The sequence below is a fragment of the Cotesia glomerata genome, linkage group LG2, assembly GCF_020080835.1.
Source record: "Cotesia glomerata isolate CgM1 linkage group LG2, MPM_Cglom_v2.3, whole genome shotgun sequence".
In the NCBI taxonomy this organism is placed as follows: Eukaryota; Metazoa; Arthropoda; class Insecta; order Hymenoptera; family Braconidae; genus Cotesia; species Cotesia glomerata.
Window position 1 is genome coordinate 573,039 of NC_058159.1, and position 288,358 is coordinate 861,396.

Consider the following 288,358-nt stretch of genomic DNA (forward strand, 5'->3'; position numbering starts at 1 on the left):
TTTTTTTTATAATTTAAATACTTTGAATAGTATGAAAATATTAAATAATTATTCTCCTAGGTTTTTAATTAATTAATTAAATAAATTGAATAATTTTGGATATTAAAAATTTCACAAAGTAATTTTAATTACTTTATTTTATTTATACTATTATTCAAAATTAATAATTTTATGAATATAGATATATTTAAAAGCCAAATAAAAATCTCAAAATTATATTGAATTTAGGTAGATGCAAACTATTTGTATTTATTCAATAATTTATTTTAGGTAGAAAATAACAAATTTAATTGACGAATTACAATTTAAAATTATTTAAATAAAATTAAATAAGTTTATTATAATTAATCAAAGCTATTAATTATAAATACTTTTTACATTTTTTTAATCTTCGATCAGTAATTAACAAATTGATAACACACTAATTAGTGTTGTTTTGATAATTAAATTTAAAGCAAAACTTTTGTACGAACTTGATAATTAAAAAAAATTTTTTTCAATAATTATTTTTTTTTTCTTCCATCCTTTGTCCTTAAATTTATTTATTTATGAAGCTAAAATTATTTCAATGGTAATAATAAATTATATTGATTGTAATAAGCAGAGTTATGAAATCAAACTAAAATTTTTTTAATTAATTAAAGTAATTTCAACATATTTATTATGTTACGTAGTTAATAACGATTATAACCAGTCAAATAGAGCACTGAGATTATTATTATTATTAGTTAGAATACATATCTTTATACTTAACAATTCCCATGAGATTACGATCTATTTCCAGACTGTACAATGCATTAATTTATTCATTATTGTTATGAATTTTTTTTACTTATCTTCCGAAGCTTTACTCAACACTGAGAATAAAGTTTGCAAACAATTCATCTATTAATTTAAATTCTGAAGAGATAACAAATATAGATACAGTATTACCTAAATTAATTCACTATCTGTAGTTACTTTCAAAACAATAAAATTATGTATCTCTAGATACATAATTAAGAAATTACTATTTATCTTATGAACTATTGACATTTTTAAAGATATAAGCTCATCCTGATATTATACTCATCAAGACCTTTCATTTGAGTACCCACATCAATTTTTCATATATTTATATATATTACATATATGTATATATGAAAAATATATCCAAAATTGATGTGGGTACTCAAATGGAAGCTCTTGATGAGTGTAACATCAGGATGTGCTTATATCTTAAAAAATATCAATAATTAAGAAATGACCTTGTATCTTGTGAACTATTGACATTTTTAAAGATATAAGCTCATCCTGACGTAACACTCATCAAGACCTTTCATTTGCGTACCCACATCAATTTTTCGTATATTTACATATATTTCATATATTTATATATGAAAAATATATAAAAAATGCATGTAGGTACTCAAATGAAAGCTCTCGATGAGTGTAACATCAGGATGTGCTTATATCTTAAAAAATATCAATAATTAAGAAATGACCTTGTATCTTGTCAACTACTGACATTTTTAAAGATATAAGTTCATTTTGATGTTACACTCATCGAGACCTTTCATTTGAGTACCCACATCAATTTTTCATATATTTTATATATTTATATATATCATATATATTTATATATGAAAAATATATTAAAAATGCATGTGGGTACTTAAATGAAAGCTCTTGATGAGTGTAACATCAGGGTGAACTTACATTTTTAAAAATATCAATAATTAAGAAATGACCTTGTATCTCATTAACTATTGAGATTTTTAAAGATATAAGCTCATCCTGATGTTAAACTCATCGAGAGCATTCATTTGAGTACCCACATCAATTTTTCATATATTTATATATTGTATGTATATTACAGATACATATACGTATATATATATATATATATATGAAAAATGCATGTGGGTGCTCAAATTAAAGCTCTTGATGAGAGTAACAACAGGATGAGCTTATATCTTTAAAAATATCAATATTTAAGGAAGTACAGTGCAATTTAACAAGAGTCATTATTTAATAAAGCAAAATTTTATTCATTTATAAAAAAAATATCTAAACAAATATGGGATTAATACCACAGTTAATTTCAAAAATCAAAAATTTTACCAAAAAAAAAAACTTTAAAAAAACTAAAATCGCCTAAAGATTAAAGTTCTTTCTGTTTATTTATTATTTTAATTTCAGTTATCACATCTATTTTTTCCATGTACTTCTAAATCTATTACAATTACATTTATTATAATTACGCAGAATTTACAAATAACTTACGTGAATAATTAGCAAGCGAACACGTTTTTATTTTTAAAAATAATAGAAGTATATATAAGTATTTAGTAACTTATAATTAACGAAATTACCTTAAAACATAAAGGTAATAAAATTTTACTTCCTTCAAAAAGAAGCTGCGATGAAAATTATAAAAATTATTGTCTTAAATACTTTTTACAATTAATTTTTTTTTTTTTATAAACAAATAATTATTTTTTAAATAAATCAAACAAAAAATTTTTTTTGAACAAAGAAAACTTGTGAATTGTCAATTGTAATTATTAACCAATCACATAGATTAATTAATCAATTTTTAATTCAAAATTTTTTACTAACTATTTAAAACACTTTTAAAAAAATTAGTAAGTTTTCTTCTTTCAATAAATTTGACAATCAGTTCATTACAAATTAAGTATAAAAAAAATAATTAATTTCATTAGAATTAATTTAAAAAATTTCAACTTTAACTATAAAGCCTCAAATTTCAAACAATGATAAATAATATCTCTTTGAAGAAGTATTTAATAATTAATTTTAAATTCCAGTTTCAACAGTAAGATTAATTGTGGCAGTTTTAGCCTGGACGTATTTTCATATAATTGAGAAGAGACAAATAGACGAAGAGTTAATAATTGTGTATATTATTTATGAAAAAAAATACGAAGAGAGCTTTAATAAATATTACTATTATTTAAGTAACTATAATAATCATTATTAATCATCAAAAAAATAAAAATAACGATAAAAATTTTTTCGCTCGAGATCGTAAGCGTTAATTCATTTTTAAAAACAATTACGATTAACAATTCATTTGTTTATGTATTAATATCATAAATATCGCGTTTCCCACAAAAAAAAAGCAAGATGACACTGGTTATCATCCCAGATTATACTCAGTGATATCTGGATTATACTCATTGTAATCTGGATAATACCAGCTACTATCGGAAATTTTTTTTCACTCAGTATAATTTGGGATGATATCCAGTGTCATCTTGTTCTTTCCGTGCAGATGCCATAAGAGCGTATGATAAAAATTCTAGTTTTTTTTTGTCCAAAAAAATTTTTAGTATGAAAAAAAATTTTTTTTTGCATTTCTGCACGTTTTATTAAAAATAACGTCAGTTTAAAAAAAAAATTTTTTTTTATAAAAAATTAAATTTTTTTTTCACTTATTAACTTATTTTTGAATAAAACGTGCAGAAATGCAAAAAAATTTTTTTTTCCATACTAAAAAAAATTAGAATTTTTATTATATGCCTTTATGGCATTTTTAAGGCGATATGTTAGTAAATTTTTAATAATAATAATAAAAAAAAGGATAGATTTATTATCAGTACGTCCACAAATTATTGGCTTGCTAAATGACAAATTATTGTATTAGATTTTTAATTTACTTATAATTAAATTTATTACGGCTAAATTATGATTAATATTTTTATTATTACTAAATATTAATTAATGAACAAAAATGAAATAAACGGCCAATAAAAATATTTTATCTCGAAATTCACATGTTGCACCACTTAGAATTTTATTTGGCCGTTTTTTTTTTTTTTTTTTTTTTTAATATTTATCAAACACCATTCACTAAAACTCAATTTTTTAAGTTCATTATTTATTAATTAATTACTTCATATACTTAATATACGTTTAAGTATCTCGCACCGCCACTGTGTAAGAGGTATACTTTAAAAAACTCGATCCGAGACAAAATATAACACAAACACAATTAATACGTAACATTAATAATATGAATGCGCATATATATATTTATTTTTATTAATTTAACTCAAATTTTGGGCCGTCAAAATGTTAATATATTTTTTTAATAGCATTGCGAGAAGAAATATTTACTTGAGTTGTTAATAGTAAATATTAAATATTTAGAGAATCTCTTTGGCGACCTTATTTACTTCTTTTAGTTTTATTTAATTCTTTTTTTTTTCGGGTTATCACAGATCAGGCGGTCACGGAAAGGGAAAGGTTTAACATATTGACACTTATTTTTTAAATAATAGATTTCAATATTCCATTTTACTCCATATAATCCCACCATTCTTTTTCATAGCCTTCGTGAACGTGTTCTAACAATACTTTCCTTCGGCTGTCACAGTACCTTTCATTTAAAAAAAAATTTTTAGCTTGTTTTTAGAAAAAATAATTAAATAAATAAAAAAATATAGTTACCGATATTTGTCTTGAACTTTTTGTTTAATATCGGCAAGATTCTCACTCGTTATATTTCTTTCCAAATATTCTGACAATAATTCGGTAGCTCCCTCTAAATCTTTTTGATTTTCTTCAAAAATCACAGATTGATTGTTTTTACGTAAGTAGTATGCAAATACGTAAGTGTATGTTAGTGTTTGTCTGCACAAGCACAAAATATCAACAGCTTTTTTCAGAAATTGAACCTGTGATATAAAACAGTTGATTAATAATTCGAAATGTTGCATTCGAAAATAGACACATAATTAAGAAATGATCTTATATCTTGGGAACTATTGACATTTTTTAAGGTATAAGCTCACCCTGATGTTATACTCATCGAGACCTTTAATTTGAGTACCCACATCAATTTTTCATATATTTTATATATTTATGTATATTACATATATGGATATATGAAAAATATATCAAAAATGCATGTGGGTACTCAAATGAAAGCTATTAATGAGTGTAACATCGTGATGAGCTTAAATTTTTAAAAATATCAATAATTAAGAAATGACCTTGTATCTTGTCAACTACTGACATTTTTAGAGATATAAGCTCACTTCGACATTACACTCCTCGAGTCCTTTCATTTGAGTACCCACATCAATTTTTCATATATTTTATATATTTATATATATTACATATATGTATATATAAAAAATATATCAAAAATTCATGTGGGTACTCAAATGAAAGCTCTTGATGAGTATAACATCATGATGAGCTTATATCTTTAAAAATATCAATAATCAAGAAATGACCTTGTATCTTGTAAACTACTGACATTTTTAAAGATATAAGCTCATCCTAATTTTACACTCTTCAAGACCTTTCATTTGAATACCCACATCAATTTTTCATATATTTCATATATTTATAAATATTATATATATGTATATATGAAAAATATATCAAAAATGCATGTGGGTACTCAAATGAAAGGTCTTGATAAGTGTAACATCGGGATGAGCTTATATCTTTAAAAACGTCAATATTTAAGTAATTACAGTGCAATTTAATAAAAGTCATTTTATAAAAATAAAAAAAATAGTAAATAAATGAATAAAGTCGTACTTCAATCCAAGACATGTTATGTTGCTGCATTTCCTCCATTTTTTCTTTAACACTTGCATAGAGTTTGCTTTCAAACTTAAGCGACTGAAGATGATTCATGTAACGATTGCAGTAAAACAAATATCTCTGTAATGCAGAGCGTGACTTTTGTTGTGTATCACGCGCAGCTTTAGCCTCCTCTTCATCATAACGGTTACAATTGTACCAACTAGAACCGTGTGGTTCCCACGGGCCTAAGCATACCCAGCAGAATTCTGTTTTGCAATTTTGATTTTTGCAAATCATGTGATTACAGCCTCCGTCTTTTTCGATGGTTACATTACACTTAGGGCATTCCTTAGTGTTAGCGGCAATCCAATTAGATGTTTCTGAGTCGTCGTCACACTTTTTAATCCACTTGCGCAATAAATGACATTTAACTGGATCGTGCCAATTTTCACCGCAGTAAAAACAAAATGTGTGTAAGCATTTACATGTTACTGGTTTAGATTCGACGTATTGCACTTTTATAGCGCTATTACAATCCGGTGATGGGCACCACCTTAGTAATCTGTTACACTGAAATTTTTTTTTTTTTTCTAATTAATTAAAATTAATCATTGTAAATTATTATTTTTATTGAATTAATTAATTTAATTAACATCAAAATTACTAATAGATTTTTTTTACGATATTAAAATGAGTAATATAATTTTTTTTAACAAAAAAAAAAAAAAAATAATAATTTGAATAATTTATTTTTTTATATAAAATATTTTTACGAATTATATTTATAGAATTTAAAATAATTTTTATAAAAATTAATTATCAAATATATTATAGTGACCAATTAAGGTTATTATTCATAAAAAAAAAATACAGCTCATAATTTTTTATGCATAATTATTTTAATCGATATTATAAAAGGTCACTATGAAGGATGTTTATTAAAAAATAATTTATTTTAAAATAAACTCAGTAATAAATTAAAAAAAAAATCTGTCTAAAATTTTGAATAATTTTTCGAGGCTTTTAAATAAATAAATATATATAAAAAAAATATCTCACCTCAACAAAGCTATTTGTGATAAGATGTTGATACTTAAGTTTAACTTTTGAATCTCTTATTAAACGCATAACACTGGCATCGTCTACAAGAATATCGCAGGCGTGGGCTGCGCAAGCAATCGTTTGACCGACACCCTCTTCCATTATTTTAGTTGTTAAATATTCACCCCAACACGCTGTGCAGAAACGATGTCCGCATTCTAATCCGGTCATCATCTAAAAAAAGCATGAATAAAAGATAATCAATAGAAACTCGTTTTTTAAAGAAATAATTATTGAATATTTATAAACAATAGTTTACCGAGCATGGAAGAGTAACGAAACAAATGCCACATTCTTCAGTGCCATTTGTAGATGTTCTTCTTGACTGGAATTAAAATTGCTATTAGTATTGATATTACAATTAATTTTGAATCTCTAGATACATAATTAATAAATGATCTTGTATCTTGTAAACTAATGACATTTTCAAAGATATAATCTCACTCCTACATTACATTCATCGAGAGCTTTCATTTGAGTACCCACATCAATATTTCATATATTTTATATATTTTGGTATATTACATATATGTATATATGAAAAATATATCAAAAATGCATGTGGGTACTCAAATGAAAGTTCTTGATGAGTGTAACATCGGGAAGAGCTTACATCTTAAAAAATATCGATAATTAAAAAATGACCTTGTATCTTGTAAACTAATGACATTTTTAAAGATATAAGCTCATCCTGATGTTACACTCATCGAGAGCATTCATTCGAGTACCCACATCAATTTTTCATATATTTTATATATTTATATATATCATATATATTTATATATGAAAAATGCATGTGGGTACTCAAATGAAAGCTCTTGATGAGAGTAACATCAGGATGAGCTTATATCTTTAAAAATATCAATATTTAAGGAAGTACAGTGCAATTTAACAAGAGTCATTATTTAATAAAGCAAAATTTTATTCATTTATAAAAAAAATATCTTTCATTTGAGTACCCACATCAATATTTCATATATTTATATATGTCACATATATGTATATATGAAAAATATATCAAAAGCTTGTGGGTACTCAAATGAAAGCTATTAATGAGTGTAACAGATTATTTCATTGCTTGTCTGTTTTATAAGGAAATTCGACTAAATTATCGGCAGCTATTCGGCTCAAAACTAGACTTTTTGCTTGTAGCACTGCATAGAGGTGATATCCAACAAGACTATCTTCGTATACCGCAGGCTAATTGTATCATGTATGATAATTCATTCTTAATTCATGGCATATGTATCTGGAATGCACTGCCAGCTGAGACTGTGGCTGTAGATAATTTGGTTGAATTTAAAAATGCTTGCTTCAATTACTCTTTTGAACATGACAATTAACAATTGCAATGTTTATTTTGGATCTTATTTAAATATTTTTTTTTGTAGAATTATTATGACTTTAAATTAAGTTATTTGTTTGTATTAAATAATCTATTTGAATTTTATAACATTTGAAATTAAATCTAATTGTAAACCTTTAATTAGTTAAGTAATCTCGTAACCTATGTAAACCAATGTAATTTAAATATTGATGGCTTTGAGGGAGCTTAGGTTCCAGAGCCAAATAAATTTTTTATATATCTATCTATCTATCTAACATCGGGATGAGCTTACATCTTAAAAAATATCGACAATTAAGAAATGACCTTGTATCTTGTGAACTAATGACACTTTTAAAGATATAAGCTCATCCTGATGTTACACTCATCGAGACCTTTCATTTGAGTACCCACATCAATATTTCATATATTTTATATATTTATATATATCACATATATGTATATATGAAAAATATATCAAAAATGCATGTGGGTACTCAAATGAAAGCTATTAATGAGTGTAACATCGGGATGAGCTTACATCTTAAAAAATGTCGACAATTAAGAAATGACCTTGTATCTTGTGAACTAATGACATTTTTAAAGATATAAGCTCATCCTGATGTTACACTCATCGAGACCTTTCATTTGAGTACCCACATCAATATTTTATATATTTATATATTTATATATATCACATATGTATATATGAAAAATATATCAAAAATGCATGTGGGTACTCAAATGAAAGCTAATAATGAAGTGTAACATCGAGGATGAGCTTTATCTTAAAAATGTCGACAATTAAGAAATGACCTTGTATCTTGTGAACTAATGACATTTTTAAAGATATAAGCTCATCCTGATGTTACACTCATCGAGACCTTTCATTTGAGTACCCACATCAATATTTTATATATTTATATATATCACATATATGTATATATGAAAAATATACCAAAAATGCATGTGGGTACTCAAATGAAAGCTCTTGATGAGTGTAACATCGGGATGAGCTTATATTTTTAAAAACGTCAATATTTAATAAAGTACAGTGCAATTTAACAAAATTCATTATTTAATAAAGCAAAATTTCTTTCATTTATAGTTCACAAGTCACATAGTGACTGCAAGGTTGTTAGTAAACATTACAGAAATTAAATTACCGAATTTTGTGATCGTGAACGACTAATTATTGAGCCTTTACGAAACGGATTAACGACCCGCGCTTCTGAAAATAATTTTTCTTGATCTCCATCGTAAAATCGCTCCATTAATTTTTCTTTGTCCCATTTGAAATGATTTAAGAGAATCCTTGTAGTAGTTGCTGGAATCTTTATTAAAAATAAAAATAATTTTTTTAGTGAGTACTTAATTTCAACTTTTGGGTTACACATTTAAGACATACGCGCGCAATGTTATAGTAACATCTGGTTTACACCTTGTAACAAGATGGGTTTTTGTTTTTTTTTTTTTTTAAAGCAATAAAAGCAGGATGTACTCAAAGGATCTAAAGTAATGAAAGTTGGTACATTGGATAGTTTTTAGAATTTTTTTTATTGAAAAAATCATTACGAAAAAATAAAAAAAAATTTTTATTGGTAAAAAACTTGAAGAACTATAAGTGCAATTTTTAAAAAATATTTTTTAGTATTATTGAAAATTAAGTTAGCAAATATCTGACCATCTATGATTTTTCTTATAGAAAAAATTAATTTTAAAAAATCCTTAGAAAAATTTCACTTGTAGAAAATTTAAAAAACTTTAAGTGCAATTTTTGAAAAATATTTTTTTAGTTTTAATTTAATTGAAGAAAAAAATTCGAAAAATTGTCTGCTGATTTCAGTATCATGATTAATGATAAATTGTAAATGATAATTAATCGAATGACTTATACTTAATTTATAAAAACATTAATCATTGTATTTTCAACCAATAAAAAAATAGAATATCGAATAATTGATTAAAAAAAAAAAAAAAATAAACAATCAAGCCTGTTATTTTTAAAAATTCTTGAAAAAAAAAAAACTGGATCAAAATAAATGTAAACATGAAGAATATTTATAAATGTACCTCAACAACAGTATTAACTTCTTTAATAGAATCAACCATGTGCTGAACGATTTCTTCAGTAGTCAAAACTTCAAATGGATACTCATCAGCATCATTACTACGCTCACGAGGATTATTAGCCTCGATTTCCATGGCAAAGTCAACATCATCACCACTGGATTCATTTCCCGAATCAACTTCATCATACAAAGTCTCTTCCTCGGAATCCATTGTTATTTAACAACTTTCTACTTTTTTATCTCGAGTATCACTGGACTGCTTTCTTTTACTCCAAGCCTACAACATAATAATTTAAAGCGTTATAATTTTTATTTTTACTGGATAAAATTTATTTTCAAGCTTTCTTTATAATTATCCACGAACAATCTTAAAAATGAACCTTATTTCACAAGTAAAGGTACCAACAAATATTTATTATGATTAATGTAAAGACAACAAAGAATGAACATGACCCTTGTATATATAGTTTTACTTTATGACGTCACACAGTAGAGATTAACAATAAACCATTAGTCATTAACCTCGTTTTCCATTATCATCATTGATATTTATAGATTAATTATTGACTTATTTTAAAGTTAATTATTAGAGCATGTTTGATAATGTAAAACAGATTATTTATATGAATTTTTGTTAAAATAATCAGATTTTAATAACTTCACTTACTGAAAACTAAAACGACATTATACTGTACTCTAAATACACTATATAGCAATTGAAGCCAATTTTTTTCTCCTGCTTAGCACCAGCTCAACTTTACTGTACATATAAACACACACGCTTTTAAATTTATATGTCGCAGTATGTACACATATGCATACATAGCATTAAATGAATTTATATCGACACAATATACTCAAATGAAATTTACAAGGCAAAATTTAGTTCAAGTGAGAACAACTATAGTTTGATAAATTTAATACCAACTTTTAAATCTTAAAATAAAGTAAATATTTTATTTCACTTGACTTTTATTTATTTTTTATTTTTTTTTTATACTTTTTTATCAAACTATTTAGTAATTTAATTCATAATTACAAGTCTTCACAAATCACTTATTAATCTTTAAATCACTCAATAATTTAAAAAAAAAAATTAAGTTGGTACTTTTAAATTTTCATACCTCAAATTGTATTTTAACAAAAATCCTCTGTTTTGAATATTTTTTTTTTTTTAACTATTGTAAGATTTAATTATTTGTTTTTTAAGTGTGATAAACAATTAATATTTTGCTTGCAGAAAAAAAAATGGCTGCTGTCACGGTAAAAATTAATTATGTCAGCCAATAAAATTTTCATACAAATAACCAATAAAATTATTTTGCAGAAAAACTTGTATTTTTTTTTTTTCAACTCTAAACACTGAAGTTAGCCGTCGAAAAATGTTTATAACAAATTAATTACAATAAAAAAATGCTTCTAAAAATTTTCACTTATAATTTTTATTAATTATCACATTTGGAATTTTTTAATTAATAATTTAATTGCTCTAAAATTCTGAAAAAAAATTATCACAATTTAAAGAATTAATTGTAATTTGAAAAAAAAAAGGTTCATTTTACCCCTCTTAGATAAAATAATTTTTTCAGAGTAATTTTGTATATAATAAGGAGATTTATAATATAAAAACTGGAAAATTTTTAGCACTGGAGGATGTTATGGTATTTAAAAATTGGAAACTTGAGTAATGACAGAAATCAGCTGTTGACACAAAGAACAATCACATTCCGTGACAAGAGACTATTTATTATCTAACACGGTAAGTTTTATAAATATTTTAATGTTACACTAATTATTTTTAAACATATTATTGAGTAATTAATTTTTCATACCTCAACTTGACATTTTTTAATTGCTGCAACTAATTAATTATAAATTATTTCGAAATGTAACTTCCCTCACTAAAAAACTAAAAGAATTTTTAATAATTGATATTTAAATAATAATTTTAACCAAACTCAATGATATTCATGTAATTTTTTTATCCATATTTATAGAAAAAACAAATTTATCGATTGTAAATTAAAACCTGAATGTATCGTGTGTAAATCCGATAAAATGACTAAGTTGACGTCGATGACATGAAGTAACTTGAGAATAGCATAGCTGTTATTTGATTCGATATTATTTTACAATTCGCTAATCATTAATTATTTAAATAAATATTCACTACAGCAATTTAGAAAAATTATAAATAAATAAATAAACAAATACCTACACAGAAATATAAGTGACTAAAAATAAATAGTTCAAGGAGATTTAATTAACTTTGGTTATAAATAAACTCAGATAAATTGTATTAACAATTATTTTTTAGTTTTTAAATTTATTTAAATTAATAATCAATAAATATTTTAAAAATCGTGTGATAAAAACATTGGCTAATTTTTTATTTACAAAAAAAGTTTTTGTAATGTGAATTTAAATGACGCGACCGATTTAATTAACAGGTAAATATTTAACTTTTTACATTACTGCAGTTTTAATTATTGAAAATTAATTTAATAGAATTAATTATTTTTTATGTTTACACGAATGTTTAAGAATGATTTCTGTTTACTGACAGATACTGTTATCCATCAACAAGCGCCACTGTGTTTTATTTTTAAAATTACAAACCGTCTGACATTTTTTACCTCGTGGCGCTAGTGTCGAAATTTTTTTGGCGGGAATTTTTAAATTGAGAATGAAGAAAAGTTTGAACTTATTATTTAAATAGTCACAAAAAATTTGAAAAAAAAATTTTTTAAAACAAAATGGCGCTACCTAAATTAGATGATTACACGATTATTGAAAAAATCGGAACTGGAAGTTACGCAACTGTTTATAAGGCGGTAAAAAAGGTAAATAATGAGCGAAATTAAATATTAACCAGTTTTATTTGATAGATATTTATGAAAATAAAGTTAGCTGACATTTAAAAATTTATAAAATTTTTTTATTAAAAAATTATTACAAAAACATTTTTTTATTTGTTAAAAACTATAAGTGCAATTTTTTAAAAATATTTTTAAGTTATAATTTAATAAATTAAGAAAAATAAAAAAATCAAAAATGTCGGCTAATTTTATTATTATTACATATTTATATTTTTAAAATAAAAAATGTGTACATAAAAAATTAAAAAAAAAACAGGATAACCGCTGCGTGGTTGCACTTAAATGTGTAGACAGCTCAACACTTTCGAAATCGGCGATCGATAATCTAATTACAGAGATAAACTTGTTAAAAGTGTTAAAACATGAACACATTGTTGAGATGAAAGACTTTTTTTGGGGCGAAGGGTTCGTATTAATTAACAATTAATATTGTCAAAGTTATTTTTTCCTGTTGATTTTATTTAATGGAAGCTTTTAATAATAGACGTATATACATCGTTATGGAATACTGTGATGCTGGAGATCTATCGACGTTCATAAAGAGAAAAAATAATTTACCAGAAAAAGTGTGCCGTAAATTTTTGCAGCAGCTTGCACTTGCACTCAAGTATTTGCGCTCTAACAATGTATGCCACATGGATTTAAAACCACAAAATCTTTTACTTATTAGAAAACCCACATTAAGACTAAAAGTCGGAGGTTTGTTGCTAAAAATACAATTTTATACACGGAAAAAATTTATTTAAGTATTTTTATGTAATAAAATCTTATTGTTTAAAATAACTACAAGGGGAAAAATTGTACATTGATAGCTTCGTTTACAATTATTGATTTAAAAGATTATAAAATGATAAAATTTGATTTCTTTTCAATCAATATTTTAACCAGATTTCTAAAACTTTCTTCTAGATACTTAAAGATTGCTTCGCATTATGAGTCGTGCAATTTCAAATTTTAGATCGTAAAAATTCTTATATTGACTAATTTTATAAGAATTTTTATGATCTAACATCGAAAATTTGATTAAAAATGTAAAATATGAAAGTAAAGATGTTGAAAATCTTGTTCTGAGTTACGATGCTTCAATTAAAATTTTTTTTCCCATGTAATTAATAAAAATTTTAGTTAATTAACGAAATCTAACTTAGTTAATAGGTTTTATAATTAAAAATAATATATATCTTAATGCTAACAATATATAATAACTAATTACATAAACTCCCAATTAACAGATTTTGGTTTCGCTCAATATTTATCCACCGACGAACATAAGTTCGCAATCCGTGGATCACCACTTTATATGGCACCTGAAATATTGCTTCGTCGAGAATACGATGTGCGTGTCGATTTATGGAGCGTTGGAGTTATTATGTATGAATGTTTGTTTGGTAAAGCGCCGTATTCTAGCAATACTTTTGAAGAATTAGCTGAGAAAATTAAAAGTTGCCGTTCTATTGAGGTAATTGAGCATTTATTATCTTCATATCTTCAATGATTCAGATAAGAAGCTACTAGATTAATACAGAAGGCGAAAATAATGAGGATTTTAGAAATGTTTACAAATTACATACTAAAACATTTTTTAATATTTTTAATACTTCGCGCAAGCTCCAATTAATTTGCATCAACTTATATAACGCGATCTTTTCTTATTTTAAATAATATTTTACTTGAATTAGAGTAATTAATTTCTGACATGTACATGCGGTTCAAGCTTTAATTTCTTTCATCTATGAAGCACTTACTCTACTTTCTTTAATTAATCAAGATTTTTTAAATATAAGGTTTTTATATACAGCGGTAATTTTTTATGAGTTAATTTTATGAAATGTAAGGTCACATGGTCGATAAATCGCAGTTAAGTAAGGACATCTAGCGTGAGTTACAATTTTTTCCATGTCCATCAATTTAAAAATTGCTTGCAATATTTGGACAGTAATAATTAATAATGTAATGTAAAATGTAAATATTGTATTTAAATCTGTGAGAATTAATATTCAAAATTTGAATTTTGAATTTGAAGCTACACTTATTAATATTTTAGGTTAGCTGGTCAAAATATTTGGCTTCAAATTTCATAACCTACTATTAAAACTAAGTTTAATTAATTTAAAAATTGTTTTTATCATTTGATTAGAAAGTGTTAATTTACATTTTTTATTAATTTGAACTAAAGATATAAATTTTACGAAAAAATCCACTGTAAATTGTACATTTCAATGTAATGATAATTATAGATACCAAAAGGATCGTACGTTTCAAATGAATGTAACGATTTACTACAATCACTGCTAAAACACGATCCCGAAGAACGGATAAGTTTCGACAACTTTTTCGGTCATGAGTTTTTGGATCTCGAACATGCGCCGACGCAAGAAAACTACGAAAAAGCTGTTGCTTTGATACAATGCGGCGTGAAAGAAGATATGGAAAAAAATTACCAACAAGCATTTCAACTTTACTGCAATGCGCTTCGCTACTTTATACCAATACTGATGGGTACGGACTTGATATTTATTTATTTTTGATTAATAAATGTTGCTTATTTTTATTGTTAATTGCAACGGCTTTTTGATCACAAAAAATGATAAAGAGATATGTGGTATCCTTATTCAGAAAGATGATTTGAAATGATTACCTTCATGTTAATTGTATATCTATGAAATATTCCCTGACGGATCCAAAGTGCGGTAGAGTACGGTAATGTACGGCAAATTTACGGTAGGGTACGGTAGAGTACGGTACGTACAGTGATTTACCGTAATACAGTATGACACCGTAAATTACGGAGATTGTACGGCAAAGTACCGTGATTGTACAGTAATTTAACGTTATTGTACGGTAAGATACCATGATTGTACGGTAAAATACCGTAATTGTTAGTAAAATACTATAATTATCCGGTAAAAAAAGTACTGTTTTTGTACGCTAAAGTACCATAATTGTACGGTAACTTATCGCTAAAATAAGGTATATTTGACGGTAGGGTACCATTGGAATACGGTAGTGCGGAAAGTTCAGAAGTATATATTCTACCGTAATTTTACCATTTTATACCGTATTTTTACCATTCTTTACTGTACGTTACGATGTTTTACGGTTTCTACCGTGCAAGTAGAATGCTACTGTAATCTACGGTGGCCATACGGTATATCGACCGTATTTTTACCGTATAATACCGTAATTCTACGATATTTCAGATCCGCCAGGGTTCTTATCAGATGCTTTTAAATCATTTTAAATTAGATTTCTTAATCAGAATAATGTTAAAAAATACTTAATTTATTTTGCATCGATAGAATTTAAGCCCAAGGCATTTATACTACTTCTGATTGTTCACTACATTTTTATTTTTTTATTACATTTTGTTACTCGAGTTGATAAAGAATACTATATTTAATGATATATGAATTGAAAGTTTATTTATAAGTTCAAAAAGTCATTGATCACAAAGGAATGTATCAAATTTTGAAGCAATTAACTAAACCCAAAAACTAATTATGATAAAAATTTATAATTAAATTATTCCGATTAATCATGACTCATTACTGATTACGAAATTCCCACAATAAAAAAACCCAAGATAATAATCTAATTTGGGAAATCCCTAAAACGGTAGTATAATGTAAAATATCCTAATTACTTTTTCCACATTTGATTATGTATTATGTACTTAATAACAAACTTTACATTAATTTATGATTTGTTAGTGTTCTTTGTTTAAGATTTTAGATGATTTTAGTTCTTTTAAAAATCGACATTACATAAGTAAAAACAAATGTTTTTAGCGATTTCTCGCTTACGAGAGAATCGCAGATAATGAACCCAATCATCGATTAAATTTAAATCAAATTACTCCCCACTTATTGTCCACATGAGAATGTTTTGAGGAAAAAAGGTACTGATTAGCATTCAAAACCTAACCATATTCTGAAAAATACGTCGAATAACTCTAGCAAAATTCTACTTTTTCTAACCTCAATTTCATGATTCAAACATTATTCAAATGAAACGATTATTTTGTCAAGAGCAGACGAATCAGATCCGCAGAAGAAAAGACATCTGAGATTACGTATCAACGAATATATAAATCGTGCAGATAAGCTTAAGCAATTATGTGTGGATAAAAGTACAGCCAATGAAGATAATCATCAACAGTTGAAGGAGCATAGGCAATTATTGATAAGACAACAATCAACAAATTCATTTCCTTATGCAGAATTACGTTAGTATTCTCTCAATTAATTAGCTAAATAGTTTAATCTTGTAAAATTGAAGCAATTTTTCGGATATTCGTTCAATATAATTAATATATACTTCATGAAGCAATACTTCTTGTTATGCAATTACTTCTGAAGCTTAATCATGCTTGATGAGTAACAAGATAAAGAAATTTAAAATTGCAAAAACAATAATAACGAAATATAGATTCTTAAACTTGAACACTAGCACGTGTTATATTTTAAATATTAATTACTTATATACGTGATATTAATAGTCTATGATTCATGAGTTCTTAATAAGTTAAAAAAAATTCCATTGTTTTTTTTTAAATAAATTCTTTATCGAGTCATAAAAGTAGATAACGATAGCAAAAATTGTTTTTAGTGTCATAGTTATAAATAGATTGTTTATAAACACTCATAACTCGTTATGTAAAAAAAAAATATATGTAAGCTTCTAACTAGGAAGATTTGTTTGCAGGAAGTTTGAGCAAAAGCACATTTGACATGGCGTCGGGTCTTGAAATGGGCGAAATTGGGGAGCAGTACTACGCAGAAGGAAACTATAGTCTGGCCCTAGAGAAGTACAAAGCTTGTTTAGGGATTCTTGTGCAAGTTCTCAGCAAAGAACCGCCTGGAAGAAGGAGAGAACTTCTTTATAAACAGGTATTTTTCTTCACAAAAAATTACATTAGTTGTTTCTTTTATTTTATCAACTATGTATTTTTTGTTGCAAAATTCCTGATGCAGATTCAAATATGGATGAAACAGGCTGAGTGTACAAAGGGACTTCTTGCGACCAAAGACATGCAAGAAACGATCAAATCTGCTGAAACTACCGATCAATGTCGACTGTCTTAGCAAATTTAATTTTTTTATAAATAAATTCAATCAATTTACATTTTAGTTCTTAAAATTATCTATTACATCCTTTTAGAATAAGGTTTATTTTTAAGTGTGAATTTTGTAAAAAATTAACATTTTTTCCCAAACAACGTTAATTATTTCATTAAAATAAACCTTTTACAGTACAAATATTAAAAAAAAAATCGACTAATAAGGTAGAAGTACCGTTTGTGGCCATTTATTGTTCGAATAAACGATAGAAATGAATTTATATTAATAAACCATTGCAAACTCAATTTGTTTTAGGATAAATTTTTTAAAACTTAACAAAAATATTGTTATAATTTTTTATAAATTAATTCAAATGTTCTGGTCAAAAATGGTGCTAAGGTGGCCAAAAACGGTACTTCTTCCCTACAACTTTTAAGGTTAAGTTAAAGAAAACCAAGAAGAAATAATCTGTTTAAATTAAATTTATTAATTAAAAATTGTATACAAAGCAAGCATCTGAAGAAAATATTAACCTATCGGGTAACCTAAAAAAAATCCGATTAGTAAAACTTACCTCCATCTTGTTGTCAAGCGCGTTTTTTTGCTACGTAATCACTAGAATTAGAAGCGTGGCGCTAGTATCGCCGCCACGTAAGCACTTCCTGTAGCAGAGAGATGAAACGTAAACATAACGGTCAGTCAGTTGCTCACAAATGCCGTAATGGAAAATTCCCAGTCTCGAATGTGTCCCCCTCCAGTGTAAACCTTTTACCTCCCCCTTCAAACTGTCCCTTCTCCACTCACTTATGTACCGAGTGTCTTTTGTTTGAACAGCTCTCTCTCTCTCCCACCCTCTCTCCAACCGCATGTTTCTTCAAAAGCTCCGACGAAACTACTCCCCTCCCCCCACTAAGCGGCAAAATTCTCAACCCCCACCACGTAGAAACTTTCCGCCACACTGACGCCTTATGTACAATCATTATTGTCGTACATATAGTCTGTGCCAATGTAAGTCTATATACATATATATTATATTGTACATATATAAAAGTCGTATATAGTGATTATATATTATATACCGGATGTACGGCAACGTCGCAACCGTTAAGTACATAAGGGCGAGAGCGGGCTTTTGCGTTAAAAACTTTAAGGGTGGGAGGCGAAAGAAGTGGCAACGTTTCAATTCAAATCTGCCAGATTCCAACTACTCACCACAGCGACTCTCTTCGGCTGAGCTGCATGTGCACTGGCTTTACGCTCGTGGGCAATACAGTTACAGTTAGTTGTCACCTTTCTGTGTATATTTGAATAAGTGTATAATACGTATACATATATACGTACGTGCCTATAAATAAAATAAATAAAATAATTAATTAATAATTAATTTCTAATAACTCAAGATAATAAATAAAATAAATATCGATATTAAAAAATAAAAAAAAATATAATTACAATATATTAAAGCAATACTTACGGTGTACTTTTTGGTTAGTGGTGTAGATAAAAATCAAGTAAAAAATATATACAAAATTTTTTTCGCGCATGCGGAGTGTCGGGACGCGCACACCATTTATTTTTTTTTTTTTTTATTTTATTTTATTTTATTTTTTTTTTTTTTTTTTTTATTCACTAACACGATCCACAAGATTTATATTGGCACTAACACGGTGCACTAAGTGAAGCTACAACTTACAGTGACCTGAACTATACAACTAGAAAGATTCCAATTTCTGTGGCTCTGATTGGCTGCTGGTAGGCCAACGGTTATTCAAGAAAAATTTGTTGGTTAAACAGAAGAAAGTTTAAGATTGAAAAGAAAAAAAATAAGGATTTTGTGTGGGTTAATTTACTTACCAGTGAAGCGGCAGTTAATAATTTTTCCAAGGTTCTTAGTTTATTGTTAAAAATTTATTTTTTTTATTAATATTGTTGTTATTTATTACTGTTCGGGTTAAGATAGTGCTAGTGTATGTGCATAGTGCGGTGGGCCAGGTGCAAATGTGTACTGGCGAGTAGGTGTACCATACACGTAAATTATGTGTATGGATGTACAGTCTAGCGAAATGGGTGACAGGAGTTTTGATGAGGACGTACAGATAGTGAGGTGTCACATCGAAAAAAGTAAGTTTCTTTTGTTTTTTATATTTTATTAATAAATAAATAAATAAATAAATTTTACTTTTAGGTTAGGAAGTGGTTTTGTAAAAATTGTGATCGATAATTATTGCAGGATAATTATTAATTAACCTAAAAAGTATTTCAGAGAAGGAAATTTTTATTTATAATTTCAAATTTTGTTTTGTTTCTATTGTTGCGTGGAATATGTTGAGACATGATTTTACTGGTGATGTGTAAATGTATGTGTGTAGTGAAACATGCTATGCCGGCAAAACGTGAGATGAGGCATTCGTTGGCGCGCGTGGCGCTACAGTAAATTTATTCATATTCTGTCTTATTCGCGCTCATTCGCGCCTGAGATAAATAAAAAGCGCGCGCAATGAGGATTAAGTACGTATATATGTTTGTGTAAATATAGGTGATTAGTCTACCGCGTGGTCTGATTGACTTTGTTTTTGTTTTTCTTACTAGTTGTTTTAATTGAAGATCATTTTTTATTTAAACTGCGGATTTGATGTTAGGGATGGTTAATTCGGAAATCATTAGAAATATTTCTAGTAATTTTAGATTAGTTATTAGTGAAATTTTTTATTATTTTTAGTGGTTAAAATCAAGTGCATTTATTCAAACTTTTTATTTATTAACAATTTGTAGGATATATGTCAGTAAATGACACAAAACTAGTAAAATTTATAGTTTTTGATGAGTGTGATATTTTTCTGAAGTCTTCTATGAAAGTAAATCTAAATGACCTCAAAAAACTTGAAGAAAATCAAATCTCAATTTTTTACACTTAAAACCTCAAAATTAGACTAAGAATTTATTACAATCTTTTCTTCATTAGTGTTGTAATCCTTTTGTAAGAGTTGATTGCAGATGTTCAGTCGTTTTACGTTACAAGAAAAAAAATTCTTGATCATTTTAAAAAGCTAAAACGTCGTGATTTATGTCGGCAAATTTTAGAACTGAAATTTGTCTTGTTTCTAAACAATGAAGTTCTTCATAATGATTTTCTTGTTTCAAGAATTTTTTTTCTTCAATCAAATTAATTTTTTTTCAGTGTAGAAGATACTCAAATGGCAACTCAGGTATATTCTGATTAAAATGCGTTTAGTTATTTCCTAGACTTGAAATCACTAGTCATTAGGACCAAACTACAGTATAGTCTCCATTTTTTTTGTTCTCCAACTTCAACTCCCATCACTTTCCAGTAGAAAGAGTCGAAGAGCTTCCCTGTTTCAAATTTCCAATAGGATCCCATCAAAAGCGACAAAAGCCACTTAGAAACCCATAAATTTTATTGGTTTCTAAGTGGCTTTTGTCGCTTTTGATGGGATCTTATTGGAGATTTTCAACAGGGTTGTCTACTGCCGTGTATTATTTAACTTTAATTCCTGAAATTTGGAGCATCTTAGTTAAAGTTTGGAAGACTTCACTGTACTACACCCACATGATCATTCAAATTTTAACTCGGTCTTAAAAGTAGATTTATTCATCGGTAAAGAAAATAGTCAACTCTTCTGAAACTGTTTTACCGGTAAATTAAAAATCTAATCCGTTCCATTTTCTGATTACTCTTAATTGTCGCAAGTTTTACGGAAAATTAAGGATTTCTTTCGATAAATATCTGAAACAGAAGTGTATTTATTATCTGATATACAATTAAAATTCATGATCTTTAAATCAGAATTGCATCCTTTAAATTTCTCAAAGCTATTGCCTTCATTTTGAAGTCGGTAATGATCATTCTCTTTTCAAAAGATCAAAGATATGTTCAAAAAATGATCAAAACATTCTTTAAAATGTTTTCTTTAGTTCAAGAATTTTTTTCTTGAATAGACTTAATATTTTTAAGTGTATGTTTAGTTTAGATGCCGATTATAGGTATCGAGAAGTTAAAAAGTATTAGCTTATTTTTCCTCAATTCGAGATTGAGTTTTCTGATAAGAAAGTTGTTATTCAATTACAGTATATCCGTTGATTTTAACGTATGCAAAAAATAACAATTTAAAATAGACTACATAATCACTCAGAAAGTAATTAAGAGTGCACGTAATGTTGATAAGACTAGTTTGTCGAATATTGTAGAAAATAATGAACAAAATTGTCTATATATATATATGTATAACCATGACGTTTACTGATAATGACAATGCATCAACATTACATTTGAATATTTAACGGCATTTATCAATTTTTAATGATTTGATAATAACTCTCAATACTGAATAAAACGCATCTAGATAATTGATATTGATTAGAGAACCTTAATTGACATAAAATATTTAAAAACTACAGAATTCTACTTTTAACCCCCTTTTAAATCGCTTAAATAACAATTAATGGTGATTAAAAACAAAAAAATTAAACTTGCATTTCCATTTTATAATTAATTTTCATTTTATTTCTCCGCATACGCGTTCGACAATTACGTCCATACACAATTGATTGCCATGTCATTAAAATTCAATTAACTTTGATATAAAATAATTGCTAAAAAAAAAGTAACGTCCAGATAATTTTTTATTTTCCGCTAAACTTTATACCGTTTTCATCCATAAAACACTTGAAACAATAATTGATATCTTTCCCTCACTAACTTTCCTCAATGGACAGTAGTTTTAACTATACAAGTTAACAAAGTGTTGTCAGAAATTATTCTAACGTAGGGTTGCAACCCCGTTTTAAAAATTCGTTTTTAACTTTTGATAAGTTAAATCGTGTGACATACATACATACATACATACAAACAAACTTCAATTACTTCAATAATAATTTAATTATTTTAAATGTCAAAATTTATTACTGAAGTCTTTAAATTTACAATATTGATTTTCATTTAAAAAGAATGAATTTTATTGAAGGTTTTTTTATCTAATTCGAGCGATTTCAAATTTTTAAATTAAAACTATACTATTTATTATATTTTTACCAGATGTACTACAGTCTGTTCTACAAACTTACATTTTTGTTTATATAGAAAATGTTAAATAATTATCAAGAACTCTCAATAAGGAATAATAATTTGTTTATAATCTAACATTTTTCTTAGGTAAAAATATACTATATTTGGTATAAAAGTTTTGAAAAACCTTAATGAAGACACAACAATAGCATTAAAAAGTAAAAATTGATGCAAGATTGAATTTTATTGAAGTTTTTTATTTAATTCGAGTTATTTTTAATGTTTTAAATTAAAAATATACTATATGTAGTATAAAAGTTTTGAAAAACCTTAATGAAGACAAAACCATAGCATTAAAAATTAAAAATTGATGCAAGATTGAATTTTATTGAATTTTTTTTATCTTATTCGAGTTATTTGGAATTTTTTAATTAAAAATATACTATATCGACGTTCTAATTAACAAATTGTCTAACTCCATTTTAGATAATCTTCTATTTGTACAAAAAAAAAAAAAAAAAAAAAACAATTAGTTCAAAATTTATTATCACTTTAAGAAACCATTTAATATTATTATCTAATAGAGATCCAATATTTAGGTTTGAATCATTCAAATAATTTATAATTCGATTATAGCTACATCAAAATGATAAAAAATCACCCTCTAAAAAATAAAAAGTTAGACAAATTCCTAATTAGATCGTCGATATTTGGTATAAAAGTTTCAAAAAACCTTAATGAAGACAAAACAATAGTATTAAAAAGTAAAAATCGATGCCAGGATTTTCCAGAAGTGAAAATAAGTTGATTAAAGTCAACAAGGATACTTAATAAATGTCTAGCATGGTAAGGCACAAAATTGTTGATAAATATATATATTTTTTAAATATGTGTGTGTGTGTGTGCGATAACTATACAGCATGGGTGCGCTCACGTGTAGTGTGTATGCGCAGTAGATATGCCGGTTACTCCAACTATGTTCTGTACCCACACAAGTAAACCTTTATATACCAAGCTAGACATATATAGGTGGTCATTGCCGGGGGAGGTTATATTATATACTACATACAAATGTATTTTTTATTGTAGTATTTAGTATATAGTATATATAATATGTTGAGGCTTGTGTGCACATACTGTAGAAAATTAAAAAAGTATATACACCACTACCAAGAGGACAGTGATGTAACGAAAAGCGTAAATAACCGAAGACTTACGGAGTTACCCGATCGTATTTCATTTCTCATTTAGAACGCGTGTATCGCGCCGGCGTTACGTTACTCGTAAATGTTTCAAATAGCTAAGACGCCATTTGCAATTTTATGGAAAGCGTTATTAATTAATAATTACTGCTGTAATTTAACGATTAATTCAAGATATCACTATAGATCATCAATTCGTTATCAATATATTTGATAAAATTAAACGTCTTAAGCTTAATAATTCGCGATAATATTTGGCCTCGAAAAATATAATGACCTTCAGCCCCCGACCTTATTTGCCGCGTGGGAGAAAGCGCGTATTATTGTTATGATTTTCCTACTAAGACGCTCTTAAATATATATATATATATATATATATATATATATATATATATATATATATATATATATATATATTGTAGCTTTTATGCAATATAGATAAGTATATTTGCAGAATAGTATTTATAATTGCTAATATTTTCCTAGATAGTGAAGTACGGGCAGATCGTTACTAGCTCACCAGTAGAGCGCGCTGCAAGCGCTTAATTGAAGTCGAGAACATCCGGCTAGCGGCCATCTTGTTATTAAGTTTTCCCCTCTTTTTTCGTGTTGCCCCACTCTTGCTTTCGGGCGGAGTAAATATGTACTGAAATTGTACATAGAGTTAGAGTGGTATATATAAATATATATAAATGTATATATTTCTGCCGGTACCCCGCATCGCGCCCGCGCAGCGTGCCCTCAAACGAAAACTACGCCGTAACTTGGCATAGCAACAGCGTTAATAATGAAGCTTTCTATAAATAGATGGCTCAGAGCGCGACGTTGCCAGAATTACTGGCCCCAAGTCTCCCCGGGAAACTCTAAAGTCCAAGGACTCGAGAACGCTATCAAATCTGGCAACATCGCATTTAATGCGTCTTAACATATGCCATATACTTTTATTATTTTTTTTAACCACCGGGACTAACTTTAACAATTGGATTTTTAATTTATAACTTTATTTTTTTATAACAATTTTATTATCAAAGTTTCATTATGATTAAACTATTTATAAAATTAATTATAAAATTAATGATTAATTTCCCTTGATTTTGAGGTTAAGTTTAAACTATTAATTGCTATACATATTATTATTATTATTATATGTCTTTTATATATTACTATTAATGTTTTTTTTTCTTTTTTTTTTTTTTTTTTTAGCGTAGGTGTTTAACGTATTTATAATTGTGTGCGTTAGTAAGCAACGTTGCGAAGCGAGAGTAGGCGTGCCCCGACTTGTACGCGATCTGGCAACGTTGCCACCGTAAATCATGATTAAAATAATAAGTGTAATATATGTGTATAGTTATATATAGATATAGATGGGATGTTGTGAGAGTAGTACATACCGTAGCGGTGAGATTCAGTATATAAGATTGTATATAGGCCCGTGGTATGATGGGGGCTGCGCAGAGCCCTCGTTTAACTACCCAGTGACTGGGCTCTGCGCATCTTTAATTCCCCCACCAAGCCCGGTACATAATATGTACATAGCCCCCTCTTCTGTGTTTAATCCAGCGGCTTTCCAGGCATTGAGTCGCGGAGTAAAGGGGGGAATCACCTGAAACTATCCTATATACCTTCCATGCGTTTGCCAATCTTGGCACTTTGCCTGAAAGAGCATATCGACCGTACAACGTTGTCATATCACTCCGGATCTTGTGCCTGGTCCTAAACACTTTTTCAATCGTATGGACTCATTCCTGAGTCCGTGTCATATGATGTTACATTTTTACCCTCCCTTGTTATTATTTTTATTATATTCTTACATACATCTCCATAAATATGTGTTTCAATGGAGAGAATTTTTTTTTTTATATTTTCATAAAGAAAGTTTGCAAATTACTCAACTTTACTTTACTTTTTTATGCTACAATAGTTTTTTTACCGTCATTATCAACATTATTATTATTATTATTATTGTCATTACTTTTCTAGAAAAATCTGATGAATTTATTTATTACGTCGAGAATGTTTATTGGATTTTCTCTATGAAGATTAGGTAATAAAATTTTGTTTTATTTTATTGACTTTAATTTAATTAAATCATATTTTTTATTAGATATTAAATAATTGTATCTTTTTACAAAATTAATTTTCATTCTGTAAAAAAAAGATTTAAAAATCAGAATTGTAAAATTTTTAGGAAAAAAATTGATAATATTTATAACACTGAAGTTAGCCATGAATTTTAAAAATTTTTTTAACAAATTAATTACAATAAAAAATCTTCAGTTGTAATTTTTATTAATTTTCACATGTGAAACTTTTTAAATATATTTTTTTTATAATTATTTAATAGCTATAAAATTAAAAAAAAATTTTTAATATCTCTCAATTTCAGTGAAAATACTAAAGTTAATGAAAATTAAGTTAGCCGACATTTAAAAATTTTTAGAATTTTTTTTTTTTATTAAAAAAATGATTAAAAAAAATTTTTCATTTGTAAAACACTTTAAAAACTGTAAGTGCAATTTTTTAAAAATATTTTTTTGTTCTAATTTAATTATTAAAGAAAAAATTAAAGTTAGGCCGACATTTTTAATTTTTTGATTATTTTTCATTTATTAAATTAGAACTAAAGAATATTTTTAAAATATTGCACTTATAGTTTTTCAAGATTTTTATAAATAAAAATTTTTTTGTAGTACAATTAACAATCTTTTTTTAATAAAAAATTAAAATTTTTAGATGTCGGCTAACTTAATTTTCAAACTTTAGTGTCATTAATATTTTTATTTAAAGAATTTTTTAAAAACACAAATTGTGAATTAAAATTTCACAATATGATTATAGTATTCCTATTTTAAGGGGTAAAATCATCCAACCAATAGCCTACATTTTGGTAGTTCTCAGTAACGACGTCGTCGGCATTTTCTGCGCGCGTCAAATCCTGAAATTATATCAAGTATTAATAATATAACAGTTGGTATGTGATTATTAAATTAAGTATAATATAAACAATCGTGAAATCAACAATAATAATCATACAATTTACAATAATAATAGTAATTGTCTCACCGAGTTTCTAAAATTGTCAATTCTAGATTATTCGTGCTCCATAGACATTAAGGTTAGGTTACAAGGCGTTTGTTTCTTCCATATTTAAATAACGCTTTTAAAAACAATCATTAATTAATAAAATAATTAATAAATAACATATAATTGGTTGTCATTAATTTCACTGTGAATAATATGAACAGTTTGTTGTTTTACATTTAATGTAATTAGAGTTTGTTATTTTGGTTTACTGTTCGGTATGTTTATTTATCGGTCAATATTTATGTTTACTTTTATTTAATTAATTATTTTAATATTTGTGATTTAACGGATAAATCTAAATGTGAATTTTAGCAAAGATATTTACAAATAATGCCACGAAAAAAAAGTCATTTAAGTTCATCAAAAGCTCGTGCGCGGAGAAAAAAAATTTACATGCTTCGTAAAAAACAAGAAGAATTAAAAGAAGAATTTAAAAATCTCGCTGGCAATGATGATAATTTAAACGAATTAAATGATAATAAATTAACGGATCTAGATAATTTGATTGACAGAAATGTTAATGATGAAGATGATGATGATGAAGACGATAATGACAGTAATATTGATGGAACGTGTGCTATCAACAATAACAATAACAAACAATTAGATACTGAAGATATTGAAATAGTTAGTATCGTAGAATCAATTCAAGAATCATCTCCGAGTAAACCAGCAAGAGGTAATCGATAATTTCTCTACCGTTAAGAATAAAAGTTCTTTTTTGTTATCATCTTGAATATCAATTTATTTTTATTTTCTTTATTGTTTTGCTCTGATTACCAATTGGTTTTGTTTTTTTCTTCTTTTGGAAGCTGATAGTGTTTCAAATTTTTGAATATTAATTATAATCAACTGTAAATCATTGCTGACAAGAGAGGTTTCGTTTTTGTTCGATAGACTTCTTGGTTTTTTTTATAGATTTAAATGATTCGAAAGTCATTAAGGTCATTGACTCAATTATTGAGAACTAGAGCGTTTGTATAAACGAATTATATTTTTCATTTACTTTAAAGACTTGTTTTTTTAAATAATTTCAGTACGGAAAATCTTTCTTAAATGACTTATTTATTTTTAATAAGGGTTATTCTATTTTATTGTAAATGATTGAATATTGTGGAGTCAAAATTATGAATTAATTATGCGATTAGTAAGTTAAGTATTACATATTTCTAGCTGTATTGATTTTTGTAACTTCCTGAAATTATGTGTCGGACTTTCAAGTTCAAAGTTGCACTGAAGTAATGCTGAATTCTTGATGAGAAAATTTGTAGATGCATCTGTGTTTAAGCTTCTGTAGATTTTAAATTTTTGAATACTTATAGCAATTTTAATAACAATTCTTCTAAATTTATCACCATAATTTTTCTCATATCTCATCTTTTCAAGTATTATTAAATGGTTAAAGTTAAAATGAACTTTACCTGTCGAGTAAAGATTTAAAAAGATGATAATAATTCGATAGACAAAGTAAGGTCCTTAATTTGGCTTTGAAAAACCAGGATGCTTTCATTAAATTTAAATACTGTTGAAATATTTTTCTCGAATAAATATTAATCTATGAGTTGAAGATTACGTTCTGTTGCTTTTACTTGGAACTCTTTAATCTGTAAAAAATAATCTACGAAGGACCAACACCCTATTTTAAAAAGTCTTTCAATGAATTGAAATTTTTAGTACTCCATTAAATAAATTTCACCGGAGATTAATTTAAAAAATTCATTGAAAAATGTCTGCTTACAAGTTTTATGAATTTTCATTTTCCGAAATGCAATATTAAGCAATTTCATTGGTGACTGAGATTTTATCAGCCAATACCTAAATTATGTTATGAATTCGGTTCTGTAGTTGTATCATATCGGAGTGACTAATTATGCAATTAAATATTGTACAATTTGCAAATTACATTATACAGCTTTTGTTTCCATATAAGTACATTAAATATTACTTTGTTGCTTTACATGATCAATCACATGTTACATTTATATAACAACTATATATTCCTCATCAATACTTACTCTTAATTAATTTTAATATCTTGCCACATTCGCCTCTCAATTTAATTACAGTTCGTCATAATTTTACAATCTTTTTCTCTAAAATTTATATAAATTTAATTTACTACAAATTGCATTTCTTCCAAACTCGACGTTTCTATTTTTGAACCCATTAAAAACTCCTTAATAATTGATTATTTTTAAGTGACACTTTTCCGAATCCTTAAAAGTCATCATTATCAATTATGTACATTTTTTATACAAATATCACTGTTATTTCAATACATCCCGATTTCTTCATTAAATATTAATCTCAATAATTCGAGAATTAACTTTTTTCTCTAAAACTTTTATTCTATAATGAATTAAATTTAGCAAAAAAATATTTTTTTTTTTAATAAGTTCCTTCAAGATTTACGTCAAGATTCTCGGACGAGTACGAAAGCGTGACTGGCATACTAGTAATTATAATCGTATATTTCTTTAAGCGCCAAATAATTAACAACACCGATAATAATAATAATAAAACCATTTAAAAAAAATAAAATTAAAACCTTAATAAAAAAATTTTTCTTGACGTAATTTGAAAATAAAAATTAAATTAGCCGACATTTTAAAATTTTTATAATTTATTTTATTGAAAAATAATTTTTAAAAAAATTTTCACATGTCGAAAATTAAAAAAATTATATTTGAAATTTTTTAAAAATACTTTTTTAGTTATAATTTTTAATTAATAAAAAAAATAAAAAATTGTTATGACACTGAAGTTAGCAGACGTCTAAAAATTTTTTATTTTTTTTATTAATTAAATTACAACTAAAAAAATATTTCCAAAAAATTGCACTTATAGTTTTTCAAGTTTTTTACATGTGGAATTTTTTTTTTAATTGTTTAATTGAGATTTTTTCAATAAAAAATTTTGAAATGTCGGCTAACTTAATTTTCATAAAATTGTTAATGATACTATAGTTAGCCGACGTTTTTAATTTTTTGATTTTTTTTTTTTTAATAATTAAATTAGAACAGAAAATTTTTTTTTAAAATTGCACTTAAGGTAGTTCTTTCCCAACCTATAGTTTATGCTACTGCTGTCTTCGTCACGCGCTAGTGTTTCCTCTCTTACGGGCTATTGCTCACTTACTTCCACGCATGACTTTATTTGTTTACTTTACCAGTTTATCAATGATTTCTCAAAAACTAAGTGGTAGGGAATTCCAGAATTTTGTAGGGTAATTATATATGTATTAATCTAAGTAATGTTAGTTTTTCGTGAAATTCTTAAAATTTCTTCAATAGAAAAATAATAAAACTCGCGGTTTTCTCTCTCTTTTCCCATACCGCCTGTGTAAAAATGTCATTTTCAATTGCAATTATCTTCGGTTAGACGTGGTAAATCTCCTCTAAATTTTAATAGCGTGTGTATTATGTATTTAACTACTTCTATACGGATTTTGGGAGATTTCTTGAATTTTTGCTTTTTGGACCTAACTACCATAAAGTTTTTCAAGTTTTTTACACGTGCAATTTTTTTTTTTTTTTTTTTTTTAATCATTTTTTCAATAAAAAATTTCTAAAAATTTTTAAATATCGGCTAAATTAATTTTCATAAAATTGTTAAGTGTCGGCTAACTTCAATTTTATAATTTTAAAACTTGACAACTTAAAAAATCATGAATATTAATTTAGCAGATATTTAATAATTTTTAGAATTTTTTTAACAAATAAATTATTGCAAAAAACATTATAAAAAAAAATTGACATGAAGAAATTAAAAAAAAATAAAGAATGCAATTTTTTTTTAATAATCTTTTGGAAGAAATTTGTTTGTTAAAAAAAATGAAAAAATGGTCAAGTGACTGCTAGCTTTAATGTCATTAAAAAATCAATTAAAAATAAAAATTAAAAGCAACAATTTTTCAACTAACGTCAATTTAGTTGCAGATGGTGGCGCGGTGGTTTCTCGCGGGTTTGTCGTCGGTGATCCCCAAGTACCGCCAGTAGCGTCAGCAAGCGGCCAGACATTCAGTCACGGTCGGTACCGCGAGAAAATCCGATTGATACGTTCAAACCGCGAGTATGTGTAATATAATGTGCACAATAATTAGTTTAGTGCAGTACGTATACACACATATGATAGTAATCCAACGAGTGTAGCTTAAAACTGAAGTAAAGTAACTGAACTTAAATAATGGATCGGAGCAGCAGCAGCAGCAGCAGCAGCAGCAGCTGAGGTGGAGCTGGCGACGAGTCGTCGACTCCACTCGCTCAGCGCCTCTACTGTTAAACTATCTTCCATTTTTTAATTTATCCGTAGTATCTAAACTTACTCTCCTATGTGGATAAATCTTTAATTCGAAAATGTGAACCCAACCGGGCTCGAATCCTCGGGGATTCTGCACAGGCCGATCCGAGTAAGGAATCGTGCGCTGTCAATCCTTAATAATTAAATAATAATAATTGTAAATTATAAATTGAAAAAATTTGTGCTCCAATCCAATAAGTTAACAAAAAAGTGTCAGCTTTTTCGAAGCAAGGATTAATTAATTAATTAATTAATATTGTGCCGAAAATTGAAATATTTATTTTAAAAAAATAATATTATTTTTACACTAAAAATAAGACTGATTTTTGGAGTCTTGCTGGAGGTGTGTTTACCACGAGACTGTCGGTGCTGTACGATGTCTATGCACGAGTGGACGGGTGCGTAAACGTCAGTGCATTATCATGTGATAATGTGTACGTAATAATATGATGATTTAAGTGTTAAGATTATCCTCACACGTTTTTAGTTTGCAAATAATGAAAATGAAGTTAGCCAAAATTTATGGAATTTTTTTATGGAAAATATTTCAATTAACCCTTCGTTGGTCGCGCTTTTTTTAGTTTCTCCCTCGCACTATAGCGAGTCTTCTATAAGTTGAGTAGTTGTTAGGCGGCGATTCGCTCATAGCGCGACCAGCAAAGGGTTAAACAATTGAAAACAAAAATTACACATGTAAAAAACTTTAAAAAGTATAAGTGCAATTTTTTAAAAACATTCTTTTAGTTGTAATTTAATTAATAAAAAAAATCAAAAATTTTTAGACCTCTGGTAACTTCAGTGTCAATGAAAATACATCAATATCATGTGTAATTTTCAATTTATTATAATTATAATGATAATTTTATTAATTAATTATCATTATTGAGTAAATCTTATCTAAAGAGGATTTTACTACGAGATTTTCTCTAGAATTTGTAGAATTTAACTGGAACATTCTACTGAATGAGAAAAAATAGTTGATAAATCATAACTTAAATCTACGGCCGCCATTTTTTTTACCAATATTGCTTGGCTTGTCGATAGATTATTGATTCGTCTGGACGTTTAATACTAGGTGCTCCAATTGAAACGTATTTTATTATAAAAACACACCCTAACATTACCAACATGTGCGAAATATTTAATTACGTTGAACACATGTCCACTAGTCATGTCAAATTGAAGGTCAAAGGTTCACGATAATTTGTGTTTTTTGTTTATTCGATTGTTCTGCTTATTAACTTATATTATTGTTTTTTTTTAGATAAAATATTTCATTAAATATTAAATATTTAATAAAGAGTAGTCGGAGGTCAGTTGAGCGGTTGGATTGTGATTTATTTATTTACATGAAACGTGATCCAGTATACGTTAGTACTGTGTAAATTTTTCATAAGTTAACTTGCTCTAAGAATGATCAGTAGCCTTCGATTAGGGTCCTTGGCCTCTTAGGCAACAATCTGACGTCACGGTCATCAAGTGTAAAGGATTTTTTTAAAAATTTTCTAGTACCTGCTTTGTTAACTGTTGATCTTTCAATAGGATTAATTTTTTGTAATGATAATAAAAAATATTGTGTTAAATACGGTCTACACAAAATTAGTGTTAAAATTCACTCTGTATTATTTTAACACAAAGTTAATGTTATTTTAAATGAAAATGAAGTTAGCCGACATTACTAAATTTTTAGAAATTTTTTATTGAAAAAATTTTAATTAAAAAATTAAAAAAAAAATTTTCACATGTAAAAAACTTTAAAAACTATAAGTGCAATTTTTTAGAAATATCTTTTTAGTTGTAATTTAATTAATAAAAAAAATAAAAAATTTTTAGACGTCTGCTAACTATAATACTAAAGTTAGCCGACGTTTTAAATTTTTTTTCATTTATTAAATTACAACTAAAAAATATTTTTAAAAAATTGCATATGTAGTTTTTAAAATTTTTTTTTTTAATTTTTTTGTAATGATTTTTTCAATAAAAAAAAATTCTAAAAATTTTTAAATGTCGGCTAACTTAATTCTCATCTGCTAACTTCAGTGTCATTATTTTAACACAAAGTGTGCTCAAATTAACACTAATTTTGTGTGGACCGTATTTAACACAGAAATTGTGTTGATTTTACACAATATTTTTATTTAATAATTTAAAAATAGAGGTTTTTTCGTGTTTTTACCCTGTTGGAATTGAATTTTTCGTTAGATTTATGAAATAACTAAATGTGGAATTAATTAGTAATTTAGAAAGGTAATCAAGGAGAGAATTTTTGTTGGGAGTAAAAAATAATGGCTTTAGTTTTTGTTTGGTATAGTTTGTTATTTACTGGCGGTTATAGAGGTCAGCTAGACACTGAGTATGGAATGTCTGTACTGGTGTTTCATGTTCTTTACTTTACTTTGTTAGTGTTCTTTGATGCTGGTATTTTTATATAAATTTATGGCTATTTTTTTGATCTCAAGAAGGTGATTGATTAAATTAGACGTTATTTTTATTATTTTTCACTGCTTACAAAATATTTATCAAGAGAATTTAATTATTATTATTTAAAAGGTGTGCATACGTTTATAAAGTATCTATTAAAAATATTTGTAATCGAGTTTATGGTTGGTTATGCGGCAAAACCTCTGGTGTTAGAGTTCGGTACTAGTTTTCTTGCTGATAGGCGGCTTCATTTTATTTTGCATACGCAATTTGTTTATATCGTCGTTTATTCGAATAATGAGACCAAGTTGAACTTTGAGATGAAGAATAAAACGTTAATTTTAGTTATAAATAAGAGGCAAGGCTTTATTAGTTTCATGTTTTTCCGGCTTTGAATTAAGGTGCTCTCACAATTTGTGTAGTAAGACACTGGGATTGAAATTTTTTAAATAAAAACTAGCATTACTGTTTTTTAAGTTATCTTAATTGTAATAGTACATAGTGGTAACTCAGGATTGAATTATTGATGCAAAGTAGGTTGGCTAAAAAATTTCGGCAAGTTAAAAAAACTTCAATTTACTGTAAAGATAACTGTCAACTTTTAAAAGTGTTGAGTAATTTTGCACGCCCTAAATTTAAACCGTTATTCAATGTACTCTACTCGATCCAGTGAATTTGCACTAATGAGTAGATTCATAATCATAATTTAAGAAGCTGCTCTGTATGAAATTTTAAAAACTTTAATTGAAAGCAGTCTTGAGTAGCATTGACTATTTGAGTCGGATTTTAGTTACTAAAAGTTAGAAAGAATTTTTTAGATGAGAAGCTGAGATTTATAAATTATAAAAGCGACGTACTAATTACAAAAAAGCGTTGGCGTAAAAATTTTTAGTACTACACACAGAAAACAAATTTCTTGTGCCAAGAAAATTTAAAAAAAAACAAAAGTTATTTTGGAGCAAGAAGAAATTTTCTTGGCTTAAGAAACTTTGACTTCATTCAAGAAATTTTCAATCTTGCTCAATAATTTCTTGAGCCAAGAAAATTTACATTCCAGTCAAGAATTTTTTTTTCAGTACTAGAATTGCTAAAAAGTTAATTAATTTAAAATTGATGTACTCGGACAATCTTTATATTATGATGAATAATAAACTTGACTATGGTTTTCATCTTATTATAAAAACGGGTCCCATCTCTTTCTTTTGCTGCATCGAGAGAAATCGCACTATCTTTGTTGCACTTACAACAGCAATTGCCGATTCATTTTCTTTGAAACAAATGAAAATTTTGCAACAAAAAAACGATCTCTTAGAAAATAGATAATTAAATAAGCTATCGAGTATTAGAGCGTTTTTTCTAAAATTTTTCTTTGTTTTAAAAGAAATTCAGGAACCTAAAATAGCTGGAACCACCTCTAATGCTCTAAAATTTGACAAAATACTAATTTTTCTTTGAAAATTCTAAAATTTTTTTTTAGAAACTTCATCAAGTTCTGAAGCTTATTTCCCCCCTTAGGACGCTTACTTTATTGTGAGTAAGTTCAGAGAAAAGATTGGTAGAAAGGTGAAAACTCTGGATGGCAGATGTTGGAAGTATAAGGGGTGGTCAGGACTCAGGACAAAAATACCGGATTACGATGAAAGACAGGAATACTTTCTGATATGAATTTCGGGATATATCAGATATCTTTTATATTATTAATTACTTTTAAGCAACAAGTAATTAGTAATTACTTGTTTTTATTTACAAGTAATTAGTTAATTTAGTAATTACTTTTAAGTAACAAGTTATTGTTATGTACTTATTTTTGTTAAGACATATGTTTCAGCTTATTGAAAAAATACTTCGAAATTATTCTTAATTACTTTAGAGAGGTTAGTCACTAATATAGCAAATAGTGATGAGTCATTGCTAATAGTTAGCTTGCTTAATTTCACTTCTTTTGTCTCAGAAGTATCTGCCAATTCCTGTAGATGTCTCTAGCTTGTTGTGCTGTAGTACTTTAATCTATAGTCAAATATTCTGAAGAAATTAACCTAATTATTTAAATTGGCTTCTGCCATTTTGATAATAGTCAGCCATTTTGTCGGAAGATTAGTGAATTCACAAATTACAAGCCCACCTGATTCTTTTCTCACAATAATATTAACCTTTATGACATAAATATCGAAGCAAAGATTTAATCATTACCATCAAGATTCTCTTAAACGCTTTAACCAGCCAACAAAAAAAAATTGGTGTGCAGAAAATATTTTAGCAGATAAAAAATCTCTTTGCAAACAAGTTTGCAATTGATAATACTGAAAAATATTTTCAAAAAAACTATGTAGGCAGAAAAAAATTTATCAAAGAACCATATTTTTGTGAATGATTGCACAAACTTTTTATGCAAACACAATCTGCATGCAACATAGTTTAATTCAAAAAACCTGAAAACCGGTTGACCCTGCAGGCAATCAGAAATTTTTGAAAAGCCATGACTTTTAAATACGTCGTTTGATTAAAAATCAAACGTTCAATTTTCTTAGCGGGAAGTTAAAAAAAGAACTATGAATAAAATACAATAAAGTTTTAATGATAGTTAAAAGTTTGATATGAATCATTTGGAAATTATTTATGACCACTATGGTCATCGAATTTCTCCAGCCCTTGTTACATAGTTTCTGTTTCCGGTATTTTTATTATTAATGAAACTAATCGTGTTACTAATTTATTATATTTTCCATACCCGATCAAAGTATTGATTTTATTAAACAAACTTTGAGTTGAATTGAATCACATTTAAGTATGTATTGAAATTGTTATAATTTATGGTTGATTGGCACTTTATTAAATTATAAATATTCCTCAAAGATACATTAGTAAGTCATTTAAATAAATCCTCCGTTACAGAAGAATTAAATTAAATTTTGATGTATTTATAATTAAAACTCTGACCTGGATACATTTAACCAATATTTAAATGTTTAAAAATAACTTGAATATTTACCAAATTTTGGGTATTAAATGTTTCTTTTTTTTGTTGCCTATTGCAGGGACTTTTGACGAGGTACCTGTTAAACAAGAGCGTCCAGATGAAGCGGAAATCCGGGAATTGGCTGCCAAAATGGTGGAAGCAAACAAGGCGAAAATGCAGTCAATGCCTGCACCGCCGGTAAGACCTGCTAATAATAATTTACCGGGAGGTCAAACCGGGATACTTGGTTATTTAACCCGTAAACCAGTTGAGGGAACTGGAGCTGGAGCAGCAGCACAACCAGCAGCCGCTAAATCTCCATCAAAGGATCAAGATGGTAAAGTGCCACTTGATGATGAAAGCCAGCGGGGTAGATTTGGCTGGGTGTCGTTTGAAAAAGTTCACATACCTTATATATTTCGCGGTAGTGAAAAATATTGTGCTGTTAGGATACTTGAGGCCAAGCTACTAAATAAGTACCTGAATTATCTTCACTCAGATATTTACAGTTGTACATGTATTAAAAGTTACTTTATAACTGAAGCGGAGAGTAAATTATTAAATGAAATAAATAACAAACATTGTGAAAATCAATTTGGTAAAGAACAATTTACAACTAGAGATTTAGTAGTGCGTTTATCTGATGCTAGAGAATTTTACACATTTTTAGATGTATGTTATACTAAATTAACAAGTAACAGTGTTATCGGAAATAATAGTGGTAATAATAATGGACATAATAAAAATGATAAATGCGGATTTATACGTATTAACAAAGAATCTGTTGTTCCATACACAATAAAAGATAATTTAAAATACGTACCGTTATTTTATTTTGAAGGTGAAACGGACAATTTAAAATTAAAAGCCGAAAAATTAGAAGGCTGGGACTTGTCTTATTTAAAATTTTGTTGTAAAGTACAGGGTATACGTAATGAATTATTTGCTAGTGAAACATGTTCTGTTATAAGTTTAACTGATATTAAAAGTTATTTTCCACCTGGTACTGGCTTTGAAGACTATTGGCCTAGTAAAGTTATGGACTCACAGCTATTTGTTAATGGAAAAAGTGGCGCTAGTGCTGGTGGATGGACCAAACAACCACCCGCACCACCGGCTAATATTATTAACAAACAATTACAAAATAATTCAACCGGTAAATCCTCCGCGCAATTGACATCAAGATCGTCCGCTGGTTTGCAAAATATCCCACGCAATAGTCCTGCTAATGCAACCACCTTACAGCCAGTTAATCAGTCATCAAGATCTGCTGTTACAACCCATCCAGCTCATGTATCTTCTAACTCTTTGTCTGCAAATGCAAGATCTACTGTTGCTAATAATAATGCTCAAAATATGCTCGGTTCATTAACGACTGTTAATGGATGGACTGGATTAGTTGGTGGACAACCAGCCTTCCAAACTGCTATTGTACCTCAATCAAACGCCGTTATTAGGATGACTAATTCAGCGCTTATACATAATGTGAGTTTTATTCATTTCTTTATTTATCATCAATGTTCTTTATCATTTTAGCTTGAAAATTTAATGGTAATGATTATCATCTAGAGCTTTTAAACTATTGATAGGATTTACTTCTATTTAATAAGATTTAGTAACAGATATTAAATGATTTAGTAATAAACCTTTCATTACCAAATATTTAGTAATAGGTACTAAATTATTTATTAAAACCCATTTAGTTCTACCAGATAAATATAAATAGTATTTAACAAATCGTTTATTGGTATCAAAGAAATTAATTTTTTAACTAATTTTAGCGTATTACCTAACTTTTTAACTTCAAATAAATGAAAATAATTAAAATAAATAGTTTTAAGTAAAAATATAACGTATTATAAAGAAAAGAGTCTTATTAAATTAGATTTTTTTGTTTGAGACATTTATAAAATTTAAAACTAAAGTTTTTAACTTATCAATAATAGACTAATTGAAAAATGTAAACACTAATAGAAGGATTTAGTTCTATTTAATAAGATTTAGTAACGGATACTAAATGATTTAGTAACAAACCTTTCATTATCAAATATTTAGTAATAGGTACTGAATCATTTATTAAAACCCATTTAGTTCTTTCAGATAAATATTTAGTAGTATTTAACAAATGATTTATTGGTAATCAATAAATCGTTTATTCGTATCAAAGAAATTAATTTTTTAACTAATTTTAGCGTGTAACCTAACTTTTTAACTTGAAATAAATCAAAATAATTAAAATAAATAATTTTCCGTAAAAATATATAAGGTATTATAAAGAAAAGAATCTCATTAAATTATATTTTTTTGTTTTAGACATTTATAAAATTTAAAATTAAACAAGTTTTTAACATACTAGAATTCAAATTTGCGCGCGCCTTTACTATAGAGTTTGCATATATTTTCATGCATATGATATATTCGACCAATCACATCACGAATAGATTGGTTTCACATACATTTCATCTCAATTTTATTATGGGACTAGAATTCAAATTTGCGCGCGCAAGCGCGCGCCTCATATTTATGGTCATGATATATTTATGTGTAGTTTATGTATATTATATTCACTTTCAACCAATCAGAATGAGAATAAATATTTTCAACCAATCACATCACGAATAAATTGGTTTCACATACATTTCATCTCAATTTTATTATGGGATCAATTATTATGGGATCAATAATAGACTAATTGAAAAATGTATATTAAACTCCACTGAGAAAAGACATAAATAGAAACCATTTATTGGGAGTATGTGTGTTTTCAAAGGGAAGATAAATCTCCCAAAATCGAGCTGAATAAAATAATCTAAGTCAGTTAATAGGTTATGTATCGCATAAACATTGGAATTAAAGCGTAGCCATCTACTGACAATACTTACCAAATAAATATTTAGTACCTGTTACTAAATATTATTTGGTGGAAATAAATATTTATTTGCATGTAATAAGGCTTTGTTCATATAAAGAAATCATTTATTAAACTGTAACAAATAATATTGATGGGTTCAAAATATTTGTTTCTTCCAAATCAATGAATAAAAATTTTGTTACTAAATCAGTTTAGTACTCCGTACTAAATCCTTCTATCAGTGTAATTATTAAAAATATAATTTTTATCACCAAGAATTCATTGATTCAATTCAAAAGTTTCAATTATAAATTGTATAGATTAATGGTAGAAATTCAGTATATTGTTTATACCACACACCTTTAGTTCGAAGAGCGTTGGTTTGTTCCGTACTAACCTCAAAATTGGGTTATCGATTCCGTCAAATTAAATCAGATATAAAATTTACAGTTTACACTCAAATGACATAATAAGGACACTTGCAAATATTAGTATTTAATTATAAAATGTGATATAATTTTCAATTGATTAATTACGATGTTCATACAAAAATAGTTGTCCTATATACTTCTACGTTATTCGGTTAAATAAAGATTAATTTTCATGCATTTGAATATTCAAAAAGTTCAGATTATTCTTGAGAACATCGTTCGATCACCGAAAGGTGACGCGTTAGAATGAGAATTAGTATGTTTATATCAAATGTTACATAACTTTTCGTGAATAAGAAAAATATTCTTAAAGTTATGATCAAGCGGTTAGAGAAAGTATGTTTTTTTGTAAAAACTTGAGGAAAAGAGTCTTAATGGAGTAAAGTTTTAAAAAACCGTAATTTTTAAAACGCTGACTACGGTTGTGTAACAATAGATGATAACTATTATCAACGTCGTAATAATTATTATAATCACTCTCTTTCTTCGAAATAATTATAATTGTTCCATATAGAGAATTTCTTAAGAAAAATTGTCGAGTAAATTTAAATAATTCAAAGTAATATCAAATTTTTGTAAAAGTTACTTTACATTAAAATCTAAAATAATTTTTTTCACAAAGAATTCAATTCAGTAGAATCGATTTTTAATTTGCAGGTGGAAAATTTCTAAAAGGAAAATAAGTTACGTAATTAGGTCACACTGTCAATATTTGATCGTATTCATCTAATTTTTATTCAACGATCTTTATTTTTTGCTTCCAATGTACCATTGTCTTGAATCCACCAATTTACAGTAAAATTGAACGGTTGAAATTTTATTCAAAGCTTTAAAGTGATGCAATTAACCTCAATATTCGGAAAATTTTAGCTTCTGTTAAATATTTCATCAAACGGAGAAAAACTAACTCTCATTATATGGCAAGTTATTTAAATTCAACTACAGATCAAATAAAAATTTAATTATACGGTGTTTACTTTGACCAGTAGAGCTAATTCTCATTACTGACTGAAAAAAGCTAACTTTGGAAATTAAAGTCAGGTTTATTTAAACTTGGAATAATTTATCAAGTAGATCAATTAAATATTTTTATACCAAAGTTCTCTTCCTGTAGGTAATATTTATCATATCAATAACTGTAATTTTACATTCAAAATTCATGTTCCCCATGATATGTGGGTATTTATTTATGCTCTATAAATGTCATATCTTCAAATTAGAAAGATATAACCATCCATAACAAAGTACATACACATATTATAACAACTTATGTATAACTTCTTATGGTTATACATCAAAATTAGTAATATGGATATGTATGTCTGACTATAACCATTTATTTCTTGTTACTCTATAGTTATAAATTATAATAATACAAATTTGATCTACATATGTATGGTATACACTGAGAAAAAAAATTTCTTTTGAAAAAAATTAGCAATGTTTTAAAAATATTAATTTGTTTAAAATTTTCAATATTTTTAGTTTTTTAGTGGAAGAAATAGAAATTTTTTTCTAGTAATCTTTGTTGTTGTTTGTTGAAAAAAAGTTTTTTTATTTGGAAAAAAATAATTTTAAATAGACAACTTGCAAATTTTGTATCTAAAATTGTTGAAATTTACTGCAAGAAAAATTATTTCTTCAGCTAATAAATAAAATTGTTGAAAGATTTGAACAAATTAATTTCTTATTACAAAGTATATTTTTTTTTTTTAAATTAGATAGCTCTAAGATGATAATCTATGCTATTAATTTTTGATCCAAGTATCTATTTAAGGGTATCATAAATTTACGTTTCAAAAATATCATAAATAAGGAGCAAAATGTAATTGAAATTGTTAATGCAGTAGTTTTAATAAAAGTTAAAGTTTATTTTCACAACAGTATATCTTTTGATCTAGGCTTATCAACAACCATCAAGAAGTAGAGCTGGAGGCAACGGTACTGCAGTACCTGGACAATATCCATCTTATCCAGTTACAACAATCCAAACAATTCCGCAAGCACAACCGACTTTGCGAGCAACTGCGCACTCAAACCAACCTAATCTTGGGTAAATTTTTGATTAATATATTCTATCTATTCTTCTTTCATACTCATTAGTTTGTTTACGAAAAAAAGAGAAAAAAATGTTTTTATTGTAGCAATGCGCAGCTACCTAGCTATATTTGTTCTGTAATAAATCACTTTTTGTTTGATTTACTTTTTAAGAAAAACGTTAGAGCACTTTTAGCGGTATAGTAGTTCGAGCTATTAAAAACAGATGGCGTAAGGATAAGTTTTGTTCTCGTTAGTAAAGTTTTTATTACTTGTACTAAAGTTACGGATGACTTTTTTTTTTTAATTACAATTTATAGTTTGGTTAATGGTTAAGCCAATTTATAATAATAATAATAATAATAATAATAATAATAATAATAATAATGATAGATAGTCATTATTATTAATCTAAGCCGAATACTCCTGATTAAAATTCTTGAAGAATGACTAATTTTTGATTATTACTTCTTCACCATAATATTTTATCGGTATGAGGTCTCATACCATCAGGGAAAAATTTAGGTGAAATTCACAATTAAAATTCGTTTATCGACAATTATTGTTAGAGAAAGATGTAATTTTTACTCAGTGTAACTTTTTCAGTAACTGAAAAAATAATTCAGACAGCCCAGACCAGGACTCGAACCTGGATCTTTTGGTTACGCGCCAAATGCTCTACCAGTTAAGCTATCTGAAACACTGTCCGTAAATATTAAAAGCCTTGGCCAAAAGAGATTTACTCAGTGGAACTTAATAGGTAACTGGAAGGTAGTTACGGACAGTGTTTCAGATAGCTTAACCGAGTCCTGGTCTGAGCTGTCTGAATTATTTTTTCAGTTACTGAAAAAGTTACACTGAGTAAAAATTACATCTTTCTCTAACAATAATTGTCGATAAACGAATTTTAATTGTGAATTTCACCTAAATTTTCTCTGATGGTATGAGACCTCGTACCGATAAAATATTATGGTGAAGAAGTAATAATCAAAAATTAGTTATTCTTCAAGAATTTGGATCGGGAGTATTCGGCTTAGAATAATAATAATAACTATCTATCTTTATCAATAAACACCGATCTTCGAGTCAAATAAATAAATATATATATATATAGATATATTAAATACCTTAAATAATAATAATTATAATAAAATTATAAACGATTTTAAATAATTAATAACATTTAATAACTACTCCACAAGTTATGTAAGTTCTAATTTCCAAAATAATATTTGGATTAAAAATAATTTTTACGGTCGTTAAAAGGTTAAGGACCAAAAGGTTAAATGTCAAAAGGCAAGAAAAAATAGTAAAGTTATTAATTAAAATTACACGCGGTGATAATATTGATGAAGTTATGTACTTTATAAATTGCTTTGAAAATAGAAAGAGTTATGTCAACTTTATGACATAATATAAATTAATAATGCAGGATAATCTTTAAATTAGATCTAAAAGAGTCAATAAGTTCTTACCAATGCTGATTATTAATCAATTGATTAATTTATTAACCGGCTTTCTGAAATCAATAATTAATATATCATAAATAATTCTCAAAATTTTTCGTTTATATTGAACAAACGTATTAATTTTTTTCGATAAGTTATCATTAACATAATAATTTATTTAATATATTTATCGCACGATCGGTATTGAATCAAAAAGCATTGAAAAGCTTTACGTATAAAATTAATTTTATTCAAACATTGTGTAATTAGCATGTTATAATTACTTTAATTAATATAATAACAAAAGAGTATTTTTGGAAGTTTTCAATCGATTAATTCGGTGTGCTTTATTAATAAAAAAATAGATACTACATTTAATGTTTGACCAAGTAATTAAAATTAAATAAATTGAGGTTTATTTGCTCAAAAAAAAAAAATTATTATTTATTTATAATTAAAATTTATTAATTATAAAAATCGAATCTTAACGTATCAAGTCTATAATAAAATTTTGTATGCAAATAGAGGAAAATATAAATATTTTATTGTAAAATATTTCATATCAAAATATAAAAAATAAATTTGCTTGGACAATATTTACCCACGATATTAAAATCTAAGATATTTTATTATTCAAAAGTTCCTGTTGATTATAAATGTCACGTTAGATTATTGCAAAAAAAAAAAAAATTATTTATCTGTCATATTTTTAAAAATTAATATGTATAATACACGAACAGTATGAGTTTAATTTTAAAATTCTTTCTCATAAAATATTTCACCGGTAATATGCTGCGGAAGTTTTGAATTAAGATCGTGTTGAAAACTATGCAAGATATAAAATTATTCGAAGCGTTTAAATTATTTTATTAAAAAACAAGCTTGTATTACTTTTTAATATTTAATACATAATTTATAATGAATATGCTAAAGTTTTTTCATTATAAAATAAAAGCTTGTTTTTTTTTTTTTTAATATCGCCAACGAGATTGAACTGTAGATTTTTCCGATTCAATACGAGTTGTGATAACAAAATTTAATTAAATGATAAAAGTATTGCTACAGTAGTAAATATTTTTTTTATTTTTCAACGTTCGTATTTACTATTTGTTTGTGTACATATAGAGTCCTTGCTTTTTAAAATTAATAAAATTTCGATGCTGTTTAATTTTTAATTAAATTTAAAGAACAAAAATTTTTTGATTTTTTTTTAGTAGAATTTAGAGTATTTATGCTGCTGGTTCTTTATTACTGTTATTATTAATTTTAATATAAATGCGATATAATGCAAATATAATATACGCCGCCTGGTGTTTTATGGATATAATTAATTAATAAAATATGTAACTAGTAATTTGTAAAATTAAATTAATTATGATAATTTTAATTTGAATATTGTATGAAGTTCATGCGCAAAAATTTTTATTAAAATTATTATTTTCGCCAATAAAAATTAATTAATTCACTTATATTTTTAGTTATTCGCTCATAAAAAATCAGCAGTGTATTTACTGAATTATATTTAAATATAAATGTCATTTCATGATGTTGATAAACAATTTTTAAATTTTATGACTTTTTTCAAGTATTGAAATGAAATTAAATGTAATTTAAACAAAAAAATCAATTGTTAATGTGTTCAATTTAATATCAATTTAACAAATTATTAATTCGAAAGGACCGAATAAAAATTTACTAGTCATATTCCTAATAATAAACCAAACTCTGCTTTAATTAACTTACAATGTGAGGAAACAATTAAATTTTATGTTGTTAAGAGAAAAAAAAATATAAAATTTCAAAAGTTTAAGCGAAGATTCAAAACAAAAGTTATGCATTTTAAGCGATTTATATTGTAATTTTTTCATCTAAATGTTAATTTTCCGGTCATACATTTTCAATTATTATTACATAAAATTTTAAATCTAATAACTAGTAAGGTTAAATATAATTTAAATATGAATATTTTATCTGAAATATTTTTAATCAAGTCATTGCTTTTTGAAATAATTATAACTAGTAACCTTGCAGTCACTATGTGACTGCCGTGACTTGTGAACAATAAATAAATAAAATTTTACTTTATTAAAAAATGACTTTCGTTAAATTGCACTGTACTTTCTTAAATATTGATGTTTCTAAAGATATAAGCTCATCTTGATGTTACACTTATCAAGAGCTTTCATTTGAGTACCCACATGTTTTTTGATATATTTTTCATATACAATATATATAAATATATAAAATATATGAAAAATTGATGTGGGTACTCAAATGAACGGTCTTGATGAGTATAATGTGAGGATGAGCTTATATTTTAAAAAATTTCAATAGTTTACAAGATACAAGGTCATTTCTTAATTATTGACATTTATAAAGATATAAGCTCATTCCGATGTTACATTCATCAAGAGCTTTCATTAGAGTACCCACATGTATTTTTGATATATTTTTCATATATACATATAGATAATATATATAAATATATGAAAAATTGATGTGGGTACTCAAATGAAAGGTCTTGATGAGTATAATGTCAGGATGAGCTTATATTTTAAAAAATTTCAATAGTTCACAAGATACAAGGTCATTTCTTAATTATTGACATTTATAAAGATATAAGCTCATTCCGATGTTACATTCATCAAGAGCTTTCATTAGAGTACCCACATGCATTTTTGATATATTTTTCATATATACATATAGATAATATATATAAATATATGAAAAATTGATGTGGGTACTCAAATGAACGGTCTTGATGAGTATAATGTGAGGATGAGCTTATATTTTAAAAAATTTCAATAGTTTACAAGATACAAGGTCATTTCTTAATTATTGACATTTATAAAGATATAAGCTCATTCCGATGTTACATTCATCAAGAGCTTTCATTAGAGTACCCACATGCATTTTTGATATATTTTTCATATATACATATAGATAATATATATAAATATATGAAAAATTGATGTGGGTACTCAAATGAAAGGTCTTGATGAGTATAATGTCAGGATGAGCTTATATTTTACAAAATTTCAATAGTTTACAAGATACAAGGTCATTTCTTAATTATTGACATTTATAAAGATATAAGCTCATTCCGATGTTACACTCATCAAGAGCTTTCATTAGAGTACCCACATGCATTTTTGATATATTTTTCATGTATACATATATATAATATATATAAATATATAAAATATATGAAAAATTGACGTGGGTACTCAAATGAAAGGTCTTGATGAGTGTAACATCGAAATGAGCTTATATCTTAAAAAATATCAATAGTTCACACGATACAAGGTCATTTCTTAATCATTAAAGTAATAAAAAAACCGATTTTATCATATGACTATCCTGGACACAAAATTTTTGTTATTCTCTTAATAATATAGCTTATGAAAAATTCTTCTAAAGAATCTTAAAATAATACATATAAATCATGAAATGACATTCATATAAATTATACAATTAACTAAATAGAAAAATATGTGAATAGGGGATGTGTTTAACTATAAAATGTGTGTCATAAATTTACAAAGCATGATCATCTGATAAGAATGTAGATATTTGCAATGTTTGTTTGCTCTAATCTGGGTAAGCCACATTTGCACAAATGTCCTTTTGTCCCTTTCCCTTAATATCACCCTTACCTCCGGCAACCCACTTACTCTCCACGCAATCCTCGATTTACTTAATTCATATTCCGATGCAATAGCTTTATCATGTAGTTTTTATTGTTATTATCATTATTAAAATCCTGGAACAAAAATGGAAAAAGAAAACATTTTTTTGCTTTTTTTTCGTATAGTTATCCAACCTATGGGAAGGATGACTGGTGAGTTCCTGCATAATGTATTATAGACTTTTATAAAATGCAATTTAATAATAGTTGCATGAAGCACTAAAAAATTTATTATTTTTTTTTGTCAATAATTGTTTCTACGTACTTTTATAATTTATCTCTCACATAAGTTTAGTTTTTTCACTGTAATTTTTTTCAATTTTTTATAATAATGCATGATATTATTAATGGTAAAATCAATTATGAGTACTAAATAAATTTTTTCATTTTTGACAATTTAGTAATTGTTTTAAATTTAATTAAAAATTTTTTTTAAAAATGACTTTTTTTTTTGAAAAATTTGAAAATTAAATTTTTAATGAAAATAAAGTTAGCCGACATCTAAAAATTTTTATGATTTTTTTTATTAAAGAATTATTACAAAAAAATAAAAAAAAATTTTTTTCAATGTTAAAAACTTCAAGTGCAATTTTTTAAAAATATTTTTTATAAATAAATTAATAAATTAAGCATAATAAAAAAATCAAAAATGTCGGCTCACTTTATTATTATAAATTTTTAATGTAAAAATAAATCATAAAAAATTTTAATTAAAATTTTGACATGTAAAAAAGTCTTTAAAAAATTTTTTAATTAAAACTCTGTTTTATTTTTACATAACCGAATTTCTAAAATTACATGACCATAATTATTACTGATTACAATTTATAAAAATGAAAAAATTATTTAATGAATTTTTGACTAGATATAAAATTAAAAAATTACAATTATCTTCACAGAAATTTTGGAAAATAACTGCTTGTTTTTTCAACAGTGTATTAACAAAATTATTAAATAATATATCCCTGCTCTTAAAATTAATAGTAAATATTTTTATGCACTTAGTTTTTCAATAGTATAGATTTTTATGAAAAAAAAATTTTAATTATTATTAAATAATAAATAAACAGCCGTCTAAAGTTTTGAAAATAAAAAAACTAAATTTATACTCAAATTTTTTCAGGGTTGGTTCAACTTACACGACATCGGGTCTAACGAACCCAAATATTGTGACAGCAAGTACCTATCCTCAAATGCTAAATTTGAGTCCAGACCAGGTGCAAGCTCTCTTACACCCACAATCACCGGCGGCATCGGCGTTATTGTCTCACTCTCAGAGGCATACGCCACCTGCGCACAATGCGCATAATAATGCACATCCGAAAACTGCGGCGTATCCACCACCGCTTATACCAGTTAACGGCAACTCAAATAATGCCAGGTGATTATTTTTTATTGATTATTTTATTAAAAAATAATCTTAATGTTAATATTTTTTTAAAACACTTTAATGTGATACAAATAAAACCCTAGTTTAATTATTCTAGAATTTTTTTAAGCACTCTAGATATCTTCAAAAAAATTTATTTTTAAGCTTTTTACTTTAGTAACTAATTAATTAGTAACTAATTAATTAGTAATTAATTAATTAGTTACTAATTAATTAATTAGTGATTAATTAATTGGTAATTAATTAATTATTAATGATAATTTTATTTTTAGAGATTCACATGGAAGAAAACAGTTGATACTTATTCAGGATGCACCAGTTTCAAATACCTCTCATGTACAACCCTACGGAATACAAAAAGCACTGGTTGAAGAAAAATTAGTGCCGTGTATTAATTACAAACCGTACATTTATTCCGAACTATTAATGACATTACCGGATTTTGTATCGCAGTATTTTCCTGCCTGTGATATTAATAATTGTCGGCAAGTTATTACGGAGGTCCTTGATTGTGAACTATATCAAGGAAATAGGTAATTATACCATTTTCGTTATTATTATTATTATTATTATTATTATTATTATTATTATTATTATTATTATTATTATTATAAAATGTCATTACTGAAAATAATTAATGGTTTTAGAATATTATTGACTAAAATATTTTATAAATATTCACCATAATAAAATTCTAATCAATAATATTTTAAGACTAGTAATTGTTATAAAAGAAAGATAATTATTATAACTTATAATTATTTTATTTTCTCCGTCTATTTGTTTGTATCTTATAAAAATCTTGTTCCTTATCTACGCATGTTAAAATTAAGCTCTCAAATTACTAATTAATTTAATCTAATGAATATATATGAATCAATGGTTGGAAATTTAAAGCCCAAAATAAAATGTATGATTTTAGTTTGACATTTGGGCTGTAATAATTATTTAACTACTTCAATTTATTTCGGGTAATTTTTCGTATTTCTAGAAATACATCCGTATAAATATTTTATTTTATTAGTATTTATATAACTAGGTCAATTTTAAAGACAAAATTAACTTACATATAAAATTGATTTTTATATAATTAAATTATGGTTTTTCTATTAAGAACGATGCTCAAGGCGCACTTCTAAATCTTTAAAGCCGATTGTTTAATTAATAATATTTTTTGGTAAATTAGTAACTTTGTTAATTAAGTGAAATTTCGGTAAATTATTTTATTATATAAATGATAAAAGATATAGTAAAATTTTGCTTTATTAAATAATGATTTTCGTTAAATTGCACTGTACTTTCTTAAATATTGACTTTTCTAAAAATATAAGCTCATTCTAATGTTACACTTATCAAGAGCTTTCATTTGAGTACCCACATGTATTTTAGATATATTTTTCATATATACATATATATAATATATATAAATATATAAAATATATGAAAAATTGATGTGGGTACTCAAATGAAAGGTCTCGATGAATGTAACATCGGGATGAGCTTATATCTTTAAAAATGTCAATAGTTTACAAGATACATTGCCATTTCTTCATTATTAATATTTTCAAAGATATAAACTCATCCCGATGTGACACTCATCAAGAGCTTTCATTTGAGTACCCACATCAATTTTTGATATATTTTTCATATATAAATATATATAGTATATATTATATATATAAATATATGAAAAATTGATGTGGGTATTCAAATGAAAGGTCTCGATGAGTGTAATATCGGGATGAGCTTATATCTTTAAAAATGTCAATAGTTCACAAGATACAAGGTCATTTCGTAATTATTGATATTTTTAAAAATATAAGCTCATCCCGATGTTACACTCATCAAGAACTTTCATTTGAGTACCCACATACATTTTTGATATATTTTTCATATATACATATATATAATATATATAAATATATAAAGTATATGAAAAATTGATGTGGGTACTCAAATGAAAGGTCTCGATGAATGTAACATCGGGATGAGCTTATATCTTTAAAAATGTCAATAGTTTACAAGATACATTGCCATTTCTTCATTATTAATATTTTCAAAGATATAAACTCATCCCGATGTGACACTCATCAAGAGCTTTCATTTGAGTACCCACATCAATTTTTGATATATTTTTCATATATAAATATATATAGTATATATAATATATATAAATATATGAAAAATTGATGTGGGTATTCAAATGAAAGGTCTCGATGAGTGTAATATCGGGATGAGCTTATATCTTTAAAAATGTCAATAGTTCACAAGATACAAGGTCATTTCGTAATTATTGATATTTTTAAAAATATAAGCTCATCCCGATGTTACACTCATCAAGAGCTTTCATTTGAGTACCCACATACATTTTTGATATATTTTTCATATATACATATATAATATATATAAATATATAAAAGTATATGAAAATTGATGTGGGTACTCAAATGAAAGGTCTCGATGAATGTAACATCGGGATGAGCTTATATCTTAAAAATGTCAATAGTTTACATAAGATACATTGCCATTTCTTCATTATTAATATTTTCAAAGATATAAACTCATCCCGATGTGACACTCATCAAGAGCTTTCATTTGAGTACCCACATCAATTTTTTGATATATTTTCATATATAAATATATATAGTATATATAATATATATAAATATATGAAAAATTGATGTGGGTATTCAAATGAAAGGTCTCGATGAGTGTAATATCGGGATGAGCTTATATCTTTAAAAATGTCAATAGTTCACAAGATACAAGGTCATTTCGTAATTATTGATATTTTTAAAAATATAAGCTCATCCCGATGTTACACTCATCAAGAGCTTTCATTTGAGTACCCACATACATTTTTGATATATTTTTCATATATACATATATATAATATATATAAATATATAAAGTATATGAAAAATTGATGTGGGTATTCAAATGAAAGGTCTTGATGAGTGTAACATCGGGATGAGCTTATATCTTTAGAAATGTCAATAGTTCACGAGATACAAGGTCATTTCTAAATTATGTATCTAGAAATAGAGCAAAATCGATTTGATAATAAGAATTAACAATAAACAAACTTGAACTAAAAATGAATCAATCATAATAAAACTTATTTTTTATTTTATTTCCAGGCAACAAATGAAAAAATTGATGGAAGCTGGTAAATGTTCATCACTGACAGATGAATTGCCATTGATCCATGTGCGAAGTATAATGAAATTTATGCCTCAAATGAAATATATGTTTAGAAATATGGCAATGCCACCAACAACAGCTCATTCAAATGACGAGCATCCATCAAAAAAACGACAGCGTACGAGCTAGGATTGGCTCCAGCCTTACTGGCCCACTTATGATTACTACCATTCGGCATTTTAATAAATAAATAAATAATAATAATAATAATATTAGTAGAAATAAAAATAATATAACTACAATTATAATAACAATTATTAATAATTAATAACTAATAATAATATAATTAAAAGTGTCATTTATAAAGTGTCGCGTGTGGTAAAGTGGCACCTACTGTGTTTATATTTATTAAAACGAACTTTTTTTTTTTTTTTTTTTTCATGTTAATGCACTTTATCATTTATTATTTATCGATAAAATATTAACGATTTAAATAACTAATACATTTAAATAAAAATAAAATATGAATTTAAATCAAGTAACTAGTGCGATGATTACTATTTTATTATTATTTATAAATAATAAAATAATAAAGAGTTCGTGTCTGCGCGTAAGGCTTTAAAATCTGCGCATCGTATCGCAAGATGGAAAATAATGCCCTTTTCTTCACATTAATGACTGAAAAAAATTATTAAGTAAATATAATTAAGCGAATTGAAAAAATTAAATATTCAAACTTAATAATTAATAATCACTATGATTATTATTGGGTAACACGACATTTCAGATCCTGGCAAAATATCTCCAACAAAATATCCCCGATAAAATATCCTCGACAAAATATCTCGTAAAAAATATCCCCGAAAAAATATCCCGTAAAAAATATCTCCGATAAAATATCCCCGACATAAACATCCTTGACAAAATATCCCGTAAAAAATATCTCCGATAAAATATCCCCGACATAATATCCTTGACAAAATATCCCGTAAAAAATATCCCCGACAAAAGATTCTTGACGAAATATACCCGACAAAATATCGCGTAAAAAATATCCCCGACAAAACATCCTTGACAAAATATCCCGTAAAAAATATCTCCGATAAAATATCCCCGACAAAAGATCCTTGACAAAATATACCCGACAAAATATCGCGTAAAAAATATCCCCGACAAAACATTCTCGACCAAATATCCCGTAAAAAATATCCCCGATAAAATATCCCGTAAAAAATATCCCCGACATAACATCCTTGACAAATTATCCCGTAAAAAATATCTCCGATAAAATATCCCCGACAAAAGATCCTTGACAAAATATCGCGTAAAAAATATCTCCGACAAAACATCCTCGACAAAATATCCCGTAAAAAATATCCCTGACAAAATATCCTCAGTCTATTTTCTAATAAACACACACAAAACTCATGATAATAGGGCACAACACGTTCCCAAGATTATGTGTTGTGATATTTTGTCTGAAGGAGAGCTTATGTATTGTGATATTTTGTCGGAGGATATTTTGACGTGGAATCGATTATAATACAGCGATATTTCAACCCCCGACAAAATATCCTTGGTGTTAATCTAATTTTCAATAAACACACACAAAATCTATGATAAAAGGTCATAAGCTTATGTGTTGTGATATTTTGTCTAAAGGATATTTTGTCGCAGAATCATTATCGGGTACCGCGACATTTCTTCCCCCGACAAAATATCCCTGATAGAATATTCTTGGTGTTAATCTACTTTCCAATAAACACACTTAAAATCAATGATAAAGGTCACAACACGGTCACAAGCTTATGTGTTGTGATATTTTGTCTGAAGGAAATTTTGTCAGGGATATTTTGTTAGGAATATTTTGTTGAGGATATTTTGTCGCAGAATAATTTATCATTAATTTAAAATCTTATTATTATTGTTTTTTTGAATTTACACGTGTAAGAAAATTTAATTATTTCAATATATATATATATTCATAAATTAATTATTTAAAAAAGGACTTCAGAGCGTACTAGCTATGATAAGTTCCAATATTTTTATTCACTGTTTTTTATTTAATTAATTTTACCGTCTAAATTATTTTATTTTCATCAATGAAATTACTTAATTTTAAGTTGAGTAAGCCACTAATAAATATTGGTGTTAGTAATAATGAATTTAAACGTTTAAAATTGATAAAAGTAAAAAATATTTTTTTTTCTTCTGGTTGCTAATTGTTTATCTATTTATTTCATAAAACATACCTCTAATTTCTTATTAAACAACAATTTGGTTGCTTTTCTATATATAAAAATAAAAAAAAAACAATAATTATAAAAGTTAAATATTAATAATAATAAAAGTGTATTTTTTTTAAAAAGTGATTCGTTAATATAAGATAAAGAACGATCAGTTGTAAATATCACTTAAGTTAACGCTGTAAATATTATAATAAATTAAAATAATATTAATAAACATTTAACAGTAATGGTAAACAATTAATAAATAATTAAGTTAAGTTAAAAGTTAAAATCCAAAGAATCACATCGATTTCATTAAATAGAATTTTTTTTATTTCACTTTTGCATCAACTTATAATTACGATCGTTATTTAAAATATTATAATTATTCATGCCGGTATTATTTAGCCTTGGTAATTTTTTTTATTTCAATAATTAACTTGTGACATTATTATTATTATTATTATTATTATTATTATTATTAAACTTTGGGACGGTAGAAAATTTAAAACATTTCTTAAATTAAAACTTTTGAAACATTGAAATATTTTTTTCCGACCGTCATAATGTTCCCCCATAATAAAATATTCAAATTTAATCCTTGAAAAAAATTTTTATCTAACTTCATAATTTAAATAATTAATTTGTAAATTACATTTATTTACCTACATGTCTCTCGTTTCTGTTCATTTTTTTTTTTTTTTTTTTTTTCCTCATTTAAATGTATCATTTTTTTTTTTGAAGAATATTAAAAAAAATGACATCAAATAATTTTTAAAAAATAATGTATTTGTTTAAGTAATTTAATATTTAAATAATTTTTTATTGATTATATTATTTATCAATATATAAATAAAATTTGTGTTTAAAATGAAATTTTAAAATAAAAAACCGTGCCACATTTTTACCGCTTGAATGCATGAAAAAATTTTTCACAATAATTATAATAAATAAATTTCATCATTAAAAAAAAATCACTATCATAAAACGTTAGTAGATAGTTAAAAATTATTATTATTAGTTGAATTTATTCATATTGGTCATTTTAAATCTGGCCATATTTTTAATTTAAAAAAATAATGAGTTATTTAAATGTAATAAATATAAAATAACGGTATTGTTAACGTCATTTACATAACAGCTATCACGAAGAAATAAAATAGATTTTTGTTTAAAAAAAAAAAAAAAATTATTAAGGTAGTTGTGGCAGTTAATTAATAATACTAGTTATTTTTTTTTTGTACTAAATAATAATTTATAATTAAAATAATTTAATTTTAAGATGTTATTGTCAGACTATGTGTTTAAAATTTTTCTAAGATGAGTTGAATTTTTTATTGATAGAAAAATAAAAAAAAATAAACTGTACAGGACTACCTTAAATATAAATTTAATTATAATTTAATAAATATAAATTTTAAGGAATTAATAGTAAAAGTCATTAGTCTCCGCGACATTGTATAATAATTAGAAACAACAAGGGGAATAAAATAATTTAAGTGTTTAAAATTGTTTTCATTATTGGAAACTTGTAAATAAAGAGAGTATAGAACTAAATATCGTAAATTTCTATGTAATAAATATTGAATAAAAAGTTGCTTAGATTTGTGAGTAAATAATTATAAGTGATTATTATAATTTATAATTAATAGGTATTAGGTATTTTTTTTTTTTGAGTTATCATTATTTAATTATTTAATAAATTGCCATTTAATATTCAATTGTAATATTAATAATTTTTATAAATTATCAATAATTTTTTGTATTACTAATTATAATTTATATTAACAATAAAACTCAATAAATAAATGATAAATTTTATAAGTTTGCGTTTTATTATTTTAATTTTTTTACTATCAAATATAAATAGTAATATTTTTTGCTGCGATTATTTAATGATGAACTTAAAAAAAAACTAACTAATTACAAAAGTTAACGAGTTTTTTATTCACCGAGGGTTTAGAAGTTTTAATTTGGACTTGATGAAGTTTATTTGTGTAAAAATTCGGCTTGCAAAGGTAAGTTTTATTCACTGTCCCTTATAAGTACTTTTCTTAATACGAATTTATTATCTTCACTTTTATTTGACGGAATTTTAGAAATTTATGAGTTTTTTAATTTTTAAAAAATTGAATTAAAAAAAATGGAATTTTTTAAATAAATTTTTCATGCTATAATTAATTTAAAAAAAAAATTCTAAAATTCATCAGCTGTTTCTTAATTTCAGAAGAAACTAAAATCAGCTGATAGCTGTCAATTTAAAAAAAATTTTTTTTTACTAAAAAAATTGTAAAAAAAAATTACATTAATATTTTTTTCCTAATATTAAATGATACTGAAGTTAGCCGTCAGTCAATTTTAAAAATTTTTTTAACAAATCAATTACAATTGTTATGTCGGACTCAACGTTCGACATTTTTATTTTATAACAAATAGAATTTAATTATTCATTCATAATTTTATGTTTTTACAACTGATTACATACATTTACTTTTATTATTAAATTTTTTTTTTTCTGTAGAATTCTAGATACTATTTTTTTTTAAAAGACATTATTTTAAAAATATTTATCGGTTTATCTGGGTCGAACAGTAAATAATAATTTTATGACCCGAGCAAATAAAAAAATAGTTTTCTTATCTAACTACGACTCGGAAAATTCCCACATTTAGTTGGGCCCGACTACGTTAAGGGATTTGAGTTTGAGCAAATACCCTAATGGATTTTTGAGTATTTTTTATCTGAACCCGAAATAGAAATATATTTTATTGTGATAATAAAATAAAATGTATAGAAAAAAAATTAAATAATAATTGAAGTAACAATAAAATTAAGTAATAATTATTTTAGATGAAAATAAAATTAAGCAACAAAAATTTAAATAATGAAACAAATAAACAAATAGAACTTGATAATTGAACAATTTAAAATAAACAAATATTAAACCATAGAACTCTAAAATAATACAATAAAATAATTAATTTATAAAACAACAAAAACATAAATTTCTTTAAAATTAAATATTTAAAAGTTAACTTCAAATACATAAGATGTAAAAAATTGAAATACATATTAATTCGTACGTTTTAAAATAAATAATTTAATGTTAAACAGTACGCATGTATGTCTTTGTCTATGCGTAAACGCGCTTACGTATACACAAACACATAGATGAATATAAGAATATACCATAGTAAGAGGTAACACACAAGGCAGTCGATGCACAACTAGTTTTCCGGAATATTTTGAGAGAGGGTGGAAGTCCCAAAACTAGAGAACTAATTGGGCGCATCTTTCCCCTACTGTTTCAACTATCGGACCCACCCAAACTCTCAGACCCGGAAGACTGTCGTATCGCTCTCGTTGTCCTGACGTCCTAGTGTTAACATCGAAAAAGTTTTTGTAAGTTTCAATGAAACCACGCGTCAAATTCAAAAAGAAATTGTTAGTGAAGTAAATTTAAATTATGTAAAGAAACGGTAACAATGATATTTAAGTAAGTCCTTAATTAAGATTTTTATGTTTGTTTTAATAATTCAAATCTTTGTATTAAAATTTTATAATATATTTATTAAATTGAATTCATTTTTCTTATACTATAACTTCAACCTCTTTCCATAAGCTTCAGATCCTTATCTATTAGCCTAACGGCTAGGATAAAAATAATTAAATTTTAGTTGCGTTTTCGACGTAACACAATAAAAAAATACTTCTTGAAATTTTTAAAAAATTGTATTTTTTAATTATTTTTTATAATAATTTCCTCGTATAAAAAAATTCTTAAATTTATCTAATGTCTGCTAAATTAATCTTCATAAATTATAAGTGAAAATTTTAAAAAGCATTTTTTCTTGTAATTTATTTATTAAAAAAATTTTTAAAATTGACAGCTGACGGCTAACTTCCGTATCATGTAATTTTTATTATTATTCACAAGTGGAATTTTTAAATTACATTTTTATTATTATTATTATAAAAAAAATAAATTTTTATTAATTATAAAAAAAAATTCTAAAATTGACAGCTGTCATTAATGTCACTATCATGAATTTAAGTATTACCAAAGAAGAAAAAAACATCTGAAACTAAAAATTTATAAATTAACCGTTTGAAAAGATAATACTGAAGTTAGCCGTCAGCTGTCAATTTTAAAAATTTTTACAACGAATCAATTGCACCAAAAAAATGCTAAAAATTTTCACTTGTAATTTTTATTAGTTTTAATGAAAATAAAGTTAGCCGACATTTAGAAATTTTCATGATTTTTTAACTTCCCGCTAAGAAAATCGAAGATTTTCAAAAATCGGGAAGTTATTGTTTTCATCCCGTTTTGCAAAAATCGAGTTTTCATCAGATCTCGACGTTTGAAGAACACAGGAAGCTTTCCTGACTACCCCGGCGATGTTGTCACTATGTCTGTATGTGTGTGTGTGCGGGTGTGACTATGTGACTCGCTTATAACTTTTGAACGACTGAACCGATCGGAACGTACTAAACGGCATTCTAAAGAGTTCCCTCAAACTTAGATTTCCTGTGAATTTGAACCGATAGATTTTGAGAAATTTTGAAAAATCTCAAAAAAAATAAGAAAAGAATCATTTTTGAAAGTGGTTTTTTTTGGAATATCTTTTAAACGGCTCTATCGATCAACTTCAAAAACTAATCCGCCCTTAAGCTTGAAAAACCACGCCGATCGTCGCTAATCTGGTCAAAATTGGTTGATTCGTTCGAGAGATATCGTGAACGAAAGAAAACCGAAAAAAGTGTTTTTTTGACATAACTTCGTCATTTATTCTCGGATCGTTTTTGATGATATAGAATAATTTCAGAGCTTAAAAAACCGCGTCGATCGCCGCAAAAAACGTGGAAATCGGTTGATTAGTTCGAGAGATATCCTCGATAAAATATTTGGAAACAAGTATTTTTTTAACATAACTCCGACATTTTTTGGAATAACTTTTAAACGGATGCACTGATCAATTTCAAAAACTAATCAGCTATTAGCATGAAAAAATTACGTCGATCGCCGTCAAGCCGGTCAAAATTGGTCAATTCGTTCAAGAAATATCATGAACGAAAAAAAACCAAAAAAAGTGTTTTTTTGGAATTACTCCAAATTTCCTAGTTTTATCAATTCAAACTTGAAGATTCTTCATGAAACTAAAAAAATTGCGTCAAATACTGCCAACCACGTGAAAATTGGTTGATTCATTTAAAAGTTAGTGCGGTTTGAAAATTAAAAAAATATTGTTCTATGATACTTCTATCAGACTTTTGAGCTCGAAGAGCTCAAAATAACACATAAATTGTTTTTTTGAGCTCGAAGAACTCAAAAACGTCACTAGTGCAGTTTTATGGACCTAGGTATGGAATTAGCGGGAAGTTGCACAAATGGCCTTCAGGGTCTACCGTTTTTCTAATTTTTTTATTAAAGAATTATTAAAAAAAAATTTTTTTCATTTGTTAAAAACTTAAAAAACTATAAGTGCAATTTTTTAGTTATATTTTAATAAATTAAGCAAAATAAAAAAAAATAAAAAATGTCGGCTAACTTTATTATTATTAATTTTAACAATAAGTGAAATTTTTTTATAATAATTTAAGGAAGTACGAGCGCTAGGCGGGGTGGGGATCGGTATCGACTCTAGCGCGGTAAGGGGAGAGCAGTAACCATATGATTATTCTCAATATATAGATATACATTTAACATTGGCTAATGGCGGCATTTATTTTTCTTTTAATTAATACACTTTAATTAGTCGGGCAAGTGTAAATTTTTTTGAATTAAATTTATCACTAATATATTGACTTTCATCCACAAGTTTTTTAAAAATACTCACCGACAGTTTTACGAGAAAAATACAGAAATGTATCAATGTTTGGAGGTTACCCCATAAGACCAATGTTAAACTGCTCAACTTAAAAGTTAATTATTTATTTGAATAATTGGGCAATCTCCTTAAAATTTTCGGAATTTGTTTAGACATATTTAAATTTGATATTAAAAAAAAATCAAGCTAAGCTTCTTATCAAAAGTTGCCTTGGTGCTGGTATACTTTGTTAATTGCCATAAAATTGTAAGAGTATTTTTTAAGTCTGTCAATTTGAGTGTGATTTGAAAAGAAGGCCGTGAGATGGCAGTTAGATAGCAGGGCATAAATACGATCCGAGGATAAACGAAAAACAACGGAAAATATCGAAGTAATTCAGTAGCTGTCGCCATTTTGTCAGAGAGTCATCGGAGTGCACCCTGTGACAATCGGCTGGTGTTTATTTATTATCTTAACTGGGTGTTATAACCGTCGAATAATTAGCTATAAATTCGTACGGTAAGACCCCAAATGGCTTGCTTGAATACTCTCAAGCAGGAGATAAAAACTCTCGAGTCTGTCTTCCCAAAAAGTCATGAAAGGTTTCAGATAATGTCCGCGAGTGTGGACGAGCTCAGCTGCAGATTTGTCGGTAAAAATGGAAAGAAATATGAAATTCACGCCAACATTACCGTAAGTATTTTTTATTTTTGACTTTTTTCAAGTCTGACTAATCCGCCAACCTACTTGCCTATCGTCTATTAATATATAAACATAAAACACATATTCCTCCACATATATTTAATCTATTTACACACCATTAATTATTTATCCAGCTACTGCATAGTAGACAAAGAAACAATAACATTCACCTTATTAATTTTTATTTACAACTTACTGTTGATATTTATCCACTTTACTAATTTAAATAATTGGCTCCCTTTAATCATTTTTACAATCAAGTATTTCCATGGGAATTTCTTTTTAACTTTTTTGTGTCGTCATGTAAATGAACTAAGCATGTCATTGTGTTTGTCTGTATGTTGAGGGTAAAGCCCCCATATCCTTCAATCACCAATTCACTATCGAAAAAGAACAAACTGTAGACAAAGGTCTACGGTCTTGTTATTATTAATATTAATATTTATTTTTTTTATTTTCATTATTTATTACAACACCGATTTAAGTTTATTCAATCAATAATTTATTCTTTATTAACCGTTATAAATATCTATTATATTCAATCAATTAACCTACTTTTTATTATCACTGCTAGTATCACTATCATTGCTTTAATGACATCCAATTTTACTCCCAAAAATTCATTGTTTTTTTCTATTTATTATTTATATTATTTCATCATACATTGAATTTTTTTTGGTTATGTTTTAGTACACGATAAATATTTTTATTACGTCATTTTAATGCGTGTTAATTAAAAAAAAATTTTTTTTTTTAAATTGTTTTATTATTGTAAAAATATGCCGCAAAATTAATTAGACAATTTGTTGTTTTTTTTTATTTTAGGCTAAAAAAAAATGTTGTATTTATGTTTGTTTAAAAATTTTTTTATAAAATTTTATGTTTAAAAAAATTGCATATTTTTATGTAAAATTTAATATTATTTAATGATTTTTTAATAAGCAATAAGCAGCAAAATTAATTAGACAATTAATTGTTTTTTTTTAATTTTAGGCTAAAAAAAATTATTTTGTATTTTTGTTTGTTTAAAAATTTTTTTATAAAATTTTATGTTTAAAAAAATTGCATATTTTTATTTTAAATTTAATATTATTTAATAATTCTTGAATAAGCAATAAATTTTTTTTAAATAATTTTATTACTGTAAAAATATGCAGCAAAATGAACTAGCCAATTTATTGTTTTTCTTAATTATAATTTTAAGCTAAAAAAAAAAAAATTTTGTATTTTTGTTTATTTAAAAATTTTTAAAAAATAATTTTTTTATAAAATTTTATGTTTAAAAAAATTGCATTTTATTTTTATGTAAAATTTAATATTATTTAAGAATTCTTGAATTAGCAATAAATTTTCTTTTCAAATAATTTTATTACTGTAAAAATATGTAGCAAAATTACTTAGACAATTTATTGTTTTTTTTTTGTAATTTTAATTTTATGGTAATTATGTATTATTATTTGTATTTATGTTTGTTTAAAAAATTTTTTGCTAATTTGTTTATAAAATTTTATGTTTAAAAAAATTGCATTTTATTTTTATTTAAAATTTAATATTATTTAATGATTTTTTAATGAGTAATAAAAAAATTTTTTTAATAATTTTATTAATGTAAAAATATGCCGCAAAATTAATTAGACAATTTACTGTTTTTTTCCTTTTAATTTTAGGCTAAAAAAAAACAATTTTGTATTTTTGTTTGTTTAAAAAAATTGCATTTTATTTTTATTTAAAATTTAATGATTTTTTATTAAGCAACAAAAAATTATTTCAAATAATTTTATTACTGTAAAAATATGCAGCAAAATTAATTAGACAATTAATTATTTTTTTTTTTTAATTTTAGGCTAAAAAAAATAATTTTTCATTTTTTTTTGTTTAAAAATAATTTTTTATAAAATTTTATGTTAGAAAAAATTGCGTTTTATTTTTATTATTATTTAATGAGCTTTTTTAACAATTTAAAATTGAATTTTACAGGAAACCTATCCTTCGACTCCGCCAGTCTGGTTCGCAGAGTCTGAAGAAACAAGTGTCACTAACGCCGTGCAAATATTAAGTAACACAACGGGTCGTGATAATCACGTTATTAATCAAGTAGGAATACTATTGAAAGAACTATGCCGCCTTCATTCGATACCCGAGCCACCGGATGTCGAGAGATTAAGAACGGCGTTAGATCCCTTGAGATTGGGAGCCTCCGCGACTGCGGTTGTTGCACAACGAATGGAGGCCGAAGAAACCGATGAGCTTGAGGAAGAGGAAGAGAGCGAGTCCGAGGAAGATCTCCATCTGGAAATGGATGACGTCGATGCCAACAAGAAGAATAAGGTACCAATTAATTGATAATTTGAAATAAAACTATTTTACACGGAATTAATTTTTAATTATTCTGTTGTTAAGGCTGATGATATGGATTTAGAACACTTAGCAACGTTAGAAAGGCTGCGGCAAAATCAGCGACAAGATTATTTGAAGGGTTCGGTATCGGGTAGTGTACAAGCTACTGATAGACTTATGAAAGAATTGCGTGATATTTACAGGAGTGACAGTTTTAAAAAAGGTTTTTATTTTTATACTTATTACTTATTTCGGTTAATGAAAAATTCCCACTGAGTGGTCCTTTCACTCTTTATCCTTCTCTCAAATTTTACAAATTTGTCGTTAAATAATATATATTCTATTAAAATGATTATTTTAAACTTTTTAATTGCTAAATAAAACTTCTCTGAAGTTTATTTTATGGATACTAGCAATCTTGCAGTCACTATGTGACTGCCATGACTTGTGAACTATAAATAAATGAAATTTTGCTTTATTAAAAATGACTTTTGTTAAATTGCACTGTACTTTCTTAAATATTGACGTTTTTAACGATATAAGCTCATCCCGATGTTACTTTCATCAAGAGCTTTCATTTGAGTACCCACATGCATTTTTGATATATTTTTCATATATACATATATATAATATATATAAATATATGAAAAATTGATGTGGGTACTCAAATGAAAGCTCTCGATTAGTGTAACATCAGGATGAGCTTATATCTTTCAAAATATTAATAGTTCACAAGATACAAGGTCGTTTCTTAATTATGTTAAATTGCACTGTATTTTCTTGACTATTGAAGTTTTTTAAAATATAAGCTCATCCCGATGTTACTCTCATCAAGAGCTTTCATTTGAGTATCCACATGCATCTTTCATATATTTTTCATATATACATATATGTAATATATATAAATATATAAAATATATGAAAAATTGATGTGGGTATTCAAATGAAAGGTCTCGTTGAGTGTAATATCAGGATGAGCTTATATTTTAAAAAATATCAATAGTTCACAAGATACAAGGTCATTTCTCAATTATTGACATTTTTAAAGATATAAGCCCATCCCGATGTTACACTCATCACTAGCTTTAATTTGAGTACCCACATGCATTTTGATATATTTTTCATGTATACATATATATAAATATATAAAATATATGAAAAATTGATGTGGGTACTCAAATGAAAAGATCTCGTTGATTGTAACATCAGGATGAGCTTATATTTCAAAAAATGTCATTAGTTCACAAGATACAAAAGTCATTTCTTAATTATTGACATTTTTAAAGATATAAGCCCATCCCGATGTTACACTCATCACTAGCTTTAATTTGAGTACCCACATGCATTTTGATATATTTTTCATGTATACATATATATAAATATATAAAATATATGAAAAATTGATGTGGGTACTCAAATGAAAGGTCTCGATGAGTGTAACATCGAGGTGAGCTTATATCTTTAAAAATGTCAGTAGTTCGAAAAATACAAGGTCATTTCTTAATTATTGATATTTTTGACGATGTAAGATTTAATATAAATAAATGAATAAATATGATAATATAATGGTAATTTTTTTTTTAATAGGAATGTATAGCATAGAATTGGTTAACGACAGTTTATATGAATGGAATATCAGGTTAATGTGTGTTGATCCTGATTCACCGTTGCATAAAGATTTGGCACTTCTTAAAGAAAAAGAAGGCAAAGACAGTATTCTCCTCAATATGATGTTTAAGGTAAAATGTTCAAACATATTATCTAATATTAGTCTATGTTTCTTTAATTTTAGCTTAATTATCTAGAAGTAATTTTCTCTTGTTAATCATTTTTTTGCTGTGAGCTTAGTTTATATAAATTTTAGTAGTCATTATTAAAATATTAAAAGTACTGTTTTTTGATTTTTAATGTAAAAAAAAATCTTTTGAAAAATAATCGACACAAAAAAACACTTTTTTAAGATGTTTACAAAGTTATAAATTCAAAGTAAACACATTATTTATTGTATAGGGTATATTGATGGTTTCTGATCTGATGAGTATAATAGATGGAATTTTTAATAAGGTCAGGTATAAAGTAAAGTCCAAAACTCTGGCTGACGTGGCATCGCTTTAAATTAGCCCTCTTGGAATTAAAAATTGAAAAATAAATTTTATGTTGCTTCAATGGCTTTTACTTTTTCAATTTTTTAAAAATTCTTTCAAAAACATTGGTAGAAAATTTATAATTTATTTTTTTTTTGGGTGAAAAAATAAAAAAAATCACCAATTAATAAATGATAAAAAAATATGTTTGATTATTAATAAAAAAAATTTGTAATAATTTATTTAGAAAAAATAAAAAAATTTTTAATTTTGCTTTTTTTCCAAATCAAAAAAATTTTTTTCAACAAAAAATTAATTATTTATTTTAACATTGCTCAATTTCTTTAGAAAAATTTTTTTCTCTGTGTACATAAATAAATATAACTTATTAAAATAAGCAGTAGGGTGGCGCAAAAAAACCGACTATTTTTTTTTTTGAGTCCCGAGTGAAAAAATGTTAGTTTTTGATGTTTTAAGAGCCCTCACCAAAGGACAGCTCAAAAAAAAATTTTTAAGAGGTCACTCCAAATTTTTTAAAATTTGAAAAATCGTCAAAAATCGAATTTTTTTTTTTTTTTAATTTTTTTTCTCGTTACGGTATAATTTTATAGACCGAAAAAAAATAAGTTTCTGAAAGCTTCAGTTCAAAATTTAAATTTTGAAAGGTCGCTCATTATTTTTTTTTTTTTTTCTTTAATTAGTCATATCGCCGACTTTAAGTGTTGGGAGTGGTACGTTGGGGTCTTTTTGGTTTGAAAAAATCTTAACCTACGCGGCAAGGTCAAATCTCAACCAAGCTGGTTTCTAAGACCAGCTTGGGATTCGAACCCACGCCCGGCAGTTGATTAAATAAAATTATTAAATTAAAAAAAAATTATATTTTCTATGTTGTGCTTGATTTTTAGTTCATCTCGTGATGTATTTTTATCGATTATTGTACTAAATAAGAAAAAAAAAATGCATGGAATTTTAATTTGAATAGTAAAAGGTCGCTCGAAAAAATCTAAATTAATGCACTAATAAATTGAAACAAATTATGAGCGACCTTTCAAAATTCAAATTTTGAACTGAAATTTTCAGAAACTTATTTTTTTTTTAGTCTATAAAATTATACCATAACAAGAAAAAAAATGAAAAAAAAAAATTCAATTTTTGACGATTTTCGAAATTTAAAAAAATTTGGAGCGACATCTTAAAATTTTTTTTTTATGCTGTCCTTTGGAGAGAGCTCTTAAAACATCAAAAACTAACATTTTTTCACTCGAGACACAAAAAAAAAAAAAAATAGTCGGTTTTTTTGCGCCACCCTAATAAGCAGGGATAAAAAATCAATAAATCTAATGAATATTTTTAAAAATAATTAGGAAGCGTATCCTTTTGAACCACCTTTTGTACGAGTAGTTCATCCTATAATATCCGGTGGTTACGTGCTAGTGGGAGGAGCTATTTGTATGGAATTGCTCACAAAACAAGGCTGGAGTTCTGCGTACACCGTTGAGGCAGTGATAATGCAGATATCAGCGACATTAGTGAAGGGCAAAGCGCGTATACAATTTCAGGGTGCTAGTGGAGCTGGTAAAAATTGTGGTGGACAAGGCCAATACAGTCTTGCCCGTGCTCAGCAATCATTTAAATCTCTAGTGCAGATACACGAAAAAAATGGTAAACTACCTCTATTTTTATTTATCCATTATAATTATTACTAAATTAATATATTAACAAATTTAATTATTTACAGGCTGGTTTACGCCTCCGAAAGAAGACGGCTAATAAATTACTCATAAAAAATGAAATAGTGCCGAAAAAAAAGTAAAGAAAATAATTTCAAATGTGAAGATTGATAATTAAGTGGTTTACATCCAAAAACTTTAAGAAAAAAATAACAAAACAAAATAATGATGTGTGCCCCTTAAACAATTAATTTTTAACGTAAACATAAACGATTTGATATAACATAAATTACAACATTAATTTAAGTAATTATAATTATTATATAAGAAATAATTATTAATTATAAATAATTAATCTTATCTATAATACGTTTGAATATGAATTGCTAATAAGGCTGCCGCGCTAACAGTTTCAAGTAATTCAATAATAAATTTTCTGTAATTAAATTTTCACTTAGATTCGATTAGATCGCAAATTTTATACCGCTATTGTGACTATTGTTTTAGTTGTGATTTAAGGGGGGAAATACGTGTAGAAAGACGTTTTTATACTGATTTTTTATTAATTTTTTTAAGGTATCAAAATTAATATTATTTATTGACACTGTCAGATATATTTTATACATATATTTATATTTTTTCATATTTTATGACAATATAACTAAAAAAAGCCACAATTTTTATCTGAAATCAATGGCACAGAAAAATTACTTTTCTTTATACAACTACGCTGAATATGAAGCTCCATCATAAGCGATATTTTTATTTAAACTATTTTTTTTTTTTTTAATAAACATCCTTTATTAAAAAGTTGATGTAACGTTTTCATTGTTGTCGCTTTTCGTTGCTATGGTGACCACTTTGGTAATGGTTACTATAACGACAGTTACCATAGAAACGGCTACTACGACAATGGTTACTATAGCAACGGTTACTATGGTAATCATTGTCATAGCAACAGTTACTATGGTAACCATTGTTATAGTAACCGTTGCTATGGTAACGATTACCGTAGCATCGGTTACTATGGCAACGATTACCATAGCAACGGTTACTATGGCAACGATTTCCATAGCAACGGTTACTATGGTTATCATTATCATAGTGACCGTTGCTATGGCAACGGTTACCATAGTAACTGTCACCATGGCAACGGTTACTATGGCAACCATTGTCATAGTAACCGTTGCTATGGCAACGGTTACCATAGTGACTGTCACCATGGCAACGGTCACTATGATAATGATAACCATAGCAACGATTACCGTAGCAACGGTTACTATGGCAACGATTTCCATAGCAACGGTTACTATGGTAACCATTGTCATAGTAACCGTCGCTATGGCAACGGTTACCATAGAAACTATCACCATGGCAACGGTCACTATGATAATGATAACCATAGCAACGATTACTATAGCAACGGTTATTATGGCAACAATTACCATAGCAATGATTACTATAACAACGATTACCATAGCAACTGTCACTATGGTAACGGTACTATGACAAAATTTACCAAAGCAAATTATTTATTATTTGTTAAATTATATTGTTGTTTAATACGATAAAATACTCATCAATATATCTATAAAATAATCTAATAGTTTCAATAAATAATATTAATTTTTTACGCCTTAAAAAAAATTAATGAAAACGTCTTTCTCCCCTTAATTATAATTCAATTTATTTTAAGTCTTATGTTAACCACGTAATTAGCTAATATTTTATAGGAATCTATTAATTACTAATTTTTGTTATAAAACTTTTTCGGTTAACAATCGTGCTTCCTTTTTGTTTGAATTTTTTTATTTTGAACAATGAAATTTGCGATTTAATTTATACGATTTTCAAAATTTATCTAGTTAATTTTTATTATAATTTTTTTTTATTAATTGTATGGTTATACTTCTCATTAATTTAAATTTTTTTTAAATTAGTTTGTAATGAAATTTTTTATAATTGTTTTAAAAAGGGATTTTGCATCGTGACAGTTTTGTTTAGAATTAACGATGACTGAATTATTCCTTTAGTACATTATTATTTTTTACTATTAATATTATTATCATTATCATTATTAGAATTGTAAGTCAGCCTTGGAAACAAACATACAAATTTAATCACGTGTCGATTGTTATATTAGTACAGATTGTAGTGTACTACATCAGTATACTTAATTAAATTTGTAACGATTACTTAAAAAAAAAAAAATCTTCAAGTGCAAATTAATTATTTTAATTTTTTACTCGATTTAATTTTTTTAAACATTTTTTTTCGAATGTTTTTTTTTTTTTTTTTATTTTGAAATGAAAAATAATTTTTTGTAAGAAGTAATTTCTTAAAAAAAAATTTTAATCAATAAATAATAAAATTAAAATTTTTAATTTGCCAAAAAAAAGATGATAAAAAACTCAGCTTTGTCGTAAACGCTTACGTCAAAATGAAAAACGAAAATAAAAAACAAATATACATTTATAAATATAATTAAAATTAAAAACAAAAAAAAATATTTCTTGTTTATTTTTTAAAAATACAATAAGCCATATTTTTTTTACACCGATAGAAAATTAATAATCAATTCGAAGTAATTTGATCGATATCATAAAAAATTAATTATAAATAAAAAAAAATAAATAAATTAACGTTTGAAACATCTAATTGTATAGTTGTATACTGTATGCGAATTTAGTGCAATTAATGTTTGTGGTTTTTTTATACTAGTGACCGTAAATAGTACGAACTATGAAAGATACGTTTTGATTCATTTAATTCTCGTTTAATTATTTATAAAAAGAAAAAGAAAATGCAAAGAGAAATATCAACAATAAAAATAATAAAGGAAAAAAACTACTAAGCCTTGCCAAAGTTCATTATTCGCGTCATAACTCGAATTATTTGTAACTTTAACAGTGTATCGAGTGCATTCCTTTTTTGTTTATTTTTATTTAAATTAATTTAGTTTTTTTGTTTTAATATTAAGGATAAGGAATCATTAAATATAGATAAGTAATTAATTATAAATTAGTAATTAATATTAAACTGTTAGAGATGTACATAAATATATAATAACTCTTTGTAGCGTCTTTATTCATTTGGATTTATCACCACGTTTATTTATATTATTATTATTAACACTTTAATTATATTATAAATTATAACGATTTATAATTGTGGAGGCGGTTAAATATATTTGCATTTATACGTTTTTATTTATTCATTCTCAACAAATTTATTATTTTTATATTGCTTGTTTTTCAAAAGAAATTTTTTTTTAGATAATTAATTTATTATAAGTATTTAGGCTGCATTTGAAAATACTCAATTAAGAAATGACTTTGTGTCTTGTGAACTATCGACATTTTTAAAGATATAAGCTCATCTTGATGTTATACTCATCGAGACCTTTCATTTGAGTACCCACATCAATATTTCATATATTTTATATATTTATATATATCACATATATGTATATATGAAAAATATATCAAAAATGCATGTGGGTACTCAAATGAAAGCTCTTGATGAGTGTAACATCGCAATTAGCTTATATCTTTAAAAATGTCAATAATTAAGAAATGACCTTGTATCTTGAGAACTAATGACATTTTTAAAGATATAAGCTCATCCTGATGTTATACTCATCAAGACCTTTCATTTGAGTACCCACATCAATATTTCATATATTTATATATATCACATATATGTATATATGAAAAATATATCAAAAATGCATGTGGGTACTCAAATGAAAGCTCTTGATGAGTGTAACATCGGGAAGAGCTTATATCTTTAAAAATGTCAATAATTAAGAAATGACCTTGTATCTTGAGAACTAATGACATTTTTAAAGATATAAGCTCATCCTGATGTTATACTCATCAAGACCTTTCATTTGAGTACCGACATCAATATTTCATATATTTATATATATCACATATATGAATATATGAAAAATATATCAAAAATGCATGTGGGTACTCAAATGACAGCTCTTGATGAGTGTAACATCGCAATTAGCTTATATCTTTAAAAATGTCAATAATTAAGAAATGACCTTGTATCTTGAGAACTAATGACATTTTTAAAGATATAAGCTCATCCTGATGTTACACTCATCAAGACCTTTCATTTGAGTACCCACATCAATATTTCATATATTTCATATATTTATATATATCACATATATGTATATATGAAAAATATATCAAAAATGCATGTGGGTACTCAAATGAAAGCTCTTGATGAGTGTAACATCGGGAAGAGCTTATATCTTTAAAAATGTCAATAATTAAGAAATGACCTTGTATCTTGAGAACTAATGACATTTTTAAAGATATAAGCTCATCCTGATGTTACACTCATCAAGACCTTTCATTTGAGTACCCACATCAATTTTTTATATATTTTATATATTTATATGTATTATATATATGTATATACGAAAAATATATCAAAAATCCATGTGAGTACTCAAATGAAAGCTCTTGATGAGGGTAACGTCGGGATGAGCTTACATCTTTAAAAATATCAATAATTAAGAAATGACCTTGTATCTTGTGAACTATTGACATTTTTAAAGATATAAGCTCATCTTGATGTTATACTCATTGAGACCTTTCATTTGAGTACCCACATCAATTTTTTATATATTTATATATATTACATATATGTATATATGAAAAATATATCAAAAATGCATGTGGGTACTCAAATGAAAGCTCTTGATGAGTGTAACATCGGGATGACCTTATATCTTTAAAAATGTCAATATTTAAGAAAGTACAGTGCAATTTAATTAAAAACGTTATTTAATAAAGCAAAATTTTATTTATTTATAGTCACATAATGACTATAAAGCTGCTAGTTTGAATTAAAGTATTGTAAATGTAAGCTCTTAATAAGTTTGGTTCAATAAAAAAAATCTAGGTCTTGATTTCCATTATTGAAGATGGTATTACCAATTACAAATCGAATTCGGTCACAATTATTGATTTTTTTTCAATAAATAACTTTAATCTCCTTGAACTCTTTCATTTGAAATAAATCTATAGGATCCATCAGATATTCATACTATTCAAAGAAAAAGAAAAACATATACTTAAAATTAATACAAATTTAATTACTCAATTTTTGAAAAACAAAGATTGTTATCAACCTACAGAAATAATAGTAAGTATTTTAATAATAATTATTCCCAAGCATCTCTGACGCGTAGATGAGCTAGTTGGTCAACCCAACTGAAGTGTTTGTTAAACAATTCGTTCCTCTTTCTGTTACCCACGATGGATAGAGGCACTGGTACTTTTAGATCTTTCATATAATTTCGGGACTGTTCGGATGTCAAATACGGGTGCCGTAAAATTAGCATGTTTTCTTCGTCACGTTCCAGACGATGTCGGAGCATAAATAAGTGTTCCATTTTTGGTTTTGGTACAACTCGATTTTTTCTGTAAAAAATCAATATTATTAATAATAAATATTAAAAGTAATTAATATTATAAAAAATAAATATTGATACATTATAAATAATATTTAATTTTTTTAAAAAGCTAATAATTAATTAAATTAAATAATAATAATTAATTAAAAAAGCTAATAATAAAAATAAAATAAATAAATTATTTTAAAAATTTAATATTTAGAAGCTTAAAAAAATTGTAAAATTAATGACATTAATTAATAATAATTACTTTATTTAAAAAAGAAAACAAATGTTTGACGTCTTCTTTTTTATTATTTATGTTTATTGTTTATTAATACTCTATTCTATTTTTATAAATAAAAATAAAAATCTAAATTTTATTGAGAGGTTAAGTTAAGAATTGTACAATAATTACCCTCGGTATTTTATTCCATGAGGTGCCTTGCGTTTGGAAAGCATTAAAAATGCCGTTAAATGCATCTTGATGTGTAATAAATTGAAAAGTTGTCAATTTCAAAACAAAAAATCAATTTTATTGATTTAAAATGCCGACAATAAGTTACATGTAATATAAATACATAAATAGTGAGGACATCAAATTTTTTTTATTTCCTTTTATAAATAACGCGTGCGCAAGCGCACTGTTCCGTGACGTACATGCGCAATTAAATTTGCGCGAATTTATTTGAAAAATCTTTAAGAGATCTTACGCTTCAACTGCAATTTTCATTTCGATTTAACAATGGAATATTTATTTTTTTTTCTTCTTTAAAATTAGAATATAATCATGATAATTTATTACTTATATAAAATATTATTTTAAGAGATAAATTTTCAAATTGATTAAATTTATCTAAATTGAAAAGAAAGCTTGTAGAATTGTGAACTTATTAAAAAAAGAAATAGTTTTTTTCAGCTGAATTTAATCCATTATAGAATAAAAGTTTTAGAGAAAAAAGTTAATTCTCGAATTATTGAGATTAATATTTAATGAAGAAATCGGGATGTATTGAGATAACAGTGATATTTGTATAAAAAATGTACATACCCGTGTAAAAAAAATTCGTCTTAAAATTGTCGTTCGTTTAAGATCTTAAACGTGACACAAACCAAGACTATTTTAAGACTCTTTTAAGACGCCAAAAAAAAAAAATCCGAGAGCAGATTTTTGAAAATTTGCTTTTCGAATTTTTTGTGAAAATTAATTTTTAGACGATTTTGCGACTTTCTAACCGCAATATTTTTGAGTAAGATGTTTTTAAATTGAATTTAAAATTGTTAAAAAATTATTATCTGACAATTTTAAGACTTTTTTAAGACGTTCTGTTTTAATGTTCCAGGGCTCTGTCGCTGTTAGCTCATCTTAAAATAGTCTCTAAATCTTTTTTTAAGATTTTTTTAAGACTAATTTAAAAATTATTTTAAGACTTAAATCTTAAAATAGTCTTAAAATCGTCTTGAAAAAATCTTAAAATAGTCTTAAAAAAATTATTAAAAAATTTTTAGGCTATTATAAGATGATATCACAATGACAGCTCCAGAAAATTATTATGGAACGTCTTTAAATTGTCTTAAAATTATCTTAAATTAGTCTTAAAAAAATCTTAAAAAAAAATTTAGACTATTTTAAGATGGGCTAACAGCGACAGAGCCCCGGAACATTAAAACGGAACGTCTTAAAAAAGTCTTAAAATTGTCAGATAATAATTTTAAATTCAATTTAAAAACATCTTACTCAAAAATATTGCGGTTAGAAAGTCGTAAAATCGTCTAAAAATTAATTTTCACAACAAATTCGAAAACCAAATTTTCAAAAATCTGCTCTCGGATTTTTTTTTTTTTGGCGTCTTAAAATAGTCTTGGTTTGTGTCACGTTTAAGATCTTAAACGAACGACAATTTTAAGACAATTTTAAGACGATTTTTTTTTACACGGGTAATTGATAATGATGACTTTTAAGGATTCGGAAAAGTGTCACTTAAAAATAATCAATTATTAAGGAGTTTTTAATGGGTTCAAAAATAGAAACGTCGAGTTTGGAAGAAATGCAATTTGTAGTAAATTAAATTTATATAAATTTTAGAGAAAAAGATTGTAAAATTATGACGAACTGTAATTAAATTGAGAGGCGAATGTGGCAAGATATTAAAATGAATTAAGAGTAAGAATTGATGAGGAATAGATAGTTGTTATATAAATGTAACATGTGATTGATCATGTAAAGCAACAAAGTAATATTTAATGTACTTATATGGAAACAAAAGCTGTATAATGTACTTTGCAAATTGTACAATATTTAATTGCATAATTAGTCACTCCGATATGATACAACTACAGAACCGAATTCATAACATAATTTAGGTACTTGGCTGATAAAATCTTGTCACCAATGAAATTGCTTAATAATCCCAGTCAGCATCCAAGTCAGAAAGATTTCAGTATGAAGTCTTTTAAAAAACTTCTTATAGAAGTCCTAATGTGACGTCTTAAGGAGCTCTTTTTTACGAGGTCAGAACTAAGAGCTCTTAATGAACTCATAAGTTTGGAGTCAATTTTCTGACATCTAACTGAGTCCCTTTTTTGGACTTCTTTTTGAGTTGCGTATAATGAGCTTATAGACATTATAAACAAAAACACAAATTTCTTTTTAATATAAAGCTGTCAAAATCTTATTCATTTTTCATTTATTACTTTCCTGATTGAGAAATTGAATTGAAAATGATTAAAAATAATTCGAATTAAATGATTTAAAACAATTTGAATAGATTAATATATAGATATACACTTGGCATAGGTTAACTCATTTCTCTTAATCCAGGTTAATTAAATTTTTCAAAAATTTTAAATTATATTATGAAGTAATAGGCAATAATGTTAAAATCTGGTTCGTAATCAAACTAATTTAGATAAAATAATAAAATTTGATTCTAATCTGAAAAAATTATGTGAACTTTCTACATTTAAGGAGTACTTAGTAGACTTTTGAATATTTTTTAGTATATAAATATACGTAAAGTTACTTTTCTCTATCGATACACAGTATCAAATAGAATAAATAATATAGACAATGATCGCAACATTTCATCACTATATAAACTTAGCTTATAAGAATAATGAGATGTGTAACGACATATCGTTTGAACAGCGTAGGGGGCTAGGTATCGATCTAGCACGCGCGCGACTCGGGTTCGAATCTTAGTTACGGCAATTGCGATTTTCACTGTCTCTCTTTAAACCGACAATATTAGGTCAAACTAAAATAACGAACATTCGAAATCAGCATCGGTGCTTCATGAAACTCTGAATTATTTTTCATAATTTACTTTTATTATTATTATTATTAATATTATTTTTGTTGTGTTCTTATTATTGTTATCATTATAATAGCGTATAGAGATAAAAAATCATTCATCTGTGCGAGTTCAGAAAAAAGAGCTCTTTAAGAGCTCGTTTTGATGAGTTCTTAAAGTCTACAATAAGCGGCGCATTCGACCTCTTCAGAAGGTCTTAAAGACGTCTTTTAGACGTAGACTCTGACGTCCAAATCAGAAATCTGAGCTCATTCGGAATAACTTAATACGTCATTTTGCTATCTGGGATGCATTTCGGAAAATGAAAATTCATAAAACTTGTAAGCAGACATTTTTCAATGAATTTTTTAAATTAATCTCCGGTGAAATTTATTTAATGGAGTACTAAAAATTTCAATTCATTGAAAGACTTTTTAAAATAGGGTGTTGGTCCTTCGTAGATTATTTTTTACAGATTAAAGAGTTCCAAGTAAAAGCAACAGAACGTAATCTTCAACTCATAGATTAATATTTATTCGAGAAAAATATTTCAACAGTATTTAAATTTAATGAAAGCATCCTGGTTTTTCAAAGCCAAATTAAGGACTTTTCTTTGTCTATCGAATTATTATCATCTTTTTAAATCTTTACTCGACAGGTAAACTTCATTTTAACTTTAACCATTTAATAATACTTGAAAAGATGAGATATGAGAAAAATTATGGTGATAAATTTAGAAGAATTGTTATTAAAATTGCTATAAGTATTCAAAAATTTAAAATCTACAGAAGCTTAAACACAGATGCATCTACAAATTTTCTCATCAAGAATTCAGCATTACTTCAGTGCAACTTTGAACTTGAAAGTCCGACACATAATTTCAGGAAGTTACAAAAATCAATACAGCTAGAAATATGTAATACTTAACTTACTAATCGCATAATTAATTCATAATTTTGACTCCACAATATTCAATCATTTACAATAAAATAGAATAACCCTTATTAAAAATAAATAAGTCATTTAAGAAACATTTTCCGTATTGAAATTATTTAAAAAAACAAGTCTTTAAAGTAAATGAAAAATGTAATTCGTTTATACAAACGCTCTAGTTCTCAATAATTGAGTCAATGACCTTAATGACTTTCGAATTATTTAAATCTATTAAAAAACCAAGAAGTCTATCGAACAAAAACGAAACCTCTCTTGTCAACAATGATTTACAGTTGATTATAATTAATATTCAAAAATTTGAAACACTATCAGCTTCCAAAAGAAGAAAAAAACAAAACCAATTGGTAATCAGAGCAAAACAATAAAGGAAATAAAAATAAATTGATGTTCAAGATGATAACAAAAGAACAAAACTGAAGATTAATTCAGTGCAACTTTGAACTTGAAAGTCCGACACATAATTTCAGGAAGTTACAAAAATCAATACAGCTAAAAATGTGTATAATTATAGATAGTATTCAAAATTCCAAAATCTCACACGGAAAAAAATAAACTGTGAAATTCACTCGGATTTCAGTTAATTTTTAGGTAGATTTTGTTAGAAATTAACTATTGCATTAGTCCTCATAATGGAATTTTCACCTGATTTTGCTATCATATGTCATAATTAGTCAAATAAGTTCCAAAAACACCATTGGTTAAAAAATTTATATATGTATGTATATATATATGTAATATAACCAGCCTTGTCATCAGGATATCTCGAAAAGTTTTCAACCGATCTTAATGAAACTTGGTACACATATTATTTGGGTAATTACCGAGGTCAAGTTCGAAGATGAGCAAAATCGGTTAATTAGTTTAGAAATGGCGGCCATTTAAAATTTTCAAAATTTTGTAACTTTAACCGTGAATAACTTTTGACTGACAGAAAAGAGCTCATTTCTGGAAACTTTATGGTGAAGCTGATTATATTACCTTCAATTTAACCTATAACACTTATACTTTATGAAGATTTTTATTAATTTTATAGGCCATTCAAAAATTTAAAAATAATGAAAACTTTTTTTCAAATGTAGTTTTTTTAGAATGACTTTTAAACAGCTTTACCGACCGATTTCAAAAACTAATCAGCTTTTAGCATAAAAAAAAACTACGTCGATCGCCGCCAGACCGGTCAAAATCGCTTGATTCGTTTGTGAAGTATCGTTGACGAAAAAAATCGAAAAAAGCGTTTTTTTTCAAACGAATTCCGAAATTTTTTATCTGATCAATTCACGGTTTAAAATTCATCATAGAATTAAAAAAAACTGCATCGACTGTTGTCAACTACGTGATAATCGGTTGACTCGTTTAAAAGTTATAGCGGATTGAAAATTTAAAAGTTACATAAACATTTGTTATTCAACAAATTAAATAACATAAATAAAGAAAATCTCATATCACATGAAATCTACCTTTTATTTCGGGTAAGGCCGAATGGAATTTTTTTTATAGTTTCAAACAGTACAGTGGACATCGGGGTGGCACAAATTTAAATATTACAAAACTTAATGTAGAAAGTGTAAAAGCCACAATTTATAATTTAATATCGAAAATGTGATTAGTAGCTGTCACTATAGTAAATAATGACTCTCTCATCTTAAAAAATTACAGTTTCAAACAGTAAAAATTGCCGTTTTAATGTATAGTTCATACTATGAGGAGAAGGGAAAGGTCTCACACTCGGAGAATGTAACATTTGAAACAGTAAAAATTCTACTCTTAAAATATATATTTTACCAGTCCAAGCAAATCAATAATTATAGTTTGATTTTTAGCGTTGCGTTTAAAATTTACCATTTTACTTTGTAAATATTGACGTTGCTTGTATAGAAAATTTAGTAACTGTAGTTTATATTTTTTACATATCATAAGATCATTTTTTAGGTACGAAATGATAAATATCAAAGTCAAAATTCTTAATTATTATACTTTAACATAGCAAATATTACTGTTCTAAATAGTATTTTCTTCCATGTAAATAATAAATTGTAGCATTTAAATGATAAATATTATAAAGTGATTGTTAAAATCACGAGTTTACTGTTTAAAATGGCAATTTTTTCCAGTCGATCATTACTTATTATTTATTATGGTTTATTTCTTTCCGTACATTTTCAGTAAATTATTAAAAAGTTTCCCGTAGTGGAGCAGAGCAGCAGGTTACCCGGTTAAATATCCAAAAATAACACTCTAATATGATTCGATTCGCTTAAAAAGCAATTTTGTGGCAATGAAAAATCTATAGATATCCCAAGGTCCGAATTGCCCTGCCAGGGCCAAAGTTACCCTTGTTGACTCTCTTACTGTCCGTACTACCGCTCTCACTATGAATATTATTATTATAAATTATAATTAATATTTAGTATCTCGAGTTAAGTCTCAAGAGGTTCTGAAAGCTGTTGCTTCTCCTAAAGATAAAATTTTTTAATAATAAACTATATTTATATCTACATTAACATAAATAATATATAAAGAGACATGCGCGGCCGACTCTATGGCGCGTCTGCGTTTTGAGCTCCGTACCATCGCAGGGAAGCTGTGCCAGAGCTGAAAATTTGTACATAGTTATTGGCTAGTGTTCATCCCTGGCCAATAGTGCTTAGCACTTAGTACTACCTTTTAATTAGTTGTATACATATCTGGTAGTTTTTATTATCAATTATCATAAATATTATTATTATCATTATCATTAATAATATTAAAGTTTTCTGTGTTTATATCTACAATGTACATTCTTCTATTATTAAACAATTGCTCTATTTAATTTCTCTCTTCTTCATTTACCCTTGAATTATTTATTCTTCCTTCTTTCAAACTTTCACTTTTAATTATTAATTTTTAATAAAATTAATAATTAATCAATTTTTTTTTTCAACTTAAATTTTTTTTATTAAACATTTAATTACCCTGAATGTAATTAAATTTTTAATAATTGCTTTTGATTCTTGTTTTTTTTTTTTTTATTTTTTTTTTTTTTTTCCAAGTCATTAGCTTATAGGACGAGGTTACAAAAATAAGTAAATGTAGAGCAGGATAATTCGCAGTGCGTTGGAATTTTTAAAAAAATAAATTTACTTTTTAAAATCATTTTTTTCAGAACTATTTTATTTTTACAGTAAAATATTTATTGCACTAATGAGTTTAAATAATTATTTTTCTAATGTTCTTGTCGCTAAATAAAAATATTAAATATTATGTAAATAATAACTTGTAAAAAAAAATCAAGATGTTGAGTCCGAAGATGCAAAAATCAGGTAATTATTTATTATTATTGTTTTGAGTGAAAAAATTTATAAATCATACTTGATTTTCTTAATTTAGTAAGAATAAATGATTCGCAAGTATTAACGCTGTCAGAGAGAGCTCATTATGATCATTCATTGGCTGGTTATTTACACAAACGAACCGCTGATTTAACGAAATGGCAACTTCGTTGGTTTGTGCTCTACCAGGTAATAAAAATAAATAAAAAATTACTAGCAACCTTGCAGTCACTATGTGTCTTCCGGGACTTATGAGCTATTTATAAATAAAATTTTAATTTATTAAAATATGACTTTTGTTAAAGTTCAATATACTTTTTTAAATATTGACATTTTTTAAGATATAAGCTCATTCCGATGTTACACTCATCAAGAGCTTTCATTTGAGTACCCACATCAATTTTTCATATATTTTTCATATATACATATATGTAATACATATAAATATATAAAATATATGAAAAACTGATGTGGGTACTCAAATGAAAGGTCTCGATGAGTGTAATATCAAGATGAGCTTATATCTTTAAAAATGCCATTAGATGACAAGATAACAAAGTCAGTTCTTAATTATTGACATTTTTAAAGATATAAGCTCTTCCCGATGTTACACTCATCAAGAGCTTTCATTTGAGTACCCACATGCATTTTTGATATATTTTTCATATATACATATATGTAATATATATAAATATATAAAATATATGAAAAATTGATGTGAGTACTCAAATGAAAGGTCTCGATGAGTGTAATATCAAAATGAGCTTATATCTTCAAAAATATCATTAGTTGACAAGATAACAAAGTTCTTAATTATTGACATTTTTAAAGATATAAGCTCATTTCAATGTTACACTCATTAAAAGCTTTCATTTGAGTACCCATATGCATTTTTGATATATTTTTCATATATACATATATGTAATATATATAAATATATAAAATATATGAAAAATTGATGTGGGTATTCAAATGAAAGCTCTTGATGAATGTAACGTCAGGATGAGCTTATATCTTTAGAAAATTCATTAGTTGACAAGATAACAAAGTCAGTTCTTAATTCTTAAAATTTTAAAAGAAATAAGCTCATCCCGATGTTACACTTATTAAGAGCTGTAATTTGAGTACCCACAGGGCATTTTGTATATATTTTATATATATGGTATTTGTGAATTATATAAATATATAAAATATATGAAAAATTGATGTGGGTATTCAAATGAAAGCTCTTGATGAATGTAACGTCAGGATGAGCTTATATCTTTAAAAGTGTAAATAGTTCACAAGATAAAAGGTCATTTCTTAATAATATAGATTTAAATTTCGATATTTTGTAAAGAATATTCACTTCATGCTTTTGTTTTAGAATTTATTATTCTATTATGATAATGAGGCTTTCTCACGTCCAAGTGGTGTCATTATGCTCGAAGGTTGTTATTGTGATCGGCTTATAGCTGCGACGACGACTAACACCAGCAAAGAATCGGAAAGAAAAGTATTGTTTTCGATAAGCTCGTCTTTTCTTAATTCTTAAAATATGTATGACTTTTTATATATTTTTCTTTCATTAGTTTTGTTTCGCTATATCATATCGGCGAGAGAACCAACGGCAGTATGAGTTGAAAGCTTCCACGGAATCAGATTGCAAAATGTGGATCGACGCTATCAGAGATGCCAGGTTTGCTTTTATTATTTATCTGTTGTGTAGATACATGTGCAGGTGGACAGAAACATGCTATTTCACTGAATAATTAATAATGATAAAAATAGTTTTCACAATTTAGTAATAAATAAATAAAAAAATTTTAATTACAAAATTAAAATTGTTTAATTTATGAACATTGTCAACCGATACAATACTGATTTATTTAATGCATTTATTGCGGTAATTTCCATATTATCATTTTTATATTGCATTTGATTTATATGAGTATACATAAATATTTATATTTAACTTATTAATGATACTATGAGTGAATTAATTCTCGTGGACTATTAATAACATTTACTTCTACTACTATACACTGATTATTACTGAATTTCTCACCCTCTAAAACTAAATGTAGAAATTTATTAAATTGGTGCATAAAAAAAATTTTTTCATAGATTTTTTATGTAGAAAGAAAAAATAAATTTTTGAGTATAGAAAAAAATTTGTAATAATTATGTACGAAATTTAAGAATTTATTTTTATCAATGATTTGCCTGAAGAATAAAATCATAAATAGAAAAAAATATTAGTCAATTTTTTCATTTTTTATGGCTGCAAATAGGTGAAACCTCATTTTTATATAATTACTAATTTTTTTTTACTCAGAAAAAATTTTTACTTTACCGAAGATGACTTTTGTCATTTTCAAAAATTTTATGAGCTCAAATAAACTTTTTTGTGGGTTTGAAAAGGAAAAATTAGCATGTTTTTATCGAAATATAAATATTTTCATAAAAACATCTAAAAAATTCAGTTACGGCTAATGAGTATGCTTTTAAACGACAAATTTTAATAAAGTTTGAAACAGTATAATCAAATTTCACGGTATTATTTCTTCAGTATTGGTTTTAGTATTCTACAGAGTAAAATTAGTTAATTAATTAATTCAATTTCGATGTTCAAAGATGGAATTTTATTCAAAGAGCTTTTCCGATATTGTCAATTTTCCAATATTCGTAAACTTTCTACTGAAGGTAAAAAAATGTCTCAAAAATTTTTATATTAATTATTTAACACTTTTATTTGTGAAGTTAACATTTATTTTCTTAAATTCACACGAAAAAGTGTTAAATCTTTATTACAAATGTTTTTGACGCAAAATTTTTGACTATTTGGAAACATAAATCTAAAAAAATTCGGTACTTACATATGTAGTAAGTAAAAAATGTTTAATTTTAAAATGATCTTTAAAAGTCTTCTCCGGTTCTGGGTTCTGTTTCTAATTCTACAAATATAAATAATGCTGTGAAGCGGGAAAGAATAGGAGTTACGGTAATTATTACGTGAAGCGTTCCACATTCACGTAACAGGATATTGGTAGGAAAGGATTGAGAAAGGAATGTGGAGAGGATCATCTTAATGCGAGTTTATAGAATATGCGAGAAAAAATTATTAGATAGCTCGGACTGGGATTCGAACCCAGAACCTTCCGAAGACATGTCGGCTACTCTACCATTTGAGCTATCCTCAAATATCTCAAATAGAAGCGTCGATACAATTAAAATGTTTAAATTTAAAATTTTGATCTTCAAGTTTCAAAATTAAAAGCCCATGTTGATGAATTTTTCCTCACTGATAGAAGAATTTATTGATAGTTAAAAATATTTGTTAATATTTAACAAACCATTTATTAGAGACCACTTTTTAGTCCTTAATAAATATTTCTTAGCATTTAAAAAGATTTATTAATATTTAATAAATGAGTATCAGATTTATTAAATACAAACAAATCATTTTAAATACTAAGAAATATTTGTTTAATACTAAAAAGTGGTCTCTAATAAATGATTTGTTAGCTATTAACAAATATTTTTTGGTACAAATAAATCCTTCTATCAGTGCTAGATATTAAATGTCCTGAATATTAATATCGTCTAACGAATATTCTTTGTGGTTCTATTTTACATGTAAAAATTTCATAACACCAATGGATGTCCGAACGTATAAAGTTTCAATAAGCTCCTATTACAAAAGGAAGAGCTTGAACAGAAGCATCTGCATCTACTACAAATCGTCGAGAGTGAAAAAACGGCTAAATGGCAATATACGCAACAATGCGAAGAACTGACGTTTGAAATTAAAAAATTACGATCCGAGGTAGGAATTTATTTATTGTATGATCGCTGATAGCAAATTTATTCTTAGCAATATAAAATATTTTACACTGAAAAAAAAATTCTTGACTGGTGTAAATTTTCTTGGCTCAAGAAAATATCAAGGAAGATTGAAAATTTCTTGAATGAAGTCAAAATTTCTCGAGCCAAAAAAATTTCTTCTTGCTCCAAAATAACTTTTTAATTTTTTTTAAATTTATTATTTTTATAAAATTTGTTTTTTGTGTAGTTGAAGAATAATAAAAAATTTTTTCCATTAACTCACAGTTGTGTATTCTAAAACGCGAGCTGCAGTCGAATTCGAAGATTACGATCATACAAAACGACAATAATAACAATGATGACGATGATGATGAAGATGACGACGAATACTATAACGACGAAGACGAAGAAGATGACAATGATGATGGTAGCAGTGGCAAGACCAGTACTTTGAATGTCGGTGAAAAAAATACGAGTAATGCCAAAAAAGTCTCTTCTCCATCTACAAAATTGCCTCCTTCTCCCACAACTGCCAGTGTAAGTATAATTAATAACCTTGCAGTCCTAATACAGTCGCATAAAATTTTGCTTTGTTAAATAATGAATTGTTGTTAAATTGCACTGTACTTTCTTAACTATTGACATTTATAAAAATATAAGCTCATCCCAATGTTACACTCATCAAGAGCTTTTATTTGAGTACCCACATCATTTTTTCATATATTTATATATATTACATATATACAATATATATAAATATATGAAAAACTGATGTGGGTACTCAAATGAAAGGTCTCGATCAGTATAACACCGGGATGAGCTTATATCTTTAAAAATGTCAATAATTCACAAGATGCACGGTAATTTCTTAATTATATCTCGACACTCGTGTTTTAATACACCCGATTCGCTCGTTGCGTCAAAATCAATAGGTGTCTGTGTTTTTTTTTCTCCATGGAAATTTTTATTTAATTTTTTTTCAGTAGAGGGAAACTTTAATTTTTAACTTTTGTAAAAAATTAACAAAGATCTAGCGTGTTAGAAAAAAAAAAAACACTTCTGAGAAAGAAGATATATGATAATTTAATTAATAATACACCTTTTACGTTTATTACAACTTTGAAATTTAATTAATATAATTAATAGGGTGTCAAAACGAAAAACCGGCGGCATCATCGTAGGCGACATTTAATCACTGTTAATGGAATAAAAGGCGGCAATACTGGCGCTGGAACATCGCCAAACATTGCCAGTGTTGTAGATATGGAGAAAATTAAAAAAGTTCAAAGTTTTTTTCGCGGATGGCTTTGTCGGCGTAGATGGAAGCAGATTGTTGAAGAGTATATCAAAAGTCCCCATGCTGAAAGCATGCGTAAAAGAAATAGGTATTTTGTATCTTTTTAATTCATTTATTCATTTATTTGTTATAATTTACGGCGTTTTTTTCATGTAAAAACCTAGAAACCCAGTTTTATATAATTTTCCGCATAAAATATTAAACGTTTGGTTTTTTTATAAGTTTTCATGAAGGAAATTGAATTACCCATAATTTTCTTCATGGTTGAACGTTTAAATTGAGAAGCAATGAACATTTTCAAATAGCAAAATATAGTTAACCTTTGGAATCATAAGCTGAGTTATGATATGTTAATTTAAACACTCTCTAAAATAACTAGCTTATGCTAAAATAAGAATGTCCTGAGGGTTGAAAGTTTTAAGTACTTTAATATTCCAGTAAGATCGATATTATTTATTAATATGCTCAATTTAAAATTAATAATAATAATAATAATAATAATAGTATTTACTGGAAAATAAATTCTCTCAATTTCGAGAAATATTGTTTCTAAAAATGTTTTTCAGATTATAACTTTTATTTTTTTTTCTTCCTGTAATATTTTGATCAAAATTAATAATTTTATGGTTCTTTTGGGAAAATAATAAGTTCACACACAGAAAAAAAATTAACTTGAATCAAGAGAAAAATTCTTAAACCAAGAAAATAATTTTGAAGAGTTTCAGTGTCTTGGATCAAGGCGAAAAATTCTTGAATCTAGTGAAATTTACTTAAACCAAAAAGAATTTCTTACTTTAAGAATTTTTTTACTCAAATCAAAAAGATGAAATTCTTCAAAATTATTTACTTGATTCAAGTAAATTATTTTTTCTGAGCAGGCTTATAATTAGCGGTGAATCTACTAATTAAGGGTAAATGTTAATTTATTAACATTTAAACAAGTTAAAGTATTGCGTAAACCGTGAAACTAAATAATTAAAAATTTTTTTAATTCTTCAAATAGTAAGGATGAATTTTTTTTATCCACTTTGAAAATTAGGATAACTTAAACCAAATTAAAATACTCTTAGTAATAAAATTTTATTATATTTCATTTACTAATTATGAACTATTAATTTTATAGTTTGGTATTCCAAATGGTAGAAGCTGAAGAAGAATATACGGATCAGATGGAAGTGCTCGTTAGTTGTTTTCTAAGGCCCTTTAAAATGGCCGCGAGTTCAAAGAAACCACCGTGCAGTCACGAGGATGTAAATAGTATTTTTTTAAACAGCGAGACAATATTATTCCTTCACCAGATATTTCTCAAAGGACTTACGTCACGTATGGAAAACTGGCCGACCCTTGTACTTGGTAGATATTGCTACATATGTATATTATACCTTTACTTGTATCTTAATCATGTATATTGAATAAGGTTGTTACTTAATTCTAATTTTACATCACCATTTATGTAATTTTTTTCCGAGTAAATTATTGATAAAAATATTAAAAATATCAACAGGTGATTTATTTGACATGCTACTTCCAATGCTTTCAATTTATCAAGAGTACGTCCGCAATCATCATTACAGCTTGCAAGTTTTAACAGAATGCAAACAATCGTCATTGTCATTTGCTGCGCTATTGACCCGGTTGGAAAATAAGTCAATCTGTCGTGGTAGATCTCTAGAAACTTTTCTTACCTATCCAATGCACCAGGTAATTACATTCAAGTATTTTTAGAGTATATGTTTATTTTTTTGCTTCGTCTGTAATTAAAATACTTGAAATAATTCCTTTTTCAGATTCCACGATACATTATTACTTTACACGAAGTGCTGGCTCATACACCTCACGATCATGTAGAAAGAAAGAGTCTTGAAAACGCTCGACAGCAGTTGGAAGATTTATCGAGACAAATGCATGATGAAGTATGAATATTCATTATAATATGATAATAACTCGTTACTAGCAACCTTGCAGTCACATAGTGACTGCTGTGACTTGAGAACTATAAAAAATTAAAACTTTGTTTCCTTAAATAATGAAATAATCACTGTACTTTCTTAAATATTGACTTTTTTAAAGATATAAGCTCATCCTGATGTTATACTCATCAAGAGCTTTCATTTGAGTACCCACATCATTTTTTCATATATTTATATATATTACATATATATAATATATATATAAATATATAAAATATATGAAAAATTGATGTGGGTACTTAAATGAAAGCTCTTGAGGAGTGTAACATCGGGATGAGCTTATATTTTAAAAAATGTTAATAGTTCACAAGATACAAGGTCATTTCTTAAATATTGACTTTTTTAAAGATATAAGCTCATCCCGATATTACACTTATCAAGAGCTTTCATTTGAGTACCCACATCATTTTTTCATATATTTATATATATTACATATATACAATATATATAAATATATGAAAAACTGATGTGGGTACTCAAATGAAAGGTCTCGATGAGTGTAATATCAAGATGAGCTTATATTTTAAAAAATTTTAATAGTTCACAAGATAAAAGGTCATTTCTTAATTATTGACATTTTTAAAGATTTAAGCTCATCCCGATATCACACTCATCAAGAGCTTTCATTTGAGTACCCACATCATTTTTTCATATATTTATATATATTACATCTATATAATATATATAAATATATAAAATATATGAAAAATTGATCTTGGTACTTAAATGAAAGCTCTTGAGGAGTGTAACATCGGGATGAGCTTATATCTTTAATAATGTCAATATTTCACAAGATCTTTGCAATGACACTAAATTTCATTAAAAAAACCGATTTTATCATAGGACTAATTTGGAAAAAAAATTTTTCTTATTCTGTTAATAATATAGATTATGATAAAAAATTAAATGATACTTTTGTTTTCAGGTCAGTGAAACAGAAAACTTGAGAAAAAATTTAGCGATTGAACGAATGATTGCTGAAGGATGTGATATTCTTTTAGATGTAAATCAAGTCTTCGTGCGGCAAGGTAAATTAATAATTATCATTTTAAGAAAACGAAAGATTTTTACGCACGCGCATCTGTTTAATTCCGCCGGACGCTAACACATGTTGATGCTACACACAAATAAATCGATAAATTTTATAATAAAAGCTCTTAATTTATTTGATCGTGCGCGCGCAATTTGTTTAATAGACGTGTATATTCTTCACACTATTTTTTGTATTGAGTGTTGTATTTTCATCGGCTCTTTTTTTATAAATTCTTCACAAAGTAAATGTCAACTTAAATTAATAGTTGTTCTATAAACTTAATAGTTTCATAAAATTCATTAAATACTTGTATTTAATTTCATAATTCAATTTTTAATTAGCGCGAAATAGTGATTATATGTCACCACGTGTTGAGATTTTTCAGAGTTTGAATGCTTGTGATATTTGACAGGAACATTAGTTCAAATTTTGGACAAGTCTCGTGGAAACAGTGGAAGCACAGGAGGATTGTTGTGGAGCAAAACAAGCGCCATAACATTTGGACGAAAGAAAAGTAGTAATCATAACGGAGCGTTGAGACAGTGTTTTTTATTTTCGAATCATTTAATTCTTACGATAAGACAACAGTCTGATGGAGACGATTTGGGTCGATTAACTATTGTACCTGGTATTGGTAAAATTCCACTGAGCGATGCGATACTCATAGAGGATCCTAGTGAGCAAGCTGCTTCCTCAGCAGCTGCGGCTATTGATGACGATGGTAATTTATCACTAATTGTATTTTCAAATTAGAGGTCCACGTGTTTTCATTTTTTTTATTATTATTCGAGCTATGTTTTGTTTTATTTTATGGTACTGAATTTAACGATTTTAAAGGTTTTTATAGTAATTAAATTCAAGTGCGAATTAAAAAAAAAAAATTTTTTTTTTATAATAATCGATTTATTATAAAAATTTCCAGAATTTTTAGAAGTCTGCTAATTTCAGTATCATTTATTTTAGAAACAATTTAATTTTTTTAATTTAATAAAATATTATACAGAGATTCTTTAAACATTAAATTAAATATGAATAAAGACAAAAAAAATTTCAAATTGTAAAAATTTATGATAAAATAATCTTAAAATGTTTTTTTTATAATTATACAAATTAATTTTTGAATTATAACTATCCAATTATTTTTGTGAAGTAAAAACTATCAAGAACTAAAATAAAAATTTTTTTTATGAATTTTAAGAGGGCTTAGACGGTAATAATTATAAAAATTAAAAGATAAAGGAGCTAATCGAGTATAAAAACATATCGCTGACCAAAAAAGTTATTTATTTTTGTTTATTTAACCTCTGTCATTAACAACAGGGGATTTGATTTACTTTTACGGCCAACTTTAAATACCATGGGTTCACTTTATCGTTCGTTTATTGATTATTACCTCTTAATATCCTAAAATTAATGAATATTATTTTTTTTACTGCTCTAAAACTACTCGAGGCTTTATTAGGTTTTTTTTTTTTGTTATTTACTAAATAGATGTAAAAAAATAAGAAACTTTGGTCTTGAGAAAAGCTATAAAGTCAATAACTTAATTTTTATTTCATAGAAATATCAGTTTGTTCATTATCAAGTGGCTCAACAGCATCAGCAGTATTGAGTGAAAGTAGTAGTATTTTTTATGGAGGTAGTAGTAGTAGCACCAGTGGAAGCAGTTCTTCCTTTGGGAATCGTGATTTTAAAATAATGTTAGATACTAAATCAGGGGGTCCATTAATAGCAATTCATCTTCTAGCTTCAACAATGCAGGTATTTATCCAACTCATTTTAAATAATAAGCAGACGTTAAATTTTTTTTTTTTTTTTATTAATTAAATTACAACTAAAAACATTTTCTGCATGCAAAATTTTTTCTTATTAATTTTTTTTTTTCAAAAGAAAAATCATAAAAATTGTCAGATATCTGCTAATTTTATTCTAATAAAATTAAAAATTTCCAATTTAATTGATAAATTTTTCTGTTAATTAGTATTCAAGGACATTTTCTGTAAAGCAAAAACATTTATACTGATAAAAGGATTCCTTAATATTTAATAGGCCTTATTAATTGTTAATAAATAATTATTTTTAATTATATAATTTAACAAACATTTATTCCCGTGTAGAAAAAAATTTTGCTAATTATTAATTTTATATAAAATTAAAAATTTAAATTTCATTAAATATTCCGCCTCATTAATTAAAAATCTAAGAAACTTCCATAAAATCTACAATTTACATTTGAAGTATAAAAAATGAAATTTCATGAAATGTTTAATTTTTTTTTTTTTTTAATAGTAAAAATTACAATTTTATATTATATTCTAATGAAAGTGTCTTTAAATAATTATTAACTTAAAAATTGATGGATAATTTTTTTTTCACTCCAAAAAACTCTCTTATTATCCTGGTTTACTTTATTTAGTATTAATAAGAGTCTAAATAATAATATTTATTGTAAAACAGGAAAAAGCTGCATGGATAAGTGATATAAGTCAATGTATGGATAACATACACTTTAATAATTTACTCGGTCATTCAATAAACGGCGGCTTGGGATCTTTGTCTTCGTCCTCATCAGATACGAGTTCCGCAGTGATAATGCCGCACTCAATTAAGAATGACCCAAAATTGTTCAATGACGACGTAGATATTAGATTTAGCCAAACGTTGAATTCATGTAAACTTCCTCAAATACGTTATGCGACGCCCGAAAGACTATTGCAACGACTGACTGATTTAAGATTTCTCAGTATTGATTTTTTAAATACATTTTTATTAACATATCGTGTTTTTACTGACAGCGTTACTGTGCTGGAAGCACTAAAGAGAGTTTTTTATAACTCCGAGCATCCGCGGTATTCTCTCAGCACTCCAGACCAAGTGTCTTCTTGTCACTACCATAAAAAAATAGAAGAAGAAACAGCTGATAATAGTACTTCCATATCGCTTGACAAAATATCCTCCGAAAGTACCGATAAAAATCAAATAGCTTCAGTTCACCAACCCGGCGGCTTATTAACCGAAGATTACAAACAAAGCAACAATGCTCTGAGAAGAATCAGCGGAGCCAGTTCTGTTTCCGGGTACGAATCGTCTGAAGTAAGCGATTCACGTGATCAAGTGTTAGTACGCTGTAATAACTGTTCCTGTCGTCATGAACCCACTCTATTGCTTCCTAAGTCTGCGTCTACATCAACAGCAACGTTGACAGTCAATCATAAAGTATCAAGTACCAACGATTGCTGTTGTGAGGGTAATTTTCATTGCAAGGAAGCTTCGAATCAGATAAACAACCAAACAGATAAAAATGATGGTTCATCGATTAAATTTAAAAGCACTGGCGGAAAATTTGGACAATCTTTAGAAGATAATCAACAGCAATCATCAACTGCCAATAATTTAAATGTTAAGGTAGACAATGATAGTGATCATGTCTTGTCGAGTTATCTTACTATACCAAAAGCTAACATGACGGGCTCGTCATCCAGTTCGGAAACTTTGACAGGTAATTGGAATGATAAGTATTTAGGCTGCATTTTAAAATGCTCTATTTTTAGATACGTAATTAAGAAATGACCTTGTATCTTGTGAACTGTTGATGTTTTTAGAGATATAAGCTCATCACGATGTTACAGTCATTGAGACCTCTCATTTGAGTACCCACATCAATTTTTCATATATTTATATATATTATATATATGTATATATGAGAAATTTATATAAATACATGTGGGTACTCAAATGAAAGCTCTTGATGAGTGTTACATCAGGATGAGCTTACATCTTTAAAAATATCAATAATTCAGAATTGACCTTGTATCTTGGGAACTATTGACATTTTTAAAGATATAAGCTCTTCCTGATGTTACACTCATCGAGACCTTTCATTTGAGTACCCACATTAATTTTTCATATATATTATGTATATGTCATATATACAAATATATGAAAAAATGATGTGGGTACTCAAATAAAAGCTCTTGATGAGGGTAACATCGGGATGAGCTTACATCTTTAAAAATATCAATAATTAAGAAATGACTTTGTATTTTGTGAATTATTGACATTTTTAAAGATATAAGCTCATCCCGACATTACACTCATCGAGACCTTTCATTTGAGTACCTACATCAATTTTTCATATATTTATATATATTATATATATGTCATAAATATAAATATATGAAAAAATGATGTGGGTACTCAAATGAAAGCTCTTGATGAGTATAACATCGGGATGAGCTTATATCTTTAAAAACGTCAATATTTATGAAAGTACAGTGCAGATTAACAAAAGTCGTTATTTAATAAAGCTAAATTTTATTTATTTATAGTTCAATTAAATTTAGTTATATATTAATTGTTATTTTTATTTAATAACAATGAAGATATGATGGTGAATAATACTCCACCTTCAGCTCCGTCGTCACCGAGTAACAAGAGTTCTATTACTTTAATCGACTCAACTGGTTGCGGGAATGCTGGAGATAGTAATGAACTGTCAAAGGATTCTTTCCCAGCGATAGACAGCGAAGAAACTAAGCAGAATTCTTATCCGATGAGAGAACAAAAGGAAAGAGTTGAAACGGAGAAGAAATTTTCTAGTAATGGTTAGTTAGTTTTACTTTTATTCTTTCAAAATTTTATATTATATTCAAGTAAAATAGTTACTTGACAGTAAACTTAGATACTAATCACATATGTGAAGCTTAATTTTTTATTTATTACAGACTCGCATTCAAATTCTCCAAAGACAAGTAACCAAAGATCAAAATTTGTCAGCACTGTTAATACAGACGCACTCACGGGCTCTCATAAAAAATCCGACTCTGACAGGAATGAGTCATGGACTGTCAATTCTACGTCAGATGATGACAGTTCATTATCATCCCCGTTAAATCAGGCTCACAATCGACGTCACCTTGAGCAGCAACAGCAACAGCAACATCGAGCATCTGTTGTTTCAGCACCTCCGATTGCTACCTATGATAGCAGACGCAGTTGTGGTTCTATATCAAATATTGTAGGGGTAAGATTCTTTATCAAGTGATATTATCGATATTCATTCAAGAAGGAATTTCTTTGCTCAGGAAATTAGTTTTATTTTTATTTCTTCTTCACTGAGAAAATTTATTTCTTAATTGAATTTTTTTTACTAGTATAAATTATTATGTTGCAATAAAATAATTTCAGAACTATTGGACCGGTAGAAGATCATTCCAAGAAGGTACTGGAAGTAATAGGGACAAAAATTCGCGACAATCATATGCATCATATCAATCATCTACGCATTTTTATCATGAAATACCTACTCAAGGGTCAAGAAAAGCTGGCGTTGTCATCACTAGTTCTCGGCAGAGTCATAGAAGGTATTTTTACAATTATTTTGCGCTTACACTGTTTAAAAAAAATACCCTCAATTTTTTTCATAACGGAATTGTTTGTTTTAATTTTATTTGAATCAACAAGTTTTTAATTTAGTTTCTCTTCAGAGCTAAAATATTTTTAGTTTTTTAATAATTCAATAAATTTCAAATGGATGAATCACTTTTTTTAACAATTAAATTTTAATAGTTTTTTTATGGTATGTTGAAAATCAATTTGCCTCGGGCGTGGATGAAATTAAAATTATTCAGGATAATAAGACTTTTGTATGAATTTAATTAAAAATAATTTCGATTTAAAGTATAAACTTTTACAAATCTATATTATTAGAAGAATAAGGAAAATTTTGTATTCAGGATAGTCATATGATAAAATCGATTTTTTTAGTAGAATTTAGTATCATTGCAAAAATCTTGAATTGAATTTGTGATGCAAGAAAGATTCGATTGGTATAAAATGATCATCAGAAATAAACTCATCAAACGTTTTAAAGCCTAATTTTACTTATCCTTATTTACACTAGGCACGCGGGCATGTAAAAATGAAAATTCTGAATTTCTCAAAAAGTAATGAACTAATCAACTGTTTGGCCTAGGATCCTTGTAGAGGATGTGACAACGATTCGATAAGTATTTAATGATCATACCATTTTTCGACAAACAATTTTTTTATTTTTTGTAAAAAATAAATTTTTTTTTTAAATAAAAAGTATCCGATATTCCTTCTAATACCTCCACAAATATGAGTACAACACTTCACGATGATCGGTTGAGTAGTTTCCGCGTGAATGCTTAACAAACAAACTTACATTCACATTTATATATATATACGGATTTCTTGTGTACAGGCGTAATAACGCCCTTTTACACCCTAAGCCTTATCATTCTGCCTAGTTAACTCTGCCTTATAATTGCGGCTGTGGACCGACTTGTGCCTTCTGTACCGCATATGCTGCCCTGATCCTCACCACTCGGCTATTGGAACAGTAACATGGGAAAACCACAGAGAAAACCCATGTTAGTACAGTCGGAGCTGGGTTAAAGTCTACAGGGATTGATAAGAAACTCTTCTTTATCGACCACTGGAGCATTAGGCCCCTCTCCTAGTGAGCAGAGATCCCTCGCGCTAGCCAACGCTGACTAGAGTGGTCACCCATTCAAGTTGTTGCTTAAAATGTGTGATCGCCCAAGTCAGACGTGTCCCGCCTGGCTATCTCTGCCACTTCCAGAGGACTGGCAACGTAACGTAACACACATATTTTTAATTAAAATCACTGAAAAATATTGGTGCGTGCTGGGATCGAACCCGGGTCCCACTCTTTCGAAAAGCGAGCACCAAGCCGACCAGGCCATTGCCAACCTCTACATTCACATTTATAATATTATTAGTACGGATCGGGATAGGGATTAGTAGAGATGAATAGATTAAAAATTTATAAAAGTACATGTAGGTACTGAAATGAAAGCTCTTGATGAGTGTAACATCGGGATGAGATTATATCTTTAAAAATGTCGATAGTTAAAAAAGTACAGTGCAATTTAACTAATGTCATTATTTAATAAAGCAAATTTTTTTTTTAATTATAATTTAAACAAAATTAAAATTACAACCTAGAATTATAATTAAAAAGTAATCTCCCAATTTAGGAGTAGTACATCAACAGCAGCAGCAGCATTCGCAATAGCGACATCAGCATCGAGTAACCCGCCAGACATAATTAATACCAAATCTTCGGAATATTCAAATGATACTGGAAACAGTAAATTGCACCGCGATACCGCGTCTATTATTAGCGATCGAAACAGACGCAAAGAGCCAATATCTACAGCAGCAACCATGCGAGTTCTAAACGTATTAAGACACTGGGTATCTAAACACGCTCAGGACTTTGAGCTGAACACTGAATTGAAGCATTTAACCATTGAATTCCTCGAAGACATTGTCGAGAATCCGAATTTGTTGCCGGCGGAGCACAAAGCTGCTAATCAATTGATGCGGCTGTTGAACAAAGGGGAACCTGAGGGTAGTAAAATTGACTTGGTGCGTTTGCTATCCCCACCTTCACCATCACGCACCATTCAAACTAAGGAAAATATTGAGACTTTGTCTGCTCTTGAAATTGCTGAACAAATGACTTATTTGGATCATAAAATATTTATCAGTATTTTGAGCGAGTAAGTGTTAAAAAAAAAAAATAAAATCATATTAATGATTAGAGTACATTAAAAGAAATTTTTTTTCTTAGGTTGGGGTAGAATTTGTAACTTATAAAAAAACAAGATAAAAAAAATATATTATTAATTTTTTGATTTTTACAGAAAATTTTTTAGTTTTAGAAATTCTAAGGTTTTATTTAAAGTCACTTAAGAGTTTAAATTTGATTATTATTGAAATTTTAAAAAAAGAAATGCTTTTTTTGTATTAAAGTAAAAGTTAAGTTGAAAACTATTATATTTCTCAATTCTTAGATGTTTTTAAAAATTACCTGTCAAAAAAATTTTTTTTCCGTCAAATCCAAAAAATTGTATTGATTATTTATTTTAAAAATCAACGGGCCACCTTAAAATGTTGAGTAAAATTTTTTTTTTTTTTTTTACAGGCTACAAATTCTACCCCCAAGCTAAGAAGAAATTTTTTTTTTTACTCCATCCTATTAATAATAATAATTAAAGAGTTCTATATTTCAAAGCCAACTTCCCCGATCCAAATTGATGTTAGACTAATTTAATTTTCATTAAATTTTTATTTATTAAATTCATTTTCACCACATTATTGTCGGTATGAGCACTCATTACCATCCTCGGGTGAATATATCCAATAATTAAAAATTTTTTATTTTTAATTAAGATTCAGCAAAGAAGTTATTTTTTTACTTAGTGAAACTTTTTTTCGGTTACTGAAAAAATAATTCGGAAATGCTCAGACTAGGAATCGAACCTGGATCTTTTGGTGTCGCGCCAACTGCTCTGTTATCTGTTAAGATAACTTTAAATTTAATGAAAATTAAATTAGTCTAACATCAATTTGGATCGGGGAAGTTGGCTTTGAAATATAGAACTCTTTAATTAGTAAAATCACCGATCTTCGGAAAAAATGGAAATAATAATAATAATTGAATTTTTCAGAGAATTCCTTGGACAAGCGTGGATGAAAGCAGATAAAACTGTTCGCGCACCTCATATAATATTGATGACCAAAAGGTTTAATGAAGTATCACAATTAGTTGTGTCGGAAATAATTCGAAGAACTAATTTGTCTGCTAGAGTTGCGGCCATTGAAAAATGGGCTGCGGTAGCTGATATTTGCCGGGTTTTACATAATTATAACGGTGTGTTGCAAATTTGCGCTGCTTTTACAAACAGCAGTGTTTATAGATTGAAGAAGACTTGGGAAAAAGTTTCTAAAACGGTTAGTTGAAATTTTTTAAAAGAAATTTTACCTGAGATTAATAATTAGAGACACAATAATTCTACAAAAATTAATATTGTTGTTATTTTCGTAGAATTATCGTTTCTAGATTATTTTTTTATATTGTCGGAAGATGTTAGTGTGTAAAATAATTTAAAGTAATTGTTTTTTCTAGACAAAGCAGACGATCGAAAGATTACAAAGTATTGTTTCATCTGATGGGCGCTTCAGAAATCTGAGAGATACATTACACCGTTGTGATCCCCCGTGTATTCCTTATTTAGGATTATATTTAACAGACTTGTCATTTATTGAAGAAGGCACTCCAAATTTCACGGATGATGGGCTTCTTAATTTTGCAAAAATGAGAATGGTAAGTATTTTTATAAAAATATTATTAAATTATTGAAATAATTTATGATACAAAAATTTATAACTTAAAAAATAAAAATTGAATTTTTAATTTTATAAAATAAAAATTTTTGGTAATAATTAAATTTTTTTCTTTTAATAAATAAATTGTTAACTGTTTGAATTTTTTAGTGACAGTCATCTAAATAAATCTTTCATAAGAGAAAAGTTACTTTTAAAAAGTTATAAATTTTGAAGCGGTGATAATAACTGAGTAATGCAGTTTGGTTATTGTTTAGTAATAAAACTTAATTCTGAGTTTGTATTGAATCACAAAACTGTATATACATATATATTTAATTGACTAATGTGGTGAACTCGGAAACTATGTCAAATTAGTGAGGAATGGAACTTTAATTGACAATTTGAAATTGCATAACTTTGAAATTGGAGTTTCATTTTCTCAACATTCGTTAATCTATTTTATTTCTTATCAAATTCCAATTCGCATAGTCAATAAATTTCGGTATAAAGGAGACGTATTTTATTATTTATAATTTAAATTACTTTTAATTGAATATTGGTCATCAATTATAAATAATTGTGTTTCATACATTTTTGCTGAACGTTAAAAAGTTATTAAAAATAAATTTTAGTAGTATATTTAAAATTTATTTTTTTATCCTCAATTTCGGTCGCGTCACAGGAAATTACTGCAATGTTAATTTTTTTGGAGTATTGCCAAGTATATTATGCGTACCTGGAAAATTTTATTAGTCAATCAAAAACTACATTTTATTATGCAAATAAAACCTTGTGAGCTTATAAAGAATGAGCTCTCAGTTGATTACTGTCATATTTTTTATTTCCACTCAAATATTAAAAAATTTTAAACCAGTAAATTTCGAACTTCAAGAGAAGAAATGTCTTTAATAAAAAAAAAAAAAAAAAAAAAAATTTATTTTGTTTAAGAAATTTTTTATGAAAATTATTTTTATTCTGAGTAATTTTTTTTTTCTGAAATTATAATTATAAATATTATTATTATTATTATTATTATTGTAATAATATCCGTTTATTGGTTTTTTTTTTAAAGGAACGTATCTGCAAAAATATCTTCTAAAAAACTTGACATCAATATCAAACACAGATTCCCAATAATAAAAATTTTTCATTATTTAAATTTCTGATTACATAGAAAATCTTCAACTTCAAAATCTTTTTAAAACGATATTTGAAAAACAAAAATTGACAACGCACTATGATTAAGCTAAAAGTGACAAAACCGTCAAAATTTAAGAGCTCAGAACTTAAAAATTCAGAGCTGAGTTTATTTTTGACACTATTCGCCCTAATATATATTTTTTTATGTCTTTGAAATTTTTACAAAAAAAAAAATTAATTCATAAGAATAATATCCACTTGTTTATTGATAATTACATTCGGTGCATTATTATTAATAATTGTGATTATAAATAATCGGGTTTATAAATTTTTTATAACTTAGTAGTGACAAAGAATGCAGGGAACTCTTTTTTATAATCATTGTTTCAATAAAATAAACAAAAATTCATTATTTTGACGTAGATTTCTGTAGGCTGTATAAAGCTGCGATTTTTCTTATGAATTAATTTTTTTTTGTAAAAATTTCATATATAAATTAGTTCCCTGTTTTTATTATTATATTTTTTATATGTGGTTTAAATTTGATTAAAAACTGTCTAAAATTTAGCTCAAAACAATGCACCAAAAATCATCTCATAAAAATGTTATCAAATCTTCTTTCATGGCCCCTTAAAGATCAGTACATTGATCTGAAAAATAATGACGTAATTTAATAATACAATAATTATTGTATGATCGGTAAATTTATAGATCGCCCATGTGATCCGTGAAATTCGACATTTTCAACAGACGCCCTACAAAATAGAGCTGATAACAAAAGTAACAAATTATTTACTCGACACGACATTACTTCTTGAAGAAGATGATCTGTATCGCATGTCCTTGGAAATAGAGCCGAGAACATCCCGACTCAGCAATGCAACTTTTATTAGTACCCCTTCTACTACCAGCGTTATTCACAACAATCAAACTTCAACAAAATAAATCAGATCATATATTATACTTTATTTTTTACAATCTCTATAAATATAAATATAAAAAAAAATAATAATATACAATCTTGAAAGTACAATAATTTATAAGAATTCGCCTACTATACAAGCTTTTAAACACGCGTTTCCATATCTTCTGTTATATTATTATGTATAGATATTTATCCTATATGTAACATGTAATTGTCAATTGTCAATTGTCATTATTTACTTCTTTGTTACACGCAATCATAATCGTACAGACTAACAGACATTATCTGTGATTTTTAACATATTTTAGCTTTAAAGTTTTATGTATAATTGTTGACGATAAATCTTTAATAACAAAAGTTATCATTATACTATTAAATATACTAATACTATTATTAATCATTGATTATTATATAGCAAAAGTTAAACTGCAGCATGAAATTTTTTAAAAATACAGAGATTCTTAATCTTTAAAATTTATTCATCATTTCGATCAAGTTTTTAAATACTCACATTATTAGACTGTGTTGTTTGTGACTGATTACGCTGTTGAAAAATTTTATAAAATTTTAAGCGCATTGTTACATTTGATCCCTTGTTATTAGATCAGTTATGTAAATTAAAAAATTGTATCTTTAAACGTTCTAAAAATTTTCAGAGGCAGAGAAAAAAATTAACTTGAATCAAAAAAATAGTTTTTTTTTTTAATTAATAAATAAATAAAATGTTGCTTTATTAAATAATCTCTTGTTAAATTGCACTGTACTTTCTTAAATATTGATGTTTTTAAAGATATAAGCTCATTTCGATGTTACACTCGTCAAGAGCTTTCATTTGAGTACCCACATGCATTTTCATATATTTTTCATATATTCATATATATAATATATATAAATATATGAAAAATTGATGTGGGTACTTAAATGAAAGGTCTTAATGAGTGTAATGTCAGGATGAGCTTATATCTTCAAAACTGTCAATATTTCACGAGATACAAGGTCATTTCTTAATTATTGATATTTTTAAAAATGTAAGCTCATTCCGATGTTACACTCATCGAGAGCTTTTATTTGAGTACCCACATGCATTTTCATATATTTTTCATCTATTCATATATATATTAATATATAAATATATAAAATATATGAAATATTGATGTGGGTACTCAAATGAAAGGTCTCGACGAGTGTAATGTCGGGATGAGCTTATATCTTTAAAAATGTGAGTAATTGACAAGATACAAGGTCATTTCTTAATTATTGATATTTTTAAAAATATAACCTCATTCCAATGTTACACTCATCAAGAGCTTTCATTCGAGTACCTACATCATTTTTTTTATATATTTACATATATTACATATATTACATATATATAAATATATAAAATATATGAAAAATTGATGTGGGTACTCAAATGAAAGGTCTTGATGAATGTAACATCGGGATGAGCTTATATCTTTAAAAATGTCAATAGTTCATACCCACATGCATTTTTCATATATTTTTCATCTATTCATATATTAATATATAAATATATAAAATATATGAAATATTGATGTGGTACTCAAATGAAAGGTCTCGACGAGTATATCTTTAAAAATGTGAGTAATTGACAAGATACAAGGTCATTTCTTAATTATTGATATTTTTAAAAAATATAACCTCATTCCGATGTTACACTCATCAAGAGCTTTCATTTGAGTACCTACATCATTTTTTTACATATATTACATATATTACATATATATAAATATATAAAATATATGAAAAATTGATGTGGGTACTCAAATGAAAGGTCTTGATGAATGTAACATCGGGATGAGCTTATATCTTTAAAAATGTCAATAGTTCACGAGATATAAGGTCTTTTCTTAATTATGTATCTAGAGATAGAGCATTTTCACTTGAAACTTTGAAAAAGCATAAATTCTTTTCTAAATTTTTCTATAAAAATTCATTTTATCATATAAATAGGCCACAAAAATTTGTTCATTCTCTTAATAATATAGATTATTGACTGTCGTTCAAAAAATTAAAAAAAAATACTTAAAAAGTTCTCTATTTTTTGCTACTTTACGAGGTTCTCTTTAAGTAATTTTTTATTTATATCACGATAGAATTACCCGGGTCTAAAGTTTTCACATTACGTAGAAAAGTATAAGTAACTTGATAGAAGATCGCATCGTACAAAAAATGGCCTCTGGGGAAAATCAATAGAATTCAAAATTTAAAAAGTTTCAGAGACTAAAACAATAATTTTGAAGTTAGAAAAACAATTTTTAAAATAGTGGGTTTGCATTTTTGTTAAAATTTTAAAATTTAAAGAATCTTTTATACTGTAAACTCGTTACAAAAACAATTGCTGCAACACAGTCTAATTTTATTATAAATAACCGTGTGATATAAAAGTTTAAAAATTTACTTCCAGAAAGTCAATTCAGAAATTTTTTTTCTAATTAATTTAATTTTATTACTTTTTAAGGATATTTTTAAATTGCAAATTAAGATAAGAAATTTAAAAAATTGTTTGATTTTTTAAAATTAATTTAAAGATGTTCAAAATAAAATTTTGAATTAAATTTTTTTATCAAAAATTTTCGAGCTTTTTCTCACACGGATAAAATTTTTTTAAACAAATTATACATTGCTCAAACGATTCTATGTATATATTTTTATCGATTGACAATCAAAGTTAACTTTGAAACAAATATAAATAGCTATAGCTGAAAGAATTTTAAATAAAAAAAAATATATAAAAGTAAAAAAATAATTATTCCTTTTAAAAAAACTGTTGATGCATTATATAAATTTATATTATCTGTTGATCTTGATAAAAATAAAAATCTATTAAATACATATTATTCGCCTGTATATACATAAAAAAAAGTTCTATTTAAATATCAAATGAAGTCATTAATCATTAAAAAATCTATTAAACGATGTTTATAAAATAATAATCAAATTGTTTGAATGTTTAGATTGCAAGTACTGTATTAAAGTTACCGGGAGTAATTATAACTATTCTTATTATGATTATTTCAATGATGAGAAAAAATTAAAAAAATCAAGATTGTAAGCTGCCATATATGTGTATAAATATTCAAGAGTTATTTCTTTATCCAAATAATGTATCACTAATTTATACAATATAAAAAAACAATAATTTATTTTTGCTATTGCATAACTTTTCTATTATCTTATTTTTTATAATCAATACGTTTTAAAAATGTGTGGAATACTTTAACGTACGTATGATCGAGTTTGGGAATGTGGAAAAAATTATTAATGTTTTTATTAAAATTATTAACGATAATTATAACAATGCTGAAAAGTGTGCGTGTATTGTAATTATTTGCATGGTCGATTATTGTTATCGTTATTATTATAAATTAATTTCATTGTTAATATTTTTACTGCGTATTTGCATAATTATTGATTAAGAGGATCGTTCCATTGTTGAGTTACAAATATGCTCGGTGAATATTTTTTCCTTCAACACAAAAAGTAAATATTTTAATTAAATACCGAAAAATAAAGAGTTGTGATTATTATCGTATTGTGATTAAATTGAAATATACTCATAGGATAGTTCAATTATTATTTAACTACATCAAGCTGTGTTTACTCGATTTTATTAGTAATTAAATTGTATTATTAAAATTTTTCAGTTGTTTAATGTCCACTTGTTCAGTACATCGGAAAAAGTTTGAAAATTTTGCGGTATTTACTTTCAGGTTGTAGTGTAATTTTAAATATCCGCATTGAAGAAATTATTTTTAAAATTAATGATTGTAGTCATTTTTAAGGCCGACAATATTGTCAGGAATTATTAGCTGAGATATTTTTTTTTTTTCATTTAAGAGACGCATTTTATTGATACTTGAGTGACATTTGCTGTGACGGTTGCAGAGATAGATAGAACAGAAGTTGACAGTTGTCAGCGAAACCTCGACCGAGTTATTTCAAAAGATAAAATAAATTTAATAACCATAATTTACGAGCGTAGTCACCGGCACGGATGAACAAAAAATAGCGTCAGTTTAATAACGAGTTTCAAAATAAAGTCATTCAAATCAGTTGAGCTTTTCGTAGATTTTTCGTACCACCAACGGGACAACTGACAAAATAGTAACGTGTGTAATGCACAAGTCAGTCTAAGAACAAGTTAAATGTTTTTAAAATTTCGTAGGTCGGTTAATAATTAAATTAATCTAAATGGCGACAATGCCAAGAGAGCCGTCAGATGTCTAATTAAATCTATAGCTTGAGTAATTTCTGACCGCGCACTAGCTTAATTATTCTTTTAATACTGCTGGAGAAAACTATATTAATAAAAAAACTCATAGACGTAATCAGGTTAAATAAAAAAATTGTAACCGTGGCTTTTTTACCGATGCCTTCGCTGCCGGCTGACCAACTTCTACTTTTTCCACTTTATTCATCAAATCTATAAATTTCCACTCTTCTACAATTAAATCTAGATACAATTATTTTCTTCGACCAATATAAAGATCCTCTTTAAAATTTAATTTAAATGACATTAATATCAACTGAATTATTAAATCAGAGCAAATTTATTTCGGAGCTGTCTCTTGACATATCACTTAAATTATTTATTAAAATAAAATAATTTCTCATAACTAAATTTACCACAAATATGATATTAATTATCAAGTCACTTACAGGTTAAATTTTTATTTATAATTACCTCTAAATGTGTATTATTACGAGCTGTGGGTGTGTATGCATGTCGATAAAGTGAATGAATATTTATTACATAAAACACGCACGAAACGATGTTAAGCAGATCCGTTCAATCGTCGGGGATGACATACTTAAATAATTATTCGTTGCACATTTTACGATTTAAAAATATGTTATCAAATATATAAATAAAATAGGTGGAATTAAAAATAAATTATACCTCTGAAATATCTCAATTTAAATAGTTCGCCATTTAAAATCTATATGCGTGGCTGAACACAAAACATTAAACGTCAATTCAAATAAAATCACATGTGCATTGTAATTATAAATTATTAATATTGTTAATCAATAAACACAGAAAGTTTAAGTAATATTTTGAAATATACTCAATTATTCTACATTTATTTCAATGAGCGGTAGAACAATCGTTCTTTTTTTTTTTATTTCAAATAAATGAAAACTTTTAATAAATAATATTTATTTTTTTCATTTATTTATATCAATTTATTATTATTAATTTTTTATACTATACTTTATGATCTTTTAAGTTAATTTTAGAAAATTGTAGATCTTATTGATAATAACATTGTTAAAACATTGTAATTAAAATAAAAAATCTATAAAAAAATTATTGTTCTTTATTACTCACCTTTTTTTATAATAAAAATTAAAAAACATACCAAGGTTTATTTAAAAAATATTTTTAATTAATTAATTAGAATAAAAATTAAAATTTTTAACTCTAAAAAAATTTTAATTTTTTTTTACAAAAAAAATTGGAAACAAATTAAAATTATCTAAGGTAAGACTTGAATTTAATTTTTCCGATTTGAAATTTTTATTTATTGATAAGAAAATTATTTACTAAAAATATTTTGAAATATAAATGAAAATTTTGATTACTTTTAAGAATAAAAATAAAAATTAAGTGTGATCATGATTAGAAATTAATTACTTAATTGATAATTCAAAAGCAAATTTAATTAAATCGTGAAAACATTCAAACCAAAGTAGTATTGTTGAAAGTTAATTGAAAATGTACCGTATAGCATCTCGTATATATGCAGTACTCTCGATAAATAGAGGTGCATTATATCGACTAAAAAGTTATTCAAATATAAGCGATTTATTAAATATTTATATATCAATTCTCGAGTTATTTGATTACTCGAGTTCTGTTGAATTATTTGAATATTTTTTATCAGTAATCAATTATCGATAGTTATTTTTATATTGAAAGGTTAAATTGAAAACATTTCCGCTTTTTACTGAGTGTGAACTGTTAGAATAGCAATCATTTAAATAATAGTAATATAAAAAAATAAACTTATCTTTAAAATGCAGAAATGAAATGAGAAAAATATTCTCATTAAAAATCTAAAGAAAATATCTCTCAAATAATATTAAATATTTAATATTCATAATAATTTTAAGCGCATAGAAGTGTGAGGTGTAAATTGGATTCAAATATACTCATAATGCTGGCGTGAATATTAATATTCAACAATAAAGCTCTATTAATTATAATTATACGGTACAGTTATTATCATCGGCTGCTTATACTTAGACTCTTACTACTGCGCTTATTATAGCATACCTTCTTATTTTATCTTTGTGTCATACCAAATGCGTCATAGATGCTTTGTAAATAAAATCGATGTTACAAATAACTGCTTTTAATTATTGCCTATCAGAGATAAACTTTAGAGTAACTGGTTAATTGAATAATCTAGTCACCTCAGCTTTATAATTAACGTCACAGTTTTATAATTAACATCATACATTAAAGCTTATTTTTATTGTAAAGGGATGTTCAAAAAATTTTTTATTGAAATTTAATGATTATCGAGCAGAAAGAGAATTTGAAATTTAGGTCGATTAATTACTAAGTAACTAATTAGTTATTTTTTCATTTATTTTTATAAATAAATTTAAATATAATTTTTTCGACTTATTTAAAGCACAAAATCTATAACAAAAAACATTTTGATTGCAAAATAGCTGGGAAAAAATTTTCCTGATACTTTTTTTTTATATCATAATATATGAAAATGAAAAAAAATAAAAATCAATAATAAATAACTCCAAAAAAATTAGAATGATGATTTTTGATTTATAAGTTAGCATCTCAAAATTAACTGTCTTATAAAGAGAAAATTTAGCGATCATGCGCCACCTGTTGGGGAATTTTAACATTATTTTTGTTTGAAAAATTATATATGGCCTTATATTACTTAAATAATCTTCAAATCCCGTCAGAAAGTGCTGGAAAAAAATTAAAAAATAATCATAAATAAACTCTAAAAGAATTAGAATAATGTTTTTTGATTTATTATTTAAGACTACAAAATTAACTCTCTTGTAAGGAGACGATTCTGCGATCATGCGCCACCTGTTGAGAAATCTTAACATTATTTTTGTTTGAAAAATTATAAATACCCTTATATTGCTTAAATAATCTTCAAATTTTATCAGAAAATGCTGAAAAAAAATTAAAAACTAATGATAAATAAACTCTAAAAGAATTAGAATAATATTTTTTTATTATTTGAGTCCACAAAATTAACTCTCCTATAAGGAGACAATTTCGTGATCATGCGCCATCTGTTGAGGAATTTTAACATTATTTTTGTTTGAAAAGTTATAAATAGCCTTATATTGCTTAAATAATCTTCAAATTTTATCAGAAAATGCTGAAAAAAAATTAAAAACTAATGATAAATAAACTCTAAAAGAATTAGAATAATATTTTTTTATTATTTGAGTCCACAAAATTAACTCTCCTATAAGGAGACAATTTCGTGATCATGCGCCATCTGTTGAGGAATTTTAACATTATTTTTGTTTGAAAAGTTATAAATAGCCTTATATTACTAAATAATCATCAAATTCCGTCAGAAAATGCTAAAATACAAACACTATCAGAGTTTAAGATCTTCGTATTGATTTTTAGAGATTGAAAATTAAAATAATCAATTTTTTAATTATAAAAACATTATTTTTGAACTTTATAAACTTAATAAAAAATTGAACGTCTTACAAGAAATATCTCCCATGATTTTTCGATAAATTTATATTTTCAAAAGTTATTTAAGGTTTAACTCAGACATATTTTAACTCGTCAGTTTTTTTTAGGCACAATTATACTTGAGATGTAATTCTTGCTATAATAATAAAAAATTAAGAGTGAATTCTTTTTTGATCAATAGTTACTAGTCTTTACTAGCCACAAACGCATCCAAATAATAAGAACATCAAAGTTAGCCATTGATTCGAACAAAGAAACCTTGATTACCTAAACTAAATTGCTAATATCCATAAAACAAGTCGAACAAAGAGGAAAAACAGTACAAAACAACGTTGATACAATTAGAGTCCCAATTTTCAATAAATATTCCAGTCAGCTTGTCTTGCCTCTCTTTCTCCCACATATATATCCATCTCTATCGCTACAATACTGAAATAAATCAAATAAAAGAAGCCAGGAGAGATGATGAACGATTTTTCGCAATAATCACGGAATTAAAAAGTTTTTCACAAACTTGCGTGAAAAGAATGAAATAAATGATATATATCTATATCTATATCCTATAGATTGAGCGTTTCACAGTCTATAACGAAGACACGTGCAATTGACTTGACTTGTGCAAGAAAGATTGCTGATCACAGAAAAAAAGTTTTACTTTTAACTTAACTTTTCCCTTTATTTAATCTTCTTTTTTTTAACTTTTTTTTTTTTTTCTCCATACATGCCTTTCGTATATATCTATATAATTCAGGAGATGTTATAAGCCGCGCGATGTATTGAAGTCAATGAAGCGACGAAGCAAGAATTAACGAGCAAAGTTCCTTCAACTACTGGCCCTGATGCTCACTAGAGTCTGTACCCTCTTCTTTATACTTTACTGACAATTCTCATCCTTTTTTATATTTATTTTCATTTAAATGCGAGAAGAAATGAAACTTTTGAAATCACGAGCGAATAGTCATTCTTCTTCATCATCAATTTCATCAGCAATATTATTATTATTATTATTAATCCCGGCATCACATAAAGATATTTCTCGTCGACGTTGTCATCTATGGAATTCCGTTGGGATATTTTTTATCGTCGTTTCGCGACCTACTAATCCATCACACCGTAAGATACGAGGTCATATGCCGATGAAAAAAGCACCTGCAAGTAGGTGAAAACATATACAATGTATATAGTACATACTCTATGTATATTTATAAACGTCAACGGTATTATATACTGCGAATGTATGTATTCTATGGATGCATGAGATTTTAAATTAAAACTCGAGCTTCTATGGTAAATAAATTTTATCTATATATGAAATATATACTATATTAAATAACATGTACCCTATATTTATATTTAACGGGGTTTCTTTTTACCCTTGGAAAATTTTATTTCATTATTGTGTGGCATACATACTGGAAAGTTATTTTTATATTTAATTATGTAGGTTCACAATTTTAACAATGCATAGATTATTAATTGAGATTATAATAATGATTATTTTGAGTGGGAAAAATTATTTTTAATTGATACATTTCAATTAAAGAATAATTATTTGAAATATTGTTTCTAAAGATTTTTTTTTTTTTTTAATAAGTAATTTTTCAATAAAAATAATATATTCAAAGGTAATTACACGCTTTATATTAGCTTCACTTGTATGTCAGTTTGTCAGTATGTCAGTAACTCTCCGTGGGTAATCTGCGCGCCTGCGGCCTTCCTTGGTTCTGGTAGCCGTTTCTCAGGCTCGCTCTCCGAAATCGAACTCTGATTCCCCGTATTTATAATATTTATAAATAATTATTTTTTATTAGCTTCACTTGTATGTCAGTATGTCAGTATGTCAGTATGTAACTCTCCGTGGGTAATTTGCGCGCCTGAATATTTTTGATAATCAACAAATAATAGTTTAAAAACTAAAAATCACGCTTTTATAAATAAACCAAACTAAAAAGTAAAAAATAAATAATAGTTTAAAAACTAAAAACACGCTTTTATAGAAAACCAAACTAAAAATAGAAAATAAATTTAAATTAAGAATAGTGTTAAAAATTTCAATAAATATAAATTAATAATAGTGTAAATAAAAAAATGTATTTTATTTTAAAAAGCGTGGGTTGCTTTTTAAGATATTATCAAAATGATAATCACTCTACTCATATCTGTCAATAAAATATTTATAACTATTGACACCATGCACCTCACGCTTTTTTAAAAATAAAATACATTTTTTTTATTTACACTATTATTAATTTATATTTATTGAAATTTTTAACACTATTCTTAATTTAAATTTATTTTCTATTTTTTAGTTTGGTTTTCTATAAAAAGCGTGTTTTTAGTTTTTTTAAACTATTATTTTATAAATAAAATTTGACCTGTAAGTTACTTGAGGATTAATATCATATTTAAGGTGAATTTAGTTATGAGAAATTATTTTATTTTAATAAATAAATAAATTAAGTGATATGAGTGAAGAGGCAGCTCTGAAATAAATTTACTCTGATTTAATAATTCAGTTGATCTTGTAGAAGAGCGGAAATTTATAGATTTGATTAATAAAGTGAAAAAAGTAGAAGTTGGTCAGCCGGCAGCGAAGGCATCGGTAAAAAAGCCGCGACTACAATATTTCTATTTAACCTGATTACGTCCATGAGTTTTTTTATTAATATAGTTTTCGCCAGCAGTATTGAAAGAATAATTAAGCTAGTGCGCGGTCAGAAATTACTCAAGCTATAGATTTAATTAGACATCTGACGGATCTCTTGGCATTGTCGCCATTTAGATTAATTTAATTATTAACCGATCTACGAAATTTTAAAAACATTTAACTTGTTCTTAGACTGACTTGTGCATTACACACGTTACTATTTTGTCAGTTGTCCCGTTGGTGGTACGAAAAATCTACGAAAAGGTCAATTGATTTGAATGACTTTATTTTGAAACTCGTTATTAAACTGACACTATTTTTTGTTTATCCGCGCCGGTGACTACGCTCGTAAATTATGATTATTAATTTTATTTTATCTTTTGAAATAACTCGGTCGAGGTTTTGCTGACAACTGTCAACTTCTGTTCTATCTATCTCTGCAACCGTCACAGCAAATGTCATTCAAGTATCAATAAAATGCGTCTCTTAAATGAAAATAGAAATATCTCAGCTAATAATTCCCGACAATATTGTTGGCCTTAAAAATGACTACAATCATTAATTTTAAAAATAATTTCTTCAATGTAGATATTTAAAATTACACTGCAACCTAAAAGTAATTTATTTTCTATATGTAGCAACATTACTGACTACAATTAAAATAATTATGTCGTATAGAATAAAATATACAATATTTTTAATTAGATTTGATGGTATTCATCTCAATAAGATCAAAGGAAGTAAATTAATTAATAAAGAATGTAATGGAAAAGGAAATAATAAAATACAAGTATATCTTTCACAAATAATCCATTTCTTTACTATATTTACCGAGTTTGCAATAATACAACTAGGTTCAACAAAATAAATATAACCAATAAATTAATATCTTCATTATATACACCGTGATTTCAATTATATAATATAATATAATATAATATAACATTATTAAATAATATTTATATTTTATAATATAATATAACTACCAGCTTATAGCTTCTTATATTTGACTAACGCGCACTTACTTATCATTAGTGTATTCATAATCATAATAATACTTATATCCTACCAGTCGCATTCTCATTATCTTAATTATTATATTTAAATAATGTATTTATATATATATGTATATTTCTGTCGATGATTTTTTTACATATAAATGAATCGATTTATGATTTAGTAATGTACATCGTTTTTTTTTTTTTTTCAAAGCATCGCAACCGCTCAACTGCCGTCGCATCAATAATCAACGGCATCAATAATTACTTTTCTTTTGTATTATAAAAATGTAAGCACTCACACTCCTAAGGAAAAAATAGTTGTGTAAATTTGACAGAAAATTTTTCGAGATTAACGCAGTGCTAATCGTAATTTCAGTTATGGAATTTTTCCAAATTGGGTTCATTGCAATTGCAGTCAATTGTTGGAGACTTATTCGAACTTATGTTAATTAAACATGGTAACTTACTATTCAGTCAATTTATCGACCGTTTTTCATTAACTTTACCAAAATTTAAAGATTTCGTCTGGAACAATTTTTATTTATTAATAAAAATCCGACGGTTAATCTTAAAAGCTTTGGCTGAGCTGCTTGGATTTAAAAATTTAATTGATCAAGAAATTTATTTATCACAAATCCCGAGAACAGGACGTGGGATTTAAATTAATCGTAAAAATAAATGCATATCATTACTTTTTTAGCGCAGTAGAAATGTTAAATTTAAAAATAAATAAAATTTTCCGACAAAATTTATTCAAATGACAAAAATAAATTAACAACCAACGCCAGCACTTTAAATTAACGGAAGTATATTAAATTATTTATAAACTCAAATGGAAACTTCAAATCAATGGATAATGAAAACGCTAATGTAGTGTTATTAATAATTTATCATGTTTAACTTTAAGTACATAGCCAATAATAATACTTTGTTTTTATACAGACCATGTCATTCTGTTCTACTTAAATAAAAGTTATTACGTAAGTTATATCTTACAATGTGTGTGTTGCCAAGGAATGAATTACAAATACACAATCCTGGATATTAAAATAGGTTAATATTTGTAATATTATTAATACAAAGAAGTTTTATTGAGAAACATCTTTGACATAATTGAAAATTTATTCACTATCATATTGATTTTAAAATAATTATTTTAATCCGAATGGCGCGTGATGTCAATTCAGTATTAAGCTTTGCAAGCATGGTAACTTTAAAAATCAATTGGTTGACCTGATTCCTTTTTATTGACATGGTATTGATGAGAAAAACCGTATGGAAGATCGTTATGGAAATTCGTTTAACAAAAATTAACTGTCAATTTAAAAAAACCCTTATCCAATCGATTAATTAATTTATCCGATATTCATTTAAAATTACATGTGTAGTCTGTATAAATATTTAATAACGTAGATTCATTTTTATGTGTTTTTATTAATTGAATATGTATTTTGAAAAATTTTTGGCTAAAAAATTTAATAGATTTTTTTAAAAAATATTTTTTTCAATTGCTGGGTCTCGAACCCGAGACCGTTTAGTCCTCAATGATAAGCGCCGCGTCTTACGCTACAGATCGTTCGGTCACATGACTAATCTAAGGAAGTAAAAAAGAGTTTCCTGGTTCTTAATTCAAAATTTTTAATAAAATTACCCAGGTTTAGTAAAAAAAGGATTTTTCAAAAATTGAAACACTTTCGTGTCAAAATAATTTTCTTTTTTACAAATTTAGTAAGCATTTGATATTCAAACTAAATTACAAATAATAAAAATTACACAACCATTATTCCGTCCCACATTTTCTCCTCAATTATAAATATAAAAATCCTTAATTAACTTTTTAATAAAATAACAAATTTATTAGATAACTTCACGGAAAAAAGAAAACTCAAAAAATTACATTATAAATAGTAATAAGTATCCCGTCGTATTCAAAACTAGAAAAATTACACAGAGTAAAAAGTTTTGCGTCAAAAAATTTTGTGTTAAAAATTTTGATGTTAAATATTTAACACTATTTTGTGTTAATTTAACAGAATAATTGTTAAATTAACACATAAAAGTGTTAAATATTTAACACAAAAATTTTTAACACTAAGTTTTTTGACGCAAAGACGCAAAATTTTTTACTGTGCACACGGAAAGAACAAGATGACACTGGATATCATTCCAGATTATACTCAATGATATCTGTAGTGAAAAAAAATTTCAGATAGTAGCTAGAAAAATCTAGATTATACTGGACGATATCTGGATTATACTGATTGTAATCCAGGATTATACTAGCTACTATCTGAATTTTTTTTCACTCAGTATAATCTGGGATGATGTCCAGTGTCATTTTGTTCTTTCCGTGCAGTTTGAAATAACATTTTTCTAAATTCAAACTTTTAATGTTAATTTTCAGAGCTTTCAATGTAAATATTAAATTTAACATTGTAATTTTTATAAAATTAAAAAAAAACGCAATTTGAATTTCAATAAAAAGGAAACACATATTTATATAAATATTAAAAAAATAACAATGTAACAATTAAACGGAGCGTATAATTAAGTCGGTTTTTCGTTCACACTTAAATTAGTAGTTAATAAGCATACACTTATTTAGTAGAAAATAAACATTACCTAGCTTCATATACAGTAACGACGGCAGCGAGCATTGTTTATTAATTCAAAGGTATTTAAAGTAAATGAAGATCCTGGGTATGTATACCAACGCTACAAAGTCTATTTCAGTGACATTACACCCACATACATACTTTAACACAGACATACATACGTAAATACGTAGATAGCGAGGGACGGGAGAACTCTGACACTATAAAGCTTACATTCGCTCGATTGGCTGAAATGTTTATCCGTCACCTCACCCTTCGCCCTTCTGTACTAACATACCGTTATATTACATCACAACTACCCCTTTAGAGGGAGTAGCTCGAGCTCCACTCGCATCTCTTCTCTCATTCTATTCTGTCTGATTTACGCGTAAAGAGGATAGCAAGAGGAGCACTATGTACTCATCAGATCTCGTAATACCTCATCGTGCGATGTTATTTTTAGTACGACCCGTTTTACGTTGACAAACGCTGCCACATGTAATAATGTGTGTGGACAGTATAGTAATGAGGCCACGGACATTGGTATTGGTACAGTTATCATTATCATCCTCGTTATTAGTATTATCTATATTATTGAGAGAATAAGCAAAATTTTGTAGTTAAATTTGGTATTGTTGGAAAAGACGAGACCTGGAGTTGTGCCTTTTCAATGTTTCATATCATTCTCACCAATAGTCAATTTATGATGATAAGTAAAATTCTCTATCTCTCGATACATAATTAAGAAATTACCTTGTATCTTGTGAACTATTGACATTTTTAAAGATATAAGCTCATTCCGATGTTACACTCATCAAAATCTTTCATTTGAGTACCCACATCAATTTTTCATGTATTTTATATATTTATATATATTATATATATGTATATATGGAAAATATATCAAAATGCATGTGGGTACTTAAATGAAAGCTCTTGATGAGTATAACATTGGGATGAGCTTATATCTTTAAAAATGTCAATAGTTAAGAAAGTACAGGGTATTTTAACAAATATCTTGTGAACTATTGACATTTTTAAAAATATAATCTCATCCGGATGTTACACTCATCGAGACCTTTTATTTGAGTACCCACATCAATTTTTCATATATTTATATATGTTATATATATATATATATATATATATATATATATATATATATATATATATATATATATATATATATATATATATATATATATATATATATATATATATATATGAAAAATATATCAAAAATGCATGTGGGTACTCAAATGAAAGCTCTTGATAAGTGTAACATCAGAATGAGCTTATATCTAAAAGAATGTCAATAATTAAAAACTGACATTGCTATTTTGTCAACTAATGATATTTTTGAAGATATAAGCTCATCCCGATGTTACACTCGTCGAGACCTTTCATTTGAGTACCCACATCAATTTTTCATATATTTATATATATCATATATATGTATATATAAAAATGCATGTGGGTACTCAAATGAAAGCTCTTGATGAGTGTAACTTCAGGATGAGCTTATATCTTGAATAATATCATTCGTTGACAAGATAGCAAAGTCAGTTCTTAATTATTGAAATTTTTAAAGATATAAGCTCATCCTGATGTTACACTAATCAAGACCTTTCATTTAAGTACCCATATCAATTTTTCATATATTTATATATATTATATATATGTATATATGAAAAATATATAAAAATGCATGTGGGTACTCAAATGAAAGCCCTTGATGAGTACAACATCGGGATGAGCTTATATCTTTAAAAATGTCAATAGTTAAAAAAGTACAGTGCAATTTAACAAAAGTCATTATTTAATAAAGTAAATTTATTTTTTTTATTTATTTATAGTTCACTAGTCACGGCAGTCACATAGTGACTGCAAGGTTGCTAGTTAATATTAAAATTATTATTATCATTATTGTAATTGTTAATATTATTATTATTATTATTATCATTTATCATCATCCCCGTCGTGTACGAGGTAGTATAGTATTTCCAAGAAAAGCTGTGATCAGACGAACGTGCTCGGTGCATCCTCGGTATTTGCTCATCGTTATTTATTATTTATAATAATAATTAATAATTAATAGCAAATAAACATAAATCGCACTTGTCTTACGCTACTTTTCCATCCACTCGATCAAGCTCTTACAGATTATTTTTTTAGATCCTTATCGAGGTTTTATTTTATGATTTATCGTATACTAATATACCTATTTTTTATCGGCATGGCAAGTTTTTTACACGTTCATTCGCGCATCGAAAAACGAAGCGAAATGGGACAGTATTTTTTGCTTTTTTACGAGCGGAACGATTTGCGGTTGGGGTGACGGTTGTTGGTCGATGAATAATAGATTTAGGTAGAAGGGCGAAATGTGCAAATTGAGACCAAATTTTAGAGCGTTACTTTGGGGGACATTTGGTTTTTCTATGGTTTGCAGAAGTTGATGAATTAGCTGAAAATGTTTTTATGTGAAGTGAAGTAAAAGTTAGAAACTTATTTTTTAATTTTTGTAAAAATGCAAGAGTTTTCAAAATTAAAACAAATTCTTTTGCTTTCATAAATTAATTTTGAGAAATGTAAGAAAATTTGGGCTATTTTCTACTAAAAATTGTGATTGTTTATAAAAACGTAAAAATTTTGAATATTCTCGTGGATACAAGGGAGAGTAAAAATGGAATAAGGGAAATATAATTTTAGAGAAATGATTTTTGATCGTTAGTTTTTATTGAAAAATTTTGGCGGCTGGATTTGCTCATACGGTTTGTTTATGAAAACTACAGTAGGCTTGTTCAACTCCTCTGAATTGTAGTTTATGAAAAATTCTAACCTCGGGATTTTTTCCCAGCCGATTTTGCCCCAGTATTATATTAAACATATCGTACATACCGATTCCATTATTTGAAGTATTTGATTAAAATTAAATAACACAGATTTAAAAAATTGAATGACCAAAAAAAATAACGAAAGCAGATTGACGGAAATGACAGGGTGACATATTGACCCCGAGAAAAAAATTTAAACTTTTTAAAGGCTGTACTTGGGTGGAAAGAATAGTCAATCCAAGTATTTAAAAATTCTCTCTCAGCTTAACGGCCATACATTAAATGCTTTTAGCGACTATTATGTTGGAAATACTCCCTTAGAGAGCCAAGGCTAAAACTTCAGACCAAACCAATTCCCAAATTTTTGATTCGACTTGAAGGTTTAAATATTTATCGTTTTTCCGGTAACTCTTGATTGTTAATTAAATTATCAAACTATGAGGGAGTTTAAATTTATTCAAAACTTCGATTAACGTCAAGCAGATGTACGAATAATCAAATACAAAATTGTTGTTAAATTCATTCTGCCGTATTTATTATTCAAGAATTACAAACAAAATTACTTTACATTTGTATTGAAAATGTAATCAATAACGAATTTTATTCCATCAAATAAATTTCTCAGCTTCAATACCAGGTCCCATTTTGCCCCGGTTACCATAGAAATAATAATATAATAATTTATTTGCGAAATGAAATAATTAAGACTTAATAAAAGTAATTATTGATAGGAATGTTTCATTCCTATTGTCAATATTAAATTACAATAACTCGTACTCGATATGATACATTTAATTACCCAAAACATTCAAATATACATTTTAATAAAATATTATAAAATCAGGATGTCATCTTGAATTGAGTAAAATTTCCCATATAGAATCCACAATTATTATCTACAAATTATCATAATTATTATTAATACAAGTATCATTCATTTGATTTAACATTTAAAAATATATGTCATATATTACAGATTTTTAATTATAATGACGGATAGTTTAGTTATTATAATTTATAATTTTCAATTTTTAATAACAAATTACTATACATAATCAAAGATATGTTATGCGGTAAGCGCTTGAACCCATTGAAATTGCTTTAAATAAAAGAAGGCAGCGAAATGAGCTCGAATATCAACAACTTGTCTTTCTAATTAATGAATATTAACCGGAAAATTGATGTTCTAACAAATAAAAATTTTTGTAAACTCATCAGAGCAATTTTAAAATCAAACTCTTGTACTTGCAAGACACCACCGTGTATTTAGATAAGTGTTAACAAAGAATAATTGTTATCTTTAATAAAAATTAAAAATTTCCTTCAATTGATCCAAAATCTTTAATTAATTAATCCAAAAATATTTTTCTTTAAAAAAATATTGAAATTTTTCCACAAATTTTTTTCCGATAAATTATCCCAAAAATGTTTAATCAAAAAATTTAAAAAACGAAAAAATTGTTTTAAAAATTAACTTTTTTTTCGCTTAATTAAAAAATTCAACTATAAAATTTTTAAATTAATCCCTTGACTCTTTCTAAGTCTAATTAAATTAACAAGCTTCTCTTAACAGTAATAACTTTAACATAATAATAATAATAATAATAATAATAATAATAATAACTCCGAGGTTCATTTTGCCCTTCGCAATTAATTTCGTGATAAATTAAAACCGTCAACAATAAACCGAATGAATTAAATATTAAATTATTTGATTGATAAATTCTCTTGAAAATGTACGAATTATTTGATACACAAAATTTTATTACACTTATCAGTTTATCCATTACCGCATATAAATGTGATATTTTATTCGCTTATAGTCTATAAATACATCCATGTTTTATAAATATTATATATAGCAATGGTTCACATTACATTCACGATTTATTCGTCATTTTATATCTACAGAAAATTAATATTATTATATTTTAATCATTATCATTATTATTATTAATAATATTGACCACCGCGTTTTATTTCGATCTTGCAGATAAACACGCCGGTAAATATAATTTTTCCACCAATTTATCCTCACCATTTTGGATATAAATACTAATTAACTACGTGGAAATAAAATATTTGCAAGTAACCGATAGCCATTTTGTCGGAATGGAATTTAGTTTGATATATAATTAAATATTATAATTTATAATACAAATGATGTAGATAAATCCATGCGGGAGTATCAGCGGGCTGATTAGATTGGATAAATCGATGCTGGATGATGGATAATTTTACACTATTATACAATATTAATTAATTAATTAATTAATTAGATAATAACTCACAAACACTCGTGTCGTAAGCGACAAGTCAAAGTCAATCAGGTAAGGAGTATATATAATTTATTATTTTGTTTATATTTATATTTATATATAATTTATCTTGTATACACACAACAATGCCTCGCACTCTGTTTAAAATATAAAACCGGCGATTAAAGTCCTTTGGTATTTAATATTCGCCGGAAGAGGGACCACCTAAAATTATCGCAACGCACTTCATTATTAATATGCACCACAATTTTTAACTAAATATCTCTTTAAAAGTTGTTGCAGTTTTTAATTTTAATAGTTATTGTAGTCGTAGTAATAATAGTTATTATTATCGTTATCACTAATCAGTCATCTTACAAAAGAGCCAGCGTAAAGAAAAAGAAGTAGCAGGGCTAGAGTGCAAGTTGCCGCACCACTGTTGCTCGAATTCCCGTGCTGCATTGCCGCTGGATGCTCTCCTGGAACAACAATTTTTTTTTTTTTAATACATAAAGAAAACTAATCTATATTATTAAGAGAGTAAGAAAAATTTTGTGACCAGTGTATTTATATGATAAAATTGGTTTTTTAAATGAAATTTAGTGTCATTGCAAAGGTCTTGACTTAAATTTGTGCCTTTTCGAAGTTTCATATCATTCTCACCAATAGTCAATTTATTATAATAAGTATTTAGGCTGCATTCAAAAATGCTCTATCTCTAGATACATAATTAACAAAAGACCTTTTATCTTGTGAAATATTGATATTTTTAAAGATATAAGCTCATCCCGATGTTACACTCATCAAGACCTTTCATTTGAGTACCCACATCAATTTTTTATATATTTTATATATTTATGTGTATTATATATATGTATATATGAAAAATATATCAAAAATTAATGTGGGTACTCAAATTAAAGCTTTTGATGAGTGTAACACCGGAATGAGCTTATATCTTTAAAAATATCAATAATTAAGAAATGACCTTGTATCTTTTAAACTATTGACGTTTCTAAAGATATAAGCTCATCCCGATGTAACTCTGCTATACCGGTGACAAGCCCGGGGCCTCTCTTTCGGAGAGAGGAAGGAGGAGTCGGAGGAGTAACAACCTCGTTAAAAAACCAGGGACCATCTGGCTCCGGATGGTAGCACCCTGTTATAGGGTCCCGTCGCTAGGGTTACAGCACAAAAAACGATGGGAATGATGAATCCAACGACAATATCGTTTACGGTGCAGGGGAGGGATACCTCAGTGCCGGCGGCTAGCAGTGGTCAGACGGGCTGCTCGTCGTCGTTATCCAGCGACCGTTTGGACAGAGGGGTGGACCCCAAGGCCCCTCTGTCTGGTACAGCTACTGGGAGTAAATTGGATGAGATGGTTTCACTCCACGGAAAAAGGGACGAAGCCATAGGAAAGGAGGATAATTTGTTGGAGGAGCTCCAGGAACTTTTAAAGGAGACACTCAAGACCATCCGATCAAAACGGACGGTGTCAAACGAGGTCACCAAAGGTGTGAAGGAGGCAGAGAGGCTACTCCTAGAGAGCCTCGTAAGCCGTAAGTCCTGGAAGATAGCTCAGCGAGAGCTGTCCCAGAAGGAGAGGGAGGAAAGGCAGAGACTGCTCGAGGACTTCGGGAGCCAGCGTCAGGCTCTTCAAGTAGCAGCAGCACAGACGCCGAACACCGAGAGTAAAAAGAGACAGGCGATGAGTCCACCAGAAGGACCAGAAAAACATGTGCTGAAGCAGGCAAACGGCAGTTTCACAGTGGCCACTGTCAGGGGAAAAAGACAGCGCACTGGAAATGATGTCAAGACAGGTGTAGAAACACAAGAGATGGAAGTTGACAGTCAGAAGAAACCGGAGGAGCCGTTTAAACTGGTGGAAAAGAAAAAGAAGAAGAAGAAAAAAGAAACAAATAGAGGAAGGAACAGGGGACCAGGTAGACCTGGTAGTGACAGGGGAGCCGGAAGGACCAGGAATAGGGACTACAGGACCAGGACCAGGGACAAAGCGGATCACAGCAGCCAAGGGCGACCGGAGACCGAGGAAGAAGCAACGACCGGAGGCAGTGCTGATTGACCCAGGTAAGTCCCGGTCTTCTGATGAGGTTCTGAGGGCTTTGCGCTTGGGACTTCGTCCGGAGGAAATGGGTCTGGGGGTTAAGGCCGTGAGGACCGCCAGAAAAGGTGGTCTTCTCATCGAGTTCGAGGGATCTGTTAAAGATCGCTCGGCGCTCGGTAATAAGATCACTGAGGTAGCCGGAGGAGACGTGGAGGTGCGCCATCTCGCCCCTACCACTACGCTGGTAATAGACGGGATGGACTCCGCTACGACGGTCGAAGAGGTTAAGGCGGCCCTGGCAGGGGCTATCGGTGGGACTGCGGATGGACTCAACGTGTCCATCACGAAACCCAATAAATGGGGATCCATCCGCGCTTTCATCGAGGCTAGACTTGGGGCTGCTGCAGCCTTGGAGACCTTGGGAAAGGTCAAGGTCGGCTGGCTGGTTTGCCGAATCCGCCGTTGGGAGCGACTCGATCGGTGCTATCGCTGCCATGGACTGGGCCACTTAGCTGGCTCGTGCAAGGCAGGGGAAGACCGGAGCGGTTGCTGCTGGCGATGTGGTGAGGCGGATCACAAGTCGAAGACCTGTACCAAGCCTCCGCGCTGCCATCTCTGTGAAGCGGTGGGAAGCGGGCAAGCCTTCGATCACGTGGCAGGTTCTGGACGGTGTACGACCTATCGGGAGGTACTCCAAAAGAAAAATGGCTAAGGTGCTGCAGGTGAATCTACATCGGTGCAAACTGGCCCTTGATATGCTTTACGCTAGAAATCGTAACAACGGAATGGATATTGTTCTGGTATCAGAGCAATACCATTCTGTGTCTGGGACGAATTGGTACTGTGACCCTACAGGCACAGCGGCAATTTGGATTCCGGATCGAAGTCGCCTTTCTGTGCGTAACAGTGGATCGAGGGACGGCATTGTGTGGGTCGAGACACCAGCAGTTACCTTCGTGTCGTGTTATTTCACCCCCAGCGAGCCTATTGTAGATTTCCGAAAGAGGGTTGACAATCTCGAACGAGTAGTCCGCCATCTTGAAGGAGAGATAGTGATAGGTGGTGACTTCAACGCAAAGTCGATCGATTGGGGAATGGATTATAGTGACACGCGGGGTGATGAGCTCCTGGACATGACGGCAGGTTTCGACCTTGTCATTGTGAATAGGGGAAATACACCCACTTTCCGGAGAGTTGGCGCGCGTTGGTCGATTTTAGACATAACTTTTGCTACTCAACGGACAGCGGGAGTAATCTCAGACTGGGCTGTTTTGGAGGAGTATACGGCAAGTGATCACCAATATATTTCGTATACGGTCAACAGTGTGAGGGGTAACCCACCTACTGTGCCGAAGCGACAAATGAAGCAAGCAGGATGGAGGGTGTCACTCCTGGATGAGGGCGCATTTCAAAATGCGGTCTCAGATAGAATTGACACGCTTCCTGACTTTTTTGCAGAGTCGCGCGAAAATGTTGAGACACTTGTCGGTCAAACGATGGAAGTGATCGTTGCAGGGTGCGACGCTGCTATGCCTCGCCGTTCCGCAAGCTCTCGAAGGAAGCCGGTTTACTGGTGGACAGCAGAAATTGCGCTGCTCAGGGCTGAGTGCTTGCGTCTGCGGAGGCAAGCACTTAGGTCGCGAAAGCGAGATACTGGGCAGCAAAAGAACGACGAGTACAAAGCGGCGAAGAAGCGACTCGTCACGGAGATCAAGGCGAGCAAAGGGAGGTGCTGGAAGGCGATCTGCAGAGAAGTGGATGAGGATCTATGGGGCAATGGCTACCGGATCGTCACTCGCAAATTTGTTGGTCGCGGTTCAGTAGCTCCTATGGAACCCGATAGGATGGAGGAAATAGTCCAAACTCTGTTTCCCGATCGCGAAAAACGGGTATGCACTCAAGGTGTAATATCCGATGACGAGTGCCCACTTTTCACAGCAGTGGAGCTGCGGGCAGTTGTTAAGTCCCTCAAGGTAGGTAAGGCCCCGGGTCCTGACGGCATTCCCGTCGAGGCCTATAAGGTCCTTATAAAAAGCATGAACAACTGCTCCTTGATACTTACAACGCCTGCATCTCGACTGGAGTCTTTCCGAAAAGATGGAAACTGCAACGGTTGGTTCTGTTGGATAAAGGTAAAGGTCCACCCTATACACCTTCGTCCTACAGACCACTGTGCATGTTAGATGTCGCAGGGAAGATTTTCGAAGCCCTTATTAGGAATCGACTGCGGAAAGAAGTGACCGATGCTGGTGGCCTGGCTGAAAACCAACATGGCTTTCGGCCGGGTTGCAGTACAATTGGTGCCATTTCGGAAGCGCTTTCATTTGCTAAACAAGCCTGGACGGGTCATCATCAGTGCCGTCCAGTATGCATAATGATGACGTTTGACGTCAAAAATGCATTTAATTCGGCAAGATGGCCGGATATAATGAGGGCGCTTCGGCAGTGGGTCTATCGGAGTATCTCATTCGCATCATAAATGATTACTTAAGTGATCGTTACTTGATGTATGAGACTACTGTAGGACAGGTCATGAAGGAGCTGAGTGGAGGAGCAGCGCAGGGTTCAATCCTCGGACCAGAACTCTGGGTTATCCTTTATGATGCACTTCTGCGCCTAGATCTACCGCAGGAGGTAAAGCTGGAGGGTTTTGCTGACGACGTGGCAGCACTAATACTTGCGCGGAACGAAGGCGAAGCGCAGGGATTGGTGAAGCTTGTTGCGGCCTCCATCAACGCATGGCTTAACGATCATGGGTTGATGCTGGCCACCGCGAAGACGGAGGTGGTGGTACTCACAGCTCAGAGGTGGTTTCCGAACCCCTTCCAGACTCAAGTTGTGGATCAACACATCGAGAGTCGGGGGCTCTGAAATACCTCGGAGTGACAATAGACTCGAAATTGACGTTTCGAGACCAGATTGTCAGTGTGGCCACAAGAGCAGCAACGACGGTGGCAAATCTTTCCCGGCTTATGCCAAATGTCGGGGGACCAAGGAGCAGCCGCAGACGAGCTCTCATGGGTGTCGCTAACTCGATTATGCTCTACGGAGTAGAGATATGGGGAGAGGCACTCAAAGTAGAGAAATATCGGAAGCAACTGGCATCGGTACAACGAAGAGGTGCGCTGAGGATAGCCTGCGCCTATCGAACGGTCTCAGAGGCAGCTGTGTTGGTCATCTCGGGGGTAATTCCAATCGACCTACTGGGTCTCGAAAGGAAGCGGATCTGGGATGCCCGGCGGGCTGGCGAAGGACTCATGAAAGACGTGAGAACCCGCGAACGTGAGGAGACCTTTGAGCTCTGGCAAGAGCGCTGGGAAACCGGGGAGACAGGGCGTTGGACGTATAGACTTATTGGGCAGATCCGTGACTGGGTACTGAGGGACTGCGGGGGGGTAGACTACTATTTCACACAGTTCCTTACTGGTCATGGACAGTTCAATGCCTACCTACATCGTATGGGGATCCGAAACGATCCTTACTGTGTTTACTGTCCGGGAGTTGCTGACACTGCTGAGCACACCTTTTTCGACTGCCAACGTTGGTCTGAAATACGACTGCGCTGGCGGGAAGAGAAGGAAGTGCCTCAAAGGCCCGAAGACGTCGTCCCTTGGATGCTGACGTCGACAGACAACTGGACAGCAATGACGGGATATGTAAGAGAGGTCCTGCTGGAGAAGAGAGAAAAGAGGAGGAAGAAGAAGAAAAGAAGAAGCGGAGGAATAAGATGAAACGGAGAAATAAGCTGCAGGAGCAGCGTGGAGGGGCCTGGTGCTGCGAAGTAATGCTAACGCGGTCCCGCAGTATCAGGTACAAGAGAGGGGAGGGTTTTAGTGAGTAAGAATCTCACACTACCGGCAACCAACATCACCAACATCTAGCCGGTGTCTATGAAGATTTCCCTCCTCTCGCCCAAAAAGCTCATCCCGATGATACACTCATCAAGACCTTTCATTTGAGTACCCACATCAATTTTTCATATATTTATATATATTATATATATGTATATATGAAAAATATATAAAAATTCATGTGGGTACTCAAATGAAAGCTCTTGATGAGTGTAACATCGGGATGAGTTTATATCTTTATAAATGTCAATAATTAAGAAAATACCTTGTATCTTGTCAACTACTGACATTTTTAAAAGTATAAGCTCACCTCGACATTACACTCATCAAGAGCTTTCATTTGAGTACCCGCATGCATTTTGATATATTTTTCTTATATACATATATATAATATATATAAATATATGAAAAAATGAAGTGGGTACTCAAATGAAAGCTCTTGATGAGTGTAACATCGGGATGGGCTTATCTTCAAAAACTTCAATATTTAAACAAGTACAGTGCAACTTAACAAAAGTCATTGTTTAATAAAAGGAAAATTTTATTTATTTATAGCTCACGAGTCACGGCAGTTACATAGTGACTGCAAGGTTGCTAGTCGTAATTTAAAAAAAAAAAAAAATTTCCAGAGAGTTAAGTTCAGTCAGATAACAATTATTTTAATTTTGAGATTTTTTTATTTTTGAGTCAGTGGAAAAACGTCTTGTAATAAATGGAATGCCAAGAAGTAACTACGATTAAATTCATTTATTTTAAGATTGAAAACTACATCATAGACAACAATTGACCCAGCTGTTCTTTCTCGTAATTTGAAGTCTCTTTGAATTAATATGGATGAATTAAATTTATTTAAATTGGATGCCGTGGGTTTTTCGTTGATTCTGTGTAAAGTCGTTTACTTAGAACTCGGCTGTTTGTCAACCGTTTGTAATAGTTTATAAAATAATTTGTATGCAACAAAATAATAAAATAAAAAATTCCGTAGCAATGTTTATTATATAGTTACAAATACAAATTTCAGATGGTAATTTTTAAAATTTGTTGAATTTATAAAGTTCGCATCAGTGATTTTATAAAGCTATATTTGTGCCGCTAAAATTATTATTATAAGTTATTTTGATTTTCATTGTTAATATTTTTACTGCGTATTTGCATAATGAAATATTTATTAATTAGGAGGATCGTTCCATTGTTGAGTTACAAATATGCTCGGTGAATATTTTTTACTTCAACACAAAAAGTAAATATTTTCATTGAATACCGAAAAATAAAGAGTTGTGATCATTATTGTATTGTGATTAAATTGAAATATACTCATAGGATAGTTCAATTATTATTTAACTACATCAAGCTGTGTTTACTCGATTTTATTAGTAATTAAATTGTATTATTAAAATTTTTCAGTTGTTTAATGTCCACTTGTTCAGTACATCGGAAAGAATCTGATAATTTTGCGGTATTTACTTTCAGGTTGTAGTGTAATTTTAAACATCCGAAGAAATTAAACTAAAGAAATTTAAACATTGAAGAAATTATTTTTAAAATTAATGATTGTAGTCATTTTTAAGGCCGACAATATTGTCAGGAATTGTTAGCTGAGATATTTTTTTTTTTTCATTTAAGAGACGCATTTTATTGATACTTGAATGACATTTGCTGTGACGGTTGCAGAGATAGATAGAACAGAAGTTGACAGTTGTCAGCGAAACCTCGACCGAGTTATTTCAAAAGATAAAATAAATTTAATAACCATAATTTACGAGCGTAGTCACCGGCACGGATAAACAAAAAATAGCGTCAGTTTAATAACGAGTTTCAAAATAAAGTCATTCAAATCAGTTGAGCTTTTCGTAGATTTTTCGTACCACCAACGGAACAACTGACAAAATAGTAACGTGTGTAATGCACAAGTCAGTCTAAGAACAAGTTAAATGTTTTTAAAATTTCGTAGGTCGGTTAATAATTAAATTAATCTAAATGGCGACAATGCCAAGAGAGCCGTCAGATGTCTAATTAAATCTATAGCTTGAGTAATTTCTGACCGCGCACTAGCTTAATTATTCTTTCAATACTGCTGGAGAAAACTATATTAATAAAAAAACTCATAGACGTAATCAGGTTAAATACAAAAATTGTAACCGCGGCTTTTTTACCGATGCCTTTGCTGCCGGCTGACCAATTTCTACTTTTTTCACTTTATTCATCAAATCTATAAATTTTCACTCTTCTACAATTAAATCTAGATACAATTATTTTCTTCGACCAATATAAAGATCCTCTTTAAAATTTAATTTAAATGACATTAATATCAACTGAATTATTAAATCAGAGCAAATTTATTTCGGAGCTGTCTCTTGACATATCACTTAAATTATTTATTAAAATAAAATAATTTCTCATAACTAAATTTGCCATAAATATGATATTAATTATCAAGTCACTTACAGGTCAAATTTTATTTATCAAATTTATAAGTTTTCACTCTTCTACAATTAAATCCCGGAAGGTATGTAATGCACAAGTGAGTCTAAGAAGAAGTTGAATGTTTTTAAAATTTCGCAGATCAATTAATAATTAAATTTATCTAAATGGTGACCGAAAATTTAAATTACAAAAAATTATAAACCCATTTTTTATTTATTTATTGATTAAATAAAAATATTATAAAAATCAGTTTTACGTGACCTTATATTGTACGCTATAGAACAAAGTTTTGAATTTTCTCGTTAACCAAATTGGATCAAATACTTCCTCGCCTTTAAAAAGGTCCATCTCCGAGGTTGTAACCTCAGGCGCTCTTTACCTCTCAATTTTTCGTGTATGGATAAAATATAAAATATAAATGATTTTTCATTTTTTTTTCTGAGATACAATTACGTATAAATAAAAAAAGATTGCTTGTGTCGCAATATCAAAATTGTTTTTATTTTTCGCAATATTGTTTACCATGTATAACCATCAGATGACAACAAGGACGAGGATGTTCGCTTTATAAACGTGACATGAAAACGGATGATATATAAAATACTAGACAAAGCTTCTGATCGCTTTCTTTAAAAAGTCTCCATCATGTCTAGTGCACAGACCCCGATAAAATATTAAAAACAATAATATTTTATGTATGTTCTCTTGCTTGTAAAATGTAAGGACGTAAATGGGTTTGTTTTATAGCTCGAATGCACAATATAAATAATAAATAAAAATATTGAAGCTTAAACTCTATTAATTTAAGCTCACAGGGCATGTTATAATTATTGTTATTTTAATTCTTTTTAATATTTTATTGGTTTTAGCGAAAATAAATACGCAGTTGTATTTTTGCAAAGCTGTTGATCAACAATATGATATTTTTCTTTTCATGTTTTGTTTATCTGAATAATTTATTTCACGTGTTGTTAATATTGTAAATTGTTAATTGAAAAATAAATGCAATTAAAAAAGGATTTAATATTTTACTCAGAGTTTTTAAATGGTCGAAAATATTTAATCCAACTGGGATTTAGCTTTGTGTTAAGATATTACTTTATATGAAATAAAATTCTTTATTGACTACGTTTTTAGAACAAATAAATAATACTTGTATTAATAATAATTATATTATTGAAAATTATAAATTATAATAACTAAACTATCCGTCATTATAATTAAAAATCTGTAATATATGACATATATTTTTAAATGTTAAATCAAATGAATGATACTTGTATTAATAATAATTATGATAATTTGTAGATAATAATTGTGGATTCTATATGGGAAATTTTACTCAATTCGAGATAACATCCTGATTTTATAATATTTTATTAAAATGTATATTTGAATGTTTTGGGTAAATAAATGTATCATATCGAGTACGAGTTATTGTAATTTAATATTGACAATAGGAATGAAACATTCCTATCAATAATTACTTTTATTAAGTCTTAATTATTTCATTTCGCAAATAAATTATTATATTATTATTTCTATGGTAACCGAGGCAAAATGGGATCTGGTATTGAAGCTGAGGAATTTATTTGATGGAATAAAATTCGTTATTGATTACATTTTCAATACAAATGTAAAGTAATTTTGTTTGTAATTCTTGAATAATAAATACGGCAGAATGAATTTAACAACAATTTTGTATTTGATCATTCGTACATCTGCTTGACGTTAATCGAAGTTTTGAATAAATTTAAACTCCCTCATAGTTTGATAATTTAATTAACAATCAAGAGTTACCGGAAAAACGATAAATATTTAAACCTTCAAGTCGAAACAAAAATTTGGGAATTGGTTTGGTCTGAAGTTTTAGCCTTGGCTCTCTAAGGGAGTATTTCCAACATAATAGTCGCTAAAAGCATTTAATGTATGGCCGTTAAGCTGAGAGAGAATTTTTAAATACTTGGATTGACTATTCTTTCCACCCAAGTACAGCCTTTAAAAAGTTTAAATTTTTTTCTCGGAGTAAATATGTCACCCTGTCATTTCCGTCAATCTGCTTTCGTTATTTTTTTTTGGTCATTCAATTTTTTAAATCTGTGTTATTTAATTTTAATCAAATACTTCAAATAATGGAATCGGTATGTACGATATGTTTAATATAAAACTGGGGCAAAATCGGCTGGGAAAAAATGCCGAGGTTAGAATTTTTCATAAATTAAAATTCAGAGGAGTTGAACAAGCCTAACTGTAGTTTTCATAAACAAACCGTATGAGCAAATCCAGCCGCCAAAATTTTTCAATAAAAACTAACAATCAAAAATCATTTCTCTAAAATTATATTTCCCTATTTCCATTTTTATTCTCCCTTGTATCTACGAGAATATTCAAAATTTTTACGTTTTTATAAACAATCACAATTTTTAGTAGAAAATAGCCCAAGTTTTTTTACATTTCTCAAAATCAATTTATGAAAGCAAAGAATTTGTTTTAATTTTTGTCTTGGATTCTTACAAAAATAAAAAAATAAATTTCTCCCTTATTAGTTTAATAAAAAAATAACTAATGGTTCATTTTTTATTAAAATAGAAAAAATCTGCGGTTCCGCGTAGAATAAAGAGTAATGATTTACAAACCCGTTAGACAGTATAATAAAACAGAAGTTAAACTTAGATAATTACAATATCAGACAGGTATCAGTCGTAGTTTATTGGGTTAGTTATGTCTCGGTACCGAAACAAACGATAAATTACATGAGCAAGATAATTAAATGGAGGAAAGGGAAAAGATGAGGTAGAGGATGAGAGAGGGTTGCGCAAAAGGATCTAATGAAAATCAACGACTCGTCGAGAGACGGTAGACGAGAAATCGAGAGATGAAAACGAATAGCTTGGGAATTCACCTACCATTAAGTACGTGTACTAGGACACTGGCTGACTCTGCTGTAGACGGAGCGCAGGTGTAATTGCCGGAATCTGTTGGGAGTGCCCGAGAAATCAACAGACGCGATGTCCTGGTCTGTTTCTCCGTCACGACACTGATTCCTCCTCGTTGGCTGTAGTTTATCACATGCTCACCTCTGTACCTTTAATTCACAAAGTGATACTTGTTTTCAAATTATATAACATTTGGCTCCGTTTTTAAGCACCTACGCGAGAAAAACTGACTTTTCTTCTCTAAATAAATTGCCAAGTGTCATGTACTGAGAAAGGACATATTACTTTTTCTCGCAATAAATTTTATCAAGTTCTCTGAAATTATTTTATGTTGAATTTGCAATAAAGTCACCTTTTGATATAATATTTCCATTACTTTTTTTCAAAGGAAAAAATTATTGTTATGAGTTACGATTATTAAATTCCACTTTAAATTGTCAAATTTGGTTATTGCTAGAATCCTGAAAATTTATTTGTATTAAAAAATATTTGTTAATAGTTAATAAATCATTTATTAGAGATCACTTTATAGTATTCAACAAATATTTTTTAGTATTTAATAAATCTGATATTCATCTATTAAATATTAATAACTCTTTTTAAATACTAAGAAATATTTTTTAAGGACTAAAAAGTGGTCTGTAATAAGTGATTTGTTAAATATTAACAAATATTTTTAACTATAAACAAATTTTTTTATAAGTGAATGCAAAAAATTTTTTTAAATATAAACATTTATTGTTTATTATTATATAAAATAAATGGGAAAAAAGAATAATGGATGTATAAATTGCGATATATATGAGATGAAAATTCATTTACGGTTGTAAATAATTCATCATTTTTATTAATGCATTTACACTCCCACTAGCTATTAAATTGTGGATATCTGTTGATTTCTATTAGTTATTTTATGTGTTTGCTTTTGATTTAAAGCCCAGAGATTGTTTAATTTTCCATTTATATAAAATTAAATAAAAATTTCTCCTCTAATTAAATTTTGTAATTAATTTTTTTAAAAATTTCTCTAATTAAATATAATTGTAGCCAATACTTATATTTTATATTTAATTAAAGACCTAATTGTTAGTTCAATAGATGATAAATCCCTTAAATTAACCTTTGAATATGTGTTGAAAATAATTAGATATTAAAAACACGACATTAGCGTTTTCATTATCCATTGATTTGAGGTTTCCATTTGAGTTTATGAATAATTTAATATACTTCTGTTAATTTAAAATACTGGCGTTGGTTGTTAATTTATTTTTGTAATTTGAATAAATTTTGTCGGGAAATTTTATTTATTTGTAACTTAAACATTTCTACTGCGTAAAAAAGTAATGAGATGCATTTATTTTTACGATTAATTTAAATCCCACATCCTGTTCTCGGGATTTATGATAAATAAATTTCTTGATCAATTAAATTTTTAAATCCAAGCAGCTCAGCCAAAGCTTTTAAGATTAACCGTCGGATTTTTATTAATAAATAAAAAGTGTTCCAGACGAAATCTTTAAATTTTGACAAAGTTAATGAAAAATGGTCGATAAATTGACTGAATAGTAAGTTACCATGTTTAATTAACATAAATTCGAATAAGTCTCCAACAATTGACTGCAATTGCAATGAACCCAATTTGGAAAAATTCCATAACTGAAATTACGATTAGCACTGCGTTAATCTCGAAAAATTTTCTGTCAAATTTACACAACTATTTTTTCCTTAGGAGTGTGAGTGCTTACATTTTTATAATACAAAAGAAAAGTAATTATTAATGCCGTTGATTATTGATGCGACGTCAGTTGAGCGGTTGCGATGCTTTGAAAAAAAAAAAAACGATGTACATTACTAAATCATAAATCGATTCATTTTTATGTAAAAAAATCATCGACAGAAATATACATATATATATAAATACATTATTTAAATATAATAATTAAGATAATGAGAATGCGACTGGTAGGATATAAGTATTATTATGATTATTAATACACTAATGATAAGTAAGTGCGCATTAGTCAAATATAAGAAGCTATAAGCTGGTAGTTATATTATATTATAAAATATAAATATTATTTAATAATGTTATATTATATTATATTATATTATATAATTGAAATCACGGTGTATATAATGAAGATATTAATTTATTGGTTATATTTATTTTGTTGAACCTAGTTGTATTATTGCAAACTCGGTAAATATAGTAAAGAAATGGATTATTTGTGAAAGGTATACTTGTATTTTATTATTTCCTTTTCCATTAAATTCTTTATTAATTTATTTACTTCCTTTGATCTTATTGGGGTGAGTACCATCAAACCTAATTAAAAATATTGTATATTTTATTCCATACGACATAATTATTTTAATTGTAGTCAGTAATGTTGCTACATATAGTAAATAAATTACTTTCAGGTTGGAGTATAAATTTAAATATCTGCATCGAAGAAATTATTAGTCAAATAGAGAATACAATGCTGGTAAATGACTCGATATTTACACTAAAATAATATTAAAGTTTATTTTGTTCCTGGGGAATTGTAATGTTTGATTAATGTAAGCATTGAGTAGCTGTTTTAAGTCTCGGATTTCCCTTTTCACTAATATGAACATATATATGTAATATAATATCAATAATTATACGAAAGCAACGTTCTTACTCTGTAATTGCCTGTTATAACTCATTTTATATTTATATTGACGTTATTTAAACTTTCCTCACCGGCGTTATTAAATACTGTGATATAATATTTGTTAATTAAATTATATTGATTCAGTAGCAGTAATAACCGTCTTGAATACTGGAAATTAATATTACAATTAATTAATTTAATATTATAACTTTTTAAATTAAGGTAACTCTATCAATTTTCTATCAAATATAAAAAGACAGGTCGAAAAATATTTTTTTTTTGCAATTAAACTCTTTTAAATAAAAAAAAAATAAACACATATAAGAAGAAGCTTTTCTTATCTAATTAATGTCACTTTAAACTCAATATCTCATCGTATAGATAATTCATTTCATAACAATCGAGTTATTGACAAAAAATTAATATAAATTGAAGCTTACGCCGGAGTAATTCGATCTCAGTACGGGTAACTTTTCACCTTTTGGTCCGGCAGCTTCATTCATAATGTAATAAAAGACTAATCCATGCAACATCACTGTCGAGAAAGGTTGACTTCGCTTGACCTGAGCTGTCAATAGGTCAATACATGATACTGATATCTACTAAATATTTATGTCGGGACTTACAAAGGTAAGTTTAACAAAAAATATTCAAGCAATTTTTCTGAGCTAATTTTTTTTTTATACAAAAAATATATTGGAACTATAGAAAGTTAATTAAATCGTGATCCTGGACCGGAGAATAATTTACAATTACAGAGTTACTTCGCTATAAAGTTAAAACTTGATAGAAGTTTTATAAAAAACAGATTCTGATTATTTTTACAAGATTGTACATTGTATGGATAAAAATAATACCAAAGAGTCTTGCACAATCATGTTGTTGTGAAATCTTATCAGCGAGAAATTTAAAATAAAATTTTTGTAAATATCATTTCAGCTTCTACATTCCACAGTGAATATTTTAAATTTCAACTTTAATTTAAGATTATATTTTAAGGACGAGATATATGATAAAATTGATTCAATTTCTTAGAAAAAAAAATTCCCACGATTTTTTTAGAATCTTCAGTATTTTTTTTATTATTTAAAATTACAGATTTTTTTTTAATTTTATTTTTTTTTTCCAATTTGGAGTTTAAATTTTGATCTGAAAAAATTAATTCCCGACAAAAAAAATTCCAATTTTTTTTTAATTTTCTTTTTTTCAATTTGAAGTTTATATTTTGATCTAAAAAATTTAATTCCCGAAAAAAAAAGGTTCAAAATAATTTTTCTGCATTTTAAATATTTTTCTTATTATTTATAATCAAAATTTGAAGAAAAAATTTATTTCACTTTAGAATTAAAATTCCAACTAATTGATAATAAATACGACAAAATTTAAGAAGTTTTATCGTAAATTCAATATTTGACGCATAATTTTTATTTTAAATTAAAATAACAATTAAAATATTTTCAATACAAATAAAAAATATTTTTTTTAACTATTTACATTTTATTCAAGATATTATTTTTCTAAATGAAAATTTATTTTATTTTATTTTATATAATATTCTCAATGCAATTTCATACTGTGTACCTTATTTGTAAGTATTTAATGCAATGAACTAATAATAACAATAATAATTTTTATTTTAAATCCGGATAGGACACGCATAAAAATGATTTTGTTGGAATAACAAAAGACGGGATAACTGAAAAATATGTTCTGGTAACAAATGAGTATAGTTATAGTTACAAATCCATTAGTTGCATTAACAAAATGTTTTAAGTTGTACTAACAAACCAATCTGTTAAATCACCAAATCAATTTGTTGTCCTAACGAAATCATTTTATTGCAATAACAAAACTAATTTGTTGCTAAAATATTTTCCAAATCAGATATCACTGATTATAGCATATTTTTAAATTATGGATTCTTATAAAATTTAATGTAAATTTATTTCTTATTTTAATATAATAATTTTGCTGTTTCAACAAAAAAATTTGTTATACCAACTAAATTATTTTGTCAAATCTACTTAAAGATTTTGCTGTTGTAATCAAATTGTTTTGTTGTTATAACATATCAATAACTTGCTATAACCTAAATTTTGTTATTTTAACATATACTAGAATTTGAATTTGCGCGCGCAAGCGCGCGCCTGACTGTAGCATTTGCATATATTTTCATGCTTATGATATATTCGACCAATCACGTTACGAATAGTTTGATGCCACATACATTTCATCTCAATTTTATATTAGGATTTGTTATCCCTATGTTAACAAATGTATTTGTTACTAGAACATATCTTAGGTTATTTTAACAGCCGAGACCAGTGATTGCAGTTTCAATCGGCTTAGCGAAACGAATGGAAATTTTGAAAAAACGTTTTTAGAGATAATAGATAATTTAATAAACTATTTCACCACAAAGCGTTTTTTTAAAAAATTTCATTCGTTTCGAGAAACCAATCGAAACTGCAATTGCTCTGCTGTTGGGAGTGCGACAGAGATAGTTCCGTTGAACTCCGTGAGAGCAAAGCGAGAAAAAGATGGTCTCGCCTGTTATTAACAAAATTATTTTCTGCATGTATCTAGTTCTATTTATTGCAATTTCAAACATTAAAAATAGTTGAATTAAAATCACAAATGACACTGTTGTCTAACGATTGAACATGACACACGACACTGTAATACAGGAGGGCCGATAATAAAGTGAATAAATAAAAATAAAAAAATAAGCAGTAAGTATAAAAAAGTAAAAAAGTTACCAGTAGATGAAAGACGGCGGTTCAGGTGTCTGTAGTACGATGCAAGTAAGATTTATATCACTTCCACTCTTGATATATAGTTCTGAATTTCCAGCTATTTTTGCTTTTGACACTGCAAAAACATAAAAGTTTGAAATATGTTATTACTACATTCAAAAAAATTTTAGTTATAGTTTTTTAATTGTTTTTTATTTGGAGAACATTGATACGGGGTCTTTGCTACTACTATCAAAGACCAGTTTAAGCTTTTCTCTCCGCAAAGTCGTACAAAACTTCATAAACGCAATAACTTTTAAATTACACACTAATAACCTTTTTTTTTTTTTTTATTAATACAAAACCCTTTTTGAAAATTGCGACTTGAAACAGTTTCGTAAATATATGATTATAAAAAAAAAATTGAAACTGCACATTTTTTCTTGTAGCTTGTTTCAGTCAAAGCATCGTTTGAAAATATTTAATAAACATTCCTATATACTTCAATAAACATAGAGCGCACTGAACACCCAATATAAAATTTAATAAATCTCTTTTCTCTTCTGGAATTTATGTTTATAATAGATTGCACGGAACTTTGATTAAATTAAATCTCGGTATAGAGAACAGAACATTTTTTCTCTGTAAAATAAATTTTGAATCATTTCTTTTTTGTTTTTTTAATACAAACAGTCTATTTGTAGTTCATAATATTTCGTAAACATTTTTTAGATTTATTTTTCCTGCAGCTGCAATGAATTTCGATCTCTATAATGAAATATTTTGGAAATTATGAAAAAATTGATGAATCAAAGAACTAATTTATTTGCAATAGTTCTTGATGAAAAATTTCGTGTACCTATTGATTGAAAAAGAAAAAATGAATAAAAAAATAAAATATAAATTTTTTTAATATTTTATTTTATTTTATTTTATTTAAATGAACAAACCCAACAGCCTAGGGGCCTTTAACAGGGTTAATAATACAACAGAGTATATAAAAAAAAAATTTTTGATTTATAACAAGATGACTTATAGATAGCATAGTGATTTCATATTTAATAGAATATTAATATTAGTATTAATTATAAATATTCTAAATTATAAATATTAATTATGAATATTAATATTAATTATAAATTTAATAGATAGATTGCTAAATGAGTAGACCATTGATGTGTTAGCAATTGCAAACCATAACAAAAAATAATAGTAATTGATAAAATTGAAAAGAAAAAATAATAATATTAATAATAAGAATCTTAAATTAAAAATAAAGATTTTTAATTGTTAGATATATTCACCCAAGGATGGTATGAGTGCTTATACCGACAATAATGTGGTGAAAATAAATAATAAGTAAAAATTAAAAAAAATTTAATGAATTTAATAAATAAAAATTTAATGTAAAATTTAAAAATTAGTCTAACATCAATTTGGATCGGGGATAATGGCTTTGAAATATAGAACTCTTTATTTAGTAAAAACACCGATCTTCGGAAAAAATAGTAAATAATAAGAATAATAATAATAATTATAAAAGTTGTAGCAATTGCACATAATTAACACTATTAAGTTGATATTTTGCCAAGTGATGCTGTTATACAGCCACTAAGTTAGTTTGACAGCACCAGGTGTAAATAATTATTTGATAATTAGTAACAAGATTATTTTGTTCAGATTAAAGCAAATTATAAAAGTCATTTAAGAGCGCAAATCTTGTATCATGTAATATACGGGCCTGGTGCCCGATAAATCTGCTAGTATTGACATATATTTATAATCAGTACGATGACACCGGATGCTTGAGCGTTTGAGGTGTGCAAATTAATTTCAAAACAATGTCTTAAAATTGAACACTCAGTGTATAATGATCCGGCTGATCGTTACACTAAACAGTTAATAAATATTAATTGTTAATTGGTTGGCAATAGCCTAATCGGCTCGGTACCTGCATTTCGAAAGAGTGGGACCAGGGTTCGATTCCGGCGCGCACCAATATTTTTCAATGATTATAAACTAAGAATATGTGCGTTTCATTGTCAGCCTCTGTACCGGTCGGGTTTTCTGTGGTTTTCCCATATAGTTATGGAGGTAAAATGTCATTATAGAAGTACCTCCATACTATTTAAGACCGTAATGCGAATGCAGGTACTGATTATAACGCGTAAGTCGGCCACAGTCGCAGCACATGTGTGTCGGGCATGAAAGAAAAAATCCCGACATACAGGGGGGTGGGGACGAAAAAAGTGGTTGAGAGTTATAATGACGGGGTTGAGAGATTATATTGCGGAGAAAAAAGTGGAGAGACAATAATTCCCCACCCTCCCTTGTAAAACACTCTACAGTGATACAAGTAAAACCATCCTCAATTATAACCTCAATTATTAATTGTTAATTACCAACCATTAGACCAGAGTTTTTATAAAATTTTTTTTATCAAAAGACATTTATTTTCCAATGGTGTAATTTTCTCGTGAAATACAGGGTCAATTAATTTACCGAGGCAATAATTAACCTTGATCTTATCTAAATTATCCGTAGCGTCCGTTAGATCTTTATTTCAAACTCTAAATCCATTTTAATATCCCTCTTATTGAAATATTTGTCCCATAAAGAAAAGATTACTGTGACAAGGTGTTGTAAGTTGCGCAAGTAATGTTCTGTACGTGGAATCCTTAAAGTTTTATAAATCGATCTTTCCATTGTCGCAAATAATTTTTATCCTTTTTTTCAACATTTATTATTAAAACTACTAGAGCTTTATACTAACTCAAAGTATCGTATTGAAGTAAGTGGAAAATTTATTAAATCCCATTGCTAAAAAAAATTACTCAACAAATTTAACAAAGTTACATTTGCACACTCAGCAGCTCCGCGTTTGAGGTGTGCAAAATAATTTAAGTGCATATATAAAGTTGAAAATTAAAGAAAATACTTTGTGTTATAAAGGCATCACGCGCCGGTAGTTACATGCGACATAAAATTTTTGATAGCTGTAACTTGAAAGTTAAAGAGCTTTTATATTTAACAAGTATGCGTTGAACTTTTCGTAAAATTATCTCAAAGATAAAATTTTTTTAGACTTTTGATTTTTTCTTTTTAAATTCAATTTGTTAATTTATTCATTTTTTTTTATAAAGAAAATTTTTTGAGCTAATTTATATTTTAATAAAAATAGTTTTTATTTTTTTTTTCCGGTAGCCTGAATCATTAATTCTTACTTGAAGTAAATGCAATAAAATGCTACGAAAATAAATTCGTGTTGATCTGGGTTACGAATTTCCAAGCTATTTAAGAAGACTTACTGTGAGCATTAAGTATTAAAAGTAATTATCATTTATTATTTGATGTTCTTCATAATTAACGGCCGGAAGAATTAATTAAGGGATAAATTTGAGCAATAATTCCGAGTTGTTGAATTTTAAACATTAATAATTAACTATCGGAATTTTTTATGATATAATCTTAAATAACGACGATAATTAAGTTTGTTATTAATATTTAAGCTTCATTAATATTTTGTCTTTAAAAAATTAATCAAGCAAACAGAGACCTTTTTTTCTTTGTCACTGTGCTGTTTTATAATTGTAATGATTGTCAAAAGCCTGGGTAATCCATAGGTAAATTTGTATACAGTCGAACGATTGGATGCTCGATCAGACGGAGGTAATTACAAAAGAGTTTTCACTGGAGCGAAGATACAAAGAATACAGCTTGTGTTAATGAAATTCGGTCTGTAAATTTTAAGCTAACCAGCAAGTGTCACTAGTGTACTGAGTCGTAAAAACGCGATGAATTTTAAAGTTTTTTTAATTTTTAAGACGGCCGTTTGTTGAAAATTGGAAATTTAAAAAATTTTATTGCAACAAATGAATTTTTTTTTCAGTGCAGTTATTAAATTTTTAACTTAATTTTCAAATCTAAAGCTTCCAGTAGCTGCTAATTGAACGAAAAATGTCAAATTTAATGAATTAATTTCACTGATTTTGAAAAATTGTCAATTTGGAAGTAAAAAAAAATTTTTTTTTGAAAATATATTGACTAATTTTAAAACCCGGTTTCTTTTATAAAAAAATTTCTTCATTATAAAATTTTATTTTTTGGAATGATTTTAAATATTCATATTTGAATATTATTTTTTAAAATTGTATTTTGCATTTCAAAAATTGTACTAATTACAAATTAGATCAAAATTAAATTATATCGTGATGAAAAATTCAAAAAAATTATGTTTTTTTGGTTTTAAATTTAGAAGAATTCAAAAACAAATTAAAACTTTATGATATCGTCTCTAATTATTGACCAATTAATATGTCAATTTAAACTCTCCAATAATTTTTATTGATTATTACTAATTGACTGTTTAAATAATACCTTTATTTTTTATTTAACTTGAATTAATTTCATATAATTTAATTAGGTTATCATAATTCGATTTAATGTGAGATTTTGTAGGCGTATTTGTTTCTCGGTGTAGTTATTTAAGATTTAAGATTATTTTCAAATTTAGAGCTTTTTAGTAATTGTTAATTGAACGAAAAATGTCAAATTTAATGAATTAATTTTACTGATTTTGAAAAATTTTTAAAGTTTAAAAAATTGTAAATTTAGAAGTAGAAAAAATTATTTTTTTTAAATATATTGACTAATTATAAAACTCGGTTTTTTGTTTAGAAAAATTTCTTCAATATAAAATTTTAAAAATTTTATTTTTTGGAATAATAATTTTAGATATTTTGAATAGTCTTTTTCAAAATTGTATTTTGCAGTTCAAAAATTGTACTGATTACAAATTGGATCAAAATTAAATTATATCTTTATAAAAATTTCAAAAATTAATTTTTTTTTTGGTTTTAAATTTAGAAGAATTCAAAAACAAATTAAAATTTGTTAATATTTCATGATATCGTATCTGATTTTAAATTATTGACCAATTAATATGTCAATTTAAACTCTCCAATAATTTTTATTGATTATTCCTAATTGACTGTTTGAATAATACCTTTATTTCTTATTTAACTTGAATTAATTTCATATACTTTAATTAGGTTATCATAATTCGATTAAATGTTAAACTCTGTCAGCGTATTTTCCGGAAAATATCAGTAAAATAACAATTTACATTGTGAATTAATTTGATTTAAATTAATTAGAAGATATTGATCGAATTGCTAATTAATAATAATAGTAATAATAATAATAATAATAATAATAATAATAATAATAATAATAATTTTGATGAAACAAAACGACTAAAAAAAGGAATAATTGTACTATTGATAACGGAAGAAATATATATAGATACTAACCGACGACATTCAATTTATAAGCTTGACTTATTTTTGGTTCTGTTGAAACTTGACATTCGTATGTCCCGCTGTCACGTACTTGGGGAGATGTTATCTTAAGTGTCCATTCATCACTTCCATCACTGTGCATCGCTTGAAACCTTTGGTCATTAGTGTACGTCAAAATTCCCACTGTCAGAATATGAAGATCTCGTTTCCGGATCCACGAAACCTGTGTCAGACATTCAATTTAAACGTAAAAAATTTAATACCCTTATCTTCAATGTATCTATACATTGTACGTACATTAAACATGATAAAAAAGCGTAACAGCGTAACCTAAATAGGAGATTTAAAAAAAACTTACAGCGCGATCTCCAAGATTGCGAACTCTGCAATATAAGTAAGCAGATTGCCCGACTGTCGTCGTCGTTTCTCTCTTAGTCGTGTTGTCAAAGTAAGGCTGACTGAAGGGTTGTTCCCAGTAGGAAGATGGATGATGCTCTATCACCGAACCAACGTTCCCACTTTTGGCTGCGCAACCTGTCCAATAAAGTAACGAAACAATTTTACTTTATTTTTTATTTATTTTTAATTTTAAATAACTAATCTTATACATATTTATTTATTAACACAAAATGTTTTTTGATACCAAAGCAATACTTTTAAAATGTGACTCTTAAATCACCCCAAAATTTGTGTTAAAAGCTCTTCCGATCATTCAGAGGCAAAAATTACACTTTTTAAATGTTTATCTTATATAAACAATACACAGAAAGAAAAAACGTCTTAAGTCAAGCTTAAATTTTCTTAAATCAAGAAAATCTTAAGGAAATTGAAAATTTCTTGAATGAAGTTAAATTTTTTCAAGTCGAGAAAATTTCTTCTCGCTCCAAAATAACTTTGGTATTTCTTATAACTTTCTTCGTTCAAGAAATTTTTTTTTTCTGTGTATTGATGCGTTACAAAGTAACACAAATAATCTATAAAATTAACAGAAATTATGCATTAAAGATGGCGTTAGCTTGTTTTTATTCCAAGCACATATTTTCGCAGCTTCATATTTAACTTCAATATTATTTTGTTTTATTTTAGAATAACAATTTAGTTAAATAAAGCTTGTGATAAATAAACGAATAGTAGGGTCGATTAATTAAACGAATAATTTATTGAATACTGGTGTTATTTAGTCTTTAATTTATTAATCTAAAGTACACGTCAGTTGAAAGTGTACACTAACCAATCCATTATTTAAAATAAATTATTTATTTACGATATTTCAATCATTTTTATATTGTTTTATGGGTAAAAATTACAAAAATTTGGGCATTTATTATGCTGATTGTTTGGTTAAAAATGACTATTATTTGCTTCAAATAATTTCATAAAAACAACACATCAAAAATAGTCATATCAACATTTTAAGTGTGTTACAAATAAAATTTTATTGTATGTAAACAAAAACTCCTTTTTTTTAAAGAACAAAAAAATGTTTTTTTTTTTTTCTTAAAATCAATTTGATATTTATTATATTTTTGTTTAGGTGTTTGTACCATTACCTAAAAGTTCCAAAAAAGTATCTTTAAAAAAATGTAAATTTAAACAAATTGCTAATTATAACATCGATATTAATTTTATATAAAATTTTCTGTCGCGTATATTAATACTTATTACTGCTGCGTATTATTTATCATAATTTAATTCCGTCGGAGTTTTGTTTGCTATTCATGTTTGTATTAAATGGTAGGTATATAATAATTTATATCTATAACATCACATTAGTAATGATAATAATTATGAGACGTGAGTAATGAGCAACGAGTAACGGGTTGTATTTATTATTACTGCTGCTGTTATTATTGTTACTATTCTGATTGTCATGGTAGAATTTAAAGGTGATTTATCAACATGTGTGTAAATATGTTAACATGTATAGTATACCAATACATTTATATATGCCTATATAATAGTAATAGTAGTAGTATAGTTAAAAGTTGTATAGAGAAATCTGATATATAACAGATTGGTAAAATTTACATGGACATACGGTGATGTTTAGTCACGTTTACGTGACATTGACAAATAGCAGTTCTCACGTTTATATAAAATCGATAGTTGTTTCGAGAGAAAAACTCAAATGACGGAAACAAGATACATTATTTCAGATAGTTTTGTGTGTATAGTATACAGTCAACCTCTACTCGGACTTTAGGGGTCGGAGTGACATGGTGCTCTACCGAAATAAGAGCAAAACCTGGTATCATTTATTAACTTCATTTGAGAGGACCCGCGATGCTCTACTTCAGATATATATGAGTAATAAAGTCGCTCTATTTTACTTACGTAAAAAGTATTATAATTTTGCACACCTCATTAGCGAAGCGTTGAGGTAGTGCTCTACTCTCGACATATCAAAAAAAGCAGTTTTCTCGAAACTGAAATTGATTTTTTTTTATTTATATCGCACTTACAGGCTAACCTGAGTGTACAAAAATAAAGTCAAATAATTTGTCAGGCAGATAAAATATATTTTAATAACAATTATTTTGTTTAACATAGTAAATAATAACATTAAAAATAATATTTTCTGGACGTCCGTGTGTCTGTGTTTATGGATTGGTGTATATGGCGGGGAAATTGCTCGAAAAAATCATCGTACCGGAATAATTTTTTTTTTTATTATCTAAAGTAACACACTAAGGACTTTCTCAATTAATATCAGCGTTCAATTCACTGTCGTTAAATTATTATTTATAAAAAAATAATATACGACTGTGTATTTTTTTGTATATCTATCTATACATTTTATTATAGTATTTTTTTTCCTCACTTTAGAATTATGGCGCCACTAAACCATAGCAGAGTTTTCTGTTTTTTATTATTTTGCTTTTTATATTTTATTTTAATCAATTTTATTGTGAAAAATGAGATTGGATTTTCCAAACTTTTTTGTTTTGTAATTATCAATGTCAGTATATATCAAATATTAATCTTTATAATCAAAAGAATAAAGAAAATTTACTGAGGTAAAAGACACCTTACAATTAGGTTAAAAAAAAACAAATTGCAAAACCTGATAAGGTAAAAGCCCCAATTATTGACGGGGGTCTAAATATTGACACCCTAAATTATCTTTAAATATATTAAATTATCTGTAATAAGAATAACGATCAAATAAATTTTTATTAAATTCTAATTAATTAAAAAATTGAAAAAAAAAATCACTTTCAGTTCAAAATATTAAATATTAATTATTAAAAAAAAATAAAGTTACCACCAGTTCATCAAATCAGCTTACGAGCGTCTATTTTCTTAACAACTTTGGTTAGAAAAGCATTTTTTTTAACTGCCGAGTTTAAATTAATTTTTTCATGTAATTATATGACCTATTTTTTTTTAATTAACAGTACATGAAATATTTATAAAATTGAATAATCGAAATTAATTGTATGCTTTATAATATTTAAATAATGGGAGTCAATAACTAGTTCATAATTTTTATGGTGAATCCCATATTGACAGCCAGTCAACAGCGCTATGACGCCTTTTTTTAAGTATAAAATACGTTACGCGATTATATACAAGGCTTTTAACTGTCAAATAACTCGGCGTGTTTTGGTGTTAAATAAGTTTTTGAATAAATTGTTATATTTTTAATAATAATTAATCATTCATAGAAATTATTATTAATTAACTTTAATAATATTGATTACTTTATATCAAGTTTTGATAAATAAAAATATAACCAAATGATTCGACGCATGCGCAGTAGGGGCGTCAATAATTGGGGTTACGGTACGTCAATATTTAGATCAATCAGTTTTTTAACCCGTCAATAATTGGTGTATCCAGATTATCTATTTAATTATTTAAAATTAATTAGTAAATATCACCGATTATCATTTTAAAAAAAGAAATTGATTAGTTAAAACATTACTTAAGACATTACCACAAACAAAATTCAACGATATTTATATTTGATTGCTTAAAAAAAATCAAATCATAACTTTGTCTCTTATAGCGTCAATAATTGGGCCTTTTACCTTATATGACAAACTTTTCTTGGAAATAAAACTTTAACTTTAAAGGGGATACACGGAAAAAAAAGATGATTTAAAAATTGCATCACTAATGATGAAAAAATACGATTGTACGAGAGGCGTTAGTTTTGGTTTGAGGTGATACAAATATTGTATCACCGTGATGTAGATTCCACATCACAGTAAAGTAAATTAGAGTGCGCTACACGCATGCGCCTGAATATCGTATAGGTTATATTTGTTGTTGATGTTTTGTGTCGTTTTTTTTTTTTATTTATTAAGAATTTTTTATAAAAAAAAAAAAAAAAAACATGAAAATAACATGACCGATGACTTTGTATGTTCAATGCTAAAAGAATATTGTCTTGAAAAATTTATTTCAAGGTTTGAGGGTACGAATATTACTGTCAAGTTAGTCCCGTTTAAAATATATTAGATACAAAAATTGTATCACCGGGTGGCGTAAATTTAGCATCACCTCTGTTAACTTCACAGGTAATACAATAGTATATTACACACCTAGGGAAGTAAAGTAAGAAATGTCTCAGATCACATGTAATTGTTGGCCGAGGCGAAGCCGAGGTCAACAAACATGTGATCTGAGGCTTTCTTATTTACTTCCCGAGGAGTGTATACTATTTTTTTGTCCGACGAAGGCGGAAAGCGGCAACTTAGTTTAGCGCAGCGGGACGAAAGTTGCCACTTTCCGCCCGGAGGGCAAAAAAAATTGTATCACCTGATGAAATTTTAAAGCCACTTTTTTTCCGTGTACTGACAGCTTAGTGGCGTGATTCTAAAATTGTCTATGTGATACTCAGCTCAAAAGATATTGATTATCAAAGCAAAGAACTGTAATTCCGTCTTTGACAACTAATCACTTTGAAATTTAATCGTATGCCAAGCTAGGATCAACCAAATTGAAACAAAGAGCCGGTACAAAGCTATCTAATAATTAAATTTTATTTTCTCCATTTATTGTGGATTCTTTGATTCCTGAATTATGTCAAGAGTACACACAAAGGTTTTATATAGAAACCTTCTCATTGCTCTACTTTAAAGCATATAGATGACTCACTCATCGACAATAATAAATAACGAGAATGATTAATATTTAATTAGAAGCATAGTAGAATCGATGAGGCGTGTGCAGGAAACAAGAAATGAATAAATAAAATAGCAAATAGTGACACATGAACTGAAACGACTAGATAAACATCGGAATCTCTTTATTTTTTTATTGCCTACAGAAATAAACCGGTCTCAGGAAAGAAACTTTTTTATAGAGAGGAAAAAATATTAACGTATTCATCAATTCAAGATTTTAGATTAGTCCGACCGTTGTTATTTTGGAGTAAATATTCTCAAGGTGGTAACCTACGATGATAACTTATGATTAATAACTAAAATTGAATTTTCCCTTGGAAAATTTCATTGGTTATAAATAATGGAACAATAAAAATACTTGATTCAGAAAATTGTTTTCCGAACAACGAAACTTATTTGAATTTATTTCTTTTATTCATTTTTCAAAGAAAAAATTTTAATTTTATTCAAAAAAATAATTTTTCCGAGCTTTGATTTGAAAAATTCTTAAATTAGAAATTTTTTCTTGGTTTAAATAAATTTTATTTGATTCAAGAATTTTTATCTTGATTCGAGTTAATTTTTTAAGTACATAATTATTCCTTTAATTATATTGTTCTATATCATAAAATTCCCCTGTGAAAAAAAAAATATAAATAAAATCTATAAAAAATATATAAATTATTTATAGTAAATATATTTTTGATAACTAACTTTTGGCCGATTTTCATATATATTTTATATATTTCAAATAAATTTTAGATATATTCAAAATATATGTTTTTTATATTTTTAGCTATGTATTTTAAAATATCAGACGTATTGTATGATATTATATTATTTTTATTTTATATTATTAATAGCGGAAAGTTGAAATTAAATTAAAAGACGATATGCAAATTAATAAATTGTAATACGAGTGAATTATATTGTAATTTGTATATATATATATAGCCGAAGGCTAAATAAATAAACCATTATTATTATGGTAATAATAAGAGCCAGAGTTAAGCGCCAGAGCCCTTGGCGCGTAATCGAGAGATCTGGGTTCGATTCCCAGTCTGGGCTGTCTGATTATTTTTTCAATTACGGAAAAATTCCCACTGAGTAGGTCCCCCCTTTCCCCTATCCGTTCTTTCCCAACTCCCTTAAAATTTGCTTTAATATGGCGCTTAACCAAAATTATTATGGTAATTATATATTATTATATTCTACAGAAAAAATTCTTTTAAATTATCAAATTTTAAACTGAAAAATAAATTATTCTTCGTTAAAATTAAACCAAACTAGATAATTTGGTTGAATTTAAAAATGCTTGCTTCAATCACTTTTTTGAACATGACAATTAACAGTTGCAATCTTTATTTTTGATTATATTTAAATATTTTTTCTTGTAGAATTATTATGACTTTAAATTAAGTTATTTGTTTGTATTAAATGATCTATTTGGATTTTATTACATTTGAAATTAAATCTAATTGTAAACCTTTAATTAGTTAAGTAATCTTGTAACCTATGTAAACCAATGTAATTCAAATATTGATGGCTTTGAGGGAGCTTAGGTTCCAGAGCCAAATAAAATTTTTTATCTATCTATCTATCTACTTCACTTCTGTCTGGGTAATTAAGCAGAATACCATGAAAATAACTTTTATACTATTGTATTGATTGGCATATAAACCCTGATGAAAATATTTCCATCCATCAGCAAGAATCCGAATTAATAAATCAATAATTTCTGGGAGAATCAAATTTCACGGAACTATAATAAAATTAATCTGCGTATGAAAAATATGCCAGAGATACAATAGCTAGGCTCTCTTATAAGAGAATTAATGGATATTTGCAGCATACATATCATACCGTTCCGCCTAATATCGAGTTGAGTTTGAAATTTTTTGAATTATTCAGATATGATACTCGAAATATTACCCTCTAGCAGCAATACAACAAAAACCAATTTTTTGCCGGATTATTACCGTCGAATATAAATAAAGCTAATTCGATTAAATGTTATGAGGTTTTTTACTTTAACGGACGTAATAAAAGAAATTAAAATGTTGGTAGAGGTGAAATTTTATTTTGTATATAGATTTAAAAGCAAGATTGGGTCAGTATGATTTCGCTGTATATAATGAGAATATTTCGTGTTGAAGTAACTAATGATGTGAAACATGCAACGTTTTGTAGAATTCAACACCCCGAAGACTGATTCAGTAGTATAATATATATGTATGTAACACATATTGTTCACATACCTTATGTATAATAACTATACTGCGAAATAATTTGTTACAATATACGTGTGTGTCGACGTTGTTCGTTGCTCCCGTTGGATTGAGATTTACTCGACAATATTATTTCAGAAATTAGTTGTACCCACATACACATGCATTACAAATCAAAATACGTTATATCATAATCAAGATAAAACAAACTTCGGGAGAAATTTTAGTTGTATTTTCTATTTATGTGAGCGAAGATTAAGAGATTATAAATTTCGTTATAATTACCGAAAAAAATAATTGCCCAACTTTTACAGTAATCTCTGATATATAAATAAATAGAAACTCATTTTAGTTAATCGTTAAATAATTATTATTTCTTTTTTCTTTATTATCAATAACAATATTTAGTTTTTTAGGTAAGAAAAAAAAAGTTGAAAATTTAATTATAAAGAATGAAAAGCAAATACTCGAGTTGGAACACAATATGAACTCACTAATAAAAATTGGTTGAACCACCCGATAATGGATTGATATAAATTTCTATTTCTATTTCTTAGCGTCTGCAATTTCTATAAAAATACTTTTAACCCCAATAGCTTTTTCCAATGGCGTAACAAACTAAATGAATTACTGCGTCAACAGATAGATATTACAAAACTATACAATGTCATTTGGACAATATTTCAGTATTTATCACAAAACTATTTTTCTCGAAAGGTACTTTATTTCATCTCAATCCTTCACTTTATATTTATTACAGCACGTCAACTTTAGCAACTTTGATCCCACTACGTAATCTGAGCGCTCTAAAAACTTTATTTTTATCCTTTATCAATTTTGTTGTTGAATTTAATAAAATTTTATCGCTAGTTATCAAATTCTTACAAGCAAGTTTCTGTTAAGAAATTATAGAAAATTTGGAAAAGGGCATGACTCATAATTCTCATATCTATATTATTGAGAGAATAAGCAAAATTTTGTGATCAGTGTATTTATGTGATAAAATGGGTTTTTATGGTTAAATTTGGTATCGTTAGAAAAATCTTGACCTGGAGTTGTGCCATTTCAAGCTTTCATATCATTCTCACCAATAGTCGATTTATGATGATAAATATTTAGGCTTTATTCGAAAATGCTCTATTTCTAGATACATAATTAAGAAATGCCCTTGTATCTTGAGAACCATTGACATTTTTAAAGATATAAGCTCATCCCGATGTTACACTCATCAAGACCTTTCATTTGAGTACCCACATCGATTTTTCATATATTTATATATATTATATATATGTATATATGAAAAATATATCAAAAATGCATGTGGGTACTCAAATGAAAGCTCTTGATGAGCGTAACATCAGGATGAGCTTACATATTTAAAAATATCAATAATTAAGAAATGACCTTGTATCTTGTGGAATATAGACATTATTAAAGATATAAGCTCATCCCTATGTTACACTCATCAAGACCTTTCATTTGAATACCCACATCAATTTTTCATATATTTATATATATTATATATATGTATATATGAAAAATATATGAAAAATGCATGTGGGTACTCAAATGAAAGCTCTTGGTGAGTGTAACATCGGGATGAGCTTATATCTTTAAAAACGTCAATAGTTAAGAAAGTACAGTGCAATTGAATAAAAAGCATTATTTAATAAAGCAAAGTTTTATTTGTTTATAGTTCATAAGTCACGGCACATAATGACTTCACGGTTGCTAGTAAAAATTAATTTCATTTAAAAATAGCTACTGAAAACTTATCATCATAAATCTACTATTAGGGTGCGACAAAATTTAATCTTCGAAAGCAACCTTTTAAAATTGGAATTTTCAGTTTCGCTTTCAACAGGAGCTGTATTTGGGCATTTCCTAATATATTTTTATGTGTCACGATTTATTTGATATTCACAGAATTTTTTAACAAGAGCTTCGTTTGGCCAAATTTTGAATTTTTTAATTCCAGAAAAAATGCTCAAACAAAACTCCTGTTAAAAAATAATGTGAACATCAAATAAATCCTGACACATCAAAATATCTCAGGAAATGCCCAAACCTAACTCATGCTAAAAGCGAAACTCAAAATTTTAATTTTAAAAGGTTGCTTTTAGAGATTAAATTTTGACGCATCCTAATCTAATATTGCTGAAAATTTTTAAAATTTTTAGAGGCACAAATTCAAGCCAATATCTTTCCAATGATGCTAAATTCAACAAAAAAAAAAAAAACCCCCCGATTTTATTAAGTAAAAACACGATAGACAAAATTTTAGTAACTCTCTTAACAATATCGATCCACTAAAGTCAATTTCTTAAATTTTAGATAACAACATCTCGCCAAATAAATTGGGTATAAAAAAATGATACGCCCTTTTGAGTTTGGGATGAGAAATGTCTTATGTCTAATACCAGGAGTGAAATTTATATTGCTCTGGTCGTAACAAGTGCGGTATGCTGTCAGAGGCTATTTGCCTGGAGCAAAGTAAAAGAGGTTTTCTCTTTCTGTCGAGAGAGCGGGAGGAAGAATGGAATTGGCATATAGCTTGTGCCATTACTGGTGCTTCTGCTTTTGCTTTTGCTGTTTCAGAATGTCTCATGGAGGTGACTATTACATGCTGAGAATATCGTACCATGTTCAAACTAACGAACCGCGTAACCGCAAAATTTAACCACGTGACTCAGCACTTTCTACTTCAACTACTAAACTCACTTCTGGCTCTTACACAATAGAACTACCGACATTTTAGTCAGGTAATTTTCTTAAAGTATTCACTCATATTATTTTTAAAATTAATTAAACGCGTGTACATTGGTTAAAATCTATGCTTAGAGTTCAGATCTTTGCTTGGAGCTCAGGATCTTTGCAATGATCAGATTAACCCAAGTATGCAGCGCTGTCGGGGAAATTAAATGTTGAAATTAAATATTGCGACGAGCAGGAAGAAGAAAAAAGAGAAAAGAGATAACTAAAATAAAATAAAAGAGAAGAGAAGTGGAAATAGCAAGAGACAATAAAAGGAATAGCTATCTCGCGTATTTCTCCAATGTTGCGTGGTTTGCATTAGCGAAATTACATCCTATCCACACGACGTTATCTTAACAGTAGCAGCACCACCACCAGTGGCGTGCACCTAAGATTTCGTTGATTCGCAGCACGAAGAGCAAGGCGAAACAAGAAACTGTCACGGGCAAACGTTCAGTCAATTATAAGTTGTTGCAAAACGTGATTAGAGTACAAAGTAAGTATTAAAGTTAACTTTATAGATGCGAATAGAAGCAATGACAACAAATAACGCTGAGCTTAATCACCAAATCAGAATTATTTCATTAATTATTATTATTATTAATTATAAATAGGCGCCGGCATATTGAGCAGAGTTATGTGTGCTTAATAGTATTAAGAAATTAAATAATTTGCATATTCAGATTTGCTAATTTATCTCGTGAGCTTAATTATTTTTCTTTGGAAAAAGTTCCCTCCAAAAATTAACCTCTTTTTATCAAACAAAGCACTGCATATATTTATTTTCTGTAGGTTGTAATTATTACAATAAGTGTCTTTTTTATTTTTTTATAAATTCAATAGTTTAATTATTAATTAGAGATTGTATAAAAATTTTTTTGATGATCTTAAAGGGGTTTTTAGTGTAAAAATTGGTCATATATAATTTTTCGATCGAAGGTAGTGTTTAAGACTTCCGACAGAGGGCGCATAGTAGCTGAATTTTCTCCCTACAAGAGAGTTAAGTCTTAAAATACAAATCAGAGGTTATGGCTACTGATAAAACGTTATTAAAAAAAAATGTTTGATAATTTATTTAAATTTATTCACTTGACAACAAAAATTGATCGGGTGATTTTGTAAAATTTTAACGTGGCTCAACATAAATTTTTCGTATAAAAAAATAATGTAAAAAAATGTGTCGCTGTTTTTTTCCATACGATTTGTGGTGATTGTTTTTAACAATTTTTGACTGTACAGAGAGAGTCTCCAAAATGATGATTTAGTGTTACATGTTATGTCAGATGAAAAAATGAAAATAGGAATTGAAATTTCAGTTTTATTCAAACAGACGTTTAATATTGCAAGATTTTATCACTGAGTTTATCGATAAGCTCTTTACGCTGGAATAGAAATAGTGTAACAAACACGGAAATTGGTGAAACAAGGAAAAATTTAGGTCAAAGGGTTACAGAAATTACAGAGCGTTGTAAATAAAATTTTTTATTTAATTTAAATGGAATTAAATTGATAGAGCAAATGAAATTAATATTATTAGCAGTAATTTATATGAAAAGTTATGTTCTATATTTATAATTATTCTTGAAATAATGATAAATACATAATAAATATGTAATTTATGATTTTGTGCATTTTAAATTGAAAGAATGTTCAATGTAGCCACACAGAAAGAAATTTTCTTTAAAAATTACCGTTGAATTCAATGCCATTAACTTATTACCGTTTTTTAAATAAAAATTACGAAAAATTCATTTAATTTATGAGAGACTAGATAAAACTTTTTGAAAATACATTGAATATAATTTTTGTATTACTTTATGCAATTTTTATGGTTTATTTTTGTTTAGTTTTAATAACAAGTCAGTTGATAATTTTAAATTTTGAATTTACTTGACAAAGATGTATCTTTCTTTCAAATAAATTGAAATCGAATGGACAAAAGTATAAAATAAAGTATTTAAATGGAAATAGAACGCTCAGGTATTTCAAATTAAAATCCTTATAAAGCATTTAGATTTACAGTGAGTGAACAATAGAAGTATAGCAAATGGTAGAGAATAATTTATTCAGAGAGAATTTTCGATTAAAAATTACCGTGACAATCGCGGTAATGGCCGAATAACTCTGAATAAATGAAATAGATATTTTATTTATCACAAGAGATAAAAGGTATATTTTTTATTCTGATAAAATTTCTAGCGTTGCTTAATTTATCGTGTTGTTAAATTTATATGGGGAAATAAATTATTTTATTTTATTATTTTTTGCTAGATCATATTTATCTCAATTTTAAAATAAAGAGAGAAAAGAGTGATTGATAGCATATAAGAGAGTGATGGCAGTATTTCGTTTTTTATCTTCAATAGACTTAGCTTGTCTTAAGACATAGTGCTTCTTGAAAGATGAAAATTTTCAATCTCTAAGATAGAGCTTAGTTTTTGGTGGCTTTATGCAAGATCGCACTACAAAATTAGTTCTAGAAAATATTTTCTGGTTAAAATATTTGCTGTAATAAAATCATCTTAAGGAAATATGAGTGTGACAAAAATTTTCATTTCATCCGAACAATAAAAATTTTGATTATAAATTTCATACGAAACAAATATAACTGTATGATAAATTTGACATCAAAGCATTCTAATTTCCCTAAATGATGTAGAAAAAAAACTATAAGTTATATTTTTAATAAATAAATTGTAGAAATGTAATTTCAAAATTCTGCATCTAAGAACAATTATCTTCAATGAAACACGGGAAAAAGTAAACTGTAAAATTCACTCAGATTCCGGATAATTTTTATAGTTTCAAACAGTACAGTGGAAATCCGCGTGGCACAAATCTAAATAATACAAAACTTAATCTAGAAAGTGTAAAAGCCACAATTTATAAGGTAAAAGCCCCAATTATTGACGCTATAAGAGACAAAGTTATGATTTGATTTTTTTTAAGCAATAAAATATAAATATCGTTGAATTTTGTTTGTGGTAATGTCTTAAGTAATGTTTTAACTAATCAATTTCTTTTTTTAAAATGATAATCAGTGATATTTACTAATTAATTTTAAATAATTAAATAGATAATCTGGATACACCAATTATTGACGGGTTAAAAAACTGATTGATCTAAATATTGACGTACCGTAACCCCAATTATTGACGCCCCTACTGCGCATGCGTCGAATCATTTGGTTATATTTTTATTTATCAAAACTTGATATAAAGTAATCAATATTATTAAAGTTAATTAATAATAATTTCTATGAATGATTAATTATTATTAAAAATATAACAATTTATTCAAAAACTTATTTAACACCAAAACACGCCGAGTTATTTGACAGTTAAAGCCTTGTATATAATCGCGTAACGTATTTTATACTTAAAAAAAAAGGCGTCATAGCGCTGTTGACTGGCTGTCAATATGGGATTCACCATAAAAATTATGAACTAGTTATTGACTCCCATTATTGAAATATAATAAAGCATACAATTAATTTCGATTATTCAATTTTATAAATATTTCATGTGCTGTTAATTAAAAAAAAAAAATAGGTCATATAATTACATGAAAAAATGAATTTAAACTCGGCAGTTAAAAAAAATGCTTTTCTAACCAAAGTTGTTAAGAAAATAGACGCTCGTAAGCTGATTTGATGAACTGGTGGTAACTTTGTTTTTTTTTAATAATTAATATTTAATATTTTGAACTGAAAGTGATTTTTTTTCAATTTTTTAATTAATTAGAATTTAATAAAAATTTATTTGATCGTTATTCTTATTACAGATAATTTAATGTATTTAAAGATAATTTAGGGTGTCAATATTTAGACCCCCGTCAATAATTGGGGCTTTTACCTTAATTTAACATCGAAAATGTGATTAGTAGCTGTCACTATAGTAAATAACGACTCTCTCATCTTAAAAATTACAGTTTCAAACAGTAAAAATTACCGTTTCAATATATAGACTATACTATGAGGAGAAGGGGAAGGTCTCACACTCGGAGAATTTAATATTTGAAACAGTAAAAATTCTACTCTTAAAATATATATTTTACCAGTCCAAACAAATCAATAATTATAGTTTGATTTTTAGCGTTGCGTTTAAAATTTACCATTTTACTTTGTAAATATTGACATTGCTTGTATAGAAATTTAGTAACTGTAGTTTATATTTTTTACATATCATAAGATCATTTTTTAAGTACGAAATGATAAATATCAAAGTTAAAATTCTTAATTATTATACTTTAACATTTTGGACTTCCACATAGCGAATATTACTGTTTAAAATAGTATTTTCTTCCATGTCAATAATAAATTGTAGCATTTAAATGGTAAATATTATAAAGTGGTTGTTAAAATCACGATTTTACTGTTTGAAATGGTAATTTTTACCAGTTGATCATTACTTATTATAAATCGACTGTTATTTATTACAATTTAGTTTTTTCCGTGCATCAAAGAATTCTAATTTTCCTAAATGTTATAGAAAAAAAAAACCAATATGTTATATTTTTAATAAATGAACCATGTAGAAATATAATTTCAAAATTCTACATCTAAGAACAATTATCTTCAACGAAATTCTTAGACATCTTGTTTGAAAATAATAGAGCCTTGTTGAAGTAAACTTCTTCTGGATAATTTTCTGCTCATTTAATAGTTTTAATTTGTTTTTACTGAAGAAAACGGAACATCCGGAAATTTGAAGAAAATATTCATCTCAAGTTAAGTGATTATTTTTTCAGTGTAAGTGTCTTAGTTCATCTATTTTTTGATTTAAGCCCTTTATTAAAATACAAAACAGTAACAAATGCTCTGATAAAAATTCAGTTTTTTTTAATATTCTTATTTACAAAAAAATACCGTGAGTAATTGATGAAACACTTAAAAAAAATTTCCTTTATACCAACATTAAAATTCGTTATTGATGGTAAGTAATTTTTCTCAAGTTTTTTCCGGAGTGTATAATATATATTTGTGAGAAACATACATCGTAAGTTTACATTTTGTTTAAAATATTTTTCCAAGTTGTCCAAACGAATGGAAGGAATGAGAAATCCTTAGAGATAAATTCAAGTTCTTTGTCCAAAAATAAAATATTCTGACAGTGCATAACCGCTATACCAGCTAACCCACTTACAAACCAACATTTTTACGTCTAGCTCTGTACTACTAGGAGCAGTAGAAGCATAACTTTTCTCTCGGAGGGTAACGGTGAATAGGAGAATAAAATTTTGGCGATTGTGAAGTACATTCACTTTTTATTCAGCTGTCAAGAGTGTAATTGTGTTTACTTTTACACTGCAGTAAATATAAAAATCTATTGGAATTATTATCACGGTAAAAGGTCAATCAAGTTGAATACTTTCATAAAAATCTTGAGGTGAAAAATCCTAACACTAATGCAGCATACATGAACTGGAGTTTATATGAAAGACTGCTAGTTTGAATTACTGTTACAGAGAAAAAATCCCATTAAAAATTCCAGAGACCGAATAGCGTGAAATCTGTTTATGAAAATAATCTTCTCCAATACTGTGTGCTTGTGATACCTTTTATGTGCGACAGATGCGATTTAGCTCGAGTGGTTCAATGAAAATTTTTAAGTGATAGTAGATATAGAATTGAGGAAGAGAGCACTCCACGCTTAACGCTCGAGATGAGAAATTTTATTTTCCATCCTCATATTTTCGTATTGATTGTTACCCTTATGTCGCTTCGACTGAGGCACTTTTTCCTTTCAAGTTATATAACAGATATATGAATCCAATCATTTTTTGTCGGAATCGGATGAGTAAAGTTAACAATCTCAGGTTACAAATAGTTACTTATTTTTCGGAGAAAATATATTGCACTGTTATTAAAATATTTATTATAAATTTTAAAATAATGTCAAAGATTTAGATTCTTGGTTAACTTTGAAGTAAAAATTTAATATTGATCTATAATTTTATAAACATATGATAATATTTTTTATTATTATTTATTTGTTAAAAAATTAGAAAATGCAATATATAAGTTAATTTTGATAACATTTGATTAATCTACATTATTAAGAGAATAAGAAAAATTTTCTTTTAAATTTATTAAGATAAGTATTTATTTATAATTAAGCCTAAATGGCTGCATTAGAAAATTCTCTATTTCTAGATACATAATTAAGAAATGACCTTGTATCTTGTGAAATATTGACATTTTTTAAGATATAAGCTCATCCCGACATTACACTCATCGAGACCTTTCATTTGAATACCCACATCAATTTTTTATATATTTATATATATTATATATATGTATATATGAAAAATATATCAAAAATGCATGTGGGTACTCAAATGAAAGCTCTTTACAAGTGTAACATCGGGATGAGCTTATATCATTAAAAATATCAATAATTAAGAAATAACCTTGTATCTTGTGAATTATTGACATTTTTAAAGATATAAGCTCATCCCGATGTTACACTCATCGAGACCTTTCATTTGAGTACCCACATCAATTTTTCATAAATTTTATATATTCATTTATTTATATTATATATATGTATATATGAAAAATATATCAAAAATGCATGTGGGTACTCAAATGAAAGCTCTTGATGAGTGTAACCTCGGGATGAGCTTATATCATTAAAAATATCAATAATTAAGAAATAACCTTGTATCTTGTGAATTATTGACATTTTTAAAGATATAAGCTCATCCCGATGTTACGCTCATCGAGACCTTTCATTTGAGTACCCACATCAATTTTTCATATATTTTATATATTTATTTATTTATATTATATATATGTATATATGAAAAATATATCAAAAATGCATGTGGGTACTCAAATGAAAGCTCTTAATGAGTGTAACCTCGTGATGAGCTTATGTCTTCAAAATATATATGATATATATGTATATATGAAAAATATATGAAAATGCATGTGGGTACTCAAATGAAAGCTCTTGATGAGTGTAACATCAGGATGAGCTTATATCTTTAAAAACGTCAATATTTAAGAAAGTACAGTGCAATTTAACAAAACTTATTATTTAATAAAGCAAAATTTTATTTATTTATAGTTCATAAGTCACGAAAGTCACATAGTGACTGCAAGGTTGCTAGTTATAATTTTATTCAATTAAACGTAGTTACTTAAGTAATTTAATATTTTTACTTTTTAAGTTACGTTATCATTTATTAAAACTTATCAATAGATTATTAAACTCCTGAAGCAAAAATATACTATGAATTTAATATACCATTAAATATGACAAAAAATCGATAACTGCATTCCAGACCAATGCAAAATACCTGAGGATTTCACGCTGCAAATACGTCAAACTATGTAGGCATGAAATCTGTCACATTTGTCGTTTACATTGTTTTCATATATTACACATTTCATTCGCATAATCCTACATAGAGAATGTGTCGCGTTACCTGCAGAAATTTAACAAAATTCAATTGAGTTTTTAAAACATTTAAATTGAGGAGAATTTTTAATTTGATTAGTGACGAAAACAATTTTATACATTTTTGTTGGGATCTATTAGTCATACGCTATAAAATTAAAAATTCCACATGCGCTTTTATAATTAATAGGAATTTCTAGTTAAGGGTTATTTTTTTATGCACGCTCAAAATTTGATGAAATTCAATTAACGTAGATACTGCCTCCATAAATAACCGAGATTAAATTCTGAACAGAATAATATAAACGGTCTTTATCCTGGAAACCGATTTATCAAGTAATTAATTAACTGAAATCAGATGGTATAGAAATATATATTCGCATCAGCATCAGCATACCTAACCTCCATGCATGGATAAAAGATCGTAAATTCTTATGCGCAGTACGCCTGCGTGATTACAAAGTATAACTTAAGCAACGACATTAATGGCTACAGTATACGTCGGAAGCCAATGTATCACTTTACTATTATCACTTAACGATTGCACTAAGGCGGGTTTAATTGATTTTTATTAAATTATTATTATATAAATTTAAAATTTTAATTAATTCATCCTTTTCGCTAAAATTAACGAAAAATATTATGACCCGTAAAATAAACTTTTAATGAGTTTAATTAAATCATTCCAACTTTTTTTTCTCGACTTAATTTTCATTCTTTTTTACAAAAAAGTGGTAAGTACAGGAGGTAATATATTCAACCGGGAATTGTAATTATAAATTAAAATTATAAATAATAAAATTAGCCGGGAGTTGTTAAAAAAAGTAGTTAGACAATTATTTTTATATTGTAGTTAAATAATAAAAAAATTCCTAAGAGATTAAGATGAGAAGTAAGTCGAGAGCCAGATAAGCGAAATATCACGGTTCTGAAATCCTCGTTCGTTGTCTTATACTTGCTGTCTAGTCTGGTGGCACAAGAACGTGAGTTTTATCGTACGTGCCTTGGGTTTATATGACAAATTTCTACGAGATTTACAATTTATAACCTTTCGTATCATTTTACTTCTATTTTTATACAATTATCGCTTCTAACTTAATTATTAAGATAACAAGGGTGCTTTTCTTCAATTCGTAAAAAAAAATAAATAATTGCTTCTTTTTTTGCTCAACACTGAAAATTTTTTATAGGACTCTAAATTAAATTCTTCCGTATATATTTTTGATCAAAAAAAATTTTTTTCGCCGAGATTATTAATTTTTGTAAACTTTGTTCAAAAATAAAAAATTTCAAGAGATGCATATTAATCAGACTTGAGATTTTTTTGCTAAATAAAATTCTTTAATAAATTTTCTTCGGTAAAATATCATTTCATTTTATATAGACCTTCATGAACAAAAAATATATTTTAAATATATTTAAAATCTATAAAAAATATATATAAATTATGTACAGTAAATATATTTTTAATAACTAACTTTTGGCCGATTTTCATATATATTTTTTTTTTATATTTTGAGCTATGTATTTTTTATGTATTTTAAGATATATTTTTAATAGATCTAAAATATATTTAAAATATATATAAAAATCGGCCAAAAGTTAGTTATTAAAAATATATTGATTATACATATTTTTTATATATTTATATATTTTTTATATATTACAAAATATTTTTTTTTTCATGGGGGTAGATTTATAAATTATTTAGATTATAAATTTTTGTAAACTTTGGTCAAAAAAAAAAATCTTAAGAGATTTATATTAATCAGACTTTTTTTGTTAAATTTATTTTTTAGAAAATTTGACATCGATTAAAATATCAGTAAAATAAAATTCCTTAATAAATTTTCTTCGGTAAAATATTATCTAATTTTATATACAAATATATTTTGGTTAGAAAATATTAACAAAACATCAATTAAAAAAAAACTTTTTTTTAAATCGACTTTTTATTTCGTATTTTTCTAAACAATAAAAAATTACAATCAAAACCTAAAGTATTTGCAAGTCGTATCTGTTTTTTTCAACTATAGTATTTTTTGCTTAAACATTTTCACCACGTACGATTTTTTTCTCACACGAGAATCGGTCCGTGAATCATAAATTTTTTTCTAATGAAAATTGTCATCCGGAAAAAAATTATTCTTCGATTCAATTATTCAAAATTGACCATACGAAATATTTTTGAAGAATTTTGAAAGTCAGAACACGTGTAGTTTAATTTTAAAACACCTTCTGATGTAAACTAATAAATTTTTTTTTCTTTTTATAAACATCGTGAGAAATTGTATTTGCGAGCTAAGAAGTATGAAAGCTTAATGTTATTTACTTTTGACATAAAAATAAAATTTATTGTCAATAAACAGTAAGTGGTTTTTGGTAGTGAAAAATTGATGTATGATCAAACCGTACACCTGACTACTGGCAGGTCTCCGGAAACCCCAATTGAAAGTTTTATCACTAGCTACACTCTAATACACTCACAATAAGTTATTTTTCATAGTATTGTTTGTAGATTGAAAAAAAATAAAGTTAAAAAAAATAAAATTAATTAAAAAATAAAATAAAGAGTAAACTTCTGCAATTAATAAAAGAAAATTCCGAGGTAATTAATTTGTAATAAAAATACTATAAAAAATGACAAGACTCAAGAGTCAGTCTACCGAAGAAATAAAAAAAAATAATAAAAATATACATCGCCTCTAGAAGATTAACTGTTGATTAAAATAAAAGAAAACTTGAAGTAGAACTGTAATTTAAATATTTACTGTCTCTTTTTAGCTGTGTATTCAAGTATTTATTATGAAATATTCTATATTTTCAAATTATTATTTATTTATTTAATTGGCCATGAAGTCGAAACTCCTTGCGGCCATCCAAATTGGTACAAAAAATCTTAATATAATATATAAAGTAGTGTGTTAAGTAGTATATATAAAGTAGTATATATAATGTTGTGTGTTAAACACTCAGTCACTCAATCACTCAATCATCACTAAATTCTAATACAATGAATACATATTATATCAGATTGTAAAAAATATTCATAACAAGCAGTTCGAAACTCCATAAACGTTGGTAACGTCGTACAATCAGCTGGTAATTGATTCCAGATTTTAACCGCAGATATCAAGAATGATTTTTCATACTTCGCTGAATGATAAACCGGTAACTCAAGATAGTCTTGACGAATATCTCCTCAGCGTAGGCGAGGCTCAAGAATTTCTAAGTCTCGCCTAATTAGAGGCTTTTGATTAAGATACAATGCTTTATAAATAAGACACGATAAGAAAAATTTACGCCTAGAACTAAGTGTCAGCCAACGAAGCTCAGTATAATATTGAGTAACATGTTCATACTTTGATATTTTAAAAATGTATCGTACACAAGCATTTAATTTTTTCTGAAGTCTAGTCTGTTGTTGACCTGTAATATCAGTATAAATAGCCGCGCAATAATCAAAAATAGGATAGAGTAGAGACCAATCTTTTCTTAACAGGCAATGAAAAAACATCTCAACGAAAAAGATTAATTGTGTAATTAATTAAAAAAAAAAAAATTTTATAATTAAGTAATTTCTTACAGAGTATTTTTTATTTTTTTTTTTAAATATCGGCGCCCTTTTTTCTTGTCATATGCGCACGCAGTCTAAAAAAATCTAGCTTGATCAAGTGGCGCCATAGTTTTCACGTGACAAATAAGAAAAGTTCGTTTGGCTTTGTACGGTTGTATTGTAGTGAATTTTAATAAAAATTCAATTAAAAAAAAAAAATACGTAAACTAGGCCACTGATATGAAATACGGACCCAGTTCATCGAATTCTTAAACTAATAAAAAAGGTCCGGTCTTGAAATATCAATTTGTTCGGGAGTAATCGTTGGTACATCCAAAATGGGGTGACATCCGGACGTCAACGGAAAATTTTTTTTAAAACGTTTTTTTTTTCAAAATAGCAACATGAAATGATTTTAGAAAGTAAAAGATGGTTTAATTTAAGTGTTTTTTCGCTGTACATCTACTTATATCATTATATAAGTGTAATATGGTTGTGATAGAGGCATTTAAAGATCACAAAATTGCTTGACCTTGACGAGTCGAGTATAAAGCACAACCTCACGCGCTTCGCGCTATGAGGCGTGCAAAAAATTTGATTTTTTTTAATTTATAAAGGAATTTGATGATCAAAATTGTCCAGATTGAGAATAAATAAATTAATCTTTTGAAATTGGAAGTGTAACATGTGATTTTAAAGAATAAAATTCGGTTATGTGTGTGGTAACTAAATTTGGTTACACTGGAGGTAAATCGACTGATTTGGATGATTCCTCTATAATCGAATGTTTCTATCAAGACTTTGGGTTGATTAGATTTCGAGATTGATCAAATGGTTTACGAGTTATTTGAAATGATTCTTTCTTTCGACTCTTCGGATATCAGTAACGCTATTTAGGTGATTAGTTTACAAATCGAATCAACTGGACATGATGGAAGTTTGTATTTGCCGCAGAACTTTACTTGGATCAGTTAATCTATTTCGAAGATATAAAGACCGAGTGGAAACTTTATAAAATAACGCTTTTGCTTTATTTTCTTTGATTATAACTCGTATATGCTATTGCTATTAGTCTGATTGGTTGCTGAGGTTTTATACTTGATAAATTCTCGGTCGTGGGATTTATTTAATGAGCATTAATTTTTTTTCATATAACCTGCATTGAAAATGTGAGTTTCAATGCCTGTTGAGCCAATCGAAACTAGACAATTTCAGACGGGCAGGTATCAATTATTTCTTCCCGGCGGACAGAAAATGACGATTTTCTGTCCGCGAGGTGAAGTTGCAGCTTTATTTTCAATCCTATCAATTGTTTGTTTATTTTATACCTTTATAATTGTCATTCTAACCGTTAACTGTACTGACATATTATAATTCTGTTATTAAGCATAAATAAGAATGATAAAAGAAAACTTGTCAATTTACGAATAATGTTTGGTAAAAAATAAACTATTACTTTCTATTTTATTATAAGTTTCATAATAAAATGGTATTTCCGCTGTTCGTCTGAAACTATCTAGTTCTGGTTGGCTCCTGACATTGAAACTAGCATTTTTAATGCAACTTATATGAAAAATATAATGTGTGACGCGGGATGAAACACGATTTCAGACCGAGTGATGCCAGCCCTCGCTTCGCTCGGGCAGGCAACTTCACTGGTCGGAAATCGTTTTGTTTCATCCCTAGTCACACAATATACTATTTTTTTTTCAAGCATGGAGAAAAAATACGGAAAATATTCATGAGTGTAGTTTGAAATCATACAAATACGCTTTACATAATTATACGTAAAATGACGGCTGGTGTAACATATATAATATATATTTATGTATGTAAAGCCAGTTTTGTTTTTTAGCTTAAAATGGAAATTCAAAAGTGAAAATTTTTGATCAGTTGGCTGTATAGAAATCTTCAAAGGAAAAACTGTTGAATGAAAACAACAAAGAATAAAAGAGTTCAGTGTAAATCGGAAGTGTACGTTTTTGAACACATCAACAGCTCTATTTAATTGTGTAAATAAGTACTCAAGTAGAAGTCAATAGTATAACTTGAAATGAGTTGGATAACTTAAAAAAGCATAGACCGAAATTAAGAGGTAGACTTTGTATTAAATCACAAGTTTATTTTAAATTACCTAATCTAAACAATGAAATTTTTTATTCTCTGAAACATTTTTATCATTAACTTTTTCTTAATTCTGACTTTTTTTATACGCTTTATAGTTTGTAGGGTATATCATTTTTTAGATTATTATTATTATGAATAATATGATTTAGCAAACAGTTGTTGCAGTGATTGGATAATATCGTTGATATACTAATCCATATGCAGTGTAGATATATGCAGAGAAAGGGATCGTGATAGTAGCTCGCAGCGGGAGTATTTCAAATTTCTTCGTAACATATTTCCGCCGTATTCTTTATCGTATATTGTAAGTTGTTTGTTGCAATATACAAAGACAGTACTGCATTCTTAAATAATAAATACTCATATTAAAGTTTATAAATTTTGGTTATATTTTTAGAGCATACACGTTAACTTAAAAGATTGATAAGTTATTGGCTGAATGCAGAAGTTACTAACCCCACTAGGGTAGGGGCTTTAAACTTGTCAGAAAAAAATAGTTGGTTAAAGTTATTTCAAAAAATAAATTTTACGTTAAAATTGGTTATTAATACACAAGCAGATAAACTATTTAAAGAAAGCTTCTGCACAATCACCCAGTAAGCGATTTGACAGATTGAAATAATATTCTGATTAGCAAGTTCAACTTTACTATTCTTGGATCCTGATTGACGATACGTTGTCAAGGAATAAAGTACCACTTCGTAATGAACATTGATACTTAATTTGATTGATTTAAATTGGTTCATCATCTTATCGTACATCGACAACCCTTCACATGTTTTTTTTTAAACTGACAAAATTTGGCTCTTTTGGTACCGATAATATCTCCAATTCAGATGAAAAGCATTCATACATCATTTAGAATCTTAAAAAATTCAACAATAGTTAGTTAAATTCAAGCTAAGCAACGAATCAGCGACTAGATTAAAAAAAAAACCAAATCAGTTAAAAATAGATGGCTTGCAAGCATTTCTTCCCAGTGAAAGAGTTTAATTTACAAAGCCGAAAATAGGGTATAATCTGGAGCAATAATGATTGTTGTTGAGTGCCGTAGATGTTAGTGGCGGGCAGAATAATAGAGAATGGAAATAAAAAGTACGTTAGCTGTTGAACCGGCTCGTACGTGCCAGGAATACCAATAAAATATCTGTCTTCATCTATGCAGTCTATTCGTTCTTTAGACTTCTGACGTCACTCTCTGTCGTAGCAAGGTATGCTAACGTTGATTCTAAGTGAGCTCATTCAGATTCATGCAATATCGATTTCAGTATACATCCTATCTATATATGGATAACCAACCATCCAACAGATGAACGCCACCACTAATTCCATAGAGATAGCTAACGGGTTACCAGTTAGCATTGGAATCGGGTCTCCGCGTCGTCGCCCGCCCTTGACTCTGCCCGGATATCAAATAGAACATTTATCTATCGCTGCCCGCCACTTGTCATCATACTAAATGTACTCATCGAATTAGCTCCGCTGGGGTAAGACTAAGTCTTGTTTGGAAGTGGATCAACATCTAAGCTAAGCTTAATAAAGTGATTTTTAATCCCCGTCAACGTTAATACACACTTCTTCTGCCGCCGAGGTCTTTTTATTGCTTGGGGTAAAATTTCAGGAGGGATGGAACTACTAAACAAGAAATTTTTTTGTCAGAATGGAATTGCACACTAGTATGAGTTTTTTTTTTTTTTTTTTTTTTTTTTGTGCGAAGCATAATCTTTCTTGTTGATTTGAATAATTTTTGCATTAAGGTATAGACAAACATAAAAAATTGAATATTTAAGCTTCTTACGACAACGATATCTCTCGAACAAAATGCCGACTTAATTCTCGACATTCGACGCAGTTTTCTGGATAATATAGATTATTGGAAAGGAAAAAAAGGTAGAAAATCCAAAAGTGCACGACGTATAATGCTCATTGACTATTTAATACAAAATATATTAAAAATATTGCTAATTCACGAAGTAATATGGCATAGAGGCACACTGAAAAAAAAGTTTTTTTCTACCTAGAAAATTTGTCCTTATGGATAAAAAATTGGTATTCTTATGATTAGAATACGAAAGTTTTTTAACTGTAAGAATAAAGTTTTCTGACTGTCAAAAAAACTAGCCTTATAATAAAACGTAGTATTTTAAAGTTAAGAAAAGCAGTTTTTTTAAATCAAGAAAACTCGAGTAAAAAATTTAGTATTCTAGGTGGAAAGAAATTTTTTTCCAATGCAGGGATTGAACGGAGTACTTAAAGAAATACCAAGTTTTTCGGATCTTAAATACGCTAAATTTTTTTTAAAATAATTTTTAGAATAAACAATTTATCTTTTTTTAAACTTATCGTGTTTCTAAGCTACGAATATTTTCTATTATTGGACGGAAAAATATTTTGGTTTATTTGAATGATTTTCTTGTTTTAATTACTGTACAAAATTTTTTAAAGTTGCAAAATCAATCTTTAATGAATCATTAGTGCAATGATAAGCAAATTATCTTAGTGTCCGTGTACTGATATGAGTATAACAATAAAAATAGTTAGAAAAAGGAGTTGAAAAAGATTTTTTAATCGCTCTCTAATGTTTCGCATTATAATTCGTTCAATAAGATGGAAAATTTTGGATTTTTGCGTCTTCAGCTACATTTTTTTGAAGCTGAAAGCTTGAAGTTCAAAATAGTGAGTGAATTTTTGACATTGCTTTAATATTTCGCTCTATTTTCAGCGCCTCTAGTCTTAAAAACAAGTTGGGAGATTAGAAAAACTTTTTTTATGTTTTTGATTTTATTAGCTAGCTTCAAGCTTTGTACGAAGTACTTTTCAAAATTGGTAAATTGATTTTTTAAATAAAAAAAACGCAAAGCTTTTGATAAAAAACTATAAGAAGTGAGTGAAAATTGATTTCTTTTCTGGTAAATTCTATTTGTTCTTATTAAAGAAATGCTTTTACGTTATAAGAAATACTTTTTGTCTCTAATCTAGCTATACTAAGAAATAAAAGTAATTCGTGACCGAGATTTACAGGAAATTGCCGAGTGATATTCACTTCAGAAGCTTCTTCGTGAAGTATTGGTTCTTGAGTTTCAACAAATGTCGAGATTATTACGTCAAAAGAAGTGTTTTCTATTATTTTTAACAGAAATATATGTCTCACGTTGTTTGTTAATGAAACAAAGTATAATAAGTAATAACAATGAAGTTAGCTCAACATATTTAAGATAATCTACACTATAAAATGATTTGTTGAGTATAATTAAAATAATGCCAAGTATATAAAGTTTCTGATAGTTGATAAGAAGTTGATAACTAACAGTGAGAACCATGAATGTATTTAATGCTTGTTTAACTTTTAAGTAAATTTGTCGGGAGTTATTTAACTCGTCGGCTGTACTACTACAGTAATTTAAACAACCGGGTTAGAGATTAGTACATTTCTATACAAGTAGTTCTACCACAGTCATTGTGAGTTTCATAAAGCCAACTTTACTGCCTGTTTATTAGTACTGTGCCGTGTTTATAAATTTTTAAAGGATCCCATTGTTTTTAGTGGGGTCTAATATGAATAAACTGCACGGAAAGAAAAATTTCTTGACTGGAGAACAATATTCTTGGCCCAAGAAAATTTGTCGGGTGCCTGAAGGAAGATCGAAGTTGTGTTGGCCGAAGTAAAAATTTTTTGAGAAATTCCATTCTTGGTGAAAGTAATTTTTTCTTAATTTAAATTATCATAAATAAGGTAAAAGCCCCAATAGATGATCACGTACCAGTATATGATCACTCCATGTATTTGTATATCTATATTCACAAATATAGGTATACAAATACATGGAGTGATCATATACTGGTACATGATCATATATTGGGGCTTTTACCTTACTTGATACAATAAATTTTTATATTTGATCAAGATTCTTAGATACTTTAGGGAAACAGCGCCACCTACTTCAGCTGAGAAAAAAATTTTCTTACCTTGAGAAAATTTTTCTCGAGAATATTTGATACCCATTTTATATTATTTTAGCGTACAATTATACATATTAAATGAAAAAAAATGATGAAATATTATTTGATCTTGCCATTTGACATGTTAATCAATAAAAATATTAATGAAAATTAACTTCTATCTTTATATTTAATTTTTTGGAGCAAGAGAGAAATTTTCTCAAGACAAGAAAATTTACTTCTATCAAGAACTAAATTTTTTTGGAGCAAGAGGATGAATTTTCTCAAAACAACCAGATTTTCTTGCTTAAATAAATTTTCTTGGATCAAGATACGTATTTTTTAAAGCAAGAGAATTAATTTTGTTGAAATAAGTAAAATTTTTTGTGTCAAAAAACTTTTTTTGCTCAAGAAAATAATTAGAAAGAAAAATATTTTCTTGGCTCAAGTGAACCTTTTTTTCTGTGTTTCATAAAAATTAAGATAACATTTTTTTCTAATCAGTCATTACACTCAAAATAATTTCGATGATTAATACAATGAAACTATTGAAAGCAGAATCGGATTCTGATAGCGCTGGAGCGTAAAAAGTACAAAACAAGTTTGAATTATAGAAGCTCGTTTAAAGTTCGGCGTGGGAGAAACCGGGGTGATTTCAAACACCTGAGTGACAAATCGAGTATGATTAAAGTTTAGTAACAAATAATAACTTTTATTAATTATAAGTGTATTAAATTTATTAAAGCATGAAGCAAATGTATCGATTTAAATATAATTTAATGTATTAATAAATGTTTGTATGGAAACAAAAGTTTGAATATGCGCGGGGTGAGAAATTTCGAGCACTACCTAGATTAATTGCAAATAGTGCTCAAGGCAGCACTGAACAGCTTTAATATTGTTCTGATACAAGTTTTCAAATTCTCCCATTCGTAATAGTTTAGATTTTTAATTAACATAAAGTTTGTTCATTTTTTATATTTTTTTCGTAGAACGCGGAAATGAGTCAAATGCAGCTACGAGACGAAATGGAAAATAAATATTCAAAAAACTAAATTATTGATTTAATTTTTAACAAAGTTAAAGCCGTGTTTATTTACTCCGCATAGTTGAAATTAATTATTCAGGGGAAAAGTCAATAAAAAAAATAGCTTTAATTGAATAGTTGAATGAAAAAAAAAATTCTGGGTTCTAGTTTCTCAATAACGACCACTTAGCGTACATGGATATCATATGCGTGAAAATTAGCCGCTCGCTGAAAGCTTAACATATAAATATTATATTAGTTCATTTGGATTTACCCACATTCGTGAATTATTCAGTATTATCTCGCAAAAAATGAAAATTTATTAAAACCACACGGATTTCAATTTTTAAAAAGATTCAACAGTACACGGAAAAAAGAAAACTTGAAAAATTACAGTATAAAATGTAAAATCGATCTCGTCGTAATCAAAACTAGAAAAATTACAGTTTGAAATAACATTTTTCTAAATTCAATTTTTTAATTTAATATTCAGAGCTTTCAATGTAAATATTACATTCTACAATATAATTCTTATAAAATCTGTAATGATTACAATCTGAAACTGTAATTTTTCCAGCTTTCATCACGAAGCGCCACGTTGTATTATATGCTGTAATTTTTCGAGTTTTCTTTTTTCCGTGTAAGGTAAAAGCCCCAATAGATGATGTATTATATATATATATATATATATATATATATATATGCATATATATATATATATATATATATATATATAAGGTTATATATATATATATATATACCTATATATATATATATATACCTATATATATATATACCTATATATATATATATATATACCTATATATATATATATATATACCTATATATATATATATATACCTATATCTATATTCATAAATATAGGTATACAAATACATGGAGTGATCATATACTGGTACATGATCATCTATTGGGGCTTTTACCTTAGTAAAACTTTTTTTTTTTTTTTTTTTTTTTTTTTATTCGAGTAAAAATAGAATAATTCCAAAAATAATTATTATCATGATTATGATGGACTACTGAAGGTTTACTTTCTTAGAAAAAGGATAATTTAAAAATCGGAAATGATTACTGTGGTAGAATGAGAATTTGGGTCGGTTTGCCGCTGGAAGAATAAAAGAAAGAAGTTTACGAACGTCCTTTCTATGAAATCGATATTTTAAAATTTATGCATGTTGTGTGTTTTACATAACAACTTATCTTTGTACACGCGAGGTTACTCGAGCATAAGTTTATCTTACAGGGAAGACGACTACGACGAAGACGCCGATAAACTACAGAACTTGTATGGACAATTTCTGTTAGCTGTAGTATAGTATCTGTACGTTGAAACGTGTCAACAAGTTATATCGTCAACAAGAATAACTGCACAATCGTGAAAAGGAGCATCTGTGCAAATCTGGACGAGTGTGTTCCTCTATAAATTTCAAGTGGTTTTACTTAAATACTGAAATTATAACTTCACTTAGACAAATGTGCTCGGAACAAATGGGGGCCAGATTAAATTCCCTCTGAATAAAGTTATTTTAATTTATTGTACTTTTTTTAGTATTATTATTAACATTAGACAAGATTCATTTCATTTCTTAATATTTTAAAAATATTAAAAACATTTTTAATATTTTAAATTAAAAATATTATTAAAAAATGAACTTAATGTTTTTTATCTAACATTCAATTTCGTTTACTTTATAATTTACAAAAGTATGTTAAAATTAATTTTATTTTGACTAAATTGTGATATTTTTTATCTTAAAATAAGCCAACAAATCAAATCGTCTTGAGTATAATTTTTTTCGTCTAATATCGATCTTAATTAAACAAAAAAAAATCAAAATCAAGTGATATGTTGCAAAAATTTTACATTTCTCGAAAAAAAAAAAAAAAAAAAAAAAAAAAATTAGGATGACGGTTGAACCTAAAGGCCATCCCTGCAATTTCCCGCTCATTTTGTTCTTAAGCACTCAAAACTATACATTACGTTTTTGAGCTCTTCGAGCTCAAAAATATTATTTTTGTGTCAATTTGAGCTCTTCGAGCTCAAAACTAATAGAAGTTTAATAAAACACAATTTTTTGAATTTTCAAACGGTATACACGGAGAAAAAAATTTTGCTATAGGAACTCTATAGTAGTTAGTTGTAAAAAGTTCCAGTAGGTTAACGTTTTCTTATGGTAACAATACCGTTTGGCTCCTGCAACTCTACATCGTTGAGCTCTGAGAGCTAAACGTTATTTACCTCTCACAACTCTACAGGATCGTTTTGAGACTATAACAAATTTTTGGCAGTCTGATTAATAATTTTTTTTACGATTTAGCAATGATAATTTAATAAATAAATGCGACAGAACGAATTTATATTGCCAACAATAATTGTATATGACAAATAAGAATAGTATTATAATAGAAATAAAATAATAATAGAACTTATATTACAAATAAAAATTATTTGTAAAATAAAAATATGGTCGTCACAAAATTATCTTATTTTCTTAATTATATTAATAAATATTGGACATAAAATTACTACCGTATATGCACAAGAAAAGATAAATAAACGAAAACAAATTTTATTTTGTGTTAAATGGGGTCTTTCGAATGTATTCCGATAACTTATTACTTATCACAATTTATTCAACTAATAAATTTAATTAACAGTCACTGCAAATGAACCTTGAAAAACCACAAATACAAAACTGTTCTAACGAAATTCAATTTGACAAAAAAAAACCTATTTCTTTAAATAAATAAACTGAAAACTTAATTGTCCTCATATATTTTTAATAATATGGATGAGTAACAAAATAATTCTGTTTGTCATTTTAGAAGATTATGAAATATGTCAGCGCACTCCACTACTGCGCAATGTAGAGCGCTCCCAACTATACCGTTTGGCTCTGAGAACAATCCCGTAGAGCTCTGAGAGCTCAACAACATTGAGTTATCAGAACTAAATAACATTATGTTACTGTAACTCTACAACGAATAGTAAACTGTGTATAGTTGTAGTACCTCTACAGTTAGGTTACCAGAACGAAATTTTTTTTTTCCGTGTAATAACTTTTGAATGAATGAACCGATTTTCACGCGGTTGGCGGCATTCGACGCAGTTTTTGAAGCTCCATGAAAAATTTTCAAGTTTCAATTGATCGAGCCAGGAATTTTGAAGTAATTCTGAAAAAACACTTTTTTTGGTTTTCTTTCGACAACGATAACTCACGAACGAATCAACTGATTTTGGGCTTGCGATGATCGACGTGGTTTTTTAATGTTAAGAGTTGATCAGTTTTTGGAATTAATCGATAAAGCCGTTTGAAAGTAATTCCAAAAAAACCTCATTTCAAAAAATTTTTTTTTGTAGTTTTTTTGAGATTTCTCAAAATCTACTGGTTTGAATCGGTCTAAATTGTATTCAAAATCTAAGTTTGGTCAAGCCCTTTCAAATGACACCAACCGCGACTAAATCGGTCAAGCCGTTCAAAAGTTATAAGAGGGTCACATACATACATACACACACACACACACATACATACAGACATACGGACATCATCGCGAAAACAATCAGGGAAGCTTCCTAGGACCTCAAAACGTCAAGATCTGATGAAAACTCGATTTTCGAAAAACGAGGTAAAACCAATAACTTGCCGATTTTTGAAAATTTTCAATTTTCTTAGCGGGAAGTTAAAAAAAAAAAATAACCGAGTTTTAATTGACATAATTTTGGCTTAAATTTAAAGTTTTTTTTTGTATGATAATTTATGTAGTTAAAAAATTCTAAAAATTGCAAAACTGGTTTTTTTTAGCACCAATCAAACGGCTAATTGATATCGATGATTTAAATTTATTTGATATGGATAATATCTAATTATTCGTTGAAGAAATAGTAGAGTTAAATAAAGAACTCATTAAAATTTTATTAAACAAGCTATTAAATATTCTCCATGGATCGATAACTTATCGTTTTGTTTCTTAAAGTTAAATTTATAAATACACTTCGAGAGTAATGAGATTGATCTTTAATTTCAGTAATAAGCAGAAGGTTTTTTAAATTGACAAAATTTTAATTATCGTCAGATTTACATTAAATAATTTATTATTTTATTTCAAATTCTTCTGCAGAATTTTGTACTAAATATATTAACTTCCATAATTCATTTCAGCTGATAAATTAATTGGTATCATTTATTATTTATGGTATTTAATGTATTTTAATCAATGATATTGTCATTTAATTGTTGTTTTAATAAAAAAAACATAAAAAACTAGATCAAGAGCTCCGTCAAAAATTTACAATTTTTAGTGAGAAAAAATAATGAAATTTATAAAAGTTATTTCAGGTTAATGAGAGCATTCATTACAAAGTCTAAGTGTTTGATCAGTAATCGTGATTTATTGTGATCAGGGTAATTTAAACTTGATTAAATTGAAAAAAGAAAAAAAATAGAATTATTCGGTGTAAGATTGTTAAAAAATAAAAGCGAGTTGGTAAATATCAAAGTGAAGTTAATTTTTAGTGTGTGCATTAAAGCATATTTTATTAGAGCATCAGTCGGACAGAAAGTTTGTAAGATGGCAATTATAACCAGCGAAATTAATCAAGTTACAAATCTAGCCAGAAGGACAGACGATGACTTGTTCCGCTTACAGTTTCGTATTATTAATATTAGTTTGAAAGTTTCTCAGGTCTGACAGGAGATTATTGCAGAAGTAGAGTTCCATCTACTGCTCCTTGATTATCCAAGAAACTTGTTTTCTTCATAATATTTCGTTTCGTATCGTACCGTATCGTCAGAGCACCAGAGCGCCCGCCTCCTTGTTGCCGTCACTTTTCAAAGCAACGCAGTTGTAAAACTAAATTATATGCTATCAAAAGAAACAAATAAGAACTATAAATAAAATATTATCAGGTGAAAAATACTTGGATACATAGTTGGAAAGGGACAATAAATATTTAAATTACAGTTCTCGGTTCTACTTCAACTTTTCTTTCATTTTAATCACCAGTTAATCTTCTAGAAGCGACGTATATTTTTTTTTATTTATTCCTTCGGTAGACTGACTCTCAAGTGCTGTTATTTTTCTTAGTATTTTTATTACAAATTAATTATCTCGGAATTTTCTTTTTTTCATTGCAAAAGTTTGCTTTTTGATCAATGGATTGTAATTATTGTCAAAAACCGAAAAGACTTTGATACTCTAACTAATTTTTTTTTTTCAAACAAGTAACGCCTTATTTAAAGTATGCTAAGCCTTTTAGAAATATATGTTTCATTGGCTAAAAATATTTTTCTTTCAATATTATTTGTTCTTTAGACTATTATATAAATCGATAGAGTTTTTAACCTTTTGTTTGACGAAATATTTTTATAATATATGAAGAATATTCAGACTTAAGGAGGAAAATCTTTTCAAAAATTGAAAAAGAACATTTTTTTATTCATATTTCATAAATTATAATTATAATTTTAATTAAATTATAGTTAATAATTAAAATAATAATTAATTAATAATTAAATTATAAAATTATAATAAAACATAAAATATAAAATTATTATTTTTTATCGCACTGGAACTTTATTTATTTATTTACTTTAAATGTAATTTTATGAAAACAGCATTTTTGGGGATTAATATTTAAACAAAATAGCGAAAAATTTGAACTTTGCATATGCCAGGAATTGAATGCAATTTTTTATTTATTTTTATATTAATAGCAAAAGAGTGACAAATGCAGCACTTTTGATAAAAAATTTGATTTAAATATAGAATATATCTTAATAAAAAATTTTTAAGTTTATAAATACCAGATTTTTGACTTAAAGTACTTAAAATACAACAATAAAGGACTAAAAATTTTGTAGTTATTAAATATTGGAATGGGATAGCCGTAGTAAAGTTGGAAACTAAAAATTTTGAAAATTTTCTTATACTTTGAAAGGTACTTATACTTATTAGCCGACAAAGTCTTTGATAAATCCTAAAGACAACAAGAGATGCAATTTTAACTTAGAGTTGCGCAAATAGATCAACAAAGTATCAATAAAAAAATCTAAAGTCTCTCGATACAAAATAATACTCTTGTTGAAATTTGCATAATCCAATGACGTTAACATGAGCACTCGGCTTGGCTGGGAAAGTTGCATTGTTTACCCTTGACTTAAGGGAGCTTTAAAAATCTCAAGGGATCGAACCGAAAATCCAGAATATTCACTAAAATTATTTTCACAGAAGATCTATTAAGAAAAAAGTCTCGAAAATTTGAAAAAGATACATAAATAAAATACTTGTGAATTTTTAAAAATTCGAATGCGTTATTCACAAGTACTAGAGTACTTGACAATTTTCTCAATTATATTAGTGAGCTTGTAATAATATTTTTACGATGATACAATATGACTTAACTCAAGTGTATCAACAAAGCATTTTTCAATGAAAGTTGAGCACGCTCAAGATTTGCGATTCAATAAACGTAATAAGAACTTTTAAGTTTTTTTTATAAATATTTAAATTCGTTAACTTTAAATATAATCTTTCAAATACTTAGTATATGCATTCGAATACTCATAGTATACTTTTCTCTGTAGAGTACTTTAGATTCTCGCATATAATTATTATCAACATGTTTTTTATCGGTTTCCCCTTTTAAATTTGAATCTAAACTTTCATCCGAGAAATAAAAATTATTCTCAAGTTTTTTCAATACTTGGAACGATAAATTGAAGTTAATTCTCTTTTACGACTAAATATTTAAAGATCGCTTATAGTAAAATCCTAAAAAATAGTGTGATAGTGAAATTAGCCAAAATTTGACTATTTTACTTAATTTAAGGAGATCCAAGCACGCTCCTAGTGTAAAGAATGTCTATAAAAAAATAACACATAGAACTTTTTTTGTTATGCATCTTAAAATTAATTTTTAAATTAATTAATAACATTTTTGAGGAAATTTCCGAAAAATTTACTCATTCAATAATTATTAACATTTAATTGACTAATAAAAAATATAGCACGCTGAATTACTGGTATACACTTGACAACACCGCAAGGGTGTCCCTAACCTTAAAATTTATTTATGTTTACTGTCTTACTAAAATGACTAAGATCTTCTAGTATTTAAAAAACCGCGGTTACTTATGCGCCGAGTTACTGCGCAAGCGATGTTGCCAAGTCAAATAAATATGATACAAGACTTTAAAGAACGCAAGTTCCGAGTGATTTTTCATAAAAAATATAAAATATCTCCGTAATATCTTCGGAAAGCTACTTTTTTATTGTTTTAATCTTTAGCTTATTATTTTTTCAATCAAATTCAATGAAAATAACATTTTTTTTAAATCGTTAATTGCATTAAATTCTTAACCAAATACACGGCTGGTGGAATCTCCATTCACATGTAAAAATTACAATTTTCAAACCTAATTATTTGATTAAATATCCCGAAAACCTACTGTTTTTTAATTTTTTTATTAATTATTAGGCTACGTAGATTGAATTTACAAATTTTTAGGAAGTTTTAGAAATTTGACTACTTCGCGTGGATCTCCTTAAGGAGATCCAAGTACCCTCCTAGTGTAAAGAATGTTTATAAAAAAATAATATATTTAAATACTTTAGTTATGGATCTTAAAATTAATTTTTGAATTAATTAATAACATTTTTGAGGAAATTTCCGAAAAATTTACTCATTCAATAATTATTAACATTTAATTGACTAATAAAAAATATAGCGCTCTGAATTACTGATATACACTGGACAACACCGCAAGAGTTCCCTAACTTTAAAATTTATTGATGTCTACTACTTAACTACAATGACAAAGATCTTCTAGCATTTAAAAAACCGCGGTTACTTATGCGCCAAGTTACTGCGCAAGCGATGTTGCCAAGTCAAATACAAGACTTTAAAGAACGCAAGTTCCGAGTGATTTTTCATAAAAAATATAAAATATCTCCGTAATACCTTCGGAAAGCTACTTTTTTATTGTTTTAATCTTTAGCTTATTATTTTTTCAATCAAATTCAATGAAAATAAAATTTTTTTTAAATCGTTAATTGCATTAAATTTTTAAACAAATACACGGCTGGTGGAATCTCCATTCACATGTAAAAATTACAATTTTCAAACCTAATTATTTGATTAAATATCCCGGAAACTTATTTTTTAATTTTTTTATTTATTATTAGGCTACGTAGATTGAATTTACAAAATTTTCAGGAAGTTTTAAAAATTTGATTACTTCGCATTTAAAATAATTTTTAATTATGAAATTCTTTTTAATACTACTGTACTAACAATTTTATAACTTATATTATTAATTTATAATTAAACTCATAAAAATGGAATATTTTAAACATCAACTAAAGGCAACGAGAAATGACACAAAAGCTTGTTAAATTGGAGTAATTATTCGAATTAGTGTAACAACGCGGCACTATTTAAAATTCCAATAATAACTTGCTACTCTGGTCGTTCAGTAGAACAATAACATTTCTATGACGGTCGTAAAATAACAAAAGCTAGTTCTAAAGGATTAATTACACTCCAATAAATAATTGTTATTAGGCTGAATTACAATTTGTCAAATTAACTTTATAGAGTAACAATTGGTTTTGTTAAGCATGAATTAAATTTTTCATGTGAATTATTCTAATCAATTACATTAGAAATTTTTTATTTAAAATTAATTGGGACAATTTATCTGTAAGTTTATTTAATGTACTTTATATTAACGTTCATTGGAAGTTAGTTATTATAAATACGTTAAAGTTGATGGACAATCCTATTAAGTTAGCGGATATCTCAGTCTCGTCGACGCTCTATTTCGTAAATACAGCTTCGTCACAGTCGATTATTAAAAATTAAATGCCTTTTCAGGAACGTTAGTATATAATTATATTTTGCGTGTCTCGAGATTGGAAATTACTGCAGGATAGAAATTGTAAGCAGTGAATTGATGAAATGAAGCAGCGAAAAATATATAACGTTATAGTTGTAAGGTTTAATTACGTACAGTTCGTCGATTCAAAGGTTTTATAAAAATGAATTTTTAGACATAACATTGATGGAAAATATAAAACATTTCAAATTGCGCATTAATCTTGACTTTTTAATGTTTGATTGATGCTTCTTTTGTAACATGGATGTTTCGACCAAGGTATTTGGGGTTTTTTTTTAATAAAAGCTGGAATTTTTTTGGACCTTTTTGACAGTAAAGAGGGACTTTTTAAAAAAGTGATGAAATAATAATAATAATAATAAAACTAGCAACCTTACAGTCACTATGTGACTGTCGTGACTTGTGAACTATGAATAAATAAAATTTTGCTTTATTAAATAATGGCCTTTGTTAAATTGAACCGTACTTTCTTAAATATTGACATTTTTAAAGATGTAAGCTAATCACGATGTTACACTTATCGAGAGCTTTCATTTGAGTACCCACATGCATGTTTGATATATTTTTCATATATACATATATATAATATGTATAAATATATGAAAAATTGATGTGGGTACTCAAATGAAAAGTCTCGATGAATGTAATGTCGCAGTGAGCTTATATCTTTAAAAATATCAATAATTAAGAAATGATGTTGTATCTTGTCACCTAGTTATTAAAGATATAAGCTCATCTTGATGTTACACTCATCAAGAGCTTTCATTTGAGTACCCACATGCATTATTATATATTTTTCATACATACGTATATATATAATATATATAAATATATAAAATATATGATAATTTGATGTGGGTATTCAAATGAAAGGTCTCGATTAGAGTAATATCGAGATGAGCTTATATCTTTAAAAATGTTAATAGTTCACAAGATGGAAAGCCATTTCTTAATTATTGATATTTTTAAAGATGTAAGCTCATCACGATGTTAAACTCATCAAGAGCTTTCATTTGAGTACCCACATTCATTTTGATATATTTTTCATATATACATATATATAATATATATATAAATATATGAAAAATTGATGTGGGTACTCAAATGAAAGGTCTTGATGAGTGTAACATCGGGATGAGCTTATATCTTTAAAAATGTCAATGTTTCACAAGATACAAGGTCATTTCTTAATTATAAATTTCACTAAAAAAACCGACTTTATCATATGACTATCCTGTACACATAATTTCTCTTATTCTCTTAATAATATAAATAATTACTGATAAAGTTAAACAATTTTTACGATAAAATAACATATTTTTATTGTTATTGTGGTTATGCCATAAAAAATGCCATAGAATTTGGTAATTAATCCTGTGACCTCGAAGTATTGAGGATGTACGTTCGTTATGCTGGAATCCGGCAACGGATATGTGGCTTCCGATAAATATCCGTAGCTTAATATACGCGTATATTTTAATGAATTCACGGTAAGATGAAGCGATATTAAAATTTTTAGAAAACGTCAGGATTATTAAATATTTTCATCAATATTGACGTAAATCTAGTACACTTGACAATTATTTTTAATTAAAGAAAAATTAACTTAAATTTTCATAAAGTTTTTAAAATATTTGTCCCATAAAGAGAAGATAACTTTTTTATAAATTGACCTTTGAATTGTCGCAAGTAAATGAATCTTTTCTTACAGCTTGAATAATTGCCAGCCATGTAAAAAATGTAAGAAGTATCTTTGCATTGATAACTTAAAATATTCGAAAAGAGCATTTCACCTCCGGGTTTTTTATTTCAATTTTCATAGTGGGCGTGAATATTCCCGTCGTAAGCCAACATAAACGTCTGTTATCACAATTAGCATCATGGGTCAAGAATGACGCAAGCAACTTTCATGATACAATTATTATTTTCGTTGTCACGATCGCTTTATTTTAATAAATAATTATTGAAATTCATGTTTTAATAATTAAAATCCACAATGATGATAACAATAATATTAATAATAATAATGATAGCCAATAGAGCTGTTTATGACATTTGAATTTCATTTCGAAAAGCGTTTCCCGGTCTTTGAATAATGCAAAAGAACCGTACTCAACATTGTTTTGTTCCGAAGTTTCTGGGTTGAAAACTGTGTACTTTTAAAGATAAAAAGGTTTTGCTGTAATCATAAACTTTTTTCAATCTACTTTGAGTTGTTAATCTTTAAATTTTCGACATTAAAATTTCAATCCAAGTATTTTTACAAAATTCATGCTCAGCTCGACTCCGAGAGATTAAGAGCTTTAAACATACATACCGACACTGTTCAGCATGCATGACACGTAGGGTAGAGCATTAGGTAAATAGAAAACATTAAAAATATTTTTCGCCGTAGGAACTATATCGCGTGCTAAAAGGTAAAAGGACTTATAGCTAAGGGTTAATAGGGATTTATGCTGAAAGGGCATATAAGAAAATTTTTTTTGCCATTCGGTTCGAAATTGTCTGAAACGTAAAAATCTGTGAAAAAAAAAAAAGTTGGTATCGTAAAGCTGAAAGGGCGTATCTCGACATACGCCCTTTCACCTTTAAGAAAAGTACTACTTAAAGGTAAAAGGGCGCATAAAAAAAATTGTATTTTTTATACCAAATGTTAAATAATGGTTTCACAAGACAAGTTATACTCAAATAACAGCCTCATATACAAAGTTTGATATCAACAAATAGCAAATAAATCAATCAAAGACAAATTACGTAAAAATTAAGTAATAAAAAAAAATCACAATGACAGATAACATTCAAATATTTTGAAATTTCCCGTTTTTATCGCCCTGTTGAATATAATTACTGTTTCCGTTCACTGAGCAGCTGTTTCATCATGATCAAGCATCCAGAATCTAAATTTTATAATAACTATTTCTTAAAATGAATAATTCGACGTTTATAATATTGACATTTTGACAAATTTTAGTTATTTTTTCAAAGTTATGATTGCAATTGAACTATTTTCAGGCAATGTGTAGTACAACCGACTTATGTACGTTATTTAATCAAGGATATCATTCAGTGAAATCTACACAGTAAAAAATTTTGCGTCATTGCGTTAAAAAATTTTGTGTTAAAAAATTTTATGCTAAATATTTAACACTTTTTTGTGTTGATTTAACAGAATAAGTGTTAAATTTACACATAAAAGTGTTAAATATTTAACACAAAAATTTTTAACACTAAGTTTTTTGACGCAATGACGCAAAATTTTTTACTGTGTACCTTCCATTTCAGGTTTGGCCAAATGTCGTTTTTTAGATATATTTTCTTTTTTAACTTTAAAAAATTGTATAGCTAAGGTTTACGCCGCTGCTACCACAGAAAGTTTTTTTTTCACATTTTTAAACTACGAATATGTTCTTTTGTAAACTGGCCGAAAAAAAAATTATACACCCTTTCACCTTTAGATCACCAAAATTTCGAATTCTTAAAAGTAAAAGGGCGTATAATTAAAGACATACGCCATTTTACCTTTGTAATTTTTTTTTTTTCAATTTTAAGCGCAGAATGTGTCTACTACTCGATTGGCAATAAAAAAAAAAAATATGCGCCCTTTTACCTTTGCAAAGGTAAAAGGGCGCATAAATTGTTATGTCCTTTTACCTTTAGGCACGCGATATATTAATCAAATTTTTTAATTTTTTTCAGAGCATTGCTAAGTATCGAATAATCTATACTAATAAATGGAGAGCCGGTTTTTTTATCCGGTTATACTGCGAAAACTACTGAACCGATTGGAATAATACTTATACCATAAGATGCAGCGTGTTTCGGAGAAGGTTTTAGTAAATGATATAGTGGTGATTAGTTATCCGGAATCTATATTTTTTTGACTCAGAAATAATGAATTTTTATTGTAACTAAATTTATTCTACTCGATTGTAATTTGTTTAAAATAAATTTTTTAATTCTATTGGTTATGTTTATATACTAGGCAGATTTCTTCACTTATGAGACCTGCAATTTTTTTAACTAAAACTTTCAATGCTCATTACAAATTTTTTTTTTCATATCAATTATTATGAATTTTTGTAAGAAAGACACGGAAATGTTATAATGATTCCACATTGAAAGTTACAATGAATATTAGCTAGAATAATTACATGGATAAAAGGTGGATGCCAATTCGATAGAATTGGAAATCTGCGCAAGTCAAAACAATGCTCTAATTAAATTTCAAGTCTAGATCCAATAATGCAATTCTATAAAGCGCCCAGCGGAGCGGGCGAGTAACAGCTAGTATTTTTGTATACTTATAGAAGGATTTAGTTCTATTTAGTAAGATTTAGTAACAAGTCTTTCATTACCAAATATTTAGTAATAGGTACTAAATAATTTATTAAAGCCCATTTAGTTCCACCAAATAAATATTTAGTAGTATTTAACTTAATTTACTTAAATTAATTTTTTAACTAATTTTAGCGTGTAACCTAACTCTTTAACTTAAAAAAGTTTGGAAAATCCAAAAGTGCACGACTCATAATGCTCATTTAATTATGAAATATAAAAAAGAAAAAAAAACTTGTCGTTCAAAATTAATTGCCGAAAAAACAGCTGAAGTAGGAAGGTACTGCACAAGCGCCCCTGGTGGAATAAAATGTAAATAATATCTATAGATATAGATATATCACCATCCATGTTAATTTTACATGGATATATATAGATATACAGTCTTGTAGTTTTCGTTTTTTATTAATTGTAATTAAACGACACAGAATTAATTAACCATTCGCATTCAGTGACCTACAATCGTCGATTAGAATTAAAAAAAAAAAATTTAACTCAAATAATTGATTTTTTCACAAGTTACAGTGTTTCCGGGGTTTCATACATGACGGACAGGAAAATTTTTTGACCTATTTTGATGTTTTTTTCCGTTTCTATTGCAGTAAATCAATTTTTAGAAAGTATGGAATTAATCTCGATTAAATTATCTCGACAATAGTATGCAAAATATCTTGATTCCGTGAACTAACAAGGCTATAATACTAAAAATAGTTGCTAAAATGAGGCGAAAAAAATTTTTCGATCGTAAAGCACTCTCTGATGCTTCGCATCATGAGTCGTGCAATAAATAAAAATAATTAAAGTAAATAATTTTAAGTAAAAATATAAGGTATTGTAAAGAAAAGAATCTCATTAAATTATATTTTTTTTTTTGAGACATTTATAAAATTTAAAATTAAACAAGTTTTTAACATATCAATAATAGACTAATTGAAAAATATAAACTAATCTCCACTGAGAAAAGACATAAATAGAAGACATTTATTGGGAGTATGTGTGTTTTCAAAGGAAAGATAAATCTCCCAAAATCGAGCTGAATAAAATAATCTAAGTCAGTGAATAGGTTATGTAACACATAAACATTGGAATTAACGCATAGCCATCTACCGACAATACTTACCAAAAAAATATTTAGTACCTGTTACTAAATATTATTTGGTGGAAATAAATATTTATTTGCATGTAATAAGGCTTTGTTCATATAAAGAAATCATTTATTAAACTGTAACAAATAATATTGATGGGTAGAAAATATTTGTTTCTCCCAAATAAATGAATAAAAATTTTATTACTAAACCAGTTTAGTATTCCGTACTAAATCCTTCGATCAATGTTGTAAAACAGATCAAACGATTCTGTTGAATCAACACACTAAAATGTTAAAGTTTAACATTTCATACAATGACAAAAAATATTTCACTGTAAAGTAAAAAATTCGTTTGAACCTCTTGAGAAGTTTTCAAAAAGAGTAAGTCAAAAACAATAACGTATAAATAAACATTATTTTAAACGTTTTAATCTTTTAGGGTGAACCGTTATCAGATTTTTTCCGGAAAAGCTTGAAATAACGATATATGTATTCGAGCTTATTTAAATAAAGGCCGAAAAGTTTTATGTTTTCAACCTTTTTCAAATTTGTTTATTTAATTAAACGACCCAACTCGTCTATTCAATTTCGGGTTGTGAACGTGTCTTATCAAGAAATAATTTTCTTTCCTTAACTTCGAGAGAAAAAGTCACAATGCAATGTGAGTTAAAAAAAAACAGATAATTGGCGATTGATACTTTAGCTTTAGCCTCAGTTTCAACGAACAGTTAATCGAGGGTTATATAAAAATAGAAAGAGAGAGACAAAGTTGTGGTGTCAGCTCATATATCGAGGGAGTATTATATGTTAGTCTTAAGGGCAATAAATGAGACACTGAAAAAGAATAACGGGGAAAGTTACCTGATTGATGACAGAGGACGGCTATCAGCGGCCAAATGGCCTGTAACCATCTTTGACGGTTCTCCTTCATGACGTGATTTTTCTTTAAAGAATTAAGTCACCGCAGCCACACACCACTAATTCTTTTCAACACCCGCTAGTCATTTGCAGACACCATTTTTTTCGGTTACTTTCTTATCGTCGATTATTGATTGTCATATTACTCAGAAGTTCTACAATTTAATACAATTATTATTATTAATATTATTATTGAAACAATTAATAAGCTTAATTTTATAACTACAGACACTAATGCCCGTTAAAAAAAAAATTATTAGTGATGTGATGTGATAAAACAAACAGTTGAATAATAAATTGTCTTTAAAGCACTTGACGTTTAATACTAAAGTTGTAAACAACGTCAACGCGTATAAATACTCACAATAATAGACACCGACACAATCACATGCACGCAACACTCCAGTAATCACAATCTAAGAGGATTATGATTAATGTACAATTTTAGATTTAAAAACAACAATAGTTATTTTTCATTTTTTTTTATTTCAACAATCATAACGTTTTATTTTTTTTAATTACTATAATAAATAATGAGTGATAAAACTTATTGATTATTTTTCATCCTAATTGCATCCGTTTGAATGAATTTTAATTTATTCACGGCCTCGAATCAAAACTCTCTTGTTACATTAATTATCGTGTTATATAATTAAAAATTGATAAATTTTTGTTTTTGCCGCTTAATTAATTTTACATTTCTGGAAAAAAATATGACCCAATTATAACTGCAACGATAATTATTATTATTATTATTATTTTTTTTTTATAACTTGTATTAACAAATAGCAAACTTACTAAATAAACAGTTATTATTATTATTGTTATTATTATTATTATTATTATTATTATTATTAATTATGATTAAATATTTAATTAAATAATGATAATTATAATTATTAATAATAATGATAATGATAGTAATAATAATAATAATAATAATAATAATAATAATAATAATAATAATGATAATAATAATAATAATAAAATATTGACAGGTTAGCTTATATTAAAAATTTATAGACATATAATGTGCAGAGATATTTATACGTTCTTAACGATCACGGTCTACTTGACTACTAAAAGGGCTTCCAAGAGTTCTGTATACTACTTATGCCATGTAATTTGCTGATTACTTGAGTGCATCTCAATTTCAAGTTGACTTTATATAATAATAATTGCATCGCAGTATAGTCGAGTGTTGCGCTCATCATTATTTATTAATTTTGAGTAACTAATAGCTAATTAGTTTAGTTATCGCAATAATGCTTGATACTATGGTAATGAAAATGGTGTTATGCTATACTTACTAATATACGCGAGATTGAACTACGCGATGCATATTTTAACGCATGTATTGTAGGATTGTAGGATTGTGTAATATATATATTACAGCGTATACTGCTGATATCATTTGATAAGTCTATTTGTTAATTATAACTCAACCTTAAATAATTTTATTTTTAAAAATTAACCATTTTTTTCAATTTCTATCCATTTTAAAATGATTAAAGTCTTCAGAGAAAATTATACTTTATTTTTGACTAATTTTAGATTTTAAAATTGTAAAAGTTATATCTGCAACTTAAATTACCAGTCTTGAATAAACAAAAGTATTTAAAAGAATTAAAAAAAATTGACCTCAAAGAGTACTCTGCATCGGTATATAGATGTAAAACGTTCATTGGGGTCCATTCTTTTGAATTCTGTTGTTTAATCACGAAGGTGAGCTTTCATATTCTTCGCGGAAAAGTAAAACAAGAATCACTGCAGTTAAACATAGCAGACGCGGCGCTTTGATCGCGGAAAAAGTGTGAATTGTTGTCATAGTTTTAAATTATTGTCACGGTTGAAACGTTCATTTTTACAGAACTTTATAAGAGTAGTTTATTAAAAAAAAATTTTTATTTTTTTCCATAACTTTTCCGCTAAAAATATTTAGTTTTTCATTTTACTTCAGAATTTCCACTTTTTATCTTTTGAGTCAAGTTATTTTTAACTTTTAAAAAATAGAACGTATTTTTAGTAAATTCCAACAGTATAAAAATTTCAAAATAAAAAAATTTTTTTTCGAAATTTTCTTCCAAAAATTAAAAATTCAACTTTATAAAATTAATTATATCAACTTTAAGATACTCGACTTTTTTCAAACTTTTATACATTTTTTTTCAACTACCCTTAGGGAACATTAGCTCTTCATTGTCGAGTTTATTAATTTTCTTTTTTAAAAAAAATTTTTTACCCGAAAAATAAATTTTTTAAACCATTATTTCTCTTAAAATCATTAATTCCAAGTAATCCAATCCATCGAAACTCTATCCCATAATTTATAACGCTGTATTTATTTACTTTTATATTCATTATTTATCTGGCTTGCCAATAAAAAAAAAAAATCCATTAATTAAAAAAAGAAAAATAACTCCGTTATAGATTCAATTTCTACATGACCTCTCATTGTTTTCGGACAATTTGATATGTCTGACCTAGTTAAAAAATTTTTTCCTTCCATAGTTTTTATTTAAATTTCCATCCAATTTTTTTCCAGAAAAATAACAATACAAAAAACATCCCTACTAAGTAAAAACCGGCAATTAGTTTCTAAAATCCATCCCGCGTAATCCTTGTTAATGATTAAGCTTAAAAAAAAAGAATTTCCCTTTTCCTATTCCATTGTTATTTTTTTCAATCGAAAACCAAATATATTCCTTCCTACACAGTGTAATACAGAAAAAAGCGTATCCGCAAATAAAATACGAACAAATGAATTAGAGATATTGTGATGGGATGGTTGACTCAATAACGAACACGAAAAACACCCGATCGGTAAGACTGGAAAAAACTGTATTTTATCGAATTTATAGAACGCGATATTGCGATATTGCGGAGGTTGTCATTCCGTAAGAGAAATACGATACCATTATATCGACCAAGTACTTGATTCAATAAATGTTTCCGACTAAAACTATCTTTAAACATTTATTCATCATATTTATATTTACTTTTTCATTTTATAAATATTAAACTGATAGAAGGATTTATTTGTATTAAAAAATATTTGTTAATAGTTAACAAATCATTTATTAGAAACCACTTTTTGTTATTAAATAAATATTTCTTAGTATTTAAAATTATTTGTTTGTATTTAATAAATCTGATATTCATTTATTAAATATTAATAAATTTTTTTAAATACTAAGAAATATTTTTTAAGGACTAAAAAGTCGTCTCTCATAAATGATTTGTTAAATATTAATAAATATTTTTATTTGTTAAATATTAATAAATATTCACATTGCTCGCGGCAATTTTTTTTTTCGCGTAAAAAATTAGTAAATTGATTTACATTTTATGTAAAAATAAAATTCGTAATCCTTAAATTTTTATGACCCATAAACAGAAGCATGTTTTCCATGGATTAATATTTTTTTTTTCTTTGTTAATGAGTTTATATAAATTCACAAAATATTCACTCCACTTCCATTAATATTAAAGTATGATCTCGTAGCAAAAACATAAGATCAGAGTCACAATTAAATTGTTAACATTGAAAAAAAAAAAATTTAGTAAACTTTACACAGACTGAATACGCGTGATAAGACAGTTCCGCGTAACGGTTTGTTCGCGACTGAGCGCTTACGGGCCAACCCCAGCGAGTTTCCCGGGACCGCCACCAGAGTGTTATCACCCTGACTCGTACGTTACCCCACTTCAGTTCCACCCCGTTCAGTGGGGAAAAAAAACACAATAAAAATAAAATAGAATGGAATAAAATGATAAAAAAACAGAGCAGAGGAAAAAAGACTGCCGTAGTCGTGCAATACCTATTTTAATGTGTCTATGTCTTTCTCTGTATATTTTAAACAAAGTGACTTAGACTTTTGGCAGGATAATCTTTTTACATCGTACTCTGCTACATTATTATAACATTTATTGTCCAATGAGGATCATTTTTCACAAGTTTATAGATTTGCGCAAGGTTCAATGATCGGTTTTTTATTTTTTTTAAATAATGGTTAATTATTATGAATATTCATAAAGTTAAGAGGATTTTCTCCACCGAGGCGGTGAAAAAACATATATTTTATTGACTATTGACTTTTTTTTTAATAAAAAAAAACAGATATACTCTTTTTTTGTTTGGTATTAGTTATAAATTTTTATTCTCAAAACTAGGAATGTGTAAAGGGAGTGCATTTTTGTAGCCTCCAATGCGCGACCTTTTTAGTACACTGATAAAAAAATTGACTTGACTCAAGACCCGAACTCTTGAACCAAGAATACCATTTTGAAGAAAATGATTTTCTTGAGTCAAGAGAATAAATTCTTGACTCAAGAAAATTTTCTTAGACCAAGAATAATTTCTTAGCTCAAGAATTTATTCTCTTGACTCAAGAAAATCATTTTCTTCAAAATGGTAATCTTGGTTCAAGAGTTCGGGTCTTGAGTCAAGTCAATTTTTATCAGTGTAGATTTCATAGAAATATAACTATTGCATTGGTTCTCATGACGGAACTTTTGAAAAATTTTGCTATATTTCGACTCAACTCGTCAAGCGGATTCAAAAAATGCATATGGTTCAATAGTTTATATATATATACGATATAATCGGCATTGTCTCTTCTCTAACTTCCGTAATTCTATACGGATCTCAATAAAACGTAACATACTTATTCTTAGGACGATTTCCGAGGTTAAGTTCTAAAATGAGCCGAATCTGTCGATTAGTTTAGAAATGAGAGCAATTCAAAAATTTTCACTTTTACCTTATTTCCGTGCAATAACAATGGAACGCCACATCCTATCAGATTTCTGTAAATTGCATTAGAAAGCTTATTTAATAAGCTTCAATTTGTGTACTTATTTATTTCTCCAAATTAAATAGTTTAGGAATAATAGCAATTCAAAAATTTTCAAAAATCGCAAAAATTTTCACTTTCACCGTATTTTCGTGCAATTACAATTGAACGCGATATCTTATCAAAGTTCTATAAATGGCATCTGAAAGCTTATTAAATAAGCTTTAATTAGTGTACCTCATTATCAGTCTAGGCCAAAAATCACCTGCTTTCTCAGACAGATTTAATGAAATTTTACTTTTGCATTCGTTTTGACGTCTTTGTTGTTTAATCAAACAGAAATTTATTTTTTTTTTTCGTACGCAACCCTAGTAGTATTTTTATTATTCACCATGAAATCTACTTCTATTTCGGCTGCCGAATGGCCTTTTTTTAGTTGAATTGAACGAAATTTTAGATGTGAAAAAAAAGTTTTTCAACTAACAACGGTGTACTAATAATATGTAAAAGGGTTTTTTTTTTAAGGATAATTTTGTGGAGATTGATTATTTACACACAAATCGGATGGTAAATAATGCTATAATAATGCGGTAATTGAAATATGGAGAAAATTATTTTGTATTTTGCTATTTGGTCAATAAAAAAAATAAAAATTTCTTATTCACCCGAAACTTTAAGTGAAAAATCTGAAGATCTAAATAATAATTTATAGTTATTTTAATTTGATAGTTTGTACTTGACACTGAACTGTTATTAAAGTCTTAGTTTTTTAGTATTTGAGTTTTAACACCTACCACTTGAAGACTACATTAAATATTTTATTGCAGAAATTTTAAAGGAAGTGTTTAAAGTTTTAAGGGCGTTTTGTATTGTCAATTACTAATACTATGATTTTTAAATTTCCGCTCAGAAAATTGAATATTTTTACGTTTACGTAAATTTTTTATAATTCTCCTAATTCTCTATGAAAACTATTTTATGAAATGGCGTTAATTTATGTCTATAATTGCTCAAATTTTCATCATAAAAATTTGTTACTTTTTTCTTTTGTTATTTTTATTTTTTATGTTTACCTACTCGACTAAAATGATTTAAGAATAATTACTTTGTAAAGATTATTAACCCTGTTAATGGCTACGGCTGTTGAGTTTGGTTGTAAATAAATAATCTAAATAGATTTTGAATTCAAACTTTTCGCAAATTTGAATCAAATAATTCAAAAATTCACAAAATTATGTTTTTTTTCAAAATTTACCGGACAAGTTGTAAAATTTAGTTGATAATTTGAATCAGCGAATTTTTTTCCAAACCAATTTTAAAAACCCTTATCAATTGATGAGCTATCGTTATGGATATCCAAATGTCATACCTTGAGCAATGATATAGACTTAACACTAAACATGCTTTGATTGACCGATATTATGCTATAGGGATATTCTGTGGAGGGTTCGAAGGCAGTCGACCATATTAATAGCCAGTTTCATCCCTGACAGCACAACACAAAATACTATTTCTATAAAAAAACCCTTATCAATTACGTTACAATACAATAACGTAATTTTTTATAAAGCGGCTGAAATTTAAATGTACAACTCTGCTTTATTTTCTTGATTAACAAACATGTAAAATAAATTTGTTGTTTAACAGATCCAATTGTCTTCATTAAATTTATATACTTGCTATTTGCGGTAATTTAATTAAATAAAATAAATAATCAATAGTATCAAATTACATTTTATTTGCGTGGTTTCGGGACTTTTGTACATCATTAAAATAAATTATAAATTTTTCAATCTATTTTAAATTTTGACTATCGTAATTATGAATTTGAAAAAAATAAATTACACGTTAGGCTTTAAAGAATTTTCAGTGATTTTACTATAATTTCACAGCCCATGCACTGGAAAAAAAATTAATTTGAATCTAGAGAAAAATTCTTGAAACAAGAAAATAATTTTGAAGAGTTCCATTGTCTTAAATCAAGAGGAAAAATTCTTGAATCAAGTAAAATTTCCTTGAATTAAGAAAAATTTATAGTTCAATAATATTTCTACTCAAATCAAGAAGATTAAGTTCTTCAAAATTATATACTTGATAATTCAAGATTTTTTTTTGCGCAGATAGGAAATTTATGTTGACTCAAGAGATATTTTCTTGATCTAAGAATTTATTTTGGAAGAAAAATGATTATTTTGCTTCAAGAATTTCTTGTCTTGGTTTAGATTTTCTTGGCTTAAGAAATGTATGTCTCCGTTGGATAAGTCTTGTATCTTTACTCAAAACTATATTATCTTCAATCGATACATTTAAGTTTTTTAACCAAAATAACGTTATCGTTTAAAAAAGTTTAAATTTTTGGTTTAAATAATAATTTCTTTATTCAAGATTTTATTGAAGTAAATAAAGAAATTTTTTATAGATTATCGATTTAACATAATTGTGAAAATATAGTAATATTATAATGAAATATAATTTAATATATTTTTAGTAAATTAAGCCATGAATCCCGATCCGAAAATTCTTTGAAGAATTACTAAATTTTTATTATTACTTCTTCACCATAATAATTTTATCGGTATGAGGTCTCATACCATCAGAGAAAATTCAGGTGGAATTTAACAATTAAAATTCAAAGAAAGATTTATTTACTCAGTGAAACTTTTTTCGGTAACCGAAAAAAATAACTCGGAAAATGCTCAGACGAGGAATCGAGTTATTCCGAGTTTTTCGGAGTTATTTCCGAGTTATTTTTTTCAGTTACCGAAAAAAGTGTCACTGAGTAAATAAATCCGAACAAAAACAGTTTCACTGTAAAAAAATCGCGCCAAGTCCACGTTCATAAGACTATTAAGAAAAAAAAATTTGTTTTTTTCTTTACAAAAATATATAAAATAAAAAATTAAAAATCAAGTAACCGATATGATTGTTCATGATTTTCGGAAATTAAAAAATTTTGTTACAAATTTAAAAATTAAAAAGTTTGGAACGTATTTGGTGTGCGCGGTTGCAAAATTTAAAAAATTGAAATACACAATGACGCACACCAAGTATGTTCCAAAATTTTTTCTTAATTTTAAATTTATAACAAAGGCCTAATTTCGAAATCAAGCAATCATATCGGTTACAATTTTTAATATTTTGTAAAAAACAAATTTTTTAATAGTCTTATGAACGTGTGACTTGGCGCGATTTATTCAGTGAAACTGTTTATTTTTGTAATTATAATAAAAATTTACAATTGGTACCAACTTAATTAAATCTTGCGTTGGTTGCATTTTTTATAGCAAACTATCCCCTTGAAACTACAGTTTATGTAAAAATAATTCCAGTGCACCCTGGCGGGTGTAGATGCAAGCTGTGAAATATCTATTTTTAACTGTAGTTTCCCATCTAATGAAGGATTACTATGCATTCTCGAATTATTTAGTCTGTGGCAGATCACTTTGCCCATCGAAAAAAAAGTCAGGATCGAAATTTTTGCGTTGCTATAGTTTGTGCTGATTAAATTTTATAATTTCAATTAGATTAATTGTTATAAGTGAATATAATTAATTAATAACAGTCAAATAAAGTATGAATTACTGTTACAATATACAATTTAGGAAAAAAAAGTACCGTAGAATTAAATAAAATTTTGCAACCTCAAAATACCGTTCTGCTTACAGTAAATACAGTCGGTAGTCTGGCGCTCCATTTACAGCAGATTTGAACGGAACTTGGCGCCAGATTCTACCGAATCTGTGGATCTTTCTTTGAATTTTAATTGTTAAATTTCACCTAAATTTTCTCTGATGGTATGAGACCTCATACCGATAAAATTATTATGGTGAAGAAGTAATAATAAAAATTTAGTAATTCTTCAAAGAATTTTCGGATCGGGATTCATGGCTTAATTTACTAAAAATATATTAATTTAAAAACTACCGATCTTCACATCATTCATTAATTTAACTTATTAAGAAATATAATTTATTATAATTAAATATTATCACAAAAATTTATAGAAATTCACATAATAAATTAATGACTCAAAAAAAAAAACCATTCTTAAGGTTGCGGGGACAGTACCCCGTAAGTCATAATAGAATCTAAATTTTTTTTTCATTAAAATTAAAAATTTGAATACGAAAATTCATTACAATAATTAAACCGTTATCTAATATTATGATTAATTAAAATAATTTAGTAATTTAATTAACAAAAACAATAAATAGTCAACGTTTGAGTCAAGTATTTTTTCACAAAATGTGGACCTGGCAACACTGCGCTTAACAGCTGTTTATATTTATTCCACCGTGTAGTGTTAAGTTAAAAAACATAACCCGCAAAAATACATAGGAATTATTAAAATTCAAAATTCGCGCGTTATATTCTGTGCAACGTTGCCACACTGCGCTGAATCACGTGGTTTATTTATTTTTAAATATGTCGGACTGAAATTTTCGTGAATTTCTCATCTTTTGCATTAAAATATCTTTAAAAGCCTTTGTCAGAAAATTTTCATTTTATTTTCGACGTATTCTACGAAAGTTGATTGACTGGAAAAGAAGTTTTTTGTTTTTTAATCTTCCTATGAGGTAGTTACATAAATCGATATATGTGCAATCCGCCAATAGTCTCTATAGGCTACATGTTAAATTTCAATTTTTTAATAATTTATTAAATGATAACCCTTAGTCAGATCTATTCCAAAAAATTAATTTAGACGTATGAAATAGTAATTCATAACATATCAAAAAATTAGCTTTTGATCTTTACAAGTGCATTAGTGTCCGAACAACCTTAATACAAGTCGGTAATATCTTGAATCATGTTATCGCCTATCTTGAACCAAGAGATAAAAATTCTTGAATGAAATCTATCAATATCTAGTCTTAAGAGTTTATTTCTTGAATTAAGACAGCTAGAAATTTTGAAAGAAAAATCAACTTTTGAAGAAAAAATGTTTGTTGAATCAAAATTATTTTTCTATCAGTGTTTGTAAATCTAAAGAGTAAATTAAAATGCAACTCAAGACCGGAATCGCCGTAAATTTGAATTGTTTATTTCTGCGGTAATAATTCTTAAAAAATAAACAAGTATTTGAAAGAAATAAAAAAATTTAGGAATTGTAACTTTTGAAACTAAGTTATTTATTCTTCAGTAGAACTAGAGAGTATATAAATGCATAGAATATACGTTAAACTGTTACCTCAGTTAAAAACGATAAATCACGGTTCTTCGATCTCAATAGAGAAACAAGACATGTGCATTAAACCAACTACACGGCTCCCTCGTAAAAATGTCATAATATATTTTGATATTCAGATAATTTTTATTGTGGATATATATTTACAAAACCAAAGGTTACACACAATATTTTATTTATGCATTATTTTTCAGTCTAACGAGTACACATACATATACAATATATAATAACAGCCGTGTGTATAAATATCTGTACATACATATCACACGTGAGTGACATTAAGTCGATTTGTTGGAAAAAATGGAATAGCAAGTTTATAAAAAATTTAGCAACTTCTTATCAACCCGCTGATGTGATGCAAATGTTAGTGGGGATTGTAAGAAAAAAGTTTATCATGGATTACCTTGTAACACCACGTACTAATTTAGTAAAGTTTAGTTAAATGATTACGTAAGTACTTCCCAAACTTGTCTTACACATCTCGATCTCCTATCCAGCCAAAGGAACTCTACCGTTAAATCATAACTATGATCTATTCAAAGTAGCGCAAGAAATGAAGACAAATGTTCAACCACCAAGCAGTTTTGTGCTTTCAAGAGGAAGCGGTGATAGTTCTTGTCTGTGATCAATACATCACACTTAATATTTAAACAATTTCACCTTTTTATTCTTCATGCTATTCTTTACTGTTGATTGTTTTGTGCAGAGAAAGAATTGAAATCTTTTTTTGTACTCAGAAAATTTTAAGTCAACATTTTTTTTTTTCGTTGTAATTTAAGAATCTTATTTGAAAATAATTAAGATTAAAAAAAATTGTAATTATCCTGAGATTGTGTGGCAGAATAAATTTAAATTACCCTTGAAGTGATATTCTTTTGATGATGCATCAGAAATTCATTAATGTAGTACATAGTCAGTGACAAAATAAAAACAAAAAATCATATTAGGTATCACACTTTTTTTTACGAGAAGCGCGATCGGAAAATTATATAGTATTTTGTATGGTAATACGAAATACTGCAAATGAAAAATTGAAAAAATTACAGCTTCAAATAATGTTTTTTCCATTTAATAATAATTAATAATAATGGTTAGATGTGATAATTTATGGTGAAAAAAATTTTTAACTCTACCCGTGCAAAAAAAATTTCGCTTCATTCTGAACTTAAATCTTAATTTCATTTTGAAGTTCATATTATGACACAAATATGAATTTCTTTCTAAAATCAATCTAAATTTAGATATTTTAAAATATCAACTATTTGAAGTACTGAAATTATCTTAGTTTAAATTAGGCTAAATTTATCGGTTACGTGCGTTAATATCCCCGGACAAAATATCCCCGACAAAATATCCCCGCGACAAAATTCTTAAAAATATAAAAATTCATCAATAATAATTTGAAAATTAATCTCAACATTATTTTTTTAGTGTGTTTGTGTGTTTATTCAAAATTAAACCAACAAAAACGCGGGGATATTTTGTCCGGAGATATTAACGCGTGTCACCAAATTTATCATTAACATTTAAAATCATTTTTTTATGAGTTTAATATAAATAAGCAATAATTTTTTTATTTAATCACGATTTTGAGTCTAATTTTTTGTTAATTTAGACTAATTAACTAATCTAACATTTCTTTCAAAATCTATTCTAACACTTCAATTATAAAAAAAATTATTCAAATTATCATAATTTCAATACGAATTTTCATACTACACGCTACATAATTTTTAATCACATTTCTTATAAATTTAAAATGATTTAATCAAAAAGTAATCAAATAATGAAAAATAATTTTGTTACAAACAGTTACTCATTTATTACACATGATTTAAAGTTAAATTAAACTTACTTTAAGTTCAAACTATTAATTGGATTGTCAATACATATTTTGTAATGAATTATCAATGAATAAACTTTAAACTCAAATTAAAATCACACATACCTTATTTCTTATCTTATTTCTTCAAGCGATGTGCTAAATTCATATTTTCCTGTGTACATTTTAAATCTAAAAATAATCTTACAAAGCTATGTAATAAATATGTAATGGATATTAATTAGTATATAAAAAAATTAATATGATTATGAATTGAAAATGAATTTATTAGAGTGGTTGTAAGTTTCTGCACTATCGTTTAAATAACGATAGTGCGTTGTCACAAGTGAAGTTGATTTTGAAATCATTTTGAAATAAATTTTTCAAAATTTTTTTGCCGTTCTTGTTTCTACATATGAACTTTTCTTAAATTTAGATTGATTTTAGAAATAAATACATATTTGTGTCATAATATGAACTTCAAAATGAAATTAAGATTTAAGTTCAGAATGAAGCGAAATTTTTTTTGCACGGGTAATTGCTTATATTAAATTATGTGACAATTGTTATATTGTACTACAATAGTTGTAAGGAAAGCACTGCAAAGTTTTTTAAATAAAAATTATGTTAACTGTGGACAAGATTAATTTTTTTTCTCATACTTGCATTAGAAATCAGAAATATGATGGATTTTTTATTAAAAACTAGAATATAATATGTGCGCGCTTGAATATAAGATAGAATTACATACATTTTCATGCACATGATATATTTGACCAATCACATTACCAATGATGCCATATACATTTCATCTCAATTTTATATTATGATATTTTTCATCGTCAACTTCTCCCTATATATATATCTATTTAACTCTCTAATTGAGTGATGATTAATAAAAGTAAAAAAATTTCTCAACATCGTAAAAACTACATTCAACTTTGAAAGCATTAGAAAATACCAATCCAACCCAGTATTTTCAACTTTTAGTATATTTTCAAATATTATAAAATTTAAATAAAAATTATTATTATTCTGTTATCAAAATTTTCCAATAAATTAAAAAATGCTATTGACTTACCAATTATTGGCTTTATTTATTAGTTTCGTTTATATTGTACGTCATATGCAAGTATGTCATCGATATCATATGAGCACGGTCTGCTTCGATAAATTCCAGAGCACAGTGATGTATCTGCTTTTGTATTATCCAGCAATTATCGATGCTACCGCCGATAATATTAACATGCAACCTACTGCATATCGGGTTAGATATCTTTAAATTATACGTATTTCTTTACAATCATTGTTGTAAATTATTGAGTTACTTGAGAACTAAGTCAAAATATTTTTAATCTAATGTAAGAAATTTTTTATGGATCAAGTCAATTTTACTCAATAATTTTTCTTCTTATCTCTTTTTTTAAGTACACTGATAAAAATTTTAACTTGACTTAAGAGCAAAAATCTTGAACCAAGAACACCAATTGGAAGAAAACGAATTTCTTGAGCCAAGAGGAAAAATTCTTAAGTCAAGATAGATTCTCTTGAATTAAGAAAATATATCTTGACTCAAGAATTTTTTCTCTTGGCTCAAGAAATTCATTTTCTTCCAATTGGTGTTCTTGGTTCAAGATTTTTGCTCTTGAGTCTAGTTAAAATTTCTATCAGTGTACAAGCCAAGAGTTTGAAGAAGTTTTTTCTGATAAAAATTTAAGTGTATCGCTTCCATTAAAAAACAAGAAATAAAATTTAATTTAACTAAGTAATTACTTGGAAGTAGAAGCTAATATATTTTTGGCCAAGTTTTGAAATTATTTCTTTTTTGAAGAAGCGGCTGCTTTTTTTTTCTACACTAAGAAAAAAGTATTTTGCTACTAAGGATATTTTTTTTTTTAATCAGAATACTTGGTATTGTGCTACTAAGAATACGTGGTATTTTGATTATCACAATAAATATACTGATTATCACAATACCTAGGTATACTGATTATCAGTATACCAATATAACAGACTATTAGATATTTATAACCTCACTTTATTGGGACAAATCAATTGACTTATAAAGCTAACAAAACAAATTAAAATTAAAATTAAAAGTGTAATAATAAATTTTTTTCAAGCTAATATAATAAATGTTAGTTGAATTCTATTTTTACTAGTGCATAAATCATATAAACTGACTGTTAGTGTTAAAACGTCGATGGCAGTGGCAGCGCATATATTATAGTTTACTGCGCAGAGTATAGATCTTGAACTGACTTATATTCTGATAATCACAATACTTGGTATTGTAATTATCAAAATACCAAGTATTGTGATTATCAAAATACTTTTTTTTTCAGTGTAGAACAAAACAATAATTACGATAACATTGCATACTATAGTAATAATTCTAGAGATGTATGATTATAATTGTATAATTAATAAATATTTATGATCATTATCACATTTTACTTATATTTTAATCTATTACATATTATCTCGAGGAACTTACTGTTAAGGTTAATTATCATTGATTAAATTAATGTTATATTTCGTTGCATGCATCACTACGTTCAGACTATAGAATGGAGGAATATATATATATATATATATATATATATATATATATATATATATATATATATATATATATATATATATATATATATATAATATAATATTATAGGATGGTATTATCGCTTGATATGCAGAGATTTTATGCCATCACAAGTTTATACGAGCTATCTAAATATTTATGTTACATACACAACTAACTAATATCTGTTTTCCTTCTCTGCTCGCACTTTCCAAATCGAATGAACACGAATGAACATAAATTGTTCGATATACTTTATGATGTATGCATAAAGTACATATCATATATACATATAACTGCATAATTTCATGCGAATATCAAAATTCCACAAATCGCAGAAATAACATTCCACTTTCTCATTATCATTGCTTTTATGTACAACTTCACAGCACGGTGAATGTAAATACAAATACAATGATACAGATTTGAACAGCGAATGAGTTTGCGAAATTTATTTTTATAGTATAAGAATGAAATTCAATTAACTATTTGATATACGAATATGCACATTGATTGGAATAAAACAAATTTTTAATGAGAGGTTTGTTATCGAACGAATAAATTATGAGTTAAGAAATTTATGGTAATGATTATCATCAAATGATGGTGAAAAAAACCACTTTTTCGATTTTTATTGATATTATTTTAGAATTATATTACTTTGATATAATAGCATCGGAAATCTATAATGAACTGATTGCTATAATCTATATTATAAAAAGAATAAGAAAAATTTTGTGTCCAGGATAATTATATGATAAAATCGGTTTTTTAGTGAAATTTAGTATCATTACAAAGGTCTTGACTTGAATTTATACCTTTTCAAGGTTTCATATCATTTTCACCGACAGTCAGTTTATTATGATAAGTATTTTAAGCTGCATTCGAAAATGATCGATCTCTAGATACATAATTAAGGGATGACCTTGTATCTTGTGAACTGTTGACATTTTTAAAGATATAAGCTCACTCCGACATTACACTCATCGAGACCTTTCATTTGAGTACCCACATCAATTTTTCATATATTTATATATGTTACATATATGTATATATGAAAAATATATCAAAATGCATGTGGGTACTCAAATGAAAGCTCTTGATGAGTGTAACATCGGAATGAGCTTATATCTTCAAAATATATATTATATATATGTATATATGATAAATATATCAAAAATGCATGTGGGTACTCAAATGGAAGTTCTCGATAAGTGTAACATCATGGTGAGCTTATATCTTTAAAAACGTCAATATTTAAGAAAGTACAGCGCAATTTAACAAAAGTCATTATTTAATAAAGCAAAATTTTATTTATTTATAGTTCACGTCACGGCAGTCACACAGTGACTGTAATGTTGCTAGTTCATTATTAATTAATTAATTAATGATAATTTTATAATCTTTTTAAATGAGAAATTAATGGGCATATTTGCGATACATTTTCTTTCTATACGAAACCGTGCATTGTTTTTACATAACAGATTGAAAAGATGAAATACTAATTAACGAAAAAATAACTTCAAGAATACAAGTCCTGGGTAAAATAAATGATAATAAATTGCTTTAACGCCAATTAAATTGGTATTAACGTAATAAAAGCTTTATAATGTTTTGTTATAAAAATAAATTTTTTTTTACAAAATTTAAAATATTTTACATTATTTAAAAAAAAAGTAAACAGATTTATTAGTTGGATTTTTCGAAAGCAATAATGTTAAAATTACGGTACGTTTAAGTGAATTATCATTATAAGTATATAAAAACTTATTGGAAGAATTAATGATTTAATGAAATTCATGAAATCAGATTGCCGCATCTTTAATGCGAACATGTTAAATAAATAATAAAATTAATTAGCTGTATACTTCAGAAGTTATATTATTAAAGGTGCTGTGCTTCCAAGAAAATCAATCTTATAATTACTTGAAAAATTAATTTTTTCTATTAACTTTTCAATTAATGAATTAAAAACCATGAAAATTCCAAGACACAAAATTTTTGAACACATTAACGGGTCATAATAAAAGTCAGGTAATACAATTAAGTTCTAAAGGTTCGAAGTTGTATGATTTATGGTATTTTCTATAGGCGAGAATTACTCACATGCATAATATAAGCGTAAGCATAAAGCAGCTTAATTTGATCATCTTAATTGATGAAATTTCATGTTGATGATCAATCAATCTGTGTATAGAGCTCTACTTACAACTCATACTCCGTAAATACATACTCCCATACGTCACACACACTTTCAACAAATTAATGTTACGTAAAATATATATTATACATGTATGTGTCTGGATAGAGAAGTTGTTATTGGATATAACGTCTGTCGTTAATCAACCTCCACGATTTTAATTCTTGTTAACTTCATTGCGGACGGTAATTTACTAACACCCGTAGATTCGGCGCTGCTATCTACTAGTAGTCGTACTTCTCGAAAAGTTAGTACCAACTATTTTAAGCGACAGAAATTTTGCTGTATAAATTGGTGTGAAAATTACCGTCCGACTACAAATTGTTAATAGAGAAAATGATAATGATGATGATGAAGGAAAATAATCAAGAAAGTTGACGCTGGCCATCGAGTTTGTTTAGCAATTAGAGAGCTGCATATTTTGCGAAAGAAAAGCGTTGTGTCAGTTTACAAATCATTAACGAACTTTGAGAGAACTCAAACGGCTTTAGCTCGTAATTGCAGATCAAAGTGCATGACTTGTACCAGACCAAATCTTCTTCTTAATAGACGGCAAAGATTCCAGCGAGTCTTTTTTTATAGATTAATTAAACACGGTAAATAGGGTGAATATATAAACTATAATTTGCTTTACTTTTAATTATCAATTTTCCGGGAATTAATTATCCGCATTGATAATCTTTCTATTTGAATTGTGAGTTTTATAAATAGTAAAGCGAAAAAATTTATGCTTGTGTTTAAAGCGGACGTTACTATTTTATAATTTGAATGTTACTGGCTATTGCAGGCTGGTTTGTTGAAAGTAGCTTAAAAACTTGCTGTCAGAAACAGATTTTATTTAGTCTCTGGTGGTTTGTTGTATTACATGCTTCGTTTGATAATTTTAAGACCACTATAAAACATATAAAATTTAAGGTAATTTCTTGATAGTAAAAACAATTACATACTTGACAGATTTAGTTTCAACAATTCTAATTTAAATACAATTAAAATTGAATATCTTCTGATTTTTTAGAAACAATATTGGTTTCATATTTTTATTTAGTAGAGATTTTTTTCACTCGTATTCATTGAATTGTCAATACATATTTTGTAATGAATTATCTATGAATAAACTTTAAACTTAAATTAAAATCACACATACCTTATTTCTTATCTTATTTCTTCAAGCGATGTGCTAAATTCACATTTTCCTGTGTACATTTTAAATCTAAAAATAATCTTACAAAGCTATGTAATAAATATGTAATGGATATTGATTAGTATATAAAAAAATTATTATGATTATGAATTGAAAATGAATTTATTAGAGTGATTGTAAGTTTCTGCACTATCGTTTTAATAACGATAGTGCGTTGTCACAAGTGAAGTTGATTTTGAAATCATTTTGAAATAAATTTTTCAAAATTTTTTTGCCGTTCTTGTTTCTACATATGAACTTTTCTTAATTTAAATTTAGATTGATTTTAGAAATAAATACATATTTGTGAAGGTTGGCAATAGCCTCCCTAGTAGAAATAATCGAGTTTTCACTTGATATAAACCAGTAACTGGCCAGTGATATCGAGTAAAAACTCGAAATCGCGCCACCTACAACTAAGTCATAAACCTGTACGCGTCGTTGTTTTAAAAAATATTAAAAAACAGTGTGAATTAAAAGCTGTCGGAGTAATTTTGAGTAACTCAAAAGACTGAGAAGGCAGTAGAAAACCTAAATAAATATTTTTTTAATTTTCTCCAATTAAAAACAATTACTTTATTGTTAGATTTATTGTGATTATTCTATCAGTCTAATGATGTTATTTATTTTATAATATAAATAAATATAAATGAAAAATTTATATGATATCATTTATTTAACATTATTTTTATTTTATTTGACAATTTTTTATAACCCTTGATAACCTCAATATTGAAAATTGACAGTTTCACTGAAGCCGCCATGTTTTGCTCGATCTCTAGTAAAACTGGTCAGTTACTTGACAGAAACTCGATATTACACTGGCCAGTTACTGGTTTAAGTCTAGTCAAACTGGCTAGTTACTGGCTAAAAACTCGATATCATTTCTACTAGGGCTAATCGGCTCGGTACCTGCATTTCGAAAGAGTGGGACCGGGGTTCGATTCCGGCGCGCACCAATATTTTTCAATGATTATAAACTAAGAATATGTGCGTTTCATTGCCAGCCTCTGTACCGGTCGGGTTTTCTGTGGTTTTCCCATAAAGTTATGGAGGTAAAATGTCATTATAGAAGTACCTCCATACTATTTAAGACCGTAATGCAAATGCAGGTACTGATTATAACGCGTAAGTCGGCCACAGTCGCAGCACGTGTGTGACGGGCATGAAAGAAAAAAATCCCGACATGCAGGGGGGTGGGGACGAAAAAGTGGTTGAGAGTTATAATGACGGGGTTGAGAGACTATATTGCGGAGAAAAAAGTGGAGAGACAATAATTCCCCACCCTCCCTTGTAAAACACTCTACAGTGATACAAGTAAAACCATCCTCAATTATAACCTCAATTACATATTTGTGTCATAATATGAACTTCAAAATGAAATTAAGATTTAGGTTCAGAATGAAGCGAAATTTTTTTTGCACGGGTAATTGCTTATATTAAATTATGTGAAAATTGTTATATTGTACTACAATAGTTGTAAGAAAAGCACTGCAAAGTTTTTTAAATGAAAATTATGTTAACTGTGGACAAGATTAATTTTTTTTTTCATATTTGCATTAGAAATCAGAAATATGATAGATTTTTTATTAAAAACTAGAATATAATATGTGCGCGCTTGAATGTAAGATAGAATTACATACATTTTCATGCATATGATATATTTGACCAATCACATTACCAATCATTTGATGCCACATACATGACAAAGAGATTTTGATTTACTTAAATAAAATTCATTTTAGGTCAATGTAACGTACGAATATCGTCGGTGATTAAATGTTTCAACAATTTTTTTAATTTTATTGAAAAGTCACACACGGTCCAGCGATAATTTTATATCGGGTATAATGCATTAATAATAACTGTGAGAAATGTGTTACGAAATAAATATTTAATCAGAATGTAAAAAACTGGACTCTTAAAAATATATAGAATTAATAAACGAAACGCCTGATATAATTTTAAATAAATTTTTGATGACTATATGTCTGTCCTGATATAGTAGTTGACCATGTTCAACCTTGATATATTCTGACCTGGCCTGATATGTATTGTACTGGTTAAATCAGTAGATTTCACTGATCATATTAAAAGAGAATACCTTTAACCTTTTACAAGGTTTAAAGAACAAATAAATATTTAACTAACATTTATAATAGTAAATGTTACGTTGAAAAATTAATTACTGACCTGATATTTTTACAAAAAAAATTGAACTTTTGAAATGATTAATAAAATATTTGGATCCAGATTAAAAATTAAATTTTTATGAAATATTCTGAATCTTTTTTTAAACTGACAGAAACCATTTCAGTATTGTATCATACCTCAATTCCGCACTGATAGAAGGATTTGTTTATAGTTAAAAATATTTTTTAATATTTAACAAATCATTTATTAGAGACCGATAAATGAATATCAGATTTATTAAATACAAATAAATCATTTTAAATACTAAGAAATATTTGTTTAATAGTAAAAAGTCGTTGTCTAATAAATGATTTGTTAAATATTAAAAAATATTCTTTGGTACAAAAAATCCTTCTATGTGTATTATAATCTAACTTAAGCATTGGAGGTTTTTAATTAAGAAGTTGTATAATTTCTCTCAATCGTTAAAATACGCATGCAGTAGCTTATCTCCAAGTTGTCTGACATTTGCCTGTGAAGGGCTTTTTCAAGTGCAACGTATCCAAAGTTTTTAATTAGCAAATTATACGTCTCAGTCAGTCGGAGACTCCTTGTCGAGTTCTTTTTACCCATGAAACATCATAATGATAGCAGACGAACAGCTAGAGGACTCGAAATTTTTAATCAACAATTGAAGGTCGTAGAAAGATTTTTGGATACGTCCATATGGCATTATTTTTTTTTTTTTAGGAATACCATATTAAAGAAAATTAATCTAGTAAGCTACTCCTTCGGGGACTGAAAATGTTTTTTTTTTTATTTTTAAATACACAGAAAAAAAAATGTTATTTCGAATCAAAGTATATAATTTTGAAGATTATTAATCTTCTTGATTTAAGTAGAAAAATTCTTCAACTAGTAAATTTTTCTTGATTTAAGGAAATTTTACTTGATTCAAGAATTTCAAAATTATTTTCTTAGTTCAATAATTTTTCTCTCGAATCAAGTTAATTTTTTTTTCAATGTATTCTTTATTGATCTTTGTTGTTTTACATTTATATTCTTATACATTGTATCAATTTCACCAATATTTAATTTTGTTTTTAGTCTTTTATATTTATGGGTTGATATCATTAGTATTATATTAAATTATAAGGAAAAACTTTTAAAAAACCTTATTAGAACATCTTAAACTTATTGAAAATGATTATTTATGCATTAGAACTAAGTACCTCAAAATTAAGTATCTTAAAGTAAGACGATTCAGCGATCATTCGCCATCTGTTGGAGATTTTAGACACTACTTTTAATTGAAAAATTATATATGACCATATCAAGCCTGATATGACAAATTTTCATATCATATGAACATATGTAGCCATATAAAAAAATTTTTTACTGATAATAATGATAAAATCAAAATTCTTAGAGTTTAAAAGTGACGTTGGGCACTGATGTAGGAAAAGTTTTTAATATAAAATGTAATATGTAATATCAAAGTATGAAAAATAATAAATGCCGTGAAATTCGGAGGGTAGTTGGGTGGGCGCCAGCAGGAACTTTTAGGTGTATATCACGTAAGAAAATTTACGAATTAGCAAAAAATAATGTTAAGACCGGCAGCAGTAAAGAGAAGAGAGTACCATAACATTAGTTAATTAGGTTGGGCAGGAGGCGTAACGTCGTAATTATTGCAACGTAGTACTAGTAGTTGTTATTGTAGTGGTAGCATTATGTGCTAGCAATAGTAGTTGTAGTAGTGGTAGTACGAAGCCTGCACTGCCTGCCTGCCAGCCTGCCGGGTTGCCTACCTGCCACGACAAAGTTATTAATTGCTTCCTACCATTCTCCGCGTTGAGTCCGGGGTGAACTCACCCTGCCGTTAGCTTACCGCGACCATCATTCTGTCCTTCCTTTCCACTCCAACGCTCACGCTTCTTCCTCTAGTCTGGTTATACACACATGCTCTCTCGGTAATACATCTATTCACTAACGGCAATATAATATACCCACCCCTTTTTTCAATTCATATTGTCATTATCTCTTTAATTTTTCATTTTATACATACTCTTAAATGGTACTATCTATTAACAACTTGGGGAGTTAACTACCCTAAAAAAAAAAAAAAAAAAAAATTTTATTTTGTTTAAGAAATTTTTTATGAAAATTATTTTTATTCTGAGTAATTTTTTTTTTCTGAAATTATAATTATAAATATTATTATTATTATTATTGTAATAATAATTTTTTTATTATAATTATAATCATAATTATTATTTTTTTTTTATAATTATAAATAACAGAATAGTATATTACACACCTAGGGAAGTAAAGTAAGAAATGTCTCAGATCACATGTAATTGTCGGCCGAGGCGAAGCCGAGGTTGACACACATGTGAGCGGAGGCTTTCTTTACTTCCCGTGGAGTGTATACTATTTTTTGCTCGACGAAGGCAGAAAGCGGCAACTTCGTTTAGCGCAGCGGGCCGAAAGTTGACGCTTTCTGCCCGTCGAGCAAAAATTTTTTACTAGAATCGTAAATTTACAAGCATGTATGAAAAACACACATTCCATGCTTGTAAAGAAGGACTTTCTTATAAACTCCGCCGTCCATCTTACGGCATGAAACAAATTTTTTTTTTTGCCCTCCGGGCGGAAAGTGGCAACTTTCGTCCCGCTGCGCTAAACTAAGTTGCCGCTTTCCGCCTTCGTCGGACAAAAAAATAGTATACACTCCTCGGGAAGTAAATAAGAAAGCCTTAGATCACATGTTTGTTGACCTCGGCTTCGCCTCGGCCAACAATTACATGTGATCTGAGACATTTCTTACTTTACTTCCCTAGGTGTGTAATATACTATTTTGTTTCAGAAATTTTTTATGAAAATTATTTTTATTCTGAGTAATTTTTTTTTCTGAAATTGTTTTTTTTTTTACTATTTTTTTTAAGGAGATCCACGTGAAGTAGTCAAATTTTTAAAACTTCCTGAAAATTTGTAAATTTAATTTACGTAGCCTAATAATTAGTAAAAAAATTAAAAAACAGTAGATTTCCGGGATATTTAATCAAATAATTAGGTTTGAAAATTTTAATTTTTACATATAGGTAAATGGAGATTCCACCAGCCGTGTATTTGGTTAAAAATTTAATGCAATTAACGATTTAAAAAAAATTTTATTTTCATTGAATTTGATTGAAAGAATAATAAGCTAAAGATTAAAACAATAAAAAAGTAGCTTTCCGAACGTTCTACGGAGATATTTTATATTTTTTATGAAAAATCACTCGGAACTTGCGTTCTTTAAAGTCTTGTATTTGACTTGGCAACACCGCTTGCGCAGTTACCCGGCGCATAAGTAACCGCGGTTTTTTAAATGCTAGAAGATCTTAGTCATTTTAGTTAAACAGTAAACATAAATAAATTTGAAGGTTAGGGACACCCTTGCGGTGTTGTCAAGTGTATACCGGTAATTCAGCGTGATATATTTTTTATTAATCAATTAAATGTTAATAATTATTTATTGAGTAAATTTTTCGGAAATTTCCTCAAAAATGTTATTAATTAATTTAAAAATTAATTTTAAGATGCATAACAAAAGAAGTTCTATGTGTTATTTTTTTATAGACATTATTTACACTAGGGGGGTACTTGAATTTCCTTAATCCATTAATTTATTCTATGAAATACAATAACTATTTGGCAAACAATGAGTGGCTAGTTATAGCATGTATCTTTTAAAGCAGAAATTTGATATTAGTAATGTTGAGATATTGTTATTTTAACGTTACAAATAATGGTTGAAAACAAAGTATACGAACAAAATTTGAGATTATACATTAGGGTTATTAAGTTTTTAAATCATTACATTAAAAAATCCCGCCATTATTCAGCCGACCAATCAACAACCGTATAAAAAGGTTACAGAAGTAATTCGCAATGAATTTTTTAGAAAAGAATTAATAGAAATTAGTTGAATATCCAACTAACAGAAAAACGTTCACGATAACCATGAAGTAATATCAAATAAAGTGCTCCCACTATTTTCAATCTAAAACCTGTTACGAGAATTTAATTTGATATGATTAGCGCTTATCGTTATAAGTTATAAGTTTTTGAATTCTCTTCCTTCTTATAGTATCCATCGATCTAGTAGATGGACTTGGGAGCAATTAATCGTGAGAATTTCAATAAATTTCAATTGGCGAAAAGGAAGCATTGGTACGGTGTTACGGTGTTCAAGCACGCTAGAGATGTTATGAATCACGATGATTATATCCAGCTGGACTACGGTTACGGGCAAGTTTCCTGAGGTAAGGGCCTACGACGTTATCGTGACACCCCAACTCTCATATATATGCCACCTTCCATATATACAAGGTGCCTTCGTACAGCGGCTTTAAGATAACAATTAATTGTTGATACTGAAGTTAAAATAAAAAAAACACAGAAAGTTATTGTTTCTTTGCAGCATACGCAATGAAATACTTTTTATAGTCCATGTAAGTAAAATTCTAAGTATTTATAAGTATCCTGTGCACTATTGACACTTTTAAGGATATAAGCTCATCCCGATGTTACACTCATCAAGACCTTTCATTTAAGTACCCACATCAATTTTTCATATATTTATATATATTACATATATGTATATATAAAAAATATATCAAAAATGCATGTGGGTACTCAAATGAAAGCTCTTAATGAGTGTAACATCGGCATGAGTTTATATCTTAAAAAATATCAATAATTAAGAACTGACTTTGTTATCTTGTCTACTATTGACATTTTTAAAGATATAAGCTCATCCCGATGTTACACTCATCAAGACCTTTCATTTGAGTACCCACATCAATTTTTCATATATTTGTATTATTATGTATACTATATATATGTATATATGAAAAATATATCAAAAATGCATATGGGTACTTAAATGAAAGCTCTTAATGAGTGTAACATCGGGATGAGCTTATATCTTAAAAAATATCAATAATTAAGAACTGACTTTGTTATCTTGTCTACTATTGACATTTTTAAAGATATAAGCTCATCCCGATGTTACACTTATCAAGACCTTTCATTTGAGTACCCACATCAATTTTTCATATATTTATATATATTATATATACTATATATATGTATATATGAAAAATATATATATATATATATATATTTATATATATTATATATACTATATATATGTATATATGAAAAATATATAAAAATGCATGTGGGTACTCAAATGAAAGCTCTTAATGAGTATAACATTGGGATGAGCTTATATCTTTAAAAACGTCAATATTTAAGAAAGTACAGTGTAATTTAACAATAGTCATTATTTAATAAAACAAAATTTTAGTTGCTAGTTTGTATTATTACAATAATGAAAAAATAATTAATAATTTTTAATGTTTATTATATTTTTCCAGTCCACTACTATAAAAATTAATGATACTTTTCTAAATTTTCTTACATTATATTTGTGAACAATTATTGAATTACAATTAAATAAAACATTATGGACCATTTTACGATTATCGTGAATTTAACGGTAATTTTAAAAAGAAAATTTGCTTTGGTGCACGCGCAGCACAATAAATAGATGGAAAAGCAATTGAGGTTCAGTTTGGGTTTGAATAAATTCAAAATCCCATATCAATAAATATCGTGGAGCATTGTTATATCTTATGAGTTATAAGTTACAAGTTACAAGTTATAACTCAGCACAAGGCACAAAAAGCCTCACATATAGTTATACACAAATTACACTGGTCGAATAATAATGTTTTTATTGAATGTAGACGCGTGTGGGATAACAGACCAACTATTTGGTATTATATTACACAACATTGCTGCAGCAGTCAATAAGTGAGCACCAGATGTTGGCAATCGTTTGTTGGAATCCGGGCATAAGAGCTTTGCCAGCATACTAGATATATTCAGCTATAGACCCACCGGGATACGGGCAGAGTAATATCTAGTTTTACTGGGTAATGGATAAATAATCATTCTTTATTCAACCCCATTAACTTTTATTCATCCGGATAGTGATTAAATAATATTTTTATAATTTTGTTCTTTGTTTTCAGTGAGTAATCTGATTGCTCTCCACCCACTGTACAATGCAAGTTTAATTGTTATTTTTGTCAGGCACTGGATGAGTTTTTAATGTTTTATCACTGGAATTTATCTAATTGTTATGTGATTGATGTTTTTATAATTTAAAACAAAATTTTTATTATTTTGCACGCCTCATTTTTTATTTTTCTCCATTTTTAAGACTTTTATATTTAAAAAATTTTAATATGAAAATTTTAAGTATTAATACTTAAATTTATTATTAAAATATATGTACTCTCTTTAATTTTTATTATAAGCTTTTTTCCATTAAAAGTTTGTTAACTCTCGTTAATGGTGAGATTATAATAATTATGAGTTTTTTTTTATTTTTAAAAATTTAAAAAGTGTTTTTTTCTTTAATTAAACACTATTGCACGCCTCTGTTAATCATAAAATTTTCAATTTTAAATTTATATTCTGACTAGTATAAACAATAAACAAAAAAATAACTCTACAAAAAGGCAACAACAATTATTCAAATTGAATATTTAATTGAATATAACTATCATGAAGCTGTTGACTATGAGATGTAAATTGCACGCCTCATAAGCGAAGTGTTGAGGTAGTGCTTTACTCTCGACATTTCAAAAAAACCAGTTTTCTCGAAACTGAAATTGATTTTTTTTATTTATATCGCACTTACAGGTTAATTTGAGTGCACTAATATCAAGTCAAATAATTTGTCAGACACATAAAATATATTTCAATAACAATTATTTTGTTTAACATAGTAAATAATAGAATTTTTACAATTTTTCGGAATAAAAAAATGGAAATTATAGTAAATAATAACATTAAAAATAATCTTTTCTGAACGTCCGTGTGTCTGTGTTTATGGATTGGTGTATAAGGTAGGGAAATCGCTCGAAAAAATTATCGTACTACACGGAAAAAAAAATTTCGTTCTGGTAACCTAACTGTAGAGTTACCACAACTATACACAGTTTACTATTCGTTGTAGAGTTACAGTAACATAATGTTATTTAGATCTGATAACTCAATGTTGTTGAGCTCTCAGAGCTCTACGGGATCGTTCTCAGAGCCAAACGGTATAGTTGGGAGCGCCCTACGTTGCGCAGTAGTGGAGTGCGCTGACACATTTCATAACCTTCTAAAATGACAAACAGAATTATTTTGTTACTCATCCATATTATTAAAAATATATGAGGTTAATTAAGTTTCCAGTTTATTTATTTAAGGAAATAGATTTTTTTTTTTGTCAAATTGAATTTCGTTAGGACAGTTTTGTATTTGTGGTTTTTCAAGGTTCATTTGCAGTGACTGTTAATTAAATTTATTAGTTGAATATATTGTGATAAGTAATAAGTTATCGGAATACATTCGAAAGACCCCATTTAACACAAAATAAAATTTGTTTTCGTTTATTTATCTTTTCTTGTGCATATACGGTAGTAATTTTATGTCCAATATTTATTAATATAATCAAGAAAATAAGATAATTTTGTGACAACCATATTTTTATTTTACAAACAATTTTTATTTGTAATATAAGTTCTATTATTATTTTATTTCTATTACAATACTATTCTTATTTGTCATATACAATTATTGTTGGCAATATAAATTCGTTCTGTCGCATTTATTTATTAAATTATCAATGCTAAATCGTAAAAAAAATTATTAATCAGACTGCGAAAAATTTGTTATAGTCTTAGAACGATCCTGTAGAGTTGTGAGAGGTAAATAACGTTTAGCTCTCAGAGCTCAACGATGTAGAGTTGCAGGAGCCAAACGGTATTGTTACCATAAGAAAACGTTAACCTACTGGAACTTTTTACAACTAACTAACTACTATAGAGTTCCTATAGCAAAATTTTTTTCTCCGTGTAGAATATTTTTTTTTTTTTTTATTATCTAAAGTGATTCACTGTCAATTCACAGTCGTTAAATTATTATTTATAAAAAACTAATAAATGACTGTGTATTTTTTTGTATATCTATCTATACATTTTATTATAGTATTTTTTTTCCTCACCTTAGAATTATGGCGCTACTAAACCATAGCAGAGTTTTCTGTTTTTTATTATTTTGCTTTTGATATTTTATTTTAATCAATTTTATTGTGAAAAAATTTTTTAAAATCTTTTGAAAATTTTTATGGCAGTATTTTAATTGTTTATTAAAACATAACGACTCAAAATATTAATAATAAAAATAAGTGCTTTCAAGTATGACTTACAAGTTAATCGACCTCAGTAAAATTACTCGCAGACATTTTAAAAACAGAACAGCAATATAAGCACTGACAGTATCATGCATACAACTGGATATCATTAAATGTAAGGGAAGAATTTTTAGGAGCAATTTTTTTCTGTTACTTCTGGTAAAATAATGTTTCAATTAAATTATTATTATATAAATTCAAACACGAAAGGTTTAAATATTATATCGTGTATGATCCTACGGTCGGTACTATCCGAGTTACTTGCGTGTAACACAACTAAGCTTCTAGTTCATACTCATGCATTTCTGGTATTATATACTTGCACACTACATCTACTTCTACAATCGAAATGAAAAGAGCGAGAGAGAGATAAATAAATACATGGTAACAATAATCTCTTTGGAGCCTAGTAGGTTACAAAACTCTACCTGCTTTGCCTAGGAAAGCACCAGTAAACGGTTTAAGAGCTTATGAAAGCTTGCTCCAGTTATATGTATTACTAGTCCACAACAGTAGAATATATTTCATAAAATAATATCTTCGAAAAATCCACCAAAAAATAAGTGAAATTAATTATAAGCTAATTATTAACTTTCTGCTCAAGAAATTTAAAATTTTTAAATTGTTATAATAAATTTTTAAATTATTAAAATGAATAAATTTTTAAAATAAATAAATTTTTAATTTTTAAAATAAATAAATTTAAAAATTTTTTGAAAAAATATTTTTGAATAGTCTTTTAGTAAACAATTTTTGAAATAAAAAAAAAAATTGAATTTTCTGAATATTCTAAATCTTTCTCCACCTTTATTTATTTTTTTTTTTTTTTCAATTATAGCTTAATACAAATTCCAAGAGTTGTTACACAATTTATCGACAAATTATGGGACAGCTACTATCTTACAGTGAATTTCGCAAATAAGTGAGCCTTCGCATGCTTATCGAAAATTTGTATCAAGCATCTGACGCTTATACATATTAAAAACTGATATAATCTTGTTACAAGCGTATTCCTTAACATTTAATTATCATTCTCAATAAATTTCCAATATTTATTAGCATTTTCGGGGTAAGCATGGTTTTTTTTTTTTTAAAAAGGAGAATTTATGGAGTACTAATAAGTATTTATAGGAAATTCCATGAATTTTTTACTTAATTGAAGTAATTAAAATTCCAAAGTTTTCACTTAAATAAATAAACAAGACTGTTTATTATGAAAATTTATTCTTCTAATTGACGATTCCTTAATTATTAAGGTTTTTGAAACAAAAGTTACTTTGAAGTGTCATTTTACCGCACAAGAACCCTGATGTACATACATAGTCAAGAACTCGGGTACAAAAAGGGTCTCTCTGATGGAGTTGGTACGCACTTGAAGCTAAAAGTATCGTAAAGAGGGAAAAATATCATCAAAACTGAAAATTTTTGGACAAGGATCAGATGAAGGAGTTTAATAGAGTAAATAAAGTGATAACGATAGTTGATATATATGAGTAATGTTACTTTATAAAATGTAGAACAAAGAAAGTTAAATATACAATAATTGAATGGAGAGATAAAGATTTGATAAAACAAGACGATAATTGGAGGTGAAAAAGAATATAATTCATCATTGAAAGTAGAATAGTTGAACTGAAATTTAATCAGTGTTTCACGCTGTGGTCGGTTCACTGGGTCAGCCGCAAAATTGAATGTGAAAGATTTTACAGTGAAAAAGCCTCAACCGCTTGCCGAAGCACTTGGATAGAATACAGGCGAAGAGAAATAAAATTGAAAGCACCGAGTAGAGCGCTCGCGTATTAAAATACCTATTCAGAGTCCGCAGGTATATATATATATATATGTGCATGTACATGTACATGTACATAGATAGAGTCTGTAAAAACTTGATGATACCCAGGATCTAAAAGATCGCTGTAGCCTAGATGCTACCTGCCTCCATGCTACTACTATACATCGTTATTATCACCTTTTCAATGACATACTTCTGCAATATATAGATAGACAGATAAAAAATTTTATTTGACTCTAGAACTTAAGTTCCTTCAGAGCCATCAGTATTTATTTATTTATTTATTTACCAAATTTTTAGACCCTGAAGCCTTAGCTCCCTAAGGGCCTTACATAGAAATTAATACATAGTAATAACAAAATTAGTTAAACAGTAATGGATATAAAATAATAAGACAGTAAAAATAAGTAATAAGTAATAATTTAATGGGTTTTATGTCACGAAATCCAGCGACATTATATCCGCAACGTTGTATCCACGACTACGTCATTGACTTGTCTATATGACAAATTTAAGGAAGTCCTTTCGCTCCAGTTGAGTCATAACAACTGTAGTAGTAAATTTTGAATAAATTAAAATACAAAACCCATAAAAATTCCTAAAATTAAAAAATAAATAGTATATGAGGCATTAATCGTTGAAATTGTGAAAATTAAAAAAAAAATAGTCAAATACAAAAATTAATTTGACTGTTGTAAATCAGCTGTTAGTAACCTGTCCGTGATTTGGCAACGCTTTATTTCGGTTGTTTATATTTTTATTTGCACAATATAACCTTAACCGTGTTTAACTTTTTGCAGTCAGTGTAAATAAATAAATTAATTAAAAATGTTTAGTCACAAAACTATAACATTCTAATGTCTCATGGCAGGAATGCTAGTATTTTTTAATTATTGTTTTATTTTTCAATTATGAATTATGAAAATTTGTTAACAATAAATTAACTAATAAGTATGCATGAAAAACATAAGCGCGTTAAAGTTTAGTTTGAATTTATTGAATGGTCTGAAGCTCGCGCGCTACGCAACGTTGCCAAATCTTTTGACTCCATTTTATTGTAGGTAACTTGAGAATTTTTTGTGATTTTTAAATATTAATTTCTCAATAAATATCTCGGTAACTGATATATTTTATTGCAAAAAAAGAAACCTGAATATTTCGAAAATCTGATTTTTAGTTTTTTTTTACTTCATCTAATCCATGACTGATAGTATAATTCGAGAAATACTGCAAACGTCTGATTTTCTCGTAAGACTCTGAACAAATACTAACATTTAAAAATTTTATTTTTTCAAAAATTTGTCCGGTAAAGTATAATTCAAACCTCACTAAAAGATAAATAAGGACCTTAACTATTAGAAAAAAATTAAATTTACTCATAATCTAATATTTTTTATTTTACATTGGCGGCGAAAGGACCTCCTTAACTACAATTTATTTGTTATTTACCGTAAGATGGACAGTGGCGTTTGCTCAGTCAGGTCTTAATAGGTAACTGAATGGCAATTGCGGACAGTGTCTCGGATAGCTTAACTGGTAGAGCCTTTGGCGCGTAACCGAACGATCCGGGTTCGAGTCCCGGTCCGGGCTGTCTGAATTGTTATTTTTTCAGTTACCAAAAAATTCCTACTAAGCAAAAAAAAGGTCCCCCCTTTCCCTTTATCCTTATTTACCCAGTTCCCTAAATTTGTCGCGGACATTGTGACGCGGATATAGTGTCGCGGATGTAGTGACCTCGGATTCCGTGACGTATAACCATTTAATACATTGGCTTGCATTTCTATATAATTCAGTACAAAATTACTTAATTTATAAATTAAATACTAAGAAGTATTTTTTAAATACTAAGAAATGATTTCTTAAATACAAAGAAATCTTAAATGCTAAGAAATCTTTCTATAAGTATATTAAAGGTTTACAATTGGATTTAACTTTAAATTTCAATAAAATAAAAATATATCACGTAACATAAAGAAATAAATTAAAGTTATAAATTAAGCTCGAAAATAGTATTTTAAATTTTAAATGAGATCAAGATAAATCATTGCAATTATCAATTATCATATTAGAAGAAGTGATTGAAGCAAGCGTTTTTAAATTCAACTAAATTATTTATAGTCACAGCCATGAATTAAAAATTATTTGTCATACATGATCCAATTAGCCTGTGGTAAAAAGTTTAGTTTCGAGCCAAAAAGCTGCCGATAATTTAGTCGAATTTTTTTTATAAAACATAAATTCTCTATATATTTAAATTTATTTTGTTATTATTATTTAAGTAGCATTATGATTTTGTAAATGCACTGAGAAAGTATTGACGAACGTCTATGTAATTTTAGAGCTGCATGATCTGCAAAATGGACGATTTTTACAAGAATAATTTATTCAAGCCAAGAACTTTTTTATGCTATCTTTCTATTGAAAATCATAAATTTTTTTTTCAAAGACAATGATTAAATAACAAGCTGAGATATGTTACTCGAAAGAGAGCTTATTTTTGAATGGTTTTATCGAATCGAAAAATACAAAAATTATTTTCACTTGACAGTAAATCTACCTCAAGGGATGAAAATAATCGAAACAGCGGTTCTTTAAAAGAAAATTATTAACTGCGCATAGAAAGTGATAGGATGAAGATAAATTTATCCAATGAATGAATTCAAAAAATGCTTTTAGAAGGTCGTTGTTAATATTTAATAATACACCAAGCTGTCATTTTCTTATTTAAATTATTCCATTCTTTTTCTCAGATACGGTTACTCAGAGATACGATCTAAAAGTCAATCGAATGAAACGAACATTATAAAATATTCGTAATGTCACTTATAAAACATTTTGGCACGGATGATTTTTCTTCGAAAATAGATTTTTTGTAGTATCAGAAAAATTTCATCAATTAAACAATTTTTTAAATGTTCAACTTTATAATTATAATAACTAGCAACCTTGCAGTCACTATGTGATTTTATTAAATAATGCCTTTTGTTAAATTGCACTGTACTTTCTTAAATATTGACGTTTTCAAAGATATAAGCTCATCGCGATGATACACTCATCAAGAGCTTTCATTTGAGTACCCACATGCATTTTTTATATATTTTTCATATATACATATATATAATATATATTTTAAAGATATAAGCTCATCCCGATGTTACACTCATCAAGAGTTTTTATTTAAGTAGCCACATGCATTTTTTATATATTTTTCATATATACATATATATGATATATATAAATATATTAAATATATGAATAAATTGATGTGGGTACTCAAATAAAAGGTCTCGATGAGTGTAACATCGAAATGAGCGTATATCTTTAAAAATGTCAATAGTTTACAAGATACAATATAATTTCTTAATTATTGATATTTTTCAAGATATAAACTCATTTCGATGTTGCACTCATCGAGACCTTTCATTTAAGTACCCACATGACAGTTTTATATATATATATATATATATATATGGTATTTGTGAAATATACAAATATATAAAATATATGAAAAATTGATGTGGGTACTCAAATGAAAGGTCTCGACCATTGTAACATCGAGATGAGCTTATATCTTTAAAAATATCAATAGTTCACAAGATACAAGGTCATTTCTTAATTATGTGTCTAGAGATAGAGTATTTTCGAACGCAGCATAAATACTTATCATATAAATTGAATATCGGTTAGAATGACATGAAATTTTTAAAAGGCACAAATTCAAATCAAGACTATATCCTGGACACACAATTTTTTTATTCTCTTGATAATATAGATAAGCCAAGAAAAAAATTTAATTATCATTATTATTAATTACTTATTAAGTAAATTTGAATAATGAAGTTATTAAAGAAAAAATAAAAAATAAAAAGTACACAGAATAGTAGTGTATAAAAATGTGAAAGGACATTAAAAAATGTTGTGACGCATGCTGTTATTCGCAGTACTCACATGAAGAGCCAATATAATTAATCAGTGTAAAATTTTTTTTACTGTGACGCGAACATGAGAGAATGCAACAGCGATATATAGCAGTATGTATTTTGTCGGTACACATATAAACATATATATTTTTCATATATATGTATGTGCTTATATCCATAACCATACAATGCCAACACGTATATACGTCTACAGATATACAGGTGAAATATATATTGATATATAAATGTGAAGAGGATCTGGGTGGTATATTGAGTGCGAGCTTGCGCAGAATCAACGCTACACGCAAACAAACGAGGTTGATCTTCTCTTCACTACTACTGTCCCGTACAATGATGTAGAGAAAATATTGAAAAACAAATGCTGTGAAATTTTGGCTACCCGTGATATATGAGCTCACCAGAGTTTGCCAATGCCCCTGTCAAACAGTGAAAGGATCTTTTGGATAGTATAGCCCGATGTAAAATCAACCGACTAAACTGGGTGCATTCAAACAAGCTCAAAGTGGAATTATTTGCGTACAGTTACTTCAACAGAACTATCTAAAAACTTTATCAGAGATGGAAATTTTTTAAACGTTTGTAATATTTATAAAGTTGATTCGAACTTGTGCTTCCACTTTTCAAATATTGAATTTATAATATTTTTCATTTTGAAAACTAACAGTGAATAAAAAAATATTAAAGGGATTTAATGATTGAGAGAATAGAGATAAACTTTATCAATAAACAAATTCCTTCGATAATTGTTTTCAAAAATATCGAAGGATAATTGTTAACAAAATTGGTCTTAAAATCCCTTTATCACAACCATATTGCATTTATATGATAATATTACACAGAAAGAAAAATTTCTTGAGGGAAGAACAAAATTCTTGGCTCAAGAAAATTTGTCGGGTGCCTGAAAAAAGACCGAAGTTGTGTTGGCCGAAGTAAAAATTTTTCTTTAAATTCTATTCTTGGTGGAAGTCATTTTTTCTTAATTCTATCATAAATACTTGATAGACTAAATTTTTATATTTGATCAAGATTTTTAGATACTTTAGGGAAACAGCGCCACCTACTTCAGCTGAGAAAAAAATTTTCTCACCGTGAGAAAATTTTTCTCTTGAATATTTGATACTCATTTTATATTATTTTACCGTGCAATTATACATATTGAATGAAAAAAAATCATGAAATATTATTTGATCTTCCCATTTGTCATGTTAATCAATAAAAATATTAATGAAAATTAACTTCTATCTTTATATTTAATTTTTTGGAGCAAGAAAGAAATTTTCTCAAGACAAGAAAATTAACTTCTATCAAGAACTAAATTTTTTGGAGCAAGAGGCTGAATTTTCTCAAAACAAGATTTTCTTGACTTAAATAAATTTTCTTCGATCAAGATACGTATTTCTAAAGCAAGAGAATTAATTTTGAAATAAGTGAAATTTCTTGTCAAAAAAAAATTTTTTTTTGCTCAAGAAAATAATTAGAAAGGAAAATATTTTCTCGGCTCAAGTGAACCTTTTTTTCTGTGTATTCTGGGTGGAAGTAGTTTTTTCTTAATTCAAATTATCATAAATACTTGATACAATAAATTTTTATACTTGATCAAGATTTTTAGATACTTTAGGGAAACAGCGCCATCTACTTCCGCTGAGAAAAAAATTTTCTCACCGTGAGAAAATTTTTCTCTTGAATATTTGATACTCATTTTATATTATTTTACCGTGCAATTATACATATTGAATGAAAAAAAATCATGAAATATTATTTGATCTTCCCATTTGTCATGTTAATCAATAAAAATATTAATGAAAATTAACTTCTATCTTTATATTTAATTTTTTGGAGCAAGAAATAAATTTTCTCAAGACAAGAAAATTAACTTCTATCAAGAACTAAATTTTTTGGAGCAAGAGGCTGAATTTTCTCAAAACAAGATTTTCTTGACTTAAATAAATTTTCTTCGATCAAGATACGTATTTCTAAAGCAAGAGAATTAATTTTGAAATAAGTGAAATTTCTTGTCAAAAAAAAATTTTTTTTGCTCAAGAAAATAATTAGAAAGAAAAATATTTTCTTGGCTCAAGTGAACCTTTTTTTCTGTGCAGTCATAGATAATGTAATATTTTTTACACAAAGTTCTCTATTAAATAGAGTTAATATGCCCAACTTTAGAGTTCGGATATTCTGCGAATAATTCGAAACAGTTCAACACTAAATATTCCAAATCCACCATGAAATTTTGAACTTTGAATATCCGAGATAAATAGTTCTCATCCCTAATTGATTCCAGCAATAAACAATTTCAACAGGGTGAGATAATTAACCACATTAATGTGTAGCAGATTGATTGCAAAGTGTAACACTTGTTTTGACGGGAAAATATTTATCATAGTTGTACTGATTCTGAAAAGATAACACGTTACTGAAATAATAGGAAATAAAGTGGGAACTAGTTAGTGTACAGTTCGGTATAAACATTAATTTGTTATGTAAGATAAGAGCTAATGGAGTATATAGATAGAGTGACGAGTGACGAGAGCCGTGCTTTGTGTATCTTGTATCTACTTTGCTTGCTAATTACTTGACGTTGAAGGATATTTGCATTGGGATTCACACTTGTTCTATTTCGCTCTCCGTTCCCCCCTGTAGTCGAATAGCCATGTTCACCATCTCATTAAATGTAATAGTTTGCAATAATTTTATGCCACAACTTCGAAACTGTAATATACGTGAATTCACAGCGCCCCACGTTGAGACACAAAACAGTATTTAACTTGTATACATTTATTTAACTTCCATCCGCGTTTTATATTTAAAATATATAATACTTATTTCTATAAATACTTATAAATAAATTCATTCAAAGAAATAGATAAATAAATTTAAAGTTTTATTTTTTCTCAAGCGCCGCTGCTTTTATTTTCACTATTCATTCTTTCCTACTCGGTTACTGTGCTATAAAAAAATACATTACATCGACCATCCCGACACTTAGTCTAGAATAACGATCAGTAGTACAAGTAAATATATTACTCTGCAACCTTTATGTATGTATACGTGAAAATATTATGCCTTAGAATGATTTATTGTTTCATTTTCTATATTAGCTATTTTCCTAAATTATTCATTGTCTTAGATGACGTAGTAAGAGGGATACAAAACAAATAAAAAAAAAAAAAAAATAGACCATGTTAATCGAGAGTTGTGGGTGTGAATAAAAATTTTGACTTGAAAAAGTTTTAAAGTCTGGAAGAAAAAAATTATTGTCCAGACAACTAAATTTTTGAATGTTATAATACTGAAGCTAATAAAGAAAAACCCCTGTCTCGAAACGACAATTTTTTTTTGGAAGTTATCATGACTACATATGAAAATTGCATACACAGAAAAAAAGGTTCACTTGAGCCGAGAAAATATTTTCCTTTCTAATTATTTTCTTGAGCAAAAAAAAATTTTTTTTGACAAGAAATTTCACTTATTTCAAAATTAATTCTCTTGCTTTAGAAATACGTATCTTGATCCAAGAAAATTTATTTAAGTCAAAAAAATCTTGTTTTGAGAAAATTCAGCCTCTTGCTCCAAAAAATTTAGTTCTTGATAGAAGTTAATTTTCTTGTCTTGAGAAAATTTCTCTCTTGCTCCAAAAAATTAAATATAAAGATAGAAGTTAATTTTCATTAATATTTTTATTGATTAATATGTCAAATGGGAGATCAAATAATATTTCATCATTTTTTTTTCATTCAATACACGGAGAGAATTTTAAGTTAACGGTAACCATCCCTATTTTGTAGCTTCTACTATTCAGGATGGTTATTAACTTTTACAAAATTAAGATGATAAATGCAACTATCCGGCGATTGTAATTAGTACAATCAGTATATATTAATTCCCACAATTATGATGATACGGTTTATCATCTAGATGGTAACTTTTATCATCGGAGATAGTTAAAGTCATCATGATTGCAATCATAAAAGGAAGTATAAAAAACTAAATTTTTTCGATTTTAGAGTCAGAATGTAATAAAATTCTAATGTTTGACATAAGAGTGAGTATTGAAAAAAGTATATCTATATTATTAAGAGAATAACAAAAATTTTGTCTCCAGGATAGTCATATGATAAAATCGGTTTTTTTTTTGTGAAATTTAGTATTATTACAAAAGCTTTGATTTGAATTTCCGCCTTTTCAAGGTTTTATATCATTCTCATCGATAGTCAATTTATGATGATAAGTATTTCGGCTGCATTCGAAAATGCTCCATTTTTAGACACATAATTAAGAAATGACCTTTTATCTTCTTAACTATTGACATTTTTAAAGATATAAGCTCACTCCGACATTACACTCATCGAGATCTTTTATTTGAGTACCCACATCAATTTTTCATATATATATATATACATCAAAAATATATCAAAAATGCATGTGGGTACTCAAATGAAAGCTCTTGATGAGTGTGACATCAGGATGAGCTTACATCTTTAAAAATATCAATAATTTAGAAATGACCTTGTATCTCGTAAACTATTGACATTTTTAAAGATATAAATTCACCCAGACATTACACTCATTGAGACCTTTCATTTGAGTACCCACATCGATTTTTCATATATTTTATATATTTATATATATTATATATAAATATATAAAATATATGCTTATATCTTCAAAAATGTCAATATTTAAGAAAGTACAGTGCAATTTAACAAAAGTCATTATTTAATAAAGCGAAATTTTTGTTTATTTATAATTCACAAGTCACGGTAGTCACATAGTGACTAATCATATTACTAGCTGCGATGGTAATAATTACCATCATGATTGTAGAATTTACAATCAACATGATTTTAGCGGTTAACATATATTATGAATAAGTTTACCATCTTTAAGTTACCAGCCAGATGGTAATAATTATTATCCAGATGGTAAATGTAACTATCTGGATGGTTCAGTTAACAATTTGGATAGTTCTTGCAATCATTCATACTAAGAAGCCTGTTGTTACAATACTCGGATAGTTGTATTTACCATTAAATTCTCTCCGTGTATGTATAATTGTACGCTAAAATAATATAAAATGGGTGTCAAATATTCTCGAGAAAAATTTTTTTCTCAGCTGAAGTAGGTGGCGCTGCTTCTCTAAACTATCTAAAAATTTTGATCAAATATAAAAATTTATTGTATCAAGTATTTATGATAATTTGAATTAAGAAGAAATAACTTCCACCAAGAATAGAATTTCAAGAAAAATTTTTTTAGTCAAGAAATTTTTCTTTCTGTGTATAATATAGCGAATAATAATTAAGCTGTGAATAATATTGAAAAAAATTACATATTTATATATTTTTTTCATTATATTTATTTTTTTATTTTTTATATAGAAAATATTTATACTCCCGGGTATTCTTGAAATTATTATAAAAAAAAAACACAAAAAATATAGCGGTACCAGTAAAATAATTTTCCGATCGCTTGCAAACTAGACTATGAGAATACACGGGTATTCTCACGAGAATTATTCGCAAAAAGTTTTATTATAGGGTTGAATAGCTATGAAAAATTACGCAAAAGCTTTGTTTACATAAAACGCAGCGTGTAATATTTATTGAGGATGTAATTTCTACTTTGTTTTGGTTACACGGTGAAATAAATTGCGGACAAAAGTACTCATGCAGAAATTGCTAAATAAGTGCTACCGTATTTATAGTCCCCAGTGTTTGTAAATAATGATTTTTAATATAACATTAGCGTTACCATTAGCAATAAATTTTTTATATTTGCCATTTATTTTTGTTTTTAAATTACTGTTAATCATACAATTTTCAATTTTAAATTTATATTTTGACTAGTATAAATAATTAAAAGAAAACTATTGATAATAATTCCAATAAAAGAGTGAAATAAGACGCAAAAAAAATTAAATAAAATTAATATTTTTAATTAGACGATAAATATAAAATATGAAAAATAAATATATAAATGTTATGTAGAATTTACGAAAATTATTATTATTACAGCTAAAGCCAGTTTGGCCCGACAGTTGATTATTAAAAAAAAAAAAAAATAAACTACAGTGCACGTTAGAATTTACATAAATATTATGAGGATACAATTTAAATTAAATGAAGTAAACAAAAAATAATATAAATGAAAAATTTTCTCGGTTGGTTAGAGTACCCAGAGAACAACAGCGGTTGAATAGACGCGCATAATCTGGCGTCATCAAGCAGGGATTTAAAATCCTTTTCACTTGGAAGTTGACATTATTTCACGGCAATAAGAAAACGAACGGATAATGACGAAAAAAAAGTGTCTGATAGAGATAGAGATAGTAGATGGTGGATTGGAGGTGATGGTGAGCTACCAGGAAAAAAGTGTGATGAAATAAGAGTAAAAAAGCTAGAGACATCCACTACAACACGAAAATTCGTAAAGGTAAGAGACGTCGCGTCCTAAGAAGCTTATCTGTTGATGATGCACTGTATTTCAACTAATACTCAGACCAAAGCCCTGAGTGTTTCTCCTTGATATCGTGTCGCTTATTTATAACCCTCTATATCTGTATATTACATAATCCCTAATAGATTGTTTCTGTCTAATTATTGACAATTACTTAGTGTTAAACGCGTGTAATCTGCTAAGAAGGGTCAGATAGGATAGAGACGTTCGGGGAGTAAGCACTTTTTATCTATTTCCGGGAATAAATCGTATATTTTCCGATCCGAGGAACTTTGAGATAGAGGCTGGGTTTTTTTTAGAAACGCTAGTTTTAGGATTTTTCTGACCAAGAATTTTTTTGTTAATAATAAATTAGCGTAATTTACGTTCTAATAAAAATTTCTAAAAAATTTCTAAAAAATTTCTTGACTGGAGAATAAAACTCTTGGCTCAAGAAAATTTGTCGAGTGCTTGGAGGAAGACCAAAGTTGTGTTGGCCGAAGTTGAAATTTTTCGAGAAATTCTATTCTTGGTGGAAGTAATTTTTAACTTCCCGCTAAAAATCTCAGATTTTCAAAAATCGGGAAGTTATTGTTTTTACCCCGTTTGGCAAAAATCGAGTTTTCATCAGATCTCGACGTTTGAAGGTCACAGGAAGCTTCCCTGACTACCCCCGCGATGTTGTCACTATGTCTGTATGTATGTATGTGTGTGTGTGTGTGTGTGTGTGTGTGTGTGTGTGTGTGTGTGTGTGTGTGTGTGTGTGTGTGTGTGTGTGTGTGTGTGTGTGTGTGTGTGACTATGTGACTCGCTTATAACTTTTGAACGGTTGAACCGATTTCATCGCGGTTGGTGCCATTCGAAAGGGCTACGCTGAACTTAGATTTCCTGAGAATTTGAACCGATTCGGACCGATAGATTTTAAGAAATCTTGAAAAATCTTAAAAAAAATCATTTTTGAAAGTAGTTTTTGGAATATCTTTTAAACGGCTCTATCGATCAACTTCAAAAACTAATCCGCCCTTAAGATTGAAAAACCACGCCGATCGGCGTCAACCCGATCAAAATCGGTTGATTCGTTCGAGAGATAGCGTGAACGAAAGAAAACCGAAAAAAACCGAAAAAAGTGTTTTTTTCACATAACTTCGTCATTTCTTCTCGGATCGTTTTTGATGATATAGAATAATTTCAGAAGTTAAAAAACCGCGTCGATTGCCGCCGAAAACGTGAAAATCGGTTGATTAGTTCGAGAGATATCCTCGACGAAATATTTGGAAATAAGGATTTTTTCAACATAACTTCGACATTTTTTGGAATAACTTTCAAACAGCTCTACCGATCGATTCCAAAAACTAATCAGCTCTTAACATCATAAAACCACGTCAATTGCCACCAAGCTGGTCAAAATCGGTTGATTCGTTCGAGAGATATCGTGAACGAAAGAAAACCGAAAAAAGTGTTTTTTCAGAGTTACTCCGAAATTTCTAGTTTGACCAATTGAAACTTAGAAATTATTTATAAGGCTTAAAAAACTACGTAGAATGCCGCCAACCGCGTAAAAATCGGTTCATTCATTCAAAAGTTATTGCGGTATGAACATTCAAAAAATAGTGTTCCATGAAACTTCTATCAGACTTTTGAGCTCAAAGAGCTCAAAAGCATAGAAAAGGTATCTTTTTGAGCTCGGAGAGCTTAAAACAACACACAGATTGTACTTTTGAGCTCGAAGAGCTCAAAAAAGCGGCCAGGTATTAACGGAATTAGCGGGAAGTTGCAGGGATGGCCTTTAGGGTCAACCGTTTTCCTAATTTTTTCTTAATTCTATCACAAATAGTTGATACAATAAATTTTTATATTTGATCAAGATTTTTAGATATTTTAGGGAAGCAGTGCTATCTACTTCAGCTGAGAAAAAATTTTTCACTTTGAGAAAATTTTTCTCGAGAATATTTGATACCCATTTTATATTATTTTTGCGTGCAATTATACATATTGAATGAAAAAAAATGATGAAATATTATTTGATCTTCCCATTTGACATGTTAATCAATAAAAATATTAATGAAAATTAACTTCTATTTTTATATTTAATTTTTTAGAGCAAGAGAGAAATTTTCTCAAGACAAGAAAATTTACTTCTATCAAGAACTAAATTTTTTGGAGCAAGAGGCTGAATTTTCTCAAAACAAGATTTTCTTGATTTAAATAAATTTTCTTGGATCAAGATACGTAATTATTAAAGCAAGAGAATTAATTTTGTTGGAATAAGTGAAATTTCTTGTCAAAAAAATTTTTTTTTGCTCAAGAAAATAACTAGGAAGAAAAATAGTTTCTTGGCTCAAATGAACCTTTTTTTCTGTGTAGAAAAACACACAGTTCTATCTTTACATTGATCGTCGACAATAATTCCAAAAAATTACTTAGAAAACAGGCTGTTACACGAAGGAACTCTTAAAAATAAACAAGTTGAGTTGTCAGGATCTTTAAATTATTCGAACTGTTTCCGTTATATCTAGATCAATTAAACTAAATTGATATCTTGAGGTAAATATTTTTAGATTTGTAGAAGCTGCTCTAGTCACGGTCATTACAAAATTTGTTAGTAGGTTAATTCGGTTGAACTGCATGAATCAACTATTTATTTATGTACGGATTTCTAGTGTACAGGCGTAATAACGCCCTTTTACACCCTAAGCCTTATCGTTCTGCTTAGTTAACTCTGCCTTATCATTGCGGCTGTGGACCGACTTGTGCCTTCTGTACCGCATTTGCTGCCCTGATCCTCACCACTCGGCTATTGGAACAGTAACATGGGAAAACCACAGAGAAAACCCATGTTAGTACAGTCGAAGCTGGGTTAAGTCTACAGTGATTGATAAGAAACTCTTCTTTATCGACCACTGGAGCATTAGGCCCCTCTCCTAGTGTGCAGAGATCCCTCACGCTAGCCAACGCTGACTAGAGTGGTCACCCATTCAAGTTGTTGCTTAAAATGTGTGATCGCCCAAGTCAGACGTGTGCCGCCCGGCTATCTCTGCCACTTCCAGAGGCTGGCAACGTAACGTAATGCACATATTTTTAATTATAATCACTGAAAAATATTGGTGCGTGCGGGGATCGAACCCGGGTCCCACTCTTTCGAAAAGCGAGCACCGAGCCGACCAGGCCATTGCCAACGTCCTTGCATGAATCAACTATTTTGGTTAGCTAGATTTAGATTTATAAATTCATCAGAAGTATGAATTTGATTATGCTACAAATAAACTGATTTATTTTTAAGTTCAAAAATAAATTTCAACTCGAGCTTTTGCTTAAAATTATGCCATTCTTCTTAACTAATTAAAAAAATGAATGAAAGAAATATTTTTGGCTCATTGAATTATTTAAAAATACATGAGCCTGATAAATGGATTTTATTTTAACTCATTTTTAAAATAACAATCTTACTTAAAAGCTATAAAAATAAATTAATTGCTCAGGCGCGTCTGTGCCGCCTAGAAGTCTTCTACATAAACGTTATGATAAAAAAAATTATTAATTGTAATTATCAAAGTGTAAATTTATAAAATCTATGTTTTTTTTTTTTTTTTTTTAATGTAATTTTACAGTAAATAAAATCATGGTATATAATTAAATTAGTCGGTTAACGAAGAAAATGAGTTGAAAACAGTGGACCCTGCGGGCTACTGAAGTATAGAAACTTTAATTCGCCTTTGACCTCAAAGAGAAGCACCGACATCCGTTGGAAACTCGAGTTTCCAAAACCGGATCCGGATCAATAGTCGATTTTTTTTTTTTTAATTAAATCTTAATGCAGATAAAGGGAATTTATAATTATCATTATTAGTGTCGCGATAAAAAATAATTGACTGTACACTGAGAGACAATTTTATTTAATAGTAATAAAAAAGTTTATTTGGACTTGAAAAAAAAAACTTAGTTAATGTTAATAAAATTATATTTCATGTAAATAAAATTTTATTAGTATTTAATAAAATTTTCTTAAATATTAAGATGTGTTTATTAAAATAACCACGAGCGTCGCTTTCGTTTGCTGTCATTAATACGCGTAGTTTTTACTTGTTCCGAAAGTTTGACGGTAAGCAAATAATCTTAAAAAACAAATTAATATTGATCAATTTAATTTATTAACCCGTGTAAAAATGATATGATATCATTATGAAGCTCATAATGAATATCATAATGAATCTCATATTTTGGCACTAATATGAGATTCATATAAGAGCCATATCAATACTTTAGAAATCCGTAATAAGTAAAATACCTGTGAGAACGAATCTTTTTCAAGTAGATTAGTAAAATTTTCATTTTTTCTGTTAATCAGAGGAAATGTATAACAATTGAGAAAACAGTATTTTTATCATGCACTATACTATTGAACTACTTATCTTTCCTCCGTGACTTTCTTAACTTGGAAGAATATTTAGAAAAACATTGACTATCTTGGTTTAAAAAAAATTTTTTCGTCTCAAGATAATTATTTTTTATTTTGAAAACAATTTATATCGTCCTAAAAATTTCTTTAATTCAATTATTTTGCATTATTTCCTGCATATACACTGATAGAAGGATTTCTTAGTATTTAAAAAGATTTCTTTGTATTTAAGAAATCATTTCTTGAACATCATTTCTTAATATTTAAAAAATATTTCTTAAATACAAAGAAATATTTCTTAAATATTAAGAAATATAAATACTAAGAAATATTAATACTAAGAAATATTTCTTAAATACAAAGAAATATTTCTTAAATATTAAGAAATATAAATACTAAGAAATATTTCTTAAATACAAAGAAATATTTCTTAAATACTAAGAAATATTTTTTAAATGCTAAGAAATTATGTTTAAGAAATGATTTCTTAAATACAAAGAAATCTTCTTAAATGCTAAGAAATCCTTCTATCAGTGTAGTTATGACTCAATAACTTTATATCACGATTTAAAAAGGCTAACAATATGATTATGATTTTATGCAGATATGACCATCATTAAATTTTGAATTCAATTCAATATCATTATGATTTCATAACGAAATTATGTTAATATCATCATGGAGATACTATCCTAACGAATTTTCAACAGTAACAAAAAATTTTTTTCTTGAATTATGAATAAAAGGCAACAATATCATTACAATATCATAATGAATTTGAAAAATTTCAGCCTGATTCCATCATGAGTTTACGCAGATACTATTATGACTTCAGTGTGAAATTATGTGTTTGTCACTATGGATTGGTCACGAATTCCCATGCGATCCATGTAGACCAAATTTTATAATAAAACATAATCAAATTACTAGAAATTTTCTTTCTCCAACAAGAAAAATAAAAATTTTAAAAAAATTCGTTTCCATAAGTATTTTACTTATTACAGGTTTCAAATGTATTGATATGGCTTTTATATGAATCTCATATTAGTGTCAAAATATGAGATTCATTATGATATTCATCATGAGCGTCATAATGATATCATATCATTTTTACACGGGAAGGTGTATAAACATATAAAAGTTAAATGTGCTTAATTACAATACATAATTCATGTTTCATAACATAACATAAATTTTTATTAATTATAATATAGTCAATTATATTTTCACAGTAATATCTTTAGATAAATAATATTAAGATTTTTCAACGAGACATCCTAACCTATCCTATTTGTTTACTCCCGACTTTTATGTTGTCTTTATGACAGACAACATCTTTTACATACTAAGAAAAATTTATTAGTATCTAATAAAATTGTATCAGTATTTAATGAAACTTATATTAGTATTTAAGAAAATTTTTATTAGTATTTAATAAAATTTTATTAATATTTAATAAATTTTTATTTGGGATCAGCCAAATAAACGTTTTATTAAATAGTAATAAAATTTCATTACTATTAAATAAAATTGTCTCTCAGTGACCTATAGGTGTTAAGACGAATTATTTTTTTTTTATTTGATTAATACAATTGTAATTCCTCAATAAGATTTGACGGTAATAATAAAAGACAACTTTAAATAAATTTTAAAATAAAGTTTCAAGTGTATTCTATTTTACCCTGCAATGAATTGGAAACTAATTTAAAACAGTACTTTACAACTTCTTAAAATACCTTAAAAGTACAAGTGCGATCAAATCATACACTTGTAGACTTTATAACCCATAACTCAGCGATTTCTCTTTCGTTAAATGGAAACTTAAGCAACAAAAACTAAAGTTAAATTAGTTTGATGCTTCTGTCAATATGATTATAGAATTTTTATACAAGTATTATATGTTTTAAATATCACAAAAAAAGCATCGCGAAATAAAATTGTTTATAAGAAAATTTTTTTTTGTTGAGCTAAAACAGAAAAAAAAAACATACACAGTCATTTCTTATACAAGCTATTCTAAGAGTTTGTTTAACCTCGGTTTTTCAACTGTCGTCCAGAAAGTAGCTCGCTTTCATTGCGGAAAACCATTTTCTCTCTTACCACCCACTCATCTCTCCCGGCAAAAGTTGATTCAAGTGAATGCCGTTGGGCAGTAAAACGCGTTGCCATATCTCGGTTGAATTTAAATCTCATACCTGATTCATGTTGTGTTAGTTTATTTTTTTATTATAATATTCAGTTTCTTTATTTTTTATTTATTTATTTATGTATATTCAACTGTGAAAAATCTCATAAATATTTATGAGGGGTATATATTTATAAATTTAAATCGATCAATACTTACTTCTCTTGGCGGGGTGACACTTGAAATTATTTTTTATGGAATAACTCAAGTGTCGCAAATCAAATTAAAATTTTTAATCAATTGTTGAAACAATTTGTGATGGAAAAAGTATTTTTAAAATTATTTTTTTCCAAATTTTCAGAAAAATTTTTAGTAGTACTACACATGCACTTAATTTGCTATGGAGTTGAATTTTTTATATTCAATAGTATTTGTCGTTACAGGTCTATTGGGAAAGTAATTAATCACTCACCGGTTCCGCTTGCTCCTGTCGATATTATTCCTTGGTTACAGTTTTTGAAATTGGCCGAGGTAAATTTTAAACTAGTCGAAAAAAATTTTTTATAAATTGGGGTTTTGGATGTATTAATATTTCTTGAAAGTTACTCACGGGTATTTTGATGTTAGAAATAATGACGATAATCAATGAAAATTAATTTAGCAGATATTTGATAGTTTTAAGGATTTTTTTAACAAAAAAATTATGGCAACAAAAAGTAGAAAAAAAATTGACACGTAAAAATTTTACAAAATGTTATATTTTAAAAATAATTTTTTGGAAAAAATCTATTTGTTAGAAAAAATTTAAAAATGGTTAAGTGACTGCTAACTTTAATGTAATTTAAATAGCCATTTAATAATTTGTAGAATTTTTGGGAATAATCACATTAAAGTTAGTCGTTATTTGATCAATTTTAAAAAATACAAAATTATTTTTAGAAAATTGCATTTTTAATTTTTTAAAATTTCTAAAAGTCAATTTTTTTATGAAAATTAAGTTAGCCGACATAAAAAAATTTTTGATTTTTTTATTAATTAAATAATAGAAATAAAATACTATTTTTTTTAAATTTCACGTATAATTTTTTTAATTTTCTACATGTGAAAATTTTTATTGATCTATTTTTTTCACAAGTGTTTTGGCTGCGACATTAATTAGATTGGAGAGCGGATTCGTTAGATTGGACAAGCCAACAGTCAGTGAGTAATTTTAAGAATCATCAACATTAAAATGTATACCATTACAATTATTAAGGTAGTTTAGGCTCCAAATGATTTCAACTTGACCCCATATTTTTTTATATTCATTCGAAAGATTATGATTTAATACATCTATAGAAAAATAAGATTTTTTTACCACACCGTTTAAGAGATATAATTAATTAAAGTTTTGCAAAAATACACGGTCTCTTATGAGTGTCCTTGTTAAATAACTCCGGAAATGGAGGATTTATAAAAAAATCAGCCAACTTGACCCAATAAAAAAAACTTTCCAATAGATAGAACAATGTTTCATACATATTCTATCAAAATTTGATAACGATTTACCACATAGTTTTAATTTAATTAATTTTTTAATATCAAAAATTGGTTTCTATCTTTGTTGTTTGTCGGAGACATTACTCCCCCATCTTTATTAGGGAAAAAATGGCGACTTCTCGGTGCGCGGCAAATTTGAAATTAAAATATAGTCATAAAGTTTTTTTTGCATTAAAATAAATTGTTATTAAACATACATTAAAAGTTCACTTAAATTATAGCAGATTTAATATATTGAAGTGATATTTGCAAATTTAAACAATAAATGAACACCGTGAGCAACTGTTTTAAGTACCAATCTTACATAACCTATAACAGTTGTTATTGTTTTGTGACAGCCCAGTACTTGTCAGTTGATATTTTACTAGTTATAATATTATAATTATTTGACCATAATTATGAATTGAATTTAATCAATTAAATTATGATTAGAAATAATTTTATATTATTATATTATTATTATTATGCTTTACTTCCCTAGTAGAAATGAAATCAAGTTTTTAGCCAGTAACTGGCCAGTTTTACTAGACTTAAACCAGTAACTGGCCAGTGTAATATCCAGTTTCTGTCTAGTAACTGGCCAGTTTTACTAGAGATCTAACAAAACATTATGGCGGCTTTAGTGAAACTGTCAGTTTCGAATTCTGAGGTTATTAGGCGTTATTAAAATTGTCAAATAAATTCAAAATAATGTTTAATAAACGATATGATATAAAAAAGTTTCATTTATGTGTACATTATAAAATAGATAACATCATTAGTCTGATAGACTAATAATAAATCTAACAATAGAATAAGAAAATAATTATTTTGAATTGGAGATTTGTTTTAATGCCCACAGTCGCAATTTATATATTGTGTCATTTTTTTCACTGTATCCATTTTGAAATATATACTGGAAATTATTTACACGTTAATAAACACTAATTTTGATTGATTTATACTGTTTTTAATAATAATAATTACAATAATGATGCGTACAGGTTAACAAAAAATAAACAAACATACACACACTAGTAAAGATACACTGTCGGTGTAACTAATGTTTATGACTTAGTTGTAGGTGGCGCGATTTCAAGTTTTACTCGATATCACTGGCCAGTTACTGGTTTATATCCAGTGAAAACTCGATTATTTCTACTAGGGTTGTACACCTCTCGGTTTTTACAAGGCTGATTCCTCTTTTTCTCCTAGCTCTACGCTTTTTCTATTTTTCATATTGGACCTCAGCAAGTCCCACCCGACACTTCATTTCTACTTTTAATTTTTGCGGCTGTGGACCGACTTGTGCTTTCTGTACCGTATCCACCCTAAACCTCACCTTCTCAAGCTGTTGGAACAGAATCATGGGGAACCACAGAGAAAACCCATGATAGTACAGTCGAAGCTGGGCTAAGTACAGTGATTGATAAGAAACTCTTCTTTATCGACCACTGGAACATTAGGCCCCTCTCCTAGTATGCAGAGATCCCTCGCGCTAGCCAACGCTGACTAAAGTGGTCACCCATTCAAGTTGTTGCTTAAAATGTGTGATCGCCCAAGTCAGACGTGTGCCGCCCGGCTATCTCTGCCACTTCCAGAGGCTGGCAATGTAACGTAACGCACATATTTTTAATTATAATCACTGAAAAATATTGGTGCGTGCTGGGATCGAACCCGGGTCCCACTCTTTCGAAAAGCGAGCACCGAGCCGACCAGGCCATTGCCAGCCTACTAGAAATAATTTTATATTTTATACTATTTTTCGAGTGATCTCTTGCAAAAAAGAAAAAAAAATATCTATTAATATGACTTCGGAATGCGACGATCAAACTACCTTAAAACCAAAATGATAGTGAAGGTAGGAATAAGAGCATAAATATGATTAGTATCAACTTTAAATTGAACGTAAGGTGCTAAATCAGAATACTAAAATAACTACTCTACCGATCAAGTCCTCTTCCTGATATATATATAGAGATCTTATCATGAGTAACGAATAATTTCTCACGCTATAACGCTCTAATTTTTAATGAGCCTTTGAACAGCAAATTGATGTCGCAAATACTAAATAAAAACTCGAAGTTATCTAACTTGAAATAATAATAATATCAATATATGACATAAGATATTAAAAAATGTGCAAGTGCAAGTTTAAATACACTTTTCTTGGCACTCTCTTTTATTTCAGAGCGTGTATTATATACACAAACTATTCCACGATAACTCTGACGGCTACTATACCTTAAACACGAATCTTTACCAGCATGACCTAATTCTCATTTGCAAGTTAAGATGGTTCTATTCTAAGTGAGAGAAAATCTCGGCGTACAAACATCCAATGCTAGAGAGAATTCAGCGTCCACTGGGTTTACCGTCACGACATCTTTTTTGTTTAATGCGATATTCTTTCATGTAGTTTTACCTTTGTTTTGTTTTTCTTTTTTCAAATCTAATATATTTCACCAGAAAATTAAAATATCAAATTTATTGCAGATCTGAAACAATGATATCAGATTCCGTAATAATCCTATAATATGAATCTCTGAAAGCGGTGATGAAACACGATAGCGCTCACCTGTATCTCGATTTCGTTAGAGTAGATATTAAATTTTTTAGTGATTTTACAATTTTTGGTTTTCAAGTCGTACATTAAGAAGATCCAAGTACCTTCCTAGTGTAAAGAATGTCTATAAAAAAATAATACGTAGAAATACTTTTGTTATGCATCTTAAAATTAATTTTTAAATTAATTAATAACATTTTTGAGGGAATTTCCAAAAAATTTACTCATTAAATAATTATTAACATTTAATTGACTAATACAAAATATAGCACTCTGAATTACTGGTGTACTCTTGACAACACCGCAAGAGTTCTCTAACCTTTAAATTTATACTAAGATTTTCTGGCATTTAAAAAACCGCGGTTACTTATGCGCCGGGTAACTGCGCAAGCGGTGTTGCCAAGTCAAATACAAGACTTTAAAGAACGCAAGTTCCGAGTGATTTTTCATAAAAAATATAAAATATCTCCGTAATACCTTCGGAAAGCTACTTTTTTAATTATTTTAATCGAAAGCTTATTATTTTTTCAATCAAATTCAATGAAAATAAAATTTTTTTGAAATCGTTAATTGCATTAAATTCTCAACCAAATACACGACTGGTGTACTGATAGAAGGATTTAGTTCTATTTAGTAAGATTTAGTAACAGATATTAAATGATTTAGTAACAAACCTTTCATTACCAAATATTTAGTAATAGGTACTAAATCATTTATTAAAGCCCATTTAGTTCCACTAAATAAATATTTAGTAGTATTTATCAAATGATTTATTGCTATTCAATAAATCGGTTATTGGTATCAAAGAAATTAATTTTTTAGCTAGTTTTAGCGTGTAACCTAACTTTTTAACTTAAAATAAATAAAAATAATTAGAATAAATAATTTTAAATAAAAATATAAGGTATTATAAAGAAAAGAATCTCATTAAATTATATTTTTTTGTTTGAGGCATTTATAAAATTTAAAATTAAACAAGTTTTCAACAAATCAATATTAGACAAATTAAAAAATGTAAACTAAACTCTACTGAGAAGAGACATAAATAGAAGACATTTATTGGAAATATGTGTGTTTTTAAAGGTTTAATAAATCTCCCAAAATCGAGCTGAATAAAATAATCTAAGTTAGTGAATAGGTTATGTATCACATAAACATCCGAATTAAAGCATAGCCATCTACCGACAATACTTGCCAAAGAAATATTTAGTACCTGTTACTAAATATTATTTGGTGGAACTAAATATTTATTTCCATGTAATAAGACTTTGTTCATATAAAGAAATTATTTATTAAACTGTAACAAATATTATTGATGAGTACAAAATATTTGTTTCTCCCAAATAAATGAATAAAAATTTTGTTACTAAATCAGTTTAGTACTCCATACTAAATCCTTTTATCAGTGTGGAATCTCCATTTACCTACATGTAAAAATTACAATTTTCAAACCTCATTATTTGATTAAATATCCCGAAAATCTACTGTTTTTTAATTTTTTTATTAATTATTAGGCTACGTAGATTGAATTTATAAATTTTCAGGGAGTTTTAAAAATTTGACTACTTCGCGTGGATCTCCTTAAGCAAATTATCCTCCATAAAATGGTTCAGTCTTGAGGGAAAAATTACGTGGGTACATATATAAGTATAAAACATATGTACAGGAACAAAAGCAAATAAACGGGTATTAGAAAAAAAAAATCCCAAAAAAAAAAGTTTGAACCCAAGTGACGAGACGACGTACCGTGAAATAGTACTCACTCGTATGCAGTAGAAAAGAGCACTTGGTTGTCGAGCTTCATGGAACAAAAGACCAATTAAGCTCAATACAACTACATTGTCTCTCGGTCATTTTTTTCCATTTTTTTCAATCTCCCCTCTTTCTTTCGGTGGCTAGCTCTAATTTTTTTATCCGTATGACGGCACACTATTACCAGCAATAATAAAGCCTTTGTGCGTGAAATATACTCGATATTTAATTTAACATTACACTCATTTTTTAGAGAATTATTCAAAAAGATAGAAAAAGTCTAGTCTTTGATACAGACAGCCGTTTTAAATTTCATATTGATTTTGATTCCAACGTTTTTGTGTCAATTGTTACATGAAAAAGAACTTATAGCTGTATAAAATTGCTTTTTTTCAGTGTTTATACACTTGACTATTGCAGAAAAACTCACTATATCAATTAACTAATATTTTTTGAAGTATTGAAAAGGTAGAAGCTATTGTTTTTACAAAAAAATGAATAAATGAATGTTCAGGAGTAAAATAATTTTTAGCGTGGATGAATAATATTTAGTTTTGTCATTTTTAAAGTATATTTTTTAATTTTTAAACTCGAATTTAAATTGTAAATAATGACGATAAATTATACGATATCCAATAAGTTCAAATTTTGTTCATAAAGTGAAGTAAAAGATTTTTTAAAGCTAGATAAAATTTTGCAGACTTGACAAGTAGTGTTCCATCGCAGAAACAGACACTCTTAAAACAATGAACAATCTAAATAGTTTCAGGTAAAATTATTTATTCTTGTTCTTGGCAACTAACGAGAAGACATAACGAACCACTCATCTGTTAGACTGTTGGTTTGGAAATTCTGTAAAATTAGTACACTAACGTAAGGTACGCGCGAAGAACTCCGTGGTCGAACTTACGACTCTTGAATTAAGTTCTCCACGAATTTATGTTAATCGCTGTCCTTTAACTTTACTCGTGGGATCAAGATTTTGCCAAGGAAGTTACCAAGTGCCGCTTTCACGCTTTTGTGTGCATGAGTATAGCGACAACTTAACTTTAATTTCATGTTATTTATTTCCTTTATTCTATTCTATTCTCATTAAAAAAGAAAAATAGATGAATCTGAAACATTTACATTCTACATGTAGCATTAAATTACACGCCCTAGACCCCGAGATAACTCTTTGTTTTATAATTAAACTACTTAGCGGAATATGTTTAATAACTTTTAATAAATAAATAAAATTTTGCTTGATTAAATAATGACTTTTGTTAAATTGCACTGTACTTTCTTAAATATTAACGTTTTCGAAGATATAAGCTCATCCCGATGTTACACTCATCAAGAGCTTTCATTTGAGTACCCACATGCATTTTTGATATATTTTTCATATATACATATACATGATATATATAAATATAGAAAATATATGAAAAATTGATGTGGGTACTTAAATAAAAGGTCTTAATGAGTGTAATATCGGAATGGGCTTATATTTTAAAAAATGTCAATAGTTGACAAGATACAAGGTCATTTCTTAATTATTGATATTTTTAAAGATATAAGCTCATCCTGATGTTACACTCATCAAGACCTTTCATTTGAGTACCCACATGCATTTTTGATATATTTTTCATATATACGTATACATGATATATATAAATATAGAAAATATATGAAAAATTGATGTGGGTACTTAAATAAAAGGTCTTAATGAGTGTAATATCGGAATGGGCTTATATTTTAAAAATGTCAATAGTTGACAAAATACAAGGTCATTTCTTAATTATTGATATTTTAAAGATATAAGCTCATCCTGATGTTACACTCATCAAGACCTTTCATTTGAGTACCCACATGCATTTTTGATATATTTTTCATATATACGTATACATGATATATATAAATATAGAAAATATATGAAAAATTGATGTGGTTACTTAAATAAAAGGTCTTAATGAGTGTAACATCGGGATGGGCTTATTATCTATATTATTATTATCTATATTATTATATCTATAAAAATGTCAATATTTCCCAAGATACAAGGTCATTTTTTAACCCTTTAATGTTCGGCCTTGAATCCTCACTCTTAATTCGAGTCATATGTCTTTTTCTTTAAGTGAGAGAGCTATAGTCTTTTTCCTAGAGAGGGGGCCAGAAAAGTAGTAGAAAGGGACGCATGGACACACTACCACAACTAAATCGTCTTTCACACAACCGCATAACGGACTATGATTGGCTCTCTCTCCTAACAGCTCACACTGAGATTCTTTGCGCTTCCAGAACATTAAAGGGTTAATTATGTATCTAGAAATAGAGCATTTTCCAATGCAGCCTAAATACTTATCATCATAAATTGACTATTGGTAAAAATGATATGAAACCTTGAAAAGGCACAATTCCAGGTTAAAACTTTTCCAACGATACCAAATTTAACCATAAAAACCCCTTTTATCATATAATACACTGGTCACAAAATTTTGCTTATTCTCTCAACTATATAGATTAAACTTTGTTATAACTTATCAAAATGTTTCACCAGTGTTTTTAGCGATGGGAAAAGTAAATACATGCTTTACATAAATTGCATTGATGGCATTGTTCAGCAAATTTTGAGTCATGCATGACTAAACCACGGTTCGAGATATCCATTATATTATCAGCTTTCATTTTACGCCATGTATTATCATAATGAATAATAATTATAATGATAAATTTTTGGGCCAACTATTTGTGATAATTTCATTTTACTTTAATTGACGCTTAACTGAGAGTGTGTTTAATATCCGGAAGAGAAACTTTTCATTTGAGTTTTCAAATTTTGGCGAGATAATGAAGCTATTCTGTTAAAACTTTATCTTGATTATTAAAACTTGTATAAATATATAAAAATAAAAACGTCATTCTTAAAATTTTTTTTGGCTTATAACAATTATTCAAATTTTGCACACTGATAAAAAGATTTGTTTATAGTTAAAAATATTTGTTAATATTTAACAAATCATTTATTATAGACCACTTTTTGGTCCTTAATAAATATTTCTTAGTATTTAAAAAGATTTATTAATATTTAATAAATGAATATTAGATTTATTAAATACAAACAAATCATTTTAAATACTAATAATTATTTAGGAGCAAGAAAAAATTTTCTTGGCTCAAGAAATTTTGACTTCATTCAAGAAATTTTCAACCTTCCTTAATATTTTCTTCAGCTAAGAAAATTTACACTTCAGTCAAGAGTTTTTTTTTTTTTTTTCAAGTGTAGATATCAATACCAGTAAGTGACTCCAGAATGCTGCAATGCAAAAAATAAACATAATTAACTTCTGGGGCAGCGCACTCGAGTAGTAAACGACAGATCACTGGTTCGGTTCCATCCCGTTTTTTTTTTCTTCTATAATTAAATTACTCTTTTTCGCTATTCAATGATTGCGTATCCTTTCTGCAAAACTCAGTCAATCGAATAACGTCAATCAATAATTATCTTTGTTTACGATTTTTCACGAGAGGACTTTTTATACTCGATTCATATTCATTCAACTATACATTAAAAAAACTATATAGTAAAATTTGCTCCAATTCTGGTTAATTTTTAGTATTTTAAATAATACATCGGACTCTGGGGTGACATAACATTAAATAATACAAAATAATGAAATAATAATATACTAGCAACCTTGCAGTCACTATGTGAGAGCTGTGTATTTGTGAACTATAAATAAATAAAATTTTGCTTTATTAACTAATGACTTTTGTTAAATTGCACTGTACTTTTTTAACTATTGACGTTTTTACAGATATAAGCTCATCCCGATGTTACACTCATCGAGACCTTTCATTTGAGTACCCACATCAATTTTTCATATATTTATATATATTATATATATAAATATATGAAAAATTGATGTGGGTACTCAAATGAAAGGTCTCGATGAGTGTAGTGTCGGGGTGAGCTTATATCTTTAAAAATGTCAATAGTTCACAAGAATATTTATTAAATTGCACTGAATTGTCTTAAATATTGACGTTTTTAAAAATATAAGCTCATCCCGATGCTACACTCATTAAGAGCTTTCATTTGAGTACCCACATGCATTTTTGATATATTTTTCATATATATATATATAAATATATGAAAAATTGATGTGGGTACTCAAATGAAAGGTCTTGATGAGTGTAACATCAGGATGAGCTTATATCTTTAAAAATATCAATAGTTCACGAGATACAGGGTCATTTCTTAATTATGTATCTAGAGATATCTTTAATATTGAATATTGGTATCTTTAATATTGAAAAAAATGATTTGTAGTGGTTACTGTAGCAGACAACGACTCTCACTATTTAAAAATAATTGTTTCAAACAATAAAAAACTTAAATTCAATAATTATAGTTCCGTTTTTATCCTTGTGTATTTTTTTTTCTGTATAATTATTGAATTTTTTCGTAATAAAATACGTTGCGTGTTTAATTTAATTATCATGTTACTCTTGTTTAAATTTTTTGGCCCCTTATCATATAAAAAAATTCACTCGAATACAATTAAAAGGTATCTTTTGATTCACTTTCGAAGTTAGCTCGTTATAAATTCTTTTTAGCTTAGAATAATTATTTAAAAAGTGAATTCTTAATTGAAATAAATATGTATGTACAATTAACTTGAAATTTTTAATTAATTCATTAATCTGCATAGCTAATTATTAGCCAGCCCCGGTTGACAATTATCTCCCGGTTATCTATTCTAAGGCATGCTCGGTACCGTCGACAAACCGTACTCACATTAACTTTATCTAACAAACTCTTACTCCTTGAAAACTCTACGTCAACTCTCATTCGTGAGACGTATTAGTTTTCTTATTATCATTATTATTAAAGATTTTATCGACGCGAAAAATCCAGCTAAGAAAATATAAAAAGTAATCCCCAGTGACAATTATTAGTAGATTTTATAAAAATCTAACTATTGCAGCCATCCTGATGGCGCAACTTTTAAAAAATTTAGCCATTTTCTGACTTAGTTTGTCGAGCTGAGTCAGAAAATATATATAGTTCAAAAGTTTATATATATATATATATATTTATACGATACAACGCGGCTTGTCAGCACGATAGCGTTTTCAATTTATGACCGATTCTTCTCAAACTCAGCATGCTTTATCTATCGATCAAGACCAAGGTTAAGTTTGAAGATGAGCTTAATCGGGCGAGTAATTTGGAAATAACAGGATTTTGTAATTTTGAAAATCGTAAAAATTGATGTTTTTACTACTTCAACTTGGTATAATTACTGAACTAGACAAGATATTGAAATTTGGTAAAATGCATCGTAAAGCTTTTTTAATAAGCTTCAATTTTCACTACTCAGAAGTGGTAGTAGCTTCAATATTACTCCTTTTAGAGTTCGTTTAATGAAACAGTTTTACTGTTGCAGCCGTTTTAGAATTATTGTCTACATCATAGCTTAATCATGATGTAAATTCAATAATTACGATATTGATCAGTCTTTCGTGTAATGTTTTCGGGTAGGTTGTTAGTAAATATGTCACAAATTAGTTCTAACCATTGTTTTCTTCAACTAAAATTTTATCCGGTTGCAAAATTCTGATTAACTTGGAAACTGTTGTTTCTAAGCAGTTACTTAAAATTTGGACATTTATAATTCAAATCTTATAATCTGTGCAATTCTTTGGTAAATATTTGAGAAACTTTTTCTTCACAAGATAATTTTTTTTCCAAAATTTGTTCTGAATAGTTTCAAATTTATTATTGAATTTTGTTTTTAATTCATGAATTAAGTTATACATTACCAGTGTTATTATATTATTTTATTGAAAATCAATTTTCTTTATTTGAAAAATCTACTTCCATTTCGGCTGCCGAATGGCCTTTTTTTTTTTTATAATCTTGAATCTGTTATTAAAAAAGCGAATTTTTTGTTTTTTGTGAAAATAAATCAATTTTTTACAATAAATAAATATCACATACGATTGGAATAACATTCAAAGAAAACAAAATAACAATTGAACAGGATGATAATACATTTGATGTTTATTGAGCTTCAAATATCGATAATACGATTATCACAAGTGAAAGAGTTAAATACTGTAAATTTATGAATGTTTTAACAAATGGATTAATTAACAAAAAGCGTGAACTTCAATCGTAAGTATCAACTCGCATTTGTTTAATATATTATCATAATTTAATTTAATATTTATGTAATTCACGTAATATTAAAAAAACATTAATTACACTAAAGGATGTGTTTCAACACTTCCAAAAATACGAGGATTTAATTACACGGTTCGCTTGAAAGTAAAACTGTTGTTTAAAAAATATATTATTTTAATTTAAATGGAATCATAAAAGCTGGATAATTTAACTCCATCTCAATTGCAGGAACTAGAAAATAGTAACTTACCACCTCCTATTTGTTACACACTACGACTTGTCGGAACGTTTATTTTACTCATTGAATTACCTTTAAGTTAATTTACGATTAAACGTGAAAATTTTTAGAAGAAAAAAAATTAACAAAAAACAAAGCAATAAAGAGAAAAGTAAATCAATTATGAGGAATTAATTTTCCGACCTCTGAAAAACGAGATCACTTTTGATGTTTCTAATTTAAAAGTAAATAAATTATAAAGTAATTCAACAATAATATGAATTAAAAAAGATCAAAGTTATTGTATGAAGTCACTTTTGTTTATTATAGTTTAATTAACATTCCTACAGTTTATTATTTAACTGATTAAGATCCTTTATGACTGACAATTAAAAAATTTAGTCACTCAAACTCTCAGTTAATTGTAAGTTGTTAATTAAGATTTCACGTGCTTAAAGGTAAAAGGACTTATAGCTAAGGGTTAATAGGGATTTATGCTGAAAGGGCGTATAAAAAAAATTATTTTTGCCATTCGGTTTGAAATTGTCTGAAACGTAAAAATCTGTGAAAAAAAAAAAAAGTTGGTATCCTAAAGCTGAAAGGGCGTATCTCAAAACACACGCCCTTTCACCTTTAAGAAAAGTACTACTTAAAGGTAAAAGGGCGCATAAAAAAAATTGTATTTTTTATACCAAATATTAAATAATGGTTTCACAAGACAAGTTATACTCAAATAACAGCCTCATATACAAAGTTTAATATAAACAAATAGCAAATAAATCCATCAAAGACAAATTACGTAAAAATTAAGTAATAAAAAAAAAATCACAATGACAAATAACGTTCAAATATTTTGAAATTTCCCGTTTTAATCGCCCTATTGAATATAATTACTGTTTCCGTTCACAGAGTAGCTGTTTCATCATGATCAAGCATCCAGAATCTAAATTTTATGATAACTATTTCTTAAAATGAATAATTCGACGATTATACACTGATAAAAGGATTTGTTTATAGTTAAAAATATTTGTTAATATTTAACAAATCATTTATTAGAGACCACTTTTTAGTCCTTAACAAATATTTCTTAGTATTTAAAAAGATTTATTAATATTTAATAAATGAATATCAGATTTATTAAATACAAACAAATCATTTTAAATACTAAGAAATATTTGTTTGATACTAAAAAATGGTCTCTAATAAATGATTTGTTAACTATTAACAAATATTTTTTTAATACAAATAAATCCTTTTATCAGTGTAACATCGACATTTTGACCATTTTTAGTTATTTTTTCAAAGTTAAGATTGCAATTGAACTATTTTCAGGCAATGTGTAGTACAACCGACTTATGTACGTTATTTAATCAAGAATATCATTCAGTGAAATCTACCTTCCATTTCAGGTTTGGTCGAATGGCGTTTTTTAGATATATTTTCTTTTTTAACTTTAAAAAATTGTATAGTTAAGGTTTTACGCCGCTACTACCACAGAAAGTTTTTTTTTCACATTTTTAAACTACGAATATGTTATTTTGTAAACTGACCGAAAAAAAAATTATACACCCTGTCACCTTTAGATCACCAAAATTTCGAATTCTTAAAAGTAAAAGGGCGTATAATTAAAGATATACGCCCTTTTACCCTTGTAATTTTTTTTTTCAATTTTAAGCGCAGAATGTGTCTACTACTCGATTGGCAATAAAAAAAAAATATGCGCCCTTTTACCTTTGCAAAGGTAAAAGGGCGCATAAATTGTTATAAGTCCTTTTACCTTTAGGCACGCGATTTGTTAAAAGAACAAAAATTCTTATGAAAAATAATTGTAAAGCACAGTTTATGTTGCAATATTCGACTAGTAATTATACACTGAAAATAAAAATGAATGTTTTGATAGTAATTCTATTACACATTTTTTTTCTGAAGTACCCGTGTAAAAAACAGTCGTCTTAAAATTGTTGCTTGTTTAAGATCTTAAATGTGACACAAACCAAGACTATTTTAAGACTGTTTTAAGACGCCAGAAAAAAAATTCTGAGAGCAGATTTTTGAAATTTGGTTCTCGAATTTGTTATGAAAATAAATAAATAAATTAATTTTTAAACATTTTTTAGACGATTTTACGACTTTTTAACCGCAAAATTTTTGAGTAAGATGTTTTTAAATTTAATTTAAAATTGTTGAAAAATTATTATTCGATAATTTTAAAACTTTTTTAAGACGTTCCGTTTTAATGTTCCGGGGCTCTGTCTCTGTTAGCTCATCTTAAAATAGTCTCTTAATTTGTTTTTAAGACTATTTTAAAATCATTTTAAGACAATTTAAAGACGCTCCATAATAATTTTCCTGAGCTGTCACTGTAATATTATCTTAAAATAGTCTGACAATTTTAAAATATTTTTTTAAAGATTTTTTTTAAGACTATTTAAAAATTTTTTAGAATGAGTCTGCGTAAAAGTTGACAAGTTAAACAATTGAAAAGGAAATAAAAGCAATGCGACTTGAATGTCACAGCTCAGCGGTAAAGATAATGCGTAAAATTGTGACCTTTATTAATGGATGAAGGATCATTAACGAGTGATTGAGCCACGACAGATCTGCAATACTGTCGGTAATCCTTTATGTATGTCAGAACCGTTGGCATGTTCATTGAAAATATGATGGATAGTTTCACATGATGCCAATACCGTTGACAGTCGAGGATTGAAGCGTTTCCATAACGTACTATACACATTTCACACCTACACTGATTCCATATATTTCTCATTAGTTATTACGACGATGAATCTGTCAAAAAAAGTAGTGCCAATAATAAATAAATAAATTATTAACTGGTGTATTTTGTATTTGTATTTAAATCGGGACAAAGTTACAAAGCCGGATTGATTAATTAATTTTTGGTCTCCTGGCACAAATGAACAAATAAATAATAAATTTTATTGTGTCGCCTTCCGTAAGCGGCTTACTCTAAAAAAAACCGGATTAATATACGAATAACCAGTTTCTCATTTGTTTTATTATCTCATTTATTTTGTGTATCTATTTGAATTTTTCGGATGCACCCTGTTTTTCCTGAGAAAAACCTTTTCGACTCAGTGAACATTTATACATCAAAGAGAATAGTTTGTTCGATCCTCGAGCTCGAGGGTGCGATTCAGCGTAAAATCGTGCATGCCAAGTTGCTTTTTTTAAACCAAAATACTTTTACATTTTTATAGGTACACATTATTTACATATACGTACTAAAAAAAAAAAACATTTTTCGTATTCGGAATCAAGATTTTAGACCAAGGATTAAAATAGGAACATTATTATGGAGCGTTTTTAAATAGTCTTTAAAAAATCTGAAAGTAGTCTAAAAATTTTTTAGCACACAGAAAGAATAATTTCTTGACTGGAGAACAAAATTCTTGGCTTAAAAAAATTTTCAGGTGCCTGAAGAAAGACCGAAGTTGTGTTGGCTGAAGTAAAAATTTTTCAAGAAATTCTATTCTTGGTGGAAGTAATTTTTTCTAAATTTCAATTATCATAAATACTTGATACAATAAATTTTTATATTTGATCGAGATTTTTAGATACTTCAGGGAAGCAGCGCCACCTACTTCAGCTGAGAAACAAATTTTCTCACCTTGAGAAAATTTTTCTCGAGAATATTTGATACCTATTTTATATTATTTTATCGTGCAATTATACATGTTGAATGAAAAAAAATCATGAAATTATTTGATCTTCCCACTTGACTGTTAATCAATAAAAATATTAATGAAAATTTACTTTTATATTTATATTTAATTTTTTGAAGCAAGAGAGAAATTTTCTCAAGACAAGAAAATTTACTTCTATCAAGAACTAAATTTTTTGGAGCTTCGAGGCTGAATTTTCTCAAAACAACAAGATTTTCTTGACTTAAATAAATTTTCTTGGATCAAGATAGGCATTTCTTAAAATAAGACAATTAATTTTGTTGAAATAAGTGAAATTTCTTGTCAAAAAAAAATTTTTTTTTTTGCTTAAGAAAATAATTAGGAAGAAAAATATTTTCTGGGCTTGTGAACCTTTTTTTCTGTGGATTTGTCGCTGAAAATATTTTTATATAAAGCCCAATATGGTCTAGAAAACATTAACTCGTTAGCTATACTGTTAAAATTGTTCTGCTTTAGCGATTTATTTTTGTCTAATGGAATAACATTATCTAATTTATTTTTGACAGTATGAAATGTTAGTATAAAATAACTCTCCTGGCATTCATTCTATTCCCTGTCACTAGAATTAAACACTGCTGTAGCGGAAAATAAATCCCGTTATTAAAAGCTGAATTTAGAAAATTTAACGAAGAAAATATGTCAATTATCCGCTTCTCATATAAAAATAGAAAAAAGATAAAGACATTGCAAAGGATATCAATATGAACAAGTCTAGAATAAGTACTCGGTGTCTTACTGGATAACTAATGTCACTATTCGGAGTGGAAAACAGAGCCGATATTTTTTCCTGATCGCAGTACTAACCATTTTTCTATAACGCTTAAAGATCGCGAGTAACGTCCATGGATTTTATCTTAATCGGCCATTCCAATAAATACAACTCTAACGATTCGATTAAATCGAAATAAATATATACTTCCAGTCTTTATATTCATTTCCATTCGAAAGAGGTAAGTAAGAGTATAATATCGTTCAATTTTATTAATAATAATAATAATTATTATTACTGAACAAAATCAATAGTGAACGTTAAAAATTAGAGAGTTCGTAACTTGGTCATTTAATTTAATATTATAATTATTTTAATTATAAACTTGAGTTATTCTGAATAAATAAACATAAATTAAAGAGAAAACGTCGCGATATTATCTTATTTATTAATGAGTTGTGAATTCAATTAAAGGCGGGAAAATATATTAATGGAGAAACTAATTGATTGACTGACTAATTATTATTTTCTCTTGAGCTGGTTGCTCGTTTGCTGTTTAGCTTGTCGGTTGTCGCTTTTACGTAAAAAATAACCCTTTATATTTATGTTGTAGCTGTAGAATAAGCCCCGTAGGCCAGGGGATAGGGATCCTGTCGACGAGGCACCCATTATTGCGTCGCTCGACGACGTTCGCGCACGACCATCACGATTTATCGTTTAGTTGTTTTATTGGCCTGCCGTTACCAGAGGTTTCCGCGTTCGCGTTAACGTTAGCGTTAGTTTTGCCGACCACATCCTACGTCCGACGATATTTGGGTTATCGGAGTGGAGATAACCAGGAAAGCATATTTAAAAAGAAATTTTTAAGCCAGTAAAACATTACTAAAGAGGACATTTGTCTCAATGTACGTTTGACAGTATTATTATTTATGGAACGGGCTTTTGACAATAATCCCCTAAATCATATCACATTTATGTGCTTATTAATACTACGATAGTGAAAACTCGAGTGATATATAACTGCATTATTGAAGAATATATTATATTGTAATTTACAATTTTTTTAAAGACTTTTAGGGATTTATTTATGTATTTATTTCGTTGGAAAAGACCCAATTGCCAAAAGACAATGATAAGGTCACATAATTGTTATGTCGGACTCAACGTTCGACATTTTTATTTTATAACAAATAGAATTTAATTATTCATCGATAATTTTATGTTTTTACAACTAATTACATACATTTACTTTTATTATTAAATTTTTTTTCTGTAGAATTCTAGATAAGGTAAAAGCCCCAATTATTGACGGGGGTCTAAATATTGACACCCTAAATTATTTTTAAATATATTAAATTATCTGTAATAAGAATAACGATCAAATAGATTTTTATTAAATTCTAATTAATTAAAAAATTGAAAAAATCACATTCAGTTCAAAATATTAAATATTAATTATTAAAAAAAAATAAAGTTTGCACCAGTTCATCAAATCAGCTTACGAGCGTCTATTTTCTTAACAACTTTGGTTAGAAAAGTATTTTTTTTAACTGCCGAGTTTAAATTAATTTTTTCATGTAATTATATGATCTATTTTTTTTTTAATTAACAATATATGAAATATTTATAAAATTAAATAATCGAAATTAATTGTATGCTTTATGATATTTAAATAATGGGAGTCAATAACTAGTTCATAATTTTTATAGTGAATCCCATATTGACAGCCAGTCGACAGCGCTATGACGCCTTTTTTTTAAGTATAAAATACGTTATATACGCGATTATATTCAAGGCTTTTAACTGTCAAATAACTCGGCGTGTTTTAGTGTTAAATGAGTTTTTAAATAAATTGTTATATTTTTCATAATAATTATTCATTCATAGAAATTATTATTAATTAACTTTAATAATATTGATTACTTTATATCAAGTTTTTGATATTTAAATAACAATATAACCAAATGATTCGACGCATGTGCAGTAGGGGCGTCAATAATTGGGGTTACGGTACGTCAATAATTAGATCAATCAGTTTTTTAACCCGTCAATAATTGGTGTATCCGGATCATATATTTAATTATTTAAAATTAATTAGTAAATATCACTGATTATCATTTTAAAAAAAGAAATTGATTAGTTAAAACATTACTGAAGACATTACCACAAACAAAATTCATCGATATTTATATTTGATTGCTTAAAAAAAATGAAATCATAACTTTGTCTCTTATAGCGTCAATAATTGGGGCTTTAACTTAAACTTTACCTTACTATTTTTTTTTTTTAAAGAAATTATTTTAAAAATATTTATCGGTTTATCTGGGTCGAACAGTAAATAATAATTTTATGACCCGAGCAAATAAAAAAATAGTTTTCTTATCTAACTACGACTCGGAAAATTCCCACATTTAGTTGGGCCCGACTACATTAAGGGATTTGAGTCTGAGAAAATACCCTAATACCCTAAACACAAACTACCTCAACAGCTATTAATTAATAATCATAGAAATCTGCCTATAAAAAATGTAAATATTGTAAATAGATGTAAGATAAACATAGTTTATAAGAAGTCGAATTAAGTTAACCACAACATAACGAAACCTAAATAGGGTTTTTTACCCACTTTTCCCTAAGTAGTCACAAATATCAAATAAATACATATACATACTGTTAACATCAATTTATATAGAAATCTAAAATAAGTTAAAGCCCAACGATGGACCAGGAATTATTAATTAAAGATTTATAAACTGATTATAATTGTTAAATGTTACTGGAAAAATAGTAAGAATCAATAAAATATATATATAAAAAAAACCCGGAAAACTGTCGTCGTATCGCTCTCGTTGTCCTGACGTCCTAGTGTTAACATCGAAAAAGTTTTTGTAAGTTTCAATGAAACCACGCGTCAAATTCAAAAAGAAATTGTTAGTGAAATAAATTTAAATTATGTAAAGAAACGGTAACAATGATATTTAAGTAAGTCCTTAATTAAGATTTTTATGTTTGTTTTAATAATTCAAATCTTTGTATTAAAATTTTATATTTTATTTATTAAATTGAATTAATTTTTCTTATACTATAACTTCAACCTCTTCCCATAAGCTTCAGATCCTTATCTATGAGCCTAACGGCTAGGATAAAAATAATTAAATATTAGTTGCGTTTTCGACGTAACATAATTTTACATTTGATACATAATATATAATTTTTATAAATACTTGTTTAGTTACAAAATAGATTGTGGACTTAGGTACAATACCTTTTGATTAATTTACAATTTTGTGACTAACATTACGGAGGAGACGGCGGCCAAAGACCATTTATTAAATAATTAATAACAATCAGTAAATTAAATTAAATAATCGCAGAATTACATTATAAGGTTCACTGAAAAATAATGAAAATTAAAAAAAATTTTAAAAAAGTCAAAATGAAAAAGTCAAAGTGAAAATTTTGTCCAAATTTTAATATGAGCACAGTATTGGTGAATAATAATAAATAATAATGTCGATTACAAAACGTAATTTTGAAAAAAATTGTTTAAGAGACGAACTGATGGATTATTTTTAAATTTAAAAAATACAATAATTAATTATTTATCTGCATGTAAGTTTTAAAGCTCAAACTTGGAAAATTCATTTGATTCGGCAAAATTCTTCAAATAATCCTAAAAAATTTGCAATATAACAATTATTTTTTACGAGATTATTTAAACCATTTAATTTGTTTATCTTAGTGGATATATAATATTTATTTACTTAGATTATTATCATTTATTTTTAGTTATAAATTAAATTTTATTTCTGTTGAGAACGTGATTCTAGAAATATATTTTTAAAAATAAAAAACAGCCAATTATTCAAAAATTAATCTATCCCAAAACTAGGTCGGTAATTAAATTGAAATTGAGATACAGAAATATATTCTATTTTACGTGATTACTTATTCATTACAATGATGGAAAAAAATAAATACGAAATAAATTTGACCTTTTATAAACGTTCAAATCCAACATTATTAATATGTGTAATTTCATTAAACCAATTAAAAATAAAAAATAGTATATTATTTTTATAGATATTCTGTCAAAATGTTACTTTTAAATTTAACATCACAATAAATTTTACATAGAAAGATAAAACGTTTTATAATTTTACCTAAACTCGTGTGACCTTATTTAAAGATGATTAATTAAATTATCTAGTTATTTAAAATGTTCTTTATCTCATCCTATCAGTGATTACTAATTTAGATTTGTTAAATCGGTAGAATTCATGATAAATATTCATCAGTTGCGGCATTCGATGCATTCTTAAATATTTCCTTCAAAAATAGAAGTCCTTAAAAATTTTAAAGTAAATTTGGCTTGATAATTTAAAAATAATTTTTTTAATAATAAAAATAAATAATTTTTTTTTCTATCTAACGAACTGTTAAAATAATTCCTTGCGCAGATATTTACCAAAAGCAGACAAATATTTTTATCATAATTTTGACGGGATGAAAAATGCTTAAAAGTCTGACCATTGAGCTCTTGAGTCTTTCATTCTTTCTTTGAAACTTTATTGTTAACAATAGTCAACACTTTTTCAAACAGCAAAAAATGAATATAATGTCCGTTCCATCTCGGTAGCCGACTTGACCCATTTTACCCGACGAAAATAAACTAAAATAAAAGAAGAAAATAATATCTTGGAAATAGTGTTTCATTCTACCGAGTTTCCCTCATTTAACTCGTAATGTACGATGCATTAAAAATTATTATACCTATTGAAACTGAAATATGTAAAAAAGTTAGAGGACATGTCTGGACAAAAAATTTTAAGTTAAACAAATTATTTTTGCCTTGACATTACTAGAAACGCTTTTAAGCTCAACAATCCACCTCTCGCATTAATAATTCTACGACTAAAAGAAGAAAAATTAAAAAAAAAAAGTAAAAAGAGTATGACTCTTAAATCTTTACAACCAGAACAATTGTGCTCTCTTGCTAAGAGCGTGAATACCGGTTGTAACCTTAGTAGTAGTGTCTTATGCATGTCAGACTTGGAAGTAAGGCATGACTCCTGAACACATCTAAACAGACAAACAGACAGCTAGACAGATAGTTATTTACATATCCTTTCAACTCAAATATATTTTAGGTCTGTCACTTATGTCTACACGAGCATAAAAAAGGATTAAAATATTGTTTCATGTAAATCAACAAATTTCATCCGTTGGTTGCTCCAGTCTGTATCGATACGTGTCTCCACGTATGTAGGTGTATGCAGTGAAAGAGGAAGGGAAGACTGAACGATAAAACTGAGAAAAAAAAGACTCGTAGCTTCAAATGCATCTGTTTTTTTTTTTACTTTTTAGCGTTTTTTTTTTTTTTTTGAAAAAAAACTACTTGAGAAAAGTAATTACAGTGAAAAAAAATTAATTTGATTTGAAAAAAATTTTTTGAACCGAGAAAATAATACAAAATTTTTGAATATTTTGAAAAATATTACAAAAATTAGTTATAGAAACATCTATTAAATAAATTATCAATTAAGAAATGACCTTGTATCTTGTGAACTCTTGACATTTTTAAAGAAATAAGCTCATTCTGATGTTATACTCATCAAGACCTTTCATTTGAGTACCCACATCAATTTTTCATATATTTAGGTATTTTATATATATGTATATATGAAAAATATATCAAAAATGCATGTGGGTACTCAAATGAAAGCTCTTGATGAGTGTAACATCAGAACGATCTTATATCTTTAAAAACATTGATAGTTAAGAAAGTACAGTGCAATTTAACAAATGTCATTATTTATCAAAGCAAAATTTTATTTATTTATAGTTCACAAAAGTCACAGCAGTCACATAGTGACTGCAAAGTTGCTAGTAATACTAGAATTAATAAAATTCCTCATTCCAATAATTTGGAATTCCAAAATTACGTATCATAGATGATGTAATTTAATTATCTCGGGTTGAATATTTAACATAATTTTTTTTTTTTCTACAAAATGAACAATTTTTCACTGCAGAGCAATCATTTTATTAAAAAATTTTCCGTTAAAATTTCTAATACTCACCTTCTTACTTCAAAGGACTTTATTAAAACTCAGTGGTCGTTCGAAATAATAGTGTCCATTTAAACAATTTGGAAGAAAAGTTGTAGTGGACATTTAACTTCCCTCCTTTTCTAGCGGTTATATACTTTAGTAGTGAATATAGCGCAGTAACAGTAATATCAGATAATTTTCAGGTAGCAAACATAGCGAGAAACTGCATAATCGTCGTTTCCAGGTGGCAATAGAGTGGTTGAACTGCGCGTGACTCGTTGGACCGCATGACCCATTAGGCAATGAGCGTTCACGCGTCCCATGACTATATGTACTCTACGATTATCGTACGTATTAGCCTGCCAATAACATTAGCTCGTATACATTAGTGCCCACTCATCCTTTCGTTAAATTTATAAACACATTTCCGGTGCAAGCTTAACACTTATTTAAATATTATTATGTGTTTGTGCATATATACCCGTTTATAAATACTCGGTTTAGTTGCTTACTAACGTGTCAAACAGATGCCATTAATTCTTAGGTACACTTGAACTATGAATTTCAAATTTAATGTTGAATAGTTGTTTTAATTTCACCAGAGCAGCTCATTTCTTTTCAGTCGATTCGCGAGTACACAAAAAAAAAAGGTTCACTTGAGCCAAGAAAATATTTTTCTTCCTAATTATTTTCTTGAGCGAAAAAAACTTTTTTTTGACAAGAAATTTTACTTATTCCAACTAAATTAATTCTCTTGCTTTAAGAAATACGTATCTTGATCCAAGAAAATTTATTTAAGTCAAGAAAATCTTGTTGTTTTGAGAAAATTCAGCCTCGAGCTCCAAAAAATTTAGTTCTTGATAGAAGTAAATTTTCTTGTCCTGAGAAAATTTCTCTCTTGCTCCAAAAAATTAAATATAAAGATAGAAATTAATTTTCATTAATATTTTTATTGATTAATATGTCAAATGGGAAGATCAAATACTATTTCATCATTTTTTTTTATTCAATATGTACAATTGCACGCTAAAATAATATAAACTGGGTATCAAATATTCTCGAGAAAAATTTTCTCAAGGTGAGAAAATTTTTTTCTCAGCTAAAGTAGGTGGCGCTGCTTCCCTAGAGTATCTAAAAATTTTGATCAAATATAAAAATTTATTGTATCAAGTATTTATGATAATTTGAATTAAGAAAAAATGACTTTCACCAAGAATAGAATTTAAAGAAAAACGTATCTTGATCCAAGAAAATTTATTTAAGTCAAAAAAATCTTTTTGTTTTGAGAAAATTCAGCCTCGAGCTCCAAAAAATTCAGTTCTTGATAGAAGTAAATTTTCTTGTCCTGAGAAAATTTCTCTCTTGCTCCAAAAAATTAAATATAAAGATAGAAGTAAATTTTCATTAATATTTTTATTTATTAACATGTCAAATGGGAAGATCAAATACTATTTCATCTTTTTTTTTCATTCAATATGTATAATTGCACGCTAAAATAATATAAAATGGGTATCAAATATTCTCGAGAAAAATTTTCTCAAGGTGAGAAAATTTTTTTCTCAGCTGAAGTAGTTGGCGCTGCTTCCCTAAAGAATCTAAAAATCTTGATCAAATATAAAAATTTATTGTATCAAGTATTTATAACTAGCTGTTACTCGCCCGCTCCGCTGGGCGCTTTATAGAATTGCATTTTTAGATCTAGACTTGAAATTTAATTAGAGTATTGTTTCGACTTGCACAGATTCCAAATTCTATGGAATTGGCATTCACCTTTAATCCATGTAATTATTCTAGCTAATATTCATTGTAACTTTCAATGTGCAGTCATTATAACATTCCCGTGTCTTTCTTACAAAAATTAATAATAATTGATATGAAAAAAAAATTTGTAATGAGCATTGAAAGTTTCAGTTAAAGAAATTGCAGGTCTCATAAGTGAAGAAATCTGCCTAGTATATAAACATAACAAATAGAATTAAAAAATTTATTTTAAACAAATGACAATCGAATAGAATAAATTTAGTTACAATAAAAATTCATTATTTCTAAGTCAAAAAAATATAGCTTCCGGATAAGTAATCACCAACATATCATTTACTAAAACCTTCTCCGAAACACGTTGCATCTTATGGTATAAGTATTATTCCGATCGGTTCAGTAGTTTTCGCAGTATAACCGGACAATAAAACCGGCTATCCATTTATTAGTATACATATATAAATTATTATACTATTATTAGTATAGCTATAAATTTATTGTATCAAGTACTTATGATAATTTGAATTAAGAAAAAATGACTTTCACCAAGAATAGAATTCAAAGAAAAATTTTTACTTCGGCCAACACAACTTCGGTCTTCCTTCAGGCACCCGAAAAATTTTCTTGAGCCAAGAATTTTGTTCTCCAGTCAATTAATTTTCCTTTCTGGTTATAAAAAGCAGTCAGGATACAAAATTCATGATCAAAAAATTCACTTTATTAATCTATTAATTCCATAATATTCCATACCTTGGACATTTTTACTTCGTTATTAACTGTGTCATGTGAAAAAATAATTTTTAATCTACTTTAAAGAAATCATTGTATTAAAGGATTTTAACAAATTTCAAAGTTTAAATAAGGTTCACCATTCAATTTTTAATATGACTAGAATCCAAATTTGCGCGCGCAAGCGCGCGCCTCATATTTATGGTCATGATATATTTATGTGTAGTTTATGTATATTATATTCACTTTCAACCAATCAGAATGAGAATAAATATTTTCAACCAATCACATCACGAATAAATTGGTTTCACATACATTTCATCTCAATTTTATTATGGGATTTTATATTTACTAGAATTTAATTTACGCGCGCAACCACGCGCCTCATATTTATTGTCATGATATATTTGTGTGTCGTTTATGTATATTATATTCACTTTCAACCAATTAGAATGAGAATAATTATTTTCGACCAATCACATCACGAATAGATTGGTTTCACATACATTTCATCTCAATTTTATTATGGGATACTAGAATTTAATTTGCGCGCGCAAGCCGCGCCTCATATTTATTTTCATGATATATTTATGTGTCGTTTATGTATATTATATTCGTTTTCAACCAATCAGAATGAGAATAAATATTTTCAACCAATCACATTACGAATAAATTGGTTTCACATACATTTCATCTCAATTTTATTATGGGATCCTTGAAATATAACTCAAAAAAGGGGACATTAATTAATCCAGGAAAAAAATTTTCTGACATAGTCTGATTGAAGTTAATCCAGTCATACACAGCTGTATAAGGTTATAAATGAGAATAAAAAATAAATTGTTACTTTTTATAAATTTTATAAAAAATGGGTCAATCAATTTTTATATTATTTTAAACAAAACTTAGTTAAAGAGTTGATTAAATTAAATTAAATAAAAAGAGGTGAGGTGTTTAAGAGCGTAAAAAAGAGTGGAACAAAAATTTTTAGTATTTTTAGCTTTAAAAGTTTTAAAAAATGTAATATAAATAATAAAAAAAATTTTTTCACAGTACTTTGACATACTTGTCATCATTGCAGTAGGTTGCCATCAATTAAATAAAAATGCGTGACAAATTTTCCAAGAGTCGTTATCCTGAGCGTAACTTGCAGACGAGGTTAATCCGTTCGAAAATCAACGCAGTGGTAGAGTTACGATTGCGGAAGTCCACAGACCGCTGGCCAACGAACACGCCTAGAACCCCCGAGAGTGGAGTGGTAGTATAGTCGAGTCTCATTAGCGCCGTTGGATCCCGGGCCAAGTCAAACAACGAGCGTCGCCGCAGTCAGGACACCCTTTCTCTTTATTTTTATTCGCTAAACGTTCAGATTAACGTCCACAAGCATTTTTTTTCGAATTTGTAAATAAATCAACAAGGTATATCATTTTCCGAGTAGCCATTCATTGTTTGACCCAATGAAAAAGGTTTTGCGATTAGATTTTTAGGTAAAATCTCGAGAAGTAAAGGGAAATTTTAATCAAAACAGCAAAAGTCGTAATCATTAATTATTAATTTAATTTTTATGACTATAATTAAGCAAGAACTCACCTTCTATATTGGGCGTTCTTTGTCTATTATCAAACTGCAAAGTTTCCTGATTAACATTTATATTTAATAAGCCAATAATAAGCCATTTGTGAGCCTCTAAGTGTAAATTTAAAAATTCAATGGTGAAGTAATCTTCTTAGGGATTGTAAGGTTATTAAAGTAAATTATACATTCATACAGAGAATAAGTTACTGGAGAGATATTAGCCAGTGGACAAAGTTTTCTTGCTTTGAGAATTACAGCCAAAGCAAGAGGAGAAACTTAATCAGTAATGAGGTAGATGTCATAAATGGACTTTTCAAGCAATTTTTACCCAATTGAAAAGCTAATTCTCTGTTACTAGTCATTCAGCCGATATAAACACGCATGTCTTTGATTCCAGCTTTTAGCTTGAAGCAGACGGGTAGTTCAAGCCAGCATTTTTGTTTCCTTATGGTACCACGTATGAAAAAAACTTTGATAAACGTGATAGTCAATGGATAACACGATCAAAAGAGGGAGTTGTTCAACTGCATGAAAATTTAAAGGAGAATAAAAATAATCTAGATAAGAAAATTGAATAATTCTTGCTTTTTGCAATATTTCTGATAAATTAATAAATTATGGTACATTTTATATCGTGAAGAGTTCAACCCTTTCCCGGTCGACCTTGAATCCCTACTTTTGATTTGAATCGTACGTCTTTTTCTTAAAATTAGAGTGCTATAGTCTGTTTTCTAGAGAGGGTAGAAGGGTTCGTTTGTACACTGATAGAAGGATTTAGTTCTATTTAATAAGATTTAGTAACAGATACTAAGTGATTTAGTAACAAATCTTTCATTACCAAATATTTAGTAATAGGTACTAAATCATTTATTAAAGCTCATTTAGTTCCACTAAATAAATATTTAGTAGTGTTTAACAAATTATTTATTGCTACTCAATAAATCGCTTATTGGTATCGAAGAAATTAATTTTTCAACTAATTTTAGTGTGTAACCTAACTTTTTAACTTAAAATAAATAATTTTAAGTAAAAATATAAGGTATTATAAAGAAAAGAATCTTATTAAATTATATTTTTTTGTTTGAGACATTTATAAAATTTAAAGTTAAACAAGTTTTTAACATATCAATAATAGACAAATTAAAAAATGTAAACTAAACTCCACTGAGAAAAGACATAAATAAAAGACATTTATTGTGAGTATGAGTGTTTTTAAAGGTTTAATAAATCTCCCAAAATCGAGCTGAATAAAATAATTTAAGTTAGTGAATGGGTTATGTATCACATAAACATTGGAATTAGAGCATAGCCATCTACTGACAATACTTGCCAAAGAAATATTTAGTACCTGTTACTAAATATTATTTGGTGGAACTAAATATTTATTTCCATGTAATAAGGCTTAGTTCATATAAAGAAATCATTTATTAAACTGTAATAAATAATATTGATGGGTACAAAATATTTGTTTCTCCCAAATAAATGAATAAAAATTTTGTTATTAAATCAGTTAAGTACTCCGTACTAAATCCTTCTATCAGTGTATACACTACCACAGATAAATTTTCACTCATACAGCCTTACAACGGAATTTTATTGGCTCTATCCTCACTTGGAAAGGGTTAAATAAAGGTACTATTTGACGGTCGAATAATGTAATTGATTTGATTTGATATCTTTACTTATTTAATAAGTTAATTTTTAAAGCATACACAAAATCATTAAACATTTTCGTTGACCTGAAAAGTAAATAACTAAAAATACATTATTGTACTTTCAAGAAAATTCTACATTTTTTCCAGATAAAAAAATTACAATTTTAAACAATAATAATCGATAAAAAAGTAAATAAATTGAGACAAAGGACAATGAGAATGATTGGCATTAAGGGTAATAGCAATTTTTGAGGATATCAAACAGATATCAAGTTAATTTGAAATCCACGACTAGAAAAATATATATAGTAAATATAGACACAGCAAAGTTATCTCCCCGGGACGAATAACATGGCATCATTTCAGCAAGACCTCAATTCGAATCAGTTCTACTCGCGTTTGCACTCTGACTCTCTCCCATGGGATTCAGTGAAGATGTAATGCACACTTGTTCCTTTCCTTATCCCGCGCTTCCATTCAGCGCTGCCTCGTCTTAGCCCATTGGTGCGATGACCCCAATCGAATTAAGGCGAAGAGTTTCCCGAGACCTCCTCCGCAATCGTTTCGTCTCAACTAGTTCAGAACGTGCTTCGATCTCATCGCCCGATAGATATAGCCTCTATCCTCTTTTAAATACACAAACTCCATCCACCAGGGTCCATGCACTCGTCTATTCTTCCACCTACCTGCACTTTACGTCATATGCGCTTTCTACGTGTATTTTGCTCCGCTATCACCATCTTGGAATTCACTCGCGCTTCGATCTTTGATTACGCAACTAACTCCAGCAGTTCCACTGCCATAAACTCTGCACTTGTCATCCATAAAATAACAGCCATTGTCATTGTATTTTCTTCTTTTTCTTTCTTTGAAATTCCACTTGAGCTGGTGATATCCTTAAGCCCCTTCCCCAGTTCCACTGACTCATTTCATTTGGTTCATTTGAAAGAAGACGCGTGATGTATGCTACAAAAAGTTATAGTGATGAAGAGGCTGAAAAGATAAAATAAAATAAAATAAAAATAAAAAGATAGAAACATAAATTTCGTCCCTAAAGTTTATAAAGAGATCTGCCTTTTGGAAATCCTTTTTGAGTTGAGCTCGCGATTATGGTGTCTTCAGACTCGCGTGAGTCTTTTCTTCACAAGATTTATTTGTGTAAAGAAAACCAGGTGAAATAGGATAACTTTTTTATTCTTAATACTGTTTTATTTCAAAACTGTATAGACTCTATCTCATTATTCCTTTAAAGTACTTTGACACCTTGCTTCGATTTTTCAGACTAAATTTGGAAATTTATTATCGAAGAAAAAACTTTTGCAGACTGTTCAATTTTTCTTTCAGCTTATCAATAAGATTCTAACTTTCATAAGAAAATGCCACACAAAAATATTTATACATAATTTATGATATTGTTTTTCTAATATAAAATTTTTTGTTAAGAAACAATTCGCGTGCTTAAAGGTAAAAGGACTTATAGCTAAGGGTTAATAGGGATTTATGCTGAAAGGGCGTATAAAAAAATGTTTTTTTGTCATTCGGTTCGAAATTGTCTGAAACGTAAAAATCTGTGAAAAAAAAAAAAAAGTTGGTATCCTAAAGTTGAAAGGGCGTATCTCGACATACGCCCTTTCACCTTTAAAAAAAGTACTACTTAAAGGTAAAAGGGCGCATAAAAAAAATTGTATTTTTATACCAAATGTTTTATAATGTTTTCACAAGAAAAGTTATACTCAAATAACAGCCTCATATACAAAGTTTGATATAAACATATAACAAATAAATCAATCAGACAAATCACGTAAAAATTAAGTAATAAAAAAAATCAAAATGACGGATAATATTCAAATATTTTGAAATTTTCCGTTTTAATCGCCCTATTGAATATAATTACTGGTGCCGTTCATAGAACAGCTGTTTCATCATGACCAAGCATCCAGAATCCAAATTTTATAATAACTATTTCTTAAAATGAATAATTCGACGTTTATAATATTGACATTTTGACGATTTTTAGTTATTTTTTCAAAGTTAAGATTGCAATTGAACTATTTTCAGGCAATGTGTAGTACAACCGACTTATATACGTTATTTAATCAAGGATATCATTCAGTGAAATCTACACAGTAAAAAATTTTGCGTCATTGCGTTAAAAAATTTTGTGTTAAAAATTTTTATGCAAAATATTTAACACTTTTTTGTGTTGATTTAACAGAATAAGTGTTAAATTTACACATAAAAGTGTTAAATATTTAACACAAAAATTTTTAACACTAAGTTTTTTGTCGCAATGACGCAAAATTTTTTACTGTGTACCTTCCATTTCAGGTTTGGCCAAATAGCGTTTTTTAGATATATTTTCTTTTTTAAAAAAAATATACTCGATTGGCAATAAAAAAAAAAATATGCGCCCTTTACCTTTGCAAAGGGCGAGTCGGTTTTTTTATCCGGTTATACTGCGAAAACTACTGAACCGATCGGAATAATACTTATACCATAAGATGCAGCGTGTTTCGAAGAAGGCTTTCGTATATGATATGTTGGTGATTACTTATCCCGAGCCTATATTTTTTTGACTTAGAAATAATAAATTTTTATTGTAACTAAATTTATTCTATTCGATTGTCATTTGTTTAAAATAAATTTTTTAATTCTATTGTTTATGTTTATATACTAGGCAGATTTCTTCACTTATGAGACCTGCAATTTCTTTAACTGAAACTTTCAATGCTCATTACAAATTTTTTTTTTCTTATCAATTATTATTAATTTTTGTAAGAACGACACGGGAATGTTATAATGATTGCACATTGAAAGTTACAATGAATATTAGCTTGAATAATTACATGGATAAAAGGTGGATGCCAATTCGATAGAATTGGAAATCTGTGCAAGTCAAAACAATACTCTGATTAAATTTCAAGTCTAGATCTACAAATGCAATTCTATAAAGCGCCCAGCGGAGCGGGCGAGTAACAGCTATATTTAATAATTGAATAATAATTAATAATTGGTCATTAATAATTGGAAGTGGATAAATATTCCGTTAAAAATCAGGACTGATATGGTTATATAAGTCTATAGTTAATTTTTCGACCAAAGATAGTTTTTTAAAATATCCAACAGGAGGCGCATGATCGCTGAATTGTCTCCCTACAAGAGAGTTAAACTTAAAGTATTAATTTGTAAAATAAAAATGATTCTCTGATATACTTAAGGAATTTATCTGACAATAATTTTGGAATTTAATCAACTACTAAGTCAATTTTTGTTTCATCTAATGTTTTAATTGATATACACATTTGCAGAAAAAATTACAAATTACAATAAATAATTGTTTTACTCTCGTAAATATTTTAAAAAGGCTATACTTGACTGATCACGTCATTTTTGACCTTGTTTCTTTTCCAGTAAATTAAAAGTAAATGTCAAACATATTCGAGAAAAAAAGAGAGCTTTTTTTATTACCATCCTCATTTCACTTACTCTCCACCCTCAGAGCGACTCTGTATATACTCGCGTATAAACAAATGTTGAGCAAACAAAATCCTATGATAATATCTTTTTCTCATGCTATACTGTACTCTCTGTCAAGTTTCCTACCCGGATGTTGAAATGAAAACAAAGGAACGACCGGAACTGTCGTCGGCTTTCTGCATCTACAGAGAATCCGGAAAATGAAATAAATTTGTGCTCAACAGTTACATAGAAGCTGATATAAGTTTGCGAAGGCTGAATAATGAATTTTTAAAAAAATAGTTTAATAGGCTGGTGGAAAAAAATAAAATTAAAATAAACTTTGTTTTAATTAAACGAACACTTTCTCTTTCTCATTAATTAACCATCATAATATTATTACACTTTTTATTTAACTTCTCTTTTGAATTTAAGTAACGTTTCAATGATTTCAGAACATTTCAAGTACTATTACAAATTCTTCATATAAGTTTACAAGTTTGTAAGTTTTTGCATTAAATTCAAGTTTACAGGGTGTAAAGTTACAATTTCTCCTTTCTGATAGTAAACTTTTAGTTTTCGAACTAAACCATCATATGGAAGTATTTGACAAAAAAAAATTACTGTCAAATAACTTTTGTGTGTTTATTTGATTTCTTAATACATGTTTCAGGCTCATATATTAGCATTAGAAATTCTAAAAATACTTCGATCGTAAACTACTCTGATGCTTCGCATTATATGAGCCGTGCAAAATCTTTTTTTATGATCAGTTTATATTTATAACTCATAAATAACTTTCCTAATTCGACCTGTAAAAATATTTTTTTGCTGATTTATTTATTTATTTCTTATACATAGACCCAACAGCGTTAGCCATTAACACGGTCATTTTGACTATTTATACAGCAATACAGTGTTAACAGTATGAAGTGCTATTAAAACGTAATTTATATAAGCGCATAATCAACAAAATTACTTAACAAAAATACACTCAGCTACAGCCCTTGTAAAAAAAATCGTCTTTAAATTGTCGTTTGTTTAAGATCTTAAACATGACACAAACCATGACTCTTTTAAGACGCTTAAAAAATATTTCCGAGAGCAAATTTTTGAAAATTTGGTTTTCGAATTTGTTGTGAAAATTAATTTTTCGACATTTTTTAGACGATTTTACGACTTTCTAACTGCAATATTTTTGAGTAAGATCTTTTTAAATTGAATTTAAAATTGTTAAAAAATTATTATCCGACAATTTTAAGACGTTCCGTTTCAATGTTCCGGGGCTCTGTCGCTGTTAGCTCATCTTAAACTAGCCTCTAAATTTCTCTTCAAGATTTTTTTAAGACTAATTTAAGATCATTTTAAGACAATTTAAAGACGCTCCATAATAATTTTCTGGAGCTGTCACTGTGATATCATCTTAAAATATCCTGAAAATTTTTTAATAATTTTTTCAAGACTATTTTAAGATTTTTTAAAGACTTTTTTAAGATTTTTTAAAGACGGTTTATAGATTTTACAATGTTGTAATTTTAATATAAAGGAAAAGATAAGTAAATACTGTCTTATAGACACGAGAATTGACGCTAATTACTAATTTTTCAAAATCATTTCATATTCTAACCAAAAAAAGTGCAATAAGATCTCATTAAAATTTCAATCCAATTTAAAAAAACAGATATAATTATATAAAAAATCTAAAATCAATACTTTCAATCACATTAATTCTCAAAGACTTTTCTTCCCTTTGAATCAAAAAAAGAAAAAAAAAAAAGCCAAATCAATATCGCGTATTCTTCTTGTTCACTTCTTTGTCTTGATGTCAGCTCTATAAGGAAAAACATGAATTCCCGCGACAATGGTTGTAAAAATTTTCCGTAAAGATTCTTTTAAAACTTGTCTTCTATCAAACATACGGGTCGTAGAAAAAGAAGAGATAAATGTATCGATAATTAATTTTTTTCCTTTATTTTTTTTTTTTTTTTCAGCTAAGATTTTATTTAAGCTATAATTTTTTTCCCATTTATGAGTATTAAACTCAAGTATACGTGAGTTATAAAAATATATATATATATATATATATATATATATATACATACATACACTCGTATATATATAAAGAAGAATAAGCTATAAAAGAAATCTCTGACAATGGTTACAACTTGCAGCAAGCAATGAGAGTAGGAAAAATAAAATAAAAAAAAGTTAGTACCCGGTGTATAGGTCTCGGGTGAGTACGCGGTGATTGTCCTCCTTTCAAGCGGTAAAGTCCTTGTGAACTAACTGGATTTCTCGCTTTCATTCGTTACGTGTCTTCTTGCTTAAAAAAGCCTGTAGTTTCGTGTTCTTGCTTTTATTTATTATTATTTTGTTTTTGTTTTGGTATATAAAATTTTTCCTCTCTTATTTATATTTTTTCCGAGGGTTACATCTTCCGAGAATTTTCCTCCGCGAATTCAATAAGGCTTGCGGTGCATGCACCAACTACGGCGTAAATCTGTGTACTTACATGACTTACATGCACCGGAGTTGTATGTAGTGTGTACATTGATACGTGTTTCTGTATAGAATATATAGAATAAGAGTGCACAAGCCTACAAGCAATTGAAGGAGTGTATAGAGTGTAGAGGAAGCAAAGTAAGCATTTACGTAGCTGAGTACGAACGAAACTGCCAGTAAGCGTGGCGTGGGAGCTCAAGGATGCGGAAAGAGCACGGCTGGCGGCTCATGCCTGTCGAACCGTAACGTCATGAGTCCTTCGGTTCCCTTGAGAGTACCTTGTCTACTTCTACTTTTAGTGTGTATCTATATCTACACCATCATCCACGTCTACATCTACATCTAAATCTACTTCTACATACTTGTATACTTCTATATATCTGTACACGCTCCGAAGTGACTATGTTCGTCCTGTTTTCGTTGCGAAACTCTTTGTGCAGCAGTTAAGTATATGCGACAGGAGCATTCGGCATCTGGGGAGTTGGTCCTATTATTTTTGTAAATTTTCAATCTTTGTTTTTGATTATTGGAAATTTTATTTCACTTTAGCCAAGAGAATATTTTTCTTCCTAATTATTTTCTTGAGCAAAAAAAAATTGTTTTTTGATAAGAAATTTCACTTATTTCAAATAAATTAATTGTCTTGCTTTAAGAAAGACGGATCTTGATCCAAGAAAATTTATTTAAGTCAAGAAAATCTTGTTGTTTTGAGAAAATTCAGCCTCTTGCTTCAAAAAATTTAGTTCTTGACAGAAGTAAATTTTCTTGTCTTGAGAAAATTTCTCTCTTGTTCCAAAAAATTAAATATAAAGATAGAAGATAATTTTCTTAATACTTTTATTGATTCACATGTCAAATGGGAAGATCTAATACTATTCCATCATTTTTTTTCATTCAATATGTATAATTGCACGCTAAAATAATATAAAAAGGGTATCAAATATTCTCGAGAAAAATTTTTTCAAGGTGAAAAAATTTTTTTCTCAGCTGAAGTAAGTGGCGCTGCTTCCCTAAAGTATCTAAAAATCTTGATCAAATATAAAAATTTATTGTATCAAGTATTTATGATAAAATTAAGAAAAAATGACTTCCACCAAGGATAGAATTTAAAGAAAAACGTATCTTGATCCAAGAAAATTTATTTGAGTCAAGAAAATCTTGTTGTTTTGAGAAAATTCAGCCTCTTGCTTCAAAAAATTTAGTTCTTGACAGAAGTAAATTTTCTTGTCTTGAGAAAATTTCTCTCTTGTTCCAAAAAATTAAATATAAAGATAGAAGATAATTTTCTTAATACTTTTATTGATTCACATGTCAAATGGGAAGATCTAATACTATTCCATCATTTTTTTTCATTCAATATGTATAATTGCACGCTAAAATAATATAAAAAGGGTATCAAATACTCTCGAGAAAAATTTTCTCAAGGTGAGAAAATTTTCTTCTCAGCTGAAGCAGGTGGCGCTGCTTCCTAAAGTATCTAAAAATCTTGATCAAATATAAAAATTTATTGTATCAAGTATTTATGATAATTTGAATTAAGAAAAAATGACTTCCACCAAGAATAGAATTTAAAGAAAAATTTTTACTTCGGTCTACCTTCAGGCATCCGACAAATTTTCTTGAGCCAACAATTTTGTTCTCCAGTCAAGAAATTTTTCTTCTGTGAGGGATAAAGAAAAAAAATCTCTTGAATTCAATAAATTATTTGTCTAATTTCTTTTTGCACAATAATGAAAAATTTTTCCTCTGCCGGATTCTCTTTTAGCTGTTATTGCTTTCTAATATTGAATTTTCCAAAACTTATTCCGTCAAAAGAAGTAAACTCAAACAAAAAGTAATTAATTGAATCTCGCTTTCGAGGAGTCATTATTATTACTATTATCTGTTCAGAGATGTTGAAATACTAAAGTAAATGAAGTATGAAAAGTATATAGTAAGTGTCATTAAAAAGTCGTTGGGTAGTTTGTCAGAATAGTATATTTCCTAGATTCAACTTTTTAAAATGGAGAAAGATCTTTATGACAAGAGTAAAAAGTAAGAATAAGAAACTAAAGTGAGGATGATGATGAAAAAAAAAAAAAAAAAAAAAAAAAATGAAAATCGAGAGCTGCAATGAAGAGAGAAGTAGAAGAAAGAGGGGCTATTGCTGAAGCGAACAAGTAAAGACTAAACTTGGTAACAAAGCTTTAAAGTGAATGCCAGCGAGGGTACGGCGGGGGCGTCGGTAAAGACATCGACGCTCTACTCTCTAAGTTTCTAAGGCAAGAATCAATATATGACTTCCGTAACGTAAGACAAACGGGGTTCGGCTATCGGAAACGTTTCGGCAGGCGATTAATCGCCTCGCTGGAAGTCATATAATTAAATTAAACTTTACAAGAATTTCACTTAGTTGCGGGATGGAGACAGGGGTCCGATGTGTTATCAATTATGTAGAAGGGGTCGAGTGCAAGCTCAACTTGGAACGTACATCAACTACTTTAATACTGAGCCAGGAGCCCACATCTTACATCCAACATCCAACATCCAACACCCAACACCCAGTTATATCTAATTTAGTACTTTCAATCGCTTTTCATGTCCTCGTTCTGCTTTGTCATCGCTTAACCATTTATTTTTACGCTTTCAAATATTTTCGCTCTATAGAACCTAACATATTCTTCAATCTAGGTTCCCGACCTTCTAAATATGTTGTTAAATCTATTGAGGTCTAAGTTATACCCTGCCAAAATTGAATGTCAAATATATTATATTATTATTTTATCAAAATTTTCACAATAATAATAATTTGTTAATTTATTTTGACATTTTCGATGCTGATGAAAAAATTAATTCGATTCAAGAGAAAAATTTGATCATTTTGAATCAAATTTTTAATTTAAGAAATTATTATTAATTATTAATTATCATTAACTAGCTGTTACTCGCCCGCTCCGCTAGGCGCTTTATAGATTTGCATTTTTAGATCTAGACTTGAAATTTAATTAGAGTATTGTTTTGACTTGCACAGATTACCAATTCTATCGAATTGGCATCCACCTTTTATCCATCTAATTATTCTAGCTAATATTCATTGTAACTTTTAATGTGCAATCATTATAACATTCCCGTGTCTTTCTTACAAAAATTAATAATAATTGATATGAAAAAAAAATTTGTAATGAACATTGAAAGTTTCAGTTAAGGAAATTGCAGGTCTCATAAAGTGAAGAAATCTGCCTAGCATAAAAACATAACCAATAGAATTAAAAAATTTATTCTAAATAAATGACAATCGAATAGAATAAATTTAGTTACAATAAAAATTCATTATTTCTAAGTCAAAAAAATATAGCTTCCGGATAAGTAATCACCAACATATCATATACGAAAACCTTCTTCGAAACACGCTGCATCTTATGGTCTAAGTATTATTCCGATCGGTTCAGTAGTTTTCGCAGTATAATCGGACAAAAAAACCGGCTTTCCATTTATTAGTATAGATTATTAATTATTAATTATTAATTTCTTTACACTGAGAGAAAAAAAAATTATCATAAAAAGTAAACAAAGAAATAGCTTTTCTTGATATTCTGATGTAAGTGTAGCGTAAAATTATATTAATTAGCAACTTGTAGTTAAAAATTCGGATTTTAAGCGCTTTAACCCAATTATTTTTAGATTTTTTTAACAATTCTTCGAAATAAAATTCATCCTTTTAAGCTTTGTATGATTACATTTTACATTCCAAGCCATGATACTAACAACATATAAATAAGAATTGACCTCTCTTTGAAAACTTTTTCATGAGTTTCATTTCTTTTATCGAGAAACTATTTCACAAAAGTACCTTTTGTCTTTCCTGAAAAATTGGCTATTTCGATCCTAAAGGGCTTCTTATTCAAAGGATTAAATATAAATCGTGATATTTCAACGTCCCAATTTTACTTTTTTTCATCCTTTTTCATCTTTAAAGTTTGAGTTTTGAAGTAGATCATTGAAAAATTAGTTCTAAGAACGATCAACAAAAAAGATAAATTTTTTACATGTCTATATAATGCTAATTTTTATATTTTATTCATAAATTGTATACAAATTTAATTAAATATTGTTAAAAATTGTTGAAGATCTTGTTTTGTTTAAAATATTTTTGTTTTAAAATTTTTTTGAAGTTATTTAGGTAAACGTTGAGAAAAAGAATGATTATTTATTTTAGAAAAAATTTCAAAGTTAATTTTTTTGGTAAGAAGACGATTCAGCGATCAAATTCCTTCTGTTGAATTTTTTCTCACTAACTTTGATCAAAAAATCATGTATGGTAAGTATGACGACTATATCAGAAGATATCGCGTCATATCAAAGCAAACATATCTCGATATAATCGAATAAGATCATTTTTTATATCAGGGTATGTTTGAAGATATCAGGACACATGACAAATAATATATGGACGTATTAGGCCACATCAAAAAATTCTTACAAGGGTCCTCGACACGAATGTTACTTTCCTTTTATATTTTTCATTACAAACATGGTAGTATCATATTGATTCTCTCAATATAATAATATACTAAAGAGCAATAAATACACACACTACATATGCATACATTCAGTTCAAAGTGGAGCACATCAAAGACTAGGATCATCTTTAGAGGAGTACATTACAAGCTACCAAACTTATTGTATATAATCAAGCAGATTAGATATAGCTACATAAGACGTTCTTTGAAAACGTATATACATTTCAAACTGTGGCGCTTTCACCCGGATATACTAGTTGAATTTATCAGTAATATGATGACGTGCAGGTCTTATCTAAGATTACTACCTTAAGCACTAACTAGAAATTCAAATTGCGCGCATACGCGCGCACTCTAATCTTGAACCAATAAGGAATCAGGGTCCACGTTTTCGATACTATGCTAACTTCATTCTACCATCAATTTTAGTATATAAGATAACACGGATAGGACGTAATAGCAATGTTTTAATTTAGTTAGTTTAATAGCCTGTTAGTAAATATAAGTTCAAATGTCTCGATCACTTTTTATAAATTAAAATTTTCACGGAAAAAAGTAAACTGTAAAATTCACTCGGATTCTGGTTAATTTTTATAGTTTCAAACAGTACAGTAGACATCGGGGTGGCACAAATGTAAATATTACAAAATTTAATGTAGAAAGTGTAACAGCCACAAAATTTTAATTTAATATCGAAAATGTGATTAGTAGCTGCCACTATAGTAAATAACGACTCTCTCATCTTAAAAAATTACAGTTTCAAACAGTAAAAATTGCCGTTTCAATATATAGACTATACTATGAAGAGAAGGGAAAGGTCTCACACTCGGAGAATTTAACATTTAAAACAGTAAAAATTCTACTTTTAAAATATATATTTTACCAGTCCAAGCAAATCAATAATTATAGTTTAATTTTTAGTGTTGCGTTTAAAATTTACCATTTTACTTTGTAAATATTGACGTTGCTTGTATAGAAATTTAGTAACTGTAGTTTATATTTTTTACCTATCATAAGATCATTTTTTAGGTACGAAATGATAAATATCAAAGTCAGAATTCTTAATTATTATACTTTAACATTTTGGACTTTCACATAGCGAATATTACTGTTTAAAATAGTATTTTCTTCCATGTAAATAATAAATTGTAGAATTTAAATGGTAAATATTATAAAGTGATTGTTAAAATCACGAGTTTACTGTTTGAAATGGTAATTTTTTCCAGTTGATCATTAGTTATTATAAATCGACTATTAATTATTACAGTTTATTTTTTTCCGTGTACAAAACTTAATGTAGAAAGTGTAAAAGCCACAATTTATAGTTTAATATCGAAAATGTGATTAGTAGCTGTCACTAAAGTAAATGACGACTCTCTCATCTTAAAAAATTACAGTTTCAAACAATAAAAATTGCCGTTTCATTATATAGTTTATACTATGAGGAGAAGGGGAAGGTCTTACACTCGGAGAATTTAACATTTGAAACAGTAAAAATTCTACTCTTAAAATATATATTTTACCAGTCCAAGCAAATCAATAATTATAGTTTGATTTTTAGCGTTGCGTTTAAAATTTACCATTTTACTTTGTAAATATTGACGTTGCTTGTATAGAAATTTAGTAACTGTAGTTTATATTTTTTACCTATCATAAGATCATTTTTTAGGTACGAAATGATAAATATCAAAGTGAGAATTCTTAATTATTATACTTTAATATTTTGGACTTTCACATAGCGAATATTACTGTTTGAAATAGTATTTTCTTCCATGTAAATAATAAATTGTACACTGATAAAAAAATTGACTTGACTCAAGAGCCAAACTCTTGGACCAAGAATACCATTTTGAAGAAAATGATATTCTTAAGTCAAGAGAATAAATTCTTGAGCTAAGAAATTATTCTTGGTCTAAGAAAATTTTCTTGAGTCAAGAATTTATTCTCTTGACTCAAGAAAATATTTTTCTTCAAAATGGAATTCTTGGTTCAAGAGTTTGGCTCTTGAGTCAAGTCAATTTTTTTATCAGTGTAGCATTTAAATGGTAAATATTATAAAGTGATTGTTAAAATCACGACTTTACTGTTTGAAATGGTAATTTTTTCCAGTTGATCATTATTTATTATAAATCGACTATTATTTATTACAGTTTACTTTTTTCCGTGAATTGAAACGTATTCGAATAGATTTTTTGATACCGATGATGATGAGATAAAGAACACTTGAGCTGCTGAAATCCTATCAGTTATTTAACATCAAAATTGACACAGATTATCAACCAGTTAATTATCAACTTCTATCGAACAAATCAAGGAGCATTGAAACGGAAAATGAATTTACTTTATTATATATCGTGTGCTCTTTGATTATTATTTGTGTTTCGGCAGTTCTAAGAAGAGGGCGAGGGAAAGATCAACATTCCAGTCGCCAGAGCTCTAGGCCGATCGATAAATTAATTACCAAAGGTTAAAGATTGAAATAGCTATGCCTGTTACTGACTCACTGCTGGGTTCGAAGTTCACACCGGGCAATCAGTATTAAGACAAAATAGTCGGAAATTAATGACAGAGACTATTTATACTTCAGCAGACGAATTTTGTGTAATAAGAATTTTATTAATTCCGTTGCAAGAAATTGATTCTGCTGTCGGAAAACTAAACTCAATTCGACATTGATCGGTCCGATAATTTGTGGGAAATTATGGAAATGTCATTTGAATAATTTTTTAAATGTCAAACTGATTTTGAAATTTTATCAACTTCTAAAAATAACTTATTAAATTTTTTAAGGCGGGAGCTTAAGATTGTAAGTGTGAATTTTTAATACAATAAATTTCAGGATTTTTAATTAAATTTACTAATTAAATACAACGACTCTGTGCTAAATATTTTTCATGAATAATACCGATTCGACGAGTCTATATTAGTAATCAATTATTGGTTAGGATGAAAAAATTCGTAAATGTCAGTCGGCATGGATAATTTTATTGATAATTTTTGAATAAAGGTCACAGGAGTTTAGATAAAACTATATAAAAATTCATGTTTCTATACAAAATTTATTAGGATGCTAAAGGTTTTATTTAATCAGAATATAAATACAAATCAATGCTTCTGCTTTTATAATCAAATAACTTGTAGAAAAATAAATTAAATATAAAAAGAGATCATTTCTTATTTGCTAACTTTAATTGATTAAATAAAATTATAAATATATATAACGTTGCACTGATAGAAGGATTTGTTAATATTTAATAAGCTTTATTAACTGTTAATAAATGATTTCTTAACATCATAGGATTTAATAAATATTTATTAACAGTTAATAGATAGATAAAAAATTTATTTGGCTCTGGAACCTAAGCTCCCTCAAAGCCATCAATATTTAAATTACATTGGTTTACATAATTTAATTTAATTTAAAAATTAAAAAAAAATTTTAGAACGTACTTGGTGTGCGTCATTGTGTATTTCAATTTTTTCAAGTCCTAGTAAATAGATTTTACGAATTTCATTAAAAGTAAAATATTTTGCAACCACGCACACTAAATACGTTGTAATTGTACAAAATGGATTGATTACTTATCGATCACTGACTGATCAATCATCGATCACGGATTGATCAACAACTCATCGTTAATTGATCAATACTGATCAGTCAGTAATCAACCACAGATCAATAAGAGATCACTTAAAGATCAATAACTGATCACTCTGAGGAGAATAATCTGATAGTGATCAATCAAAGATCAGTTAGAGATCACCCAGTAATCAATCAGCGACAATCTACAGATCACTCGGAGATATTATAAAAATTGTCCAGTGATGGGATAAAAATTGCTTGATACTGAAAATAAAATTTATTTAAAGTATTCTTGATAATATTTTTTTTTTTATTTCAGCTATTACTTTTGTATTTATTTATTATATTTATAGTTATATATTCAGTAATGATTACTTTATAAAGGGCCAATCTTTTCTTGATAATTAAATGGCCACTGTGTGATTTTCATTTAAACACTGGACGATTTTTATGCGATTTCCGAATGATCTATAGGTTGTCGCTGATTGATCACTGGGTGATCTCTAACTGATCTCTGATTGATCACTATCAGATTATTCTCCTCAGAGTGATCAGGTATTGATCTTTAAGTGATCTCTCATTGATCTATGGTTGATTACTGACTGATCAATTATTGATCAATTAACGATGAGTTGTTGATCAATCCGTAATCAATAATTGGTCAGTCAGTGATCAATGAGTGATCAATCCATTTTTGTACGGGAAATTATTTTTTTTTAATTTTTAAATTTACAATAAGATTTTTTTTAATTTCCGAAAATCATAAACAATCATATCGGTTACTTATATTTTTTAATTTTTTAATTTTGTATCTTTTTGTAAAGAAAAAAAAATTTTTTTTTTCCTAATAGTCTTATGAACGTGGACTTGGCGCGATTTTTTTACAGTGAAAGTGTTTTTGTTCGGATTTTTATTATTTCACAGTATAATAAGTAATTTATTAAGTACAATTTATCAACTGTTAATAAATATTTATTAATGGTTAATGAATATTTGTTAACTGTTAACAAATATTTATTTAAAATAAAAAGCAAAAATAGCAATTTTCTTTTGACACTTTTTATAACTTTAGCTGGAATATATAATAATAATAAAATTCACTAAATAAATTAACCTTTTTAATATTTAAAAATATAAAAGATAATTATGAGCTGTGATAGAATTTGTTATTTTACAATAAACGTTATTATAATGTAATATAATTAATGCAAATAATTTATAAAGATGATTTTTGTTTATAAGCAACCTTCATATCATATGACATTGCAAGCGAAACAAATTCACTCAATAAAATATTTATTAACTCTTAATAAATATTTTTTAACTATTAATAAATATACTTTCCTCCCAAATAAATATTTATTGAATGTTAAAAAATATTTATTAAAATTTAATAAATTAAATAACAGTCTTCAAATAAATTAAATTATTAATAGTTAATAAATCCTTCTATCAGTGTGGATTTAAATAAGTGATTTTAATTGAATTATTTAACTTTTATAAAAGGTCGATTTTCTTTTTTTAATTTATAAAATTAAAAAATTTACATTTTTACCATTATTCTGATGAATAAGTAATCACGTACAGAATCATAAAGTTATTAAAATTAAATGACCTATCAAGTTGAGAAGCGCGGATTTAAAAAAAGTAAAAATAATTGACATCATTATTTTGCCGTCAAAAAATATTACTTGAGAAATTTTCGTAAATACGATCAATAATATAAAAATGTAAATAATTGAAAATATTTTTTAAAGTTATAATTTAAAATGACATATAAGTTTATAAAATTTTTCTGTTGGAGCTAATTAGAGTACATATTTTTCTAAATAATCAATAATTAATACTCTCGCGTGGTCGATATTTCGTCCATTGTATTTTCTATTGTCCTGTAATTATACTGTCAATTATATGACACGTTGATTATTAGTCAGACTTTACAAGCTCATTAATAATTCACTAATATTCAAGTGAATCATATTATAATCGATACATAACGTGGAATAACGTAATTAAGGTTAATGACGCATCATTATATTTTTAATAAAATTGCAGAGCCCCGACAATCTAACTGTCGTTTTTCACCTATTTTTAATTACATATTCTCGTCAATTAACAATGACATGTACAAGTACAATGATAATTAAAGTGACATTTTTAATAACCATATACTATGACAACTATAATATTAAATATTTTAAGTATTTTAATTCAACGAGCTATAAAAAGGATCTCTCTTAATAATCACTTATAAAATAATTATAAACGCTGATGATAAAAATAACATTGTAGAGCAATATAGGAAAATGTAATTACCACGAGTGTATACAAGTGCTGTAAATTAGATAACCGGCAAGGATTTAATTAAAAATCTTTTCATTACACTCCCGCTCTCTTGATAATAATATTTAGATAAATTTATTGTTCCTCCAAACTCTGTATATGGATTATTAATTTATTTGCCAAGCGCTAAAGTTATTATTTTAATTGCTGTTGTGATTAATGTTATTTTCACTCTATTTACTGGAAGATGATTTTATACCAGTTTTTGAATTTTGTATTTTAATATTCTTTTAATAGATAGTTAACCCGTTAATTTTTAGAATAATTTATCTAGAATTATGCTTTATACACTGATAGAAGGATTTGTTTATAGTTAAAAATATTTGTTAATATTTAACAAATCATTTATTAGAGACCGCTTTTTAGTCTTTAACAAATATTTTTTAGTATTTAAAAAGATTTATTAATATTTAATAAATGAATATCAGATTTATTAAATACAAACAAATCATTTTAAATACTAAGAAATATTTGTTTAATACTAAAAAGTGGTCTCTAATAAATGATTTGTTAACTATTAACAAAGATTTTTTGATACAAATAAATCCTTCTATCAGTGTACGAAAATAAATTTATTTTAAAGATTGTTTCTGCTCTAAAAATTAATTATTTTCAAAAATAGAAAGTTTGTGATTCATTCCTGATTCTTAAACTTTGAATTTCCTCCTTATTTAGATAAAAATAATAATTTCTTGACTAGAGAACAAAATTCTTGGCTCAAGAAAATTTGTCGGGTGCCTGAAGGAAGACCGAAGTTGTGTTGGCTAAAGTAAAAATTTTTCTTGAAATTCTATTCTTGGTGAGTTCTTTTTTCTTAATTCAGATCATAAATACTTGATACAATAAATTTTTATATTTGATCAAGATTTTTAGATACTTCAGGGAAGCAGCGCCGCCTACTTCAGCTGAGAAAAAAATTTTCTCACATTGAGAAAATTTTTCTCGAAAATATTTGATACCCATTTTATATTATTTTAGCATGCAATTATACATATTGAATGAAAAAAAATTATGAAATATTATTTGATCTTGCCATTTGGCATGTTAATCAATAAAAATATTAATGAAAATTATCTTCTATCCTTATATTTAATTTTTTGGAGCAAGAGAGAAATTTTCTCAAAACAAGAAAATTTACTTCTATCAAGAACTAAATTTTTTGGAGCAAGAGGCTGAATTTTCTCAAAACAACAAGATTTTCTTGACTTAAATAAATTTTCTTGGATCAAGATTCGTTTTTCTTTAAATTCTATTCTTGGTGGAAGTCATTTTTTCTTAATTCAAATTATCATAAATACTTGATACAATAAATTTTTATATTTGATCAAGATTTTTAGATACTTTAGGAAAGCAGCGCCACCTACTTCAGCTGAGAAAAAAATTTTCTCACATTGAGAAAATTTTTCTCGAAAATATTTGATACCCATTTTATATTATTTTAGCGTGCAATTATACATATTGAATGAAAAAAAAATGATGAAATAGTATTTGATCTTCCCATTTGACATATTAATCAATAAAAATATTAATGAAAATTATCTTCTATCCTTATATTTAATTTTTTGGAGCAAGAGAGAAATTTTCTCAAAACAAGAAAATTTACTCCTATCAAGAACTAAACTTTTTGGAGCAAGAGGCTGAATTTTCTCAAAACAACTAGATTTTCTTGACAAATAAATTTTCTTGGATCAAAAAAAAATTTTTTTTTCTCAAGAAAATAATGAGGAAGAAAAATATTTTCTTGGCTCAAGTGAACCTTTTTTTTCTGTGTAGCAGTCGAGTTTTCATCATGGTTGAAAAAAAAATTAAAATTGATCTACGCGTTTGAAAGATATTGCAGTCTAAAAATTCAAAAAAAATATTCTGAAACAAAATGCTTAGATTTTTAAGCTTTAAGCGATTAATTTAGTGAATTGTTAAGCGTTTCGAGCTCGAAAGTAATGAGAAGTTTCAAGTATGGCCTGCAGATTCATACTTTTAGAAAAAATCAGGTCAATTTTTATCTTTGTAAAAATACTTTCGAGCGGTATAGGATACTGAGTATTGAAAACAAATTCGCAATTAAATCGATTGTATCTGAGACGAATACTTAACCGGTCTATACTCCGTAAACAAAACAGTAATGGGTATCGGTCAACTTTTTTCAGACGTTACGCTAAAAGCTAGCAGCAGTTGTTTTTAATTGCCTTTGTTTCCGGTTTAAAACTTTAACTTCTACCTACCTATTTTGTCCTACTTTTTATGAATTAATTACGTCTAGCATTTAAATACTTTGAAAGAGGATTTTTTGCCAGTATGTGCTGAAAAAAACATCCACTTTTTTATGATTTATGGCTACAATTTGTTTATTAATTTTGTTTTAAAGTATTCAGTTAAACTTTAGTTTTTATTTGTAGTTACATATTCTGAGTACTGGACGTATTTTTACAGCACACTGAGATTAAATATTATGATGAACTGCTTTAAATATTTTAAATATTCTCTTGGAAATAAATTCTTCGAAGTACTTTAAATTAACATGAACAATGATTTACTCATTAACAGCTCTTATTTAGTTTTCGCAGACGAATATTTACAAAATAAATGTTATTTAAAGACTTCGTCGAATATTTTACAAAATTAATTTCTTGACTGTTATAATATTCAATACGATTTTAATTAATAATTAAACAAGTTTTTATTCATTTATTTGGGAGAAACAAATATTTTGTACCCATCAATATTATTTGTTACAGTTTGATAAATGATTTCTTTATATGAACAAAGTCTTATTACATGCAAATAAATATTTATTTCCACCAAATAATATTTAGTAATAGGTACTAAATATTTCTTTGGTAAGTATTGTCGGTAGATGGCTATGCTTCAATTCCAATGTTTATGTGGTACATAACCTATTGACTGACTCAGATTATTTTATTCAGCTCGATTTTGGGAGATTTATTAAACCTTTAAAAACACTCATACACACAATAAATGTCTTCTATTTATGTCTTTTCTCAGTAGAATTTAGTTTACATTTTTCAATTTATCTATTACTGATATGTTAAAAACTTGTTTAATTTTAAACTTTATAAATGGCTCAAATAAAAAAATATAATTTAATGAGATTATTTTCTTTATAATACCTTATATTTTTACTTAAAATTATTTATTTTAATTATTTTGATTTATTTTAAGTTAAAAAGTTAGGTTACACGCTAAAATTAGTTAAAAAATTAATTTCTTTGATACCAATAAACGATTGATTGATTAATGACAAATATAATATATATATATATTACAAATATAAATAATGCTGTGAAGCGGGAAAGAATAGGAGTTACGGTAATTATTACGTGAAGCGTTCCACATTCACGTAACAGGATATTGGTAGGAAAGGATTGAGAAAGGAATGTGGAGAGGATCATCTTAATGTGAGTTTATAGAATATGCGAGAAAAATTATTAGATAGCTCGGACTGGGATTCGAACCCAGAACCTTCCGAAGACATGTCGGCTACTCTACCATTTGAGCTATCCGGTCTATACTAAATTTCCTTTCGCTTATTCTATATACATTAAGCCACACCGTCCATCTTACGGTAAGCATTTTTACAAATATAAATAATACTGTGAAGCGGGAAAGAATAGGAGTTACGGTAATTATTACGTGAAGCGTTCCACATTCACGTAACAGGATATTGGAAGGAAAGGATTAAGAAAGGAATGTAGAGATAAAGATTGAGTATCAATAAATCATTTGTTAAATATCACTAGATATTTATTTGGTGGAACTAAATGGGCTTTAATAAATGATTTAGTACCTATTACTAAATATTTGGTAATGAAAGATTTGTTAGTAAATCATTTAGTATCCGTTACTAAATCTTATTATATAGAACTAAACCCTTCTAACAGTGTATTTTTAAAGGATCTCATTGTTTTCAGTAGGGTCTAATATGATAAACTATTTTACAAAAAATTAAGATAACATTTTTTTTCATCACTCATTAGTAATTAGGGCCAGGAAGTTGGCGTTTTTTCTTTGTTCAAATTTGAGGTTAAACATATGAATGCTCATTTAAACAACCGCGAAAGTCCTGGCCCTACTCATTACACTCAACGTAATTGCCATAAATAATATAATAAAATTATTGAAAGCGGAATCGAATTCTGATAATGCTGGATCGTTAAAGTACAAAACAAGTTTGAATTATAGAAGCTCGTTTAAAGTTCGGCGTAAGAGAGAACGGGGTGATTTCAAACACCTGAGTGACAAATCGAGTATAATTAAAGTTTAGTAACAAATAATAACTTTTATTAATTATAAGTCTATTAAATTTATTAAAACATGAAGCAAATGTATTGATTTAAATATAATTTAACGTATTAATAAATGTTTGTATGAAAACAAAAGTTTAAATTTGCGCAGGATGATTGCGAGTGAAAATTCCGAGCACTATGTAGAGTAATTACAAACATTGCTCAGAGCTATATTGAACAGCTTCAAATATTGTTTTGATACAAGTTTTTGAATTCTCCCATCCGTGGTGGTTTTGATTGTTAATTAACATAAAGTTTATTCATTTTTTTATATTTCTCGCACTAAACCATACTTAATAAATTGCAGTAATGATTTATGAATGTTGATTTAATTAATAGATAATGCTTTGCAGGTTTTTGACGTATAGATAATCGTATATCGTAATTAAAAATGCCGAATAACTCATGTTATGGTTTTACTCTCTGGTAGAGTATTGTTGAATTATCATACAAACATTATATTTGATTAAAATTCTATTACATTAACGATATTACCCATTAATTTATTAAAACCAAATGGAAATTAATTACGTTTGGAACCTAAAATTTTCAATAATTTCTTTATTACACGTTCGTTTATTATTAAAAATACTAAAATTATTATTTATATATTTTTTAATTAATTAGTCATTTTATTAACAATTTCTACGTAGAATAATAATAATAAAGAATTATTTTCATTATCACTATTTTAATTATCTGGCAACTGAATATAAGTACAAAAGTGTCCGAGTTGAGACAACTTTTAATAAATGAGATCTTAATTATTTTAATATTTAAGTATAACCTCGAGCTTATTATAAATAACTTCGCTTTATCTCTTAGTTTTTTTTCACACATTTTAATTAATAATAATAATAATAATAATAATAATAATAATAATAATAATAATAATAATAATAATAATAATAATAATAATAATAATAATAATAATAATAATAATAATAATAATAATAATAATAATAATAATAATAATAATAATAATAATAATAATAATAATAATAATAATAATAATAATAATAATAATAATAATAATAATAATAATAATAATAATAATAATAATAATAATAATAATAATAATAATAATAATTATTATTATTATTATTATTATTATTTTATAAAATAGTGAAATCGTTGAAACGTATAAACGTCTACTTTAGAACTTTTCGGCATACTAAGTTTGTATCGTGAGAATCTTGCCTAATGAATATAAATTATGAGAACTTTGCAGTCTAGATTCTAAAGTAGTTTTATATATATGTATAAACAAAATCCGTAAATATGTTTCTTAACTTTATTCTCTAATTTATTTTAAAATAATAATTTTAATTTCATCTTAACTGTAAATAATTAAGAACACTCATGCGTTATTACTATATTAGGAAAAATTCAAAACTTATAATGATCGAAAAGTTTAATTACATCGTTATAATTATAAGTCATTATTTAACTCTATGGAAACGAAATATTCATTTGAAATGTACGGAGTTTCCCCCAACATTTCTGCTTCAAAAAGTTTAAATTTACAAATAAAAAAGTTTAATAAAACGGCTGACTTCCTAACTTTCCTAGAAGCTACTCTCCCTCAGTCATAGATCCGACGAACGTTGAGTGATTGCATACTCAATACGGAAGAGGCAAATAAGATATTTTAGTTCAAGTGCCTGTATTTGTACATCAAAGCCAGAGCAGAGCACAATAAAACCGTCTGTGTGCATCATATTATTCCTAATTATAATTTATAATGAATACATTACCGTTCGTATGATTCAGATGAAACTTAGAATTCTTGAGCATGTATCAAATCAAGGCGGATTCCAAGTAAGATCCTTCCTTTTCCAGGTCAAAACCAATCCGATTCGTCTCCCGGGAAAAACTCACTTGTTTAGCTTGCTGCTCATTGTCTGACTTCCTTTCAGCTTTTTTAGAATGAATATTTGTCTCTTACACAGAAAAAAAAGTGATTTGAAAATCGCATCAGGGGATACAAAAACTACCACTGGTGATTCTAAAGTAACACCACATAGTGATGCAAAATCTGTATCTAATGTATTTTTAAATTTAGCTTATTTGACGGCTTCTATACTCTTGCTTCGGTTATAAAAGTCAGTAAATATGCGTAGATATAAATTTTTATTTATTTATTAATTCAATTTTTGAAATTTTCAATAGACAAATTCTTAGGTTACATACTTCTTATTTATTTACTATTATTTTTTGAATACCTTGCTTAATTTAATAGTTAATCTGATGTTAATGTCTTCTAAAGTAATATCAAAAATTTTCTGCTCATACCATAAAATTAAACTCCATTATTTTGCTTATATACAACATAAATTGTATACCTGTCCCAACTTTCCAGTTGAATTATTATCTACCAAATATTATGAGCAGTACTGCAACAAAAAACTCGTGGCATGTACAGAATTAAATTATATCATAAGTAATCAAAACAATGTAGCTTAATTTTATGTGAGTAAAAAATTTCTATCGCTAAATTTCAAGCTTATTAAGTTTTCATGTAGCTTATAAAATTAATTTCTTTTTTCAAATTTTATAATTGATTCACAATTTTAAGGGAATAATAAGTTCAATATTATAATTAAAAAAAAATTCTATTTTATTTATAACAAATTTTTGATCCAAGAAAATTACTATAAAGAGAATCTGTTTTTTGGATTCAAAAATTTTTTCACGTATGAAAATCTTCTCGTGGGTAAAATTTTGGAGCGTAGTAATACTATCTATACTGCAATCGATAAAAATATTCAAAAATAAACGCACAACAAACACACAATATCGTATACCTTTAAGAAACATAACTCTTCTATAAATCCTCTTACTTTCTCGTCTTCTCTTAAAATAATATCCTCTTTAAAGTAACAATGAAGAGATATCCTGCGAAACCGAGTATAAACTTTGAAAAATAAACAGTCTACCCTTGAATGCATAAACTTTAGCAGCGCCTCTGTATGTATTGTTGCACATAACTTTGCGCTCAAAATTGCTACTACCGAGGATTTACGGATTTTTCCATAGCTTCGAGCATCTCCAGTTCTTAACTATGCAAATAATAAATAACAAATAATAAACAGGGTAAATAAATTTCAGGAACAAATTAATTGAATTCGCGTTAAAATTGACCGCTTGCACTAGCATTGATTGTTGCGTAACTGATTATATAATATAATATAATATAATTTATATATTTTAGAGAATAAATGAAAGAAATAACGCGGCTTCATTACAAAGTTTTATATGGTCTAAGTGAAATTTCATGTTCCTACTCTTAAAGCGATAATTATAACGTAATGACGTTATCGAAGTACTCGTTGAGATTCTTCTTTCTTACACCATAGCTTCTCTCGTACGTCAATTATTTCCCAACCAGTAATTAATGGTTCACTCGTAATGAGACGCGACAGTGATGGAAAATCAATTTTATTTAACTCAATTGTCTATCTTCGTTAGAAACTAAATTTCTAACTAATTTTTTTTTATAATATTATATATATTATCATAAAATAAAGGGATTTTTTGTTGAGTAAAAAATTAAAATTAAAAATTAAAAGTTCTATCGAAGCTAGTAAAAGAGGAAGCAAAAGTTTGATCAGAATGTAGATAGAAAAAAAAATAAAAATTCTTTGTAGCTTTTTACGGAAATACTTTTTTGAGTAAATTTTTGGGATACTTGAGGAGTGTGTAGCATGCAGAGTAGTTCTGCCGGGTTTGTCCGAGTATATTTATGATGTTTATATGCCGGTACCAGAGATGGTAAACTCAACAGAATAGGGACGGTGAGTGGAGGATATTCAAGCTGGACACGTGGGAATCACACCCGTGACAAAGTTTATTTATAAAACGGAAGTTAGGTGAGAGAAGAAAAGACGATGAGGACGAGAACGAGGATGACGCTGAGAACGACGACAACGAGCGCGGATAAGCTCTTTAGACTGGATAAACTTTCCGGGCACCGCATCCTCATCGATTGTGGCTTCAAGCCAAGGCCTTCTTATCGTACATAATATTTTACGTGTGAGAAACTTGTATTACTGGTATATATTCTGTGTGCTTTTCTCACGATGATTCACAAATAAAAACCATCTCAACTACTAAAATACTCTGTTTATCTTTATTTTTAATTTTTTACCAACATTTCATGTTTACGAGGATTCGACTTTTATTCTTACGGTTATTGAGAAAGGATGGACTCAACACGCTTCGGAGATAATGTGGTCACTTGGAGCTTTTTGCCAAACCTTCTGGAAATTCAAGATAAACTTTTTATGTGTGTTTGCTTCCGGATTATTTTATTCAATGTTTGTATTTGCAGCTTTGTGTCATTGATGGCTACTTTGTGAAAAATGATTGTTTATTTAATGCAAATTTCAAGTCAAAGACTTAAAAATGTACACACTTTTAGTAGATTTCATTAAAATCTAAATATTGTATTTTTCCTCATGAAACTTTCCAAAAATTTTGTTATTTTCCGACCTAACGCAGCTTGTTAGCACGATAGTGTCTACAATTCTTAAGAGATCTTAATAAAACTCAACATACTTATTCTATAGACGATTACGAAGGTCAAGTTCAAATTTGAGCTGAATCGGACAATTAGTTTAGAAATTACAACATTTTAAAATTTTGAAAATTCCAAAACTCCATATTTTTACTGCTTTTTCTGCAAATAACTTTTTAACGTGTTAAGATATTTAAATTCTGTAAAATACAACTGAAAGCTGAGAAAATAAGCTTCAATTAACATATTTTCATGTATTTCTAAACCGGAAAATATCAACAAACCCAGCAAATGTTCATTTTTAAAAAAATTAATTCGAAATAGTTTTAAATTAATTATTGAATTTTTTTGCCAATAACTAATTTAAGTTATATATTATTATTAACATTATTTTATAAAAGATAAATTTTCTTTATTAGAAAAATCTACTTTCATTTCGGCTGCTGAATGGCCTTTTTTCCATATCAGAAAATTTTTTCTCGGATAGTTATCGGATTCTTCAAAATTAACACTAAAGAACTCTATATTCTTTCTCTAGTCATACCCTAGTAGAAATAATCGAGTTTTCACTCGATATAAGCCAGTAACTGGCCAGTGATATCGAGTAAAAACTCGAAATCGCGCCACCTACAACTAAGTCATAAACCTGTACGCGTCGTTGTTTTAAAAAATATTAAAAAACAGTGTGAATTAAAAGCTATCGGAGTAATTTTGAGTAACTCAAAAGACTGAGAAGGCAGTAGAAAACCTAAATAAATATTTTTTTAATTTTCTCCAATTAAAAACAATTACTTTATTGTTAGATTTATTGTGATTATTCTATCAGTCTAATGATGTTATTTATTTTATAATATAAATGAAAAATTTATATGATATCGTTTATTTAACATTATTTTTATTTTATTTGACAATTTTTTATAACCCTTGATAACCTCAATATTGAAAATTGACAGTTTCACTGAAGCCGCCATGTTTTGCTCGATCTCTAGTAAAACTGGTCAGTTACTTGACAGAAACTCGATATTACACTGGCCAGTTACTAGTTTAAGTCTAGTCAAACTGGCTAGTTACTGGCTAAAAACTCGATATCATTTCTACTAGGGTACTATTACGGAAACAGATCCTACGATTTATAGGTTTATTCCCATGTGTAGATAACAACCATTCTCATGCAAACATATGATCGATCCACTGCTGAAACATATCGGAACTATTTCCATTACTCAACTATAGATCTAACCCAAAAAAGCGCTAAAATGGCTTTTGGCATGAAAAAAATTACAATAAAAATTCTTTTGTACTTCTTGAAGTTCTCTAATCAATAAAACATGTTTTATAATAATTATAAAAATGCTTGAAGTAGTCGCAAAAAATTCCAAGCAAAGAAACATCTTTGTTACTGAATTCTCTTTGATATCCTCTTCAATAACAAACCAAATAATTCCCAATAACGATAACATAATCAGCTAATCAAAATCCAATCGATAGTCCCAATGAACCATTCCTTTGACAGCGAAGGAATCTCCAACCACATGAAATTGGGTTACATTTCCACAGCTAGATCTCGACGGTCTCTTAATAAGTAAATAAGTTGAAGGTATAGCGTAATAATATTTAAGAGTTAAAAACAATTATCCAATTGGTTATGACAAAGTAAGGCTGAAATGAAGATGGAGATGAAAGTCTGGTTCAATGATGAGCTTTTCCGGTTTGTCAAAAGTGTATGCTTAATCTTTGGCAACTTTGTTAGAGGCACGTCAGTTTGCAAAAGCAATCGAAACTCAACCGTAATCGGATTTATAAAGTTATCCAATCGTCTCTCCAAGTCTTGGAGAACTACAGAGAGATTGCAGAAACGTCTTTAGGTGTCACGGGTTAGAGCCAGTAGCTTCGGTATGTGTTTCTATTTCTGGGGTAGTTTTCTCTCTCCAGCTAGCTGTACTCCAGAGAAGCTCTTTCTCCATACAAACATGAATCAAACTTTAAATACATACAGACATACCGATACATAACTCGGATATAAATCCATTGTATCTAGCTATCTATCGACCTATCTATTTATCTATTTATCTATTTATCTATTTATCTGGTCCTCACACTCTCGCACCTTCACTCCTTCACTCCTTCTGGCTTTTACACATCGTTACGCCTATAAGCCAGGTCGTTGACCACATATCCCGGAGAGAGTACAAGATCGATAGCTGAGTTTCGAATAACATGCTTCAGCATTATAAGTGAGAGAGACAGGCTAATACCCATAACAGTTTACCGAGGTATTACAGTCTAGTATACCATCCAATGTACCTCCTGTTCTATCCAGTCAATCCACAAAATTCCCAATATGTTTTTGCGTTACTAACTGTTGATTAGTTCGCACTGGCATTGGCTACCTAACTAAATTAATTTACATCACTACACCAGCTATCACTGTTTAGTAGATTTACTCTTGTCAAATTGATCAAATGATTGTAGCTAAATGCATAAATAATAACGCGTTAGTGCATTTAACTGTTGGAATAAGGGGGATTTACTTGCGGAGCTTTGTTGTAGTCCGCTTGAAGAACAATCAACAGTAAGCTGAATCATTTGGCGCGATTATTGTTCAGTTGGAGGAAGTGGTTAGGTACTTGATTTAATACGCTATGATTGGGATTAAGTTTTAGTACTTTTGAGACTATTGCGTTTATTGGAAATTAACTGGGCTGTTGTAATAAGTATTTATAGTAAGACAAATAATGATTGATTTATAAATAAGAATATGTTGTATGAAGATGAATTTTGTTGATGTTAAATTAACCAAATTAACTTTCTTATCAGTGTATCCATTTATCGAAACTAAACTAATTTCTACGTTAAGCGTCAAATGATTCACAGAAAGAAAAATTGACTGGAGAACAAAATTTTTGGCTCAAGAAAATTTTCGGCTGTCTGAAAGGAAGATTGAATTTGTGTTGGCCGAAGTTAAAATTGTTTTTTTAATTTTATTCTGGGTGGAAGTAATTTTTTCTTAATTCAAATTATCATAAATACTTGATACAATAAATTTTTATATTTGATCAAGATTTTTAGATACTTTAGGGAAGCAGCGCCACCTACTTCAGCTGAGAAAAAAATTTTCTCACCTTGAGAAAATTTTTCTCGAGAATATTTGATATCCTTTTTATATTATTTTAGCGTGCAATTATACATATTGAATGAAAAAAAAATGATGAAATATTATTTGATCTTCCCATTTGACATGTTAATAAATAAAAATATTAAGAAAATTATCTTCTATCTTAATATTTAATTTTTTGGAGCAAGAGAGAAATTTTCTCAAGACAAAAAAATTAACTTCTGTCAAAAACTAAATTTTTTGGAGCAAGAGGCTGAATTTTCTCAAAACAACAAGATTTTCTTGATTTAAATAAATTTTCTTGGATTAAAAATATTTGTTAATATTTAACAAATCATTTATTAGAGACCACTTTTTAGTCCTTAACAACTATTTCTTAGTATTTAAAAAGATTTATTAATATTTAATAAATGAATATAAGATTTATTAAATACAAACAAATCATTTTAAATAGTAAGAAATATTTGTTTAATATTAAAAAATGCTCTCTAACAAATCCTTTTATCAGTGTACGTATTTTTTAAAGCAAGAGAATTAATTTTGTTGGAATAAGTGAAATTTCTTATCAAAAAATTTTTTTTTCTCAAGAAAATAATTAGGAAGAAAAATACTTTCTTAGCTAGTGAACCTTTTTTTCTGTGTAGTATTGTAACCTGATGCACTTCAATTAAAAATAAAAATATTAAACCGGTAAATTTTAACTCCGATGTCTTGTATGAAAACTGAAAATCGAACCTCTTTCCATAGTAATTAAATCATCCATTTTAGCGTTCGATCGGTGTCATGTATGCTCATGTAGGCTTACGTAACCTCTGTTATCTGGCTCGTAAATAAAACGCCGTAAATGGCCTTTAAAATAACATCCTTTTTATGGAAAGCTTTTAATTTTTTATTACTAAATTCGCTATCAAACCAAAGTACTTTTCCGAGTAGCATTAATTTCAATACGAGTAGTTATCATGACTGATGATAAAAACCTAATATTAATGCAAAAGCTTTTGTTTCATAAAAGTTCCCGTAAAAAATTTTAATAACTGTCGCGTTGTAATTTTGTTGAGCTAATGGTCAAACAATACCGCAGATTAAAAAAAATGATTTTTTTTTTCTGGTTAAAAGCCATCCATATCGAATGTCGCCAGTATATCGTATGTAACTGGATCTTAATCCATAGCGGTAGTAATATAGCGAAAAACGCCGGGGTT

At 27.5% G+C, this 288,358-nt stretch overlaps 8 protein-coding genes and 2 long non-coding RNA genes across 27 annotated transcripts; 5 read left to right on the plus strand and 5 right to left on the minus strand.

Annotated features, from left to right (window-relative positions):
- Nucleotides 1-3,886: 3,886 nt before the first annotated feature.
- On the minus strand, nucleotides 3,887-11,909 carry LOC123259274 (E3 ubiquitin-protein ligase ariadne-1). 5 transcript variants are annotated; one of them, XM_044719632.1, is made up of 8 exons: nucleotides 11,877-11,909; nucleotides 10,046-10,321; nucleotides 9,139-9,306; nucleotides 6,908-6,973; nucleotides 6,607-6,822; nucleotides 5,560-6,117; nucleotides 4,456-4,682; nucleotides 3,887-4,384 (listed from the first exon to the last, which is right to left on the minus strand). In XM_044719632.1, the coding sequence occupies exons 2-8, from the start codon at nucleotides 10,253-10,255 to the stop codon at nucleotides 4,303-4,305; spliced, it is 1,527 nt and encodes a 508-aa protein (XP_044575567.1). In that variant the 5' UTR covers nucleotides 10,256-10,321; nucleotides 11,877-11,909; the 3' UTR covers nucleotides 3,887-4,302. The 5 variants fall into 5 exon arrangements, with proteins under 5 accessions (XP_044575567.1, XP_044575570.1, XP_044575566.1 ...); XM_044719635.1 differs by having other exon boundaries at nucleotides 10,046-10,323; nucleotides 11,882-11,897; XM_044719631.1 differs by lacking the exon at nucleotides 11,877-11,909 and adding an exon at nucleotides 10,712-10,916.
- LOC123259276 (serine/threonine-protein kinase ULK3) lies at nucleotides 11,645-18,043 on the plus strand. 2 transcript variants are annotated; one of them, XM_044719637.1, is made up of 9 exons: nucleotides 11,645-11,803; nucleotides 12,611-12,887; nucleotides 13,180-13,328; nucleotides 13,408-13,622; nucleotides 14,156-14,382; nucleotides 15,161-15,422; nucleotides 16,957-17,148; nucleotides 17,628-17,812; nucleotides 17,897-18,043. In XM_044719637.1, the coding sequence occupies exons 2-9, from the start codon at nucleotides 12,801-12,803 to the stop codon at nucleotides 18,005-18,007; spliced, it is 1,428 nt and encodes a 475-aa protein (XP_044575572.1). In that variant the 5' UTR covers nucleotides 11,645-11,803; nucleotides 12,611-12,800; the 3' UTR covers nucleotides 18,008-18,043. The 2 variants fall into 2 exon arrangements, with proteins under 2 accessions (XP_044575572.1, XP_044575571.1); XM_044719636.1 differs by lacking the exon at nucleotides 11,645-11,803 and adding an exon at nucleotides 12,411-12,494.
- Nucleotides 18,044-19,412: 1,369 nt separating this feature from the next.
- Nucleotides 19,413-52,776, plus strand: LOC123259273. Of its 8 annotated transcripts, none has more exons than XM_044719629.1 (8): nucleotides 19,413-20,104; nucleotides 31,225-32,025; nucleotides 37,048-38,453; nucleotides 42,152-42,303; nucleotides 47,550-47,576; nucleotides 48,547-48,804; nucleotides 49,086-49,346; nucleotides 51,954-52,776. In XM_044719629.1, exons 2-8 carry the CDS (start codon nucleotides 32,022-32,024, stop codon nucleotides 52,144-52,146), a joined length of 2,301 nt encoding a protein of 766 aa, XP_044575564.1. In that variant the 5' UTR covers nucleotides 19,413-20,104; nucleotides 31,225-32,021; the 3' UTR covers nucleotides 52,147-52,776. The 8 variants fall into 8 exon arrangements, with proteins under 8 accessions (XP_044575564.1, XP_044575562.1, XP_044575559.1 ...); XM_044719627.1 differs by having other exon boundaries at nucleotides 19,414-20,104; nucleotides 31,225-31,989; XM_044719624.1 differs by lacking the exon at nucleotides 31,225-32,025 and having other exon boundaries at nucleotides 19,414-20,104.
- On the minus strand, nucleotides 26,979-31,292 carry LOC123259279. The gene is made up of 3 exons (XR_006508204.1): nucleotides 31,215-31,292; nucleotides 27,272-27,365; nucleotides 26,979-27,143 (listed from the first exon to the last, which is right to left on the minus strand). It is a non-coding gene; the product is annotated as an uncharacterized LOC123259279 (long non-coding RNA).
- Nucleotides 52,777-60,393: 7,617 nt separating the features above from the next.
- LOC123259277 (ubiquitin-conjugating enzyme E2 Q2) lies at nucleotides 60,394-66,932 on the plus strand. The gene is made up of 6 exons (XM_044719638.1): nucleotides 60,394-60,688; nucleotides 62,675-63,025; nucleotides 63,098-63,257; nucleotides 64,622-64,773; nucleotides 66,483-66,780; nucleotides 66,857-66,932. The coding sequence occupies exons 1-6, from the start codon at nucleotides 60,527-60,529 to the stop codon at nucleotides 66,886-66,888; spliced, it is 1,155 nt and encodes a 384-aa protein (XP_044575573.1). The 5' UTR covers nucleotides 60,394-60,526; the 3' UTR covers nucleotides 66,889-66,932.
- Nucleotides 66,933-67,428: 496 nt separating this feature from the next.
- Nucleotides 67,429-68,356, plus strand: LOC123259278. 2 transcript variants are annotated; one of them, XM_044719640.1, is made up of 2 exons: nucleotides 67,429-67,707; nucleotides 67,903-68,356. In XM_044719640.1, exons 1-2 carry the CDS (start codon nucleotides 67,638-67,640, stop codon nucleotides 68,295-68,297), a joined length of 465 nt encoding a protein of 154 aa, XP_044575575.1. In that variant the 5' UTR covers nucleotides 67,429-67,637; the 3' UTR covers nucleotides 68,298-68,356. The 2 variants fall into 2 exon arrangements, with proteins under 2 accessions (XP_044575575.1, XP_044575576.1); XM_044719641.1 differs by having other exon boundaries at nucleotides 67,429-67,703; nucleotides 67,899-68,356.
- A 3,530-nt stretch (nucleotides 68,357-71,886) lies between these two features.
- LOC123258612 lies at nucleotides 71,887-72,800 on the minus strand. Its single transcript, XM_044718747.1, has 2 exons — nucleotides 72,626-72,800; nucleotides 71,887-72,235 (listed from the first exon to the last, which is right to left on the minus strand). Exons 1-2 carry the CDS (start codon nucleotides 72,688-72,690, stop codon nucleotides 71,977-71,979), a joined length of 324 nt encoding a protein of 107 aa, XP_044574682.1. The 5' UTR covers nucleotides 72,691-72,800; the 3' UTR covers nucleotides 71,887-71,976.
- Nucleotides 72,801-79,123: 6,323 nt separating this feature from the next.
- On the plus strand, nucleotides 79,124-99,776 carry LOC123258851 (ras-specific guanine nucleotide-releasing factor 2-like). 2 transcript variants are annotated; one of them, XM_044719093.1, is made up of 22 exons: nucleotides 79,124-79,141; nucleotides 79,726-79,753; nucleotides 79,821-79,951; nucleotides 81,129-81,257; nucleotides 81,334-81,440; nucleotides 83,423-83,570; nucleotides 83,855-84,106; nucleotides 84,716-84,954; nucleotides 85,990-86,219; nucleotides 86,371-86,567; nucleotides 86,654-86,779; nucleotides 87,762-87,864; nucleotides 88,282-88,590; nucleotides 89,431-89,630; nucleotides 90,327-91,368; nucleotides 92,252-92,473; nucleotides 92,594-92,892; nucleotides 93,057-93,232; nucleotides 94,895-95,422; nucleotides 96,374-96,656; nucleotides 96,832-97,029; nucleotides 98,883-99,776. In XM_044719093.1, exons 2-22 carry the CDS (start codon nucleotides 79,726-79,728, stop codon nucleotides 99,114-99,116), a joined length of 5,181 nt encoding a protein of 1,726 aa, XP_044575028.1. In that variant the 5' UTR covers nucleotides 79,124-79,141; the 3' UTR covers nucleotides 99,117-99,776. The 2 variants fall into 2 exon arrangements, with proteins under 2 accessions (XP_044575028.1, XP_044575029.1); XM_044719094.1 differs by lacking the exon at nucleotides 79,124-79,141 and having other exon boundaries at nucleotides 79,622-79,753.
- Nucleotides 99,777-118,258: 18,482 nt separating this feature from the next.
- Nucleotides 118,259-187,155, minus strand: LOC123258596 (hemicentin-1-like). 4 transcript variants are annotated; one of them, XM_044718711.1, is made up of 7 exons: nucleotides 186,871-187,155; nucleotides 183,471-183,682; nucleotides 140,477-140,652; nucleotides 140,131-140,341; nucleotides 134,843-134,954; nucleotides 129,415-129,593; nucleotides 118,259-118,644 (listed from the first exon to the last, which is right to left on the minus strand). In XM_044718711.1, exons 2-7 carry the CDS (start codon nucleotides 183,538-183,540, stop codon nucleotides 118,535-118,537), a joined length of 858 nt encoding a protein of 285 aa, XP_044574646.1. In that variant the 5' UTR covers nucleotides 183,541-183,682; nucleotides 186,871-187,155; the 3' UTR covers nucleotides 118,259-118,534. The 4 variants fall into 4 exon arrangements, with proteins under 4 accessions (XP_044574646.1, XP_044574649.1, XP_044574647.1 ...); XM_044718714.1 differs by lacking the exon at nucleotides 186,871-187,155 and adding an exon at nucleotides 184,838-184,963; XM_044718712.1 differs by lacking the exon at nucleotides 186,871-187,155 and adding an exon at nucleotides 183,892-184,026.
- Nucleotides 187,156-246,415: 59,260 nt separating this feature from the next.
- On the minus strand, nucleotides 246,416-260,481 carry LOC123259614. The gene is made up of 3 exons (XR_006508288.1): nucleotides 260,283-260,481; nucleotides 259,241-259,247; nucleotides 246,416-246,425 (listed from the first exon to the last, which is right to left on the minus strand). It is a non-coding gene; the product is annotated as an uncharacterized LOC123259614 (long non-coding RNA).
- Between the last annotated feature and the right edge of the window lie 27,877 nt (nucleotides 260,482-288,358).

Excerpts from the sequence above, each read along its gene's own strand:
- LOC123259274 (XM_044719632.1), bottom strand. The coding sequence starts at position 10,255 with ATGGATTCCGAGGAAGAGACTTTGTATGATGAAGTTGATTCGGGAAAT. Across the intron at positions 9,307-10,045 it reads AAGTTAATACTGTTGTTGAG|ATTCCAGCAACTACTACAAG; the intron begins GTACATTTATAA and ends TTTTTAATAAAG. Across the intron at positions 4,683-5,559 it reads ATAACATGTCTTGGATTGAA|GTTCAATTTCTGAAAAAAGC; the intron begins GTACGACTTTAT and ends TTTATATCACAG.
- LOC123259276 (XM_044719637.1), top strand. The coding sequence starts at position 12,801 with ATGGCGCTACCTAAATTAGATGATTACACGATTATTGAAAAAATCGGA. Across the intron at positions 13,623-14,155 it reads ATTAAGACTAAAAGTCGGAG|ATTTTGGTTTCGCTCAATAT; the intron begins GTTTGTTGCTAA and ends CCCAATTAACAG. Across the intron at positions 17,813-17,896 it reads GAGAACTTCTTTATAAACAG|ATTCAAATATGGATGAAACA; the intron begins GTATTTTTCTTC and ends TTCCTGATGCAG.
- LOC123259273 (XM_044719622.1), top strand. The coding sequence starts at position 27,623 with ATGCCACGAAAAAAAAGTCATTTAAGTTCATCAAAAGCTCGTGCGCGG. Across the intron at positions 27,972-37,047 it reads TCCGAGTAAACCAGCAAGAG|GGACTTTTGACGAGGTACCT; the intron begins GTAATCGATAAT and ends TGCCTATTGCAG. Across the intron at positions 48,805-49,085 it reads GGCAACTCAAATAATGCCAG|AGATTCACATGGAAGAAAAC; the intron begins GTGATTATTTTT and ends TTTTATTTTTAG.
- LOC123259277 (XM_044719638.1), top strand. The coding sequence starts at position 60,527 with ATGGCTTGCTTGAATACTCTCAAGCAGGAGATAAAAACTCTCGAGTCT. Across the intron at positions 63,258-64,621 it reads GAGTGACAGTTTTAAAAAAG|GAATGTATAGCATAGAATTG; the intron begins GTTTTTATTTTT and ends TTTTTTTAATAG. Across the intron at positions 64,774-66,482 it reads TCCTCAATATGATGTTTAAG|GAAGCGTATCCTTTTGAACC; the intron begins GTAAAATGTTCA and ends AAAAATAATTAG.
- LOC123259278 (XM_044719640.1), top strand. The coding sequence starts at position 67,638 with ATGGTGACCACTTTGGTAATGGTTACTATAACGACAGTTACCATAGAA. Across the intron at positions 67,708-67,902 it reads GGCTACTACGACAATGGTTA|CTATGGCAACGGTTACCATA; the intron begins CTATAGCAACGG and ends TAGTGACCGTTG.
- LOC123258612 (XM_044718747.1), bottom strand. The coding sequence starts at position 72,690 with ATGCATTTAACGGCATTTTTAATGCTTTCCAAACGCAAGGCACCTCAT. Across the intron at positions 72,236-72,625 it reads CATGGAATAAAATACCGAGG|AAAAAATCGAGTTGTACCAA; the intron begins GTAATTATTGTA and ends GATTTTTTACAG.
- LOC123258851 (XM_044719093.1), top strand. The coding sequence starts at position 79,726 with ATGTTGAGTCCGAAGATGCAAAAATCAG. Across the intron at positions 79,952-81,128 it reads GTTGGTTTGTGCTCTACCAG|AATTTATTATTCTATTATGA; the intron begins GTAATAAAAATA and ends CTTTTGTTTTAG. Across the intron at positions 81,441-83,422 it reads GACGCTATCAGAGATGCCAG|TTTCAATAAGCTCCTATTAC; the intron begins GTTTGCTTTTAT and ends GAACGTATAAAG.
- LOC123258596 (XM_044718711.1), bottom strand. The coding sequence starts at position 183,540 with ATGAAGGAGAACCGTCAAAGATGGTTACAGGCCATTTGGCCGCTGATA. Across the intron at positions 129,594-134,842 it reads CCGCCGTCTTTCATCTACTG|GTACAGAGGTGAGCATGTGA; the intron begins GTAACTTTTTTA and ends TGTGAATTAAAG. Across the intron at positions 118,645-129,414 it reads CCTAGTACACGTACTTAATG|GAGAGCATCCAGCGGCAATG; the intron begins GTAGGTGAATTC and ends TTGTTGTTCCAG.